The sequence below is a fragment of the Camarhynchus parvulus genome, chromosome 1A (genome assembly GCF_901933205.1).
Source record: "Camarhynchus parvulus chromosome 1A, STF_HiC, whole genome shotgun sequence".
In the NCBI taxonomy this organism is placed as follows: domain Eukaryota; kingdom Metazoa; phylum Chordata; class Aves; order Passeriformes; family Thraupidae; genus Camarhynchus; species Camarhynchus parvulus.
This window is the reverse complement of record NC_044586.1, coordinates 57,350,796-57,639,153: the sequence shown is the minus strand read 5'-3', so window position 1 is coordinate 57,639,153 and position 288,358 is coordinate 57,350,796. Positions and strand designations below refer to the sequence as shown.

The 288,358-nt window shown below is 41.8% G+C and overlaps 1 protein-coding gene across 1 annotated transcript; it reads left to right on the top strand.

Moving 5' to 3' along the window:
* Positions 1–46,913: 46,913 nt before the first annotated feature.
* Positions 46,914–282,032, top strand: LHFPL3 (LHFPL tetraspan subfamily member 3). The gene is made up of 3 exons (XM_030961020.1): positions 46,914–47,389; positions 205,798–206,034; positions 279,346–282,032. Exons 1-3 carry the CDS (start codon positions 46,921–46,923, stop codon positions 279,372–279,374), a joined length of 735 nt encoding a protein of 244 aa, XP_030816880.1. The 5' UTR covers positions 46,914–46,920; the 3' UTR covers positions 279,375–282,032.
* Positions 282,033–288,358: the final 6,326 nt, after the last annotated feature.

Below are 288,358 nucleotides of genomic sequence, written 5' to 3'. Positions count from 1 at the left end.
CTAGGCATGTTTGTTTTCCAAATTATTTTTCTGGGAAAATTATGTTCTACCACCAACATCCTCAGTTAAATCAATGTATTAACTACTATGCTTATTTCTTTAAGAAGGTATATAGAGGATTGCAGGAATGTACTTATTCCCCACAGAGAATATTTATCAGGAGTGTTTCACTTTTGAATACAAAACTGCTGAGGTTTGATAAGTTATTTTATATTCTTTATAAATCAGAAGGCCAAGGAAGGTGAATGTCATTGTAGGTATGTAACCAAAACCTGCTACTTATTATTATATATTTAGATTATGAAAGTTGTGCCAGAGTGATGCCATTTCTAGCTCAGGTTAGTTCTACCTGGAAATTCTTGATTTACTTGCCTTAATGCCTGAGCATAGACTGGATTAGTTAGGCATGTGAGTCTGGACTCAATGAATTTGCGTAACTGGCATTTGTTTGTAGATCCCAGTGTGAATTGAAATAAAACTGAGCTTCTTTTCATCTGTATCAAACTCCCCATAGTCCAAAAAGTAACTTACACTACATTTATCTTTGTTCATGTGCTGGAGTCCCCTGAACAGAGCCTTGCTTCCAGCTTTACCCCATTTACAGAGTCCCCAGCACTGGGACATGACATTCTAGCAATTTTAAAGTGATTGTTTTATCTCTCATGACATCATCCTGATGCAGGATTCACATTCCCAAGGAGCATAGTCTGTTGGGAGGGTTTTGCTTTCCTTAAATCGGACATGTAACTGTTGATACATTCATTGTGAAATAGTTTTCTTTCGTGTGGGGTGGATACTATTTTGAAAGTGGTTGAGTTGATTGTTGTTTCATACAGCAATATCATTTCTGTGGGATTTTTTTTTTTGCTAGCTTCCAATACATTATGAAAGATAGAGCACAACAGTTTTTTGTCAATATAGAATTGAAAGTTAATTTAATATTTAAAAAGAAAATCAACAAAATATTGAGTCTGCAGCAGAACACAGCAACTGAATCATCACATTTGTGGACTAAACTTTAATATCACATTTTTAATCTAGAAAAGTAAAAAGCATTTAAATTTCACTGTGGTCCGATAGACTATTTACTAAGGCAAGTAAGAAATCCTATCTACTTCTCAGCCAAAACTTTTCCTTTAGCTTATTTTCCATGGCCATATAACTGTCTCAGTCTTATGCCAAACTCTCAGCAAACTAAATTTGGCATTTAGATAACTACATTGGAAAAAAATTCCACGCTAACAATTTTTAATAATCCTAATTAATCATTGATTAGTGCTAGTGACAGTAAAAAAAATTATTTGCTGTTTGCACTGAGCTGAATTAATTTACTTGTAAAATGAATGCAATTAACCACTAAGACTAACAGTGATAATGTATTAATCTCCCATTTCCATGCACTATACCAATAAAAAAGTGCCTGTTTTGTAAGTGATAAGCAAAGAAAAGCAAGGTAGTTTCAGGTGGTAGATCTTTCATTGCATTTATCACCAGTGTGTTGTGCTTTCTTTCAACTACAATAAATAATACATTATTTGGAGAGAAAAGCAATACAAACCTTGGTAGATAAGGCATTTTTTCTTGCAGTACCCTTTGGGTTGCAGTAAGTGACCATGTAGGACCAACCTCTTTCTTCTTCATGTCTTTCAGCTACTTTGTCAATATTTATAACAACTGTAGTTTTTCTCAAAGCATTCTAGCACTTAACTTACACAACCTATACTCAGCTTTTATCTGTAGAAAAATCTGTTCTGCCTTTGACAACTTCTGCACTTGGAAATGGTTTTTCAGCTCTTCTAGTACGGTCTCATAGTTGGGTATGCCCTGTGCTTGTGACATACAAACAGCATTTTTGCTTGTTATTCTTTTAGTAATCAAAATGGAGTGTTTCAAAATCAGCATAGAAGCCACATGCAGTATTTCACGTACTGAGCATCATATTCCACCTTCAGGCTTCTGTTTGGTATCCCCATCTGTGGGTCCAACAATTGGTGGCCCCTTAATTTGCCTCTTTGTATAAGAATCACAATTGACAGACTGTTTATTGGCCCATATAGGTGACAAGTATATATAAATGACAAGTATATGTCCCCTTTTTGGGTTAAGTGAAGGTGGCCCATTCACCTGAGTCAAAATTGGTAAGTTGTAAGCATGGGTGATTTACTCTGTCAGCACTCCTCAATGCAAAACTGACTTTGCCCAGCTACTAAGATTCTTCCCCACCATTCCCTAAGATCTTTGCATAATATTATTTTGTTCCAAGGGATGATCACATGCTTCATAATTATGACCTGTATATTCTGTTCTGATGTGTGAGGTTGGAGTTCAAAAAATTGGGAACACGTAGACTGGAGACAGATCAGGTTGATCACCAGAGTAAACCATAATCACAGTATAGCAGAAGCCTAATTATTGCTTTGTTTATTCTTTTCCCTGGTATATATAATAAAAAAGGACAATATTAAGGAAGGAACAGGAAAAGGAGAGTTCTGTTGGGATTTCAGATGTATAGAAGCCTTTTTAACTGTGGATGATATTGATTGGAAGGATGATGTTAGTTGTCACCATGAACTGACCAGAGATGCAGGCAACATTGCCTTTTAAAGAGTGAGGATATGGTGTGTGGTGATGGGCTATATATGCGAAAGTCCTGCTCTGAATGAGACATTTCAGAGTGAAGAGATCCAAGATGGTGGTTGGGTTACATGTGATCAGGAGGATGGAGATGTTGCCCACAGGAAATCAAGAAAGAGTATTCAGGCAGGTTAAGAACTCTGGATTAGACCCTTTAAACTCAGCATGACTCAGAGGACTGATGTGAGAAAAAGAGGCTGTGATTTTTTACTTTTGTACAAAAGAGGATTGACTTAAAAAGAGAGAGTTATTCCTGAGCTAGAATAGGTAGGTCTCTTTAGGTAGGAGCTAAATCTGTTTTCAGTAGAGAAGATGAGAAGATTTAAAAGAAAAAAGGTGTCTGCTGCTCTCTATCAAGAAGAATTCTTTCAACTATGAGTAAAAAGAGCTTTCATTTGAGGACATTTCAACTGATGATTTCAAACTTCCTGACTACAGTAATTGTTTTCTCTGCAAAACTAGTGATTCTGCCAAGCCCCATCTTTCTGTCAATATGTATTTGCTGATACCTCAGTTTTATTTGTTTACATGTCTCAAGACACTGCATGTCTCAAATTATGTTCCATTCTGAAAAGATCAAAGGCAAAACAGTATAACAGGCACATCAATTATTAATAATCAAGTAATTATGTTGGAGGAGTTATGATTAAAATACAGCTATGGCTCAAAAGAGAATGCTGACCTCTGCTCCAGCGTAGCATGATGAAGAAACTCGTATGTCAAAGTTGTTCATTTTTAAATTGTCATTGTTACCAAGACTGCCCCAGCAGGTAAAACCCAGTGGCATCAGTGATCCTTGAATTCAGGCATGGCAGAAATGCTGCAGACCTCCTCTAAGTCCTGATGGGTTGTCACATGTTCACAGAACACTCCAGAAGGCACTGCCTCCCTTCCTGAGAATGTGATGCTGTTAGGGAAAAGGGAAGTTTATACTTTTGTTGCAGCATTACGTGGAGTCAGACTGGTGCTGTAGAATCTGTTTAGACTCTTGGCACCCTGGGCTACTGCACTGAGGGTCCTGAGCCTTCAATCCTTCATAGTCACTGCATGAGCAGCACTGGCTTTAAAGGATACATTTCAATCCATGACAATAAGAGATAAATCAAGAAGTAAGGAAACTTGGTACGAATTGCAGGGATGATCCCACACTCTGCATGCAAAGTTATTGATGGAGGATGAATACATACTGCAAGAAAGCCCACTTGGAACATCTGTCAGGATTATAAATAGCTGCATATTCCCAGAAGATACAAGAAGGTTAAAAAGAAAAAGATATTCTGCTTTGTGCCTGCTGCTGCTAGCCAAAATATTCATTTATATGGATCACAAGGTAGGAGTGAAATTTGTAGCCAGCAGCTGATCCAGGTGGAGTCCATTTCTTACTAGTAGTCCTGTACTGAAACTCCACAAGCATTGAGGGAGCCCTGGGGGAGCGGGCAGAAATAATTAGGGAGTCTGTATGTTTAGGGTAAGCATAGGTCTCCTGCTACTGACCCCTACTTCAGTGCTGTGCAGGGCTTGGCAGTGTCTACAAGCTGCCAAAAATGTGCTGGTGGAGAATGGAAATGGCATTATTCAAAACAGGTTTAAAGAGCATCCTAACATCCCCGTGCATCACCCCCAGCTAAGCTTCATTTCAGCACACATTATACAGAGCCAGCAGAACCACTGGTGACAGAACAGGAAAATAAAGTTTCCTCATGTCTGTAGCCTCTTTTCCCATTCTCCTGTGGTGGAGACTGTTGGTTTGGGCTTTGTGTCTTCCTTAATAGGTTCAGAGATTAAAAGCGTTTTGGAAATGAGCACACATTATGTCCTTCAGACCAAGTGATAACTTCCAGGACATGTGAGATAGTGATGCCATCCTGTCTAACCACTAACACAAGGAATATGTATCTACAGCTCCAGGTCAGAAAACGTGAGGAAACTTCTCTCAGTTTTGTTAGAGTGTTCTCCTAAGTGAAGATGAATTTTATCACATAACTAGATTTTCATTCAAGAAAGCACTTTGCCTTTCTAGTGTATCTCTGAAACAACATTCAGATATATTGCTTTGGTATTAAATTTGTTTGGGAGCAGGAACTCCCACTGTTACCCCAAAGCTATGTTTCACTTCTAAAGCATTATATTGAAGCAGAAAGATATTTGCAAGTCAGTTTTAAAACTATAATATTTCACTTGAGTTGCATTTATGTGGGGTGAGGAAAGAACCTCTCCAATGTTTTTATTGTATCATTTACATTGCAGTCAGGTTCTCAATAGCTCACTTGGCAATTATTCAGTATTTCATGGTTTGTGCTGTAGTCTCTGCTAACAAACCCAGACAGGATGGGAGGCCACGTGCCACACTACTTAGGGATGGCCAGAGCCCTGCTCCTGACCCAAGATCTAGCTGGGTGCAGAGGGTACAAGTCTGCCTCTGCTTTGAATGCTGCTTAGCCTGTTCAGGGGCCATAAAAGCTCCTTGTTCCTTTCTCCTTTTCCTGGGGCTTCATCCAGGTGCTGCTGGTTACAGGCTAGCAAAGGAGCACACAGCTCTGCCATGTTGTCTGTCCAACAGCTATGGGTTGGACAGAGTGGTTGAAATCCTCCATGAGGGCAAGGACTTTGGAGTATGAGGCTGTCCCTATCTGTGTATAGAGGGCCTCAGCTGCTTAGTGTTCCTGTAGCAGAGCTCCACATTCCTAATGTAAAGCATATGCTTAAATGCCAACAGGATGCCTGGAACAAACTTCTACAGGGGAAAAAATAGTGATCAGCCTGAACTGATGTGCAATAGCCTGTATTTGAAGCACAGTGGTTTCAAATGCATTGTCAAATCCCCTGTGTGACTGTGGTGTGTGTTTGATTTAATTACTGCATGTGATAGCCCTAAGGGGAACCATCTGATTTTTTAATGTACTGTATCAGCTGCTAAACCTCATGTGAAGGAAACCAGCAGGAAGTATGTGCAGCATGAGAAAGACTGATGTTCGTATTTCTCCTGTGTCATTCTCAGGCTGTAACTAATACCAGCCATTCCTCCAAAGGTAAGGTTCTGAAAGAACCTTATACATCCCCTTACTGATGGAAAAAATAGGAGCCTTAAGTTTGGACTCCTGCCTAGCACCCTGCAAATTCAAGTCTTCATTAGAATTGAGATGGGAGGTGCATGTTGGGGGGCACTCTCTTCTGGAGCGGAAAAACAGACCTGCTTCACACTGTCTTTCTGAATCATTGAATTCACCAGAGCTTGTGTTACTGTTTCCATTAAGTGTTAAAACTCTCTTTAAAGAGAAATGGCTGTCCTCTTCAGGTTTTCAGTATGCACTCTGCAAGAGACTAAAAACATTAATTAATATCAGTGCCACCTTCTTTCTTCCATTCAGCCTCAAGCCTGCACTGGATTCTCCATCTCCTGTGTTTAGGCTGGAGGCTGCTCAGGGCTCTTGCCCTACATTTGCTTTACCTCCTTTTACAATGGCTTAGAAGAAGAGGGGACTGTTTCACAAGCATTACTATAAGAAGGATCTCTGAAAATTGTGTTGTTTATATCATTCAGAACAGTGCACTGCATGCCAAAATCCCTTGCCATTCTTTGGGTTTGTCAACAAAGACTTGGACTGCTCACAGTCCATCCAAGTAGAGTAATTAACAAATCATTAGTTTGATGACAAGATACTTGCACTTTCATCCTTCTTCTTTTGGATTTCTCTGTGACACAGGCAATTCTTCAGTCCCAGCTTTTGTTATCTATGTTATGTCCAGTACATCCATCCCTGTCTTGGAGAAACACACAAAACACTGTGTCAGCCACTATTAAAATAAACTGAGTAAAGTAAAAGGCAAGCCCAACCATTGTCATTTAATTTCAGCAGCTGTTTCGTTCAGCAGCTTATAAACCTGTGTCCTGGGTTGACCACATGATGCTTTTATCCCCAAATAGTCTCATTTGTTTATGCTGAATAATAATAAGTTTTGCACCTTTAAGACTTGTTGCAGAGAGTGAAAGGGGGGAGAGAAGAATCGCACAGGTTTTTTTTCTTCCCTCAGACATTGCACGTACTCCCCCGCATTCCTGCTCCAGGACTGTGTTGTCTGCGGACAGACAGACGGCAGGACAGAGAGCTCTCCTTTTGCTTTTAGTTAGTTTTAGCTGGCTGAGGCAAAGAAGAGTCCCTGGACTGTGGTTTTTCTTTTCCTTTTCTTTGGACCTCTTGGAACCTGCTCTGGACTGAACACCCAGGGGAGCACCGGCAGCTCACACCTGTGGCCACCGGGCCGGGCCGGGCCTGGCCTGCGACAATTCCAGCACCAGAAGGACTGATAAGAGACTGAGTGAGCTGGGCTGCAACCCGGGGGGTTTTCTCAGTTGGTCATCTCTTTTAGAGCGGCAAGGGGTTTTATTGTTTTAATATTGTTAGGTTCTATTGTTTAATAAACAGCTTTTTTCCACTTTTCTCCAAGGAGGTATTTTCTCCCGGACTGGTTGGGGGGGGAGGGGCCGATTGAATTTATCTTCGTACTAGAGCCCCTCTGGGGACTCTCTCTCCCAAAATTTTGCTCTAAACCAAGACAACCTGTGTCCCAGATTATGTGGGCATACTTCTCCCAGTCATAGGAGAAGGAAACATACCTTGGAGCATAGCCAGAAGCAACATTTTTCAAGTCTACCTTAAGAATGGGCAGTTATTAATATAATAAAATAATATAAAGAGATACTAGTATTTTTCATAACGTGAACAGCAAGTATAGTACTTTAATCATCCCCTGGTCTCTTTATGATAACATGTTATTCCAGTGCACTAAATGGCCTTAAATGAAAGTGGGTCTTGGCTATGGATGCCATAGGTCTGGCTGAGATTCCTAATTTCAAGTACACTGACTGACTAATGCTTATTGCAGCTTTAACATTTCTTTGAACCTTTGAAAAGACACACAATGACCAGGTGAGCTCCAGCAGTGGCACGAACTGAGTGCTGTTCTTCCCACATTGGCAGCAGAGGAGTTAACCAGGCAGTATCTGAGATGCACGCTGGCCCCCAGGATAAAAACAAAGCTAATGGCAAGTGACAACCTGCTCTCCTGCAGCTCCAGCTGCAGAATCCCTATGGCAACTTAGTCAAAATGAAACTGTCCTCACCCACGTGTCTCTGCAATTGCAGGAAGCTTTCTCTGAGTGCCCAAAAAAGCAAGTGAACCAGACAGCAGATATGCTCTCTTGTCACCACAGGGATAAGGTATATCTTCAGCAATTTTTTACAGAGACCATCTCATCCAGATCATCTCTGTAACTAAAACCATGACTACTCTTCACTCTATTCTTAGCAAAAAGAATCCTCACAAAAATTCCTGCAATGCTGAGCAGTGTGTAATTCTCTGATCTCTGCAACAGCCACAGATCAGCAGTAACCTGGTCTTTTGAATATATTGTTAGCATCACACATAGCATGAACAGAGACTGAAACAGATGAGTATACTAAGGACATTTTAATGGTTATTTTAGGTCCTCCTTAATCCACTCTCTGTACTTGAATTTACAGAATCCATGCCACAAGCTTTGTGTTTCAGCATCATTACATCATCAAACACTGCTGGAGGGGCCTCAACACACTGAGATTTTTAAAAAGTCTGAAAAATCTGAAGAAACCTTCAGAAAATATCAAACAACCTTTAAGCAAGTTAGATTCCCCACTAGTAGCAGGGAAGGTAGCAGAATGGTTTTTGCCTGTAAACTTTTTTTATTACTTTTTATTTCTATACTATCCATGAATAAAATTTGGCTGAGCACATAAATTAGCATTTACCTGAGTCTGCCTTTCCATTCTCTTAACTCTTGATATTTTGATTTCTGTATCAATAAAGATCATCTCACTTTTATTTCAGTCTGTTTTCAGCTAAATATGAAAAAATCCTAATAAAATTTATCCAAATTTAATTTTAAAAACAAAGGATGCTCAGTAGTCCATTATTCCTAAACCTGTAGAAGAGCAGTCCATTCAACATTATTAATGGAGGAGGCTTTTGGTCCCTGCTGGGGCACATTTAGTAATTCAAAGCTGTAATACCTGTTGTAACTACAGGAGGTATTCATTATTTACTATGAAACATTTTGAACATTTCTATGGGTCTTGATCATTGTCTTATTTTTTATATAAATCTGTTTTGGAGATTTTTTGCCAGGGAAAGAACAGTGATCCTACCTGCAAGGGAATTTCCAGATTTCCCCATATCAGAAAGGCACGTTGACTGGTGAAATCGTCAAGAGGTACATTAAGACTTGAAAAAGGTCATCCTAACAGCATTAGAGCTGTACAGCCAGCTGGGACTTGGGCTGCAGCAGACTAGTTCATTTGTGCACCAATGCAATAGCATTTTAACCTACAGCTGTTGATCCAGAAACTCTGGAATTGGATGTGTTGAGCCTCACCTTAATTTTCCACTGAAGGACACGCAAGAAACTCAGTATTTCCCCAATTTTTTTTCACCTTCTTGAATTGTCAGTCCAGTGTATGTCCTCACACCATGGTTTGCATGGCTCTTAGTGGGTCTGATTCATACAGAGCTTTGGTTCACACTCACAGGGCCCAGTCAGCAGCCAGAAAGGGACAATCATCTTCAAAGAAGAAGAGCTCTTCAGACCTTTTCTTTCCTTTTTTTTTTTCTGCTAGGCCGGAATATGAAATATGAAAATGTCCCTGTAATCCAGACTGGAATATTAAGACATAACATTTGTTGGGCTTTTTCTGTCTGTAGAAGAAAAAATGCTGTTCAGTCTTTCTTCACTGCAAAGACCTGCTACTGAATGAATCTGCTTGTTTCTGAGACTGCTGAGAAGTTGAAACTCCGTTGTCTGAGGCTTAAGAAGGCCCCACTGGCATTCAATAGACTTTGATGAAAAATATTCAAGAAAAGGATTGTTTAAATAGGAGTCGTGTATGTGACAATTTAAAAATATAAGAAAGATGGACCTTTAACAGCATGGTAAAATCCTACTAAACCAGCAGAAAATTGGGTGAAAGGGGTCTGCTTTTCATTCTACCCAAAGGGCTTTTGCCTGAAGATGCGTGGTCTCTGTTTCCAGCTGCATCAGGCAGTCAAATGGAGAGGTAACCTCTGCACACAAGGTTTGTCGCTATAAGTAAGAAATAATATCTCTCCTCACTTGCTCTGATGTGAAATTGCTGTAATTTTTAACTTGATTTTCTTCTCTAAACTCTTCTCACTGTCTGAGTCAGAGTGTCTTGGCATGATTTAAATAATAACACATTTCTCCATACTCAATGTTCTATTGCCTCCCAATAGAATAATATACCCCAGGTTAAAAGCAAACTGTCTCTCCATAACCAATACAATAAAACCCAGGTAATGTTTTTTTATTTTTCACAGCATGACCAAAGTCCTCGTAGAAGAGACAGTGTGATTTATCAGTTGGAATGTGGATCATAGGTCAGGAAATCTGTCTCTGCTCCTTGTCTGCCCCTCAGCAACTTTACCATGTAGATAGGGGTCGGGCTGATCTGTGTCCAAGAAGAAGCTGCACAGCTGCAGCTCAGATAAGGCTCCTCCTCACACACATCTTGCCATGAGAGTTGCACCTGCCCTGGGTCAGTGCCATGCTGGCACAGCACAGGGCTGGCTCCAGGCTCAGACCAGAAATATGTTTGCACCTGCCTGAACAAGAGCACACAAAGAAGTGTCTGTGCTTCCAGATCTTCTCTCACCATCTACATGGTCATTTTACATTTTAAGGAACAGAAATTTTTGCATCCAGAATTTTATGATCATATATACAGTTAAACTGTGATTTTCTTTGGGATGATCCTATGGAAATTATTCATTTATATGCCACATTAGTTACTACTAAAAAAACCCAACTCTTGTCAGGTAGTCAGGTAAATAACTCTTGTCAGGTAAACTCTTGTCAGTACAAGTAGTCCAGGGAACTCATTATCATTATTTACCAGATGAATCTGGAAATGCAGTAGCACATGCTAAAAAATGAAAAGATGTTCAGGTTCCTTTCCTAGGGAAATGATTTCTCTTCCCTGTTTTGTTGTTGTTGTTATGTATTGCATAATCTAAGATGGTGATGCCTGTCTGTTCTCCTGACTGATTAGAAATCTTTCCTGTCAGAATACATTTAGAATATGGTTTGTCTTTCGTTGCTTTCAGGTCCCAAAGCAATTACATCAGAGAGACTTAGGACTACACCAGTGTGATTTTTTTTTTAACACTAGAAACCTACTATTGATGCATATTCTGGATGTGTGAGAGTGCCTACCCTGCCAGAATCATTATTTCCCTGATGATATTGAAAACAGTCCCAGCAAGAAGATGATGGTGCTGCTGTACCTAAGTCAGTATGGGTAAGATTGTTATGTTATGAATTCCAGTTTTAGGAAGACCTAAGTAGATACAAGTTTAGTTTGGAGGGCACCCTGGCTTCTCATTGCTCTGTGCTCTTGATTCTGATTTCTGTACCTGACAAAGGACAGTGACTGCTCTGAGGGTGTCAGCTCTGGGTTGCCTACAGCCCTTACATGCAGAGATAATGGCTTCCATAAAGTGAGAATAAAATAAAGAATAATAAATAAAGTTATAATGGTGGCTGAATTGGGTGACAGTTTGTGTTTGTAATTATGTAATCTAAATTTGTTTGGCAAATCATGTCCATATGATAATGTGGTAGAGTACAATTCCCCTAAATGGAAAGAACACTAATTTCTGAGCAGTCACTGTATCTAGGAAAAGCATAAATATGCAACTAAATATTAGACGAAAACAATTCGAAGTCTTTATTTTTAATTCCTCCTTACATCCTAATGGAAGAAGGAAGAGATGGTAAGAAAACAGCAGAGAACAGAAGGGGGATATCTGGCAAGTGGGTCAAGTTTACTAGAGTAAGATATTTATTTGAAATAATACAAATTAATTTAAAAGAGTGGAGAGTGCAAAGGCAAAGAGACAGAAAACCCAGAGCATGGAGAGGAGATGGTCTGGTCTTGCCTCCTCTGGAACTGACCCATAGAAGTTTACTGGCTTTGGGCTTAATTTTACAAAACCTTATCTTGGAAAAAAATCAATCTTCTTGCAAGACATCCAGCCCTGGCCCATGCTCTATAATTCACAGAGAATTAAGTTCACTTCTTTGGTAACACACATTGGGAGGGGGTTTCTGGAAAGAACTGGGATTGACTATGGGACTGGAGAGGCTGAATGGTTTTGTGAGAGAAATGCCGGGATGAGGGGAAGAGTGCCAGCTCCACTCTGCAGTGCAAGGCTGAATTTTCATTTCCATTAGATTTAGGAACACAAAACAAAATTTCTATGTTTCAGCAGGCAGTTTTAAAACAAACACACACCAAAAAAGGCAATGCTGCTACTGTTTTTTTTGGTTTTAGTCCATTTGAGCATATCTTCTGTCTCAGGCTGTTTATACAATTTTGTACCTTTCTGCATGTAATCTTACTATCTCTTCTACAAGCAATACACATTCAAATTTAGAATGCTGGTTTCTGTGCTGGCTAGGGATATAAAGCCAAATAGCTTTGAACTATAATAAATAACCATCCATGGTCACTCTATTTCAGACAACTGTAGCAAAGAAGCCAGCGAATATCTCTCTGTGAGTGGGAGATAATAACTTGCTAGGCATTAAGAGCCATCTGAAGAGAACTTTGAAACAATAAATATGCAGACCAGTTTTCAAGGCAATACTCAGCAGTTGGCTATTTCTTCCTTCCCATACGTCAATGTCTTTTCTCTTCTCTCTTTCTTCTCTCAGATCAGGCCTCTGAAAAGATAAGTTGTGTTTCTATAGTAATCTGAAGAACTGAGTACAAGAAAGGGCAACATCTTTCTCAGAATTAAATAGCCTGTTCATCGGCAAGACGCTGTGCTCATGTGTTAAGACACAGTCCTAGTGTACCTTTTCCTGCTGTTTCTCTGGTAATAATAGCTCAAGATTTCAGACCTTGGCACTTTAAAGAGCATTAGCCCCATGTTGCTTAGAATAATTGCAGATGTGCAAAATTACTTTCATACTTGCCCCCACAAAGAGAAGGAAGTAATTTAGAAAAAAAATAATGTAGTCTACAAAGAAAAGGCTCAGCTTCCATGTCATCAGTTATGTGGTACTGAAGGTGAGGGAGGATCATTTCTACAGGGAGCAGAAGTCCTCTGCCATTTGCTTCAATATTTGCAGGTGCTTTGGTAGGATTTGGGGAGGGCAATGGAGGTCTCTTTGATAAAGAAATATTTCACACATGGCAAAATCTGAACAACTGCTCTGAGCACTTCATTCCGAACTTTCCATGGGGTCTCAGCCTCTGCTGCACTTGGCTGAATGCATTCAGTTTGGGCTGATTTCAGCAGTTAAATGTCACAGGCCTGTGTCATTACTTATAAACATTGGGTATCAGGGACACAAATGAAGGAGCTGTTGCAAAACCAGGCACAGGTTTTACCCCAGGCTGTAAAAGCTGAATAAATAGCTGAAAACGATGGGGAAGACAGGAGAGTAATTTTGACCTTTCCCTTCTAAATATGTCTTTCAGAGTTACATATTTATAACTTTTGATATCATTGAAGTGGCAGAAGAGTACAAAACACAAAAAGAGGAGGAAAATCAGAAGGTTACAGCAAGAGGAGACATCCTGAGGTTTTGGGATAGTGATGGATGAATACCCCCACCGTACTTGAGCTGTTGCAGTTTTAGATGTCAGCTCAGTACTAAACATGAGAAATGGACGTGACATACACTGAGCATAAGTGCCTCACACAGGTAGGAGGAGAGACTGTGAGAGTCTGAAGTGACTGGAGGGATGGCTCCTCCCCATGTCTTCAGTTTGAAGGCCCTCTGGTGCACTTCCAAGAGGCCAGCAGGACTTATCAAGGCTGTTTCTGGTTCCCAGCCTCATGGCTTCAGGTTGGCAGGCCTTTTCTGTCCGTATTTTTTCAGCAGAAAAATTCTTCTTTTTAGCAATTTTCCCTTTCTAAGCAGGCTTTCTTGCTAACTGCTCACATGGAGGTTAGTTTCTTGTCTTTTTTTCCATTGCACTTGTCTGCCAGGTTTGAGTCTCTGGCTTATAGCTTCTCTCTCGTCCTTATCATCTCTTTGACAAGATTCTGGATCAGATAATCTTACCAAAATTAACCTTATTATATCCAATATCCTTATCAGTCAGTGTGACTGGCTCCCATCACTGCCTCATATATCAGTTGTTTAGATTTGCATCCTTGTGCCTTCTTGCTTGTGGCTTCCTCTTTTTTTTTCTTTTTTTTTTTTTTTTTGTTTTTTTTTTTGTGTGTGATTTTTGCATTAGAAAGTCCCTTGGCGAAACACCCTTCATGGAGCAGAGGCTCTCTCCTTCCACATGCCTTTACAATAATAATTATAATCTTGCTGAGCAGTGAGGAACATACTACCAGCAAAGAGAACCAGTGTAACATCCAACATAGCCTGTACTACTTGCAGGACTTTGATCTTGACACAAAATTTCACCAGAAGCCAGCAGAGAGATTTTAAAAAGGGAATGCTATGTTGAAACAACTGAATGCCCAAAAGACTGTGAGCTGTTGCATCCTGTATCAGCTGCATTTGAGAGATAACATGGTTGGTAACTCCTGCAAACAAAGAATTGCAATAATCCAGCCCTGACAAGTCAAACCAATTCAAAATCCTCCCCCCTTAGGAAGGAACACAACCTGCTGGTATTTCATAGGCAGCACAAAGAGGGCCTGGTAGTACAATGCACGCATATCTGTTGATCAGTCTGATAATAATACCAAAGCTTAACTCTGGGAGATGGATTTAAAAGTGCAAGATGGGGTGAATCCCAGGATGGCAGTCACATTCAGCAAATGTATCCAATATGTGCCTCATTTGACTCCTCAGTGATTGTTGTGTCCAAGGACTGACTTTCTCCTCTTATGTCTCCTTACAGCTTGGCCTCACACAGTTGCTGGTGTGACCTTTGTCCTATCCTAGATTTTTGTCCCTGCTATTGTTTTTTTCTGTCTTTGATTCTTTTTAACACGAAAAGCTCAAATATGCCATTGTGGGACCCCTATCAGACAAGATACCCATTAAAGGTAAATGTAAATGGAAACTGTTAAGGCACCTGCAGCTGTAATCATCAGACAAAAGAGGTTTAACTGATAGCACTGAAGGATAGCAAAAATGAAGATTCAAACTAACTGTTGTTTTTCTCCATTTACCTGTCAGCAGTTACAATAATGAACATGGAGTGGTACAGGGCACAGTGAGGAAGAGTTAAAAACCCATTTTTCTTTGTCTAAAAATAGAGCCCCACATCTGCCACACTGCCCATACTCCCCTCTGCCACAAAAGCCTGTGTGCACCCCCACCAAAACCAACACATGATGGCTTCTGCTCTCCGCACTGCTTTCTTCAGAAAATCCTGCCTCTGTGGGGTAAGACAGTGTTAATTCAGACTGTAGGAAGCCTGAACCATTGCAGTTAAGAGAACAGTGTTAAGATAGCAAGGGCGAAGAGGCACCTGCTACCTTTACATTAATCAACATTTCAAATCTATCACATGCCTTGAATTAATTTCCAGCCAAAATGCAATCATTTTTCAAGCACTTAATACAAACCACATGCAGAAATTAGACATAGCTTTGATTGATGATGATTTTTCTGATCAAAATGGTTATTTGTGACATTTTCAAATTGCATTTCTGTAAACTCCAATTTTTTTGTTGACAAAACTGAAGAGCATTCCCTTGGCAATTCCTGTACCACAGAGACCCCACCTAACCTTGTATTTGAATGTCATCTCATTGGCACAGTCAGACCTAGGAAATGCCTCTGCTGCAGTCACTGAGGTGATTATATGGAACTGCAATGTCCACATTAACTCTGAGCTCACAGGGATGGAGAAGCCTGTGCAGCTCATGGGACACACATTGATAGAGCTCAGTCAGGTAAGGTATCACACAGTGCAGCATAATTGTGCAGTTCACTTCTCCTTCCTTCTCCTGTCAACCAAATCAAGCTTGATCCAATCTTGGAGCCAGCTCTGTCAGTCCTGTGGCAGCCACACAGAGCTCAGAGAGGACTAATTTAGACTCATCAGGAGAAAATACTTAAAGAAAAGAGCTCATTCCTTAGTCATCACTTTGAGAGAGAAGGCACAGAACTATTCATTTTGAATTGCCCTAAAAATGTGTGATCATTCCTGAGAAAAGCTGTAATTTCAGCAAATTACCACAAGGCAGGGCTAGGATGAGCACAGTGGCACATTTGGTATGCTATTGACTGATTGTACATAAGAGGCTCACGTGCTGAGTTCTTATAGATGGATCTCTCAAACCAGACCAAGACCTCAAGCCAGCATCCAAAATCTCCTGAACACATCTCCTGGGTGCTTAGATGGGCTTTTTCAGTGCCCTGGGTGGACTTGATCTCTTATACCTTCTCACTGATCATCTGAAAAAAGGGGAATGCAGCTCAGGAATGGGGATGCTTCTCCTTTCACCCTGAGATGCAATCTTGACCATCCTTATGAGGCTGGGGGAAACAGTCCCATAGGAGCTGGCCAGTGGAGGAGAGAAAATGGTCCTGCCTTACCTGCTGAAGCACACGACAGTCACTTGGTGAAGTGCCAGTCACCTTCCCCAGCTGAGCTGTCTGCAGTGAAACAGTCACATGCTGAGTTCATCCTCTGATACAGGCACACACCTCTGCCACACTCTTCAGAGGCAATCCAAAGTGATTTAGTGTTTAGGAAGCTATTTGTGGTGTTAGTGGAGTAATTCACACAGCTCCTCCAAGAGGAATAATCTCAAAATAGATTTGCTTAGTGCTAATGAGAAAGCACTGGTATTCAATTGTATATAGTTTCCATGCATTGAAAAAAATACATGGAGTCTCATTAATCTGCTTTATCTGTGAGCCATTTTTCTTTTGCTTTTAATATTCTTAAGCTTAGGGAGTGCCAAGGGGAATACAGGACAGGCTGACTACAGAGGAGTTATTTCCTCTGAAATCATTGTCATCTGTCTGTCAGGAGTTCTTGAAACAACGGCAATAAATCCTGAATTTTTAATATGGTTCACAAGTTCAGAGACAGAAAAATCAGTGCTCAGACAGCTGGAATTGTGGTAGTTATCGACAATGTCAGGGTACACATGTTTTTGTAAAAGGAAATCAAACAGGAAACTGTACTGAAAAAAAGTGATCAAACATGGTTAGAAAAGAATGACTGCTAGCAAACAGAGAAAGATGGGTCAATAGAAATGAGTATGAAAGGTCAAGAGAGAAAATGAGCTCTCTGCCTGATTCCTTATTGTTCTACATTGTAGCAAATATATGGGTGTTTATTTGCCGACACCATAAATGTAAAGTAGCAGTACCCAAACAGGGGAACACAGGCTGTTGTGTTAATTCAAAAATCCAGGCAGTCAAATCCTTGGTTGCAAACACAGCAAATGAGACAGATTTCTTTGAGTGGCCTTGCTGTTCATGGATCACTGACTGGGAAATGCTGGTGTGGACTGAAATCTGTGTCCTGGTGCCCTCAGGCTGGCGGGTGAAGCACACAGGGCACACAGGGAGAAGTGGCTGCTGCCCTGCAGGTGAGCTCTGGCCCCGCCAAGGGCAGGGATCAGAGGAACCCAGGCAGCCCAGCCCATGAGAATCTGCCTGTCCTAAGCCCATCACAGGAGAATGATTGAGCAATTGCCCTGCTCCAGAACCCATGAAGACTCTCAACAGAAGAATTTTTCTCTGCACTGCCCTACAAGCCAAGGGGGACTTTGCCCAAAGGACTTATTATGGGTTGTCGGATCTGATGGTCCTTAGCAAACACCTACAATGCAAATGGATCTCCACAAGATCCTCCCTGTGGAGAGGTCATCCTTGCAGGGCACAGTTGCATCTTTGGCTGCTGAAGGTTAATTAGGTATTGGCTAGGTCAGTCTGAAACTGATGTAGAAGAGTTTGGCAAGTTAAAACCTACATCAACCCCCTGCCATTTCAACATATGAGAGATGAAAAGCCTGAGTAGAAATATGTCCAGAAAGACAGGGAGACCTTTGGGTGACGTGACTTTGTATATTGGGACCTTGACAAAATGTAGCAGATTGGTTAGCAGTTTTCACCTAAATGGGGGTCAGATGAAGAGGCAGAGATAAGAAAAGAGGAAGTACTGCTCCCACTAATGAAGGGTGGAGGGCTACAATGAGGTCTGCCCAGCAGCTTTCCCTGGGTGGGATCTGCACTGCTGTGCACTGTGAAAGCTGCCAAGGAAGGTCTCTCCACTGTGTACAGACACACTGCCAACAAACAGCCCCCTGCACAGCTCATTCATCTGCACACAAATCAATGCTTGCACTTTGCCTACAGATAGCTTACATCCATCACAGCTGTGGCAGAACCTGTGGCATCAACAGCCCAAGAAAAATAGAGGCAACTAGATGGCACAGCTGTTGCACAGAATAAAACAAAAATGGTGAAAAGCATGGAATTGGTCGGTAGGAGCTAAGAGGGAGATGGGTTAAGTACTACTGTGGTTTCTGCTTCTTTACATATACAGAAATAAATGAAAGCGTATTGTGCACATACAGAAATATACTATGCAGATACTGAATTACTATACAAAACTTGTTAAATGGTGCAGATAGTACACAACCTCAGAAGAATGACAACCAATGACTTATTTATTATATTCTAAGAACAACACAATGATTCTTGCAACTCCTTTTGCATGCCATGGATTTTAGTGGGTGGTACAACCAGTTTAGCTGTAGAGCAATAATTGCAAAACCTCACACAAGCATTGACTGTGGATTGGTGGAAAAGGCCCCTTTCTGCCTCAAATGCCTACTTGCTGTGAGAGGAGCTGCCAGTGAGAGCTGCTCACAGCCAGAAGGATGGCTCAGGGATGGCCTCCACACACAGTGCTCACCCAGGACTTTCAGGTGCTTGGTTGCCTGAAATGCTGTGCATCTGAAACCTGGTGGTAAGTGGCAGGTTTCTAGTAAAAACAGGAGTTTGATACTGAAGTGGAAAATGAGGCAAGTGTGTGCAATGACAGGAATTCTTACAGCAGCAAAAGGTCCTTTCAGAATAATTTCAAAAGACCAGGGAAAAGTGGTTGGTTTGCATAGAGTATGTATGTCCAAATAATAAATAAAAAGACAACCATTCTTCTTTTAAAGTTTCCATGGCTTCCAAGACCTATTTCTTGATTTTGGAGTTTTGACTGGTAACTTTAGATCATGAGTGAAAACCTGAATCTCAACTCCATCATTTGTCTCGCTGAAGTAGAGCTTAGGACATTCTGAGCTCCCATGCAATTGCAGGGGTCATTGAAACCATCAGCCCAAGAACATCTTTCTTTGCAGCATAGTGTACTTTCCTTTATCTGTTTGTAAAAACACAGCATGGACTTAGACCCCTCCACAACAAAATTGGTATACTTGAAGGAAGGACACAGAATGGCAGAGAAGAAAACCAGTGAGTGGGCATTCAAAATGCAAGTAGTTTTTAATTGACTGCAAATAATTAAAATTAGCAACACTACAGGATGGTGTGTGGATTCTTTTCAGTTTTGTTGATCTTTTGTTTAATAGGCTGAGAAACACTAGTCTAAAACCTGAATATCCCTCAGTGCCACTTAGTGCTGTTTTGATGGCTTCCACTTCTTATGAAGATGTCCAGCACATACCACCAGTTTACTGTGCTGGCGGCATGCGCAGAGCCCATGGCAGAGCACTAACAAAGCAAACCACTTGGCAGATGTGGCAAATTCCATGACTGTTGTTACTCACATCTCTGCAGCTGCTGGTCTGGAGCCCCAGAGGGTCAGAAAGTCACTGCTGTCATCATGAGTTCATAAGAGCTGCATGAGAAGAGACACAAGGAGACTGCTCACTCTCAGCATCAGAAGATTCAAACTACACTTGAACCGCAACCCATTTAAGTAGAAGTTTGACTATTACTATTTTATTAATTGGCTTTGTAAAATTTATGGGTCCTTCTGTCTTTAAGTTCCATTTGTTTAAAATCAGTTTAAAATCAGCATTGAGATAAGGTAAAACCCCAGGTTTCTAGAAGGAAGCTTGGGTTGGAATTATTCCTCTGGTCTTTGTGAAAGAACCATAATATGATGATGTCCAAATAATAGTGCCATATTTAATGCCAAATGCAGCTGGCAAAGTAATTTTGTGTCTAAAATTACCGTGGTTTTGTCCTTTGCCAAACATTTGCAGTATTTTTCTGCCATTTATACGATACCTTTTTTCCTAACTAAGGCTGTCAAAAATAGCCATGGATTCATCAAGTAACCCTACTGCTGTGTCATATGGCTATTGGGTTTCCTTTCATTCAAAAATTTATTCAAATTTTCCATTTGGTTTCAAGACTGTATGCTTTTACTATTGTATTAGTGGCAGCCCAGTCTGATTTTTGGTCCAGAAAAAATACCATAAATATATGGGATTTCAGTAGGACATGTGATGAGCTGTGGACTCATATTCCATCTCCTCTGCACTATTCATGAAACCTCATCCCAGTTAAGCAGCACATGCACGTCCTTACAGATTCCATCTCTGCCCTTTTCCAATAACTTTCTGCCTGCTTTGTCCATGTGCAAAGATCTTTTGGGATCTCTCCCTATTCTGGCTCAATCACTCTTCTGATGTCAGTCTGAAGAAAATGCTTTCCCAGGTCGGTATGAGCTTCTTACCAGTCAGGGAGGTAGTTCTGAGAGGATGCCAATACCTCCTGATGTCTGCCTGCTTGATCCAAATATTCCTGCTGAACACAGTTAATGTCCACATCTGTCATGGCTGCCAGTACACTGTGTCTGGATGTAAGTGGATTAATCCATGTACACTGAGAGTAACTCTGCACGCTGTCTTCCAACTTTTAACATCCAATTTTATTACTAATATCACAAATTAATCAATGTAGTTAATGACTTTTTTTCATATCTCTTTGCCCCCAGCACCATGATTATCTCATACTTTGCAGTGGTTCTCCTCACTATGAATATACAGGCACTGTTTTGCACTTTAAAAAGGATGTAATGGTCTTTCCCATATTTCCAAACCTCCTCTTAATATGTAATTAAGGAAGATGGCAAAAGAGGAAAAATCATGAAGGAGAAGAGATCAGACAGTACGAAATCAAAAACAGGAGTCTGCTGATTTGAAAGAGAGTTGGAATCAGGTGTTGAAGGCAGAATTCACAAAGAAATGGGGGTCAGGAAGAGAAAGAGAGTAGCAAAAGTGGATAAAGAGAATGTGTGGAAGAACAAAAGATAAATTAGAGACCCTGATACATCTTCCTTTTGGAGGTAGAAAGATAAGTGCTTCAGAAAGAGAGACAGCAAAAAAGCTTGCTGAAAGTCTGACACAAAAAAAAAGGGAAGCAGGGGCGAAGAAGGGTTTGTGGGAGAAAAAATCAATTCCATAGCCAGAAGTACCATCTGTGTTAGACATGCAGTTTCTGTTAAAGGAGAACCATAGATTTTCTGTAACCTGGGCATTTTTAGAAACACTGTGGAAGAAAGGGAAAAACTACAGAAGAGAGTCACAAGTAGTGCTGGCCGGTTTGTCTTAAGTAAAACATCCTTCAGTTAATTGCTCACAGGAAGTTTATTCATCTATATTGTGAAAAGGGATGTTAAATATTTTGGATGCCATACTTAACCAAGAGTCTATGCTTGTTGCTTTTAAATTCCAGGGATTATGCCAGGTGAATCTTTCCTGCTCTGCAAACCTCTGCTGACCTCCACACTGGGGACTGCAGGTCACACTGCCCTACACTGGGAAACACAAGTTGGCACCTGAGTCTAACAGTGAGAATAAACATTTTAGAACATGTCCAGGTTCTTTAATTCCAGGAGCTGGTTATGAGCAGGTGTGCAGACAGCTTCCCTAATCCAACAGTACTGCTGATGTCTGCAGAGGTAATCCATCTGGAGTGCTGCTTACCTGGATAACAGCCACTGCAGCCTGGCTCACCAAGAGAAATGTTTAAAGGGAATCCTCAGCAATGAGTGACCCTATCTTTGAATTCCTGCCAGCTTTCACTCACTTAAGGTGGTGTTCTTTCTTAATTTCCTTCTTTAGTGCCTTCTTAAGTGAGAGGAAAATCTGATTTTGAAATTGCCATGACACCTGCCATGTGTGCATGTTGTGTACAAAAGGCCATGTGAATGCAGAATAAAAATTGGGGTCCAAGAAGCAGAACACATCCACAGATCTCCCCATTTTGCAGTGGGTACCAACTTCATAAAGTGCTGGCACCTCCTTGCTGTAGTTACAGCTGCAGTGTGGACCTAGGCCTGTCAACTGCAGCTCAAACAGAGCTTATACTACTTGTTTCAGTGTTGGGGAAGGTTTTTGGTTTGGCTGCTTGCAGTCTTCAAAGCAAGAGGTGGAATGGAATTGAGAGAGGTGAGCAAAAGTGTTCAACTGTCAGAGGATGGAAATCTTAACTGAATGAGTAAACTCAGTGAATGTTACCAAAGATTTCTGGCACTGGCAGGTCTTGGGCTGTGGAAGCAGGTGCTACTGGCTGATGGAGGAGCTGCAGCTGGGACATCAGCTTTATCTGCAGAGCACGTTGACTTTTAGGGGATCACACTGCAGTTTACCTGTGTGCCCTGTCTCACATGTGTCAAGGGATGTGGGATCAGTTCACCTGCCTTTACCTATTTCTGGCTGCTGTCAAATGCAGCAGAGCAGTGGGAGGTGGTCTGTGAAAACACACCCTCCAGGCAAGCCACCCTACCAGTGCATTCAAGTTACCACTGCAGCCCAGCTGAGCTGTCCTGCACCTGCAGGACAGCAGGGGAAATCTTCTTACATCCTTCTGGCCTCCTGATGTGGCACCACATTCCAGCACATCCTATTCTGGGTGTAAGAACTTCACTGTAAGGCTTCTCTCAGGCAGGTCGAAGGGCACTTCCACCAGTGACCTCGTGTTCCTGGCACTGTGCAATGCTCTAGACAGGAGTGCAGAATTTGTCTTCATTTGTACAGTAATATGGTTGGTTTCCAATTACTCTGAAGTCCCTGCTGATGGCTCTGCTGCCATACTCAGATCTCCTTTTGTCCCTCAGGAAATGTTTGTCTTTTCTGAAAATGACTGCTTCATACAGTGGAAGTTTGATTCTTCATTTCATTTGCATTAGTATGGTACAAAGTGGCTGAAGTAAATCAGAAAATTTAGTCTGTGTCCTACTGTCTTTTTTTCATCTCCTTCTACCTGGACAGATTGCTTATCATGGTATCTATTATCACCTCCACTTTTCATTACCACTTGCTGACACTAGGCAATTTGAAATCTCATTCAGATAAGTCTATTCCCTTTCCCTCACTGTGAGCTGGGATGGGTTCATTTCCCTGAGTTCAGCACCCAGAAAGGAACAGTACATTTGGCAATTACAGGAATGGTACATCCCCCCTGTCACATCCTTATTCATTGCTTTTTTAAATAATTTGCTCACACATCTTAAGCAAAGTCTACTCTTCTAGAGTCACCCTCACCTGGAAAATGGTCTTTACCCTGCTAGCTGCTGCATTTTGAATGATTCCCATTAATCTACCTCCTAATAAACCACCTCTGCCTGTTTCCAGCTGTGCATCTGCACCTGCTTTCACCTTCTTCCTGGACTATTGCAAGCCCTATCAGTACACTTTCATGTTTATATTCCTCTCTTGAAAGACCTCTCTTTGTTTCCTACCACCTAAAAATCCACCCTAATCATCCCAAAGTCCCCTTCTGGGGCTAATGTTGGTACCTGGGCATGGTTCTGCAGCCACTCTCTGACCCCTGGGCTGTGGTTCTCAGACCTCAGACCAGCAAGAGCTGAAAGTTGGGATGTTTTTCCTATCAGAGGATTCACTGCTCTGCATCTGTCACTCCAGATACAAAGATGATTGTTTTTCATGCTGTTATACACCTCCCCTATTAACATCTTGTCTCTTTCAAAAGTGCAGCTCGCAAATGCTCCAGTTTATTTTGCTTAGAGTCAGGCCCTACACCTGCCTTGCTCCTCCCAAAGCATCTCCTGGTCTGTGGTCCTGTATCTCCTCTGATTTTATACCACTACACCTTATACCATTTTCCCTTGCTGCAATTATTGTGATTCCTAGGGGGTTTTATGCACAATACCTTATAAAAATAAATTTATCCTCTCCTCTATTTACTGTTTTCTATGCATAGGGGAAAATAATGAATTTTTTTGAGGAGAGGGGTGTGGAGGAGGCACCAGCACAAGGTCAGAACACCTCAAACCCAAAAGAGATTACACTTTGCTGGAAGGCAGAGAGAACAAAATGTTTCTTCAAGCAGTATTCTGGACATTTGGAGATCAAAGTTAGAAACAAAATTAGTTTGTATGTATTTGCCTTCAGTGTGCATCACTTTATAATAATTTTCAAAAATGTCTCATTTATAAATCAAAAATAAAGCTTTGGAGAAACCAATGAATCTTCACTTATTTTTCAAAGATGCTTTTTACTGGATAGCATCCACAGACATGCTTGATCTTTCTCTGCATGGATATTTATTACTGCTTCATCTGCCTCATGTGCCTTTTAATAAACATACTAAAGTGTCAGCTAGATTCATTGCATCTCTGGAAAGAACAATTTTGCATCCTTCACTTAAAAACCAGTTTTGAAGCATCCCAAAGCAGTTATTCCTCAGTGAATCACGACAGACATCTTGGTATTGTTAGAGAAAAAGTGCCTAAGGGTACTGCTCTTTGTTTCTTAGAAAACAGAGAAACAGCAATGGCACATTCACACCTCTGACCCCTCTGCTCTCTGTGTCTCAGCCCAAAGAAACTGCTTTTACAGTGATGTCCTCAAAAAGTGTAAAAAGGCAGTTACATAAGAATGCAGGGGAGTATAGTTAATGGCCAAACCTACACAGATTTTTACTCTGAATCTTACAGCATTTTATTTCTCAAAAAATATATAATTTATTGCATCTTTTCACATCAGATACTCATAATGTAATCTTTCTAGGAGGTGTTACATCAGTTCCTGCTCTCCTCTCTCACAACAGGAATTGTGCACAACTTCATTTGCAGTTTGTATTAATTACAGAAGATGGCACTACCTAAAGTAATTATGATGCATGCAGATTGGAAGACTCCTTCATCTTTTATTCCTTCCCAGTGTGGCTTTAGAGAGGCCGTAGCACACCAAAGGTAGACTGGACTTTGTGGAAGAAAAATTACAAGCTCTGAGGCAAAAAGAAATTTCAATATCTTCAGTGAAGCAGTGAAAATTCTTCAGGATGGACAGTTCTGAAGGTTATAGCCAGTAACATTACTTAATGTATTTTTCTTTAATTAGCTTTCCTAAATCTACACAAAATACAGGAGATGGTTTATTACTAGAGGATATTTTTCTTATTAGATCCTATGTATAAAGGGAAACAAAAATTGACTTCTGGGCATCATAAACTCTTCTCATAAGTAGATGGAAAAATTGCTATCCGCATTTCTGTTCAGAACATTTAAGATGCAAATTCTACTGTAAGTGCACAAAGCTTTACTAATGAGTCTGATGCAACATGCTGTAAAAACCTGAACCACCAAAATCAGAGTTTAGGCTCTTTTAATGTCCAAGGAATAAATCAAAGTATTTGAACTGCTTATGTGATTTCATTATTATTTGTGGTTGGACTTCATTATTTATCTTCTTCAATGCAGAGATCACATTCTGAGAGATAAAGACAAAAAAAATCTAGTTTTACTACTCATTTCCATGAGAGTTAATAGCCCAGTTACTTCAAAAGAAATGGCACATAGCTCACCAAGCCTGAATTTGGTTCACAACATATAAAGTGAAATATGCTTATGCAAAACAAAATCGCATAAAAGTCTTAAAGGATGAAATCTCACAGTCATGGAACCCACAACAGAAGCAAAAACTGAACAGGAGAAATTCCAACTCTGCTACCACAAGATTTCACAATCTTTTGTAAGGGTGGGTAAAGTGATTTATTTCTTTAAGCAGGTTGTTTCTTTCCTTAAACCTCCCCAGTCCTCAGTGATAAGCCTGCTGCAAATAACACAAGTGAGTGTGTGCAGATATTATTAAAAATGCTGCAGAAATGGAAAGGCTTTTCCTCTCAACAGACCTCAAGTTCTTCATTTAATTTTTGGTAATACTGCTTTTATTAAATTATTTTCCATAACTTCAAAGTTAATTCCAGAAGGAATTGAGGATGGCAGAAACTACTTAAAGAACAAAGTGGGTAAGCCTACTTTACATTAACCTGCAAATTGAGACAGACAACCAACAATTTGAGGGAGAAGAAGCAACCGTGATGATCCACTTATGTGCATAACCTGGTTTCCAAGGAAAGGATCTTGTCAAAAATAAGTACAAAGCGGAGGGGAAAAAAGGGAACTCCCCTGAAATATTACTGGGATATGTCCACAGTTGTTGAGCAGATTCCTCCTCCTCCTGAATAGCTGCCTTTTTGCCATGTAGGTGCAAGTTGAGAATACAAAATGGATTTAAACTTGGTTTAATTAAATCCTGTTCCTGTCAATCTGTCTCCTCTGGAATAAATTACATCATAATATTTTTAATCAAGGGTAGCTCAGCCCACAGTATCCAAAACCCAGCTATGCCCTGCTCATCATTGCCCAGGTCTTGTTTCAACTAAGAAATTTTGAAAAGTACCCTGCCTGAATAGCACTGCAAACCTTCCAACCACCTTAACAGGAGTCCAGTTCTGCAAAATGAGCACAAGATTGTGATCAGTGGAGAGTAACTTTCAAGAAACTTTCCCTCTCTACCCACTCTTGCTCACAGCTGCCTACAGTTGCAGTCTACCTCTGCCAGGCATGAATTCATGCTCCAGGATGCTCTGGGTCATTACTATGAAGCTGAAAAGGATCTACTTTATTAAGCACATCCTCCTGCTGGATTTCCACTGACACAGCACTATTCCATCCTTCCAGCATGCACTTTTTTATACATCTGCTGAGCATCAGACAAGCACAAAGTGCACCCCATATATCTGTTCTAGCCATCTGATTCTCTCAATGGTCCAGTTCAAAGCAATCAGTTCTAGACCAGATCCTATCCAGCACTGCTTCTAGTTCTGTTAACCTGGGTTACAAATCTTCTCTGGCTCTTGGAGTCATCCAGTTCTTGGCCTCCTGACCATACTTGCAGGGCCATATTTGGCCCTAGCTAGGGCTTAGATTGAGGACTAAACAGTGAAATGATTTAAATATAGGCCATAATTTATTAATGCATCCAACCTCCAGCAATACAGACGAGGCTGGAGAGCTGAAGCTTCAGAATGCAAATGTTAATAGCTGAACAAAAAAGGTGATTGTGCTGTGGCAATGCTTGGGGAAGTGCTGATGGGGTCTGAAGGCATTACAGGCCAGTCGAGTTTCAACCTGTGGTAAAAGAAGAAAAAACTTTTAAAAAGTGTGTTTCTTTATTAAAAGTAAGTCAGAGGTGTCACTCTGTGGCTTGGGAAAATGGCATCAGCTATGAACTCTTTGTTGATGTAGCCACTTGCAGGTGACATTCAGTAAAGATGGTGAAAGTAGTGGGAATATAATTGGAACGATTTCCTTTATTATAGACAGAAACAAGCATCTATGAACAGGATGTGGGCGTGTTCAAGGATTTAACAGTGAAACCAGGTAGCTCTTCACTAGTCTTTCAGTAGTAAGAGACTCAACACACAAAATATTAACAGTTACATTCTTCTAGTGCCTTTTATTTAGTGATCTTGGAGTCCTTTGCAAAGCAGATTCAGCAGCTAAAGAAGTTGTGTTGCTTCATGTTCAGTGTTACAAGGCCAATCAGCCTGGGATGTCAGGAGCATGGTCCCAGTAACTCATCCCTGAGGTCTGTTCCAAACCTATGGAGTTCAGATTCACCAGGGTAAAAGTCATTATCATTTCACAAAAGCATTGACTATCAAGGTGGAGTTTTGCATATCCTGAGAAATGTCCAGTGCTGGCTGTTTTTTGTAAACTACTGTTTACAAAGCCAGACAATTAATTCTATTTTGTTTGGATGTGATGATGTTAGAATTCAGATACCAAAAAGTCTCTCCCATAAATCATTTTATACATTAGCTTTCCATTCCTGCTGGAAAAAGTCTTAACCCCACACTGGTCTCAAACACCATCTGCATTGACTTTATTGATGTAGTTCTTCACTTGAAAAAGACTTCTACAATGTCCCCTTGAAGACTCTTTAATAAAAAGCAGCATAGCTCCTTTAGCTTTGCTTTATAGCCTGTTTTGCAGAGCTAGTGTAAGCTTTGTTGACCTGGCCTGTACCCACTCCAAGGTAATAACAACCTACTGATGTGTGCAGGGACGGATGTGGTGCTCAGGCTTTGAAAGAGTGCTTGTCAAGTGGCTCATACACAAAAAACATTGGGGTTTTTTTCCTTGCCTTTTATTGATACAAAATTAGGTGTATTTTTCTTTCTGAGGCATTTGTTGACATGAGAATTCCAATTATTATTTTCATACAGACGCCCGGTGTTATTTGATTGTTCCATTTAGCGCCTATTTCTTGGGCTGTTTCCTCCATCTTGGGCTAATTATTGTACAGAATTCTGTGCTGAATTCCCATTACCGTCTGCTGGTGTAATCCAGCTAATGATCCATGTCCCCTGGAAGCAGATTGCATTATTCCTCATTGTTTGCTCTGCTCCTGGCTTTACCATCACTCCCTTCATACACTGAGGACTTGGCTCCAACCTTGGCTGCTGATGAGGGCAGTGACAGCGCAGGTTTAAGCAGATGTTAGGTAAGGTTACCTCCAGGGGTGTTGGTGTCATCTCCAACTCAGAGTAGCCTGAAAACTGCCTGAATTGAGAGCAGGCACCATTGATTCTCCCCAGCTACAATTATTGAAATACATAGATTCAACAAAATTGTGGGGGGTGCTGCTACAAACTTAGATCTAAATGGTGCCAGAGGAGGGGGTCTAACACAAAAGTCCACTTTGTGCCTATATGCTACCAATGACTTCTCCTACCAAGATTGATTTGATGGCAATTTTATGCTATCTTCCAGGTGTAAAGCAGTTAAGTGCTGTCAAGATCAAGACCTTATTTTCAAATACTTTTTTTATCATTTTGATGTAAGATTGTTGAATGTATCAGGGCCCTTAAAACCAGCTCAGAGCTATTCCAGCTGTAAAACCAGTGAGGCAGTAAATACTTGCTCAGGATCAGAATGTCACTTTTTTTCTGTTTTAAAGGCATACAGTAAAAAGGAATAATAGTAATAGAATTTCAGCAACAACTGATGTTTAAGCCCAGATTTTGGGTCTAGCACAGCTGGTCATCCTCACTACTGCTTCTGTGGAGGCAGTTCCAGAAAACACATTGACCATCAGACTCCTGACTGAATTAAAAAAACCTATTGAATAGGTAAGATACTTTTCCTTACAAGCTGAACACTTGTCTCCTCAGGTATAGAAGTTACTGAAAGTATTGCTAAGATATCTTCAGAATACAAACCTACAGTAATAAAGGTTTTTGCTTTATTAAGAGTTGATGTTAGTCACTGGAAGGGTTTTCTGTAGAAAGGTACCTTGATTTCCATGTATCTTCAGAAAGAGATACCTCCTTTATTTTCTGCTGCAGTGATGAACGTTAAGGGGTCTCTGGTTTCCTACAAAAATACCCTACAGTGTCAGAAATATGAGGACAAACACTAGTCAAGACCCTTGGGAGACCCTTCTGAGATGGCAGTGAGAGGTGCAACTGTATTCTCCAGGTGATATTAAAAACTGCAGTACAGCTAGGGTGACCCCTAAATGGAGCTTCAGGATAGCTACCAAAGCCTTCCCTAGCATTATGTAGAGTTACTTTGCAGACTATCTATGGTGGTAAAAAGCCCTAAAAATAGTAAACCGTGGCAAAGAAGGGCATAAGGATGGGAAGAAGGTGCTCTGAATGGCATCCTGGTTATCCATACAATGAATATGTTGGGTGTTAATTCTGCAAAAACCCAGTGAAATATCACATACTGTTAGCCCATCCAGGGCATTGCACAATTAATATTTTTTTAGAAGCTGTGATTTATATGTTGTTTTAAAAGGAAGGAAAAGATAACCATTGCACATTCAACTGCCTGAGAAGGTAAAGCACAGATAAGAAATCAATGTTGCATAGAGGCTTTACAAAGAGAGTGCATCCTGGTCCCAGATGAGCCTGACAATTGTTTGCATTCTCACAGAGAAGAAGAGCTAATCAAAGCTGTGACACAGTTAAGTTCCCCTAAATTAGAAGATAAGGAGGAAGGAGAAGTGAGGTCCCCAGGAAATTATTTGATACTTCATTTGCACTCAAGAGTCAGCCCAACAACTGTCACTGTCAGAGGGGGACAGAAACACAGGAGAGAAGCTGATTCCCTAAGATAACACTGAAGGAGCAGAGCACTGCTGATTTGTTTCCTCAGCTTCTGTACCCCAGAGAAATCTCACAATGACAAGTACACTGGAAGTTGCTTTTGTTGTTTATTGTTTCCCTTTCAGAACTTGATTTGTAATCAGGAATTTAACCTTTCTTTTATACATAGTTTGTTTCATAAATAAACTTGCCAAGCTTCTGAAGTTGAGGTGAATCTTGTAAAGCTGTGCATGTGTGTTGCTTCAGAGGTGATGAATTCAGGGAGAGTGTAGGCATTCTCTGAAGGGGAGCAGATCTGGAAATTCAGAAAACTGGATATTTTTGTGTACCATCTGGAAAATTTGGGTTTGGGGTTTGCAGCAGCATGTGCCACAAGGAGAGTTGCCACTGTCAGAGTGTTACCAGAGAGAAATATGGGGGCAACCACAACAACACTGTGGCCCTGAAGATTATTTAATACAAATAAATGTAACAATATTGTTTCAAATGTCTGATTCTATTTAAAGTGGGCATTGAAAATTAAAATGGGTTTGAAGGTGGCTGCATTCTTTAGGCAAGAATCTGTGAACCCCAATCCACTATAAAACAAGGTGAGGGTTACCTGACCTGCATAGTTCAGACTAAAAAATCTCCTTAAATGAACTGCATTTGAGAAAGCCTTTGTCTAGAAAGACCTCTGTTTATTACCAGCAGGGTTCCTGCATGCAGGAATCTCAACAGCAACTCTCAAATCCTACCACTACTTTTAAGAGCCTAAATGTAGCTGGAATTCATCTGAGCCAGTGACTCATCATCTCCATTCATGTAATGGTAGAAGACATCCATTACCAAGTTTCTTTTGGAATATAAGAATGGATTGATTGAGTCCTCTTGCAGCCTCATGTGGGCTAATCACACAGATTTGGGGTGTGGGGTCTTCCAGGTTAAAGCATGACCTCTTCTTTCATTGCTGCTCTGATCTTTATGTAAAACCCTTTAAAATTAATTCATATCCTCCATTAACTGAGGAATCTGCATTACACATGACAGTGTGAAATGACTGCCAAATGATCTTATTTGTTTTTCTTCGGCATGTGCATCCCAAAATCCCATCTGTAGAGATGTTTCCCATCATTCATATGTGATGCTGATTTTTTATAACTTCAATTTGTAAAATTATATGTTGTACTAAATTAATGTATAGAGATTAAGTAATATTCTGTAAATAGCATTAATATTCCTTTAAAAGCAATGATGCAGCTACTAAGTTCTATGTTCTCTTTTTTTCTATTTTTATTTTTCAGATGTGTGTTGAAGGTTGTTCCAGCTTCCATTAGAAATTCTTTCCAACTACAAAGAAATTAGTAACTTCTTAGGGAAAAAAAAAACCCAAAAACACTCCAACTTTTTCAGTCTAGACTTTTTATGCACTTAAATTTCCTTCTGACTAGGAAATATTATGTTTTGCTTTCATGTGATGTGTAGGAACTTAAGAACTATCTCTTTTATTTTTTTGGTGATTTGTCTGTCTTTGAACAATTGCAGCAGAGATTTTGTCTTCTTTTGGACTCTTACAAAGGAGGAGCTTTTAGGGTTGTACTTTGCTTTGATGTAGTTATGTATTAAAAATAAGATAAAACGATTTTGTTTCAGGAGTCACACTGCACAAAACAAAGTAAGGAGCAACTAGAGGAATTTCAGTCACCTTCTCAGGCAAGATGAAATACTTAAACATCATATCATTCAAGGAACAGGGACATACTTCATACTGAGAAAAGAGGATCTATCCACAGAATTACTGTAGGAAACATTTAAATCTCTGCTTGAGGGGCAAATAATACCATATACTGTCCGTTGTAAAAGAGCAAGGAAGAGGCAGCTGATGAAAAAACTTGAAGGCAGTCCCCCTGCAGGCAGATTTCTATGCGATCATTCTTGCTCTACTCCTCTGGACAATAGGGAAAAAAAACCACAGGGGAAATAAAAACAAGAGTGGGGAGAAAAGTTTTTGCTCATCTAAATTTTTTTGAATTCATGAAAGAGCTGCCGAAAGGCAGAAAGGCAGCTCAGCTTGCTCCTAACCACAGTTTCTGTGGGCAGCATTAAATCAGGTGAACAACTTCTTTTTCCAGTCCTTTTCCTGTCCTGTGCAGCTGTGTCATGGTCCTCAGGCTGACAGTGTGACCTGCTCAGTCCTGCAGCCACCGCGGCTGTGCAGTCATGACCCACGTTTGGCTTTTGGGCAAGGCAGATGTTCCACATCTGCTCTGAGCAGCTGTGCCTGAGGGGGCATAGGCAGGGTGTTTATTATGCTGAAGGCTGGTATCCACTGCTCACATGGAGGTTCAGGATTTCTGCTTTCTCCTGAAGGGAACTGCTGGATAATCCACAGCCTGGTGAGGATGGACAAGGGTCTGCTGATAACTGCCAGACTATGGGCTGTTTCTGAGGGGTCTGCAAAAAGTGACAGAGAAAAGTGACAGAGAGCTCTACATGAGCTCTGTGCCTTCCCTGGGAAATGTTTGTGGCTCTGCAAGCTGCAGAAGTCTGTGGCTCAGTGCACAGCTCTGCTGGAACGTGCTGGCTGTTCTGCTGCAGCACTACTGAGAAAACCATCTTCATTCACCCTGCACAGGAAGCAACAAGTATGGATTCCCCAGCAGGCAGCAATTTGAGAGCCACAGGAGAAATATGTGGCAGTGAGGAGGGAATCAGCCTGTTCTCCAGGTGGCAAAGAAAATGTGATGTGCAATTATTGAGCGGTGGCAGGTTCTGAGGCACAGCCTACTCCTTCTCCTGCAGACCTGAGGGATAGCTCAGGCTCTGCTTGTTATGAGAAGCCTGCAGCCTCCCTGTCCTCCCCCAGCTTACCTGCTGCTCTTTCCCAGGATAATGCCACTGTCACTTAGTTTGTGCCACAGAGGCAGCACAGGATGTGCCACTACAGCTCAGGGTGTTGGGAAGGATGAAAGTTTTACAAGAAAGTCTCACAGATATGTATGCTTGGCAGAAAGATTTTTGAATATAGAATCTGAAGAAGAAATAGAAATGAAAGCAAGTTTTGATATAGAAGAAAAGAATTGCTGAGCCAGTCTTGCTGGATAACCAAAGAGGCAAAGGGTATGTTAGTTAGAAGGGGTTTTTATGGCGTAGAGCAAAGGATAAACCCACCTCAAACAAGAAGATGTTTTTACCAAGCAGAAAGATAGCACAGGCAAAGAAGTCAGCAGACATTGCAGGTAGAAAAAAGATCTCAGAATTTTCCACTGCAAGAAAACTGAAAAACAACTTCTAGCTTAAACTGTAATGTACTAACTTTTAGTGATTGGAGAATAGTCACATGGATATGGTAGTTATAGTAGTTATGATAGGCTATAGATAATAGTTAAGGTATAGACGTATTAAGATGCTCAGCAAAGAAAAGTATATAATGCATTTGTAACCCAAACTAAGGGTCTCCAGGCCTGCCTGCAGCTGGAGCTGACAGTTGTAGGCACAGGCTCTGTCACCCACGACCCTGGACTGCTGTAACATCTTGGATGTAATAAACTGCATTGTGAAGAGCTGCCTGGAGTCCCACATCCCTCATTTTGGCTCTTACTTCAGCGTGTAAAGTCATCAAGGTGCTTGTTTGAGAACTACTGTGTCCCAAGATGAGGACATCTACTCTTCAGGAAATGACTTTCCTGAGCGTCCAGATGGCTGGAAGGAAGTTTGCTAGCAGGAAAAGGATAAAGGAAGTGCAGCCCTGGAAAAGAACAAAAAAAAATCTGAGAATAACGAAACGAAAATGTACCAAGAAGGATAACAACCTAAACCACCCAATTAACCCACCAGAAAAATCCCCATAACAAAACCACACCCCAAAACAATGACAGCAAAACAACAAAAAACTTATCACACTCCCTGCCCCCCAAACCCCCCCAAAATTAAAAAAAAACCCTAACACCAAAACCACAACTACCCACATTCAAAAAAAACCCCAAACCAACGCCCTCAAAAAAACCAAACCAAACCAAATTAAAAAATAATAACAACAACAAAAACCAAACCAAACCAAACAAACAAACAAACAACCACAACCACAACCCCCCAAAAAAAAAAACAAACAAAAAACCCCCAAACCCATCAGACTGAAATGTGGCTCTCCTGCAGCACTGAATACAGAAGAGGGAGCAGAAGCTGCAGTGAGTGAAGCTGTCAGCTGGGTCAGGTTTTCCATACAGAAGGGACAAGGTGTTACCTAGGGCAACAAAACATCTGTAGCAGCTTAGGAAGGGGCTGCCTCTCTGCAGCAGATCTGAGACTCTGCCTGCAGCAGTGGCCATCCCTGGCTGGCAGCTCTGAAGGACAAACCTGCTGCTGACAGGCAGCTCATCTGTCCCCAAGGTAGGGACAGGGCTGAGAGCTCAGCATCACTCAGCACTGCTGCCCTTTGAACCAACTCAGAGGTACCAGGATGCATGAGATAAACATCTTCATCCAATTTAAGCAAAATTATTTATTCATAGGTGTCTCATGAGAAAGGAAGGCACACCTTATTCAATATTTTATGCAGCTGATGTGGTTTGCAAAGGATTTGTAACTGACAGGCTAGTAAACAACCTTTTTTAAGCTCCTACAGGAAAAGTGGGCAAATGGTTGCATTCAAACTGCAGCAGAAAACATTGGAAACCCAGGCACTGCCATGTCTCTTCCTTTTAACAGCACAGTATGTTTACAGTTTTGCAGAATTCACAGGAAACTAATAAAAAGTTAGAAGATGTTTTCTCCAGAAAGGCAATTATGCTGAAATGCATTTAAAGATGTCATCAATTTCAATTACCTTTGAAAGAAAAATCATAAATATTCAAGGCTGAGATGCAGTCTTCCTTATGTTTAATTTCTTACATTTTTTTGTTGTTGACATACATAGATGTTTGTATCATGTTTACAATTTTTCTTACTTCCATTTGTGCATTTAAGGATATTGCAAAAGGTCATATCAGCATTTATGAACTGAATTATTCTGTGATTTCAAAATTTTCATTTTTTGTTATCCCTCAGCATAAAAATCAATCCCATCACCAATTCTGACCTTGGAGGTGGTGGATTGCACTCTGCATCCACAACTGTGCAACACAAAGCATCAACAGAATGTAGTAAGGTCAAAGAAAATCCTACTCTGGGAGTTCACAGCTCCTTTTACTTTGTCATGCACCCAGCATACCTGGGAGCAGATTGAAAGAGAAAAAATTTAAGCAAGTTCTGGTACAAAGAGTCTGTCTATAAATAATTGGAAGTGTTTTGTAGTGAGGACTGTAATTTCAAGTCTGTCTGTTTTATAGAGTAGTTGGGATTTAATTTTACTTGTTGCAAAGCTTTCCCAAGCTTTCTCTAATTCTTGAGATTACTGAGCCCATACTTAGAGCAGTAAATTCTGCAAACTTTATAGACCCTGCAAAAGTGGAAGTTTTGTTCAAAACTGCTGTGGCATTTTTAACCATGCTAAATGGATAGCCAGCAAATCATGGGTCAGTCAATGGTACAGTCATTCCTAGCAAGAGAATGGGAAATGGGACTTTTTCCAATTAGTGTGTCAGAGTGAGAGCTCCATAGAGCATTCAGCCTCCAATTGTGTGACATTTTGATTTAAAAATCAACACTGTCCAATATCAATATCACAAGTATTAAGTTATGATATGCTTTATTGAGTATTTGTTAGGAAGAATGCTTAAGAAAATAAAATATCTCTGTAAAGTTTTGTAGGGATGAGTGCCTGGCCCAGTACAGGGTTTTTTTGTTGTTGTGTTGTTGCTGTTGTGTTTTAATAAATTTTGGAAAAATTCACACACTACCAGAATAGCAAATCATGGTAAGAACTTCTGGAGCACTGTATAAACTGAACACATATCACAGGGGAGAAAAAACAACAAAACAAACCAACCAACAAACAAACCCTACCACAGCCAAGACTCTTGCTGCCTTTGAAGGAGATGGGGTTTTACACAACTTGTTTTAACTGAGGCAGACAATGGTTATCATATTTATAAACAGAGACTGCAGTTCTGCCTGTGGACACTGGGACATTGCATCGGGATAAACAGTGTGAAAATATTTGTAGGTCATGACGTGACATGTCAACCAGCTGAACAAAAGCACTGATGATCAGATTGTTGCAGGGCTGGGCTGGGAAAGTAAGGACGTTTTAGCCTCCCTGGAATGGAGTCCCTGGCCTGAGCAGGTCTTGGGGCAGCCACCATGTCACCAAACAGCTGAGGGGTCCCGGGCCAGGTGCTCCATGCTGTCTCTCATTACTTCCTGGCTGGTGATGCTGAGAGCCAGCCTAGATGCTTCTTCCACCTCAAAAGTCAAAATATTATTTATAAATTGGCAGAGGTTCGGAAGGGAGACAGGCAAGTAATCCAACATCTGGGAAGTGCATATTACAGTGATCTGTATCTTTGTCATCTCTGGCAGCTTGGCTTTTTCAAAGAGTAAGAAGCAACTTGATCAAGGTCTTTATGTGGGAAGGAGACACCATCTGATGCATTTCAGTTCTCTCATCTATTAGGGAAAGGTACAACCAAATCTAATGCTTGCAAGCTGAATCTAGACAGATAATTACAGTTCTGTTATATCCTAAATTTTCTGTGGGCTCTTGTCACAGACTGTCACTAGGCACTTTTCTGGACAAGTAAATCTGCAAAACAGCCCCAATATTCCAGTGTAGCATCCTGATCTCAAGGCACACATTTAGCTTCTGACAAGTTACTGTCCTCAGTTCTTCCCCTCCCCCAGCACAGGCAGAGAAAGAAGCACCTCAAAGGAAACAACCACACTATTTTTTACTCAGATTTATTTTCATTCATGACATTTGGCAGAGCCAAAGCCTGAAGGAGCTTCCCTCTGCCAGGTCTCCCCAGGCACACCAGCCCTTTGGTATCTCCTTGGCCCCAGCATTTCCATGGTGAGGGAGGGACAGGGGTGCTGCAGGCTGAAAGCAAGCACCTCAAGCACCTCTTCTGCCTTCTGCCCACTGTGGGCTTCTGCAGAGAGACATCCTGCATGGCCCTGTGCTACAAATCTCCATGGTACAGCAGGGAAGGGCTGCATGATGCTGATGGCTCTTTGTCCCATTGTCTCCATCCTGGTTGGAACGGACCAAGGCCGTGCTGTCACAGGAAGGCTCCAGCCCATGGGGACTTCTGCAGGATTTTAACAAAACCAAATGGGATTTGTAGTTTGACAAGGAAAGCTCCCAAACTGTGAGTTGTTTTTCTAAACACAAATCCTAAAGACCAAGCACAAGGTTTTGGTGTGGAGACACAGCGTTCTTGTTACAACCTGTGTTTTGCAAATAGGTCTGTTGTAGTCATTTCTCAAAGAGACACACTATGAATCAAAAATCAATTCACATGTTGAGATATTCATTTTGAGTAATAGTACCAGGGGAACAAAAACAAGCCAGAAGTGCTCTGTTGCAATATTTTCAAAATGAAATGGTCTTGGCTTTGTTATCTAATACTGTTTCATTGTAAAATTGATCTATGTTTAGTGTTAATAAATAGTAAAAATATGTGAAAAGTGAGTAATGTATCTGACTGGATATTAGTTTTCCCTAATTTATTTTCAGTTTGGCCACCAAACAGGAAAATCAATTATTCTCACAACTCTATTCGGTATAAGTAAGTCTCTCTCTTCCAACATATTGCTTTCCAGTTTTCTCCTCTATGGAGACTCTTACTTCTACCTGTTGTATTAACTTGTGGTTTTCCCCAGATGATGACTTCTGACATTTTCATTTACATAAGTTCCCTTTAAATTTTTCTGCTGCTAGTTGTGACTATAATGAGCTAGCCTCTACTGTATATTTCATTAACATAATGTTTATTGCCTCCTTTGGATAATGAAGCTATTAATTAAAATTGTATCTATCAAGGATCCACTGGGTGGATCCATTGGATACAATATATGACTAAATATTGCTCCAACATGTTTTTGATTATTTTCATTGTCTTTCAAAAGGTTTTCAGTATACATTGTAAAGAACCTATCCAAGCCACTTCAAAAATTTTGGAAAAGATACTATAAAATGCAGTATCACATTTTCCAATGATATCAGAATGCTATCCCACTTCCCTCTTATTGCCACTTAATTGGCAAGAACTATGTTGGATAAAACATATGCAGTGTAAACTCCCACTGTTTACTGCAGTTTCGTTTCATCACCCTCTCCATGTTGGTGGCCATCTCCATCTATTTTTCCCATCATTGTGCACATTGTACAATTATTTTTTGCAGTGTAAGAATGTTGTCTTTTTCCCATTGTAAAAGTCTTGATCCTTTTTTTCAGAGCTGTTAAAAGTGTTGGCTTGACTTTACAGCTCTTTACCTTGCTACTACCATTAAGATGAAAAACTAGTTCAGAGATATTTTGGGGCCAACTGTAATTTCAGCAGTACATGTGAAGTAAATATTTATTCAAATGACTGCTTGGGGCTAAACAAAAAGGAGGCATTCCAGAAGTCCATTTGCATCAGGAGAATGACCAAAAGTATTCATAAAGTGTTGTTCTATTTCTCAGTGGAAAAGGAAAATTTATCATGGGTGACACAAGGACTTAAATTTGGTGGGATTTTTTTCTTTTTTTGCTTCCTCCTAGGTGTTACATTTGATCATATGATAAGTGCCATTTTTTTTTTACTATAAAGAGCTGAAATTCCAGTTGTGGAATAAGAATAGGTTGAAGACCATGTAGATGAGTTTGCTTATCAGGGGAGCCTGCAGAAATTACCGAGAGAATTGTAAATCTTAGTGATAAGAGGCTGAGACAAAATTACAGTACAGAAGAGGGACAACAGGTTTTAGAATATTAGGAAGATTATAAAAGAAAAATAGAGTGTCTGCATTTATAAAGGGATGATGGAGGAGTATGAACATGGAGCATACAACTGAAGAAATAACAGATAGGTAAGCTTTAATTCCTAGAGTAATATGGAAACAAGCAATGTTTGTTATGGACACATGGAAAACAAAACAGGGCTGAGGAACACCTCATACAGATTTATCAAGGAATGATCTTGTAATATTTAATTTGTTCTGTTCTATTGTAGGGTAACATGTAGATAAAGACAAAGATAAAGTATCCTCTATCTTGCCTCCTTTAAGGCTTTTGATGCCCTCTTAAGTAATATTTTCATAGCCAGATGAGGAAAGTTTTTAGGTGAAGCTCCTGGCAGGTGAATGTGTAGGTAGGTGGCAAGGAACATTTAAAAGAGCAGCTACTTGCAGCTCATGATATATTGAATTTGTGTACCTTTGGCAGCTCCACACAAGTCTTCCTAGGTTTGTGTTGCTCAATATTGTTATTAATGGACTGAACAGTGAAATAGGTTATATGCTTATTAAGTCACTAGATTATATTAACCTAAGTGAGCTGCAAGCACTCTGGAGATTTAAGCAGTTAAGTACTTAAGCTGTGCCCAGGTTAGTATAACCTGCTTGTCATCAGGGCTAATTAATCACATTAACATCTTGCTAATGTGACCACACTGCTGGGGTAGCTGTGATACCTCTGAATGGTACTGCATTATGCCACAGAGATTCTCTCAAAGACAGGCATTCCACACTTTCTCCATTTAATCACACTCCCCAGTCTGCTCCAGGTCAAGATGCTGATTTACTGGCAGGTCACTTAGGTACATTTAAACATTTTACCATCAATTCTCCTGGAAACAGCAGACTCAGTTGTGCTGTGTTGTGTAATGCTAGAGTGAATACTCCCTTTATGCTAGGATATCATCTTGTGCAGCATCAAAATCACACACTGCAGCTGCTGAGCTTCCCCTGCAGATTCCTCTATCCAAGTATTGATCAGGCCCTGTGTGTTAGAAAGGTCTGCAGAGTTCCTACTACGTACACTGGAAGAGTGGTAATTTTCCTGTTTTACATGAAAATATATTAGATTGCAGGAGGACTATGGTTCTGGCAGATCAATGCCAGAGGAGTTAATATCACCTACTTTTTCCTCCCTGTTGTACAGTTCTAAAATTAGAAGCAAGCAGAAACACTGTGCAGCATCCTAATTGGCTTGTCACTAGGGTAGAGTAACTGGCCAGCTTCTGACTTAGCAGAGATCAGAAGGTCCTCTTGATGCATCCTCACTGCTCTGTTGCTTAGCCTCTGGGGGAGAAATATTCAGAAATAAATGTAACATGTATTTAATAAATTAGAATTTTAATGTATTTTAAACATAATTTTCTATCTGGTGTGATGTAAAATACTTTAGTAATTTTCCACTGTGGAAAAAAATTATCTGCAGCCATTGTAAGTCACATCCTGACTGCAGTAATTTTACCTTGTTAAAGGCAAAGGAGGGGACTTCAGCACTGGCAGGTACAATTTTTGAGAGCAACATCAAAGTTATATTTAGCATCATACAATCCTTATACAGATGGCTGAATGTTTATGGTGGTGAAGTTTTAGCTACCTACGTGATGCCTGGGGCTCTGGAAAGGAAACCTAAAATGCATCTTGTTGGCAGAAGAGTTTATGTGCTTACCTTAGACTAGGCTGGCCCAGAGAAATGAAAGTCTTTCTCCCCGTGAATTTCAGTCTAGGAGACATACATTAACTAAACTTTTATTACATGAAAAACATGTCTAGACAGCAGCCTGAGCTGCACAGCTACCTTTGAAGATGTACAGCATATAGCCTGCAGCAGGGTATTTCACAGCACCTTTTGTGTTGAATCTCCTGACCCTCTGGCAAACAGCTGCCGCAGCAAGAGCAGCAAGATTCCCTCACTTGAGGGGGAGTCTCTGCTTGTGCCTCTGAACAGCACAGCACAGCAAGGCACCTGAGAGCTCTGTCTGGGTTAATTAGCAGCACTGACAAGCAGGCTGTGCTAGTGAGGCAGAGCAGTGCACGGTGTGGCTGCTGCTGGCACTGAGATGATTTGCTCAGAGGAGCCCCAGGTGCAGCACTGGGCTGTGCAGAATGCCCCTGGCATTGTGACAGAGCTTATTGGGCTTCAAGAGGAATCATTCCCTGGAGAGTGGGGACTGGAAAGCTTAGCTCCAACTGGTCCATAAAGTTTTCTATTTTAGACAGTGTGTTTCAGAGTCATGCTGCAACTCCTCCAAGTCAGAGAGGCTGAGGGAAGGAAGCCGAAGCAGGTCTTAGCTGAGTCATGTGTCATGGTGCCTTAAGATCTCTCCTTCCTCACCATGGATCTTAATGTTCCCACTTTCCCTGTACTTGCTTCATCTGTACTCCCACCTGCTCTCCCCTTCAACAGCCACTGCTCATCCTGCTTTTATGCAGGTGATCCTAACCTGGGTAATGAAGTCCAATCCTCTGCTGTCACTGGGAACCTGGCTACTTCACCCCTTTACAGAGCTTTTCTTTCTTTTCAAGGCTGGTGGAATCTTTCCTTCCCTTCAGTCTCTGCTTCCACACATAGCCCAGGTTCTTCTCACCTTCCTCACATTCTTTCCCTCTCAGGAAAGCCTCTGCTCCTTGCCTGACCACTATTCTCCCCCTCTCTGTCTACTGAAGAGGGCTTCTGCCATTTGCAGCCAAGCGCCTTGATTCAGGGTGGACTTTGTGGCTTTTTTCTGATGATTGCACACCATTCCCCAGTGCTTTGGGATATCAAGTCCCGCAGCCTTCTGGCAATGTGGTTCCAGAACGGCCACACTGTTCTTCCCAGTTCTGCCCTTATGGGTGCCCTACAGGACTCCCCCTCCACTGTCACCACCACCAGTAGGACTAAATTCAAGAGAAATGGTGTCAATCTAAACTACTCCCTAATTTTTACAGTATGCCTAAATTGGACCATTTCTGACTGAAACAGTGATGGCAAGAAGAGTTTCAGCAACATCAATAACAGTAATTCTAGCCAGCCCTTTGCTGTGCCTCTCCCATGGTTGTTAACACTACAGAAATAGAAAGAAATGCCATTTCCTACTCCCCAAGAAGGAACATTTCACCAGTGCAGCTGGGTCCCAGGGGAAAGAAAGCCAAAATGTGCAGAAACTATAATAAAATAAGACATAATGCTAAAGTTAATGCTTTGTGATAGACCACTGGCGAGGCTGTGGGTTGCCACAGCAACAGGACTACACACACCAGGCTGCACTGTGGGGCTGCTGGAGCTGCACATTGGGGCTGCTTAAAGGTCATCATGCTGCTGTCCTGAGCAGACACATCAGCACCTGTTTGCAGCCAGCTCCAGACAACATGGCACCAGGGAAAAATCAGTCTGGAGTGATGCATGCCTTAAGAGGCTGCCTACCAGCAGTTAAGCTGTAATCAAGCCCAAAACATGCATAGGTTATCTCAGTCATCAGTGAAACATCACAAAAAGTCCTTCTTGGTCTTTAGTGTTGCCCCAGCTTTGGCTCACACTGAATGCTGGAGAGCAGGGAGCAGAGAGGAGACCTTATGATTTTTCAGCTTCTGCTCTGGATATCCACATGTCCTTGGACACAAGCTGGAGAACCCCAAGTCTACCTCAACTTGCTTTCCTTCTCTTCAAGACCCAGGATCTAGGCCAGCACAAATTAAATGAGTCTGTTATTTGTACATATCTGCATCTGTTTTGTTAAAAGATTGTAACAGCAAAAGATTGTAACAGCTGTATGTAGCTATTTAAATGGGGGGAGAGTGAAATTCTAAGTTGTTGGTAGGCTCTGGGTGAACGTGGTAGCCAGTGAGTGATACCACAGAGAAATGGGAGGAAAGCCCCTGAGGGGTAGAGCAGTTCATGAACCATTGTGTGCAGATATAGATGTGAAAGAACTCCTGTCAGCCTAGCCTTCTCTATGAACCAGGGGAAAAACTTCTGAGGCAGAGCAGCAGTTTTAGAGGGTTGGATGGGAGACACTGCTCGGAAGGGTTGGCAGGAGTCAGTCCTGTCTGAGCAGGGACATCCCTATCATGGAGGTTTGCCTATGTCTGTGTGAGCCTGGCCTCAGGGGCTCAACAATTATTCCCAGTTACCTCAACTGTCATCAAAACTCATCATTCAGTGTCTGACACTTAATTGCTATTGATTCATTGACATGTAACTTCGTACTACCCCATTCCCCCCTCACAGACTATTTTTTGTGTAATTCCTCTCTCTTGATAACTCTTCTCCAACCATGCATTCATCCCTTCCCCCTTCTGTTTTTTTCTTCATTTCCCACCATGTGAATATCAATGAATTCCCAGATGTGCATTTCTTCCCAGACATGCAACTGAATGCATCTGTTCTTCTTACCCACCATGTCCAAGGGTTTCCTGGCACAGCATACAGCCTCTCTCCATAGTGCTCCAAACAAAATATTTAAGTAGCTCTCCCCCACAAGTAACTGACATGTTCCAAAGAGAAATGCTGTGATTAGCAACATTACCTAAATAACTTTTATTATAACCTTTTATTTTGTATTTTGTGTAATGATCTACACAAATAAAAAATCCATGGTCAGCACATCTATGGTCAGATAAAATGATCAGTAGTGTTCTCCAGGCAAATTTGGGGTGCAATTATACTTTAGAAGTTGTATATATTTTCTTTAAACTCGCCTTTCTTTGAAGACACGTGCACATGAAAATATTTTAAGAGCAATATTATGGTTGGAAAATCCAGTGCTGAAGAGGATGTGCCAAAAAAAGAGCTGTCTGTGCCACTTGATTTACATCCCTTTGTTCTGCACTGCACGCTCACCGGCTAATTGGTAAACAGGATCCTGCCTTATCGGGTGTGGGAGACAGCAGCTGCTGTCCAGAAAGATCAGGATGATGAGAATCCTATTTCACCTGTAGAAGAAGTTTTGGTGAAAACCCTGGCTCAAAAGCCAGACTCTTTTAGATGAGACTAGGTGGCAGCCACAGGGCTGGGACCCAGTTAATTTTCAGGGAGAAAAACTGTGGAGGTACAATCTTGTTGGAGAAAAAGAATAATCTTCTGAGGATTAAAATGATAAAAGCTGTCCAGAAGAGCTGAGGACTATCCCTGCTTCTGTCACAGAATTCTTCTGTGATGTCTGGCACAATGCTTAAAACCTTTCATAGATGAGCAGCAGCTCAGTATGGCTCCTTCTGAGGCCTCATTTTCAGAACTGCTGCAACCAAAATCCATGCAAGGTCTGCTCTGAGAAATAAGATCCCAGCTGCCTTTCAACCATTCATTCAGAATCTGCCAACCTTCTATCTCATAGAGACATTCTACTTTCTAATGCTATGAAGCACACATATAATTCTGTTAAGAACCATAAAAGTACCTCCTAAGCCTGTCTTCAGGTATTCTGAAGAAATTCTGATACCAAAAAGTGAGACTAGAGGATTCAAAGCTCTAGAGAGGGACACAGCCAGAGATATTCAGGTGCCCCCAAAACCAGACATCTAGTACCACTTTCCCATTTCCAATGCATTAAACTGAAGGACTCATCTGAAGTCCATGTGAACTATGTGCCCTTTTGGTGTTGGAGACCAGAGAGGACATCCTAGGACAACCAAACCAATCACTGCCAGGCAAAGTTGTTTTTTTTTCCTACAGTCTTTAACTCAGCTTTTCAGCAGAACCCTAGATTCTTGCCTGCTTCTGGCCCTTCCTTCTCTTGTCCAGACTGACAAGAGCAATATTATTATTAAGAGCAATATTATGGTTGGAAAATCCAGTACTGAAGAGGATGTGCCAAAAAAAAGCTGTCTGTGCCACTTGATTTACATCCCTTTGTTCTGCACTGCACGCTCACAGGCTAATTGGTAAACCCTACCCTAGTCTGACTCTTGTTCCCAGCTTTTTCTCCAAACTCAGTATTTTGTCCTCACCAGTTCTGTTGGCCCATTTCTTCTACAAGCAACTCATTTCTCCTCTCCTGACACCTTCCCAGGTCCACATCTCTTCTTCCTGCCATACCAATTCTTAGGGTCATCTTTATTGTATGTGTGTTTATTTAAAGGCCCACATTTAAACTTCCCATGTATTTAAACTTCCCATTTGGCACAGATCCCTTCCCCACCTACTTTTTGTTTTTTCTTTCTTTTTGATGTCACTGAATATCTTTCCCAACCCTCCCTCCGACCTCCATTTCTAAATTGTCTTGGGCCACTTCAGGCTTCCTCTTGCCCTCTATACCTGGTATTTTCTGCACCTCCATACTCCACGGCCGCTTAGAGGACAGCGAAGAGAGGCATCCAGCCCCGAATCCTGGGGCTTGGCAAGCCTCAGCCTGAAGGAAACAGGAGCGAGCACCGAAGAACCATCACTCCTCCTGGTGCTCGAGGCTGGAACAAGTTCAGCCCCTCTCCGAAGGCAGCACATGAGCAGTCCGGTCACGCACAGCAGCTGCAGCAGGAGCAGGACGAGGCAGCGGAGCGCACCCGGGCACCTCCGGCAGCCCTGGACAAAGCGCACTCGGGGTGAACCAAATCCCCTGGGATTTTAGCGGTGCTTTTCCCATTTGAACCCGCCTACCTAAGAAAGCGAGGCGATTATTTGGGGTCCATACTGCCTATGGTGCCTGTGTCTAAGCACACCCATCCCTGTGTGCCAAGGGCCTGGCTGCACGGCCACGGCTGCCTTTGTGCTCCCACCCCTCGGCCACAGCTTCTCAAGCTCCGACTGTCCCCGACAGGAGCGCGGCGGTCTGGAACTGGCAGCAGGTGCTGCCCGTTCCTAAACTCCTCTGCGGGAACCTTGGGAAGGGCTGGCATTGCGCTGCATGGGGCTGCGCCTGGTTAGTGGCAGTCGTGGGGCGGAAATAAAACTTTGCTTGAAACAGTTGAAAATTTAAGGAACGCCAGGAATCGTTTCCACGGGAGCGTCTCTCCCTCCAGCGAGCTCCAGTGTTTAAGTGAGCGCGGCCCCTGCCGGCCCCGCTCGGCAGCCGGAGCGCTCGCCCCGCCGAGCCTGCCGTCGCTCCTGCTGCGAGCTCGGGCTCAGCGCACAGGTCGGGGACTGCAAATCCAAGTGTCACTGGCACAGGAATGATTATTACCAGATGCTAATTGCTCGTTAATGTATGCTAATCACTGCTGCATGCCAGCGCGCTCAGAGCACCGAGTGCCAGGCAGAAAGCGCTCGGCTGGAGCAGAGCGGCTCCGCAGCCCCAGCCCCGCGCCGAGAGCCGGCACCGCGCCCCACGGCCGCGCTGCGCTCACACTGCGCTCTCCTCCGCGGCCGCCATCCCGCTCCCGAGGCGAGCAGCGGCCGCTGGTGATTCCTGACTCCCCCGAACTCCAGGCTTTGCCTGGCGTAGGTTTCCTGCAGCCGGGAAACAGACAGGCGCCCCCGGCTCCACCGCGCCACGGCAGCACCGCCGCTCCCCCGCCGCGGGGGACCCGGCAGGTGCCGCCCCCGCCTGGGGAGGCGATGGTGATGTTTTGTGCGGGGACAGGAACACCACACACACGTTCTAAACTTTAAAACCCGCTGCCTGAACGTGCCTTCCAGGAGAGGGGAGCGAGTCCTCTCAGCAGCCGCTGCCCCGGCCGGGAGAGGTGCCCGCGGGCCGAGGGGAGCCGCACACAGGGCTGGCCCGGGGAAGGGGCGCGGGCGGCCCCCTCGCCCCCTCCTGCCGCCGCCGCCTCCCCTCGGGCCGGCGCTGCCCGTGCCCGCCGTGGCTGCGCGGGAAGCCGCGGCGGGCGCTGTGCGGGGAGGCGCCGGGCGGCGGCGGAGGGCGGGCAGCGGGGCGGGCGGTGCGCGGGGCCGGCGGCGCTGCGCTGCGCCCCGATAGGCGGCGGCGGGCGGTGTCGGTGCTGCCGCCGCTGCCGCGGCTGCTGGTGCTGGCGCGGAGCCGCTGAAGCCCAGCACAGGGGCTCGCCGGCTCTCGCACGCAGCGGCGGCGGCGGAGCGCGTCGCGTCGAGAGGAGCGAGCGGGGAGGAGGAGGAGAAGGCGGAGGAGGAGGAGGAGGAAGGGGAGGGGGGCACCTTCTCGGAGAGGATGCCCGGAGCGGCTGCAGGGACGGCGGCTACTGGAGCAGGCTCGTCAGGAGCGGTAGCAGCGGGGATGCTCCCAGCTCAGGAGGCAGCCAAGATCTACCACACCAACTACGTGCGGAACTCGCGGGCCATCGGCGTGCTCTGGGCCATCTTCACCATCTGCTTTGCCATCGTCAACGTGGTGTGCTTCATCCAGCCGTACTGGATCGGGGACGGCGTGGATACCCCGCAGGCGGGCTACTTCGGGCTCTTCCACTACTGCATCGGCAACGGCTTCAGCCGGGAACTCACCTGCCGGGGCAGCTTCACGGACTTCTCCAGCCTGCCCTCGGGAGCCTTCAAAGCTGCGTCCTTCTTCATCGGGCTCTCGATGATGCTCATCATCGCCTGCATCGTCTGCTTCATCCTCTTCTTCTTCTGCAACACAGCCACCGTCTACAAGATCTGTGCCTGGATGCAGCTGACCTCGGGTGAGTGGAGGCAGCGGCCCCTGTGCTGGGATGCTCCGCGCCGCCCTGTCCGGCACAGCCCAGCCTGGCCCGGCCCGGCCCTGCCCGGGGGGCACGGGCGGCTCTGCCCAAACTTGCGGCGCCGGGGCGGGGAGCGGCGGGGGCGAGTGTCGGGGGCCGGGGGTGCCCCGCCGGGGCAGGCCGGGAGAGGATGCTCGGGGTGCAGCGGCACATGGGCAGCGTCGCAGAGCGGTGCCCGTGCGTGCCCCGGGCCGCCCCGCCGCCCGACTGGGCGTGGGCCAAGCCCGGCTGAGCCCGCAGCTCCTCGCAGCGCTCCGAGCGCTGCCCGGGGATGCTGCCCGGGCTCGGGGTGAGACCGACCCGTGGGCAGCTCCAGCAGCCCCGGCGACTGCGGGCGGAACGGGTGGGTGTCCTCCAGCGCGGGTCTGCTGTAAAGGTCAGGAGAAAATGGCAGTGGGGACAATTCGGGCTGGCGGCGGTGGGGGAAGGCAGCTGCCCGCCTGTTGAAGCTTAGTCCCGGTCCCACAGTTCCACCCGGCCGAGGCAGAGCCCACTCCGGCTCCCTGGGAGGGCTTGGCGAGGTCTTTCGCTGGTGAACTGGAAGGGCAGCTGAGGTCGTTGGATGTGGCATGCATGAGTTTTGGTTGGGGTCTGTTTCACTTGTCCACAAGGTTTATTTTCCACCCTATGTTAGGAGTGCAAAGAAAAAGAATTAATTTCAGTTGCTGATTTTGTTTCAGAAGATTTCCTGACTTCATTTGACTTTCCCCGTCACATCCAGGGTCTCCCTGGGAAAAGTGTGTGGTAGGAAAGAGGGAAAACACCAGGGCATCCCTTTCTGCATTTCCAGCACAGCTTTCCCTCTGAGTTAGTGGAGAACTGGTTATTTGTGTGCAGCTGGGAGGGTCTGTAGAATTAAGAGAGTAATACAAGCAGTTTTAGCGAGACAGAAAATATTAATTCTTCAATCATTTGGGGAAAAAAAGGGGCTAAATCAAAGCATACCTGTTACATGTCCTCCTGGTAAAACTTGAAATTGAGAAGTTTTGGAATAAGCAGGAATAAGCTGTTAGGAAAACACAGCAAAAGGTCACCAAAATGGGCTCACAATCACTTTTTCAGTCCCCTTAATTGACCTACATTCATTTCAGTTTCTGAGCAAAAATTCTTTTGAGTTTTTTATTGAACATCTTCAGCATTATTCAGTTTGCCATCTAGTCCATGAGACCTGGTGGAATTCTCTGGTTTGTATGAAACAGCTCTAACCATTTCTCTCTCCAATGATGTTTTTCTGTGTGCTATTATACATTTTTATGCTGTTTCCTTCACTGAAGTTTCCTTGTAATTTCTTTCTGTATCACTTGGGGAGGGATCTGCAGTCACTTGAAGCTGGTAGGTTTTTTCCCAATTCCAGTGAGTTTAGTTTTGGGTTCGTTATCTTTATACTGGGAACCCCCTTTGATGCTGGTCCATTCAGTAACATGCATTCTGACATGGTCTGGTTAATTGTACGCAGTCATGTCCCTTGGCTCTGGGCAGAGAAAACTGTTTCATCTTTGCACAATTTATGTCTCCTCTGCTCCATTAAGGAGTTCTGCTTTCAGCTGTTTCCTCTTCTTATGGCTCTGCTGCTAAAAGGTGCCATGAATATTCACTGTTTTGGTGCATTTCAGCATGTTTTTTTCATGTCCAGTATGCAGTAGGACAGCACAATTTCCAAATCCCTTGCACTTTCCAACATCAACATCTATGTTTGCACTACTTCATGCCCAGAGGTGCTAGTGAAAGCTAGATAAAATGAATCTGATTCCTTTACTGTGTTTCTGTACAGGTGAATAATAATGTTAAGAAACCACCATATGTGACTGCATGTGTGCAGGTGTGACTGGAGATATGTTTTCAGGCTAAGCAACACAGAATTTTTGTCATCTCCAAAGCTGGTAGATGCACTGCTGGCATTAAAAGTCAACAAAAGGAGCTTTGTGTCAGCAGAAGAATCACTTCTCAGACTGCTTCCCTCCAAAATTAGTAAGGGAATACATGCATAGCCAAGTGGTTGTTTGCTGTCTTTCCCAATTTGTACACAAATGCCCTGGAAGAGCTAGAACAATGTTGGGCATTGAAAGAACCTGACTTTATTGTTTGCTGAATGTTTTACCTTAATTCAGTATTTACCTCATTGTTCATTTCTGTATTACTTTAAAAAGTTTCCTCAAAAACTACCAGAAAGTCCATATTGCTTTGGGTTTCATCCTTTGAAGAAAACAAAGGTGGTGGGACAGAAGGAAAACTTAGAGTAAAATATGCAGGACAGGAGTGTTATAATGATGTTTTCTCTGAGCTATATGACCTACTTCTGTTATTAGTTTACTGTTTGAAAAGTATAAGTAATAGACAATAGTAATCCTAAAATGCTTATCTCACAAAAAAGAATATAATAATGTCATCTACATATGCATATAGTTCTGTGTAGTACAGGGACAAAATTGAATCTGAAGTAGTGAAATAAAGGACCATGTGAATATAGCTTTGATTTTGCTTGCTATTATGTACTTTCATAGTGTTAGCATTCAGTTTGGTAGTATAACATTTAAAATTGATGTAATTTAAATCTTGTTAGAATCAGGTTTCTGATGTGGGATCATGCTTGGTTTAGGACTGCAAATGAAAGCTTAGGAACTGATTTCTTTAGAAGGAAGATTTGGATCACAGTCTGTCCTGCATGAGTCATTATAAATTGTCAGCATGATATAGCTCTTGTTTTGAAAAGGTGTTTAATAAGTAAGAAAAAGATAAACAGTATCTTGGGCACATACACTTTCAGTCCTTGTTGCTGTCTAATCATGTCTATGACTAGACAGGTCTATGACATGATAAAAAGAAAAATCCTAAGAAAAAAAGCACTTCCTGTGTGTACAACCTAGATTAGATGGTCCTATGATTTAGCCATGGCTTAGGCTGCCTTTTTTGTTGCACATGCATGATGCTGCCAGGGTACACTTGATCCTTTGAGAGCCAGTACTGGCAGCCTCGTTCTCCATCCCCTAACCTCCTCTTCTGCAAATGCAAAATCATGGGTACGAGCAGTATGCACTCACCTAATTCGAGCAGCTGCATGATCACAAACTCTTGAAATCATTAGGAATTAGGTATTACTGTTCTTTGTTATTCTACACCTAATGTTTACAGGAAACCTCACAAATAAAGATAACTCTTGAGATTTATTCCTTTATAGGTTAAGTAGATCAAACACTTCCGTTCTGTCATTGTGATTTTTTTTCACTATATTTGTCATTACTTTTTTCCTTTACTAGGATGTTTCAAGTTATAAGAAAGAAAAAAGTAAGGAAAGCAGAAGAAAGGCATAGAAGTGTCCCATGGACAAGCAGGATGAAACCAATATCTAGGTTTTTCAAGAGATTCCTGAGTTTATGCCCACAGTAAGAGGACCATTGAACAAAATATCAAAACTCTGTACTTTGGCAAACCACAGTCCAGTGATCTTTGACAGTGCTCTGTAACATGGCCCACAAAAGCATCAGCACAGCTAAAGCTCATTTTGCCCTCTGTATTTTTGGTTCTCCATCACTCGTACTCAGGGACTTCCTCAGATGGATCTTGGCATTTAAGAGCTCTTGATGGATTTTCTTTTTTGAGGCCTGTGTAAACTTTTAGCATTTACAGTGCCCCAGAGCAAGGAATTCTACAGATTGATACATGTTGTGTGAAGATTCAATGATTTTTGCGTTCTAAGTCTTGTGCCTGCACATTTCATTTGATCCTCTCAGCTCATGCATTGGAAGAGGCTGTGAGCAGGGAACTTGGAGACACTTTCCCTGGCCTGGCTCTGATTACACCTTTGCTGTATCCCCTCAGTTACCTGGTTTTGAGACCTTTGGCCTCTTAGTCAGTCCTTAGCTGTTAGGTTGTAGTGAATTTGTGATGATCCCAGCTGCCCTGCCCATAGCCATTTCCAGTCTACTCTATCTTTTCAGAGTCTGTGGGACCAGATCTACACACAATACTCAAGACAGACGAACCAGCCATTCATATAGTGACTAAATAATATTCTCTCTTTCGTTCTTTGTTCCTTTCCTAGTAATTAGTTATACTCATTTTTTTCCCTGTTAGTGAACAGTGAGCTGATGTTTTCACACAACTGCCTATTATAACCCCAAGATCTCAGTCCTGAAGTGGTAATAATCACCTTGGGGCAGATAATTTTGTGTAGCTAGTTCTTTTCCCCCTTAAAGAAATTACTTCGTATTTATCTACACTGACTTTAATTTGACTTTTTATTGCCTAGTCACTCAGTATTGCAAAGTCTTCCTTCACAGTCAGCCCTTATCGTAGCCACCCTGAATGAGTATCAGCAGCTAGCTTTGTCACCTCACCATTTATCCTGTTTTCCAGCTCATTTATAAATAAACGAGTAGCTCCCAAGTTCCAGCACAGATCCCTGCAGGATTCCACCATTGACCTCTCTCCACTTGAAAAATTGACAGTAGTGTCCTACCATCTGTTTCCAATTATTTATCCTTGCAATGGCATTTATTTTTATCCTCTGGGAGTCTAGGTTTTTTTAAGACTTATGAATGATAGATTCATCAAATGTCTTTTGGAAATCCAAGTAAACATTGTCAATTAAAACCATAGTACACGTTAATTTTTACTTTTACTTTGGAGAACTCTAGTAATTTTGTGAAAAATTACTTAAAATAGGTGTATTGGTCCTACCTTACTTCCTTTCATCACACAAATATGTTGTGTTTGTACACATGCTGACATACACTGGTTTTTTTTTGTAGTTCTACTGATCTATATGGTACAGGTGTTGGTCTTTCTGTGGCTCCCCAGGTTTTCCCTGGACTTGGTTTAAACAGGTTTTTAAAACTGGTTTCCTATCACTCAACTGCCAGATCTTTGAGGCCAAAGCAGCCATAATGAAGAGGTTATTACATGCCACAGTTAAAAGTTTGTTCAAAACGGAATTGTTTCAGAATGAAATGGAGAAATTCTTCATTGCAACTGTGCTGTTTGCCTTTATGCTTGAAATCAGTCTGCAGGACCAGGTGACTTTTATGTAAGTCTTAAAAGCCTTGACCTTGATGCTCTTGGAGCCTTTGTTACTGCTGTTTGACAGATCTTGGTACAGGGGAAATTCCAGAAGGCTGGGAAAAACCCAGCCTTGCACCAGTGTTTGAACAGGGTATCTCTTGGAGTCAGACAAGGATCTTGTTCATGGCTTCAGTATCCTTAAGAATTTGTTGAGAGAGTAATTTACATTTATGGCTCCTGAACTTTGCAGGTGGCATCAAAATTATTTATTTAATAAGTGATAGTTATTTGTCTAATAATTTATAGTAAGGATAGCTGATTGCATAGACTGATTTAGATGTCTTAATAACATGGGCTTATTTCTACAACCTGTATTTTAATACACCAAATGCAGTGTAAGATTTCTAAGAATCAGAATCATGGAATCACAGAACCATAGAATGGAGTGGGCTGGAAGGGACCTTAAAGATCATCCAGTTCCACCCCCCCTGCCATGAGCAGGGACAGCTTCCACTGGATCAGCTTGCTCAGAGCCCCATTCAACCTGGCCTTGAACACTCCCAGGGATGGGGCATCCAGAGCCTCCCTGGGCAGCCTGTCTCCGTGTTTCACCACGCCCATAGTAAAATATTTCTTCCCAATATCTAATCTAAACCCACTTCTTAGTTTCAGCTTGAATCCATTTCCCCTTGTTCTGTCACTATGTTCCCTTGTAAATAGTTCCTTGTCATCTTTCTTTAGCACTGGAAGTCCACAATTAAGTCACCCCAAAGCCTTCCAGGCTGAACAATCCCAGTTCTTTGAACTTTTCCTTCACCTTTGCATCCCTCTAATCACCTTCATGGCCCTTCTCTGAACTTGCTCCAAAAGGTTCGCGTCCTTCCTGAGCTGGGGACCCCAGAGCTGGATGCAGCACCACAGGTGGGGTCTCAGCAGAGCAGAGGGACAGAAGAGAAATTACAGACTGTGTAGATGGACATCTGCAAGTGAGCTCTCACTGCAGTGAAAACGTCCTGTGGTGTCCCTAAATGTGTATGCAAAAAATGGACTCCTTTGCCTGCAGTGGTTCCCATGCCTGTTCTGTCTAGGTCAAATATCTTTCAAGACACCCTTTCAAGTATAAAGTAGAAAGGATCTCAGAACTGATTTAAATAAATGAAAGAAGAAAGGCTAAAAGGATGAATTTTCTTGCAATTCAAAAGAAGATTAAAAATTGACAGATGATGGCATATGAGGACCTACAGGGGAAGATTTCAAGTCCTTAGCTTGACAAATGTTGTGTTTGGAAGCTGAAGTTACACAAATTTGCATTAGCCATGAGGTATGTACATTTGTAAACTTTTAAGCTGCATTTTTCATTTGTTAATTGTCTTTACTAACTCACCAGAAGCAAAGGACCTTACCAGCAATGCAGTCAGCTTTTGTTGCCACTATGTACCCTCCACATGTAAACTGGGGAGGCACATGGGAGGCAAAAGGGACAGGAAGAGAAGTCCAGGAATATTGATCAGGTTTTTGAGCTTGAGTTTCATCACTGATGCTGATTTTAATAAGGTGTTAACACTCCCACAGCACCTGCAGGATGAGGTGGCTGAAGTTATTTAGTGGTCTCTGAACAGTAGTGGATGTTGGCCCATCAGGGAGAAAATTCTGAAAAATCAGGGTTCTTGAAGGCTCTGATCATGGTATGATGAGCATTGCCTCTGCATTTTGGGGAAATGGGGTGCTGGAGCTGTGCAGGCAGGCAGGGAGCAGGGAAAGAGCCAAGTGCTCTCCTTGCCCACAAATGGACTGTCTCATCAAGCCTACGAGGACATCTAATGCAAGCAAGCCTGGTGCATGTGCTTCTTTTTCCCAGAGGAGAAATCATGCTGCCAGTTTGATTTTCTGTACATTCAGCTCCAGAGGAAAGTTTCCCAATGGGCTTAAAAGAGATCCCTAGAACTTCTTCACCCTTGCCCAGGAACGCCCCCTGGTAGCCTGTGCTCTGCTGCTGTCCCACTGGCTGTGATGGGTTCTGCCATTGGGAACTGCTTGTGTCCTTGTGTGAGTCAGGGTGGTTGGGGAGGTTGTGAAAATCACATGAAGGTTTTAGTGGGAAGTTTTGGGTGAAGTGAGTGATGGGGCTGTGCAGCTTTTTTGGTTTCTTTCCACTGAAGTAAACATTTTCAGATACTTCATGTTTGGCTATAAACATGAAAGTAAAAGGTGTATCATGTGAATAGTGGAAATGAGGGAGAAATGCTGTGCCCAGTGTCTTGTCTCTAAGTAATTCCTTCCCCCAAAAGCCCTGTGCCCATAGTACCAAAATTTCTCTTGTGCATCCCTTGATATTATGCCTTTGGTGGCCAAACTCTCCAGCTCCTCACAGGCTCCCTGTCCCTGTAGCTGACAATGGCACAGCATGTGCTCTACCTGGCAGAAAGCTATTTTCTGTTGGTTTGATGTCCTCAAGTTGCTGTCTAGATTTGTTAAAGGAAAAACTACCCCTGTCTTTTCACTGGTGGGAAATTGGATTTTTTCTGCTTTCAGCTTTTTCACAAAACTTGCAGGAATTTAGTGTTTTGAACGCTTGTAGCATCAGTCAAATTTGGTTTAAATTGGTCATGAGGCTCAAAATCAAGCAGCCACATCTGTCTTGATCCCAGAGGAAACGTGTCTAAAATGTATCATGTAAGAAGTGAATATCTTTTATTTGTATGAGTGATTTGAGACTTTGGTAGCAAAACTTGTTTTTTGAAGGATAAAGGTGTTTAGGGAATGGAGAACAGATATTTTCTTTTGGTTTAGAGTGTAATAAAAATTTCAGCATCTTATTACTCTCCCAGTTGCCTTTTATGAACATCCTGGGGGCTGTGGTCCACTCTTTGAAAAACAGTAAGATAATACAATAGGAAATGCATAAAGTTATCCAGGCTGTTTGAGGATGAATACCATTTCACTGGGAAAAAGTGTATGTGTGAGGGAATAAAGAAAGGGAGAAAGAAACTGGGAAAGATTTTAAAAGAGGAGAATATTACCTATTGAATTGTGAGGAGCTAAGAACCTGGATATGGTTAAGAAAGAGAAATGGGAGTGGGGTTTTGCAAAGAGGCTGGTGTCAGAGCAGCTCTATTTTCTTGCAGCTGAAGGAACATCACTGGCATAGGATACAGCTGCTGTCGAGTTCTTTCAGGGATTCCTTCTAAAAGTTTAATGAAGAAATTTGCTATATGCCAAAATGAAGCCAGGAAGAGGGAAACATAGGGATATTATCAGCAGTAAAAAGGCATGGAAGAAAAGAAGGCTAGATTTCAAACATGAAGGTTATTTTACCTTTTGTGAAAAGAGCCTTTTTAGCACTGTGGTATAAACAGCATTAGCTTTGATCTTGCAAACATGAAGACAGCAAACATATCAGAACAGAAAATCTGTGGCATGATCAGGTGGTGTGGACTCAATATTTGAAAACTAACAAGATCCAGCAGTGAGGAATGGGAGGGTCACAATATCGAGGCATTACAAAGGAAAACATAAAACATTTTTTCTCAAAAATGGTGAAAGAAAAAAAAAAACAAGAACAAGGCTATAGCCTGGAAAATCTGCAGAATTCGATGACATTGGTTGCTATCAGCATTGTTAAAATTGCAGCGGCAGCAGCATGACAGTGAATAGCTAGATTATGCATTACTGTGTGGAACAGTGTGCAGCTCCCAATTACTAAGAGAGAATTATGGCTGGAATCCTTAAAAAAGGCAATAAAATAGACTTCAAGATCTGTCTACTCTAAGAAAGAGATTATCCATCTTCACATCGGCATTCAGAGATGCAGAAGACATGAAACAAGCTGGCCTTAGAATAAGAAGGTCATACTTACCGGGGGAAAAGGTTCTTTTATTTTCTCCTTGAGAAGCCAGATGCAAATTTATGAATTTCATTGATTTTAAAAGGTAGCTGATGGCGTCTGTGGAGAGCCTCTTTGACACAAGCACATCATGTGCTATTTCAGAGAATATTATTCAATCAAGTAATTGAGAGTGCATCAGAAGGAGAAAGCTACGGAATAAACGGTTTGAAATAAATTATTACAAACAGTTGATGAGTTGTCACGCATTCCACTTTCTTCATTTTTCTGGTTATATTTCAAAAGGAAAAGTTCATAGAGAAGAAAACTAGACATGCTGTACTTGCAAGGTCAAAGACAGATATTCTGAGTTCAGAGGTTCAGAAAACGCTATTTGTGAAACCTTGGGAGGTCCTTTTGTTTACTTCTAGAAGTCAAAAGTCAAGTGCCTTACTTTGCAGAAGTTGACTGAATAAGGTGAGTGATCTCATGCAATTACCATGGCCAGAATGTGTCTTGTCCTGCTGTGCTAGGCTGTACCTCTGCAACCTGCTATAGGTTATTGGTCATGGTGAACCTTGTGTGCAGCACAAGTGTGAATAAAACAGGGCAGGTCCCTTAAGCTCAGGGAAGATTTTAGCAATTTCTCTCCCTCCAGTCTGACCTTCTGCCTGTTCCTCTGGGATAACAGGCTTCTGCAGTGGCTGTGGAAGATGAATGCTCCCCAGCTCCATGGAGTTTCTTGATGGGGTAAGAGCCTTGGAGAGGGTTGTTTTGCCCAGGTGTAACAGCTTGTAAGCATGAAACACTGACATAAATGATCTGTACTGACCCATCTCAGCTTGCCAGGGCCCAACAGAGAGAAGTGGTTGCTGTGCCTGCACGCACAAATTAGTGGGGTACAGAGCCCCCCTCTGCTGTAGGGTCAGCTGGCACACTGGCCAGCATCCACATGATCGCATTTTTACCTTCTAAAACTGGGTCACTAGACTCATTCTGTTGGGAACCATTCCTGGCATGTCCTAACTTGCAAACTGTGCCCTGGCAATGTTTTGGAAGATTGTTAGATGGAACAGACTAAAAACACTCCTGTGACACATGCTGAGGGACAATTCTAACAATTTAATAGTGTCAAGTTTCAATGCCTGGGAATGCTCCCTGGTATTGCTTCATTTATCTGTGTTGACATAACCAATGTGTAGCCAAGTCTCAAAATGAGGAGCTCAAGAATTAACTGTGCAGGAAAGTTAAGGTAACATGGAATTTTTTCCTTTAATTTGAACAAATTTACAACTGTGACTTAGTGCCATAGTATAAATTTCTGATTGGCTTTGTTTAAATTGTCAACAAATAATCTCTGGATTAAAAATTTACATGAAATGTAGTTATCTTTGAAACTAGACTCAGTAATCACCTTGAAAAAAGATGTTTGTAACCTTTGGCAAGAGGAAGAAGTGATCAACAGTGTAGAACAAACTGTAAAAAAAGTTTTCCACTTCAAGAGGGAGTTGAAGAATGTTACCTATGAGCCTAAAAATCATAAATGAGACTTCTCTCTGATGTAGACTGAGTGTTTGAAAATCAGATTTCCCACAGGTATCTTCAGCTTGGCTAATACATCTTTGAACACTACAAAACTCTTCTGCATTGAGTGCATGCACTTAAGGGACATTCAGTGTAATTTCACAAAGAGTTAATTCAAAGTTTTAAGATTAATTTCATGAGGGAAGTATTAGACTTTCCATGAAAATAAAATTATTCATCCTTGTAGATTTATGTTCCTCTAAAGAAAGTTAATTATTAATTGGTTGCTCTATCTTAGTATTTAGCCTTCCTATTACTGGTGAAGTTATATTAGACCATCATTAAAATAAAAAGGTTGAAATTGCAATACATGGTCATTATGCTAGAAAAATACAGTCCCAAACATTCCAAACATGCAGATGTCTTACCAGCCACAGGCTCTTGTGTTTAGCTCCTGTCAGGCATTTGCATTTGGTGGGATTCCCCTGTTGGTGTGGCAGCACCACGTTAATGTGGCTCACCAGCAGTCACTTCTCAGGTGACACTTGGCTGTTTGTCAGCCTTGAGGAGCAAGGGGTTGGTGGCACTGGGAGAGGCTGAGCAGCTCAGGGTGGGGAACAGTGGAGACCCTCACAGGCCATCAGGTCACAGTCCTGAGTGACCTGCTCCCTGCTGGAGTAGGGAGGCTGGACTAGATGGACCTCCAGTGGTGCCTTCCAGCATCACCCAGTCTGTGATTCTGTGAGGGAAGAGGGGATGGCAATGGGATGGCAATGGGATGCTGCTCTGGACAGGACGTACGTGGCCCTGGCATGTACTTTGTGAAGTATTTCCAGCTGACTCAGGGCAATGCTGACATAATTAAGGACGTGTTGTGATATTTTGTGTGGGATTCTGGACGCTGATGAGCAGTTCTGAATGAGTGGCTCCAAAAAGGAAAACCAGTGAGTGGTGACATGTCTTGGAAAAAGAAAACTAGGAAAGCTTGGTTAGTTTAATGTGGAAAGAGGAAGGTTGATAAGATGTCTGTCCTGACTAAAAACACCTGCAACAGCTAAGAACAAGAGGAAAATAAAAGAACTGTTTGAGCCACTGATTTTTTCTTTGACTTATTTGGTTTCCTAAACTTTTCCCAGAGGTGGTACTACATGTCATGTAGCATTGTTAGAACAAATCACAGCCTGTTGGCCTACTTTGCTATTGCTATTTGCTATTTGGTATTTTTTAGAAATCTCAGAAGTAGTTTATGAACCCTCTGGAATGCATGGAGTAGAGTGCACACTGTAGAGTGAAAACTAATGGTTCTAAACTCATGGCTAACTGTGGTACAAGAAGAAATGTATATTATCTGGATATAAATCACTTCAGGCTGAAAATTACAAGGTGGTTTCTAACTATTAGAGCAGAAAGGTTCTACAGCAACTTTCCGAAGGAAGGAGATTTGGTAAAATACTGAGCTATGTACTAGAAACAGATGAATATCTGAAAGGCATTACAAAATGCAGTGTTTGTAACAGTGTGTCTTCTTCCTCTCTTTCTGAAAACAAACTCATCTGAGTGAATGCTCTTTTCTTTTCTACTCCCATTGGTTCTGGTTTTTTTAAGCAGTATCACTTCTATCTCAGTGAATTCCAGGATTAAAATAGACAGGGACCAAGATCTGTACATCTTTCAAGTGAGATTCATTCCTACCTGGCATTCTGGTCAAACAGGCAAGGGCTTTCCTTAAATTCCCAGCAAAACTGTAAAACGTTGGCAACATCAGCAGTTGCAGTGGTGTGCTTCAAATTTTCTCTTTGCCTTCAGCATTTTCATGCAACTTGGATATTAGATTCCATTAATACAATATTGTTTATGTTATCTAAGTGCTGGTGTTTAAAAGTGAAAGCAATCAAAAAAAAGAAATCTTAAAATATTCTAAAATATCAAGGTTTCAGGAAAATGATTTTACAAATCATCAGTTCTGTGACTAACCTGAGATGTAATTTTGCCTAGGATGTTTCCTGGAGAAGTTTTCCCTTGTTAGCTTCCCATGCACCATCATTTTGTGTTGCCATACTGTTACATAAACAATCTTTCTAAATAGTTAAGAAACTCATAAAATCTCTTCATCTTTTTATACACAGCTGCACGTGTTGTGTTTTGTGTGAATAGGTTGTTGTCAAGTGTGTTGGGTGTTGAAAGAAGGGATTCTGAGTGGTCCTTGCTCACACAGGATGGGTAGCAGGGCGATGCTGGGTTCCCTGCTCTGTCCTTGCTGCCTCTTTTCCTGCCTCCTGCTGCAGTTTCAGAGAGGGAGAGAGAGGAGGCAGCACTTTTTCAGCGGGATAAGCAAGTGTTCAGTGCATCAAATAACTGTATTTAGGGCAGACCCTGGGCTTCCAGTTGAACACTGTTGATGATGTATATATCTGTGAAAGCTCTTGCATGCAGGATGGATGCTCACAAATGCTGTTCAGGATTTTGAACCCTTGGAGGGACAGATCTGCAGATACAAGGGTCTGGGTTTAATTTAATCTTACTGAATTTAGCAAGTTTATGTTTGAACCAAGATGGTATATATAAACTGACTGTTAAACATATAAGACAGCATTTCATTTAGTTCTAGCTGCATGGTACGCTGGAGGAATTGTGCCGAGGCAAAAGTGAGGTGGTCTGTGAAATTGTTACTGCATTTTTGTTTCTTCACAAGAGATGTAATTTCTTTTATTCCCTGGGGCTGCTTTTCCCCAGATCAAGTCTGGCCCAAATGCAGATCACACTTGTACAGAGAGCTCCATTTTACTTTGCACTCATCAGGTGATGGATAAGCACAGATTCAAGAGCAGAGATGTGCCAGAGAACGTGCAATGAAACACTCAGCTGCACACATCTGGCTTAGCCTGTCAGACTGCAGAAGGGTGAAAGGACCTTGGCAGACCTGCCCTGGCTGTGGCAGGGCCAGTCCAGTGTTTCTGCAGGATATCCAGGAGCAGTCAGGCCCTTAGGATGTGATGCCAGTCTGTGGTAGCCAAGCCATCAAGCAGTTGCCTAGATCCAATTTTCTGGGATTAAAATGCCAGGGGGAACCTGTCTGACCTCTGACTTCTATTTTAGCAGGACACAGGACTTCTGTAGGTTCTCTGTCATCCACACACAGATGTCTCACAATCAGGAGAGCAGCTCGAGTGATTAGGCAGCAGCCTGCTGGCAAAGTGAATCAAACCCTGGTTCTACTCTCAACTTGCCTGTTTAACTTCCACTTGGGTTTCACAGGGTAGAGCTGAATCCTGCCCTCTGGTTATGCTTGCTTGTGTCTTGAATTTATGAAGCTGAGTTTAGGGAGGATTGTTTCTGATTAGCAATATTCTGTCAGTCATAGTTCCTTCTTAATGTGCTTTTGTCTGGGATTAAAATAAAGCCACGGTCTCATGAATACAGGTATCAGAAAATGATAAAGGAATTTGAATTACCTGATGCTAAAGAAGATTAGTGGATGGTGTTTGAAGAGCTGCAAAATATGTATTGGCAATTGCTAAAGAAAGCTGTTGTTATTTATTGCTTCCATTTATCATTGTACTAAAAGTCAAGTTCTAATCATTTAAGTAAATACCTCAGTTCTGCTGAGCTTCAGTGATGCCTGGCAGAGAAGAACAAGTGAATGTGCACCTAGCATCAATTTCTGAAAAATCTGAATGGTCTAAAATGAAATCACGTTAGTATTTTTTATGTCAGTTCTCCAGTGCCTTAGTTTTTGATGCTGTATCCTCAACAGGCATTGTGATAAGTCATTAATTTATATGTGGATTTAGCCAATTGAAAATAGGGGCAAGGAAAGTCATTGTAAATGAATGCTCATTCTTTTCCTCTGTAAAATAATGTATTTAAATTGTGAATTCTCAAGTTCTCCTAGAGTACATTATGGTATTATTGTGCTGGTCTAGAATCTGTTACTGTCAGTGAAAAGCTGGTTGTTTCAACAGAATACATCAGCTGAGCAAAGGATTTATAAGCACATTCTTTGATGGACTGGAAAGATGTTTTGAGTGTTTGGCTTAATTGAAATCTGAAAAATATGCCCGCCCATCTGAGGTTATGGACGTCAACTATTTCCTGTATGCTCTTTTACATTATTTATACAAATACTTGCATTACAATAAATAATAGAGTAGCAGATCCCTACCAGAAAATTTAGGAGTTCACTTCTAAGGACCTTTCAGCAGTACTGACTTGGTATTGAGCAATCTTACTCTTGAAAATAATCCCATTGTGTCTATGTCATTCAGTGTTAGAGGAGCTATTAATTCTTATATTAGACTTAGTTAAGGCTTCCAGAGAGGAATGGCTATATGGTCATTTGGAACATAACCTTCTGCTAGCATGGAGCCACATTAGGATGCAGTGAGAGACAGTAAGGTGGGCATTAATATGTGCTTTACTACTGCTGAGCTTAGTAGCAGTCTTAAGTTAGCATGAGTGAAATTAATTCATTATCTCATGGCTAGTGTACCAAATTGTCATGTGCTGTAAAATGTATAAGCACATATTGTAAAAAAAGATCTACAGCAAGAATTGCCCTAACAGTTGATTGGAGAGTTGTAAAATTAAGCATAGCATCACTCCTTAAGAAGTAGAGTGTACTCCAAGTATTGGGTGAGTGCAGTGTGAGTCAGTCCCCTGAAGAGCAGGATCCAATTGCTGTCTCTCAATGTGATCAAAGACCACAGGAGTGAAAGTAAAGTATTTGTGCAATTAAGATGATGAAGATAAACTGCTATCTAAGTAACTAGCCAGGCAACTGTCAATAATGCATTTCTATTTCTTGCTAACTTAAATAATTTAAGTAATAATAAGTTTCCGAACTTCACAGTTATCCCAAAAAAATGAGAGCTTACACTGAGGTTCCTGCTTTCTGTCTCTCCCTCTCTCCTTGTCTCCCTTTCCAGTGTGACTTGTGTTCCCACAGAACAATGTCCCTACTGAGATGGGAAGCCCCCCTGGAGCAGGGACTGGATTTCATTTGGTGCTTCAACAGAGCCCAGCATAAGCTGAATCCTGATTGTGGCCTCCAGCTTTGACTGCCGTGCAAATTGCAGTAGAAATAATAATTATTGTTTGAATTGTATCTGAGTGGTGTGAGTAGCATAAGCTTGATGAGCTCCCCAATTTGCAACAATAGTAACTATGTACCGAGCAGAGCCTGCTGTGCGACCTTGAGGAAGTCATTTCACCTCTCGGGGCTCTCCTGGCGTTAAAATGAGAGCAAGATAATTTCTTTTAAAATGCTCTACAGGCACGGACTGTTACTGCTGCAAAGAACTGATTGCATGCTGATCCTGGTCTGCTTTGTGCAACGTGACCCCTTGCCCTCACAGAAACTCAGAGATCTCTAGGCCATCTTAGAAGTAGTCAGTGTAAACAAGGGAAAATGGTAATTACCTAAAAAAGGAAAAGGCAAAATTAAACATATTTGTGGATGTACATCACTGTGAGCAACCATCTGCAGAATGACAAATAGTGGCATACATACATAAACACACTGTGTTGTCATTCCAAACAGCATATTCTGTGTGTTTATCTCTGCATTAATGAGGTACTCGGCTTGGCTTTGACATCTGTCACTTTGCAGTCATGGCACTGCAGATCTGAATTTGAGAACAAAATTCATGGGGGCTTATTTTAGCCTTTTATTCCATATACTGGAAGTACTTGGGGCACAATGCGTTTGGCCAAACCATGTTTTTCCCTTGGACAAGACCAAGGTGAGTGCATAACATAACCAGATGACAAAGCTTGAAATGCATCAGCTCAGGAGCCCAAACAGGTACTGAGGCTGTCATCATCATGGGCAGGCTTCAGGGACTGCTTCCATACAGAGAGGAATGACTGACAGATAAGCAAGGTTTAGCTAATCCCATTTATTTGGTCACTTCAGCATTCAGCCAAGTGTTACACTTCCTTTTTGACTTGCTTTTTCCTTCAGAAAACAATGGCAGCAAAGCCAGATATGTAGCTCATGGCTCATTTACTCACAGTGCCAGCGAGTGTCTCTACAGTGATTCTCTTTTGAATGTACACGAGTGACAGATTGTTCAGACCACTGCTTCTCAGCATCCCCAGCACACTGGTGTTCTGCAGGGTGTTCTCTTGGCAAGAATTGCTGCAGGGAACAGATTTACCCTTGATACACGAAGAGTTACCGAAGACAGTCGAGCCACATCCTGGGACCTTGCTGACGAGTGCACTAGCTTTAAATTCACACAAGATTTAGCATTCCACTTTTCCCTTCTTCCTGTTCATGTTCTGGTTGTTCAGCTCTGGCTGTTTTGAGTGCATAGGTGATGGGATGCAGGAAAGATGGCATGCATAGGGAAGAGGATCTGATTAAGAAATGACAGAGGAGCAGCAGCCAACACTGATTTTCTGCAGCTGAGTGGAGAGAGGCAGCCTCACCTTGATCAGAGGGACCAAATCTTGGAGACTTTCAGTGCACTGCACCATGAAGCAGAATTTAGTTTGTCTCTGTAAGAAAGGAGGACTTTCTCCTTCTTCACCATTGGCTCCACTGAGAGAGGTATTTCTCTTACGAGTATATTTGCCCTTTTTGACAACAGTCTATGAAGCTGTGTTAATTCTCAACAAGGCATGCTGGTGAGAAAATACAGGTAGCACAGAATTACAGGAATGGATAAGTAAGCACTTTTTTTGTGTGGACAGCTTGATGGCTGACCAAGTGAGTTCTACTGCAAAATTTTAAAAGATTGGTGGTCGTTTTGTGGTGCATTGCTGCAAGCTAGATTCCTGGTGTCTGAAAAATAGAGAAATTCTCAAAGGCTGCTCATGCTATGTATGCTCTGGTTGTCACTTGCAGCTCTGGCAAAAGAACTGATGTGAGCCTGGAAGTAAAGGGATAATAGTGAAACTCCAGGTAAATAATCCTTGTTATTGTACTACAAGTATATCTGTTTCTTCCCTCATGCAAATACCCATCTGGGAAGAATTTCCTTCCAAAAAGCACGAAAGCAATAAGAAGATAACAGTTTTCACCCAAGGCTAGTAACCTGGCAAGGATCTGGATACTGTTCCTGAGCTGTGAGTGTTACCTGCAGAGATGGTGGATGGATAATTTCAATCACAAACACTTTGAAAAATCTGACATGGGGCACTGTTCCAGGAAAGCAGTGCCAAGGATAATTTTATTCCTCAGTGAGTTTTTGGGTGGTACTTACCTTATGCACTGAGAACCTTTTATGGGTTATTTCTTGAGCCACATTTTGCCAATGAAACTTCTGCTCTACAGCCAGAGAACACTTCTGTCTGGGGGAAAAAATCCATAGTGTTGGCAGCAGATTTTATGACATATTGGGTGATGTCATTAAGGGAGCTGTTAGCAATCTGTCATTTACAGAGCAGCTTCAACTAGTCCAACGTAAGGGAAGTGATTTAATTCCATGTCTGCTTGGATTTCTCCTATATAACCAGTGGAGGCTCAGGAGAGTTAGGAGGCACAGCATGATCCTCTCCTGATTACTTTGCTGTCATTTCCAATTTATGGCCTAAAATACAAGAGAATAAAGTCTTCATGCCCAGAGGGGCTCATGAGGGGTTGGTACAGGGGCTTCCCCAAATCTTTTAGCTGTGGTGGCTGCACAGGCAGAGCACTCTTGTGCAAGGACTGGGTAGAGTGGCTGTAGCTTCTGACTCAGGTTATGCAAACGTGGCTGCTGACAAATGGCAGGGGGAAGGGACCTCTGCAGGAGTGTCCACAGAGGCACATGAGGCTCTTCCTGATGAAAGGCAGCACATTAGCCCAGCCTGTACCTGTCCCCTGAAGCTTGTTGTGGCTGTTGCAGCCTTTATTTCGCCTGCAGGTAATTTGATCCTGTCTTCCATGAGTTTTGCCATGAAGGGGAAATGGATGTCCCACAAGGAGAGCAACTAACTAGAAGTGGAAACAGGGCATGTTCTTATGCTGCCTCTTCGAAAGCTCCTCAGGTCTTCAGTGTAATATTCTATTTCTTTTGGATATTTGTGGTTTGGGTCAAAGAGGAGAACAGCAGAAATTTGTCCTAAGTCGTGCTTTGCACAAGCTGCATAGCGCATCTAGCACCCTCCTGCTTTTCTTGTAGGGAACCAGGCTGGTCCTCCTCCCTGTCACTGCAGGGTGCAGAGCATGGTGCTGTGGTGCACCACCTTTTGCTGCTCCAGTTTGTTGCCAAGGGATGTGCAAAGCAGAAGCATGGGTTGTTTCAGGAAAGGATTAGACAATCGAGAAAGAAGAGATGCAGTGATGGCTGTCACTGGTCTGCACGTTTGTCACAGCTTCACCCTGTGGGGAGCAGACTGGTGGGAGTAAGGATGGTGGGATTGGGAAAGCCAAATTCATCTTGCTTCTAAATGTCTGATGTTGTCTGCTGTTGAAAATGTCATTCCAGGCTAGATGAACCTTTGTTCCCAGCAAGGGTATCCACTGTTGTGTATTAGTTGCTCCTCTGCAGGTAGATTTAAGGGAGGTTATTTGTTCCTTCTGTGGGCAATGACATATTCCAACACTAAGTGCCAGTCAGAGGATTGCCTGATCATCAGCATCCTGTTTTGAATCTTGAAAATGCTTTGGGAGACTTTTTCTCTTCACAAATGAATTCATGGATCTATAGAGTTCAATGCCAGCCAGGTCCATTAGTCAGCTTTACTGGGTAGCACACACCATGGAGTTTTACCAAGCTGTTACTGTGCAGAGCAGTATGCTAATACTGCTTCCTTTCCTCTGCTAGAAAGTGTAACGAGGTGCAGGGAGTGTTTGCTGCCAGAGCCAGGATCATTCTTTTCCCTTCCCAGGAGATGGCTACTGAGTTTATTTTCTCCAGATATCCTATGACTTAAAAAATACTGTTGTGACTAAGTGCATCACATCTGTGAATGAGAAAGGGCCCCAAAGTAGGAGCAGTGTCTCATAATACACAGTTAGCATTTACATAGTGGCTTTCAGCAACTGGTTCAAAATACTTTTTACTTAAGGACAGACATATCCACTCTCCCAGTCTGTAAGGACCCAAGGCAAAGTGCTCTGCTGTCTGCCAGTTTTTGTGTTACAGCAGGAGCAGAGCCCAGAATAGAATCCAGCCTCTTCCTCTGCCCTGTTGGCGTCTGGGTCTGATCAGGCTGGAACAATTCAGGCACAGCCTGTTGTGGGCTGGTGGTTGTGCAAGTGCCTGAGCTGGGGAGGAACAAGGACCACAATGCTGTGGCAGATGGCACTTGTGACATGCAGCTGCTGTGCACTCAGTCCTTGGCTTGTGGTGGGAATGATGTGGTAAGGATGAGAGGTCAGAGGTGAGAGTCCTGAGGTCTGAGGAGACTTTACACAGTGGTGGGAATCAGAATTGGCAGCCATGTGGATTCAGATGCAGCTGTTGATGATACTTGAATTCTCAAATTTGATTGTCAACCAACCATGAGTCAACTAACCATAAGTAGTCATGAGCCATGAGTCTTAATGAAAATACAGCATCACAAAACCCAAGTACATTTTGGAAGGAATTGCTATTTAGAGTCTTATCAGATTCAGATTCTCATCTCCAGAATTTGGTCTAGAATTCTGAAGGTTAGTGTGACATTTTTTGTGTTCACACAGATCTCCAAGAACCATCTCTCTAAAAATTCACAAAATTTCTGAGATACTTGGTGAAATTCTGAGGGTGAGCACAAATGGGGACAAAATAACAATTACCCCAGAAACTGCAGCCTGAGATTCAGTGGTAAAAAATTCCAAATATATGTTTTTTAAGATAGAAGAGTAGTCTTTAACCTAGTAGGAAAACCAGCTAGTGAGACAGAAATCTGGGTAAAAAAATGGCAGGGCTGAATGATGATCCTATTTTAAAAAAAGGTTTATGTAGAGAACAGAAAAACAGCAGAAATGGTAAATAAGTCTACAAGAAAATGTATGACAGTAAGTGCTAGCATGCAGAGAAGTGTTAGAAATTGGAAAAATACCTGACAGAGATACATTTGTCTGTGATGCAGCGATTGTCTATAAAAGCAAAGTTTAATACAAAAAATCAATACGTGCAGGTTTTTTGAATGTTAATTGTATAATTTCTAATAAGATACAAGGCTTACATCCTTATCACACAATTCCTCTAAGCAGGAATTAAGAAAAGCAGAATGAGATTTTCAGTTTCCAAAAATAGATTGCCAAGAGCAGAGGTTTCTTCTTCTGATTGCGAGAGAATCACGCTGCAGTGTTTTACCAAAGAAAAAGTAGTACTGAGTAAAAGAATAATTGAAAAGTGATTTTTCATGGATTTTTCTACCTTTCTATTCTCTGTGCTGGATTTTGTTGTGCTGTCTAGATGAAATATTCACGATGGCACTGACCCCCTCCCTTGTGCAATTTGTCCAGTGTTTGCTTGGAGATGTTCAGAAGTAGTGGAGCAGAAAATCCCTTGCTACAGCCAGCATTTGCTGGGGATTACTCTTCACACTGGTATATGTTGGAGGAGATTCACTGGGTGATGTGATGAAATGGCTTCAAGACTAGAAATCTTTTTTGTGTGATCCAACCTGGAAAGCTGTGTTCTTTTTTCTCCTTTTTGAAAGGGGTAAAAATACTGAAAATGCTGAGCAGTTCTTTGAAATATGCATGTCTGAGCTTCAGGTTAATATGAGAGGTGAACACAGAGCTGCCTCTTCAGTTCTTAGGAAGAACACTCTTGGGACTGACTGGGGCTCCTCATTTCCAGAAATAATGCTGAGTATTTGCTGTTGTGTTGTGCTTGTCCATACTGACTTCACTGCGTTGCACTGTGAAGGGCATTCTCAAGCATGGGGCTTAAGTCTCAGATAATTGAACTATCAGGAAAAGTGTATACAGAAATACACGCGTGTCCTGCAGAGTGACCAAGGGATTTGTGTTCTCTGTTTGGATAATTGGTCACTTTTCTTAGAACTCAGACTGGGGAACTCATCAGAGTAGAGACTCCTGGTTTCTGAGCAGGCTGTGCTTCTCTTTGGATATTCAGAGTCACTCAGAACACTCAATAACTTACCAACTTCTGCCCCATACCCTGTCTCCATTGTCACCTGAATTGTCACCTTCTGCTCATTACAGACAGCTAAGGATGGCTGGCAGCAGAGCAGGTGCAACTTACAGCATGAATACACCTTTGGCTGCTCTGTTCTGTGTGTCAGATATGTTGCAGTGGCCACCTGGCTCCAGTGCTGGCATTTTTGGGACCTGGAAACATCAGAGAATTATCTCTTCCAGCTTAAGTAGATGTGGCAGAGAAGCAGAGAGGACAGCATGGCATGTCCTGCTTCCTGCTTGCTCTTCTCTTGTGTTTGCTAGGAATCTCATGCCATTTTTATTTCTCTGTAAAATCCTTCCCAAAAAGTCTCATCTCTTCTTGACTTTTTTTCTGGCGTCTGACGAAAATGGTTTGTGGCAAACACCCAAGAGGACAAGTCTCACTGAATTCAGCGCCTGTGACAGGAACTTACTGCCTGTCTGGATAAAAAAGGAAAGGGCAGCTCTTTGTGGATGGGGGCAGTCAAGGAAGCTCTCAGTCATAGGCTCGTGTGTGCATCTCCTGGGACTGTAGGCAGGTAACATTCCTGGTTTCATTTCTGTCAGTCAGCTGAGCAGAATAGGACATTATTCCGGCAAACTCTCAGTTATTCCATGTGGTGGGGAGGTTGTTGAGATAACCAGGATGAAGGAGAAATACAGATGGTGTCAGACATGGAGATAAGGCAGCAAGAGTTTGTGCATGGAGGAAAGCAGGCCTGTGATGTAGCTGATTGCATGAAGAGCAATCTGTACAGACATCTAGGGCAGGTACAGGGTGGTTCTGTGTGAATGCAGCTGGCCTGTTCCCTGTGTGGGGCTCCCATGGATGCAGCATGGAAGGGATCCAGCTGGGATCTGAGCCCTGCTGTGCTGAGCCCTGTCCAAGAGGTACAAAGGCCAGAGTCCCCCGAAATGTTCTGTGCTCAGAACAGGCAAGGCAGGAAGGAAGCAGTGGCAGAGAGAACAGAAATGGTTTCAGCATGGTGCCTGGAGAGCTGGGGACCCAGCCTACATCTCCTGACTTGTGATCCAGTCCCAGCCATTGAACACAGCCCAAAACTGGTCATGGGAGGGCTCCTTGGGCTCATGTCCATGGACTGAGCTGTGCTTTTCAAGAATGCTCTACCAAACTTCACTGAGAGATATTAGTGGTAATGGCATGTCATTTGCTTCACAGTGCTCATTTTTAATTTCTTGGTCTCTTTCTCTAAATCACTATAGCACAGCTTGGCTCTGCCTGCAGTCCAGCTCTGTACCTGTGCTTGCTAAAAGTTTTTATACTGAATAGCTGCCATAAATGTACAGTATGAGCTTTTCTAATGTGGTTAACTCAGTATTTTTTTCATTATTTGGTTTTTACAATATCAAAAGGTATGAGTAGGTATGAGTGCTTTCATGGATGGATGACTAGAGAATTTATTTTTGTGAAAAGGATCTCTTTTTTAGTTAGGAAGCAATTCTAAAAATGCCTGGAAAATCCTTAATGATATTTATTCTACTCATATGACCTAAAAATAGATAAAGCAATTTGAGTAGGAATGAAAAATCGCTTGCATATGGAGTTTCAGCTCTAAGTGGAAGGCAACCTACTCTCAGATCAAACAGCGAGGTAAAAGTCAGGATTTTCTAGTTTCAAATGTACTTTTGATACTTTGCAGAAGTACTCTTAGTGGCTTTGAGCACATCACAGAGTTTCTTCGTTAAGTCAGCTCTGTGAATTCCTTGCTACTGATGTCTGCTGTAGAAATGTGCTAACATTTCTGAAAGTGCTCAATAAATCACATCATGCTACTTTGTAGTTGGGATGTGCTTGGATATAACCTGTAGCTGCATTTCATGTAGACCATTCCACCCCACCGTGTTGGCTGGGTTCCTTTGGGAATTATTGCTGGAGACCAAGAGGTTAATATAGAACCTGATATATGACCTGTTAAAAAGCCTGTCTGGGCCTCAGGAAGAAAAGGTTCCTCTTTCCTGCTTTGCACTCTGTAATCACTCCCTGATCTGAGTGTTGGAGCACTTTGCAAACTCCCATGAGCTGAGCCCCTCAACCCCAGCAGCAGCAGGGCAGCTCTGCTGATGGTTGATGAGGGAGAATTGAGGCTGAGAGGAACTTACACCAGCAGTCTAGACTCAGGTCTAGGTCTGAAGATGCTGATTGCTTGAGACTGGCTCAAGGTTGCTTGGGAAGGATATATCATGTCATGTCCATAACCTATAGCTCCAGGCTCTTTATAGCCAGATTACCCCTGCTAGGCTGCCAAGCATCCCTCTAAATGGAGCTCCATACAGAACTGCAACTGCTTGAACCTGGGGGGATTGTCACTGTATTAGAGCCCAGCCAGTGACCCTGACATGGTAATTTATCCTAGATCAACAAAAAATGTGGTGCTATGCTTTCAAAGAGATATTATTTAGTATTGAATGGCCTTTTCTGTCTTTTTCATTCTTTATAAATGTAGATGAATCCAGGTTTGTTCTAAGGCCATAGTGCTGGGTGCAGCTGATGAGAATGTTACAGTGAAACTGTGTAATGAAAAGCCTGTTCCTGTGAAATCTCCCACATGACAGTCCTCTTCTGTGCGTGCAGGGATTCAGGGAACTCCAAAGTGTGGTCCACAGGACTCTGATGCATGGGGCCTAAAAAAAATCTGCACACACACACTGTCTATCTGCAATGCCAGGAGGACCCTGCCTTAACTCAGTGTAAGAGCCTGGAGAGCAGCATGAGATTGCAGTGAAAAGGGAGAAATGCCTTTTTGGTGGCTGAGACTGTGCATTGGTGTTCAGGCTGGTCTCTGTGCTGGAGTCTGGTGCAGAGAATGAGGTGGCTTTTCTTTCATCTGGAAATTCCATCTTCATTGATTTTCATACACCAAAAAGACAAAGACGATTGCCTTGAACACCTAGTCTGACCTTCTGCCTAATGTGCTCCACAGGGCTTCCCTGAATTCATTCCAGTTTAAATTAAAGAAAGAAAAAAAGAAACAGAAACTGGATTCTCCTGCCAGTTCACCAGGTTCCTAATAAACTTATATTTCAAAATTTCTTATCTTACTAGGTCACTGTCATATTTTCTGAAAAATCTCTTTGCCCAGGATTGTCTCCTGGGAAGCTGAGAAGCCTCAGAGAAAAATGAACACAATAATTATCTGCTTTGCTTCTCCTGTGTTTTGCTGCTTTGGAATGTGGTTTGGAGATTGTTTACCAACAGGTAGTTGTTTCATTGGTTTCATGTAAATTGTTTTTACTTTTTGGCCAATTACAGGCCACCTGTGTCAAGGCTCTGGAGAGAGTCACGAGTTTTCATTGGTATCTTCTAGCCTTCTGTCTGTATCCTTTGTCTATTCTTTAGCATAGTTTAGTTTAGCATTCTTTAATATAATACAGATCATAAAATAATAAATTAGCCTTCTGATATCAATGGAGTCAGATGCATCATTCCTCCCTTCCACAGCGGTCTCAGAAAACACCACATTACTACTTCTCCTGCAGTTGCTATTTCTTTTCCAGTTTCTTTCTAGTTCAGATCTGGATTAGAGAACACCATTTTGTGTGTGGTTTTTCCATTCCTACCAAAGGCTTTGCAAAGGCATCAGGCTGTAAGGAAGGGCTTGTTGCAGAAACACTGGAGGGTTGGGTAGGGGCAGGATGGATCCAGTTCACTTCACTGAGGTGTTCCTGAGCAAAGACACCCTGCATAACAGCCTGGCAGCAAAGGACTGTGAGGAGGCTGTGCTGACAGGGAGATGAGCTGGAATTCCTGCCCCTAAGACCTGGAGGTGTGGAAGGAAGCTATCTAAGCAGCTTGTCAGCTTAAGATTATTTTGATAAGCTTTGAAACTAGGCAGCAGATGAGATGGCTTAGGAAAAAGATACTCCACAGTGCAGGACTTGCTGGGATTCTGACCAGTAAACTCAAAACTTGTGGGCCTCAGAACCATGAAGCCAGAACCTGTGGCTTCTGCACTGGAGGAGGAAAGACAGCAGCCTCTGGGCTGTTTGCAGTCAGTTGTCTATTTCCCATTTTTGCTCTTCTCCATCCCTTCTTCTCATGGAACATGACTCAGCAGCCCTTTGGGGCAGGGCTGTGCTTGAGTCTGAAGCACGAGGTCGAGGTGCCTGCTCTGCTTGGCTGCTGAAAGCCTCTTGGCATGAAGCAGCAATGATCAGACTGCACAAAGATCTGCAGTCTGGTAACTTTGTGAGATAACTGCCTAGGGGAAATCTGATTGTTTGCAGTATGAATGTACTTCAGTTGCCATGTGGGGAACAGTTTTCTCCACTGATGCTTGCTTTCCAGCAGGGAAGGGCAGTGCAAGCCAAAGCTCTCATAGATGGAAGGGTGATGGGAGCTCCTGTCCTGACATACCATAACTAACTTTTCTCCTCCCATAGTTCAACATATTCTGAAAACACAGCTGTTTTCTGCGCCCTGTTGGGCTGCCAAAATTCTCCAGTCAACACCCCAGTGCCAAACCACTCACTCAGCCTGCCCACGTATCTGATTCACCCTGTTTCCACCAACAGGGATCTGTGTCCTCATTCCTCTAATCTACCATGGTCACTGAGCCACCTGCCTGTCAGCTCTGTCCAGCTGAGATGCCAAGCAAAAGTCCAACATTAACTGTATTGGTATTTTGTAAAAATATTTTACCTGTGAAAGTGCTGCATCAAATGCTGGCTTCTAAGGAAAACCTGATTTCCTGTACAAAATTTGACTGCTCTTCCTGATTCCATTTCCAAGATAATAATTTCTTGCAAATCCCTAAAGCAATGAAAGGTCATACAAAAAAGGCCACAGAATATTTATGTCAGAACACGTGTATTATTTTCTTTCTGTCAAAGTCTGTATAAAGAAAAAGAGGACTTTATTTAATAAGCCCAAGGAGACTCATGGCTACCCAGCTTCAGTGCAGCAGATAAGAGAGCACTTGCAAATGGTGCTGAGAGTGAGGCAGATTGCTGGGGATTAGCAGAGTTGTGACAGGAGCACGTCTGACCTCTTAACTGGCTCTGCTCTCCAGTCTGCAGCCCTGCTAATTACCATGTAGCACAACTAAATAAATAATGCATGCTGCATCCCTCTGAACTTATAAATAGGCAAATGTTACACAATCATGTGGACCTTCCCATTAATGGTGCTCTGTGGTGCCCTCTCTGCTTGAGTAGACAATTTGAGAGGGCATCTGTCCTGCTGCTTAGTGCGAGGCTCAGGGAGAGGTGATGCTTTTCATTTCTGCATTTCCTAGATGCTTGCTACTAATGCTGTGTCTCACATCCCTAACCCATAATGATATGGCTGGGAGCTGTTGATTTACATGAATCACTCACATCCTGGCTTTGGCCACTATCAGTTCACATTGTAAAAGCTTTTCAATTGCTTTATTCAATGATAAACAGCAATAAGGAGACATTTCCAGTGTCTGTTTATAGGATTTAGTGACAAGATTGGTTCAGAAGTAATGTATGCAGAGGCATTTTCAAATCTGTCCTTGGAAACATTTGGGAAAAAATTGGTTGTTTTCAGAGCTAACCTCATGGTGTAATTCCAAGATGAGCCATATAGCTGATTGGAAATTTTAATAAAAAGGTTTTTCATTAGAAGATGTTGACTTGAAATGATCAAAACCACATGCAGCACTCTGCCAGTTCCAGAAAAACCGAAGGCAATGGGAAAGGAATCTCCTGTCTCAGGCAGGAACTACCCAAGGGAATACTCCAGAGAGAGAGTATTGTGTGAGATGCTGAATACCCACTATCAAACATTTCCTTTGAATCAGAAAGCCTAGATACCTAAATCTTAGAACCTGTCCCCTGGGCAGGAGGATGTCCTGTTGGTCACCCTGATGGCTGTCCCAGGATGCCTCTCCCATTTATGGAAAACTCCTGAAAGGTTTTGGGTGCCTTGTGAGGAGGAGTGGGCATCTTTCAGGTTTAGTAGAAAAGCCATTCCCTGTCCAGGGTCACAGCACACACATGACCATCCTGCAGTACTGGAATCCAGCATAAACCAGTTTCTTTCCTGTTTTGCCTGCAAAACCCTTGCTCATGGCAGTGCACAGCAGCCTCTGAGGTGTCATTTGCTGAGCCATGGGTGTGCTGAGCCTGATGTGGTGTCCCAGGCTCCCCTCTGACCCTGGCTGAGCCACCTCCAGCTGGGCTCCCTCCCCTCCTCTTGCGGGCAGGGAGCAATCCTGCCTGTCACTCGGGGAGAGCTGAGAAAGGAGGAATTTTCTTGCATGACTTGCCTGCTGTGCAGCTCCACAGAACCAGGTCTTAAAGCTATTGTTGTGTTTGCCCCTTATGGAGAAAATAAATAGGCCAAATGAATAAATGAAAAAGGCCAAAGGCTTTTTGTCGATGGCCATTCTTTAATTTTGTATGGCTCTTTTCCCCTTGTAACTTACAGGAAGACCTTTACTATCAGTTGTCATAAATAAATGAATGAGGCCTTATTAAAGACCATGCATTCCTTTAAACTTTCCCAAAATTTAATATCTGTCCTTTCAGGCCTTTCTGAGAATTCAGAGTATTTCTTGGGGTGCTATTATGGTGTGTTACACTGCCTTCTTCCTGTATGAGGTTAATAAGGAAAGCTTGCTATAACCAATATTTCATCTGTCCAACATCTCATTACTGTTACTTCTGAAGAGAAAAATTGTAAAGATTTTCATCCCTAATGGAAATTAATTTCCTTGATCACAGAGAGAATAATGTTACCTGTAAATAAATAATTAAGAGCTACAACCTTTAGCCATTTCTGAAAGCTTTTCGTTATCATAACATTGATAGCATTGTAGTCAGATTAACTTTGAAGAGGAATATTTTATGCTTTATCCTTTTTGTGGCTGTGGATGTGTCATGAGGCCACATCTATATTAGTATGTTTGGCCTGTGCTGTTCAGTAATTAATTCAGTCATTATTAAAATAACTTATTTAGATATTATTTTTGGTTTCAGTCAGTGCTTTCCCATTTGCATTAATATCTGCAAAATTTCAGATTAAAATACTATAATGAATTTCCTGACATAATAGATGCACTAGGGGTGGTTCTAAGGAGCTCCAAAGTAAGAGTTACCTATTGGTGCATGAGTGACTGTGTTTGGTTTTAAGAGTTTTTCTGTTTGTTATTACTGCATATTCTTGATAAATAGACCAGATGGAAGGTTTTAAAAAAACCTACATGAGCCTAACAGTCCTTAGCAGTTCAGATAATTTTATTTGGCTGAATACTGATGTGGGAAATTTAACTGGAATACTCTCCTATTTACCAGGCCATTTGAAAATGTGATGGATTTGGAGTTCCTGTGAATGCTAGCATGATTATGTGGCCCACATATTAGGCAGATTTTGTTGCCACTGAACTGTCAGCTATAGCACATTACTTTCTGTCCTGTGAAGGCAAGTTCCTCATGGAGTTCATAAATTCAGGTGACCTGTGGCCAACCTCTTGGGTTGCACCCTGCAGACCTGTTGAGGTTGTTGGGCATGAGGCAGTGTCATAAAATCCAACATGCATGATTCATTTCTTCTGTTTCAGTAATGCCAGCAATGTACTCTGTACTGTAGGAACAGTAACTACACCAAATAGATTATTTTTAAGTCAGCAGAAGGATGGAATGTATTTCCAAGGATGTTTTTTAAAAAAATATTTCAACGGTTTCATTATTTCGCATCACTGCTTGACTGTGTTTCTTGTGCATGTCAGTAGAGAAATGAGTCTCAGCTGGGGCTCAAAGATGAGTCTGTACCCTTACTGAGCACACTCAGTCTGCTAAACAGCCAAAGGATAGTGCCTTAATCACAAACATTATGTGTAGGATTATTTTTAAGTTTCTGTAATAACTTAGAACAGCAGACCCTAAGACATTTGCATTGACTTAACAAGGGCTAAGCATAATTTTGTTCCAGAAACAAATCAAAAAAGTTTGCTTTTTCAGGTTTCTTTGCAGTGGTGGGTCCAGACCCAAAGAATCAGTTATGGGCCTCCACGTGTACGGTGGGATTCACTTTGCATGTTAGGCAAGTTTATGAAGTCTTTCCTTAGGGATGCCTGGGCAAACCAGTGCTTTCTTCTTTGTCTCTCCCTTATTCAACATTTATCTTGGCAAAAATAGTGGCAGCACTGAAAAGTGATGGAAATCAAGCTCATTATTGAGTAGAAAACAAGAAATCCAGCTCTTCTGGTGAACACATCTGTGGTGAATCCTCACCTTGTGAAGGAAGTAGCACATTGCAGAGAAGGCTTCAGTGACCACAAAACTGCTCATGCCTCAATGGACTCAGCTTCCCAGGGTCCTGCATTCACTCTTGGCCACAAACTATTGTAAAACTTCTACTGTTGGGTTGGAACCTTTTGCCTGTTTTGGATCTGGCTGTTTATCATTAGCCTGTTCTGCCTCTGCTGCGGTGGCTTGTTGAGCACAGAGGGGATGGATGGTTGTCACATCTTTCCCTAGGGGCTGCTGCTGCCTGTTGATAAGGAGTGCTCCTTCCTTCTCTCCTGCTCTTTTCTGCAGACTTTGGGTTAATTTGCTCTTTGTCTAAACAAAACCTAAATCTATGGGACGCAAGTCTGAGCAGGGACTTTTGAATGTCACATATGTGACCATAGAAAGCCCAAATGTGCCTATTTATTAATGTGTACTTTTCTGTAGTAAATGTTGCAACTTTGTACTTTCCTGTCTGTAACAGTTCTTTTCTCCTTTCAATTATTTGTGTCTTTTTAATACAAAACAATTTGAATCTATTTCTGTTGCAAGATGGTGTAGGGTAATGATAGGCATTTATGGCATTCTTTGTTGAGCTGCAGAAAGTATTTTAAAAGCATTAAAGCTTTCTTTTTCTCCTGGAATGTCATGCTACTTAGAAACTAACATCTTCATCAAGGCTCACTTATGAAAGGACACTGCAACTTCCTGTGCTAATTGAGAGTCCTTGGAGCTTATTTCCCTCCTTTCTTTTTTCTGGAGACTCTGTTTGAAGTAGGTAAGGTCACTGAAACCATGGAGAGACGTGAGAAGATCCAGAAAAATTGGATGGCTGAAATGAGTGATTGCTTTTAATGTGATTTCTCTTTTTCTCTGTTTGCAGGCAGATGGGAGAAGGTCTGTACTGCAGTCATTTACATGATTGCCTACTTTGTCCCTTGACCTGAGAACCTGGGTAGGGGTAGGTAGCATAAGTGATAGGCAATGAGAGGCCAAATGAACAAGAGCTTTCTCTGTTTAGTGGGTCCCTGCTGCTTTTACTGAATACAGCTAATTTCTGTCACATCCATACAGAGGCGTTTTAAAGTTGAATAGTGATTAAAGGGGAAAATCCAAGCTATCTGCTTTTCTTTATGTGAAAGGTCTGCATTAACAGTTGATATTGTTAACAGTTCAAAGGCAATGGATGAGTTTTCTGTATATTGTGTCAGTCTTTGTGGCAAATAAACATTTCTGCAAACACTAAAGAGCTCAGAAGATTTGTTACTCATCTGAATTCATCTTTATACCGATAAATGGTGGTGGGTGGGAGTCTTAGAATTGAAAGCAGAAGTATTTAGCAAGACAAATTTGGGATGACAGCAACGTTCTGAATTAAAAAAAAAAAGAGATACTGTAACAGAAAAAGTCAGTGAGGAGAACTTGGACAAACTTCTTGGGAATAAGGAAGCTGGAAGAGAATTGGACAGGAAGATCTCTATTTTCCAAAATCTAGGACAGGTGATGAGGCTGCTTGTGCAAACAAGTGTGCTTGATTTCATGCCTAATGCATGCACAGAGGAGGGAATGATGGAAGCAGCCCCAGCACGGCCCAGCTGCTGCTGGCAGAGGCTGCTGACTCCAGGGATGGAGCCCGTGGAACAGGGAGCCTGCTGCTCAGCAGGAGCACCTGGGAGCAGCCACGGGACCTTGGGGGGACGGAGGGAGAAATGCCCTGATAAACGTGCTGTGGGTGTGTCCCAGATTAATTCCAATGCACGCCAGATCAGTGTGCAGCAGTACAGGAGATAAGCTTATCAGCTACAAACCAGTAATTCAATGGTAGTTATCTTTCCCAGGAAGATTTATGAAAAGGATTTGTTTTTCTAGCCAAGCCCACAGCTAAGAATCTAAGAGGCAGGTTGTGGAGTTTTTAACCACAGAGCTAGTGATTTGTTGACTGCCTTAAAATAAGTTATCTAATAAACAAAGCCACAGTTTAATTACTTGCTGCTTTTGAGGTAAATGATGTGATCTAATATTAGAAAGCAAAAGACCATTCTAATATTTCATTACAACCCTTAAAATTGCCACCATAATTTCTTCTGCTAGGGCCAAATAACTTTCTGCTGCTGCAGTGATATAATTTAATTACATACAAATTGTGACTTAGGTAATTTTATATAAAAGCTACACACACAGACATGCTTGAATTTTTAAAAATAATTAGAATAATCTGGAAGCCAACAAGAAGAATTGATGAGTCTTTTAGATAATGGCCTCCTGTTATTTTAAATCTGAACACAATTCTAAAAGTGGTCTGAAAATGTGGACCAAATAAGTAGAAGACCTTTCTGGAGTTCAGGTAAAGGTAAATGTCTATAGTGTCATATCTGGGTCCTGTGTAACAATTTTGGGCTAATTTGTAGGAATCTTGAGGATTATTTTTAGGTACAGTTTTCTGAAAGCATATAAGAGTCCTTCAGAATTTACCACCTCTGGGTGCAAAAGCACTCTGATGTTTGAATAAAATGATTGAAAGCAAAAATTACACCTGTTCCTCTTAAAGGCCAGGTTGTTTTGCTCATCAGACTCATTCACGAAGACATTGTGCAGTTCGCCACATTGCTAATTCCATTTATACAGTTGTCAAACACAATCTATTTCTAAAGATTTTGAATTACCTTGGAAACGGAATATTCTTATGCTGACACAGCAGATCGGAAACCTGGAACAGTGGAATCCATATACAGTGAGGGAAGTGAGGAGAACCAGGTTCAGAGAGCCAGCAAACACACCCATGGTCAAGAGGCAGCTCCAAGGCTGAGCAGGGAAGCCCATCCGTGAGGGTCAGCATGGCACAAGGCCAGGTGCTCCCATCCCTAGAGTAAATCCCAATATCAAAAAAAACCAAAAAAACAGGAGAAGAGATCTAAGCCCTCGGTCAAGCCTTGTCCACAGATCCTTTTCCCACAGCTCAGCTGCTCTCACAGCAGTCACACCCTCATCAGATCACTGTCCAATGCCAGAGCAGACCTCAAAGGGAGCAGCTGGATCCCTGGGAGGAGGACAGGGGATACAGAGCCTGGTGTGCAGTCTGCACATCCCCGTTCCTAAATCACTCAAACACAGCTGCAGCTTGCAAACTGGGCTTCTCACCTAGCTCTCCTGCCAGGTGACACAAGTCCTGGGTGCCTCCAGGGCTGCAGTGGGGCTCTGGGGTTAGGTTACTCTGCTTTCCTCTCCCCAGACCTGCACAGTGCCTGCCCTTCACTCCCATCACAACAGAACATCTCTCCACTGTTAGTGTCATATTTTCTGAAAGATCCCTTCTCCAGGATTTTGTCTCCTGGGAGGCTGAGAAGCCTCAGAGAAAAAAGAAAACAATATTATCTCCTTTGCTTCTCCTGTGTTTTGCTGCTTTGGAATGTGGTTTGGAGATTGTTTATCCAACTGGTCAGTGTTTGATTGGTTTCATGTGAATTGTTTTAACTTAATGACCAATCACAGTCCAGCTCTGTCAAACTCTGAAGAGAGAGGCATGAGTTTTCATTATCATTATTTGTAAATATCCTTTCTCTATTCTTTAGTATAGTTTTAGTATAACATTCTAGAATAGAATAGAATAGAATAGAATAGAATAGAATAGATTAGAATAGAATAGAATAGAATAGAATAGAATAGAATAGAATAATAAATTAACCTTCTAAAAACATGAAGTCAAATTCATTTTTCCTCCCCACAACAGGGGACCCTGAAAATACCACATTCCACCTTCATCTCTCCTGCTCCACCTGCCTGGCCCTTGGAGGTGCCTGTCCTCATTGGAGGCCCCAGCCAGCAGCATCACCTGGATTGATAGTTAAAATAAGTGGCAATTAATAGTTGTGACTGCTGCTGCTTTCCATTGAGCAGACTTGTGTAACTCTCAAACTCTTTATGGTGTTTTTTTGGTTGTTCCTCACAAAACCATCAATCAGGGAGATTTTATTTGCCATCCTCTCTGGAGAACATTTTCAGAAATTTATCTGAGCTGATGCCTGTCTGCCTATCTCAAGGCACACACTGGTAAGGAAGATAAAACTGCTCAGTTTGTGGATACATATTTCACAATGGATTTGATCATGATTCTGAATATGGTTTCCATCCCTTTAGAGAAAGGCTCTAGCTGTCTGAGTAGGCAGAAACTAGAAATGCTAACCCAGAAACAGTATCTTTGGAAAATAACTTTGACTGTCTTGGCTGAAAATGTACCTTCAGGGAGCTGATGAATTCAGTTGATGAGGACTTCTTTAAAGAGCAGATATGCAGAACAGGGAGTTTGTTCACTTTGTTCACAAGCATTATGGTGGTAAAACTTGAGGTTTCTTTAAAAATGAACAGATCTACTCAGGATTCAGTAAAGAGCCAAGTGAATAACCATATGTAATTCCTTCCCACTGCTTTTCTAAGATGCTTTTCTTTATTAATGTGAAGGCAATCCAGGAACAAGGCTTGCTGATTAGCACTGAACACAGCTATACCAGGGAAGGACTGAATCCTGGCCTTTTTAGGAACTTAAAACTTACTGATTTTTTTCCAAATAGGTTGACATATTTTAGTTAATATTTCAAATTTTAAATATAAGTAAAACTAAATTTCTTAGACTTCTATGAAGTCTTGGGTTAACAAGAACAAGATGTAGTCAGATTTGGACGTTGTAAAGATAAGAAAATTCCCTGTACTGGGGCACTTTTTCTGAATGAAGACAAAAGGGATGCAGAGGAAATTACTTATAAAAATGTGCTAGCCCTGCAGACCTGAGTACACAGGCAAAATCAGTATGGAGTAGGTAGTTTTGTTCCATCAGTTTTGGGATGTCTCACTGCTTCTCCTTCTTGAGTTCTCACTTCTTCCATGATCACACACATCCCAATCCAGAGCAGAGCTGAGCAGAGCTGCTCTGCCCAGGTTGGCCAGTGCCCAGGTGCATCCCTGCAGATAAGCTTCATCTGGGGTAGGGCTAGCCAACCGCTTCCCTCTGTCTCAAAGCCAAAGCAGTGGCTAATTTTGCCACTTTCTGCAAAGTTTAATCCAGCTGTCATAATTAGGGCTGGTTTTGGTTTTTCTTTTGTGGGTTATTTTTTATTTTGTTTTGTTTTTTTCTTGCTAAACAGAAAGAAGATAAATAGTTCAAAACTTGAGAGGTGGAATTGATATGTCTGTCACATGATTTCTTGTAGTGAACCCAAGCAGCCCAAATCACTGAAACCTCTGCAGGTACTTTCACTCCCTGCTTATTATTCTTTCAGCCCCCAGAGAACAATGAGATTTCTTTTCTGGGTCTGCCAGCAGGTGCAGGAATTGTCATGGTTGTCACACAGAGCATGGTACTTCACCATGAAAATGGAACCTAGCTAATACAGCTGGCAGTGGTCATGGAGACAAAGTGTTGGTTTCAGTTTGGGGTCTTTATCCTTTGCAAAACCCTCTTTAACTTACCATCTTCATGTCAATTGTTTATTTTAGCAGAGGCCATCCTATCATAGAAATCCCAACATTTTCAGCGATTTTTAAATTTTGAAATGCATTCATAGTATTGGGGTTGCACCTGATTTTCTGTGGTTTTTATGCAGCCCTGAAGTGGAAGCTCCAATACACCAGAATAATCTATCTACTTTGGCATCTCATCTTCCAGTCCCACTTTATCACCTGTGGATAAATCAGCAACATTTCCCTTTCTGCAGAGTACAAGATGAGAGAAGACAGCAATTTTTCCCAGAGTATGCTTGCTCCTTTGAGAAATCAGATTTTTGTTTCCTGCTTAGAGCAGAGTTTGCAATCTATCACTTCAGCTGTCTTAACAAGGCACCAGCAACTTCCTCATGTGGGGCTGCGCAGTCACAGTGCTGCAGTTTCTCCAATTAAGCAGGTTTGCAGAATCTGTTTGAGGTGTGGTCAGGGTGGGTGCCCAGTCACCACTGTCAGGGTTTGTTGCTGGTTGTTACAGGTTGTAACTCCCCCATGGAATTACCAATGCTGTGGATGGTTGTCATCCATCCTCAGCTCCGCATGCACTTATATCAATAGTTCTCCAAACTGTAGCTACTTCCCAAACTTTTACTAGTTCATTCCATCATGAAGCCAATACTGGGACAATGACAGGAGCCTTTGTAACTTTGAAAGTGGTAAATCTGACTGCTGTACAGTTTCACTTCTTTTCATCATGCTGATGGAAGGTTTTTTTTTGCTGATTACACACTTCCAATAAGCATCAGGCCTTTGGAACAACTATCAGTCCTTTGTATTTAGGGTCAAATTAGCAGTTCTCAGTTTATTTGGGACCTGTTTTAAATATTCCAATTCTTGCCGAATTTTTAGCTGACCTTAGGATATCATTTGCAGATAACCTGGGAGCTGAGAGAGGTGAACTGCTTTATGCTGCCTCTCTAGTGGCAGGTACGTTGCCCAAGCCAGAAAGGTCATTGTACATTGCTGCAGTCTGTGTTCAGCTATGAAAACAGTTTCCTCTATCCTTTCTGTCTACTTCACCTTGCCAAGACCGTATTTTAGTTTCGCTTGGTCTAACCTGCTGCAGAGTTAGGTTATCAGCTATTTGTAATAATAGATTAAAATTATTTAAAATTACTGAAATTGTCATAGACTCATAGAATAAGCTAGGTTGGAAAGGACCTCAAAAGATTGTCTGTCATACCTATGAGGCAGGTTTTATTCAATTCTGATCTGATTTTACTTTATTTTTTCTAACCAAACCTCTAGATGAGCTCAGACAGTGGTTAAATTCAGTTGTGCATTTTCTCACTGACTAATGGTGAGTTGTTCAGTATTGCTATGTGGCAAGGTGGCAGGGGAATGGGTTGGTGTTCTCCAGTCCCATTCCCTTGCTGCCCCTCTGCAGGCAAACTGAATGGCATTCAGAGAGGGAATCCTGGTTACCAACCAGAAGCACCTTCTGTGCTGGAAGAGGTATCAGAGGTTGTGTTCTAAATGACAGAGAGAAAGAGCTCTTTGCTCTTGGTGGGTGTCCTGGCTGCACCTCGAAAGCCCTCACTGGGGTAGGACTCAGGTGCCATGCTTCCCAAGGGAAGGAAATACTGTTCCCTTATCTTGGGAGCAGGTGGGCTGGGACTTTTGCCTGCCTATGTGCAGTTTATGGCCAGTGAACAGCTGATTCTTTGCAGCTTGCTACAGTGGGCAAGTCCTTCAATGATTCTAGCAATGTTTAAACCATTAACCATTTCAGTCTCTCACAGCTGTAAATTCTCATTGGTGCAGGGCAAATTTTCTCCATCCTTTAGCTGTTTTAGCTCGTCCTAGACAGTTCTAGTTTAGAGCATTTTCCCTGTACTAAAACTGTCTGGATGTTTCACAACTGACAGGAAAGGCAGGGTCCCAAGCTGTATCAGTCAGCCTCTTCCTAAAGCATAAATCCTTTATTGGGCCAAATGGACATGCAGTGGCTCTCTGCCATTCCTCCCTCTTCCATATCCTTTGATTTCTTCCTAGAGCTGTTGTTTGTGGTGTATTTTCTAATGTCCTTGTTCTAGTTCATGTCTGTTCTCAAATTCCAAATTGACCAAAGTCTTTATCCTTATATAGAAGAGGAACTCAGTCTGCAGTAATTACACAAGTGTCTTTGCTTTTCTTTCTCTTCTGGCTGGGAGCATCCATCAGAGCTCAGCTCTTACTTGCCCTTATGGCCATACCCTGGGGTTGTTTCTGTGAGATGTCTCCTGTTTCTTTACCTGTAAAGTTGTCCTTAAACATGCATGGCCATGCCCTCCCACCTCCACACACACACACATATATATGTATACGTATGTATGTCCCTGCACCACAAAATACTCAACATTGTTACTTCTTCCAGAGCATTTGAAGGATTGCTATGCACTGTACCTAGATTTTAACTTTTAACTAGAAATGTGTGGAGGGAAAAAATGTAAGAAAATAAAGATAGTGCAGAAGGTAGTCTCACACCTGAGGAGTTGCAGCTGTACTGATCACCAAAGATTAGGAACAGGCTGCCCTTAATAGGCCACAGCTGTGTCCAATAATGATGTGTGCTACAGAAGAGTGGGTTAGCTGGGTGAGAAGAGTTGGAGTTTGTTGGTTGTGTTGTGAAGGAGAAGGAGTCAGTGCTGTGAGGAGCTGCCCATGAGAAATCACTGAGAAGGGATGGGAGCTTTGCAATAAGATGACAACAGAAATGTGTGTTTCTCTGTAATTTTTAGTGATGTGAATGGTGGTAGCTAACCCTACCGGTTGCAGTGAATTTGAACCTGATTTGAAAATTCCCTTTTCAAGCTGAGAGAGCCAAGCCATGTCCTCAAAACTGGACCCACCAATTGGAGCTATTCGGGCAGCTGCATTTGAACCCCAAGTATGAGCTGACAGGGGATCAAAACATCCTCTCCCCAGCCAAAGGGAAGAAGTATTTTCTATTGAGAGCTGCAGTGGGTGTGCTAAAATACCAAGGAGGTAGAAGGGAGAGGTAAAAGTGTCTGAAGACACTGTGGTAGGCTCTGTAGATAATTTTTTCTGGAAGTACAATAAGGCAGTGTTATCTATTGATTCAAATATGATGAATACAAAGAAGTAGGTGGATAGATTTATTTTAAAATGCAGAGGAAAAGTCAGCTGTACATCAGGATATAAATGAGAAGGTTTGACTATAAATGAGATGGCACAGTAAATGACAAGATGTATGAAGAGGAAGCTTTTTGGCAATGACAGTAACTTGTTTTGTTCTCTCAGCCTGGAAACCTGAGAGACTGAAAGAACAAAAATGTAAATGAGTGCTTGGAGTTTAGTGATGTGTACAAACCTCAGGCTGGAGTCTTGCTTAGCCTGGAGGTACCAAACTGAAATTTAAAAAAGCTGAAATAAGAGGTAATCAGGCTCTGTATGAACAATCCAAGTTCATCATGACAATCTGGGCTTGTTGTAATGGGTGAGCCCAGGTGTGGAGGCTTCACAACAGACAAGGATACTTCAGGAGGCAATGGAATGAGTTGGGAAAAGGCCATTTTAGTTAAGGAGGAGGTAATGTATCCAAATATTGTTATACATTTTCTGGCTTTCGCTAATGACTGTAAATATTCTTGTAGTGAGTCAGTAAGTGACTGCCATGGCCAAGTTCATTAGTACAGAGATCTGGAACATCTGTTTGCACGGGAAAATTAACACACACAAATTTTCCCTGTTGGTCCTACTGAGATCCATAAAAGTGTTTGTCTGAATCAGAGTCTAGGAAAAGCAGTCTATTTTTTCCTCTCAAGTGGAATTCACATTGTAGGATGTTCTATTTAAAGAACCCAAACAACTATTATTAGCAATTCTTTGCAATCTTTTTTTTCAGATGTAGTTCATGTGTAAATACTGATGGTGGAAGGAGGATTTTATCAGGCATGATATGGCAATGATGCTGCAAAATTCTGCCACACAAATAATCTATAATCTGGAGTTCTGTTATTTCAAAGATTGTGCTGAATATTTGCTGCTTTTCTAAGGGAGGATTGTAATTCAGAAAAGATTTTATAGATTTTTAAAATTATTATTAGAGAAATTGTGGAGATAAACAAAAACAAGTATGTAAGGTTCTCATTTGTGTATTTATGTTGGAAGTGTGGTTATGAACAGGATTGGAGGTAAGAGCTACCCTCTCCAGCAACACAATTTTCGTTTTTTTCTTTGTTTCTGAAAAGGCTCTGTTGAGGAAATGAGAGCAGAGGAGCTGCTCACAAAATCTCTTTACCTTTTTCTTAATCCTTTCCTCTTCAGTGAGGTTGCTTTTCAGCTAGAGAAGAAATAACCATTGTACTGTTCTGTACAGAATGTGCAGCCTGGAAATCTGCTTTTTGGGAAGGCTTACAGACTGCTGCAGTGTGGGCTAGGGGGACTTTAATGCACATGCACGAGATTGTCTTCGTGTTTCCGTGAACATCAAGGGTTATTGCTCCACAAGGAAATTATTGACTGTAGGTTGCTCTGGTAAATGTTTGCCCTGAGGTCAATAAATCTTGATATTCATCTCAGCAGAAGTCAATATCTACTTATTAGTATTATTTTTTAAGTTGAGATTGTTGATAAGAGTACAAAATGGCCAGGTGCAGGTGACAGGCTGCTGATAAACAACTTGAAGATGTCAAATGAGAACTGTTGTGTGACAGAGAGAGAGGCAAACTGCTAGTATCTAGAAGACAGTCTAGCTTTTAAAATATAATCTGAAATGCTGTGAAACACAGAACACCAGTGCTTGCACCTCAGGCATCCAGGGAAAGAAAGAATTACTTAATAACTGTGTATTTACCAAATAGAAAATCTACATGGAAGATATTTTGAAATTCAGACAAATAGTAATATTTTGGATGCTTCGTGCATTCGGTGGTATTTATTATTGTGCATGCTTCTTAAAAAGTAGTAGCTAGAGTAGCAAAGAGGCATAACATCATCAAATATCTTGGATATGCGCTATTCTCCCCTCATAATGTGGCAAATACCCTATACACAGATACTCAAGAATATATTGTGCTTACAACCAAGAGAAAAAAAAAAGCCTAGAGAATTAAAAATGTCCCCTAATGCAGTCTGCTGGCATTTCTAGGGGGACCTTTTATTGTTGAAGCTTTCACAGAAGCAAGATAAAATTTCTAGTGAAAGCAAGGAAAAATAAAACAGGAGAAATAAGGAAAATAACCCTTCATTTTGCTTTCATCAACAGAGATCAATAAGATGCTTAGTTGGAGGCATTTATACTCTCTATCCTCACTTTTTCTCAAAAAATTACAGAAAATAAGGGACATTTTATATTGATTATTCTTATTGTTGTGCCTAATGCTATGGCACAATAGAAACCAGAAATATTTACATCCAAATCCATACTGTACAAAAGGCTCCATGTTTGAATTGGTAATAGTCACTCCAGGATAGCTTTCATGTTTCCACAGCACAAACATCTCTAAGGGATGTAATAATTTTATTTCATTGTATTATCTCCATTTTTTACTTTTCTTGCAAGTCACAAAGGAAGAAAAATAAAGGAAATAATGAATTTTAATAGTGCTATGGTTCTGAGATTGATATTCTCAAGAAAAGAATCCAAAGTAATAGTTGAAGAAAACCGCTTCATGATACCTTTGATAATGTAAGAAGGAAGAAAAATCAGATGGAAATAATTACTTGTCTTTTAAAAGGCAAATAAAGAGAAAATTCTTCACAAGAATGCAGGAATCAAAAGCAGTTCAAGTCACATAACTGTAAAGGGAAAACTTGCTATATACTCACTGAAAAGTGCAATAAATAAAACTGTCTGAACCACATTTTGTGAAGAGACTATCAAAGCTGAACAAATTCCAGTTGGTCTTCTGGAAGGAGAAATTGTGAGGATGAAATTTGTTAAACAACAACTGAAAGGATGTGATAAGACAGTCTAGATCTATTTAAATCTGCTTTTTAGAGTTCCTCATAATTGTGTATGTATCATGAAACAGAAAATGTATTGACAGAAACAAAAGGGGTTGTAAACCCTTTAAATTAAATTTAAAATCTGACAAAAACCCCAACACTACCTCTATATAGTAACAGGCTGTAAAATTGCAGACCTGTATAAACCAGGACTTAGTTAAAGTTCAACAAAGATGCTCACCTAGATGGATGCACTGACTTAGTATCAGATGATTCGCAGGAGAACAGGGCCACCGATGAGGATGGATTTTTTATTACCACCATCTCAAAAATAATAATAATAATAAAAAAATTAATTACTCTGTATGGTGGAGAGAATGGCCATGGCCTTGTGAGCACAGGGAGGTCTTAAGACATCTCCAAGGTAGACATCTACCTCTGAAGCTTCCTTTATAGTTAAATAAGAGAAAGAAGTTGCTTTTTTCTATTTTTGGATTAGATAAATATCTACTCCAAAACCTCAGAAGTGTCTGGTTTTTATTATTGCCTCTTTTTGTTATACCTGTAAACAAAGTCTGAACAGCAATTCAGACATACCTGTTCACCAAACCAGAGCCTACATTTGAGCAGGTGAGCCCCCTTCCAAATGCTTTAGACTGCAAACATATATATTTCTTAGAGCCACTTTTCAGAAAATATGTAATGCATATTGACCTGTAACCTTGCAAGACAACCAAAACCAGATGAGCCTTCACTTTATTGTATTGATTCACTGAGGCCCTTCGACTTTGTTGAGCGGCTGATTTTAAACTTTAAATATTCCTGTCTGTAATCCCTGGTGTATCAGATAAATGTTTTATACTCAATCTGAGATCTTATTTTCTTTCAAAGGGCTGCATTAAAGGGAAAGAGAATAAAGGTGATCATTTAAAAACTTTTATTTGCCTAGCTAATAGAGCAACTGGTGGGGGTGGAAAAAGAGATTTTTGTGTATCTGCTTGATGTTCTGAAAATGAACTGTTGGACAAAATGACCTTACACTGAGATGACGTTTTACTTCATTTTACATAAGCTGTATCTTCTGTATCATCTCCCTTCTGTGACAATTTGTTTTATCCAATTACTGAGCTACACAATAGGTACTTAGAAGTGTCATAGTTTATACTGATGAAGGAGAAACATAAATGACTTTTTAGATATATATATATATATATATATAGGTTATTTAAGAGACTACTTACTGAGTATTCCTCTTTTTCTGAAGTGATCACAGGAGGGAAACCTGCTGTCTAGAATGAAATATATATACATTGGCTGGGCAGATATACTCTATGTATGGATTTTCCACCTCACTTTCCCATATGGGTCTGACACCTCCAAGAAAGTAAAAAAGGAGATTGTGAGACTGCAAATCCAATTTAGGATATGTTCTGTTTTAAGGATTGTGGTTTCTGAAATAAGGCAAAATGTTTGTTTCCAAGAAAACCATTGCCCTCAAGAAAGTATTTAAACAGCATTCAGTTAAGGCAGATAATCAGTTAAGGAGAAATAAAACACACCCTCTGGGTTAGGAGAGAGTGGGCAGCTATTGGAATAGTGGTGGTAAAGCTTCTCCAGCCTTCCCTCTGCAGCACCTCAGTTTGTATAAAGCTTCTTTTTGACACTGTGAGTTTGCTCTCTAATAAACTGCCAGGCACTGTGTGACATAGTGACCAGAGAGATCACAGGACACAGGGGTGATTTACATGCCACAGTCTTTGAGTAAATGGCTGCCTAAATTATGGCATCTGTAGCTGTCTCCCTTTAAAGGAGATAATACTGTTGTTGTTGTCATTATATTTGCTGTGTTGCTTTAATTCAGGCATATGTGCACCAATCTGCTTAGACACTGCTTTTGGGTAGGTAGGAGCCCAAGCAAAGCTGCTCCTCTGCTAAACAGAATGGATGTACCTCAATCTGGGGCCTGAGGCATTCAGGCGCAGAGGAGCTGTGGTGCCCTCAGCTAAAGAGTAAATCAAGACACCTTAGGAAGTGTGAGGTTTCCAATTCTTCTTTCCAATTCTGCACTTGCAGCTTTCCTCTGGATGATTTTGGTGAGAATCCAGAATTAATAGGGTTTATTTGTAATTGGGCTTGAAATTGCATCCTGAAAAATTAAGAGGATCAGCCTCACAAATCTTACTCACTGGGTTGGCTTCTAGTGGAGTGTTCCTGCATTGGCATCTGTGTGAGCTGTGGCAAGAATGAACTGTGAGGGGCCTGCTCACACTGTATGGTGGGATAGAATGTAAGAAAATAAAGATAGTGCAGTAGGTAGTCTCACACCTGAGGAGTTGCAGCTGTACTGATCACCAAAGATTAGGAGCAGGCCTGCCCTTAATAGGCCACAGCTGTGTCCAATAATGATGAGTGCTACAAAAGAGTGGGTTAGCTGGGGGAGGAGAGAGCTGGAGTTTGTTGGCTGTGCTGGGAAGAAGGAGTCAGTGCTGTGAGGAGATGCCCATGATAAATCACTGAGAAGGGATGGGAGCTTTGCAATAAGATGACAACAACACTGCTCACATTCCTCACACTGCTCACAGGGTCCTCACTCTGTTCACATTGTTTACACTGCCCTCACTGCCCACTCTGCTTGCTTTCCTCATGCTGCTCACATTTCACTCCGCTCACACCTCTCACACTGCTCACCCTTGTTCATATGCATGTTTGGTTTATTCTCAGCTTACTCTTTCCAGGTTTCTGACTGTGCTCCTTGCAGCCATTGCAGCTGGTGGAGCTCTGCTAAGAGCATCAGCTTGGTTGCTGGTGTGCAGCCATGAACTATGGTGTGAGCACCTTCTCTTAACAGTTTCTTCTGCATACAAGATTGGACACAGGCACAAAAAGCAAATAACTTCTCAGACAAATTCTGTCTACATCAGTGTGGTTTGTTCTTTTCCAACTGGCATGGTACAACACTTAAACCTGTACTTGGCTTAGTAAAACCCGCTCTGTAGGTCTGTTGATGATCTCTATCTGCAATTTCTGGAGAGGGAAACACAAACTCTTGCTTTTACTCTTGAAAGACTGCATTTAAAATGCATTGAGGTACAATAAACCCTGTGGGAATCCCTACATCAATTGTCTCTGTAGGAACGGAGGGTGCTGGGCTTCTCCCTGCCTTGCACCCGGGGGAGGAGTTGAGCTCTCCAGCCTTGAGCAGGTGGAACAAGTCTCTGTGGACTTTGGAGGCAGGGCTGCAAACAGCAAATTTAGGTGAGATTAATTACCCTTTTAATACTGGGTGCTCCAAAGCATCCCAGTCTGTACAGCTAAATGCAGGACTGCTGCTGAATGTATTCTAATCTTGCTGGATATTTAATATATCATTATGTTTAATGACTGCCATTATTTGTGTTAAAATGATGCTGAGACACTCAAATTTGGCATCTGTGCCTATCTTTGTTTTGGCATTTCCTATCTGTAGGATGCTTGGCTTTGCAAGCCTGAACTTCTTATCTATACCTTGAGATAAGTAGCATTATAGTTCATAGGGAACACAGCAGAATAAAGGATTCAACAGAAACTGTTACTTTTAATTAAAATAACAATTTAACTAATATTTTTTCTGTCGTTTTTCTTGCATTAATAATGTTGGTGGGCAAGGTTATTGGAGTATAATAGCAATTTGTGTTGAAATGGCTAATCGAACATAAATGAGTCAGATTCAGTTAACACTACTAAAATAATTAGCATTTTTTGAAGGAAAAAAGGACAAAAATCAATATGGAAGAAAAATATTTACACCATCCAGAAGGGTTTGAAAAATTAAAGGGAAAAAAATCTTTAGAAAAATGCACTTTCAAGTGTCTCTGAGAAATAGATCAGAAACAAAATAAACAGCCATTGAATGTTCAGAAGTTCAGTGTTGTGAAACTGAAAATCTTTAGGACTAATTAAGGTGGATACAATCTCCTTGTATTGCTAACAGTAGAAACAAAACTTTAATCACAGGAGTTAGGCTTGATGAGACAAAGATACCAGTGAGGGTGTCACAAATAAATCATTACCAGGCTGTGATCTTACTGTCACACCAAAGATCAAAGCCTTAATTTCTTTTAACTGGGAAATTTGTTTGCATGGGGGCTGCACAATTCTGCTGGATGGCTTTAGAATGTTTTTACTCATGCAAAGGAAGGAACATCCAGAAGCCTGCCTGTGAAATGAAACTCAGTGGCATAAATAAAAATGTATTAGAGATACTTTAATAGGAATTTCTTCATCCCCACAAAGACAATTTTACCAAATTTTGATATGCTAAATTCAGGAGTGGTCTTAAAAAACTAGTAGAAAATTGTGTGAGTTTGGTTTGGGTTTAAGATTATATATTGGTCAAAATATATTTCATAGCAAATGTAATGCATACAGCTCAGGGAGTATGTTCCAAAGAAAATCTATTCAATCGAGAAGCATCAAAGCATTCAAGCAAGACCTTGAATGAGTTATTAAACAGTAAATAGTCTGGGAATGAAGGTAGAGAAATATATATGAAAGGGAAAGCAGTGAATGTGATCAGCCCTCTGCAGAAGCTGGTTTTTTTCCCCTTGGCCTGTAATTTAGATATGAATTTATTCTGCAGTGAACATATTATTTATATCTCTGCTCACCACCTTTTTATCTCATGCTTTTGGGCTTGGAGTGACTTTAATGGGAGCAAGGAACAAGACTTAGCAGAAAATGAAGACGTCATCCTGAGAGAAAGGCCAGGGTTTGGCCTCTGTGAAGATCAAGTCCTGAAATATTAAGGGTCATAACAGCTGCTGATTGCTTGCTGGAATTTCCCCTAAATTGTTGCCTTAAAATACTCTGAGTTTAAATGGAAAGTGTCATTTTTCCTCAAGTAAGCTATTTCTCTTTAGTCATTAATTGGAGAAAGAATACTGTGAGCCATCTGTTATTCTGCTCAATTTCTGCAGGTTATGTAGCAAATTTCAGTGATTTTTGTTTTTCCAGTTCACTGATTTTTTTAGTGATACAGTGTTTTCAGGTAATTATTTTAGCTGCTAAAGATCCTTTATAGTAACGGTTTGCTATAAATGTACACATGCACAAATGCATAGGCCAGGAGAAAGAATATTGGTGAAAAGCATTTCATCCCTAGATCATCAATATAAACCCCAGCCAAGCCTTGTAATTAATTTAAAGCTTTAAAATGGGCATTTATCAGCCTGTCCAACCTGGTTGAGGAGTCTTTTTGTCCAATAGCCTAGGAGCAGGGGTTAAACTGATGTCTCTTGTCTACAGCATCCTTTTTATATTGGTTTTCTCTTTCTCTGTGAATTTTGAAGCATTTGTTCCTGGTGGCCTATGTTTTTCTTTGTGGGCTCTTGGACACTGGGATTCATGATCATTGGTCTACAACTGATAACCTCAAATTTGGGGACTGGGTAAAAAAGAAGAATGTTAGTTGGAAAGGATTTTAACTGAAAAAGAAACTTTACCAGGAGAAGAAGAGAAATTTTTTCCCAAGGGGCATTTCATGACTGCTGCAATTTTGCCTGATAAGTAGACATATTTGTAGAATAGCAGTTTTCAGGTTCCAAGAACACACCATAATCAGCTAATCTTACCCCTTAGATAGCACAGGCCATGTTTTACTTAAATGACTTTAGGCTGAAATAGGATATATATTTCAGAGAAAAATCCTGTGAAATATTTAGTGTCTAGTGGTGTGACATTTGTCAAAGAACTCGGAGATGTTCCAGTGGTAAATCATCCTTCCTATAGAGAGTATGCACCAAATGTCTGGATGGATGCTCCTGATTCAGCTTCCAGTTCTTGGGTCTGTTTGTCAGACTGAAGAACTCTCTAAATCCAGTCTGTGTTTGACAATGTGTCTTGGACTGTGAGCAGAGACTTTTTGTTCTTAAATCTCTTGAACACCCTGACATTTTTCTCATGAATTGTGTTTTCCAACTATTTCGTGATTCTTTGGTCTTTTGTCCTGAACTCTTTGACTGCTGAATACCTGTGTTGAGCTGTGGGCATCAAAGCTGGACACAGTATTTCACATCCCATTCAGTATTTCCACATTAAAGGACTGCATTCATTCATTTAGCAGAACCCAAATGCATGCTCAGCTGAAAACCCCTTGCTTTCCCCCAGTCCTTTTCAGATTTGCTGCTGCTCTTACCAGTGTGGTCTCTGCCTGCTGGAGTCTCTGTTGGTTGGTTGTGCTGGTTCCCAGAACAATCCAATCCCCCCTGTACTGCAGGCTCTGTCTCCTCACCATTCAGCCACTTCTCTGATCTTTATCCTGTCTGCCAACTTTATTAGTAATGATTTTCTGTTTTCTTGCATATCAGGGATAAAACATAAGGAAGAGTAGGGCTAAGAATAGCTTTAGGATTCCACTGGAAACACATGTTCAGGAATAATTCCCTAAAGAATGAACAGTAACTCACACTTTAATCCTTTTAATGCATGTCATGTTGATTTTTATATCATTCAGGTTAATCAAAACATCATATTGTAAGCACCATCTAAAGCAGCTTTTAGAAGTCTATTGTGCCATCCCTGTTACTTTTAGCAACTTGAAACCCCATAAAAAATCAAATTAGTTTGACAAAATCTGCTTGCTATGGGCCTGTGTTTATTGGCAGTAATTATATTAGCCATCTTTATTTCCTTATTAATCAAGTCCCTCTCAGCCATTTCATTATTTTCTCTACAATCAGTCAGGCTCACGAGCTTTAATTACCTGATCTGCCTCGGTTACCTGCTGAAAATACTGGTACAACAGCAGGTTTTATCTGGTTGTCTGAAAGTTTATGTCCTCACGTATGAAGAACAGTGCCAATGGCACAAGGACCTCTTAAAATTCTTGATGGCATGTGGAGAAGTTTATTTAAAATGATGAAAAAAATTAAGAAGGAGAATATGTAGCATTTTTGCTTACAGAACATTAGCAATCAGGGCACATTGCAGGCAGGTTGAAAGATAGTATGTGGCTTATGTGGAAAACAATTTTCTGGTTCCAGAGGATTTTAACATCCATTTGGAAATACGAGAAACTTGATAAGTGGGAAAATGTTACGTGAAAATAGCCTTTGTAAGCTACCACTTTCTGAGCGTTTTTACACTTATCTCTGCACCTGTCAATCAATATTTCTCAGTCAGTCATCAGAAATATAAACAAATTAGAAAATTGCTGAAGTTTTCTGCCAGAGAATCTTTACTTGAATTCCTTGCTTATATATATATTCAATTTTGAAAATAACAAAGTCTCGCTCCAAATTAGAAACTTCTTGTTCTCCAACATAAGAAAAAAATGTAGCTGCAGTTATTCATTATTCACAGATGCAGATTTACAAAGCCAGTATCCTCAAAGAGGGATCCCACTTTCTTCCCTCCTGCCTCCCCTGGTCAAGGTTCCCTGATCAGCTGGAGGGTGTTGGCAGGGCTCTCTGACAGGGGCACACACAGGGGTCCCACAGGGGGACTGTGTTCATGCTGGCTGTCTCTGGCAGGGGTGCTGGGGCTGTGCAGGTCCCACACCAGCCCAGGGAGGCAGTGCTTTGTCCCAGCAGATGCACAGCTGGGAGCTCACTGCTCTACTGGAGACTGCAGACACGGAGGGAAGAGAGTCGAGGGCAGGACCTTGGACAGCATGGGCTGATCCCCTTGCAGACTGACAGGAATGAGGGTAAAAACAAGAGAAACCTTTGCTGTTCTTTCCCCCAAACTGTGTAGTCACATACTGAAAAGTGACCCTGCCCTGGCTGTCCTGACCTGGCCACCACTGTCCCAGCCAGGAACAGCACTACAGTCACCTTAAGTCTGCAGCGACAGCACAAAGGTGAGGCTGGATGGCGCCCAGGTAGGAAATTGAGGGCTTTTTTCATGTCACAGGAGAGACAGCCACAATACACAGAGTATCGTAATTCAGTTTTAGAAGGCTTCAACCCATAAAGAGTAACACCACACCACCTCTGAAGGCTTCAAGCATCCGCCCTTCTTGTTCTTTAGCCCAGCCTTTTATACCCCCATGTTGATAACCCTGTGTGCCCTCTGCTCCCTTTGGTGGTTGGTCAGTGCCCCTGGGCACTCCATGGCTCATTGCTGTCAGTGCTGCTCACCTCCCCCACTGGGGATGCGGCTCAGTCACAGCCCCATCCCAATCACCACAAACTCTGTACCTACATTTTCAAACTCTTTGGTGTAATGTTTGTACATGTGAGTTGGTGCCTGAATCCACCCAATGAGAGGGCAAACCCTGGTGTGCTGCCAGGGAGGAGATGCAGAAGCAAACCCTGTGAGTGCATCATCTTCCTTTGTTCTTTTTATTGTGCTGTGCTTTGTAGGTAGAGGCATTTATCTTGGTCTTTATTAATTTCCAAATGAAACGAAATATCAATAAAATAGCTACCCAAGTCCATTTTAAATGTTCATGGGGACACCACTATTGCTGTGGTTTCTGGAAGCCTTGCTGCTGCCAGAGGACACCTGCACAGAGGGACTGGGAAAACCAGTGCTTCACTGGGGGTATTAAGCAGTCAGAAAACAGGTGGTGGAAAGAAAATTGGCTTTCTAGACTCCTCCACCTTTTACAATACCCACTGCTGCAGTTAATGCAGTATTTTCTTAATGTCTGAACTCTCATGCAGTTTTAGGATGTTTGAACTGGAGGAAGGTGCTGCCCTCCCGTTGAATATTTGCTTGTATTTTTTCATAGCTGATAGCAGTGTTTTATTTGTGCAACAGCCAGCTAAGCAATGTTGTACGTGGGGATTCATCATGCCCCCCTCATCCACAAAAGTCTGTGGGTCTCCCAGCAGAAAAAAAATTACTCAGCCAAAGGATGGGAGCACAGCAGTGCTAATTAATAGATCAATTATCATCTATGCAATAAGTGCATTTCAATGTTCTGGCACTCATAGATGTGAAAATACTCATTGTTGAATCCATACCAGCAATGAGGATATTGAGCTTTAAAAAAAACAGGTAAAGGGTGCTATTTTTTACTCTGAGTTCTAAAACCTTAGTTGTATAGTATCCTTACTGAAAAGATATCCTTCTAAAACTTCAATCCTTGGTCTTGACCTCACAGTTGATGTAAGCAGTCTGCTGTGCTCCCCTTGAACATCACCTTGGCTGTGTTAGCTGGTGTGTGAGCAAACAGTTGGTCAAAGTTAGAGGGGGAAAACGCTCTCAAATCCAAATCATATATTGCAAGTCTTGTCTTTGCATCAGGATGTGGTGTTCTCTTTGTGGTAGGGGATCTTATTGCTGCTTCCTGACCTGTACCACTGCCACTCAGCAGCAACTGTGGCTTAGCCATGACATTGAAGAATCCTTCTTGCTTAGAAAATAGATTTTATCACAAGGAGGCTGATTTACAGTGCAGGATCATCGTGCTTTTCCTTGTGCTAAACATTCACGTGTGTGTATTTTTAGATACTTTAATTTTAAAATGTTCATTCCTATCTGAAACCAAGTTTTAATCCCTTATTATTTCTTGGGTTTTCTCGTATCACGCCCATTATTTTTTATCTTATAAATAAAATGTGTTTAGGGACAGACGTTTGCACAGATGGTATATCTTAATAGGCTTCGTACCAGCCTGGTATTAGATACTGTTGCCCATAATACTTAACTTTCAGTTTTGAAATTCAGAATTTCAATGTCATTCCAATGACCAGCCATAGTATTTTTCTTATGGCTGGTCATTGGAATGACATTGGAATCCTGTAAAGTTTGTTATTATACTCACTGCTCTTTAAACTAGATTTACTGCTTGTGTCATTTGGGGGTTTAGGTCATCCGCTTGACATTTATTTGAGCACAGCTCAAAATGTGCAAATCTTGTATTCAAAAAGTAAAATGTGCTGAGAACTCTCAGGTTTACTACAGCTATATCTGAACACAGCATTTTTCTTTGCATCTCAAGTGAAGTCAGTATTCGTGGAAAATACTGTTACAATGCCAATCCAACAGCTTTAGAAATCCATTTTTGGTTTGTATTTCTAGCACCATTCCCTGTATCCCCCATCCTCTGGCTCACAGGCTGGCACAGCTGGAGAGGACAGTCTTGCACATCTAGAGTTTGCTGAGGGCTAAAGGAAAAGATGCTGCTCTGTTTGTATCCTGATTCCCACTGGTGTCAAGCAAGTATTTCTTCCACTCCATAAATATTCAGAAGCAGAGGGAAACTTCTTGGCTTTGAAATTATTTGTCAAGTTATCAAAATTTGCAGAAAGTATGAAAGATTTTTTTTATAGAAAGTCTTCTGCATAATTCACCCATCTAATTTCTTATCAGATCTTTCCTACCAAATCTTTCTGCTGACTCAGGCTGGTGTGATCATGTACTCCTATCAAATGTTTACAAAACCTACATTTTCAGTTTGTTGCAGGGAAATGTAGAGAGTATATTATGTTTTGTAGAGAGATGGATTGCTGTTGCAAGAAAAGAAAATCAATTTCTCAGTGATTTGTCTTCATTGCCTATGAAAATGGTTTATTTGGCTTGATCAAATTCTCTCTGGAACCAAATCCAGTCCATTTTACTGACTTGTTGCTGCAAATGAATCTGATGAAGTTACCTGTGTAAATGATAGGACATGAAAGACTTGGCCATAGATACCTGGAAGACCCATGATAATTTAATAGCCCTGGGTAGTTTCCATCTTCCTCATCTCTTTTATTTCCTACAGACACCTGTGTGACCATGTTTTGTGCTGATGGGTGTGTAAGATATCCCTTCTTTGGCAGCATTTGCTGGGTTTGGGTGGTGGAGGGCTCATGGAGAGCAGAATTCCACAGGCAGCAGGTGGGATCTGACAGCAGCCTCCAGGTCCACGAGGCCAAGCAGTGATTGTTTGCATTCATTGATATAAGTGCCTGCTCCCCCAAATGAGGTCAGAGCAATGACTCTGGGCTCCTCACGTTCACTGGTGTGGAAACTGGGCTTGTAGTGTCCTCCTAGCAATTCTTGTTCAGGAGCCCCCACATCTTTACCAAGATATCTAATAAAATTAATACATTGCAAGGTTAAATGATCAATAAATCATAAATTTTGTTTTCTTACCACCTTCTGTGGGAACCAGTAAAATACTTTCTTGCAGGCCATACCTTGAAAAGCTCCCTTTGAATTTATTAGGAGAGATTGTAGCATGTAGAGCCCCCAGATGGGCATCTTTCTATGATGTTTTACCTGGTTGTGGTGACTCAACAATCAAAAGGCATGGAAAAATTTGTTGAGAAGCTCTCTTCACTTTGTGCTTGCCATTACAAGTCAGAGGCTGCACGTGTTCTCATGGGTGTACTGGAGGAGGTTGTGTGTTGGAGGAGAAAGGGATGGAGAGGCACAGCTTCATGACCAGAGCCCTCAGACATCTTCAGGCTGGTGGCACTGCACGCCAGCTTCATTCATCACAGACCCACAAACAGGGAGCAGTGCACCTCAGTGCCACATTTTGTGTGGATGAGAGCATGGCTTGTGTTTGAGCCAGCACAGGCAGGCACAAAACAGCCACAGACCTAGGATGAAATGCAAAGAATAAATTTATTTATTTTACCTCACCAACCAGAGGATCCCTGAAGCAGATGTTCCAGTTCTGGAAAACACTACATACATTTTTAACCTCTGGTTCACCTTCCTCCTTCTTAGTGTTTAAGTCCTGCTGCCAATAAGCCTAATTGAATAGAAACCTGTGATGAAAATTAAACATTCAAAGCATGTGCTGGTCACAGCAAAATAACCATTATCGTTAATGGAGTTGTGTGAGCATACTGAGAGAAGGATTCACCACTTTGCTTTTAATTCCATGTCATTTAGAATGAATGAATGAATAGGAGTGTGTGTATCTGGGCTTGTTTTCTTCCCTTTAATGTACAGAAGATCAAATCCTAATTAAGGGGAAATAATTATCAGTCCATCCTCTCACAGTTCTCCTTCCTATGTTCCACTGAAATGGTTCTGAGTGTGTATAGGCGGAGTCAAAGATTAGCTGTGATTTGTGTCCAAATTCTGACTTTCAATATTGCAGCAGCACTGGCAAATTCATAGAACAGTAAACATAATGGCTCCATAATTAGGCTGGTTTGTAAACAAATACTACTCTTTAGTTGATAGTGCAAAATGCTCTTGTGCATCATTCATCAAATAAACATTTATTTGGGCATATAATTTGAAAAATGCCGGTTATTTAGTGGACTGAGATTTCCTGTCACACCAGAGTATGATGCTAATTTGCTGTTGTCTGACTAGTTTGTGCCTTCAGATGACTTCTGGTAGCGAGTGGAAATTGAAGTGCCTGAGGGACACCAGGTCATTGGAGGGTGCATTGGCCGGTGCTGTGTCCCCTTAGGGCACCCTGTTTGCCCAGGGCAATGCTCCTGCTGCCTGTCCCAGGGCTCACAGGCAGCCTGAGCCTGTCAGTGCTGCACTCCTTCCATCTACAGCCCTCTTGCTTCTCCCTGGCAAATGCCAACCCCAGCCTGAAGCAAAGCTGAGACGTGTGGGTGCCTCTCCCTCCTTCAGGGGAGCATGGACACGTGGGTGTCAGGGAGCAGGGACACAGCCACAGCATCTCATTCTGTCCATGTTGACATCCTGAGGCAGCACTGCCTTCAGCTGCCTGCTCCAGGATGAGTGCTTGAATAAAAATGATTTACAGCAACTGCTCTGTCTCACAGCTTTAGGAAGATCGTGCCATAGCAGGAGCATCAACATATGAAGCATCTCTTGTCTTGTAGTCACTGTACTGGAAGAGTACAAATTGCTCTGAAAAATCACTTTAAAATAATGGATTCCCACTGACAATTGTATATGCCAGTTTTAATGAATGTTTGTCAGTGAGCTGGAAAGGATTTGGAAGGAGATCTGTGCAACATGGGCCCCTTTAAAGCAGCATCAGCAGGGGGTTTTGCATGTCCCCAAATGGAATCAGGATGACCAGAATTACTTTTTCCAGCCTGGAGTGTGGCAGTGGCACCTCTTTCACAAGAGGAAATTTGTTTATCATTTTAGGAGAACAAGGGTCAGACTTCCTGGAAGAAGGGGGGATGTCACATCTACAGAATTTCTCTGAGAAACTTCTAAGAAAAGCAGAGGGGGAGAAAGCTCCCATTGCCCCTTAAAATGTTGTAGATGGCAGTTCATGGGAGAAAAGATTCAGCTTGGTTCTCAGGTTGAAGTGAGAGTTTGTGAGGCACAGGATTATGAAAGGAAATTTGCTTTTGTACTTTGTGAAATGAGCATATTTAAAATAGAAAGAAAAGCTTGAAATGCCACAGACCATGAAATGAAAATTTCAAATGCTATTTCAGGACAGAATTATGCATTGGATGCTGTGCAGTCTGGCAATTGTGCTGCAATCCTGAGTCCCAGAGCAGGACACCTGTTCTGGCCACAAGCATTTCTGGCCTTCTTCAGCAAGCAAAGAGGTTTTGACTTGTGCCACTGGTTTAGTGACCAAGCCAAAGTGTTTCACCATGATAGCAGGGGAGCATTACAATGCTTTTGATATTTCATTATTTAGGACACCCTGAGAAGACTGGAAATGCAGTCTTCTGCGTGGCCCCAAAAAATGCAGGGTGTGTAGTTCCAGCAGGTTAGCAGGGGGCTGTGCAATGTGTGGGCTCTCATGGAAAGGTGAGCAGCGTGGGGGCCAGCAGGATTTCAGTCCTCATACCTGCTGGCATTGTCTGTAGCTGTGTATGCAGCTTGTTTTTGTGTCAGCTAACCCAGGTAAAGAGCATCTTACACTCATGTACCTCAGTGCCTTTAACTTGTCTACTGCTGGCACAAAAGCCAATTAACAAGATCTTAATTAAAAACCATTGTCTGAAGGTGGTTGTCCTTATGTGAAATTCCTTCAGTCTCAGCTGTCTTGTACATTGGAGTTAAATGGGCCCTCTGGAAGAATTAGAAAGAGATGTGAGCAAAGTCTCTGTGGGAGCACTTTGAAGGCAAGAGCATTTCCTCCCAGTGAGAGTCATGCAGAAACCAACAGGTGATGTCACAGAGCAAGGCACACATTTGCCACTGCACTTAAAGTTATTTCTAAAAGATTTTTTTATAGTTTCATTTCCATAATATCTAAGGGCCTCACTGTCCTGGTTCATCATCATCCCCACTTGGTGAAAAGCAGAGCAGGTTCTATGTAGATGTAGTCGGCGAGATGTAGAGGACTAGAAAACTACCAGAGACTAAAGGTTGGTGTAGTATTTAAGCATGTTGTGTCCTCCAGCCTCAGAGACCTCTCTAAGGTCAGATGGGATGGTCAGGACACAGCGGGGAGCTGATCTAGGTTTGCAGAATCCTCAATCAACGCCTGGATTATCGTGGGGCCAAAGCAGACAAGTTTAGAAATGCAGTGAATGTCTGTTTGAGCCTTATCCTGGTTTGATACAACAAATTTAGAAAAGATGGAATTTGGGTGCAACCTTTGATTTCATCATGATGTGATCAGCATATTTAGTACTTTTGATCTGTGCTGGTAACACAAGGATGGTGTTTCAGAGATGCGAAACAGGAGGCAAAGTTTCTTATTTTCAAGCCATGTTTTATTCTTAATCAAAGCAAGAGCAAATAGACCATCAAAATTCCTACTCTGCAGCCTCTGAGCAGAGAAACTGGAATGAATGATGTGCTGGTGATGAATAGGCCTATTACCTTGTAAATTGTACTGTGTAGTACCACTTGTAACAATACAAGATGTTGCTGCATTTTTTTATTTGATGATTTATCACATATTATGCTATTTTAGTTCTCATTCTAGTGGCAATATGGACAGGAAGACATATATCTGATGTTTATTGAAGTTAAAGTTGAAATGCTGGTCTCATATAGGCATCTCCAAAAGAACCATGCTCTATATAAGCAATAATAATAATAGTCTAGAAGGTACACTTTTCTGGTATCAAGTTTAGAAAACTTCAATTAAAGATCTTTGTCTGTCTGGGATCATCCCTAGATGCAAACAGTGGAGGATTTTCAGGGCTGTGAATTTAGGATAAAAGCAGGTGACCTAAGCTAAAGTTTTGCCAATCCTAAACTGCTTGAATACTCTCTGCTAAGAGATGCAATTGTTACAAATAATTCCAGAAAGGAATGCTAAATAATTCTTTCTATAGATAAGAGAGTGGTATTTTGGTCCACTTATGTCACATGGGTGTGAAGTACAACCAGCTAATTCACTGCATTTAGTGTAGGGAAGAAATTAGTACACTGGATAAAATGGCTAATTCAACTAATTTCTTTCATCAGAAAGATGTGCTTTCTGCTCCTTCAGGAAAAAAAACCCTGCAAAACAACTTCTTTGTATGGAATCATAATCATGGAATGAGGTCACATCTACAAGAGGTCACAGAGAAAAAGTCCCACTGGACATCAAGGCTCTCTGCTCAACCTCACAGTGGTGCTCAGGCACCAAGAAATTCTCCAAAGGGGTCTCCAGCCCCCATGGTGGCTGGCAGCTGTCTCATGAACCTCCTCCTCAGCTGTATCACCTTCTGTCTGAGAAGCAGCTGGCTTAGTGTCCTCACTGCTCAGTTCATCTGTTGATTAGAAGTGCCCTTCTAATATATATATATAAAAATCTGTTAGCAATACACTCAAACCTGTTTGTTCTCCTAGTGTCCTCATCTTGAACCTTGCTCTTTTTCTGCTCTGACAATAAATTCTTGCCTCTACTGTATTTGTGCTGAATAATCATCAGCTTTCTTCTCCCCATTGCTATCCAAACTACTTTTTAGTCTCTTCTTGTAAGTCAAACACTTAATCCTCCACAGCATCATAAATGCCCCATCTCTGTTCTTGCTCCACTCTCAGATCATTTTCTTAAACATTGCAAGCAGTGCTGCATTTTCATACTCAAGACTGTGGGGCAGGCCTCCTGTGCAATATTGGTAATGCTTCCCCACATCTGTGGAAATACTTCTTGCATGTTCTAGGACCTTTTTTTTTTTTCATTTCTGCTTCTTGGAGGTTTGCAGTGATTCTGCGGTCAGCCAGTGCTTCTGGATATCTGGAAGCATCTGTCTAGACAGCGAGGTGTCTGTTCCTTAGCAGTTCCAGATGATGAGCTCCCTGCTTATGCCAGAAATACTCATTATTGGTCCTTAGCTGTATGGCTTTGCACTTTGCACAATTGATTTCCATCCATTTCTATTAATTCAGACCTCAAGGTCATCTGGTTATTACTGTGTGCAATCCCAGGTCTCCTCTGAATTGACAGAACTCCTCCTAACTAGGTATCATCAGCAAAGTATTACCACTCTCTTGCTTTTGCTTGCAGTCTTTAATCAAATTGAACCCCAGAATGAATCTTTGAGGAAATCTTCTGGTAACCCAGAGGGCTGCTCTCAGGTTTCATTGGAAAGGCCCCACTTGCATCTGCTGTAATTTATCTGCATTTTTTTGGGTATCACTGTATGGTTTTTGGGTATCACTGTATGGTAGCAAACCTCATTCCCTCTTCAGGTTTCCCCTGCAGAAAATGATCTTTCCATAAATACTTAGACTCTGTTGTAACTTTTAATTTCACTGTAAATATGAAGATTGACTTAAAGTCAGTAACTTTTGCCATAAATAGAGTGCATTTCATGACAAGTACATGATTAACTTTTTCCTAATTAATTGTTGGCTGCTTGCCAAATTAGTTCAGTCACAATATGTATTATTTAGAATGATTCCAATCAAATTATTAGCATGGCAACCAATTGAAAGCACTCAAATATTAAAACTTTGGCAGACTACAGTTTCCATTCAGAGGCAGGTCAGATCAAAGCTGCTGCAACTTAAACCAGAGGATTTTTTCCATACTTGTGTTAGTACCATTTGCTGCCCAGGACTGATGCCATCCTCAGACGTTTTGATCTAAGTCTGTAACGGGGTAAAGCTTGATCCTGGGGTAACTTGCTTTAATGACATTGTCTTAAGGGTAAGTTCAGCCTTATCCTTAGGTGTGTAGAGTACTTCCAGCATGATGTAGTCAGCCACGTGTGTTTGTGCAATAATGAATGATGTTAGCAGGCTGACTTCTGAATAGTGATTGACTTCCAGTTAATAAAAAACCAAATTAAATTGGTACATCTTAATTTCTTTATTTGAAAATAATAGTTTGATTAGGCTGGGAACGAGACCCTTTCAGTCTGGTGCTGGTAAATGCAGGGCTTTCCTTTCCCTGCTTCACTGCCACACTTTGAACTCTGACCCTGGTATTCCTTGCTCATACTCCTGTAGGGCATGGATGAGGCATCTGACTGCATGTTTTTAGTGATGGGTGACTTTCAGCTCCAGGAGAGAGTGCTGTGTTTTCAGGCTATCCCACTGGCAGCAAGGCTGGCACATGGAATGATGCAGCATCCCTCTCCAGCAAGGCTCCAGCAAGGTCTCACACCCTGCTTGGGCAGGGTGGTGTCACCTTAGCTTGTTTCTCTGTCGCCACCTGGACACGGGGGCTGCTGTGCAGTACAGGCAAAGGATTTCACCTGTCATCAAAACCTTTTAGTGCTTAGACCTTTCTGTGAGACTTGCCACAATCACTGTTGTTTCATTTTCCCATCATCCCAGAGCATTTAGAAAAGGTAATGATGGAAGAGGATTAGTGCTGGGGAGGCATTGTTGCTGCTGATGAGACAGTTACAGTCATTGGGTTTTTTTACTTTTGCACGTCACACTAGAGGACAACACGGAAGAAACGCTATGTACCAGCCATGGATTTGTATTTTCATGTAATCATATCATCCTTTAGGTTGGAAAACACCTTTAAGAACTCAACTGTTAACCCAGTGCTGCCAAGTCCACCACTAAACCATATCTCTAAGTGCTACAACTACACATCTTTTAATACCTCCGGGGCTGTTGACTCCACTGCTTTCCTGGGCAGCCTGTGCCAATGCCTGGCAACTCTTCCAATGAAGAAATTTTACCTAATATCCAATCTGAACTTCCCCTGGTGTAACTTGAGGACATTTCTGTGGCATTCACATTCTCTGGAAAAATCCCTTCGCCCAGGAGTTTTCTCCTGGGAAGCTGAGAAGCCTTAGAGAAAAAGGAAAACAATAATTATCTCATTTGCTTCTCCTCTGTTTTGCACATGTGGAATGTGTTTGGAGGTTGTTTACCCACGGGTGATTGTTCCATTGGATTCTGGTATGAGTTGTTTTCACTTATTGGCCAATCAGGGCCAAGCTGTGTCAGGACTCTGGAAAGAGTCATGAGTTTTCATTATTATCTTTTTAGCATTCTGTAAGTATCCTTTCTGTATTCTCTAGTATAGTTTAGTATAGCATTCTTTATTCTTTGATATAATTTAGATCATAAAATAATAAATTAGCCTTCTAAAAACATGAAGTCAGATTCATCCTTCCTTTCTTGGTCTGGGAAGAGCACGAATACAATACATTTTCTGTTGTCCTGTCACTTTTACCTGAGAGAAGAGACTGACCCCCACCTGGCCACAACCTCCTGTCAGGTAGTGATAGGTGCCCTTGAGCCTCCTTTTCTCCAGACTGACCACCCTCAGCCACTACTCATCCTATCTGTGCTCCAGACCCTTCCCCATCTTCATTGCCCTTTCCTGGATACGTTCCAGCACCTTCATGTGTAGGGAAGGGTCCAGAACTGCACAGAGAGCTCGAGGTGTGGCCTCAGCAGAGCTGAGTGCAGGGGTCACTGCCCTGCTCCTGCTGGCCACCCTGTTTCTGGTACAGCAGCCTGCCTGGGGAGAGGTGTGCTGAGTGTAACACCACTTACAAACTCACACCTTTAATTGCCACTTACCATAGAAGGATGGTGAAATCTGAGCAAAGTTTGGCACCACAGAGTGTCTAGAGGAGTCATAAATTGTTTAGAAACAGTATCCTGAGCTCTGGTGAGCTCATTGCTCAAATGGGGGCTGTGCTCCTGCAATGCAGGAGATGTCACTGCAGGAATCAACTGTCTCTGGAGGAGAGGACCTGGCATGCCCTGGCTCTTGATGTTTTCCTTGACCACATTTTCATGTGGCATATTGTCTAATTTTATATTTTAGCTGTGATGCCACATAGACTTTTTTTTTGGTTGAGTTAATCTAAATTTGAGTAAACAGACTAAACCACTGAGACCATTATTTGGCTGCAGTAGTCTCTGCATGCAGCAGCTGCCTGTCAGAGTAGCAGTGTAGAACCTAGAAGAGGCTTTGTGCTGTTCTGTGAGTAGATCTATTGCAAGCTGAATCATTAAAAATACCATCAGATTAAATAGAGCAAAGAACATCCTGAAGCATTCTGGTCTCTGCTGCCTCAGGGCTGTCTCATAGCCACACATTGTCCCAGTGTCTCTGAGCTCTGGTTTTCACCCCAGAGTGAACCCTCCGATGTCCACTGGCATAACGAGACCTACACCTCCAGCTGAGGGGACTGCCCATGGTGTGAGCCTGTGCTGATGGTGCTCCCCTCACCTGGCACACCTGGGCACAGGGGCTGTGCACCTCTGGGAAGGAAGTTAAGGCTGGCAGAAGTGGATGACTTCATGCTCTCTACTGAAGAGGTCTTTCTGCAGAGCAGAGCTTGGATGAATTGCATCCCCAAAGTGTATTTAACTGTGTGAATTCCTATAGATTTACCTGGTTTGGTGATGGACATGGTAGTGCTGGGTTAACAGTTGGAGTTGATGATCTTAAAGGTTTTTTACAACCTAGATGGTTCTATGATTCTGTTATTCTAGAATCATAAAATTGGGTTAGGTGAAAATACCTGCTTTGTATCAGCACGGGCTATGATAGAAATATGGCTTACATGTCTTTTCAAGTACAAATTAAAAACTTCTCAGGGCAATGCCCATCTCTTAGAGGCCCATCTAAGCATAGTGGGTCCCTGACCTCATCTGAGATCTTAAATGGTCACTGTGCTGGATCTCCACCTGTCTTGTCACTACTTCATGAAGGCTATTATTTTCATTATGTGATCAGCAGAAGATGTGATGCATTATACACTTGCATTCTGTTAATAAACATGTCAGTCTTTAGTTATAAAGAAGTTAGGTTTAAAATTTTTAGCAAATTTTTTTTAAACTAATGTACTGCAGTGGCCCCTTTTTAGTTAGCCACTGTAGCATACATTAAATGTTAAAGTTCTTTAGACTGTACAACACAATATGTCAGCATTGTGCAGCAGCTGAATGCTAGATACATTTTAGATGCCCAGCAAAGGAAGAGAGATGCTACATTGCTGGGAATTCTTCCTGACTTTCAATTAAATACCTGATCTGCAATGCCAAACACAAACTGCATTTCATTTAAAAATGCTGCTAGGTAGTCCTTGATTGAACACTCTGAACCTGATCAGAATCCAATTTGGGTTTGCATTGCAAAAGACACTTACATTAGCACCTCTAGCAGATCAATAACAGGTTTTAATGCATACTAATAAAAAAGGTCCTAATTCCAAATACAGCTTTAAGTTTTGCAAGAGCAACATAGTTCTTGCTAATCAAATCTTTGTTGAACAAGAAGCAGTGAAATGGAGTACTGTTTTCAAACAAATGTCTCAGAATTACACCAACTAAATGCCACAAAAGGAAACCACACTAATCTATTTTTCACAGTTGTGAGTGCAATTAAATGGCCCATTTTAGGGGAAAATGCTTGTTCATGGGGGAATCCTGACTTCTTCCTGATGGTTAGTGTGACTGCTCTCAGTGTGTGCTGCAGTAAAAAGTTTCCCTTTATGACAATAAAACTATCATTATCAGTAGAGTTAAGAAAATATAGAAGAAATTATGTCCATACGTGATTGCTCATATAGCAAGTAGAGTATTGACTGGCAGAATGATTTTGCTCTAAGGATTTGCCATGGTTGTACAAACTCCATATTTAGCTAATTGATACTGAAGACAACCCTTTGTCTCTGTTCTATTGTACCCCAGCCAATGCTTCACTGGCAGACTGGAGCCCTAGGAGTCTGCTGCAATAATAACTGTCTGTCAATTTACTAATAATATTTTAATTCAAAATTCTATATAGACGGTGCAATTTGATTTTCCAAGATTTATCCTTATTTCCTCCATTACTGTGTTAATTACATTACTGGATCTGGTGAGCAAAGGCTTGGTGTGTCTCCCAGATCTCAGCAAAACTCGAGAAATTGATCTTGGCGGCTTCTGTGGCGCTGCAGGTGATGCACTGCGTGGGAGGGAGGGGAAGATTTTATTGATCCTGTACTGTCATTCTCCACACTTCTGTCCTCCCACTGAACTGACCGTTCCATCTCTGCTGCAATCATTTACGTGTTGCAGAGCCACACTTCCCTCTCTGGTGCAGCACCAGCCTCTCAAAGAAAGATGCTCATGACCTCCCTTCACTTTACTGAACCACATCTATTTCTTGGGATTTGTGTTCTGATTCTCTTGTGGCTGGTTGAGGTTTTGGGGTTTTTTTGTGGGCATATGTTTGTACTTACTCAAAATATTGAGATAATTTTTGCTGGGCCTGCAGGAAGAATGACACCTGAATAGTTTGTCATAAAAGACACCAGACATATAAGTCTGTATTTGTTCACCAAAGCAAACAAAATGTCCAGAATGCCTGGGGATATATTCATAACATATAGGAGGAGGCAGTCTTTGTGAATATAAATCAAAATTTATATTCTGGAGTCCCTGCTTCTACAGTTTAGTCTTTTTCATTTTACAGAAAAAGCTACAGTGATTTTCAATAAACAAGGCAAAATTATTTCTGCAGTTACATAATTAAAGCTCACAGCACAGTTGTGTTTCCATAGACAGGGGCTATGGTGAGTGGAGGGCTTGTGTCTGAACTGGACAGTGACAGTCTGGAGTTGCTGGGACACAACTTCCAGAGTTCCCATTTCATCTGATGGAGGTTTCTGCTGTGAAAGAGGCGATGAAATATGGGATGACTTGGGTTTAAAATGCCCAGAAACTTCCCTTCAGAAGTAATGAAATGTTCTCCCTAATGCTGTACCAAGAAAACAAGTGCTGCGCTTCTGTGTTATCCTAATGAGGTCCTTCTGTGAGTGCTCTCCTTCCTGAGCTAAACCCCCCTTCCCTCTGCAGCTGGAGAAGGGCTGCTAGCAGAGTTTTCAGACAAAAATGATGCTCAGCTCTTGGTTAGCTCCTTCATGGCACCACTGTGACAGGTGATGAGAGCTCCTGCATGGCATCACTGCGAAAGGCATCACCATGGCAGGCACCACCACCAGAAATGGTCTTTGCAGCTGATGGGACAAAATGAGCACACAGGGTCCTCCAGCCAGGGAAGCTGCTTACACATGGAAGAGAGAAAAGAGAGAGAAGGTCCCTGGAGAAGGTGCTCCTCAGGTTTACTTTGGTCTCCCTCCAGGCAGGTTGAAGTTACAGTTCCCATGTACTGGAATGTGGGGAGCTTTTGTAACAGGGCAAGCAGACAGGGATGTGCATGGATTTCCCTAACCATGGTCCTTGGCAGTGCTGCATTACAGCCACTCCTGAAGTGTCCACTCATCTCTAAATTTCACTTGCCAGACTGTAGGGTACTTGCTACTGTGGGATTTGTACTTTTTGTCATTCTACCTTAATAAACACAACAAAACAATGACAGTATAAACATATTAAACATGTGAAGCTCAAAATTTCTCAAGAGTATTCAACATTATTTGCCTGGTAATTTGTTGTTTATATTCAGGAATGCAGTGTCTTTTTTGCATTCATAGTTCGTATGAATGAGAATTTCTCACTTAATTTTTTTTTGTTTCCCTTACTATTATTTGCTGTAGTAGAAACCATTTGATAAAAATAGGTTTTGATTATTGTTCATTCTGTAATAGCAAGCTCACTAATGCAAAACGAAATCTAGATACAGTCCAGAAGTTTTTATTAACATTTTATTTGCTGTTATCTTAAATCTAGAAAGGTTATATCAAGTTTAAACTGCATTAGCATTTGTATTGAGCAATAGCTAGTCCCTAATGACTTTAGAATTACAGTTTACTGCTGTGAATACTTAATCTTTCTCACAAGCTTTTAAATTAGAAGAATAAATGCTGCTAAAAAGAAAAAATCAAGTAATGCACATGGTAGAATTGCAAAACTATACTGTATGATTAAATAAGCTATAGTATTTTGATTTAGGATTCCAAGGACATACTTATTTTTCACAGAGAACTATATACAGAAAAGAAATAATTCTAAATACAGTTCAGCCAAATATAATTCAGTAAGATGGGGAAGAGAGGGGCCCTGAACTGTATCTCATTGCTTTTTGGAAGCACCAGATTCTTAGCTTTTATGATTTCAGGCATATGTGTTGTCTTAGGACCCTGATGCCAGGCTTGTCCATGTCCATCTGCAGCTTGGGAGGACGAATTCCTGGAAGGCAGTGCCAGATTTCCCCAGGAAAGTGTGGCTGTGGTTTCGCTCTGCCAGCAGTGTATCCTCAGCACAGGTGTTACCAACTTGCTGCATCCAAGCTACAGAAAAGGTTGCTTGAAATCCTCCAACCAGATTGTTAAACTCAAAGACTTGATAGGTGCAAAAGGAACCCACATTAGATGTAAAGCCAAGAATTTAGTCTACTTATAGTCTAAAATCTTAAGAGCTTAATGAAAGAGTTATTATTACTCCAGTTATGATGATCACAATGAACACTAGTTCAAACTGTAAAAATTATACATATGCAGAGTTTTTTAATCCCCAGCCATTTCTCTGGTGGTGTGCTCATCCTTCCATTGCTCCACTGGTTTCTGCTCCCAGTGTCTTAAATCTTGGAGTACAGCGCATCCTCAATATCCCACATTGCACCCTATGTTGATGTTCCTCCTGGGATCCTCATGGGATCATTTTTGCCTTTACTAACATGACCACAGCTTGCCTTTTCTTCACTGGTTTGCCAGTCTACAATAGGTCAGAATCTCCTGTCTCTCTTACATGTGGGTCTTGTTTCATTGCTTCTAAAGCCAGCTCACTCAGCTCCCACACTTCAGTCCTTAGATGACCAGCAAACCTCTGCTGGTGAATTGCTTATAGCCCTGGGTCTGCCACTATTGTTGCTGTTACGAATTTGTGAACATTTAGAGGGAATTTTAAAGAATGTTCCTGCTTTTAAGTGAGCTACTTGAGGGGCTGCTGAGAAAACTGATGAGGTTACTTTGGTAGGGAAGAAGAAACCTTAAAGCCTGGAACATTTTGAAACTTTAGTTGGAAATAATTCTTGCAATGCTTATCAGGTGAATTGTATGTATTATATAATGTGAAACACTGTGCTAATCATAGCAGTGATTATTATGCAAAGCCTTTTTCCGAGGTAGGTCTTGAAATGCCCTAAGGACACAGCAGGGAACTGCTGGGGAATTCAGGATGCATTTTCACACTTTTATTCTATTTTATTCCCTCACATTTCACAGCACCTCATGCCAATCATTTGTTAAAGAAGAATAGGGACTTTCCTTGTCATTTGTTCCTGAAATCATACCTTGCCTCCGAGATACACACTGAAGGAAGAACTCACCATTCAGATGTTGCTCTGCTTTCAATCAACCTTTGTAGATCAAACACAAAAAGAAGGTGACCCTGAAATGCAATGACCTTCTTGGTGCTACAATCTCAAATAAACAAACATAGAAAAAAATAATTAGGAAACACTTTTTCAGTATCATAAGGCTGTAGAATTCAATTTGCTTTTTTTTTCCCAGTGAAAACTTTGAAAATTATGATAAAATGATGCTCACATAAGAAAAGCAAAAACAAGAAGGTGCAGGACAATAACAGCATTACTTTCTAGCATCTAGATTTCACATAAATTGGGGTATTCAACAGCATCATCACTCTAAATAGACTATTTGCTGTACCAGAAATGGAAGCCTGCATCATGCTGGTGTGCAGTAAAACCCAGTACGGGTCATAATAGTCAAAGCTAAGACTCAGGACAGTGCAGGTTCTGCTTTCAGCTGTCTTCTTGTACTGAGGAAGACCCCAGTCTTTCCCCTACACTTACTGTCGCATGCATGTAATTTTACTGTCTGCAGCAGTTCACAAATTTATACTTATTCTGAAATCATCCATGCCAAATGACTGACTGTAAAAAGATGATTTATTTGTTTTCCCAGTGATGTCACTGACATAGCAATGGAGTTGGTTCTCTGGCTAGTTATTTATCAGAGTGAGTAGTTAGGTACATAAAGAATGGACTGTCAACCATTAACTCAATATATTTTGTAGGGTGTGTGGTAAGTTGAAGTTGAAAATGTGTGACTTTTTTAATACTGGGGATTTTTTTAAATCCTATTTCCACTTTTTTAATACTGGGGATTTTTAAAAATCCTATTTCCACATGCAGGATGTTTTTTATTTAGTTGTTCAGTTGTTGAAATGATAGTATTCAATCCTAGTATCTGTTTTCATATCCCAGCTGTCGTGGCTTTCCGTTAGTGACGTTTTCGCCTGAAGGTGAGGAATGAATGTTTCTCACCACAAGCAGGGGTTTGCGGGGCAGAGTTTGAGGGTAGGTGCTCATTCTGCCTGGAGGTCAGTCAGCCTGTGGGTTGGTCAGACTCACATCACTCACCTCTCAGGGAAGGTTCCCCCTCCTTCTCTGCAGTTTCAGCAATGTGAAAAGGTGGGAGCGCAGGTCACCTCTGCCTTGGCGAGCAGAGATGCTGTTTATGTTTTGGTCACTCTCTCTGCTCCAGTTGGTCTCCAGTTACCTCCTGCCAAATGCCAGCATTTCCTATGAGGTAGAGCACCTTCTGTCTTTTGAGAATTGGATTTCCGTCAAGTCTCCCTCCTTGGTCAGGACTAGTGCTGTCACCCATGATGTTTCGGGATGGAGAAGAAGTCAGGAATGTCCCTGACCCCACCAACATGAAGTACATTCCTGGTGAGATGTCTGGACATGCCTGCAGTACAGGGATCTCTCCAGACAGCATAGGTCAGCTGCATCCAGGGAAGTTGTCTACACCCATCTCCTCCCAGGGCTGGGGAGGGTCTGGCTGAGGTTCTTGGTCATGGTTGGGTCCAAAGAAGGCACTAAGCTGTGCAAATCAAATACAGAGCACTCACTGCGGGGAACAAGTCAGATGCAGGCACCTCTCAGGGTTTGGCCTGATGTTGAATATTGCATCTGTGGCCTGAGACACAGAACTCCAACAGAATTCCCCTGTAGCAATCAAGTCCTTTTGTTACTCTGTGCCCAATCCAGAGCAGGGCTTGGGCTTCCAGCTCTCATTGTAACCCCTGCTGTCCTCCTAACTCCTGTGAGGATGGCAGGCTGCCCAGGCTGGCATTAGGAACCCTAACAGGGATGTGGCTCATGGCTCTAGGTAATTAGCTTCCTACTGGAAAAAAGCAAGAGTTGCTCTCTCCTTCCCAGGCATGCACTGACACTGGCTGCTTTCTGGAGCATGAGTGTCTCATCCATCTTCCCAGATCTAGATGGGACAAAAATTTACTCCAGCATTTAAAGCCAAAGTAGGGAAATTTATCAACAAGACCATGGGGACATCCATCTTCCTTTGTCATTGTGGAAAATAAGTCTTTTCAATTCCTCAAGTCATACTTTGTATTTTTAATAGGCCTAGACTCTCCTTTTGTTTCTTACCTGGACATTCTCTTTTTTTGCTGTTTCTTTTAGCCATGCATGCAGGGATGCTGTGGGATGGTAACCATGGTAACTGCAGAACATAGAAGACATAATTTCAGCCCCAAAATGCATATTACTGGGTTTGTGTTCACTGGACATGAATTGTCTCAATCCCTAAACAACAGAAGGAAGTGAAAAGAAGTTCCTTGTTTCACAGCAATTAAGGGAGAAACTCAGACACTTAGCAGACAGTAGGAGAAATATGCATTAGGTGTTGTTCTGTTAGGTCCAGGAAGCTGCTAGAGACAGATAAGACCAGAACAAAATCTAACTTCTGGTTTTATATATCTTAAAATATATTTAATGACAGTATTATGCATATGTATAATATTATACATATATTATGTATTATGTATAATATATATTATGTAATAATAAAATGACCTGATCTGAGACTTTCTTATCCACACTGGGTACTTCATCATCATCATGAGCATTGTCAGGTGATCTCAAGGGTCTGCTGTGCAGGGGCTTCTCTGACACAATGCCAGAGCCTTGGTTCTGTGCTACAAATGATGGGTAACTTGCCCATTCCTCCGCAACAGATGCAGCAAACAGAGCAGTAGTGGGGCTCAGCCCCTCATCTTCAGTGGCCAGCTTTGAGTGTTTACCTACAGAATGGGAACTCCCAGGTTTGTCCCCAGGTAATGGAGCTCAGCACCTCAGGAAATCATCCTAAGGATGGAGGCCCCAGGGAGAGGAAAGGAAAATTCGGGAGCTAGAATTTGTTTCATGTTATTTAAAACTGCTGGAGAGGAAATAAAAATGTGAAATTATACTAAAAAGCACAAGAAGGGATTCTACTGTACTGCTATCTCCAGTCTGATAGACTTGGCCTCCTGTGTGAGTGGTCAGATACAATGTTCTGTGCAGGACCAAAACCTTTTCACTTACTAGACAGAGGAGCCCATTTGACCCAGGGTGATATAGGACATTGCTGCAGAATGCTTGTTGCAAAAACTCTGATGCTTTCTCTCCCATCCCCTTTCTCCATGCAAACAGTCCTATTTCACCTGGGCACAAGTGTCCCACAGGAGGCAGCTCTGTGGCTGCAGTGGTTTCTGTTCCAGCTGCACAACAGATTGGGGATTTTAGGGACCAAGCCAAAATCATGGCAGTATGTAGTACTGTTGGGTGTAATCACTTGTATTGCCCATGATAGCACAGATATCTGCATCTATTGCTGAATAAAATTACTTATTATGAAAGCACTTCAGTACTAAATAGTTCTAGGGATTTATTTTTATGTGCATTTGAAAATTAGTGCCTTGATGAATCACAAACCAATAAACAGTTTCTTTTCCTAGAAATGTCTTTTTTCAGGGGACTGCTAAGCCTTGCCCCGAGGAACTTAAAAATTACTACACTGCTTAGGCTAATGAGATTATATTTATAATACCGAATTTGTAATAACTTAAAAAATAAATTACCCTTTGCTTTTGAACTGATATTTACTTTTCCTTTCTCTCAGAGGGAAACAAACTTTAAAATGAGAGAAACTGAGTTTTACACAGTAATAAGACTCCACAAGTCAAATATTAATGAAGAACAATAATGGTGAGGACTGTTGACTTAATAAGAAAAGAAAAATTAGGCAGCTTAGTACTCCTTAGCTGATCTAATGCTGAAATTGGATTTACTTATTTATCTTTTTAGGAACCTCCTCCCTTTATGACTTTCCACAGCTTTGATATTAGTATTAGTATTTTCATTGTATGGAAAAATTTGTTTTCCTCCATTATGTCAAAAAATCACCTGGGGACAAACAGCCATTTTTGTAGCAGCGGAGAAGAACAAGCAAAGCAACAGATGTGTAACAGCAGGCACCTTTCATGGCCACACTTCTCTGCACTTCCATGTGGATTAACAAGGGCACGTATAACTTCCCAGTGAATGTTTCAAGGTTTTCCATGCTGTGTTTCTCCCCTACTTTGATCAAATTTCTCATGAAAATGATGTACTTTTCCCCAGGTTTTGCTCATGGGCATGAAAACAATGAGCTAATTCTCTCTTTTTGAGCAAAGAAAGGAGGATACTGCAACAATTGCTGCAAGTTCAGTAACAACAACAGTAACGACTACAACAGCAATAATACGAATGTTTATTAACTTCATAAAACAATTACAGTTAAACAGCTAAAGCTATTTTTTGTCTGAGAGAAGGAAAAAAATCCCATAGAAGACTTCCAATGTACAGTGGAGAGTAAACAATTCAACAAAAATATTTCAAAAATATAATGATAATCGATGAATAAATTGATTACAAGAAAAAATATGCTTTAAAGATTCATAAATAAATGCAGCTAACTGAATCACTCACCATGGCAATTAGCAAACCACGTCTGTATGAAAAATGTATTGTCACATGTTTTGTAAGTGAAATCAGTAAAGGAGGCTGTCTCCTGTACAAAAAGGAAAGATTAATTGGTATTTTTAACTGAATTGAAGAGTATACTTTATTCTCAGAAAGAATTTGATTTCTTACCTCAGGCTGCAGACCTGTTCCCTTTCAAAAGGTTGTAAAAATATTTTTTCAGCATTCAAAGAATGTCTTTCCGCGTCCCTTTCTCCCAGCAGAAAAATAAGAAAAACATCTAAAGTTCAGATGTTTAGAAAAATATTGCCCTGAGGTCTGAAACCAAATACAAGAAATTCCCTGCTGAAAGTATTTATTCTCCCTGCAAGATGGAAACTGTGACAGGTGTATTTATTTTAAAGGGAAGGTGCCCCAGCTGTCTGCATCAGGGCCTGGAGGAAAACACTAATAACTCCAACTTCAGTGGCTGTGGAGAAGGAGACTTGTCTGGCAAAGCAGTTCCTGTGTAAGGACTGATATCCCAGGAGGAACATCCCAGGCACCCACTGCAGGTGGGGGAGCAGGGCCTTGGCAGGTTGGATGTTGGATCTGCTTCTCAGTTATTTGCTTCTCCTTCTCAGAGTCTGGCAGTGAACCAGCAGGACCAACCCTAGCTTTGAAGTCTCTGAGGAAGCTGCTAATCCTGATGGAGGCATTCATTTCAGTGGCATTTGTCTCTTCCTAGATGGCACTGACCCATCATGACTAAAGTGGGAGCTCTGGTAGCTCTTTTGTGCCTGCATTGATTGCCTTGGTTGCCTACCATACACACCTGTTGAACCTGAGGTCAAGTGTGGATGAGCAAATATGCTCTTAACATGTAATTTCTTGTAGTAATTAGGAATATCCTCAGAGCTCCTTGGTTTTGTGAGCTCTCCAAGCTTGCCTTCCCTGCTGGCTTAAGACTTCATGTTCAATTTATTTTGGTTTGCAGTGTATCATTTGTGCTGACACGGTTTGACTTGGTTTTGACACTGCATTATTGTCTTCCCAGCCTTGTGCTGCTGGCTGTGTGAGTGTCTGATGATACTCAGTGGCATGCAAATAAACAGACAATTACTGTTGGTACAAGCACCCATTGTATCTCACAATGTGCAGGCTCCGTACTGGATTTCCAAACCTGAACATGTGTAAGTGGTTTCAATAGGCTGTTTTCTGAAAATACCCATTACTGTCAATCCCAAGGAAAATATCCATTTTAAATGTCTTTATTCTGTAGTCAGTGCTCCATTGGCCCAAAAATCTGAGAAGGGTCCTGCTTACCTGCTGGGGGGTGCACTGCTCCTTAAGCATCCATCTCTGATTTGGGTGCTTGCCCACAGGCCTTGCATCCATCCCAGTAGATCAAAGAGCTTCCTATGCTATATTTAATGTATTCCCAAAAACTTACAATACTTTGGTATATTTCAACCCATTTATATTGTGAGATTAATCCAAATCCTTCTTCCTATGTCCCAACCGTGTATTTGATGATAAAGAGTAGAATTTTTTCAGTGTTTAAATATCCAGTCCAACATGCCAACAAATTTTTGGGTTTTTTACCACTCTGAAGATGTGATACATGCCATTATATTCTCCATGCTGAATATCTGATGGCTTAGATCCATTAAACAGAATCTATTTCTCTACCTCTGTGCAGTGCTGCCTTCAGGCTTAATGAAGGCTCTCCAGAAGGGCAAAATAAGCTCAGACCTTGGTCTGGCTGTCCCTGTAGGAAACATTCTTCCTTGTACTGGTTTTAGTTCCTCCAAGGATCTTCAGTTTGTTAGGACATTTCCCATGTGTTGTAAAAAAAAAGGTAGCACTGATGACAGAGTTAAAAGAGCTGGGGAGTCACTCCTGAGTTCCCACTAACACCAGTGTGTTTTTTCTGCTTGCTGTAAATAGTTTTCCATCCCACAGCTACTCTTATCCATGCTAACAGTGAGTTGTGTAGATTGAAAGAGAGTCCCTTTATGCCATGGTTGCTTTTGGGTCTTTGTCAGATTGTCTCCTGTTTATAAAGTTGGTTCCAGCTGTCAAGAAGCAGAGACACCTTCAGTGCTTTCCAGTCCCTCTGGTCATGACCAGTGCTCAGTTACAGGTGCCCCTGGGGAGCTGATTCCAGCAGAAGCAGCCACACCAGTCTGAAGGGCACCCCCTCTGCAGAGGAGCACCTTTGCAGTCTCAGTACAAGGTGGATTTGAATGAAAGGAGCTGTGAAACCACTGTGAGGTAGTGTTAAAATGAAGGACAGTCATGTACAAACACACTGTGGTCTTGCAAACAACATTGATGTTTCTTTCCTGTTAACCTAGGTTGCAAACAGGACAGATAGGATGCACTTCTGTGTGTGTTTGTCACTGCAGGTTCCAGAGGATGCTGTATAGAACAGTCATGTTCTGGGATCAAGAAACAATGAAATAATGGTGCTGTTTTCCAGTAGACCCCATGAGTTTTTCCCTGGCAGAAAGTGTAGAAGAGAATCTGACTTTTCTGCATGAAGGGACCAGCTGTTTTAGAGAGTACTGCCAGGAAGTTGTAGTGTTTGGTGATGAGATTTGGGAAGCAGACTGCATGAAATTTCTGTGCTATCCATCATAACTACATGGTACAGCCCATCTTTGAGCTGGTTTTATTCCTGGGCTCAGCAGCATTTAGCTGAATCTACTCATAAAACTTCATGGATCAAATTATCTATTCCACATTCAAAAGCTGTACATTCTCAGAGAGATAGAATTAGAGCAGTTTAAAAAGGCAGTTGATTGAAATGTGAAGTCAAGTGATTGAAGAGCTGTATTAAAGTTTCACATTTCTGGAATATATCATGAGAAAGCTCATACAGGTCCTCTGGCCTACAAATCCTGCTACATGCCCTGTTCTCCCACTCCTGTATTACAAGTTCCATCTGCTCTAAGTATGAAGCTTAGGTCCATGAAGCTCAGCTTATTGACCACCTTCCTTCCACTCTGTGTGCCCAGGAACAGGAGCTACCTGCTGATCTGGTTGTCAGTTCAAGCAGCAACGAGACAGCTAGCTGAGACAAATGACACTGGTTGACTCTTACTTGTCACTCAGTACACCAAGGTAGAGAGTGTATGAAGGTGGGATAGAGATTTAACATGAAGGCGAAATTCACTTTGAGCAAGCTGTGTAAGAAAACTGAAGATTTAGGCTGGTCAGTTAGAGAGAAACTAACTTGTGTCAGAGAAAAAAGCTCACAAGGGAAAATAAACTTAGCATGGACAAGTGAAATAATTATGGAATTCGAGTTATAAATGTAAAAATGACAATCTGGTAAAAAAAAAAAGGCAAGACCAAAGCACAAAGGAAAAATGGAGGAGAAATATAGTAAAAAGCACAGAAGAAAACTATGTCCTACTTGCAAAATAAAATGCTGGGAACTAGAATAACATACCCTTACATGCAGATCTGGATCAGTTTGAGTAAGCCCATTTAAACATTAGACCTTCCTCCTGGTTATGGACATGAATCTGAACCCAGAATCCTGTGCTGTTCAGAAGGGCAGTGGGACTGACAGTTTGTAGTGTGAAGGCAATCTTTCAACAAACTAGTTAATTCTAGTGTTTGGATTTTGAAGTAATATGTTAAAGTTTCTACTGTGCTTCATCCTAGATTCCCATCTGTGCAATAGAGTAGCAGGAAACAAAAAAAAATCTTCAGCAGAAGTCTCCAAGACTGGAATTCAAACAGAGCATTTCTATGCTCCTGCACTCCATTCCCTCCCCTTTTAGGTCTAACACACCTAACAGAAAATTCAATAGTAATAGTTGTTCCTATATCAATCATTAACCACATCAAAGAAACAGTTTATTACTAAATAGTTGTTAGTTATAGACAGGTTCACGGTGAATAATGAATCCCAAGAACAGTGGCAGTAATGCTAATCCTTGTTTTGCAAATATTCCCCAAGGCTTTTTTCAGTAAAGGATCTAAACGCTCTCCTGTGATCATCAGGTCTTCTTTAATTTCTTCTGTCATTTTCCCTTCTGTTATTATAGCCATCATCTATTTTCAATTTCCTAACTATGTGCTTAACGTCGCTGTATTGGTTTGAACTCTTTATGATGGGTTTGCAGGGTTAAATTGAGCAATTACAGACTCTGAAGTCCCAGTAGTGTTGGTAAGGCTCTATGAGTGTACATTTGTGATTGTTGACACTGAAAAAGTTATTTTTAGAAGAAGGAAGACCACTATTCTTGCCCTGTAGCTTACTGTCTCACTGAGAAATACCAAAGAGTTCTCCTCAAAGGCTCCTCTAGGAGCTTTGCTCCTTCTTCCTGGGGAGGAATTTGGCAGGGATCTTGGAAGAGACATGATAATATTCATCATTTCCATTACCCCCATGTAAAGAGGAGATGGCTGTATAGGGGTGTAATTTTTGCAAAGTATAGCTGTGTAATACCACTCTATAAAATCCATATTGGCCCCTAGGATCAAGTATATCTGTGTTGCCTAAAACTTGGGGCAGTATCCAATACTTAAAATACTTTCCTGTTCATAATGAGAAACAATATCAAAAGTGTAATATGAGGTTGTAGCCTCTGTTGATAGCTCATTTTTAAGCACTGTAATCTAGAAAAGCAGGCATAAATGTTTGGGTATTTCAGTATTCATATTAAATGGACTTTCCTACTTGATCATAAAGTCACAATCAAAGCCTATGCATGGTTGCCTTTTGGGATATTGATCCATGGCCATGCAGGCAGCCTGGCAAAGCTTCCACTAAATTAATGCAGCTTTCAAGAGTGACTGAGCAAAGGATTAATGTAGAAGACTGTTAATCAAATTAAGTGTTTCCTAAAATTCTGTAATACCTCTTATGCACAAAGGAAACTTTGGTAAGAAGTTGTTATTACAACAGAAATTATTTTTTCTATTGTATTTCGTAATACCAAATGGAAATTTATTCTTTACTTCAGTGGAATCTGGTGTTCAAACATTACAGCATGAAACTTGGAAAAAAGCCTGTATGTATAACAATTTCCAGCAGGAAAAGAGTAAGCACAATATGAACAAAAAGGTGAAATGGAGGTTGAGCTCTTGTTTAGTCAGTCATATATCATTTGGCACCATCACAACCACCTCTCGTTGACAGCAGAGTCACAGTCACCCTGAATATGAGTCTCCAAAATTGCCCTCTGGCAGTCTGACGCCCTTACAAGTTCTTGAGAGCACTCTGGGCCACCTGGATCCCAATGGGATCTTCCAATTCTGCTTCTCACCTGTTGTGTAATGTTAATGGACCGCTGTGATAACTATGTGTGCATTAACAGAGCTAGTAATGCTTGTCTGGTCTGGTGGGTGGATTACGTAAGTAATGCCTCTAAAGAAATGCAAAAATGAAAATACTATTCAAGTTCTAAATTGTAATATTTATGTTACCAAAATCGTAGGAGGTGTATAATGTTGCAGTGTGTCTGTGTGGGCTGAGACTGTCTGTGTGGGCCACGGGAATGACTCAGATACATCACAACTTCTGAATGCACACGGAGTTCTGGATGTTCACTGCAGACATGGGTGAGATTTTCATGTGTGCCTTGATGGATTGCATCAGGTTCATGCTCTTTTTATGCTTTTTTTTTCTTTTTTTCACTTCTAATTTGCAACATTTACTCCAAGTCCTATTTGGATAACTCTTTTCCCAGAAAAATGTGTTGGACCTTAGGAAGGAAAAATCAGGTATATGTAATCAATATGCTATTTGCATATTAAAAACCACTTATTATTTTGAGTCCATTTGATATCTGAATAATTCATAATATACATGAAGTTTATGTAATTTAACAATTACATGTATCTGGGTCTGGGTTTGAGAAGCCTGACTTATTTGGGCTGATAAATTACAGACTGCATTAAGTAATTGAAATTATTTAAGACTATTCTGCAGAAATGCAGCTGAGGGACACTACAGTAAGTCTTTTTATTTTTAAAGTGTATATTTTAAGAGCTTAAATTGCTACCATAAATGCTGGTTTAAACTTTAACCATACAAGTAGATATGCTTTCAAAGACAGCCATTTATTTGTCTAGTGATAAACAATAATTTATGATACTCAGTGTTAGTTTTCATTTACTCCCCATCTCGTTGGCAGTGATATAATGCTGTTTAGTTGCTCTTGTAAAAAATGACTACATCATTATCATTTGTGTTATTCTGTGAGATAAAAATCCTTCCTGTGTTTAAGATACAATGGTTTGGAGGTTGGAGGAAGGCCTGGGATTTATTTTGGATGGAAAGTTCCTGTCCATGGCAGAGGTCTTCTGGGTGGCTTCCCTGTGGTTCTCTGGGGGGCTGGAGAACAGATCCTTCTGCTCCTGCACATCTCCGGGGAGATGGGATGAAATCTCAGCTGTTGGAGCAGGCCTTCTCACAGAGCATGCAGGGGATGGTGTACCTGGCTGTGGTTTCTGAGGGCTGTTTTAATGTCTGAGTGCTGGCATGAGAGTTTTTTCTTTGATACATAAGCCACCTGATAAATTGCATCTTGAATGTATGCAGTATTTCTTAAGGTCAAGTTACGGCTCTGTGTAATAAAATACAATCAGTAACCATTGCAAGAAGCTGTAGGGCACTGTATCATTTATCTTGAAACCTTCTGCTCTGAATAAGAATCCTGAATTCACTTTTCAGTATAAATTGTGATCTCTCCTAGCTTCTGCCAGGGATACCATAAAGTATGTCATTACATTAATCAAAGTCCCAGCATCCTGGCATCCAAACTATGAATTATTGCTGTAGTAGAAATGCTCCAGGAGGAGTAGCACATCTTATCCTAGCCTTGCTGAGAAGTGTAACATTTACAATGTGATGGCAGAGAAAGCAGGAGACTTTGTAGAAATGCTAATTAAATCCTGTACTTGGAGATTAGACTGATTTGATAAATACTCCTTAACACTTATTTATCTCTTTATTACATGTCCTTAAACCATTTATGACCCTTTATAATGCTTTATAAATAAACTTATTAAATATTTCCTATGTACTTGCTGAATACACTCATGAAACTCCTGAAGTTCACCAAAAAGATTTACAGACCTTGCTGCATAATGCAGTACTTGATATTATAATTTAAATTTTTTTCAGCGCTTGAATAAATGTTCAAAGGAGTTCAGGGGCAAAATCAGAGTTGTAATATTTGGAGCCAAACCCTCCTCAGCCTTTGGAAAAGACTGAGCTAGGATTTTCTGTGAGTGACTGGCCTCACAAATTAAGTCTCAGCTTTTTACTTCATTTACAGGGAATTATCTTATTTAATTTGTGCAGAGAGCAGCTATGTTAAGCATTTACGTAGGCTCAGAAAGGATCAGAAAAACACAATAATGTGTCTCTGCGTAAATATTTTTATGAACTGTGAGTAGACTGCATTAAAGATTAGGTAGGAAATATTTGGTTAGTTCATTTATATATTTATGGAGTTCCTTCATGTGTTTGAAATGGATTACAGGGGGATAAAACAGTGTCAGGAAAAAGCCAGCATCAATTTGCCTTGAACAAATCGTGTCAAAACAAAATAATTCCCTCCTAGGACAAAGGCAGGAGACTGTGGACAGAGGGGAAAGCAAGGGACATCACATAAGGCTTTCAGTGCTGTCTTACATGGGGATCTCAAAGCAAGAGATGGAAATTTCATCTGGGGGAAAATAGTAGGGCAAGAGAGCGCCAGCACACATAGCCCTGCTCGCCGAATGAAGACCATGGTTTAATTTCCAACAGGGAGCTCCACGAGGCGGTCCTGAGCCTAAAACTGCTCAGTGCTTACATCAATTATAGGAATGGAGAACTAAGGAGGTTGCTTGTAAAATCTACCTGTAACAAAGGAGCTGTAGGACAGGTTTAGAGTTCAAACTGATCTTGTGAATTGGAGCAAAATTCCGAGATATGTAGCATAGAGCTGGCAAGTTTCTGTAACTTTTTCTCCCAGCCACCGGCTGTGCAGCACATTGTTCACCTTCCAGACAAAGGTGCCTTTTCCTGGTTCTCTTTCTAATTCAGTTCATCCAGGAAAGGCACCAGTCTGCTCACAAAAAACCCCAACTTGGCACTGGACCCATCACTTAGATTTATTTATCCAGGCAGTAGGGTGAGTGGTGAGCTTCACTCTCTGTAGGAGACTGACCAGAACACACTGAGCCAAAATGCTCAGGAAACAAAACCAACCCCAGCCACAGCTTCCCTTCCTAACGAGTTCTGATGAGTTCCATGTATGTTGTATTGTGCATTTCTCTCATGTCCTTTTATCTGCATATCTTTGTTATCCACATTCAATGCATGCAATCCTTAGCAGGACCCACACTGCCTGCTTGGCTTGTCCAGATTGTCCTAATATTTGAGCATTTCCCAGGAGCATGGCCCTCCGTACAATGATATGTGTGTCTGTGTAAACCTGTGTCAGTCTTTTCATAAACTACAGACACCCAGCTTGTCACTACATGATCCAGTGGCACAACTGCAGCATCTTTCAGCAGGAGCAGCAGCTCTCACAAAGCACTGAGCAGGATCTGCTTAACTGTGACTTTGTTACACAAATAGTCCAAAATGTGGCAGAAGCTGATGTGGGAGATGCTGTGATTTTCAAGCACAGCACGAGTCAGCAGTGTCATCATTCTCCAAAAAACAAAAGCAACCACCTTTGCAGGATGCAGAGCCATGATATGTAAATAAGACACTAAATAAAGAATGAAAGAAGTGTGCCATGAGAGCCAGTGAAAGCCTAGCTGGAGCAATCCCTAGATTTGGGTACTGCTGTTCCAGAAACAAGTGGGCTACACTGGAGAGCAGCAAAGGCAAACAATTGGGCCAATCAAAAATTCAGAAAATGTGGTGTAATAGGAAAGCTTGAGAGAAAACCAGTTGTTCAGTCCAGTGAGGAGATGGCCCATGGAGGCCAAGTGTCACTTCACACCAGAAATCTCCTCTCCCCTTGTCTGCTGCCTCTCCCAGGAATGAGATGCTCTGTATCCCCCATAAGCTGGATCAGAAGCAATTTGGTAAAATGGAGATATGGGAAGAAGGTTTTATTTTAAAATACTGAAGCTTTGGAGGAGTATGCTGAGGAGCACTGCAGTATCTCCATCACTGGACAAGTCCTGATAAAAAGTCAAAGACACCAGTGTGTTGGGAGTGATTTTAAGTATCATTGTACCTAATTGGATATGGCAGAGATTAGCCCATTTCTCAAGGACCTCCCCTTCCTCTCCACAGGAAAACAGCCTCTATCCCAAGCAAAACATTTGTGTTACCAGCACTTAATTGATGTTGTATTTATCCTGAGATTTCTTTTCTTGGAGGAGCAGGCCATTAGTTTTTAAAAAAATGAAGATTTTTGTCATTTTTATTTTCAAGGTTGTGCTTAAAAAATGAAACGAAAGTGTAATTATCAATAGAATATTAGTATGGTAAAGGAATCTTTAAAATGTCATTGTTTTCAAGCTAATATTATTTTTCATGGTATTTACTCACATTTTTGAAAGGTTTGGAGTTGATAGGCTGCTAATCTGATATTGCACACAAAAAAGCTTCTAATCTGATATTGCGCACAAAAAAATCCATGGTCCCAGAGTGAAAATTAGAGGCAGTATCACTGAGTGAGAACAGCTTGTGCATGACTTGGGTGTTTGCAGAATTAAACCCTTCTTTGCAAATTCCTAAGAACTGTCATCCGTGAACCCCAAAGCAATTTAGAAACATTATTTAATGTTAAAAATCAACTTGGCTGAGGCCATAACTGAGTTCAAGCAGCTTTGTGGAGCTGGCTGCTTTTCAGTGGAGAAAAATAATCCCTTTGGAAAGCAATTGGGATGAGTATTTTGTAGTATTTGGAGTGCTAAAACAAATTTAGGGCAGATATTCTTAGATCCACACTGGCAACCATCTAAGTCAATGCAGTGATTCAATGAACCCTGTGTAACCCTGTCAGGGGTTATTCCCTGTGCTGTGTTGACCCTGCCTGGATGCCAGGTACCCACCAAAGCTGTTCTATCCCTCCTCAGCTGGACAGGGGAGAAAAAAAAATCTATTGAGAGGCTCACAGGTCAAGATAAGGCCTGGGAGATAAGTCCCCAGTTACCATCACAGGCAAAACCAATGACTTGGGGAAAACATAAATAAAACTTATTACCAATCAAATCAGAGTAGGGTAATAAGAAATAAAACCAATCTTAAAACACCTTTGCCCCACCTCTCCCTTCTTCCTGGGCTCAGCTTCACTCCTGCATTCTCTGCCTCCTCTGCTCAGTGGCACAGGGGATGGGCAATGGGGGCTGTGGTCAGTTCATCTCACATTGTCTCTCTTGCTCCTGCCTCCTCGAGGGGAGGACTCTGCACCATTTACCTGCTCCAGCATGGGGTCCCTCTCACAGTCCTCCACAAAATTCTCCAATGTTCCAGCCTGGGTCCCCTCTCATTACACAGGGACCTCAGAGACATTGTGGTGAAGGCTGAGGCAAAGGGACTGACTGCCGCAGCCTTGCCTCTGTTCACTGCCAGCATATCACCAGAATTTGTAGAACAAATGCCTTCCCTCCATCAGTCTCTTGGTTTAGGAACTAAAGGTGCTTCTGTGTATGGGTAGATGTCTGGAATTAATTAACTTCTTTCAGGTAACTGTTATTTTTAGAGGCATTAGGGGCAAGCCTGACCCAGACCAGGTGTATTCTCAGCTGGGTGCTCTAAGGGCTTAGATGATTTGGATCAAAATTTAACAGGCTTGATGTTTATTTTCTAAAGAATTTCAGAAGTTCATCCTTTACTGCTGCTATGGGTTTTATGATTTAAATACCATTGGGAAGAAGGACCATTTTGTTGTTTTTTCAATGCAGATTAATACACTGAGGCTGCAGTTCACACATATTACTTCCCCCCTCTATAGCAAGCACAACCATGTAAAGCACATGAACTGAGTAAATTACTAGTGTGCACTTGGAATCTGTATTTAGTATGCTGAATATTCCTTAAACAGAGCTAGAAGCTACAGTGGCTTTTTTTTATACTAGGGTAAAAAGCAGAGGCAGAAGAAATTGTAAGAACCAGGTGTTATCTCCAAAACTTTACTGTGCTGCTATCCTCTGGCACATGCTCTCATGCAACAAGTTGAATAGTACAGTGGTGTGAAGCAGGTCCTGGAAAATGAATGAAGGGTCTAGAAGAGACTGCCACAAAGCACAAGCAGGACATCAAGCACTTGAGAACCAAGGAGAGCATTCCTGGGAAAAAAACATGCGAAGAAACCTGTAATTCTTCTGTATGAAGAATTTACAAGGGAAAACCTGGTGATAGTGGTAACAAAGGGAAAGACAAGCTGTACTTACAGGTGCAGATACCAATAAAGTACTCTGAGAAGGGGTATGTGTAGCACTGAGATCCCACCAGAACACCTGAGAACCAGGAAAATAGCTGGAGTGTGCCTTCTGGCAGTGTTCTTCAGACTAACCAGCAGTAAAATGATCCAGGAATATATGCAAACTCAGATTGGAATCCTAAAAAAATCTCTAATGGTAAAATTTCCCTAAATCAAAACAGATGAAACATACATTTATAGCTTTCTGGGAGATAAAAGTAGTTGGAAGGTGTGCTGAATGTCATTGCAAAAATATGCATGTGTGGATTTCTGTATTATGTCCATCACTGTTACACGTTACCACAAAAACAGGGAAGTCATCAGAGTCTCATGACAGTACTTATTTGAAATAAAATTATAGTTGTGCTTTCATAGCCTCTTCTGAAGGTTATATCCCATGAAGTATTTTGAGGCATGAATCTTGGTGTGCCCCTCTTGGTCGAGAGTTTCATCACCATAAAGCTCACCTGGCCAACACTGTTATGGAGGGGTTGGTGCAGGGAAAAGAACCCCATAGCTTGGTAAAACACCATCACTCCAGCACCTGTCTGTAGGTTGCAATTCAATTTTTTTTAGAAAAATGTCAGCTGTTTGCACTGAGAGCTATTAATCCATGATTTCACCCTCCTGTCTTCCCAAATTGAGTGTCTGTCTTCCACACCAAATTTTCACCCAAAACATCTATCCTGGGCTGCCTTTTAAAAGATTTCTTTAGCTATTATTTATATTTACTGCCTTCCCTGACATTCCTTCTGGCATTGAATTAGTGTTGACTGGGATTCCCAGCATGCAGAATTTGGAGAGCTTTGTCCAACCACCTCAAAGACACATTTCAGCTTCAAGATCAGAAAAAAAATCTCCATGAAACAGACCTGTCACAGTCTGTTTAGACCTGTTTAGTCTAACTCTTTGGGGTGCAGGATTAAGTTCACCACAAATCTGACATCCCCTTGCCTTTGTTCTTCTTCCTCATTGTTCTTCCTTCTGGTATCTTTGTCAAACATTGCCTCAGGTCTATTAAAAATGAAAAAAACATTTCATGCTGTATTGAAACAGCAAATTTTATTTATTTGTCATTTAGCAGCAAGGAAACACTGCAGAGAATAATCCTACCAAGGATTACAGAGTATTTTGACAAGTAGTAAGCTCTCAGATTCAGCTAAAGCCTCCTCCTTTCCAGGCTCCTCAATAATCCTGGTTTAGTCCAGCAGAGTAATTAAGATGTTGCAGGAAGAGTCCTCAAAAGGAAAGATACAGATGAATTTGTAAAATTCAAGAGCAACTGCACTATGAGAAAGAAGTAGCAGAAAATGGAAAAAAACCAGTGCAAGTCCTGAAGAAGTACTGTTTGAGGGAGACAAATTGTTCTGAAAAAATTCACAAATCCCAAACTCTTTAATAGAGCAACTAATCCTCCTTTACCCCAGCACTAAAATTTGGAGTGTTATATACAATAGTTATTAAATAAAAAACTACTGTTTATTCTCTTCAAAATGCATGTTGTATAAAGGCTGAGGGAAGAAACAGATATCAGCAAAATAATTATGAGAAAGTCAAAAAGTCTGCCTTTATGTAGAAATTTGCCAAAGGAAAACATGCATTTGGAGCTCTTTATCCACAAATTCTGGTTATGGTATTCATCCATTCTTGACACATTTTGTAGGGGTTGCTTCCAAATGGGAAGATTTGATGCTAGATTCAGCATTAGATAGCTTAGAGTGTGATTACCAGTATTAAAATTAATTAAACAGGGTTATTTCTTGGGAAGCTGAAGTTATATCTAGCATCTGGACACACGATTCTCATTTGACTTTCTCTTGCCCTTTCCAGTTCTTCAAAGAACCAGTGTAGTGTATCATTATTGCTGTTGGGAATAAAAATTATGAAAAGGGATAAAAGTATTTCTAGAAATCTTTCCTTCATTTAAGGCTATAAGAATACAAACAAACAAACAGGAAAGAAGAAATAACATTTATGGTCCATTGCGGTCTGATAGCTTCCACTGGTTTTCATTTGAGGGAAGATATTTCCTGACTTTTTTATTACTGCTTATTGGTAGCATTTGATAGCACAATAACAATAGTCACTGGTGGTGTGTAACATTCCCAGAAACAATCAGCAGACCAGTACCAGGGTTGGCTCTCCTACAGAGAATCACATTGTTTTTCCAGAGAACACATAAATAGGCATGCTGCTGCTCAGATAATTCAGCCCAACACCATGGATCTGCCTGCATTCTTGGTAAACTCAGGTATGATGCAGGTCTAGTAAATGATCTGTGGTTCTGGGGGACAAATCCTCTGAAAGTGAGGGTGGTGCACCTTGCCAGGCCATTGAGGTGTCACTGAATGGCCCAAGCATAAGTTACTAAGAGAAATTGTCCTTGACAGCCTTTGGGAGATCTACTTGTCGGACACAATTAAGGAAAATCTCATATGAAGGCATTAAAGTCTATATGGGCTATTCTTTCAAGGGTTTTATTTTTATCAAAATAAAATAGGAACAATACAGAAGATTTGACATGGCAAATAGGATGGCATAGTTGAGGAACCAATGAACATGAAGGAAGGGGATTAAAAGAGAAACTAGGAAATATATTCTTGTATTGTAAAAAAAATTAGAATTTACATTTCTATGCCATTAAAAATCATTGGAGCAGAGTTTAGTAGGATCCAAAACCAAACTACATGTTTATGCGGAAGAAAATTGGAATAGTAGAGCTTTGGAATTTAAGGCTAACAACAAACAGTTGGGAAACTGCAAATCATGGAGTTTTGGGACTTGTTTTCATTGCCAGGAGGAAAGTTTCTGAGGAGAAAGATCATCTCATAACTCTCTCTTCAACATCAGGCCCCCTTATAGGTAATCCCTAAACATCTGGTACTTTGCATTACTGTCAACAGGATTTCAATGAAGTGAGCAGCCATGTGATGTAATGTGGGAATTTGTGAGAGGAAGGAGCTCCAAAAGATATTTGGTCTTATGCATGCATTTTCAGTTTTGGTGTCAAATTGCCCACGTGACTTGGTTTGTCTGGCCAAAGTGATAGGCAAAAAAACCCAACAAACCCCTCAGTGGAGGTAAGGGTGAGATTTTAATCAGTTTAACTTGATTCTTTAAACATGTTTTGCAGCAGTGCAGCCATCCCAGCTGTATTGGTCTGTCTGAGATGGAATTTATTTTCCCATAGTAGCCCTCACAGTGCTGTGCTTTGCAGTGATATCTAGAAAGATGTTGGGAACACACCAGTGCTTTGGAAACTGCTGAGCAGCAGCAGCAGCACTGTCTCCCCAAAACTGCCTCCATCAATAGGCTGAGGGTGTGCAAAGTACTGGGAAGGGACACAGCTAAGCCTGCTGACCTAAGTTACCCAAAGGAAATTTCCATCCCAAATGATGTCAGCTAAGTTCTAAAGGCTAAGGAAAGGGGGAGGCAGTTGTTATTTACAGTATTTGCCTTCCAGAGCAACCACCCCACATGCTGAAGCCCTGAGAAGTGGCTGAACGTCCCTTGCTAACAGGAAGTAGAGATAATCCTATGTTTTGTTCTCTTTGCTTGTGCACACACAAACTTTCTGTTATGCTTCAGTAAACTGCCTTATGTCAACCTATGAGTCATTTTCCATCACATTTTCTTTCCCCTGTCCAGAGTGGCTTGGTGGATGCCTGGTGTCCAGCCAAGGTCTACCCCTCACACTAAGCTCACAGGCCAAACTGTTCACAAGCCGCTGTGTTCAAGGATCAGGAAAAGGTTCTTCACCCAGAGGGTGGCTGGGCTCTGAACAGGCTCCCCAGGGCACTGGTCACAGCACCAACCCTGACACATGTGTTTGGACAATGCTCTCAGGAGCACCATGTGGTTCTGTGATTCTGTGATAGCAGAGGGAAGCTGTAATAGAAGCAATGGTTTGCAGATGAATTTAGAACTACACGAGACACAGAGCAAACTTTTCTTGGGAAAAATTACTTTGATCTTTGCATTGTAATATTTTGCATTTTTGGCAAATGCGGCAGTGTGGAATATTTAGTGTTGGCTCCTGAAAATGCCTCAGCTCACGCTAGTCAGAAGAGAAGATTTTAGTTTATATTCCAAATATAACCATGTAACTCTAACGCTCTAGTTGGTTTATATTCAGGCAAAACTTGCTTTGTGAATAAAACCAGTTGTGCCTAACCTACTCTTAACTTTTGCATTTACCTCTTTACCTGAGCTAACATGAGACATTTGGACATAATACAGTTTATAAATATCTGCTCCCAGCATTTTCTTCATGCATCCTTTTAACTCTGGCAGGAGTCCTCTGTGATATTCAGGTCCCACTTGTACAGCTTGTAGCTTTTTCAGATCACTGCAATCTCTCTCATGTACACATCTCCTCAAGCTAGTTCCTTATCTTCTTCCTTTGGCCTCTGTTCTCTGCCCTTTCTCTGTCTGGCAGAAGCCTCTTTTCTTTCATTTTTTGTGTGTCTTAAAGCAGTAAGCTCTGCTTCATGCAGGTCCACAGTCACATATGATACAGAAGCAGCTTGGGGAATTTAGGCAGACTGAGTTCCTGGGTTCAAGGGTGTAAATATTCTTGTCCCATCTCATGTTTTCTATGGGTCTCTCTGTTAACACTTGATTTTTTAATGCAATTTCACTGAAGCCAGCAACATGTTTTGAACGGCTTCAGCCTCAGCAGTGTTGTGCAGTTTTGTGCTCATCTCCTGTACAAAATGGGAAATCCATAAAATCCTTCTGACTGCAGGGTGTACCACACCTTCACATGGACACCTGCTTCTGTGGTCTCGCAAGGATTTGTCTTGGTTTATTTTTTCCTGATCCTTGAATCCAACCACCCAAAAGCTCAAGAATTTCCCAGAATTTCCAGCGTGGATGACTCAGTCCCAGATGTTTTCTCTTCAGGAGAGGGGTGACCCACCAAGCACTGTCACCACCGTGGCTGTGTGGCTTTGTAGCAGTGAAAGGAGAATTGGTTTGATCCAAGGGAACTCCACTGCAGCCCGAAGGAGGGGATGCCTGCCCTGCCATCCATAGGCTGCTGCCATGAGGCAGTCCCTGGATGAAGGGCAGGTTCCTGAGGGGCTCTACCAGCAGGGTCATACTGGTGGCCAACAGCTGCTCCTCTTGTCCCTGTCAAAGGTTGTCCCTTTGTGTTTAAAGCCTCTACCTCCCTGCTGCTTTGCACCAGGAGCATGAAGGGCAAGTCTGGGCCTTTGAAATAACATCAGCACTGAACCATGGGCAGGACTAATGCCTATTTTGAGATCCGTTTTTATTTTAAGCTTTTAATTGGGTATTTTTGACACAGTGAAGGTGCATTGTTTACAGGACTGATAAGAGAAAATTGAGTCTCTCACCTTTTGCATATGAGCATGATTCATCTTTGAAATTGTGTCCTAAAAAAAGGACACTGCATTAGGGTAATGCGTGTCACCACTCTTTTAAGGGCTCAACTTCTGCAAGAGATAAGTTTTAATTTTAGAAGAAACTTTTCCAGTACTGAAACTGTAATGAAAGATCTGGACCAGATCCAGAAAAGAAGGAGGCATCTACCAGTTGAGTGCAACAGTGCTCACCTTTTAGGGTGCATGATCCAGGCAACCTGGTCCAAACCACAGCCCTGTATCTCCAGTTCCTCTGCAATGCCTTGCAAAAGACAGGAGACCTGAGGAGATACATGCTTAACACTCTGCCTACACTAAAATGTCCCCAAGGTTGCACTTCTTCCTGTGGAAACTCTTTGCTCTAAAGAGAAGTGTATGAGAGGATGTAATGTGCGACAGAGAACAATTTCTCTGCAGGAGGTTGAAATCTGGAAAGATGACATTACTTCCCCTGTAGTTCAGCACCCCGTTTATGAAGAAACCAATTTTTCATCCATTATATCAGATAGCTCTGTCAAATTTCCATGTAATGTCCTCGTCCTTTGCCAACTTCTTTGCAGGGACTTTGTTATATTAAGAATCATCCCAAATTCAGATAATTCAGATCCAATTTAACGAGCAAAGGCAACTCTGTGCAAGACGATGAGGAAACTTTCCTGGTGGGTATTATCTGTGCTCACAGGGCAGAGGATTATAGCTGGAACCTACTTCCTCTATTTTTTTTTTTTAACTTCTTTCTTTTATGCAGTTTTTCACAGGTCACAATCACTACAGAAATTATTCTGTAAAAACCAGTATGAAATGTATATTTCTTCAAATTTAATAGAAGCTGCAGTTGCAGTGGGACTGTGAAGAGAGGTCAGAGAGAAAAGGAAAGGGTGAAAAAGAGGACATAGCAGCAAATGGAAAATGCAGAGGAAAAAATAAGGGGAACTGAGTAAATTGAAGAAGGACTTTGCAAAGGCAAAAGAACAAAGTCAATTTTGTAGGCACACTTAAGTTCCACACCACTGAATTATGATGAGACTTAGATGAAACTTCCCTCTTGATTTCCATCTCGCTTAGTGCCCATAATGAAATGGCATTGAGGCTTCAGGAGGACCATTTGGGCCTTGCAGGGAGTTTCTGGCTCTTTCTTGTAGACACTTCATCAGCCATAACATTACTGCCAGAAAACAGCCTGGGCTGCTTTCCCAGAAAAAAATATGAAAACTGTAACTTTTTGGGTGACTTTTCTGTGCAGGTAGAGCATCCTGAGAGCTGAAGCAAAAATTTAGGGACTTTCTATCTTCAACAACAATGGCATAGCACAACAGAGATATTTGTGCCACCTGGCTGGGCTGCACCCCACTGCACAAACCTGTTAGGAAGGGCTCTTCCTACCATAAGGAAACAAAAACTTGAGGTTCAACACTAGAGGCAAGAGCTAGGGAAGAGTGAGTTATCAGGAAACACACAGAAAAAAAAAGCAAACTGGTGCTTCTCAAATAGGGATGGTATTTATGCTGGAGTGTGTGGTTGGTGTCAGGGTGAAGGAAGCCTGTGCCTCACAATTGCTCTTGGATCTTGTTTCTTAAGGCTTGTTTGGTATTTCTGCAATATGAGAAATCCTTTTGAACCTCTGTGTATGCGTTTGCTGCAGGAGTGTGACAAAAAGATGCTGAAATTGGCAGCCCAGCAGGGTCAGAAATGTTCCAGGGCAAATCTAACACTTGAACAAACCAGCTGCAATAAATTGATTTGTGCAGAATGAAAATGGAAGGGAAATATAGTCCTTTTCGAGGCTTTTGGTAGAGTTTTTTCCCATCTCTTCACTCATTCCTGTGACTTTTACATTCATTGGTTAAGATATTTTCCCTTCCTAGAGCCCTGTTTTTCACTTTCCCTTGGGTTTCATTTCATTCTATGCTTTATTTTTCTAACTGATCAGACTTTACCTCTGACCATAGACCTCAAAATCAAACTGTTTTTCCAAGAATAAAGCACTTTTCATGTCTGCTCCAAGGCTCATATTATGTTCAGCTTTCTGATAACAGACACCTTACTAACTACTACTGAATTAGTACAGAAAAAAAGACTAATATATTCTGTGAAGTAAAACATGCAGTTTGTCTGTATACAAAAATTAATAATACAGATATGGCCAGCTGATAAATTCTGCCCAAACTAAAAGTAGACTTAAAAGCATACATGATTTCTCTTTAATAAAAATGGATATGGGACACTTCATGAGATTTTATCTCCCAGTTGACTTTAGAAGTTAAAAGATCAGTTGCATAACTTCAGAGAGGCATTTAAGCCCAGAGGATGACAAGTATATTACAGTGTCTTAAATCACAAGAAAAGCTCTAGTCTGGCCTGGGACTCCTAAGTGCTCAGTCAGAAATTAAAGCTGTAATGTGAAGCATCAAAATTCTTCTGTGCTCTCCAGAGGTTTGCTTTGCTCTGACATCCAGTTTGGGTGGGAGGGCTACCAGCAGTGGGAGGGCAGAGTCCCACAAACCTGATTCAACTTTAGCACCTGTACCTAGCAAGGTAATAGCAAGGGTGAATGTTCCTCTTGCTGTTCTGTCAGCTGGAGTTTTGAAAGGTGGCTTTAAGGCTTCTGAACTGCCCGCAGAGAATTAATCAGGCTGTACTGCTGGGGAGTCCAAAAGTCAGCAACAGGGATGTTTATACTGAATACAGGTTCACCCACAGCCTGTGACATAACAGAGAAGTTGCTCCCAATGATTGGTAATTTCTGCCCTGCTAAAATGCTGTGTTTCTGACACAGTTTGTTGTTATTTCTTGGCTTTTCTGCTGTTCAGAGGAGCCCTAACCACACAGCAGGACTGGGTACTGCACAAACATGGGGCATAAAGGCAGCCAGGTATAATACAAGACAAGGCTGTGGATGACTGTATTCAGAGGACTACAAAAAGCAGTGAGATAATTTAGTTTATTAATTGCCTTACTGCTGTCAAGTTGGATTTTTAAGACACCCCCATAAAAGGAGAACTTTGCCTTGTCTGGCTTGGATGATGTAGTTGTAGTTCTGGCTTGAGCTGGATGTAACTGTCTAAATCACCTGCTCCCTGTAGTCCCTGGAGATAAATGGAGCAAAGAGTAATTGTCTCTCTCTGGCCAGTGCTGAGCTGCTCAGGACATGTGTTAGCCAGGCCAAACCCAGAGCTATTTTGCAGAGTGGCTTCTCTTGCAGAGAAAAGTGTTTTTCCTGTGTGTCTCCCGTAACTGAGCTGCTGATGGGGCCCTGTGAGTGAATGAGACTCCTGTACCAGTAATCCTGCAATCCATGGGATGGGATTGGGCACTAGAGATTCCCACCAGGGCCAGCTATGCTGTTCATCTGCATGCACAACTAACCAGCCTCAGTAAATGGCTCTCTCATAGAAAATTGCTGAATATCCAGGCTGTTTTCTGTGGTTTCCAAATCCAATTAATTCTTGTGAGGCTGTGATATTATTTTTTTTCTGCTCTGTAGCATTTCGCTCTGACATCTCAAGTGGGAAAATACAAACATAAGAAATGCCATCCTAGGCAGAAAAGGGGTTTGTGTCACCCCATGCTCTGAGCTCTCTGGTGGCAAAACAGCTTGGAGAGAGCACATGAGCCTGGCCACTCTCTCCTGCCACTGCCTTGAGTTTCTTGAGCTCCCTTGCCTACTCCCCTCCCCATGCATTAATAATCCTGCTTAATCCCTTTTTACATCTGCTGGTGCTGCCCGCTCCCACCACATCCTCTGCACAAAGAGGGACTGGTCTGACCTCCCAGTGCCTGACTGAGTGTCCTCCCCTGCTGTGGTTGGCCTTGACAAGCAACAGCCCTGCCTTCCCCTTCCCACCACTGTCCCGCTGCTGTGCCACCAGCACAGGCACGGGAACATGTCCCAACAACTTCATCTCTTCCTGCCTTGGGCCCTGTCCTGAGCTTCACCAGCCCCAAGCTCCTTCCTGCAGCTGCCTGAGCAGTAGCTGAGGGTGCCCTTTGTGGGAGATCCCTCCAAGGGCTTCTCAGATTTGCTCAGTTTTCAGAAGATGATAAGTTCCATTAGTTGATGTTGTGCCTAAATGTCTAAGATATCTGAAACTGCAGCCTATTTATTTTTAGACAAATTCAACCCTGCAACAAGAATAGTCAGTGGCAGCCTCCACTGACTAGATGTGTTGGTAGTCTCAGAGCACAAAACTCAGCTATTTTCCCATTAAGTGGTCTTCAAAATGGGCACGTGTAAAATTCTCCTTCTTTTGCAACGCCGCCAATATAAAAAAATTACATTACTTTTAATGCAAGCTGCTCAGGTTCCATGTCTGATCCAAGGTAACAATTTGATCTTTAGCTTTGTCAGACTTTACCAGACAAGAAAACATTTGTGAGCAAGTTGAAAAAATTTGTGGAACAAATTGCACAGGTCACCTGTGCAAGGTTTACAGCAGAAATGAATGGAGAGAAATCCTATAAATTAATCAGGAAGCCCTTTTAAATTATTAAAATATTCTATTTTTTCAATTGCATTTTTTAAAAAATTACTTAAAAGCTGCAGAACATTTAAATAACAAATGCATTTAAATTAAGGCATAATTTTTCTATTTACACATTCATTTACAAGCCCCCTGATATTGAAGCTTACAACAGTTTCTAGGTTCTTGAATAGCTTTTCAATGCTATAAATATTTTATTGTGTTAGTAATAAATATTTGTTTATATACTGGGAATTCACCTGTGTATTTAAATGCTGTCATAAAGATACAACTAATAAAAATGCAATTTTTGTGCTTTCCTCTATTGTCAGGAGACTCAGCAAGCTGTTGTGCTTTTTTTAGTCCTGAATACTGATTTCCATCCTGGCAAAGACTTTGTTAAGGAAAGTAAGTTTGGTGTCAGCGCATGGGAAGAGCTGGCAAAATGCTGACAAAGTGAAATGCATTTCTATTTGAAAAGCTATATATTTTTAGATAATGCCATTATTCTCTGAGGCACAAAGATTTGGAATCAGGGAACGTTGCTATCCTGCTTCCAAGCACAAAAAGACAACAGTTACTAAATTTAGCCTTTGGATTATGAAATATCAACACCTTGCTTGTAACTACAATAGAAGATGATAAGATGCAGAGCAAAACAAAGGGAGTCCTTTTTTAAGCTTCTAGGAAAAAAATAATTGCTCTCAAATAAGAAAATGCCCTATTTTGTGAAGCATTCAAAGGAAAAAATCTATGAAGAGATGGGTGTGACAGGGTGTGACACTCACATGTCTACCATCAAATGTCTTCTCCATCATCTTCACTCCCTTTTTTTCTACTTCTTGGGTTATGTTTGGAACAAACTTTCTTTTTGTCAGTTTGTATGTGTATCTAATGCTCAGAAAAGGCAGGTTAAGCTCAACAGCATTCTTTACTATAGTATAGATAAAGAACCTTTAATCGTTGTTGGAACGCTTTGTGGCCCATCAAAATCTGCCTTTGTAGTTAAGATGAAAATCTTAGGTGCATTCAAGTGAAACAGAGAGAACCAGCCATCCCAGCAGAGGTAAATGGAGCCATTTATTTTTTACTTTAGATGATGTCTAAATACAGGCATCCTTTAATGTACCCATACCTTTACCTGAGGGAACTTGCAGAATATATTTCCACAGGATTTATGCATGAGTTTGGTCAGGGCTAAAAGTATTTTAGAGTCTAGTCAGTCCCAGTGACACCCTTGATGAAGTCTCTCTTATGAAGATGACTTGGAGCTCTTTTTTCTGAATATCTAGAGCTGGAGGTATTTGTATTCATACCTTTCTCTCACAGATTCTAGTAGTGGAGTGCAACAAATATCTGCTTGCCTCTTACAGCACACGAGCTTTAAAAACCAACAGGATGAAAAACAGATCTCAACAAACAGCATATTCTGAATATTTCAGCTATTTGTAAACAGTCTCTCAAATTTTAAAGTGTTGGTCATGGATGAAGATGTTTTGCTAATTAACAACCTGTGCTTGTTTTGCAGCACAGTGCAGCTGCTGCATAAATGATTCGTTACCAACATTTTGCTCATTTTTCTGCTTCTGGCTCTCTCAGCAGTTACATGCATCTGCCTTGTATCCAAACCAGCTTAAAAACTCTTACTTTAGATGAGATTGCTTCCAGTTTAAGGGAGATTAGGTGCACTTTTGTACCTCAGGAGCATGGTTTATTTTCCTCATCCATATGGACACAAATTTTTGTAAGGGATTTTTGGTGCCAGTTTTGACTCCCTTCTATATATGCTAGCTTGGATTTTGGTGTTGTCTGCAAGGTACACATAAATATGTATCACAAAATGCATCCAAAACTATTATGCTTTCTGTGATACTACTGTTGCCCAGTCCCTCATCTACATATATTCAACAAATTATATCAAAATCAGGTCTCACTCATTTATCTTCCATTACAAAAAGCCCATCTGCTGTGAATTCCACATCTAAATATTTTAAAGTTGAATAGAGTATGGTAACACTGGTAACACCCATGACTCACAGTATAGCATTAAAAAATAATAATGATGCTCAAAGATGTTTTAAGGGAAGGATTCATTGCTGATGTTGAGGCTGTGGAGTGAATTATAAACTGCCTTTTCTAACCCATGCTGTGACCAGGGGAAACTGGCCCATGGTTAATTTATGTGGTGTGTGTTGAGGTAGCCCAGGCAGTAGTAAGGGCTTTAGAAATGCAGGAAGTAATAGCAGGTAAATTGAAATGTGTCCGTTCTGATTTACTGGAAAAGAAGGAGATAAGGAGGGGAATGTAGAAATGGGGACACATTCTGTGAAAGGGGGTCAGCCACTGGGCGAGTTCTCAGTGTCACCGTGGGTGCCACCAGCCTTGTGACAGCAGGACAGCCATGGCTGCGGCACCTGCTGCAGCTGACCCATCTCCTCTGTCCTCCTGTCTCACCCCAGCCCACTCTTAATACAGACCCTTATGAAATGTCTATTGGAAGCAGCATTCTGCTGTTTCATTTTGATCTTCTTATATTTTCTTTCCCTCTGTGTTCAAGGGAAATCTTTGTTGCAGTGTAATTTGAGTGCCATGGCAGCTGGAGCTTGAAAAAAGATGTGTGTGTATATTCTCTCGAATTGGCAAAAAAAGGAGACTGATTGGCACTGGAAATAAGTTCCCACTCATGAAGATATTTATTGATAAATCAGATCTTACAAATATCATCCAGAGTTTTTCAGGAAAACTCATGAGCATCATATTTTTTGTATAATTGTGTGTTCTCTAAGCATGCCATGTAGGTCTCACAGTGTCTACTTCTAAAAAACCAGAAATTTCAAACAACATTGAAGTTTAATTAAGATAATGGTGTTCTAATTGTGCAAGCTTGCCATGGGTATTTCTGTCTGTAAAGGTCTGATGCATTACTATTTTCCAAGAACTGATTGATACAGAAAGATGTTACAGACTAATAGAAATGCAGGCATGGGAAAGACTTAGGTCCATTTCACTGCGCTGACAGAGAAAATTAATGGCCTAAATCACATCAATTAAAAATACATTTTATCAAACCAAGCAGTATTATTTATCCAAAAATTTGTCTCTGAAGTTTTTTGTACTTCATTAATTCGTCATTTAAACTGGTCCAGTAAGGAAGTAGAAATAATACCATGCAGCTTAGTCAGTGAGGTGCACACAGTAAGTAAAGTATAATATGCATTTTGATGCTTTGCTTTATGGCAGCTGGCATGTCTATACCTTCAGGTGGATATTGAGCACAGTTTGAAGCAGGCAGACTGTCTTTTGGAATAGGGCAGCACAAATACACGGTGCCATTTCCTGAGGTGAAACAAAGCCAGGCTGACTGGTGAGAAATCCTGGCTTTGTGTCGGTCAGTTTCCCTCATTGATCTAACAACAGGATCATCATTAGCAGATGTTTTAATTGGCTTGTAGAGATAGCAGCTACAAGAGTAGTTAGAACACCCACAGAGGATGACACAGGGTGGAGCTGAAATTGCCTGTGGGCAGCTGGAGAGTGCCTAAAAACCTCGGGGTCGCATTGAACTTGCACCACCAAGGCTTTGAGGCTGGGTAGGTTTGCTGGAGTGGAGCCTTCCCGCTGCAGACCCACAGGTCAAGCATCCAGCATTCAGCCAGCCCTGTTACCCTGTGCTCCTCCGGTTGATGGGCACTTGGTACCCTCTGTCCTAGAGAAACCACAGTGCATATGCAAATGAGGGAGTTTTGGAGGAAGAAATACTTATTATCTCAAACAGCTAATGTGGTAATTGGTGTCCATGAATCCCTGTTACCACTGAAAAGTTGTTCAATATTAATATGACAACTAGATTTTGGTCTGACTTAGCCCCCTCACCCCAGTTCTATAGGAAATGGGAAAAAAAAAAGAATATAATAGAATAGTTCAGTTGCAAGGGAGCTACAGTGATCATCTAGGCCAATTGTCTGGAATATGAGTATGAATTTATTCTCTGTAAATTGATCTGTCTGGTCTATTTTCTAATCTGTATATTTATTTTTTACAGCATTCTGCAGTGTTGCATTCACAGTTCAATTACTCATTCTGCAGGGGGGGAAAGAGTCTTTCCCTTTATGTGCTATAAACATCCTGCTTGATGATTTCCCAGTATTTCACTTCACAGTTGTGCTACTAGAGAAAGAAAAAATATCATTCCCTATGCACCTTTTTCATGTCCTTCTGGATTACACTGTCATCAGTCTCAGCAGCATGGGAGCATTCCCAGTGCTGTACCCAGCCTGGCTGTGAGATGAGGCACAGGCTGTCCTGCAGCACAGCACAGACAGACAGTGAGGGTGGGATCCTCTGCTGAAATGCAGCCCCTGAGCAGAGCACAGGGACCTGTGCTAGGGCTTCCCACATTTTTCTTTGAAGCTGGACACCTGCAGCCTTTGTAACCTTGTCTGACCCAAGCAACTAAACCCCAGAGATGAGGGAAATCCCTGAGACAAGGAGAGGCAAAGCCCCCTGCTACTGCCCTCTGAAAAGTCAGTGTCATGGTCCTTTTCTGCCACCTGAGCCATGAAGGACACAAACTTGTACTTATTACTAAACCTCAAACAAGCCACTCAACTCATCCTTCCTCCAGCAGCTCTGCCTTGCTGGGCTAGAGTTTGTCTTTGGAGCTGATGTGCTTTGGCATCAGAAGGATGGTTTCTATGGCCGCTGCCTCTCCATTAACTCCTTTTCCTTGGGAGATTTCTATTTCCACTGCCCTTCAACATATGCCATGCAAGGAACCATGTAGCCCTAATTCAGTACTCTAATCTGTAATTTGAGCCTTTGCTAACATTTATGAAATTTTAATGAACATTGCTTTCTGTTGCCCTTGAAGTAGTAGACACAGAAAAGAGCTGTTGCCAGTACAGCCATTGGACATGCCTAAGGAGGAAAAGGGGGAATTCTGCTAGAGAATTGCTATCTGCAGCTGCTTACACTGGGCCATTAATGCAATACAATGCTGCTCAGTAATGCTATGACTGTATTTTACTCCATTACCATCCTCCCCATCCTCCAGTACTTCAATTTAAACACACCAGCATCAGCTGTATGTGACACCACACTGATGCTGCATTAGCATGCGTCTTCGTTCTCCACAAAGTTTTGAACTTAGGTGAAGTCTTTACATGTTGATTATTTTGGCAGGCTATATTGTTCTACAATTTATCAGTTGGTAACTTTTGCTGCCTCACAGACATTGTGTTTTCCCAAGTGAAGAACCTTTGGCTGAGCTCTGGAAATATATGCGTTTCACAGAAATGAAAAGTTATTAAATCAGGACTGTGGGGGAATGCAGAGGAATGATCTGTTTGTAATTCTGGGAAAAACAATTTAGAACACTGTTTTTAAAGCTTAACAAAATTACTTAAAATCTTTCACAAAAACAACTAACCTTTTTCATCTGGTCTCCAAGGATTTTGTTTATCTTTCAGATCTAGTTGCTGCAAAATACTGATAATGCAGAAATTCCATGAGGCGTTAAATCTCCATCTACCAGTGGCTTGCAGAATTAATCAAATTACCTTTTAAAGTTAATGCAGTCGGTGAGAAGAGTTTAATGATATTCAAAACCTTCATGGTAATAATTACAGATGAAGAGGGTCAGTCAGTTGAGAATTAATGCAAAAAGTGCACAGAATGATAATCTGCATTAATGTATCAGACCGTGCAGAAGGCATTGGGAGAGTGAGCCATGAAAATAAAATTCATTTGCTTCCATTCAGAAGAGTGAAATAAACTTGCTTGTGTGAGAATTTGAAGTAAATGATGAATTTGAAGTTTAAGCCATGCTAGAGAAGAGGTGGCAAGCTGAGAGAGGTGAAGGAAGGGAACACAAGGAGAAGAGAGAATGAACAGGAGTTAATCTGGATCATCCCACAAAATTTGAAGCTGCCAGTCTTTCTGTTGGAACTCAAAGACAGAAGCTTTTCCACAAATTTCCTTTACCCTGAGACTCTTCATCTTTTTGATTTTCTGTATTCTGCATTCATGATTTTTCCACCTTTTTAGGAATGATCCAATATCCATTGAGGGCAGGGTTTTGACTGTCCTTTCCTATGCAGTTCATAGTTCTTTTGATAACAAAAAAGTGGAACAATCTTGAAAGGAAATTCTTAAATATTAATTCAATGTGTGCCCACTTAAACTGAGTCTGGGTAAGCTCAGGCTGCACTCAGGTCTCAGGGAAATGGCAGAGGAGCAGTCTGTGTCCCACCAAATGTGGAGCTGAGCACTCATGTGACCCGAGACAATTGCCTCTGAGCACCTTGTCCTTCTGGTGGCTGTCATCAAAAACCACTGTCACAGGGGGTGTCACAGTTCCTGGTATGTGGTTTGAGATGCTGTACAGTGATGTTGCTGTCAGAGAAGGATTACTCAGTACTGTCTGAAAACAAGCCTCTATTGCAACTTGACTACACCAAATATTTTCAAAATTGTAGTCAACTTCTGAAAATCTTGAGCATCTTGATCATTCATTTCCCACTTACAACTTTCATCATGTGTATGTGACTTAAATACATCTGTTTGTTCTGCTCCTCTGAGAGACACTGTCAGTTGCTATCTTTTCCATACTATTAAATCAGCTCAGACATCATATTATAAATGCTTCCAAAAACTGAGGCAGTGTTGCTTTTATGGTTAATTGCATATTGAACTTTCAGTGTGCTGTTTTCACATTTCAAGCTTCATTGCATGTCAGCCTTCAGATCCTTATTTTGCATGTAAGAAGGGACTAGTGAGTGTGCCTGCTGGGTCCCCTGTGGAGAACCTCTTTATATAGCACTGTGTGATTATGTAATTGGGCTGTAAGGGTGCAAACCATGTTCCTGCATAACTATGTATTGCACTCTTCAGATCAGCAGTGCTCTAATTGCAGCAGCCAGAAAGTTGTGCTGAGAGGGGATATTTTCAGAGACCCAAGTTGATCATGGGTGCTTTCTCCATTGCAATCATAGAATCTTTAGGTTGGAGAAGACCTTTAAGATCATCATGTTAACCCAGCACTGCCAAGTCCACCCTTAAACCATGTCCCTAATCCCCACATCTAGATGTTCTTTAAGTATCTCTAGGGATAGTGACTCCACCACTTCCATGGAGAGCCTCTTCCAATGATTGACAGCCCTTTCAGTGAGGAAATATTTTTCAAATATCCAGTTTAAACTTCCCCTGTGCAACTTGAGACCAGTTCGTTTGGTCCTGTTTGTTTGGTCCGTTTTTACCTGGAAAAAGAGACTGACCCCCACCTGGCCACAACCTCCTTTTAGGCAGCTGTAGAGAGTGATAAGGTCTCCCCTGAGCCCCCTTTTCTCCACACTGAACAACTCCACCTCCCCCAGCTGCTCCTCAAAGGACTTGTGCTCCAGACCCTTCCCCAGCTCCGTTGCCCTTCTCAGGACACACTGCAGCACAAGAATGGCTGTGTTGTAGTGAGGGGCCCAAAATTGAGCACAGGATTTGAGGTGTGGCCTCACCACTGCTCAGTATACAAGTATCCAAAGGGGGAGTGCCAAGATGGAGCCAGGCTCTTTTTCGTGGTGCCAACCAATAGGACAAGAGTCACTGCACAGAAACTGATGCACAGGAAGTTCCATCTGAATATGAGGAAGAACTTTACTGTGCAGGGGACCAAGCACTACAACAGAGAGGGTCTGGAGTCTCCCTCCCTGGAGATACTCAAGAATCATCTGGATGCAATCCTGTGCTCTAGGACATCCCTGCTTGATCCCACTGTGGTTTTTTCCAGCCTGATTGATTCTGTGACTCTCAGTAGAGTAGGACAATCAGTGTCCTGCTCCTGCTGGCCACATTATTGCTGAGACAAGCCAGGAAGCCATTGGCCTTCTTGGCCCCCTGGGCACACACTGGCTCATGTTTAGCCGCTGTTGACCAGCGTCCCCAGGTCCTTTTCCATCAGGCAGCTTGCAGCCACTCTGCCCCCAGGCTGTAACAAATCCTGAAGCTGTATCAGCTGTGGCAATGTGCCATCATTGCAACTCTGGTTCATCTCTGGAAGCTGCTTTAGTGCCCATGTTGTTCTGTAGGGGACCACTCTTTTCTTGTGGCTGCTCTCATCCTCCAAGAGTACTCCCAAGAGAAAGCTCAGGAGCTTCTTCCAGTCTCACAGTGTGGCTGTGCCTCACCTGGGGCTGTTTTTCCCGCTTTATGGAGCAACTGAAGGACAAATTGAGCACATCACACTCTGGCTTTGTGCTTCAGTAGTCCCAAGTAGTGACATAAGGACATACATAACTGCAAAATCAGAGACTGAATATGGTTCAGCTTCATTCAGCAGAGCTGACCTTGCAGTAACACCTGACGTATTGTCCCACAGAGAGTTTTAATCAAAGCACTTAACAATGCTGCAACCCTCGTTTTTCTGCTGCATTACAAAGAAATTTGGCATTTTCTTTGCTTTCCTGCAAATATTTTTGTTTGCATGTTCGTCATTTGAGAATTGCAGATAATTGGTTTGGCTCTGTTTGATCTCACAATCTGGCAAATTAAAAAAAAAAATTAAAAGTAAAATTCCCATGGTGTAAGCATTTCTTTATGAACTGCTGAGAAGCAAAAATTATTATAAAATGTTACAGTTAATCCCTTAGTGATCTTGACATTTGCAAAAGGAACAAGTGCTCAAATACTTTTTAAAGTCCTATGATTAGGGAGCATATTCAGCATAGGCAGAAGTTGTTTTAAAAATACCTGTTAGTGCTTTGTGTGACACATAGTTACATGGACAGCGGTTAACTCCCTCTTCTGTACTGATTTCTTCTGAAAGATGCACTAAGATTTTCCAAATAAAAATTTGTTATTTCCACTATCAAATCTAAAGCCCTGCTTTGAAGGACTACCTGCAAGACACATCAAGATTTTCCTTTAAAACCATTTTTCAGTAGGCTTTTACCTAGGCTGAGGCTCTGGTGAAAATTGGCTGTAGACAACAGAGAGTCTTCTTTAAAAAACTGAGCATGGAAATAGTTTTAGCCAAAATTGAAAATTAAATCCATATTTGTGATGCTTAATCCCAAGATGTCCTTCAAACCAGTTAGAAACACCTCCTTCCCTGTCCTCCACTCACATCACCTCCTTCCCAGCACTGTTTCAAGGTGGGTAAGCCAGGGAGGAGTCTGTGCTGCAGGGTAGTGGAGGTTGGTTTGGTGTTCTGGTCCTGTGATAACACAGGGTGTGAGGTGACCAAATACAACCATCTCCAAATATGTCATTAGCAACAAAGAATTGATCTATGAGAAATTAGTTCTTGGCAGATGGTGCCTGTTCCAGATTGCAAAGCAAGACGTATTCTATTACCATCTCAATGGCAGTTGCCTTTTGTCAAGTGGGCAGTTTTCCTTATCTCTCTCTCTGAGTGATCACAATCAATCCTCCCTCGGGAGGGGACACCTGCTGATAACACTATTGAATGTCACTGCATGACTGATAAGAGCTGCAGCATCCCATTGTGAGATGCTCCGCCCAGAGGGAGGAGCCAAGCATTGCTACCCAGATACAATCTGGAGATTCTGGAACGCCAGCACGGCTTCTCCACTGGATTTCCCAGAGGAACAGCAGCTGCCTCTTCTTCCACTGGATCTTTGGAGGAAGAATACATCCTTTTTTTCTACAGGACCACTGCTCCAACAGAACCACACCTGACACTCAGGAGGGCTGCAGCCACATTTTCAATTGGACTGCCACCAACACCCTGGCCAACAGGGTGTCAGGTTGGGTTCTGACCCTGTCAGTGTTGTTCTAGTGGACTGCATTGTTTTATTTCATCCTTTTCTTTTCCTTCCCTATTAAAGAACTGTTATTTCCTGCTCCCACATTTTTTGCCTGAGAACCGCTTAATTTAAAATTTATAGCAATTCAGAGGGGTGGGGAGGGTTTACATTCTCCCTTTCAGGGGAGGATCCTGCCTTCCTTAGCAGACTCCTGTCTTTCCAGACTGAGACAGTGCCCATCTTCTATCTGCTGCTGCCTGGATGGTGCTTTTCCCAGGGCAAAGCACTTTGTGGTGGTGGGGGCATAACTTGCACAGAGAAGTGGCAGCAGCTGCTGTGCAGCCAATTGGCTTCATGTGCTTCATAACTGTGTTGGAGAACCAAAGATCAGATTTCAGAGCTTTAAAGCAGGTTTCAGAGTTCAGTGCTCTTTATTAAATGTCCTCACTGCTTGTGATAGGAATACATTAAAGACAGCCTTACACTTCTGTTGAGGAGGTTCACTAGCTGCCCCACAAATCCTCCTCAACGCCCTTTGTTCTGAGCATGGGAAAGAAGAAAACTTTCAGCAATTTGCCTCTGCCTTAGAAAAAGGTCCTGCCTTCTGAGATTGCTTTGTGGATTTAACTTCTGACTTTGTGTCAGTTTTGTAGAAAATGCAAAGGTAATGCCTTTGGCCAGGTGTTTCTCACTCATGCCCTTTCTGTCTCTCACTGGGGAGTTTCTGTGCATCCCAGGCATGTGACAGGGCGGCAGTCCTGGTATGCCATGCAGGTCTGTGCAGGCAGTACACCCCAGGGTTCATAAATCCCAGCCAGTACTTGGCTAATTCCTCCCTTCAACTGCAACTGGAAAAGGACAGTGAACATCTGTCCTGAGAAAATCCATCCAACTCCAGCCTTCACAGATTTTAATGGTTAGCTCAGAGTTCTGCAGCTTGGTAGAAAGTCACTGTCTCAGCAGAATATCACAGGGCTGTCAAAGTTCAGGTGTGCTGGTAGGGCCCTGGAGGGGATTTTGTCTGTTCAGACACAGAGTGGGCACGTTTGGATTTATTAGTTTCTCAGTTTCGGTTCTGACTTGTGCATGGCCATGACAGCATGTACACTTTGTAGAACATGATGCAAGCTCTTTTAACACTTAAACACTTTTACAGTGTATGTCAATCTTGCCCAGGGCTGAACCTGTAATGAAAGCAAAACCCATAAGCTTTCTTCTATCTTCCCATTTCAGCAGGTGTTTGATCCCAGCCCTGCCCTTCCCCAGTGCCATCTGCAGTCCCTGTGCAGCTGCTTCTGCTGCCTTTCATTTGCTGAACCCAGAAAGTCCATTTTCTTAGTACATGATACAAATGCCTTTTTGCATCATTCAGAATCATAGATTCAGAGAATAGTTTGAATTGGAAGAGATCTTTAAAGGCCATCTAGTCCAAAAGCTCTGCAATGAGCAGGGGCATCTTCAGCTAGACCAGGTTGCTCAGAGACCCATTCAGCCTGACCTTGGATGTTTCCTGGGAAGGGGCATCTCCACCTCTCTGGGCAACCTGTACCAGTGCTTTACCACCCTAATAGTAAAAAATTTTTGCTCATGTGTAGTCCGAATCTACTGTCTTTTAGTTTAAAACCATTACCACTTGTCCTATAGCAACAGTCCTTATTGAAAATCTGTCCCTATCTTTTATATAAGCCTCCTTCCAGGAGGGCTCTTTTCCAGCCTAATTCTGTGATTCGATATCTAGCTTTGCTGTTTTATATTAAGCTTCAAGAAATGGTAAATAAAATAATTTATCTATGGAAAAGAATACAGAAAATACTCATGCACAATATTGACTGAAAAATAGCTTTGAAGGGAAAAACTAGGTGGTTTTTAACTGGTAGCTAATGAACAAATTGTTCAAGCCTGCCAAAGAAATGATCTGTGGGTAGGAGGGATAATTAATTTATATGAGTTCAAAAATTCCTCCTGAGATGTCAGCTGGCATGCTGTGCTACAGCATGACATATTCAAACTGTACAGTTTCAAGAACAATCCTAGAAAGTCACAAAGGCTCCAAAGGATGAGGTAGCTGCTCACTGGGCATTGCTGTACTTCACATGATGTCCCATTTCTGCACTGGCAAGATCATGATTCTGTGTGAAGGTGTGGCTGGGCTGCCCCGGATACAGAATCTGCCAGGCCAGGCTTGGAGACCTGAGCACAGGAATGCTTGATGGTGGCCAAGAGCATGAGGGATTCTGAATTGATCCAAGCTCTGGTGATGTGCTGGATCTTCCACTGCTGCTGTTGTGCCAGCAGAGACATCTCTGAGGCAGTGTGCAGTGGTGGGCTTTCAGGTCTTGTGCACTTGCCCAAAGGTTTTTGCATTTCCATGGAGCCAGCAGAGCTGCAGACAGGATTTTTGGGAGGCAGATCAGACAGCCTGGAGCAAAACATGACACAGGGTTGATACTCTGCATACCTTGGGTTCCTCAGCTGTAAAAGGAGGAGAATATCTCCATCACAGGGACAGTTCAAAAATAATAAATCTGTAACCTACTATGGAAATTTCTAGAATAGAAATGAACATTGAATTGTGCAAAGTACAGCTTTCCATGTCTTAATGTCCTTGAATTGTGCTATTCTTGACATTATTGCAGAGAGAGTTTGTGGTAGGGAGGTCTCTGTGTTGAATGACCATGTTCCAATAGCACCTGCTCAGCTGGCAGCTCACAGGTTTCAGGCCTTGAAAAGTAGCTCAGGATTTGTTTTCATTCCTGTTCCAAATAATTGTCACTTTTTTCATCCCCTATGCAGATCCAGTACTTACTCTTAGGGAAATTATAGCAGCTCTGTTTGGGGCATCCCAACCTTAGCTACCCTGGATGATTCCCTTCCACTCCAGCACTGGTGTGCCTGAGCTGCAGAGGTGAAACTATAACAATCAATCATGTGCTTTGTCTCTAAAATGAGGCAATATCACCACACTTTTCAACATGTGCATTCCTGAATCTCTAGATGTCTATACAAAAATAACAATGTTGTTGGGGGTTTTTAAAAGTCTTGCCTGTATTAGGCTTAAAAAAAACAGAGTTGCTTTTTGCAATGTTGCAGCAAGTGGACTGCAAATCCCAAGAGAAGCCGTGGTTTTACAGGTAATGATGCTCCAAAGGTCCTTTCAGGCTTGAGTCTGTCACTATAGGACATGAAATAAAACCACATGCACGCTGGAACCTCCAAGGTAAAGAGAAGGGAAGTTTATTTTCTGACTCCAACATTTATGGACTTTCAAAAGTGACAGTGGATTGGAGGATGAAAGTGCCACCTGTCCAATGATACTGGACAAACCAACAGTCCATCAAATTTCTCCTCCTCCAGAGAAGAATGTAAAACAATAATTATTTACAGAAAAGCAGGTGAGAAAGTGCGTTACAAGAATGTAAAAACATCAGAAGGACTTCGAAGGACTTAGAAGAACAGGGAAAGATGAGTCCTCCCACCCATGCCTAGAGGAGGAGGTTGTGGCACTCCAGCCTGCTCGTGCCAGCAGATCATGAGGGTTCACAGAGCTGCATGTTGGGCACATGGCTGGAATGACAGTTCTCTGAACCACAGAGAACTGCCTGGAACCACCAGGGCATGTGCTCTGGTCACCACTGCTGAGAGCCAATCTCTTGTTAAGGAAAGACAACTTAGATATTTCCAAAATCCCCAGAGGCCTAGTGTTGTCCTTATAACAGGTGAGGCTGTTACATGGCTGGGCTGTTGCATTTCCTAGGAGTATGGGATAGGATTTAATTACTCTGCTGTACCAAATACTGAGAATGTACAGTATTCAGTATATACATATATATATATATATATATATATATACACAGTACACAACGTGGTGCTTGGTACAGATAGTTATAGAAAACAGTTATATCAGTAGGAAACCTTCAAAATCAAGTCAAGAGTCTGTGCTTATATTTTTTTTCTTAAACTAAGAATAAATTAACTCTCTGTTGGGCATGCTACAAAAATAAGCAGAATAAAAATGCATGCTTGCCTAACACTAAGCTTTCATCCTTATCTCTGCATATTGAAATTATGGATTCATTAATTCTCCATAGCCAGGTTTTAATTTATTTTTGTGAACCATTTATTGCTCTGGAAACAAATGCCTCTTTTAAAACAGAGAACTTACAAGGATTACCAATGACTCTGTGGATTTCCCCAGAATAAATTGCCAGTCAATTTTAGCTGCAATATTTTTGATTAACAGGTTATTTAGCATTCCTGCTCTTTTGATCTTTAGCTCTTCACTGACATTGTCAACAAGGCTGTAAGAAAAGATCAGTTACAGCCATGTTATCAGGGGACCATTGTATTGGTAGTAAATAATATACTAAATAAAACCCATCTGGTACAATGGCTGAAACAAGAAATAGACTATTTATCAGAATAAACAAAAAGTATTCATTCCAGTTTCTGAAGAGAAACAGCTGGAATCTGGCTTTGTCCAGGAGAGATCTCTGTGTTCAGGGAGATGCGCACAGAAAAAAAGGAATGTGGTGGAAAATTCTTCAATCCCTCCCTTAAGCTCTTTTAATTGACTGGGAGCCCAAGTGCAACCATCCTGGCAGCTTAAAAGCAGTAGTTACACTATGGTGAGGTTAAGTGGTGTGGGCAAAAATAAAAATAAGGAATTTAATCAAAGCTGTCACTTTTCCCCTCCCACCCCATCCTGGGAGGGATGAGCACCCAGTATTGTTGAGGTGCTCATTTTTCATGTCCCTCAGTGTTACATTTTCACACCCTGGGGGCACCCTGGGTACAAACATGCATGTGAGGGATTTCTTCCTTCAGGATTGCAAGAAGGAGCAAGCTGTGGAGGACAAGAAAAATGGCAGGGGAGGTACTAGAGGTAAAAGTGTGCTTGGAGTAAACCTTTTCTCGTGAAACTACATGTAGAACACCTTTTTTTCTGTGAAACTGTAGAGAATCAGTTTTCTCTGCAGATCACTTGTGGTTTGTATGCATGAAAATGCAATGTTTCTGGTGCAGTGGAGTGCTTTCCTGTGTAGTTTTACAAATTGCTTTGTTGAATTCGTGCCTTTTTTTATTGCTTTATTCTCTTCTTAGGAAGAGAAATAAAGCAAGTATGACTCCTCATAAGATGCCCACAAATCACAACCTGCAAACCATAGAATTATCTCCTTTTGAGTCCTTCATGAATCTCAGTAACTCCAGGCTCATGAAGCAGCAGATCTTTTGTACACGACCCAGTTACAAAAATGCCATGTGATGTCTACTCCATCCATGGATCCTGTGTTCCTGGGCTATCCTGCTTTCCCCATTAAAAATGCATGAGTTATTTCTACTTCTGTTTTTGCCAGATAATCATTTACAGGAATTAAGACTAAGACTCTTAGAACTGTAATAATTGCCTCAAAAAATGAAAAAAAAAAAGATGAAAAGAAAAACAAAACAAAACAAAAAATTGGACAAAAATCTCCCAATTGTATGCGTGTCTGGAAGCATGGATTAGAAAACTCCTGTGGCCCAGGAGACCAACAGGAACAATAGATACACCCACGTGCTCCTCCCTGGAGGAATGTTCTCATATCCAGTGTGAACATTCCTCCATCAGGGCCTTCTCATGGACACGTTTTTGGTGGCTTGTCAACTCCCAGGGGCAGACAACCAATTTTTGGGGCAGAATCTGCATTTTGCAGCAAATATATAAATAATACACAAGATCCTGAAAACACTGTGTTTCCTGCCTTTATTATATGTACTTAAATTCATGTTTACTGGAATCTGCAGTCATTGGTTTATCCAAAAACCCTGACATCCCAGGAACATGCAGTGAAATGCATGGACACTGCTGTTTGGTTAGATTGACTAATTGTTCATAACCTACCTAAAAACTCCCCCTTCCCTGCTGGATTCAAGGAAACACAATCTTTAGTATAATTAAACCTTTTTTTTTTTCACAAAATTAGATCAAATAAATTCATACTGTCTGCTCAAGCAGCCCTGTCTCTCTTTGGCCTGGAGGAGGCTGAGTGGTTCTTTGCTGTTAAATGAGGTATTGATTTCCTATTCCTGCTGGCTGACATCCTGTCATAAGAAAGACTTTAATCAATAGATCATATGTCAGCTGTACTTATTTCACATATCGTATTATTATTAACATCATCATCATTTTTATTAGTTTGCATTTCTGCCTGAGCTGTTCTGGGGTACTACTGTGTCTTTCTATTTGCTCTTTCCTCCAGCTCCTTTTCAGCACAAGAGACCTTGCAGCATAAACTCCCAGAGAATAAACTTGTGCTGCCTTATGCCAAAAACCTGCTGCTGCCATAAGCTTTCTGTTTCATCCTGAGTGAGCTGTTCCACCCTCCCTTGCCTGGTTTTTGCTGTACCAGATAAAATATGAGTTTCTCTCCTTCACATTTGTGATTGCAGAACTTTTTCTGGCAGGGTAAGGGCATCACCCCTCTCCTCTGTGGGGAGTGGGTTTGGTTCCCTGCACCCCTCAGTGGCAGGTGCCCACTTTGCCCATTTTTGCTGAGGCCCCAGGTCTGATCCCACCACAGCACTGTTGTACTGGAGCAGCCACACCAACCTGGGTGTCTGTACATCCTGCAATGTAGTTAACCAAAGATAACCCTTAATTCTTCTCTCCTTCATGCTAGTTTTTTGCACCACTGTTGGCCTCACCTGTGTGTTGCACACAAGTTGTTGAGAGCTGGATCAAGTTTACATTTCAGGAGAGAGACATTCTGTTGCCTGTATTGTCAAGCCACACACCTCATTTTTCACAGGATCTGCAGGAACTCCAGGCTGCTCAGATTTGGCTCATGTAATTTGTCATATCTCCTTTTCCCAGGCTTTTCTGTAGTGATGGATTTCTGTTGTGTCTAACGCTTTTCTGTCAACTTGCAGGTCCTTTATTGGCAAAAGGCACATTTGGAATCTTTAGCACAGGAATAGGACAAATTCTTTTCTACAGTTGCATTCTTTTTAGCTATGGTGCTCCTTTGCACATCTAACACATAATTGATGGCAAGCAGTTCTCTTAGAAAAAAGTTAATGTTTGGTTAGGGGCATTTTCGGAAGGTATGGAAATTCAGTGAAAAATTATTCACCTTGCTTATGAATTTTTTTCCCATGTAAAGCTTTATTTTGGTTAAGAAAACTGCAAAGGCTCATGTTAGGGTATTTGTATACTTGTATGATTAGGAATGTCTAATGAAATCTTGCATTTCTATTTTAAAAATTATTTGTGGCTTTCATTCAAAATAAGCTAGCTGTACAATGGATCATCTACTAGGTGATCCATTGTAGGACCTACATTGTAAGTGTCCAGATGTAGGACATCTACTAATGAATTTTATATTTTTTTTTCTTACAGAATTGTAGATATTTTGGCTCCAGTTGATAGCAATTCTGCTTTCTTATTCTTCTAAGAGGGCATTGCATAGTTCTCTGAAATACAGAGATATATTGCACAACATCTGACCTTCAGGTATTGAGAGACAAAGTTATCCAAAGCATAAAGCTTTGCACCAGAACCCTCAGCAAGTCTTATGATGCAGAAGCAAATCCTTTCATTCTGCTGTGTGCAACCAATAGTTTAATGATTAAATATTTTGGTTTCGGGCTGTTTAAAATTCTCATTTAAATGACAGAGAATATAAGGATTTTAAATTCTTTGACTTAGGAAGAAAATAGGAGCTAGCAAGATCCCAAGTTATATCCTAAGAAACATTAAAGTGCTTATACATAATAGAGATTTTGCTTTGTATGTGAAACAGTACATTATGTACTCATCCTACATTTTCACAGTTTGTTTTCAATATTGGACTTCTGTTTCAATGCAGTCGTGAAAAACTCTCTATCTGTAATTTGATGTAATTGGGCTCTGATGAGAGCTGATGGACAGATAAAATACCTTTTGACAGCTTTTCAAAATTCATGGAGAAGGAAAAATATCCATTCTTTTTACATATATTCATCTATGAGTAACAGTTTTGATTATGGTACTCATAACTGGGGGAGATGCTGCCACATCACATGCACCACAATTACTCCCAATGAACCTGTACAAGGAATAATCTCCCCAGACTGAAAAAGGAGTCATCTGACATTTTAGCTTTTCAGCTTTCACTCAGCCTTCAAAACCATACCTTTGCAGTTTTCCTTTTAACTTTGCAATGAACCTTTCCTAAATTCCCTGAAATTCTTCCTTTCTCTCCACAAACTGTTTACTTGTGAACATGAAACCTTTAATTTCTCCCTTTCCAGAGGGCATTAGAAGTCAGCCAGCAAAATCATTGAATATTGGTATGAATATTGGCATTAAAAATGTCGACTTTCTGAAGTCAGTAGTTGTAGATACACAGTGATAATTGGGATGGGGCTGTGGGTGCCTCATCCCCAGTGAGTACAGCTGTGAGCAGCAGGTGAGCAGCACTGACAGCAATGAGCCATGGAGTGCCCAGGGGCACTGACCAACCAGAGGGAGCAGAGGGCACACAGGTGCAGTGCATGAACATGGGGGGTATAAAAGATTGGGCTGAATAATGAGAAGGGCAGATACTGGCAGCCTTCTGAAGTGGTGAGGTGCTACTCTGCATGGCTTGAAGCCTTCTGAAATTGCATGGTGATGCTCTGTGTATCGTGGCCATCCCAACTCTGACATATGCTGCACAATAACAATAACATTACTGTTTTGGGATTCTTCCATAAATAAGAGATATGCTTTCACATAAATGAGTCCTTTCAGATAAGTTCAAGTCTAGTAACAAGCAATGCTTGTTGTTGTATATTTTTATATTTTTAAATATTTTTTAACTAACCGTAATTGTTAATCCACCCCAAGCTACCTGTAACCTGAATAAATCCTTTTTTTTTTTAGTTGAGTCATAACTTTTATGGGTTATAATCAAGACCATTACCTAGTTTAGCCAAACTCCTAAACACATGATTAAGCATTACCTAGTTTAGCCAAACTCCTAAGCACATGTTTAAGCATGTGCTCATTGGTTTTCATAGCTTCAGTTCAGGGCCCTGCTGAACTACTATTAATGTTTTCACTGCCCATTATAACACTTCATAGATGAGACTCCTGTTTAAGCCAGTACAGGAAGAAAAGCTGGCTGGGTTACCCTGACTAAAGAGTTTAGTCTCCAGTACACCATCAGGAGGAACAGGCAGCACTGACATAATCACCTTTTCCTGTGTGTTTTGAGTTACTGGTTTTGGTCTGTAGATTCAGGCAGATCATAAACATTCATATGGATATTATTAACAACATGTAGAGAATGGATAGAAAATTTAATTAGATGACAAACAATTCTGCAAAGACCTGTTCTTTCAAAACCTAGTTGTCTACAGGTTTATGTCTCTTGCTTGATTGGCTTTAGGACTGAATTATAGTAGGATTTGCTGCTGTCCCTGTGTGTATGTACAACCTCTTCCTGCAGAGTAGTCTGACAGCAATATACAGGCAATCATTTGACTGCACATCTCTTCCAAGTCTCACAAGTGGCTGAGGTAAGCCTGTGGGTATTTGAACCACAGTGTCTTCTCTGTGCAGACTGTAGGATCCTGATTTTCCTGGAGTCTTTTGCTCTGTTCTCCATCATGACTGAAACTGGACAACACATTGGAAAGCTGAGCATCCACGAAAATGAGCTTTCCAGAGTGATATGAGAATAACCAGGAGCTGGTCTCCAGAATGAGTATTTTCCAGGTCTGCTGGAAGTATATAGATAAGCTAGTCAAGATCACTCAAGATGTAGCAAAGTATGGCACATTTTACCAGGCCTCCCAGGACAGAGCTGTGTAGCTCTGGCTGAGCCAACCATGCTTCCTCCCTGAGAGGCTACTGCTGGGGCTGGTGGAGCCCCATCCAGTTTTCCTAAGAGATTTGCAGACTGACCCTCTGGAGGATGTACCTCTAGAAACATTTTTAGCACAGAGATGAGTTACAAGAGGCAGCACTTCACTCAAGCTTTCCTTTCCTTCACATCTCTAGATGTTTTCTACTCCCATCACCCTTTTCCAGACTGAGGACTTGGAAGCTGCTTCTCCCTCCTGTGAATCTGCTGCTTTCTTGTACAATTAGCACCTCAGTTCACCTGCTAGACGTGTTCTCAGTGCTGCCTTTATTCCTCTATGTCAGGGAAGATGAGATTGCAGCTCATAAGCTTTGCTTTAAGGTTAGCTCTCCTTGCTGCATGCTGGGGTTTGTTTTCAGTCTGGGCCTGACTGCCCCAGCAGTCCCACAGCTCCTAATTGAGGAGCTACAGCTTTATTCATCTGGAGTTTTCTCCTCCCTAAGGTAGTCAAAATCTTTCTTCCCCTGGATCACATGGGAGACCCAATGTAATATTCAATTCCATTTACAAAATTAGTTTAGATATATTAAAAACTACTTAAGAGCATACTCAAGCTAAGCTTTGTATTTTCATCAAGACTCTGCTTGCAGTAAACCAAGAAGCAGTTTAGATTTTAATTTATTTCAGTCACTTCACAGGTTTCACAGTCACAGTGGGTTCAGGATTATGTCTGCATTACTTCAGTGCTGTCTGGGAAACCAAAGCATGTGGCATATGCAGGGTTAAACTGAACCATGTGCTGCTTTTTAAGGTTCTCCTAATGACTGCTTCACCAGACTTGCTGCAAAAGGGCAAAAATCTTTCCCAGTTAAGATTGTAGGGATTTTTTTGTTGTTTTTATCATGACAAATTATCTAAATATATATGAAAATTAAATTAATTCATTGCAAATTTTTCTCAGAGTCACAGAAGCTGTGGAGGAACCTCAGGGCTGCTCTACAGCAGTTTGCAACATTTGCAATCCCTGGCACATACCAGAGTTTTCAACCTTTGGGAAAAAAACAACATAAACCTTCATCTTTCTGTGTTGCTATTAATAGTGGAGGAAAGGCAACAGAAATCTTGTCTCAAAGCTAGCTGCACCTAATAACTAGGGTTTGTTGTGTTAGCTCAGACTGGAGCCTTTTTCTATTTTAGAGTGAGACCGTTGGGCTAATTTCAGTTAGGTACTCCCATAGGAATGCCCCTATACCTCCTGATTGATGGAAATCTATTTCCTATGCAAAAAAGGTTATAAGAATTGCAAATTTCTCTGTCTATGTCTCTGGAATTTTAATAGTTTCTGTAAGATCTCAGAGTTCCTCACTCCCTGGCTGTCCTGCAAAGCTCATAAACACTAAAAGAGCAGAGACCTTCTGGTCCAGGTAGCATATAATGCTCATAAATTTTATAGCAGCAGGGAGAAGTGCTGAAGGAACAAGTCTCTCTCCTACTCCAGCTTTATAAATGCCACTGGTGTCATTAGCCTGTTGGGTATTCCTTATCCTAGCCAAAATAAGATCAAAGAGGGATGCCTTCTGGTGCTTAAATATGAATACATTTTACTATCTTCTTGTTTTCTCAGCCCTGAATTGTAAAATGTCAGCTGCACTGGAAAAAAAGTTCTGTCTTTCTAATTTCCTACACACAAAAAAAACCAGATTTCATGTAAAATCAAAGTAATGCATGAAGAAAACACCCATTTGTAACAAAATGTTTGTGTAGGATATGTGAATATGCATTTGTGTTTTCATCAAGCTCCTAAACAAAGTGGTACATTTCTATTTTCAGAAGAGACAAAATTAAATAAACTAGGTAAGTTCTTCTGGAACATCCTGGGTTTTTCAGGTGCATTGCTGCCCTTGTCCCAGCTGCAGATGGGGCCCATTGGGACACACCTGAGCTTGAGCCAATGTAGCAGGGATATCTAGGACAGGGAAGCTGCCAGAGCACAAAGCCTGGTGCAGGCTTGGGTATTTTTATAGGAACCATGGCAGAGTAATGCCTGAGGTAGAGACTTGCTTCTTAATTTTAAATACATCACTTCCTTTAGCCATAACCAATTAAAACAGATTCACATTTGACAGAATCCATTCAAAAGGAGGATATGTATTTTGTGGAGTTGAAAGCATTTCATCAGTACTGTTTCAAAAGCAGGATACTATGCTCTGTAATTTATCAGTTTAAAAGGAAGTTGTGCACTCCAGAGATCCAAGAAAATTGTTGGCTTCAGAAGGGGGCTGTTAAGAGGAAGAAGAAAACAGGTTTGGGGAAAACCAATTGTTATAATAATTATGTTTTTGCTAAAATGGATCACAAGAAATATAAAAAATGTTCCTGGAGCATGATTGGCTTTCATTGCGTATGATGCCATCACTTTTGTTCTTAGACTTCTTTCATTTGGCTGACTTGTTATCTCTCTGGACCATGGTACTTCCTTACTAGTCACACTTAATGCTCACTTATTCACATTGCTGCATTTCTCTGCTCTGCTGTATCTGTCTGTTTTCAAGCTTTTTAATACAATTTCAGGTCTCTGTTATTGCAGTCTAGCTGCTGGAACCCCTAAAAGACACTGGTGTTCTGGAAGTTTCAGTTAGAGGTTCATAACCTATCTTTAGCCCCACCTTAATCTCATGCCTACCTGTGCTGTAGTACCAAGTGAAAGTGAATTTTCACCAAGTGAAAATTTCCATGCACCAACACAACTGCTTCAGTCTTGGCTCTGCCTGTACCCAAGTGGTGTGCTTTCTGTAGGGGGAGATTTGTGCATGCAACTCAAGGAACCAGCAAAGCCAAAAGGAAAGCTCTTTCCTCACCCCCATATGATGTGCTTTTCTTGAGAATTGTGTGGCTCCTCTTTATTCAACCCATCCTTCCTGGAAACTGCTCCTCTCCTGTGTCCACAGCACAACAAGTGCAGCCATGTCTTGGATCTGTGCATGGGAAATGGTGATTCTGTCACCTGCTCCATCCAGGAGCATCACCACTATCACAGAGAGGGGCCAGAGACCCCCAGACCACCTGTACTTCACACCATGGCACCTATAGTGAACAGAGATACAAATCCAGCTGACTGGTGGGATCCACTGGGGGACAATGGTTTCTTGAAACACACTTTCTTGAGCTTTTCAGGCATAGCTAATGTAAGGGAGGGAAGACAAAGCTGCTTTGAAGGCTGAGAGATGGTAGTTACTTAAATTATTTCTGGAGCAAATACTTTGAAAACTGGAACACAAGGAAGAGGCAAAATTAATTGATAAAATCAGAGCTGATTTCCAGCTGAGCTGCACAACATGTGGGTAATGATTCCCCCCACACAGGGAACCAGAACAGGGTAATGCAGTGAGGACCAAAGCCCTCAGTGAGTCCTTCAACACCATGTGCTCAGAATAAACAGGGGGGATGTCCCTATGTATAAGGATCAAATAATAAAATATGTCCTTTAAGGTACAGCATGAAGTGCTGTGAAATTGTTCCTTAGAGACCTGCAGCTGCCCTACAAGTCCCTGGACTCATTCTTTGCAATCAGAGGGTTTCAGAACAATTCCCCCAGGTGCCTGCCTTGCTCTCTCTCCAGGGACTCTGAGGGCAACAAACCAGCTGAGGTCTGGTCAGGCTTAGTGCCTGCCTCCAGCTTTTAGTAGCCAGATAAAGGTTATCCCACCAGCCATAAAGCTGTGCAAGAGCAGACTCCTGCAGCAAGGCATCCAGGGGCTAAGGGGGTCAGGGCTTTACCCTGGATAAAATCTGTCTGCTGCAAAATAGATAAACATCACTTCAACTTTCTGCAGGGATGGGCTCAGACATCATCAGCCACATAATGGCAATTGATTAAGTCAAAGAGAATCATAGAATGGTTTGGAAGGAATCTTAAAGATCATCTGGTTCCCACCCCCTGCTGTGGGCAGGGACACCTTCCACTAGACCACATCACTCATGTCCCATCCAATCTGGCCTTGAACATTTCCAGGGATGGGGCACCCACAAGTTCTCTGGGCAGCCTGTTCTTGTGTAGCAGTGCTCTCCTAGTGAGGAATTACTTTCTAATAAATCTTGAAAAATAAATAAATAAAGAGCAACTAAATAATAAATAGTAAATAAATAAATAATGTTGCCTCACATCCTCCATATGCTTTCACAAACAACACTATCAGGTCCACCTTGGCCTAGAAATGCCACAGCTGAGGGGCATCTGTCAGGAAGAGAGAGAGAAACACAAGAGTTTCTGGCAGATCCTTCAGGGGTGGTATCACATGCTCATTTATACCAGTGATGCCTTAAAACTGTTCTTTTTGTATACAGCAAACTTCTAGAAAATGTGTGCAAACCTACCAGAAAAGCACTCTCATTCTGGCTCCTGTGTGACTCTGGTGTGAGCTCTGAAAATCCTGCTTTTTAACTGCTGTCTGTGGCAGGGGGAGGAGAGGTGAGGCCAGAGGTCTTTGAGAAACTGAACAGCTTGCAACCCCTGCCCTGGCAGGTGCCATTCCTTTCTCCTAGGAGATGGCTCCATAGATTTGTTTGGGGGAACAAATCCATATCTGATGTTGCACAAAAATTTCAAGCAAAGTTTCTGGTTACAGGAAGATCAAGGAGCACATGAATGTGATCCCTATAGTCTCCTTCGGATCAAAGTAATGGGACCTGCTCCCCATCCCCATGGACTCAAGATCAAAGGGATCAGGACTTCACCTGAAACCTCTAACAGGTTCCCTAATGGGCATCCCTAGCAGACAGAATTCAACAGAAAATTGTTCTTCATTAAACTGAAATGCAGATGTGAACCCTACTAGGATTTTTTAAGTAAAAGGGGAGAGAAAAGGGATATTTTGCACTTCAACACATAACACTATTTCATGCAATGACAAAAATAATCTAATATCTTGGGGTGGGGCCAGGGTGAGCTGCAGGCTGGTTTTGAGCTGAGGGCTGGAGGCTGGAAGCTTTTCCTTTCCCAGGCATGGTGTTGGAGCATATCCACGTCACCAAGGTCAGCATGGCTCCTCCTGTGCAAGGAGATACCAAGAGAGGAAAACCAGCTGCTGGCACATGATATCTGAGGAAAAGGGCTAAAAATACTGACAAGATTCCTTGCAGTTTCTGCCTGGGTTCGGGTGGCAGAGCTGGTGGTCTCCAGCTGGGTACCAGGTCACGTCTCTCCCTGGCACAGGTGGGACTGCAGCTTCAGCCCTGACCTTCCTTCACCTGCATAAAGCACACTCCTTGTGCTGCAGGTGCTTCTGATCCATCTCCAGCCATGGCCAGAGATCTCTGGGGTTCTTCTCAAATCTGCCTTGTTAGGAGGTTGCAAGCAAAGCCCATCTCAGTTTTTTTCCCCAAAGTCCTTCTGTCTTTTTCAAGCTTCTTTGACCAAAGGATTTGCTTTTCACAGATGGGTTTCTGGGTCAGCATTATCAAATAATACTGGTACTGAGGGCACATTTCATTCCAGTAAGATAACATATATCAGTTTCACAAATGAAACAATTTTTAGTGGCAAAAACTTTTTCTTGTATAACTATTTCTGACCTCATTCTTTCGATTGTGGGAATACTTTTCTTTCATACTACCACTTGGTTCATAGCAATAATCATTTGAGCTCAAGTGAAGTAAATAGTCTATGTTTTGTTGTTTGTTTTTTTTTTTGTCAGAAGCAGCTGCACTTTGGGTATCTGTCAGCAAATTTCCCCTATGCATGAAAAAAGAAAACACAGACTGTGCTTCAGAATACGTTTCACTTATCACAGGATAAGCACACCAATGTGATCATCGTGTTATTTATCAATTTTCCACAAACATAGCTTTTAAATGCACTTGTTTGCTCTGTGTGGTTTTTTGTGAAAGGGAGGGATTTTTTTCCTTTCTGCACTCACCCTGGAAAGTGGCAAGCACAACTCTTCCAGGCACATCCCAGAAATGCCCCTGGCAGCAGTGGCATCTCAGAAACCTAAAATCTTGCAGATTGGTTAAAGGCCAAAAAGGTCTTCAGGTGACTGTGGAGCACTGAGGCTGCTGTCACTGAAGTCGTAAGGATAAAACCTCTGAAATATGCCCAGATATTTAATTCATTTCCTCAGACCCTTACAACTGTTCAGCAGCTGCAGGACCCATCCTATCCTTGCAGCATTACTGGTGTGCTTGCAATGTGCCATAAAAGGGATGGGAACCTTCTGCACTCACAGGCAGCATTTCCAGTCTGCTCCAATGATAGTGTGAAAGTGATAATCTGCATAATTTCCCCATCTGACAGGGAAATGGTACCTGGAGAATAACTTTGAAGGCATAGTTTTTAAAAGGAAAATCTAAAAGTATTTACTTTAAAAGGAGGGTAACATTCATGTGGGTGCAGGCTGCCCAGAAATTTAGGCTTGGTTTCTGAATCCCATATATTCTTCAAAATACATGTTCACTCCAAATGAAGCCATATCTTCAGCTTAATACATTTTTGTGTTGAGCTCAACCATCCATCTCAAAAGTTGAATACGCTAATTCAGAGCATTCAAGATTTACTAATGTAGCTCTCAAATTGTAATGCAGATAACAGTGCCTCTCTGTGAAAGCATTCAATTTAGAGATAAAATAGAAAAGGACTCTATTCTGCATTTCAGTATTGATATAATTTAAATGCCACAACAGTGCAATTCATTCTTGCATGCCTTTGGCTAACTGCCATCACAAAACTGGTGTGGCATTTAAAAATGTTGTGTGGGGACAGGGAGAAAGAGAGAAATTATTATAGAAGAAGTATACTGGGAAAAGGGTGATTTTTATGGTAGGAACTGTACCTGTGCTATTATTTTTGTTGCAGAGCTCCAGTTACACTCTGGCCATAAATTGTCAATGGTTGACCCATAAAATAAGCTATTTTTTAAGGTCTGCCAACAAATTTTCTGTCATCAGTTCTAGTAATTATTGCATTTGCAAGCAAAGAAACAGTAGAACTGAGACTGAAAAGCAAGACTGTCAGAGATTTCCTGGGTCCAAGCATTCAAGCAGAGTTACCTTCAGTAAATGGTTTTAAGGCACTGAGGAGGTTTGTACCTGTGTGCTGCAGTGCCAGCAGTGTCAATGGACCAGATATCTAAATGGGAGAATATGGGTATTTTGCACTCAGATTTTCCTGGCTGTATGGTTTTAGAATTATTTGCTCACATTAGAATTAGTGGGAATAAATTATTTTTAACTAATTCTAAATATTTTGACTCATGCAATAAAAAGAGACGTGCACTTGGACTTTAGCAAACCTGGGAAAAGTGTCATAAATATTAAAGGGGGGTACATTTTTTGCAAAGCCCCTTTAAGCAAGACTGCTTATTTCCATAGGGCGATGGTGTCTCAAGTCTATTTGAATAAAAATTGGTGATCATGTTTCTTTTAAAATAAATAATGCATTAAAAGTTTCTGTGAGACCTCACTCCCAATATAATTCACCCATTCTCAAGCCAACACTGTGGTCCAAAACGAATTTTCAGGTCATCCACAAGGTATTTTCCATCAAAACAACAAAGCAGCTGTCAGTGTTTACCATCTCTTTTCTTACAGTAATTCTTCTTTCTACTTGAATTCCCATTTAACAAGCCTTTCTCTTGTTCAGTGACGAGCTGGTTTCCAAAGTCTGCAAATGCTGCTGTGTTGTTCATTTAGAGGAAGCTCCAATGATCATTTGAAGTTAGCATATTTTTAAGAACACAGAATTGAATTGTAAAATATTTTGGCTGTGTTACAGTGAGGATTGCAGCAGTTAGGAAAATAAACTGTAAAGGGATAAAATAGTAGAGCAGAGTGAGGAGGTGGACTAGTTCAACAGAGTGACTGCTGTCTGTGTCCAGAGGTAGAATGACTATCACCATGGTGCTGATTTCTACTTGGAATCACAGGAAGCACCATATGAAATAAGGCTGGTGCTTATTTCCTCATAACCCAGCCTGGCAGGTCCCCGTGAGCCTGTGTCTATGCAGAGTCAGTGTGCAGCTGTGGCAGGGCAGTGCCTGCTGGTCAGCAGTGCTGCAGCCACATCCAGTGGGGCTGCATGAAGCCACATTTGCCCTCCTTCACTCTGGCAAAGCACAGCCCTGCTGTGGCTGCACTGCACCTACACCAAAGCCAGGGAGCTGCAGGGAGTGCTGCACTGTGCACCAGGAGCACAGGTCTCTGCTGGTTCACTTGGCTTTCCATCATGCACCACTCTGTGGTGTACATTCCAGGAAGCCACAGAAACTGTAAAAATTTTACAGTGGTCAAGTTAATGGGTAACTTAAAAAACGGATAGAAGTTTGGTTTTCTATTTAATTTTCTGTAGTGTCAGTGTGTGTTGCTAGCACTACAGATGTTTGATCCTCTTGTTTACTCTGTAAGGCTCTTTGTTACTTGATACCTTGAAATAAGGATATCCATGGGCTATTAACCTTTATGTTTTCTAATTTAAAAGATGGCATTTCCTCAGGTGTAGATAAGTGCTGCCGCCTTCTAAATTCTTCAAATGTTACTTTCCTTTTGATTTACAGCAGGGTAAAAAGAAATTTTCTTCAGTATATCTGCTTTTGTTCACTTGTTCTCTAAAGAGTCACAGTCTTTTCAGTTTGTCTCTAAAGCAAAACTTATTTTCTGCCTTTATTGTGTTATATCCATTAGTATTTGCACTATCCCTTTCTTTCTAGTTAAATTCTATTTCCTTGACATATGAAGCTGAGAACAGACATACTGTTGAAAGCAAGGATGAGCATTTTGTTTACTTTGGAACTTTATGAGTTAAGAATTTTCTGTCCTATTCCTTTGGCATCCCAATGTTTCTGCAAGCAGAAGTTCATACTTCTACAGCATGGACACAGGGCTTTTGTGGCTGCATTGCATTTCCATCCCAGTAATGCAGAAGAGTCATTCAGACCACTTCCCTCACATTTGTCTGTTTGACAGCTGTCACCTTGTTTCAGCCGGATCCTCTTGAGGAAATCCTCCTGTTTTTTTCCTAGATTTGATTAATGTAAGTAATTTTTTCTATTTGTTTATACTCTGCTTTTCTCAGGTGATATATAAATATATTAATTAACACCCCAGTTTCAGTCAGGAACTTCCTGCTCAAGTGTAACTTTCTGTCTAGAGACAAGTGACCCTTTATTGATCCATCTGTTCCTGCAGTGTTTACAGGCCACATCACTCCTTATCTTTCATGCCATGATTTACTTGTCTTCTCAACTAGAACTCTGACAATGGCTTTTTGAACCTGCTGCTGAACTATGTCAGCTGCTTCTGTTTCCATTTGCTGTCTTGTAGGGTGGTGAAAAATGAAACTATCTCTCTGAGTTCCTTTCTCTGAGCAGCAGTTTAAGCAGTGCACAAATCATAGCTGTGACCAATCCATTTGGCTTTTGTTTCTCTTATTCTAGAAAAGGACAGCTGAAAAATCTTCCCTGCTACAACATTTGACTTATGCCTTTCTTGTTGACTGATTTTCCCTATTATACCCTTGTCTTTCTCTATCTTAAATTAAATCAACATTAGATATCATTGAAGCCAGACATCCTTTGAAACTTCATGCTGATCTGCAGAGGCAGATATTGCTAAGCAGCAGAATCAACTTAAGGAAGGAAAGATACAGCTACTTTATAAATGCATTTTCTTTTTTTTTTTTCATTCTTCCTTGTGCTCCTAAAAGGGAAGTAGCAGCACTCTTTGATCTTAGAAGACTGTAACACATTGATGAGTGGAACAAAACCTCTTTCTTGCCTGTTATGAGAAAAAAGATTTCATTCTTTCCCATAATTTTTAGTGTTAGATTGCTCTGAAAATTGCAGAACAAAGCAGCTGATATTAAAAAGAAAGAAATTATCTGAGCTTTTTACAAGATTCTAAAAGGACTGGAGAAATGCATTGCATTAAAAATCCATTCTGGCCAATAAATGCTGCCTCCAGAAGCCCCTGACCTGTAACACCCTGCAGAGTGGGGAAAGCTCCCTCTGTACTTCCCCTGTGCAGTCATTCCTTCCTTTCTCTGCTTTCTGCTCTTCTCAGCTGTTGAAGAAAAGGTACTGGGCAGGACAGAGACCTCAGTGAGGTCCAGCTCTCTGGGGACACACGGGAGGGACAGCTGTTGAGAGGGGATGCCAGTCTGGGTGTGTGGAAAGCCAGGTTTGTGCCAGAGACACAAGGCTGAGCCCCTGCACCTCCTTGTAAGGTAGCTGGGACTGCTCTCCTGTCTTACACAGAGCACAGGAATCTGGAGCTGCTGAACAATCATCCGATCACTTTCTCACCTTCTGCAAAAGCAAAAGCTTCCATAAGAAGGCAGGCACTTCAATACAGAGGGTATTGTTGCTTTGTGAAATTCTTTATGAAGATTATAGAAACTGTACTCAGCATCTTTGAAAGATGTTGTCTTTGAGCTGTGTTGCAAAGATGGGCTGAGGTAAAAGAGGGAGAGAATGCATGGTTTCTTTTCATTAAAATGATTGATTACTACAGTGTGGGATAGTCCAAAACTGATTAATGTTCTTAATGAATTACTTTATTTGTGGATTTTTTTATAAGTCTCTTGTGGATATACATTATCAATACCTTCCTTTGCTAAAGCAAATTATTTTTCCTTTCTTTTTTAGGACACAGGCGCACTCAGAATTACAGACAAAAAATCTGAGGTTGCTTATTCATAGGCAGGAGATGTAAGTTATTGTTATCTAAAACATACGACCTTCTAATAACCTTTCCCAGAAAGGCAAGATGCAGAATGAGACAGAAGTAATTAGAGAAGTCACAAATGTTAAATTACAGCTCCTGAGTAACAGTTTAACCACTGATTAGTTCATGCTGGTCAGTGTTTTGCCTTTTAGGAGGACAAAGCATAAATCCCACTTGGGGGCTGCCCTTATTTTCCCCCTGCCAAGCCTGGTCCTGCCAGGGCATCCCCTTCCTCCCTGGTGCTGCCCATGGTGTGACAGTCCTGCATTTCCCCCAGTACTCTGCAGCCTTTCTCAACTGGCAGATGCTGAGGCACTGGGGGCTTTTGTGGAGGTTGCTGCTCTCAGCTGAATCAAAAAGGGAGGACAAGTCCACACCTAGAGTCTGGCAGAAGTGATGGCCAACTGGTCACTTGATTGATAGTGTTTGTGCTTGGTTGGGAAAGCATGAAAATGGCACATCTTTGTCACCCTAGTTTTTAAGATTTTCTAAGCTTTTTGATGTTGACATTCTTGTAGTGAACTTTCTCACACGCTTTCTGTAAATGACTCATTGTTTTGCATTCCTTTATAGAGGAGGAGAGAGTTGATGGACTGTTGGTTTGACCAGTGTCATTGGAGAGGTGTCACTGTCACCCTCCAATCCGCTGTCACTTTTGAGAAAACTATAAATGTTGGAGTCAGAAAATAAACTTCCCTTTTGTCCTTCACCTTGAGAATGGTGGTGTGTGCTTGTGTTCTTTCGTGTCCTATAGTGACACATCTTCAGTCTCTGATCCCATCACACATCCCATGCATGGTGGTAGTGCTGTGCTGTCAGACAGAAGGTCCCAATCTCTCTGGGATTTCTGACTCCTTAATGGAAGTTGCTGGAAGAAAATATCTCTTAAATCTCAAATTTAGTAACTCTGGAATAAGATTTTGGAATTACACAGGTGCTTAATACCTGGTTATATACAGCTCAACTGCTTGGCAGTAGTGAAATTCACCTTCATCAGCTGGACTTGATGCCAGTGCCACTCTCCCTGTGCTGCAGCCATCAGTTACCATGGGTCCCTTTCAGAGATCCCAGGAGATGTCTCACTGAAGGGGCTGCCTTGGCTCAGCCATTCCAGGGAGGACAGAGGATTTTTCCTGTAATTTTTCTTTGTCAATTATCTTTCCTTCCTAAGCCAAGGCGCCTCCTCCTGTGGAGTGCCAAAGCTCATCTGCTGTGTGCTGGCAGGAGCTTTTCACAGCACAAGAGCAATGTCTGTGTGACTCTGGGCCACTGTGGAGCTGTGACTATGGAAAGAACTCATTCTGCAGGGGGGTATCCCATGGCTCCTTGGCTAGAGGGAAAGCAGCTGGATCACCTCCATCCATGCAGAAGGCTTCAGCAGATACCTATAATATCTGCAGATATTTCTCTTCTGCTTTGAGGTCAGCCCATGTAGGTATTACCCCTACAAGGACAGTACCCAGGGCATGACAAGTGCTCATGTCCAGGGCTGCACTGCAGTTGCCCATGATGTGAGGCAGTTAAGGAATTTTATATGGTGAGAAAGTAGGCTGCTAGGTTTTTTTTTTCCTAAGTTCTCCATGCTCATCAAGTTTGAAAGCCTAGGGCAAGATTAATTAAAATCAATGGAGCAAAGCAAATTAAGCACTTTAAAGTGCTCTTTGGGGGCTATCAAAACTAGAATAATTCAAAATAAATAGTCAAATGTCTGGGGCTTGTTATGAGACTATTTTATCATTCTGCCCATTCATCTGCTCTATCTCTCTCTTATTTCTTTATCTGTTTTTCACAGGGCTCAGCAGATGTTTTTTTCTCAGCATTTCACACCAACATGTTTCTGTGCAATCTCAGGACTCTGCTCCCACACACTTAAAATAAAGTTCACACTGCAAACACACAGCCTAATCCAGCAACTTTTACTCACACTAGTAAGCCTTGCAGATATATAAATAGCACTGTTCAGGTTAATGGAATGGTTTTTGAGAAAAAAAGAGTAAGTTCACAATTCTAAGTAATCAAGGGATGAAAATATGCATTTTGCCTTGACTAGAAGAGGCACAATTTTGCATTTTGTATGATTTTCAGGAAAAACCCTATCACTTGCAGATGTCTCCTAATTCCTCAAACTATCTCCCCAGTTGTCCTCCAGATTGAAACCTGGACTGAGCTCTACATCCTCCCTACGGAGGAGTTGTAAGAGTAGATATTCACTCAAAGAAATCTCAGGTGTGTTTGGTTTTGGGTTTTAATTCAGTCTGTGCTATTGTGCCTCATGAGAGTTCCTACGTGACCCTGTTAGGTAAGAAAATCTGCTAACTAATCTATGACTACTTCTGCTTCAGCTCTTAGCGACCCTTTTTAGATGATTCCAGCGTGTTCAGTGCTTCCTAGTGTAATTCAGATGTTGTGGGGGGACTGTGAAGGTACTCGTTGAAATCTCTAGCAGAGTAATCACTGCATTAAGCTATATTCAGCCTGACTACACAAGCTCAACAGCAGCATTCATAATTCCTGTTTAGTGAACCTGATACTGCATTTACCACTTGAAGGTGTGGGAATCTGGAAATAAATCCTCTGGATTAGATTGTGCCTTTGGCTCTCTGTGGTAGGGATTGGATTCTCAGTCTGCAGGCTCCTGGCTGCGCTCTGAGCCCCCAGGCTGCTCTCCATGCCCAGGCAGTGGCATTCCATGATGAGCAGGAACCCCTTATCTGCAGCTCTTGTTATCTGTGCGGCAGCACAAAACAGATGAACACACATTTCAAGCTACCACATAGAGTTGTTACTTCAGATCTGGTTTTTTTAACCTTTTCAGTAATTTTCAGAGCTCTCTCCCTTTAGCTGGGTGAAGGGCACTTGTTTCCAGAAGGCTCCTTTGCTGCCTGAGTGTGACAGATATTGCTACCCACAGCAGAGCTGCAGGTCCTCTGACTCCTGTAATCATCTTAAAGATTCTGGATACAGTTTTATTTTTGGGGAAAAAAAATGTTTTTTCCTCTGCCAAATTTAAATTCCTGATAGTTTGCTCAAGTCAATGTGGAGACGTCATAAAAGCTGTGTGCCCAAATGAGCCATTGCATTGACCCAGGACTTCATTCTAAGGATACTACAGATGTGATTCTTACTGAGTCTCTTTTTGTCACATCCAGACAAGTGTGAGATGCAATTTTTTATGAGGACCTTGAACAGAAAATAGACTGAGTGATTAAAACAGTGAATAAAACGTATGGCCTGGGTGAATGGATGCATACACTAAGTTCTTCTAGAAACACACCAGTCTAAAGGTTTCAGCTCAGCAATCTACAACCAGCAGTTTCTGGATGAATACACTTCAGCACAAGGCCTGATGGAAGGCTGGAAAGGTAACCCAAAGACTTGCAGGGATTCAGCATCTCTGTTGGATGCTAATGTTGTGGGCTTTTGTTGGTATAGTTGACAGACAAGAGAAATAGAGGAAACGGTTAACTAATTCAGATTAACACCTTTTTCTGTGGCAAATTACACAGCTGTTGCTTTACTTTTAGGACACTTTGATATAAAAATTAACAACTTGGTAAAAATAAGTGGAAACTTTCAAGGTTTTTATTGTTGGAAATTGGGAGAATACTGAATCTGTCTTCAGAGACATTTTCCTGTAATTCCCTCTACAAATTATCCCAAGGGGCGTTGCAAACAAAGAATACTTGTTATCCTTCTGCATGGGAGAGAAAAAGCTTTTAAAACACAGACAGTTAAAAATAAGCAATTTAGATGTATTTCTGCATTGGAAACTAGCTTTTTCAAGGTTTGGGTCTTGTGTTGGCTTCTCATCCTTACAAAAACTCAGTTGAATAGGGAAGGTCACACTAAGAATTTGCCTTCCTGAGGAAAGGTTTGATTTACTCCAATTAAAGAAATTAGTCAAACATTACAGAAAATTTCTTTTTGATGACTTTATAGTTTCAAATAAATAATCTATTTTGGGCTGACCTGCATTCAGTGTTTGCCTCTCATGAATATTTGAGTGATGTGGTTTTCCTGGCATGGACACTCACAGCAAGTGAATACACACTCTATTCAATTAAAATTACTTGATCTCACATAGCAATTAAAGGCCCCCACTGGGACTGGAGCTCCAGGGAGACAGTTTACAAGAGGGAGTGTTCAAGACCCATATCCTATAATTCATGGCTTCCTTTTTAAGGGTTGCTGCCATTCTTCTCTAGTTCCACATTTGAAAAAAAGGTTGCAAATAACAAATTAAAATAAAAATAAAAACATCTAAACTCATTTTGTCCTGTGTCCTGTTCAAACCTTGCCATGTACCTCTTTCTCTGTTTTAATGTTGGCATAAATACTTGGCATCTTTGGAAAATTTTAATGCTGAAAACTTAAATGTTCAGGTGTTTGTAGGGGAAAATCTATTTTATCTTCCACTGTCCTCTGAGGTGATATAAATATTACAGTCAGGTAGTCATAAAGCTGCTGTTCTCTTATCTGATAAAGTATGATATAAATCAGAAAGGCTTCATTATATATATTTGACTCTTTAGAAAGTTTTATAGACTGGTGGCTTCCTCAGATCAGCAAACTGACCAGGCTTGCTCAAAAGCAGTTTTCTGCAAGTAAATATCCCAAAAGGGCAGGTGTAATGCAAAGGCTGAGGGAGCCCTCTGTGTAGGCCTGTAAATACTGTGTATTTCAGTGCAAATTAAACAGCTGATCCTTTGCTCAGTAGAAAGCTAAGGCCTAAAGCATCTCACCAGGCCTTGCTTTTAGAAAGTTAATGTAGTATAAACTGGTCTTCTAGGCTTCCTCATCAGTGATGGAGGGAGGGAAGGTCTGTACCTCCGAGGAGAGAGTTTGCCATGCTGGCATGGGTGCCTGAGCTGGGCAGGATGTCACTTGCCAGGTGCGCTTCTTGCTTTTCACAGTCACAGGCAGCAGGCTTAGAGGAGAAGCTCTGCTCCTGGATCTTCATGTGAGGCAGCAGAGGTGCCACTGGGCAGGGTGATCCTTGCTGGAGTTCTCCACATTGCCAGGAAGCACAGCAGGAGCTCTGCCAGACAGGGAGAGGCACGATGCTGCTGCTGAGCCCCAGCAGCTCCTGAGGTCATGGTGCCCAGGTCGGGGCCCCTCCAGCAGCTGGTGACTGGGAACTGTGAAATGGTTGGTAGGCAGCCTGTGGAGGCAGGAGAGTGGATATGGACCCGTGTCAGCCCTTGGAGAGGAAGAAACTGCTGGGAGGGGTCTGTCTCCTCTTCCCAATATCAGCAGATCACTGCAGGAGGATGCCCTTTGTTCACCAAGAGAAGGATGAAATAATATGCTGCCAATATGCATTATTTTTCCCAGTCTTGCTTTTCTGGTTGTCAGGTTCCTGCCAGCATTGTTGCCTGGGTGCATGCCTGCCACAAGAGAGCATCACTGGCTGTGGACAATGCTCTTGAAATGCTGTCAGAGCTGGGCTTCATCCTTCCATGCATACCCAGCTGTAGAGGAGGCGGCCAAGAACAACTCAAATATATTCTCATGATTCAGTTGCAGGTGAGGGTTACACAGAGGAAGGAAAGTGGCTCGTGGTGGCAATCCACACCCAGCTCCTGTGTCTGTTAGCAGGGGACTCTGCTGTGAGCATCATCCCCACATGCCATCAGACAGGACATCATCCATCATGGTCTGTGACAAAGGCATTTCCACCTATAGAAAATCCCATCCATTTACAAACTGTATAACTCTCACCAAAACACTTGCCTTTGAATGCGTCTCCTTAGGCACAACATTCTTCCTCACCATCAAAAGCAAAATAAGTTGCAATGAACTGCTGTTTTTCAAAAGACAGTATTCTATAATAATCATATTAATTCTCCTCCCATCCATGCTCTAATGAAAACCTGTCCATGCCACTGTTTGGTTTCCCTGGTTACTGTGACTCTCTGTGATTCAGGTGTGAATTTCTGATGTTAAACATGGTGTCTTACTGCTTTTTTTACTGTGATAAAGAGGGGATCAGTGAGATTTTGTCTGAGGAAAAAAAACATATCCTTATCAATTACATAAAAATGGCAACATTTCACATTTGCATTTTTTAAACAATTAGAGTATGTCATGGTTTAAGCCAGATATAAACTGATCCTCTCACAGCCACTCACTCGCTTTCCTTCAGTGGGATGGGGGAAAGAATTAGAAGAGTAAAGCTGAGACAGCTTGTAGGTTGGATAAAGACCATTTAATAGGTAAAGCAAGAGTCTTATGTGCACAAGCAAAACAAAATAAAACAATTCATTCACCACTTCTCATGGTCAGGCAGGTGTAGCTATCCCTGTCAAAACCAGCACAGAGAAGAACTCCATAAAACAGAAATGAAACCAAGAAGAAATTATTGTACTTGAGTACTAAAGATACAAGTTTTGTATAAAATTTGATGAATATTTGATTTATATCTTTGTAATCTCAAGCAAAGTAATTGGATATTTTGAATACATAGGAAAATTTTACTTTGAGGGGTCATAAGTTGCATTCCATCTTCAGCAACATATGATTGATGGCAGCTTTCCTGCCTGTAGTAGCACAAGTTGGGGTGGGTAGGGAAGAGTTTCACACCCCTCTTTGCCAGCAAAGCAATGAGAGCATCTTGCAGGATAAGTACTCTCTTGCATTTATACCTCCATCCACTGCTTCTTTCAGGGCTAGTGTGGATGCAATGATTTCTCTTGCCCAGAGGCTGTATTTAGACCATCCCATTTTAGCAGTTTACAGCTGAAAATATTACAAATTTCATTCCTTCTCCCCTCTCGTAATATATGCTTAATATACATTGCGTTTCGCTCCACTTGGACCATGAAATTGGTTACATGGAGAGTTTTACAGCTTCTACTCCAGCACTGTAGGAGAATGGTTGGGAGTAAGTATCCTTAAATGTTGGCACTGTGTGGTTCTTTCCATCATACTTCCATGATAGCATTGCCTTGGCTGGCAACAATTTTGTACTTAGAGGTTGTGAATTTGCTTATTTTACAGATATTCTTGCTGTGCAAAAGAGGAAAGGCAAAAGGGAGTTTATCATGAATTTTTATCAAATTAAGTTACAGAATCCCACAAACGACAGAAATTAGTCTCTTCAGTTTTCTCAATTACTTTATGTATGCTATTCTGACACCAACATTACCAACATGTTCTCTCCTGGCATGTGTATGTTATGGGAGACAGAAACTGCCATTTTAGATCAAAAAGTAATTTCCTTGTGTCTGGTATCCTTTGACAGAAAAAGTATAAATGAAGATGAATCAGCCTTCAAAGAATGTGTTGCTTTGTGATTTTTTTTCTTACTTTAAATAGAGCAAGGTGATCTCTCTGGATTAGGGAAGATTTCAAAATCTAGGCCTGGCATTGGGTTATTGACTAATGACTGTTTATTTTTAGGCTTACATAAAAATGTCCTGTCCAGGAATCACGAGGAAGTTTTTCTATGTGACAGATCAGGAGTTGATAACCTTTAACTAATAGATAACTCCTCTCCCCTGAACAAAGGGGTTTTGCCTGAGCAGATACCACAGTGAAAAGTGAACTGTCCATCACCTCCATCAAAGCAAGCCTCTGCTCTGAAGGCACTCCAGGGGTGTGGACATGTTGTTCAAGCACTTCCATCCTGGGGGCAGCTTGAGATACTCTACACAAAGTCGCTTGTGCAACCCAGCATGATGCTGCACAGAGGTGCACACTGACAACCTGCATTGCTCTCCCTCTCAGAACTTCAGCACTACCTGAGGAAACCCTGCACTTTTTGGTACTGTGCATTCCCAACCTACTTGTGCATACCTTGGGAGAAGTGTAGATGTGCTTGCTAACAAGTAACCTGCAAAGCAACTGCAAAGCTTCCAGTGGAAAAAGTGCATCTCCCATTGAGAGTCAACTGTTGTCCTGCCCCATGCCGTTTGCACAGTGGAATTGGCAACCCACATATGCCCAGCTATGCTGGGTTGAATTTGTCTCAGACATTGCCTGATTTCTGTGAGGTCTCTGTGACTGCATATCTTTGTGTTAAGTGGTGCTCAGAGGAAGTTTCAACTGGAGAGCTGGAGGGAGTGGGAAGAACAAGGAGATGGTAGTAGAGACAAAAGCATCCCTGGAAGCAATCTCTCTTCATAGTCTTCAAGAGGCATCAGGAACATTGCCTACACCTAGTTGTTAAGATAAAGTTTTACAGGTTCTTAAAAATTCAAATAATAGACTTTTAATAAAATAAACTTAAAAGTAATACAAGAAAAGGGTACATCAAACTCCTTTTTCCTAGTTGTGTCTGTGTAGGTGGCTCTCTACATGGAGGGCCAGAGAAAGGTACTTGCAGGGTGATTTATTCAGAGAACTTCTGTGTTGGGTTTGGCAACAAGTGCCCATCTAGGTTATCACATTCAGATTATCAACATCATCTGATCCTGTGAGAAACACATGAAGATCTGTTAGATATGCCACATTAAAAAAAGAGATGCAGAGAGCTTTCAGTTTAGCTTTGTGTGATATTTAACAAAATTACCCTCTGTACTTCTCTGTATAACAAGATTTTTAGCTTGGCTTCCCCTTGAAATGAAGGGTGTGCAATCTTGATGTCTGTCTATCTGTCACGTCCTTCTCAGAAATGTTCCTAGCAATGGGCACACTTCAGACAGATCCCACACAGGAGAAGAGACCCAAATGCCATATCTGAGAGGTCTGACATGGCTGGTTTCACAAAAGAGTCCCAAATTAGTATAATCACTGGATGAAAACCAGCAGTGCAAGCCCTGTGGTTATCAGTTTGACCCCATGGCTGGTGGGTGACAACCTGTGTACTGACAAATCAGTAAACACATGGTGCTCAGCATGGAGCTGACAACCAGTTGCAGCATCTGCTGTGTTTTATCTGGTCAGCAGTTAGAGGATAAAGGAGTGAGGAGATCTCTTTCTGCTTGGGGAATTTAAAAAGAAGGAATAAGAGACTTGGTGAGGTCTTGTACCCGAGAGCTGGTGATACAGGAGACAAAGCTGTAAAAACATTGCCTTGCTCTGCTACTCCCTAAAAAGCCCAGGTTTTCAATGCCGCTGGATTAAATACTAACCAACATTTTCACTTCACAGCACTTATCTTAGAACTAACACCCAAAATACTGATGTTTGTAAGGTATTCTCAAATTATCCTCTTTTGTGTCTGTATGCACATTGTTCACATTGAATTCTCTGAATTCAGCATCTGTCCAGAACATGATTACTTAAAGCACTGCCCATTTACCAATTTCTCAGTAGAACCCAAGTGTTACTATCTTCCAAGTTTGAAATGGTTGAACAACATGATTTACAGAGTTTATTGAGCAGTTATCATTTCAATTCTGTAACTATGGAAATCAAAATAGTACGACAGGATGGAAAAATTAATTACAGAAATGATACATAGATAATACACAAAAATGGTAATAAGTGGGTTAAAAACAGGCCAAAAGAGCAGAATGGTAGAAAGAAATGGTGACTCAGCTTCCAGAAAGAGGCATTATTTTGCTGTTCAGTTTGAAATGGAGATTCTCCATTGACTTAAAAATTGAGCCATGATATTACCAGGGTATTCCCATGACTATTTTCCTTCTCTTTTGCTGTTCTTGAGGAGTACCCTCTTGTTAGCATAATATATTTTATATTTTTCTTTTCTTTTCTTCCCTATCCTCCCCCTGGCTACATTTCTTGAATTTCTTTCACCAGTCTTCTCTCCATCTTTACAGCACAGCTTCTTCCATCAAGACAGCCTCTCATTCCTCCTCCTTCCTACTCTACCCAGTACAGCAGCATCTATTGCACTCTCAAAGGCCAAAGGATTTGTCAGCAGTTCAGCTTTTCCTTTCTTCACTCAGTGCCCTCCTGAGCCTTCATTTCTGTCATTTTACCTATGTAAAGTGAGAGAAATATAAGCAGATGTGATAATGCTTTCGTGCCCCATTGAACTATGGCATCATCTTGTTGCCACCCTTATCTCTATCAGCTTTCCTTCTTCCATCCCCCTGCCTTGTCTTGGGTGGGAAATCACATGCAGTCCTATGCAGCAAACTCTTTGAAGCAGCAGAAGTGTCTTTCCTTTTCAGTGCTCTTTGACAAGTAAGGTACAAGAGAGTCCATGCTGCTAACTACTGCATATTTCACAAGCTCCGAATTGAATCAACTGACACCAGGGAAACCCACTTTTTTTTTTATTCCCTGCACAATGTGTTTAGACTTTACTGTTTAATCAAGTGATGCTTAGCTCATTTGAACTGACTGATGTACAATTCTCAATTGTCAATTCCTACAGCCTAATCAACAGCTTAATAACAGGGGATAAACAGTCATCACACTTGATCCCAGCAGCACACTGCACATTGAGGCAGAGATTTTGAATTCAAGGATGAGATTCATTCTGGGTCCACCCTTGCTGGGCCAGAGGAGAAACCAGGAGGAAAGCTAGCCATGTGGTACAGTAAATTGTAAAATTTGGTTTTGGGGTTTGGAAGTTTTTTTAGTCAAAGAGAAAATTCAGCACAAATTTGTGTTTTTTGTGCAAATTAAACCCCCAGTACCTGGAGGCAGTTGAATGAATGCTAGAGAAAGTGGCTGTAGCTCAGTAGGCTTTATAAGTTGTAGAACGTTTGTTCAAAAGTCTGTTTGGAAGTGCCAATGAAGAGAAATGTAAGAGTAGCTTCTAAAACTTGAGTTAATTCGTTGTCCTGATTAGAGATCACAAATTGGAAATATCTACCATCCCCCCTGAAAACACTTTAAATAGCTTTTTCTTTCCATTACAGCATTAACTGAAACTTCTATGTGAAAATATTTCAAATTATTTGTAAAGAATACAGAACTCAAATTTGCTCTGACTTCTCAAAATTTCAATTATAAGTCTAGATGTCCTGAAAAATAAATTCACCATATGGATATATCAGTGACACCATGGTGTTCTTTTATATGTAAAGCTTTTAATGGCATCATTGTGCTGTAAGGACATCAGTGCCAGTAATATCCTACTAAAGAACATTATTTGTTAAGGAACACTAAATCCACAAATCTACAGGTTAAATTTGCCATTTCTGTAAGCATGTCACACATATAGCATGGGCAGAGCTATGTGCTTGCAGCTGTGCAGGTGCTATGGGCAAAACTCTGCCTGTAGTAGATCAAAATCTGTGTGTTCTGGTTTGTGAGTTAGAGATGTTGCTTGAATTTCAGATATAATTTTCTAGTTTTGAATTACAGTCAAAATTATAATGTTGTGGTTAATAACTAGCATCAAACTAGCATTTGACGAACTGCATGACAGACTTTGTTACCAAGATAAATAATTTCTTCTAACTGGAAAACAGATCACTCATAATCTAAAAGAATTATGTACAGGAAATGTATCTTTTAATAGAAATGCAGCACTGATGTAATGAGTTTATAATTACTTTTTTAAAAAATTATTTCCCAAACTACTGTCAGCAGGGGCACATCTGTTTGGCTTAGCATCTCTGTGATTTTTATGGCTTAAGTCCCACCCCTCTGAGTTATCTTTGCCTTGCTCACAAACCAAAATCACTTTCCATTTATAATTTTCCATTCAAAGAAAATAAATATTTATCAGAAGAAAATTATACTTTTTGAGAATGCAAACTGAAAAAGTGTTAAGAAATTTGTTTATAGTTTCCCCATCTGCTGTGACTTACCTCCCTTGCAATTTCAGTGCACTGTGCTTTATTGTTTAAATTTGCTTTAGGATTTGCTTGTGATGTATCCAAGATACCATGAATGGTTTGGTACTAATTAAAGAGAAAATACAATTATATGAATGGCTCTAGGGCAGTGGAGGAAGATCAAAAGAAGGAAAATCCAAAGTTTCACAAAATTCTTCCACTCCAACTTTGATGATATTTCTGCATTTGAAATTAGCATACAGAGTGCATTTGCATTTTAAATGTTTGGACACAACTTATCCAGAAGCAAATAGTCGTTTGGGGGCCATATTAACAAGGCTGGAGGATAACAGAATATATCTTGCACTAATATACATCCTGCTTAACTCCATCAGAGACAAAAAAATTCCAAAAACCACTGGGCCAATGCCTGCAGTGATGTTTTCCTTTTCAGCTATGCTATACTGGAACAGTGTTTCTGTATTAGAAATAGTGGCTTAACCAAATCAAATACTAAAATCTGGTTTAATTGATACTGCTTCCCATGAGCACAACATGCAAACCTTTCTAATGCGTGAGTATAAGCACACACTTTATTACATAGCAGATGATTATGCATTTTGTGACAGAAGTCTGCTTGTTGCCTGAATATCTCTGAGGTGTCTGTATGTGGGTGAAGAGGACTTTGACCAGAACAAAAAAAAAATCAGTAGTTGAGCAAAAGTACCTGAGATACCCCTTGGCTGACAAAGCTGACCTTCATCTTCTTTCTCTAAATCTATCTGCCTTCTAATTCCTTCCAGCTACATCAATTTACTGTAGCTCATATCCCCTTAACATTCTATTAAATTTACTTCACATTCATTATTTTATTTAAAATATTAGACTAACTCCACTGTGACTGCCCTGTGTGAGATCAGATTTCTGTATGGTAGGTATATAAATGGAAACTCACGTACTTTGGAAACAGAAATGCTGAGGGAACTGTGAACTCTAAAGACATAAAAAGAGGCATATTTAAGAAGGCTTAAGTAGGCTTTAGTTATAAACCTTTTTTAGAAAGATTAGACATGCTGAACAATCATTCAGAAATGGTAAACTGTCAAAAAAGGCAATGCTATAAGGTAAGAACTCCAAATGGAATAACAACAAAATCATGGATTCATAGAATCACTATGGTCGAAAAAGACCTGTAAGATCAGGTCCAGCCATCAACCCAGAACTGCCAAGCCTACAACTAAACAATGCCCCTAAGAGTCATATCTACACATCCTTTAAATATCTCCAGGGATGGTGGCTCCACCACTTCCATGGACAGCCTCTTCCAGTCCTTGGAATTTCAGTTTAAAAAAGCCTACACCTCCCCTGGTGCAACTTGAGGCAATTTCCTCTTATCCCGTTGCGTTACTTGGGAGAACAGACCGAGCTAGCTACAGCCTCCTGTCAGGCAGCTGTAAGAGTGCCAGGGTCACCTCTGAGCCTCCTTTTCTCCAGGCTAAACACCCCCAGCTCCCCCAGTTCTCCTCAGAGTGTTTGTGCTTCAGATCCTTCCCCAGCCTTGCTGGCCTTCTCTGGACACACTGCAGCACTTCAGTGTCTGGTAGCGAAGGGCCCAGAACTGAACACAGGATTCAAGATGTGGCTTCACCAGGGGAAGCATCACTGCCCTGGTGCTGCTGGACACTGTTTCTGCTACCAATTCCTTCTAATATGATTATAGTTACACATTAGGGTATTAATGACGTATCCAGAGCATAAGAATATCCAAATCCTGGCTCATTTATACACAGTTTGTTTACCAGAGCAGAGATAACATTTTTAACGCAGCTGAGCCAAAGTATTTGTTTCCTTTACAAAGGCAAATGTCTGCCTTTGTTGCCTGCCCTGTTACTGCTGCAGCAAAGGAACATAAATCCCTAAACTGTGGAATGGGAGGCAGAAAAGGCATGGCAAAACCCCTTAGGGTGATGACTAAATTTCTAATTAATTACAAAACAGTTGATAGTTCGTGGGTATTTTGGCCTTCATCATCTACGCTTTGCACTTATGACTTCCTTCATGGCACCTCATGCAGTTTGGATTTACACTGCAGAAATATTGTACTAGACAGAGACCAAAAGCTAAAAGTATCTTCTAATTCACTGGCATACTTCAAAAAGATTTTCTCACTTATGAATTGCTTCAGATAATTTGCAGGAATGTATTCTAGTTGATAATCCTTTTCTTAACAAAAATTTGATTCTGTTCCATACATAGTCAGAGCTGTCCCTCGTTTGCTCAGATGTAGTGTTGAGCAAAGCTGGGGAGATGCACAGGGCAGGAGTCAGCTTGCAAGTTAATACTCCAGTTTACATGTCTGTGTGGGGAGGGCACATTTGCACACAAGTGTCCACTAAGTCCCTGTACAGCTACAGAGGATGCAGTCAATACAGCCAGTGGGACCTGAAGAGATATCCAGCTCACCTGCAAGCAGGCACATTCCATTGATCAGTAAAGTGCCATCCAGACACCACTGACTGTATTGACCGCATCTCCAAGGACTGCAGTTGAAGTGTAAACAGTTCAATTTATCTGTCCTAATTGCTGTGTACATTGATGATATGATTGCTGGTTGTTCTTATTCACGTCAGATTGAATTACTGAATGGAGCTAAAAGAAATCCTGAAATCAATCCTACTTGGAAATATTATGAGCAAGAACCTCTTACATAGCTAGGGAGTTTGGCTGCTTAACCAGATCTACCGGAGTGTTTGAAGCACCCAAAACTGAAGTACTTAAAATCACCAGTTGTAATTTTGTGTATCTCCACACCTTATTTCCCACAAGTTTTAAAGAACTAAATGACCATAGTGAGTCTCTGATTAATAGAAATAATTGCTGTGTCAGTTGATCAAGGGTAAAGATTTTTAAAGCATCCTTGCCCCTTCCCTTAATGCTGGTAGATATGGATCCACTCCAGGTCATGGACCAAGGAGAGCAAGTGCAGCTGCATAGCCAGGTATCTGCAGCAGAGATTATGGCCATAGGCTATAGCAAAACCCTCCACTCATGGAACAAATACTTATCAAAGGCTTTTAGTCTCCCTGCACTGGTTTGGGGAGGGCATGAAAGTCAGAATTGGTACAGTCACATTTGAGCCTTTGGAGCTCTGGGATTTGAGACAACAATCATATTTCTGCAGCTTGAGCCTGGATGCTGAAGTGCCAAAAATGTCCTACATGTACCCATGAATAACTGTTCATCTTGAATATTTTTGCATAAATAAAACTGCATTTTATAACAATTTTTATATGAAGTTTATAAATCAAACTCCCTATTTCTTTATAATGTCTGCAGAGGGACTGATATTGGTGCCATTCAATCAATTTTGCACTTGACTTCAGTAGAAGCAAAGATGGGCCCATGGTGAATACAAATCCAGAAGAAATTACACCCAGGTGCTTTTCAACTAAAAGTTTACCCAAGTCAAAAAAAAAAACAACCAGAAACCCACAAACAAACAAAATAAAGTTTCTTTATTTTGAGAAACTGTAGTCTCAGTACCTCAGGCTGGTTTATACATAGTGTCTTTCTCTACAATGTATTTAGATGGTAAAATCTGAGACCAGGTGCAGCCTTTGATGTTGAAGGACGTGTTTTATACACAGCTTTACTTAATAAATTCCTTCCCAGCTAAATGTACTGAAGTACTGCAGTGTCACACTGTGAAGCACAGTCTGAGTAGTTAATATTACCTGGAGTGTATGAGGGAGAGAATGTTTTAACAATATTCATGCTTGCAGCTTTTAAGGTCTTGTGCATATCTATTTACAAACCTTAGATATCTTGGATGTATTTCATCAGTGTCAGCCCTAATACAAATCTTCCCTGAGCAAATTACACAATATTATCTATGTAGTAAGTAAAATGGAGTGATTATCTGGAAATGTTGCCTGGAGTTTGAAGCTGTTAAAGCATTGTGATCCTAGACACTATTATTAACCTATCAGGGTGTTTAAATATGTCAGATTAGAAGTCTGACAGCAGAAGGCTGGTTCACATTCCAGAAGGAAAAAGGTGTGTGCTCAAACATATCTCCTCAATTAGAGCTTTAGAAACAGTGCTATTATGTATGAAGCCTGAAATCAGTCAGCTCAGGTCTGGTGTGCTTTAAAAGAGCAATGAGTGAGCTTAATGTGTTTGAAAGTAAAGTAGTGATAACACTCTTCTTCATTCCTGTCCTGCACACCTGCAGGTCCCCATGTGACCTGGGTGACTTTATGATGCTTGTATCCCCATTTGTTTGTTTAGCCCAGAAATAAGTTTTGCACCTTTAAGATTGGTTCTGAGAGAGAACTGCAGAGTTTGTGCTCAGGAGCTGCGCTCACTGCTCCACATTCCTGCTCCTGGACTGTGCTGTCTGCAGCACGGACAGACAGACAGCAGGACAGAGCTCTCCTTTGCTTTTAGTTAGTTTTCAGCTGGCTGAGGCAGAGCAGTTCCCTGGACAGTGGCTTTCCTTTTCCTTGGAGCTGTCCAGCCCAGCCCTGCTCTGAGCACCCAGCAGAGCCCCTGGAGCTCACACCTGGGCTCACCGGGGCCGGGGCATTTCCAGCTCAGGAGGGGCTGGGAGAGACTGAGCCAGCTGAGCTGCAGCCACAACAAGGACCTTCTGAGTTTGCCATCTCTTCAGATTGGCAAAAGGTTTTATTGTTTAATATTGTTCATTTTTGTACTGGTGAATGCTTTGCTTGTTAAATAAACAGGTTTTTTCCACTTTTCTCCAAGGAAATATTTTCCCGAACAGTTGGGGGAGGGGCCACTTGAATCTGCTTTCTAGAGGAACCTCTTTAGAGGTTTTCCACCCAGTTTGCCCTAAACCAGGACGCCATGGCAATGGCAGAGAACATCTGCCCATCCTGAGGATCTGCCCATCCCTGGGCCTCCATGGATATGAGGATGATGAGCATGGATAGGGCGAATGATCCTAAGTAGGCTTGAATTAGGCCGGAATGGAGGGTAGTGGCAGTTTTGGTTGCTATTAGTTGTAGGTTGGCTAGTCCTTCTGGGCCTAGTATTTTGTGTCAGGAAAGGTCAGTTAGGTGAGAGGCAATGTTTTGTCCTCCGTTGAGGAAGTTAGTTATGCTCAGGCGGTGCATTAAGGGGTTAAAGTACGCTAGAGATGTGGAGAAGTTTGACAGAGGGAGTTGTTTTGTGAGGATGAGAGAGGATCTGCCCATCCCTGTGCCTCCAGAGATGACTTTTCCAGGGCAGAACTGAAACATGATCTTTTAAATGATGGGTCCATGCTGGATCCAGAAAGTTTCCTGCCATAAATGCAAGAGTTTGGGGTTCAAAACAACAGTGACCTGAAGGTTTCCATTTCTAAACAAGAGTGGGATTTAGGAACAAGATGTAGTACGTAGAGCAGACCCTTCAATGTGACTGCCAGCTCCTACTGCCCAGAGAAGGAATGGTGCTCACAGTGTCAGGAGTGCTCTGCTGCTGGTGCTGAGCATCTGGGCTGAACATCTCATCCACATGGAGACCACACTGGGAGCAGGTCCTGTGTGCTTTGGCCTCAGCGTGGGTCCCAGCAGAAGGCTGGAAGTGCTGGATTTGTTTTAATTTAGTTTCAATTATTTGATCTGCATAGGACCCTTCAGGTGTGCTTTCCGTACTTCTTTTTAAGAAAATGCCAAAATCTTTCCCATTGAGGTAACTGTTTAAGCACACTGTGAGGTTCCCAGTGGAACCCTGGGAGTTGACAGCACAGACACAGAGTGTGGGGAGGGAAGGCTGCTGCTGAACCTTGAGGGGCTATCACACAGCATTCCCAGGTGTTAGAAACATCCCATGCCGTCAGCCAGAGGCAATTGTTTGAAGGCACCATGATACTTATCCAGCAGGAGGAAATATATAGTTATAATCATGCTCTAAAACAAACATTTCACTTATCAATGTGGCTCATAGAATTTACGACTGCTGCATCAGCAGAGATAAAATGCAGCGATTGTGGACTAAAATATTGCATCTTCTGTGACAGGGTTTGGGAGAGCAAATTTACTGATTTTTCTTGGGAGATGCAAATGCTCAAGATCATCTGAATTTGCAAATCTTCACTATGACATAAGAGCAAATGGAGCACTGGGCCCTCACAAAGTTCAAATATTTCCCTCTGAATCAGCCCTACAGCTGTAATCTGTGAACTCTGGAGCTTGGGAAAAAAAAGACAACTTTAAGCTCTGGCAATCTGACTTTTAATTCAAGCATAATGAGGGAGAGAAAAAAAAATAAAAGAGCAGAATAGTTTTGAGGAGCATCTAGTAAAAGGCATAAAAACTACTAATCCTTCTGCAAAAAACATTAGAAGGAGGAAATCTGCCAGAAATCCAGGAAGATGATCAAATAATAAAATCTCTGAGAAATGTGTAATAAAAGTCTCAGAAAAAGTCAGAGATATTCTAGGAAAACAATCTAAAATAAATCTTCTGTACACACAGTTACTTTGGAGGAGTTTGGGTAGGTTCCCACACTGGAAGTCTTTCTTCTAGGAGATTTATTGGATGCTCTTTTTCAAACTGAAATGGAGATAACAAAGTTCATGGAAAAAATACACTAAATGCATGATAACAGATCAGAAGGATCAACAGTAACAGAGTTTTAAAGGAACTTAAGGATGATGTATTCAACATTTCAACAGCACTGTCTAACTTCTTGTTTAAAACTTCTTTGGTAGTAGAAGCTGGAAGATAGTTAATTTTATATCAGTTTTCAAAGAGTTAAGAGGAGAAACAAAGTTACTGCAGAACAGGGAGATGGTGGCTCTATTGGCAAAGTGATAGAAAGGTTGATTTAATGACCACTTGAAAACATGACATACGTACTGGGGACAGTCAGCATGGATTTTAGAAGGGGAAATTGTGGTTCAGTAGAGTAGATCTGCAAAATGCTCAGGCAGGGCGTGCAGGGATAAGCGGAGGCAGCAAATCTCTACCATACCAGGACAGTTTGAGGAGGCCAGGACTCTTCCTCCACCAAAAACCATGACATATCAGATATGGGGTTTGGATAAAACTGGGAGGTACATGGGTACAAATATTATTGACTGTAATTGCCAACCCAGGAATTAAGAACCATTAAAAGAAACTAGCAGGTGAAAATTTTTAAATAATTTTTTTTCCTTCTGCCATCTGATGGATAACTAAGCTGTGGAACTCTTTACCTCAGGATATTATGGACACTGCAAGTTAACCAGAATCAAACGGGAAAATTATTTGAGGAAGGAAAAACTCAAGAAATGTCCCTAAGTATAAAGATACCCCCACTGAACTGCAGATTGTGTGAGACTGGCAGAATGCCCCAGGGATGTGCCCGCTGCTGGGGACAGGGTGTGGGGATATAGGAATGAGAATAATGATAAAAGGAGAAAATGCTGACCTAGTGCACCTAAGTTTTTATTGTTATGTTCTTTTGAGCTTTTCAATTGCACTCTTTCTGGGCTGTCCACACACAGACGTGGAGAACCAATCAGTAAAGATATTTGGATTACCCATTCCAGCAGATTTTCAAAGGAGCTAAAACAATCATATAGAGGTAGGCAGCTAAATAATATACGTTCATTTGCTGTCAAAAGAAATTCTTTTTCTGTAAAACATATCATCAGAGTGGCATTTATTCAAATGGAAGCTTACAGACCTTATCTCCAAGTGTTACAGAGTATGTTACAAAGAAGTTTCATATCAGCAGGGGCTGTTGCCTTGTAGAGGATGGATGTATTATTGGAAGTGACAGAGCTGTGATAACCAATGCTCCAGCCTGCTGGCACTGGAAGAGGGATGTCCTTGTGGGACCCCTTTTTGCCCTCAAGGTGAGCAAAAGTGAGATGCACTAATGTTTTGAAACAAAAGGAATTGCAGTCTTAACACAAACTGTCAGAGAAGTGTTTACAACTTCTATTTGTTACCACAGTAACAAAGGTTTGTGAGGATTTTGATGCCTGAATAATTGAGACTAGGGATAGTTAGAGTGGCCTGGGCCCCAAATGTGTAAACATGTAAAGCATTCAGATACAGTTAAAGCCCTGCAAACTCCAAATAAAGCCAATTAAAGCAAGGTCCCAACAGGAAGTTTTGAGAAAAAATATGCATCTGCAGCTCACTAGAAAGGGAAAGCAGGAATGTGTCTGAGTGACTGGCAAGGGAGCAGTCAGCCTGCAAATGTTGCTGACATGTTCAAGGACAAAGGAAACAGACAGGAGAAGATGGAGAAATATCTGCAGGAAGGATCGACTGAGAAGTGAGGAAAATCCTTGCAGGGAAGTTAGAGGAAACACTTGAGCAGAAAAATGAAGGAGCAGACTGGAAGACTGAGAAAAAAGAAATGAGAGTTCAGGAGCACTTCCCAAAGTTGGGATCAGATGCCGCTCTTATTCCATCCTTCTGTACTCTAGATGTGTTTATTGTAGTCCCATTTAAATCTCTTACATCCTGGGTGCACACCAGTGCACAGTTGCTCATACCAAAACTGTGGTAAAGTGTTCATTTTTATGTTCCCCTTCAGTTCCCTTGGGTGGATGGAGGTCTTGCTCCAGAACTGTGGAAACCATGGAAGCTGCAGCCAGCCAATGCTCCTACCATTACAGGAGCACTCCTGTACTGGAGGGAACATGAGAGAATCCTGACTGGTTGAGTCTGAATTGCACTTTCAACTGAGTTTCATCCATGAGGCACAGGGTAACTGAGTCTCAGCAGGCATTTGTTCACACTGGAGGCTGCTTGGGTGTCTTCACCTTCACAGATAAGACACAGATATCCAAAAATATTTAATACTGACACCCATCTCCAAGAAAGAGGAGATGGAGTGCTGCTTGGGTGTCTTCACCTTCACAGATAAGACACAGATATCCAAAAATATTTAATACTGACACCCATCTCCAAGAAAGAGGAGATGGAGTGCTGCTTGGGTGTCTTCACCTTCACAGATAAGACACAGATATCCAAAAATATTTCATGCTGCCACCCATCTCCAACAAAGAGGGGTTTTTTTCGCTTCCCCATTTCAGACAAATGTATAGGTAAATGTTGACCCTTGAATATAATCTGTCTGCTGTGTTGTGGACAATGTATAAACCCTACCCACTGTGTGCTGTGTGGAAAGAGGATTGGCAGAGAGAAAAATATCCTGAGCAACAGATGGTGGGTGACGTGATAACTGTCTGAGCAGTGGTAACCTTAATCTAATTAGTTTCCTAATCAAGATTAAGAAGACACCAAAGGCATGAGAGAAGGTGAAGAACAAACCTGTAATCAATAAAACAAATACAAGAGGATGAAAGACATGCTGATGGATAGGATACAGGAGTGGAGGGAAATCACAGGAAAAATTACCATATGTTCAGTCAATATGAAAACAAAGTAGTCAGACCTTGCGTCAGCCAACACGAACAGAACAGGAAAATGTGGGCAATGTTACAGGATTACAACCCACTTTATGGATAACAAAGGGACAACAAGGGTCAGCAAGTTAAGCAAAAGTGGTGAGAATAATTTTAAAAGTATATAGGAATTTGATAAAAAAGAATGGTGGCAAACTTGGCAAGAAAAATCAATTGCCAATACAACTCAAATAACACCTTTTCTAGGTCTGATGAAAATGCACTTTATTTTTGAAAGATTCTCAATAAAAACAGAGCACTTACAGTTTTTCTCAGAAATGCTTTTGTGTTGTATTCAGTCAGTAGAGTTCACACTGATCAACCTGAATGTTTGAAATGTTTCCACTGAACCCGCTGCACTCTTTATTGGCAAAAAAAGTTTCAGATGAAATGTTTCACTCAGTACTACCAAAAATGAGAGGTACTTTGACCTGGTAAGAGGAAAAACATTATAGCTGGCAGCCCTGGCTGACAAAGGATGTTGAGGCCACATACCTATATTGAGAGAAGCTGAAATCCAAGTAACTGAAGCCATTATTGTGTCTTTCTGCACAAGGCTCCAAGTGTGGCTTTGCACAGGATCTGACAGAAAGTCTGCTCACACTCAGATCAGGTTGGTTACATTCAGCTGTAATAATTACTTTTCTGAGGTTTGTTTCTGACTGGCCACGAGGATTTTATTACAGAAATAATGGTTTGCTTAAGCAGAAATATTTTTTTATTTGAAGTGGTGAGATAAGGATAGTTATTTGCCCTGCTCATAATAGCCCTCCTAGGCGGAAGCAAGATACCCCCAAGCTGGTACAGGGACATCACAGGAGTCCCACAGGCACACAAGACAAAGCTCCAAAGAGCCAGTCCTTAACTGTGCCTTTTAAGTAATTCATACATTCAGCTTTGGGAACACAGAAGTTAACACATGAAAACATAATTCTTGCATACACAAATTACTTCCACCAAATTTATAGCAGCACCTTACTACCTAGTTCCCATGGTCACACTACGATTAGTACGATTCAACATAGCACTTTCTTGCTAAACAAAAATTATTCTAGCAATGAATCCAAATAAAAATACTTTGCTCTTATTGTCCAGTTTGCTACTGGGCAAGGTCAGCCTAGCTTCTCTGGTCAGTGAGGTAGCTCTTATGTATTTTATTTATCAGTATCGAATGTATAGAATATACCAACAGAATATATAGAGTATACCAACAGCTGAGGTTACTTTTATTTGACACTGTTGGATGTCCATTTCTCTGGTTTCAGGCTGCTGCAAAGCTGTAGAGTCCCATCTTCACAGGGCTCTGCACAGGTTGCCTCAGCAATTTTTATGTTTCTCTAGGGCTTAATAAGATGCAAATTGTGGCATGGTATTTTGTCTTCAATACCAAATATACAGAGTCCATACTGAATGACTGCTGCTGTACAGGTTTTAAGGAAGTTGGGTTTTACTGTCTCTGTATTTGATATCTCTGGAGTTGCATGGCATTTTGGGCACTTCCCTTTATATTTCTGGAGTCCCTGTGTTTCAACTGGACTAAGCACTCCATCCTTTCCTTCATACTTTGAATTTGGACTTTTGGAGAGAATTAGAGAACCTGTTTTTGACAGGCACATGTCTTCATCATCACGATAAGACTGTTTGGCAGCAGATTTAAGAAGGTGCTGCCCCAAACTAAAGATTTCCATAGAAATTTTCATGAACTCTGAAGTAATTTTGGTATAATTCCAGTGCATTTGCTTGGGATAGGTCAAAAGTTTTCAACCCTGTCACTTTTTAGTACCACTTCCCAATGCAAAGAGACCTGTGAGACTGAGAAATGAAGTCGTGGGTGTCATGGGCAACAGAGGTAGGAGAGGTAGGAATGATGTATTAAAGACTGCTGAATTACTGAAGCCAGGGGTGGTTCTGATGGGATGAGTTCTTGAAGCTTCTGTCTCATCTAGACATTTATTTTCAAAAAGCAAGTAATTTGAATGACAAGATACTGGATTGTTTACAAGGCAGATGTTATATTTTCTGTACATTTATTGAAATGCTCTGATCCTTTTATGCTGTCTTTCAGTCGCTTGCAGTGTAGTAATATAAGCACTTGCTGCCTGATGCATTTGGGAACATTTTGAGCTGCTTGTGGAATTGTTTTCCTGATGCCTACCAGAGTGAAACTAAAGCAGTTACTTCAGGAAACAATTTTATTATACAGATTTTCAGCCATTATTTATTTATAGAAAAGGACATGGAGCTCCAGAACCTAGGAACATTTTTGAAGGAAGACACAGTTATTGCAATCCCAGTTAAACATTTCTTTCCTCTGGCCCCATCTCTGGATCCGGTTGGGTTAGAATCCTCCCTTTAAACAGCACATCTGGTTCATTCTTCTAAATCAGCCAGTGGGCAGCATGCCCTTGGGGGGTTTCACAGGTCACCTAGCAAGCTCTCAAACTTCATACTCAACTTTGCAAGTACCCACTCTGCTTTTCTGGCAGACCATGTCAGTCTCAGTGGGTTTTGTGACCTTGTCAGGTTTTCCCCTTTGCCTTGCACTGCTGCTTTCCTTATTGTTCTAGTTCTTTCAATGTCTGACCATACATCATCATTTCTAAGGCAGAAATCACCAGGTATATTAATTGGCATATGCTAGAAATTTTAAGTGGAGTGATATCTGCTTTCTGTGACTTCTGGGCATCAGTGCTGAAAATCAGCACTGTTGTTTGCTGTGGTTGTTTGCTGTGTTTGAAGTTTACCTCAGAGGCATTGCAGCACTAGAATATCACATGTCCTGACTTCCAGAATGTTCAAAAAGGTATTACAAATGGATATCATAAACCTAGTCAGGACTTGAAATTGCATGTGCATACATACAAGGATTTGCTGAATACTGTACTGGTAAACTTTGCTGTATAGTGCAAATCTTGGGGTTAATTGACCACAATCAAATTACAGGCACAGAAATATACTTCTGTAGAAGCGAAATTCCAAAGTTAACCCTTCCAGTTAGGATCCAGTAGGGATATCAAGTTTATCAAAGCACCAAGTCAAGGGCTGTTGTGGTAGTAGTGAACAAAATTGGACACATTACTGATCAGACTGACTTGATAGCAAATAAGATGAGATGTGCTTTACAATATGGAGATATTATTATAAGATTTTTTTTTAATCATGTAGAATTCTTCTATTTTTTCAAGTATTTCAAAATTTATCAAGTCTGCCATGCCCAAAGCAATGAGTTTAGAAGGCTCAGCAATCTCATAGGTTTGGCCCTAGGTAAGAATAGATTTCCCTCTAACAGGAAAAAGGCAGAAGACAAAAACATCTCCCGTGTTACCAGTCTCAGTCCCCAGGGCTCTCCCACCGTGCAGGGCTCAGATGCTCAGTGGGGGAGGCAAAGCCCCTGATACCTCTGCTGCCTTTAGGCTCTATCAGACATTGGCTTCCGAAAGGAAGCCAAGTCTTGCTGCCAAATGTCAGCTTGAATAAAGAGGCAGTGCAGTGGTCTTAGGGCCTATTGTCCATTTCTCTTTTCTTCCAAGGAAAGCTGCTAAGGGATCAGGAAGAGCTGTAGCAGAGATAAGTGAAGAATAGCACATGACAAGCTGTGCAGGCATAAAGACGTATGCAGGTGCCTCAGGGGCATTGAAAGGAGCTATACAAAAGTCAATGCCTTTATCATCTGTTCAGAACTTGTCTTGCCTCTCTGCCAGCCCATTTGCAATATTGGCTAGCACTGCTTGGGAAATCAGATTTAAATGATTGTAATGACTTTAGTTAAATCTTAGTGTTCCAGCTCAATAACAAGGCTGCCTCCTGCCTCCTTCCACTTCCACCTTTTTCTTCAGGGAAAACTGCCCCATATTGCTGCCTTCCAGCTCCCTGTCTCCTCCTCATATTCAGCTCATCCCCTCGGCAGGCCCTTAGCTTTGCGTTGCCCACCCCCCCTTGCCTGCAGCATAAAGGTGCTTCAAACCCTGACCCACTTCCTTGCCATCTCACAAACCCCTCTGAGGTCCAAGGATGGGTCCCCTCATTCAGAGGTGATGGGGTGCAGGGTGGAGGCTAGCTTTGGGAAGGCTGTTGCTTTTTAAAAAGGGAATGAAACCAGTCTGGGGGTAGATTTTCCCATGGAGAACTGGCTGGAGCCTTCTGGCAGAGTACATGGAAGGCTTCCCAGCCCTGGGAGGAAACTGGTGAATCCTGACCAGATTTAACACCTGGATCATTTGTCCCAATAGTCTTCTGCCCACTGTCTCAAAAAGGGCAAGTACAGTTTCTGCATGTCAAGGACAGCATGGCGCTGGCTCAGCTGTAGGGCATTTCTTAGCAGAACGTTAATGCTTTACAAGAGACAAGAGAAGCAAGAGCCTTCCCCTTTCTCCCCCCATGCATTCAATTGCTTCTTTTTGTCTAGCTCATGACAGAATATTTATTTGTCCATCTTATAGTCTTTCTACATGACTTCAGTCACTCCTCCTAAAAAGTCACTTTCTTCACTAAAGTATATAGGGAACACAAAGTTCCAAGGGAGAGCACAGAGTGTGACTGTCATGCCCACACCCAGGGGTTGAATGCTTATAAATTGTTAATCTTAAAACCTCCTCATTTCAACATTAAATCATATTTCCTATCATGATGCAGTATAGTCTGGGAATCACAGTCGTGCTTTGGCAGAGAATGTCTCAGAGGCCATTAACCTGCACCTCAGCTTACAGTGGAGAAATCTCACCAGTGGCCAATGACCTTAGCCACTGCCAAGCAATCTCTTGAATCTTTCAATCAGCTTCTGCAGGAGAGATTTCTCCTGCTGGACAGTGCCCAAGAGGAGGCACAGACACATCTGGCTGGCAGCTGTTTGTACTGCAGCTGTTTCACGGCTCACACCTTCCACCCAGTGTGCTGGGTCAGCACCCCAAGGGCAGCCATACAGAGGGACAGGTGGCTCTGAACCTTTAAGAAAACTACATTCCCCACCCCCAGCATCTTTTATTTCATTTCCTCTTGCAAGAGGTTTTATTGTTCATGTTCCTTTCATGGCATGACAGCAAAGTGGGGATCAGATAACAATTGGTTGAATTCTTGGTGGCAGCTTTGAATTCCCCAGCTCAGCTGTTGAGCACTGGCCTGTGCTGTTCCATGTCCTGCATGGGTGAGTTACCCCACTTTCCAACAACTCCTAATTATGGCTGTCAAACACTCCCAATGGTCATGTAAATGAAACTGTGAGCACAGCCAGGACCTCGTGGCAGATGTTTCTCTGAAGCAGCAGCCCGTGGGGGCTGATTCCTCAATGCATTAATGATGAGCTGCTATTGTTCGTGGCACATGGCACATACCAGGTGGGATGCAGACAATCCCTGCAGCCCAGGGTGGCAGTGCTGCACATGGAGTCTGGTAATGGTGTCAGGAGGCCCTGCTGGTTGTGAACCCCATGGTTATGCAGTGCAGGCTGAACTGGTTTCACAGAGTGTAAGTGCAGGAGGGAAGTCAGCAAGGGGCTTTGCTACAGTACCAGGCAGGGTTTAGCCAGATAGAGTAGAGAGATTTGCTAAATTTATGGACAAAAGGAAATAGATCTGAAGATTTTCTGCAAAATGCCCATAATGCTCAAACCTGGAGCTTGGCTTCAGTGCTGCTCCTACCCTGAGGCTCAGTTGAGTGCTGTTTGCACTGTCTGTGTGTCCAGCTCTGCAGCTATTGCAAAGCTCATATCCTGAGAAAAGTGATGATCCTGGCTTTCTGGTGTCTGAAGGTAATTGAGGCAAGACCTCTGAGCTCTTGCAGTTATCTTAAAGGCCCTGAGTAGTCAAATTTAGCCTCACACAGAAACACATCCTAATAATTTTTTAATGCACTGATCAAACTCCATCTTTAATAACTATTTACAGCATACACTTGGACAACTTCAAACTTTTTTGGCATGGCCACAGCTACTGAATTTGTGCCAGAACCTATCCCCTGACAATTCAAAACTGCCTTCCTCTTTACAGCCTAAATGTGTTCCTGGATGGTTTATATGCATTTGTTCAGATGCCAAGACTGCCCTTTCAGTTAAATAGCTCTTCCCCCTCTCTGGGACCCATTCCCTTGTGTTTATACTGAGTAATCATAAAATTCTTCAGTTTACTGTAAGGCATGCAGATCTGTTTTCTAGGCAGCACTACCGCGGCTTTTTAAAGGTTTTCACCTCCTGTTTTGCAAATGAGTGTTTACTGGCTGTGAAGTTGTTCATTTTCAGAAAAAAAAGACTAAACTTGGTACTTATTATGGATGCCACTATAGGCTGAGATGTCAAACTTTTCATTTTAGGTTAATATATTTTGCTTCTTCATTCTGTTTCTACCTCGATAGCCTGCAGAATTTTGCCATTTTTACCCTGAATACAGTGGCTGATGCAGTCCCAGACTTCCTCTCTTGCCAGCATGTTTAGATTTGCTTGCATTTGCAGTAATTTCAGAAACAAGTTGGAGGCATGCACTGCCCAAGTCTAAAACCAGGCTGTTGTAGATGCGTGGTGTTTGTCAGGACAGCTTGGATGAGAGTTGGCAGGAAAAGAAAATCACTTTATGCCTCTCTTCTTTCTTTCTTTGCTATCACATTTTAAAACCATTAATAAAGGAGGGGAATGACAAATTTGTACACAGACCATAGTGAGAGAGCCCAGCAGTGAGCTGCTTCTTTGCCTCTTTCCCCCATTTATTCTGTTAGACTTTCATTTCGGTTTGATTTAAAGAACATTTATTTTTGTTTTGTAGTTCCATCAAGCTCCTAATTCTTTGGCTGCATTTCCTCCTAGGTTTCATTCTCTACTAATTTCAAAGATTATCTCTCAGCCTCCTCATAAGAACATAGGCCAGGAAAAGAACTACTAAATCCTCATATCTAGTCCTGTTATCATGAGCAGTTACAGCTTCATGCAATATGTTTCCCAAAATACTTCCTTACATCCTAAAATAACCTTGCTCTGATTAACTGGTCATTGCAAACATCGCTCTTCTAAGGCTTAAAAACCACCAGCACCAGATGTCTAGGGCTTACATTATGCGTTAAAAACTCTCCCTAGTACTGCTAAAACTCTTTTCCATTGGTTCCGTTGGCTGGTGTCCCATGGTTCTCCACGGGATGACCAACATACACCTTGTCTCCATCATTTGTCCTGACACTGCATTGATAGTGCCTCCCATCAGTGGATTTAACTACCAGACCTCTACTCTTGCCAAAGCTGGTAATGAAAACACAAAATGATTGACACCCAGGCTGATCCTTGAGGTGCCCAGTGTATCCTCACAACAGCTGGAGGCTTTTCTTTCAAGCAAAAAATGACAGCTCCCCATGAACAAAAGGCATGAACACCTTACATTCTCATGTTAGCCTCTTTTTTCCAGTTAGTAAGTGTTTCTGGATGACACAGGATCAAATGCTTTCTGAAAAGTGTGTTACTTTGTATTTCTTCCCATGTCTTCAGCTATTCTTTCCTTCAATAATTATCCAAAGAACTGGGATAAAATTGAATGATGGCTGGTTGTTCCAATTATTTTTCAGTTCTCAATTTTGTCTTTTTTTTCCTAAAATGTAGGTAATACATATGCTCTTCACCACTATCTCAACAATTAATTCGATTTTAAAATCCTTCCTAACATCTTTGCAGTTTAATGTGTTGGTTGTTTCAGTGTTTGGGGTTGGAAGGTGCATTCCTCCAGTTGAAGCACATTATGATTGTTTTTGATGCTGTGGATTTGGAGGCATGAGTTTCCATTTCCAAATGCTCACACCCAGTAGTCACAACATCCTCCTCCTTTTCTCTATCATTCTCTTCATTGAAAAATGAGACAAATAATTAGGTACTAATTCCTAATTCCCAGCCCAACTCTGTATCTGCCTTTCTTCTTTCTTTATTAATCTCACTGAAGATTATTCAACTATTTGTTTCAGTTTGTCTTAGAGTTAGCACAGCTTGACTTTTAAATAGCAATCTTTTAGAGCTGCATTACCTAACCTTCAAAATGTATCTTTCTTCACTAATAATTTTCTTTTCCTGGAATTTCTAAGGTCTCTGCTCACATCTTTTTTTTTTTTTTTTCTCCTCAAGGCTTTTTTTGGGAAGATAGGTAATGAGGGTAGAATGAAACAGAGTTTGTTAGTCATCGATACAGAGCTGGAAGTATCCCTGGAATTTCATTTGTCTTGTCAAGATACCAGAAAATTGATATTTTTGTCCAAATAAATTCAAGGTTTGCCCCACAATTAGTATGAACTTCTTCAGTCCAGTTAACTTGTTAGTAGTTTCTTTTGCCTTTTAAAAAGTTCATCCATCTAAAATATGCATTAAAATCCAGGTTTAGAAACATTTTTATTCTCATATTATTTAATATAGTCTCATTTTATTTAAATTGAATTGACTCATGGTCATTGAAAGTGAGGTTATTTTCAGCTCTTCCTTGTCTTTTACCAGAAGTGTGTTTAAAATATCTCCTCTATTTGGATCAGTAACTTGTGGTGGAATGTCAGCTGTATATATCTTAAGAAATTCCTAGCCTATGCCATAATAACACCTATTCTCCAGTCTGTCTGTGGTAGCCTACGCAGGACTTGTGTTGAATTTATTAATTAATTAGATCTAGTACATGTCAGTATGCCATGATATGTTTTGGCTAAAGAACAGGTTATACAAAGAGAAGTTAACATTGAAGTAGAAAGATGTAGCCATCCTTTGGGACAGCATTCAAAGCAAACACTTTCAGTGGTAAGTCTGTGTGAGAAAAGTGCTTTTTGGATATGGCCACAGCATCAGACAACCTGCCTGTGTGACAGCTGACCCCAGGCCGTGGCCCCCAGCACAGGGGTTTGCTTTATTCCTCCTGTGACCTCTGGGCACGGAGCCCAGCTGGCACACAGACCTCCTGACACACATCCTGTGGCACAAAGACACATGACAGAAAACTCCAGTGGGTTGTGACACAGTTCTCATGTTATTTTAGATACTTTAAAGAGAAAATGAGAAGAAAAAAATATCATCAGATCCCAGGGCCTTTGGACACCACAGGAGGTGACACAGCATAAGTGTAACTTTTGACATGCACCACCTGTGGGTTTCCAGCTGTACCACCTCCCATACCTGATTCATCCTAAAGAAGTATTTTTATCTCTGGTTGTATAGGATTTCAGTTTCCTCACTCCTCATCAGTTAGTCATCTACCTCGGCTACAGCTATTAGCAATGTGTTGTCATGGCATTCCTAAAGATTTTTGCCCACATAGTGATTAGCCTGCATCCTTTAGCAGTTCCCTGCTTCCATATTTTTCCTGGACAATAAATACCCATTGCAAATTACCATGGCTGGAACACCAGAAATTGTGTTCTTTCATGAGGAGTTATTGGGACCCACCTTGTGGATCACCTGCCACACACACTTATAAAAATCTATTATGTTCTTACATTATTTTTATTCCCCAGCTAATATAGTTGTTGTACTAACTAAATTATTCATAGAACTACATTAATCTCAAAGTTTAATTATCGTGGTTAATGATCCAAACTTGGAAGTTAAATGCTCCCAAGATGATACAACCCCACACAGAATTTCTGTCTCTATCAAATCAAAGAATTCTCCATCCAAACATGAATCCAACACATGAGGTCTAAAACAGGTCCCCTTAGTGTGGTGAAATTTCTCTCACAGTTGACTTAACTGAAGTAGATTGCAGTATCATTGCTATTTTGTTCTACTTATTTACAGTTTAACACATTTCTTCATATAACATTACTTCACTTTCTCAATTGTTTCCATCTTTCTGCACAATTCATGTTCTGTAGTGCTCATCTTTGGATATAGCTGTCAGTCATCCCTATTTCTGTTATGTCTAGCTTCATATCTTGCAACAGCTGATCAAATTATTCCATTTTGCTACCTAAGTATAACTAGCAAGCATCAAAATATCTGCTACCTGTCTACTCAGCTAGTCTTCTCCCCCTGACCACAGCACCCACCTCACTACCGCTTTCCACAATATTATTTTCTTTATCTTTACTGTCCAATCATGGAATGTTTGGTCTTCTTTTTCCCTTTTCTTAAAATCAGCATGTGAAATACACATATCTGTTTATAGACGTATATAGGTATATTCTTATCAGATTTCTTATCAGAAAGCCCAGCCCTAATAAGTCAAATGGCGACAATTGCATCGTGTCTTTAATATTATCACAGGAATGCAGTATAAGATTCTCCTACTTTTTCTCCCCCTTAGCAGTTTCTATAAATATTCTTAATCCTGTGGAGAGACTCTGGCTTGTCTATATTACCAAGCAAGATGATGTGAAATAAGAGAATAAGTAGATTAAAGTAGTTACTGCTGAAGCCTCTTGCATCCTCATCACATGGGACTTTCGGGTTTTGCCTCAAATGAGAAATAGTTCTGTTTCCTGGACCCAATGCCCTTGTTATACATATTGTTTGAAGTTTTTTGAAGGAAGATTAACCCACAAACCTTTGCTCCTTCACTTTGGGGAGGAGGTTGCTGGGAGCATCACGTCAATGTCCTGCAGCAATTCCACAGGGCACCTTCCTCATCCTACATGGAAGCTCAAGTCACAGAAGTCCAGATGGGACTTTATCACTCCAGCTCTCTTAAGAACACTGCCCTTGAATCTTAAACTTCTTCACACTTTTCTCACTGACTGCCTCATACCCAGCAGCAGTCATGTGGCCAGCAGCCATCTACGAGCACCACCAGGAATTTTCAGTCTGCTTATGCACAAACTAACAGGCTGTGTCATCTCCTTGGGGATCCAGCTGGCACCTCTCTGAAGTGCCTTTTCATAGGTGGGCATTGTATGTGGCAGCCTTCAAACACAGGATCAAGAGGTCATACGTGACATTTGCCTTTTTGTATTGCACAAGGAACAGTTCCAGGTATTGTGGAAGCTCTCCATAGTTCAAGAGCTTTCTTTTAATCACAGGTTTTTGGGTGATGAAGCCCACACATTGAGCCAGAATTTTAAGGTCCCCACTCAGTGTTGAAGAACTTTTCTAAATGAACTTTTAGGCTCCTCCAGAAATACTCTGATTGCATGCAGCAGAACTATTTCTGTGGATGGCATCAATAAATGGAGAGAATCATGGTATTCACTTCAAAATTGCACATTTCTTCCAAGCTATGACATAAATATAAACACAGAGGATTATTGTCCCATTCAGAAGTGCAGTCCACATCACTTGGATCAATCTCAGTTGATGGGTGTGTAGCTTCTGTCTTCACTCAGGATTGTGTTTGACCCTGTGTCTTCACCACCTCCAGTGTGTCTTCAGCCACCTCGACTCAGCATTTCCTTTTTTCCCACTTCCCTTCTTTCCAGTCAGCATTTCCTTCTTTCCCAGCTACAAGCTCCTGAAAGACTAATCCTAATCACCAACATGGCTGGCAAAATCTCTATTCAGTGTATTGGAGATTTAAATGGGTCACTGTTTGTAAATACCATTTTGGGGGATAAAATAAGGAAACAAAAAATCACTTGCAGTTTGGAACCAGAGAGGTTTGAAGACTCTTGCATGTGAGGGCATGGAAAGAAAAGAGATGGTCAGCATAATTCCCATTCCATTTTTTTTATTCCTTTATCAGGAAACTTGCCATCCTCATACTCTACAGGCAAGCAAATTTGGTCTGTTGTCAGGAAAAGAATGAAGATGAGAGAGGAGTCCTGCCAGCGGGAATTTCTCAGCACTGGTTTCCTGCATAGCAGTCAGCTTTTTTTATAAATAGAACCTCATTTCATGCAATGATATAATATTAATCTGTCACTGTGTTTGGCACAACCATAGGATAGTGAACTACTTGTTTGCTAATTACCATTTGAGCTCATGCACAGAGCACAGTCTGTGATAATATTAGCTTGGTCAGAGTCACAAGTCTGTCAGTGCCAGCAACAATTCACTGTCTGTTTCCAATCTCTGGAAGTGTTGTATCTGCATCCTTTCATCCCACGAGGTAAAAATCCTGGCTCTCTCTCCTAGTATGAATAATTTGTCTTGTCACTCATAGCCCTAGAGGAAAATCATGTGACAGTTCCTGTTAGCTGTTCACACGAAAAAACTGTTCAAGAAGCAAAAGCAAATATATAAGGCATGTTTAATTACTTTTATTAATCACTTTTTTAAAGTTTTAAAAGCTCCACCAGACTCCAATATGTGGGAGAAAGCAACTGTTTGGGTGATGAGGAACTGGAAGAGGTTGCCCAGAGAACTTACAGATACCATCCCTAGAAATGTTTAAGGCTGGATTGGATGGGCTCTGAGCAACATGGTGGGTGAACTAAATGGTCTTTAAAGTCCCTTCCAACACAAGAGAGTCACCTTGTCATCACAGGAGAGGAAGAAATGGAGGAAACCCAGGGCCACCCTTACAAAGATAATAATCCTGCCAGGAGCTTTCTCAAGCAGTCAAAGGGAAAACCATGTGGATGTGATTCTTGTAAGTTTTACAGTTGCCCAAATGGTTCTGAATGGTGTCAGTGACACGAGTCAGTCATTTATCAGTTCCCCCCTGCTGCTTATCATGAAGGCCCTTGGTTAGAAGGGTCCTAGGCTGGGCTGTCTGTCAGGGGGCTGGTGCTGATCTGATGTCCCCAGATCACACACAGAAGGCTGCTTTCAACCAGTATAGACTTAACTTTTTCCTTACTTGAATCAGAGTCTGTAGGAACTGATGGTTTAAGGGTTTTCATTTAGTCAGTGAACTTTTCAAACCCAAACACCATTACTACTCAGGAGTAGAACAGCAGTAGCTTTTGTTACATTTCCATCTCAGTAACATTGCCATTACAGACAGTGCAAGTTAGACAAAGACATGGGAGCCATGTCAGTGTTATAAAATCGTCTCTTACCAGTTTCACTGAAATTACATAAAATTATTTCCATTTCACAAATTTGTATAAAACTGAAAGTAATGACCTTTTAGAGAAAAATCTTCTAATCCTCTGTAGCAGAATTCAAATGTAAAAGTTTCTAGCAATGCAAAGTAGATCTGTAGGTGGATTTCATATCTGTCTTTTCAATCTTGTAGCTGATAAAATAATCATTACTTGTTTATATTATTGAGCAAGTCTGTGTTCTTAAAGGCATTCAGTGCAAAATATTCCCTCAACAAAAAATGACTCAAGATTGACTAATCTTACTTGCATTACCCTCCACAGGTAAGGTATGATTCCTGCTCCTGAAGATGTTGACTAAGTAGTAATCTAATAGAAAGCGTCTTAACTGCATAGGGAAAAGACAAAATAATAATAATCCCTCCTTGATATCTGTCTTTATGCAAAGGAATCTAGTCCAGACATTATTTACCCATGTGTCTTATTACCAAGAGAAGCCCAACTACAACCAACAGAATGACTCCAGAAATTTAAGCAAGTATATCAAAGAATGCAGGAACAGAATTCAGGAAAGATGAGTTAATTGGAAATCTGAGGAACACAGCTGGGAAGCTGTACACTGAATTCTTGAGATAAGGGTTCATTTTTTTAATTACCTATGTGCAAAAGAACAAAGTTAAATTACTTTTAGGAAGCACTAAGAATGTGTCTGATGTGCTGTGTAATAAAAAATCGACAGAGATGTTGGTATTTGCTAATTATTCATGCACAATTAGCAGAAAAAATCCACATGTATTGATCATTCACTGAGCATTAAGCTTTCTCACATGTTGAGGATGATCAATAAAAGTAAACTGGCTTTGGTATTTGCTGTTATATAGTAAATGAAACTTTGTCAACAGTTAGCTGGGTAAATATGGACATTTTAATGAACACAAGAAGTTTGCAGATTTGCTGCATTGTTTGAGTGGAGTATTTTGCAAGTCTGAGGGAAACTCTTAAATGTGAGGGCAACTCCACTTTCTGGAACTGTGTGTAACCAGCTCAAGAAAATAAATTGTTGTACTGTTTGTCTCAAAGGCCTTTGAAAGATCTTATGTAATTGTGTAAATGAGTTACAGCAGACAATATGTAATTTACAATTTGTCCAACCTTCATTTTCTGAGTAGACTGGTCATTATTTAATCTCCCATATTTCTAAGCCTAACTGTCCTTGAAAGTATTATAAGCTGTTTTATTTTCACACAAATTAGCTGTTCAGGAGGAACTTGTCAAACACCTTGGGTGCATTTTCTGCAGACATGCTTTCAGGACATTGTCTACTGCAATTTTGTAGCTGTCAAAAGGAAACTACCATTCCTGAACGCTCTTACACATCCCTCTTCCAGTATTTCATCATATTGATCCAGTGTAAGTCTGTTTTTATTTTGTGGGCATTAGAGGTCTGTGAAATGATAGTGCCTGTGCTTGTCCAGGAAAGACAAGAAACCTGTCACAACGACAAGAAACCAATCCCACAGTGACAGCAGCTGTTGGTTGCACAAGCTGCTTGGTGTATAAACTGTCATTTCCCAACAGAGGTCTGGCTCAACAAAAACTTAAAAGGCTGAAACCCACACAATGCATTCTTTTCAATTAGCACTTTCACCTGCAATTTTGAGCATATTTCATCAATACAATATTAAGACTTATAAAGGTTTTATAAAAGGTTTAAGATCCATTGTATCTCATCAGCCATACTAAGATAGAAGGGCTAATGATGGAAATGTGCCTGTTTCCAAGTCACTACAGGTAATTGAAAGGTATTTCCAAGTCCCTAAAGGTAATTGATGAGGTAACTGAAAGCATATGGATTTTCTGATTCTCTTAAATGCAATAAAAACTGAAGAATGAGGCCATTCAACATAATCATTATTTTTAGAATTTTCTTATGCTACTTTTATTTTTTATATGCTTTCCTCTCCTGCTGAAGGTGACTCTACCTGGCTTCAAGACAGGCATTACCAGAAAAATTTGGTGATTTTTGGTCATAGGTCAGTTTTTACAACACCAAGCCTGCTGGCAACAAATAAGGTCCACCTGTCCCAAAGAATTTTATGTCAGGAGTTAGCAGAACTCATTGAGAGAGCCTTAAAGTGGATTTGAAAGGGAATGGGGACATAGCCAGGCTTGATAGACAGACCATAGAAACCACCCAGTAACAAAAGAAAGCTTAAGAGAGAGCATCTCAAATCACAAGCAGCCAAAGACATAACCACAGACAGGACTGTGAGGGATCCCTTTCCACCCCTGCTGGGAGACTGACATGATCACCTATTTCCATAAAATGTCTGTACACCAATGTTTGCCGTATGGAGGACGAGCAGGAGGACCTAGAGATCTGTGTGCAGTGCCAGGGCTTTGCTCTCATTGCAATGACAGATGTGGTGGGACAGTTCCCATGACTGGAATGTCATCCTGAAGGGCTCCACTGTGCTCAGGATGGATCAGGCAGGTGCTGGGGTGGAGTTTCCCTCTGTGAGGCAGCACTTGTAATGAATCAAGCTCTGTCTTTGGGTGGACAGTGAGAAAGTCCAATGTTTATGGTTAGGATAAAACAGCAGATTACCAGAAAGGATAGGTAGTTTTTTTCCTCTCTTTTAAACTGGTTGTTTGCCTGACTACTTGACAGTAAGCCAGTGTTACCTTTGAATATCCCGGTTGTTAGCCATTTTCCCTTTTGGTTTTGTGTGGTCCTTTCATATTGCATTGAAGAAATCGGTCCCACAAGGAAAATGTGATTGTACTGATGCAAAACCTGACCAGGGATCCAGGATGTAACAGCTTTTTAAGAAAGGTGTGCAATTGATGTTGCATCTTAGGTTTTTGTATTAAATGTAATTCTGTGACTTGTTTTTTTCAAGTAGCCTAGCTTTGGAGTTCAGGATGAAAAAGTCTAATGCTTTAATGATAACTTTGTAGGTTCTCAACAAAATGAAAGCTTGGTCTCATTATCCCATTGTTCTCCTTTTCTCTTTTCTCCAAGCTGCCTGTCTCGTCCTGGGTTGTATGATTTTTCCTGATGGCTGGGATTCAGATGAGGTAAAACGGATGTGTGGTGAAAAGACAGACAAGTACACGCTGGGGGCTTGTTCAGTCCGCTGGGCATATATCCTGGCAATTATTGGAATCTTGGATGCCCTGATCCTCTCATTTCTGGCATTTGTGCTTGGAAACAGACAAGACAGCTTGCTAGCAGAGGAGCTCAAGTTGGAAAACAAAGGTAGGACTGCTTTAGAAACACTATTGTTGGGTGGCCTCAAGGGCAATTGCTTAAAAACAATAATCAGTTTCAATTTCATTTTATGTTATGCTTAAAAGTTGGCATGCTGGCTTACTTCTTACTTTGCTGGGAAGGAATAAATGCAGAGGAAGGGGCAGAGGAAGTTTTGTATTTCAGCCTCCAAAATCTGAGAAAGTTCAAATTTGAAGTAATTTCTGCCCTATGCATGAATTATCCTTAGCTTTTAGAGCTGTAGATGGGATGTTATTGTGTTACTCACTTGTACAGTATTTCATTAGCATTTAATTTTCACTGTCTCCACCTTTTTCTGTACCCCATGCAAGATTTGCTCGCTTGGTTCCTTTAGGATTTTGCAATGTAATATGAATGTCAGTAATGTGGCATAGGTGTTAGCACAGTGCCCAGCAAGGGGGCAGTGCTGGGGGCTGGCAGTGACCTGGGACTGCCCATACAGCAAGGAACTGGTGGGCTGAGGATCAGAGCCTGGAATGAAGAAGAATCCTAGTTCTTGCTTGAGTGTGTTGCTCTGAGCTCATGAGTCAGCTCATGGGAATCTAGGATGCTGTAGTAACCGAATACTCATGCAATGCTTTGGGGATAAAACTCATTTCTAGATTAAGTACATTAATATGGCTTGGACCAGTAATTTATCACACATTTTCAGGAATGGAGATATTTTTAATAAGTGTGTGCAAGCCGGGCTTATTTCTGCAGCCCCTTCCCCTTGTGCTCCCCTGGCATCCCAGCTGAATATCTGATGGGATAGATACCACAGAGGGCATGTCCCTGCCTTATCTTTTTAATGGCCCTGTTGTCCCTGAATCTGTCTAATCCCTTCTAAACCTGCTGATACTGTCAGCTTCTCCAGCACTGCATGGCAGCAAGTTCCTGAAGCTCACTACTGACTGCTAAAGAAGTACTTTCTTTTATCTGTTTCAAATTGATCCCCTGCTAGTCTCACTGACTGTCCCCAAGAGCAGGATTCTGTGTTCAGCTCATCTACCACCTTTGTAATTTTGTGGGCTGCTTCTAATAATAGCAGAGGTATCAGGAGCTTTTCACCACTAGATTGCTGTTTGGCAGCCAGGGTTTTGTGAAAATAGCTGGTCTCAGTGCTGGTCCAGAAGAACCATTATCTGTACACCTGTACATGGCCCCTGCTTGCTGGATTGCAGTCAGCACACTGAGCCCAAAGATAAATGGACTTGAAGATTGAATTCCACATACAATTCCAGATCTGGATGGAGCCTACTAATGTTGTGAGTTAAGGAAAGTCTGTGTCACTTGCAATTGCACCTGTGCATCTGTCCTGCAGGTAAACTGAGGGCATCAGCTTCAAGAACTATCCCTGTGACCCTTTCCTGTAAGGATAACATTCATCTGCATTTGAAAATCAAAATCGTTGTCAGAAGGGCATTCACAGCTATGCCACAAGTGCTTTTGGCATCACCACTATGTCTGATTTGTCTATACCATATAGCTCTCATGTACCCAACACTACTTGTATCAAAGAAATGCATCTGTTTTGGCACCATGTGAGCAAAAAACAGCTTCTGGAGCCTCCTCACCTCTCACATTGCTGGCACAAACCCTTGCCAGAACATTTGGTCCTCAGCATGTCAGAAAAAATCATTCAGCAGCTCAATTTCCTTGGATTAAACACAGAAACATATCACACCATTGGCTTCAAAAGAAACCAGAACTCAACAAAAAGGGACCTAACCCCACTCTGCCCTTCACAATCAAGCCTAATGATCACCACTTTTTAAACTCTCTTTCCAATTAAGTGAAAAGGAGTCAACTTGGCCTCTAAAAAGGACACGCCTGTCACAAAAATCTTCTGCTAAGCAACAGCAGGGCAAGTCTAAATGCCCCTGAGCCCCCCAGCATTTACCCACCTGCACAGCCTCAGCCCTGAGGAGACCCAGCAGAATGCAGCAGTGGCATCAATCTGTACCCCTGTGCACTGAGCATGCTTAAGTCCTTTGACACTTACCCCATAAACCACATCCCTTTACCCCCTTTCAGATTAAGAGATAGTGGAGAACTACTCATCAGCATTAGTTCACATGCAGAGTATCCATGCATCTCTTGGAAATGGCCAGGCTGTGAAAATACTGCTCTGTGCAAATAGTGCTAGCATATCTCCCATTCAAACAAAAAGATATAGACAATTCTAACTATTGTCTATATGGATATAGACAATTCTACCCTCAGCTTTCCAAGCTGCTCCTGCAATGTGAAGTCGAAGCCCTTAAAACAAGTAACCATGAACCAGAACTTGCCAGCTGGTTGACACTTTTACACCCTCCTTACTCTCCAGGTTGTTGAAGGCTGGCTCCACACATCTGAGCTGCAGCCACTACAAAATAAACATGCTTAAAGACAGAAAGTAAGGGAATATTGTTTCTTGGTGATAAAGCAGCTTTCAGTAAAAGAAAAAAAAAAGTAGTGTTGCACAGAGATTGGCACACCTTTAGCTAGAGAATGCTCTTCTCCAAACAGGAATAGCCTGCCCATGGGATCACTGCTGTAACAGGAAACCTTCTGCAAAAGCTGTATGTGAACCTGAGTGACAGGAGCTCACCTGCCCCATGGAGGGATGACCAGACAGAATCCTCATCAGTTGTCATCCTTCAAAAGGAAAATAGCTCAGGATTCAGTGAACATGCAAACTGCTGCAAAATTGCAAAGCCCTGCTTGTCAGCATGGAGTTTCCATGGCATGCACTCACAAACATTCAGGCCAACTTGTGCAAAATTATGTCTATCAATACGAATATTGAGACCAAATTTAAGTTTTCCCAGATAGCTACAACATATAAAATAATTACCATCAGCTCTAGTAGTAATAAACAGTACAAATGCAGACAGAACACTGTATATATCCCTGTATACCCATGTTCTCTGTCCAATATAATTATATAGTCCCTTTTCTGTAAAGTTATATACCTTTAACTCCTCCTGATATATAAAAAGTCAGTGTATGCCCATTTTCATTTCAGTTAGGGTGTACATTACAATAATAAAATACTTACAAAAAAGAAAGACAAGATTTCTGTTAGTCTCCTCCCATTTTCAGACTGGTGCTTCTCTTCATGGTGCTCATCCCCTCCCTTCCTTCTTTTCTAGAGAGTCCAAGAGTCACCCACTTCAGACTCCTGCTGCTTTGGTTTGTGGCTTTTTGGTCAAAGCACTTAAGGTGATTATGAACTCAGAGCAAATTCAACCACTTGAATTCCCATTTGGGAAGGGAAATATCTGAGAAACTCACTGGGGAGGGATATGCGATAGAGTGCTATAGACCGAGGAACCTGGGACTGTGTTAAAGGGTTTATCATCTTGCCTCAAAATAAGAAGTATTAAGGTTCCCCCTTTCCAAAGGCAAAACCAGACTCTTTATTGAAGCCTACAATCATAGGTTCCAGGCTGGAAACTCCTGGCCCTCATTTCCAGCTTCAAAACATGATTCCCTGCCATGCCAGCCAAGAACGAAGTTTTGCCACAGCTGTGAAGAGCTCACATGCTCTCTTTGAGCTTCAACTGTAAGTGGCTCATCTAGCATAGCACCACTGCAATTAGATCCACTTGTTAATTTCCTTGTTCAATTACAACCTATTTTCCTCCAGTTATCACCTCCACACTGAGCTCCAAGTAGTTCTGAGTAAAAGAACAGCAGACAAGTAGCACCAGACATATTTCATCTAAAAACCAGCAACTAGAAGCCACACTAACAGGTTTTTTTATATTTTCCCCAAAAATTTTCTTCTTTTGATAATAGCAACCATTTTCCTGTGATTTCTACTATATAAATAATATTGTAAAAGAGAAACTATAAAGATAAACATGGAGATTTTATTGTGTTTGGCATCAAACAGAATAAAATCTCTCCAGAAGGAAGGTATTCATAGCACTGCTGTAGGATCTGTGCTCAGATTGTGAAGTTTCATCCAAGGAGTATTTGAGCAGTCATTGGACCACATCCAGAACTTTCCTGAGCAGTGTCTCAGTGTCATGCACTCTATTGCCCAGTGTGCATGGAATTCTGTCACACAAAGCAGAACAGCATCAGCCAGGGGATTTTTGGCTCCCCCCCTCCACATCATCCTACAGATTGTTGTGTGGGACACTGATCTCCTGTTCCCCTTGGTTTGAGGGTGTTCACTCCTTAGGTAAAAGGTTTTCAGATTCCAGCCCTGGTCTCTAATGACAAAGTATTTTGGAGGTTTTAATAGAAACTGAGAGGAAGAAATGGGAGAGTGAGATCAGGAGTCAAGGGGTTTTGACACAAACTTAGAAGACACATTAAGGTTCTCCTTTTGAAAATGTCTATTTTTGGTTTTATGAGCTTGTGGGAAGCACATGCATATGTATGCAATAAACCACTTAGATTTTTCTCCTGGTATTGAATGGAACTAAGATAAAAGTTTTGGAGTGGTATTCAGATAGCAGAGTTTGATTCCTGTTTCTCATACTGGATCTGTCATCTGCCAAAAGTCAGATGACATTTCTCTGTCTTTTAAATGGGAAGAAATGAGGCTGACTTTGTTGATATGTTGTTTGTGGTTTGTGGTTCAGCAATGAAAGATGAATTAGAAAAAGTAAATTATGGTGAAATTATTATTAAAATATGTATTCCAAGGTTAAGGTCTGATAAAAGTATTTTGTCAAGGAACTACTTTGCCAATATGCTAAATGATGATACTCTTAAGGGGAGGCAAATGAGACATCAAGACTAAAAGGCAGAAGCTGATTAAAATATCTTATTAAATAAAGGTCAATCTTGCAATAGTGCTGATTGATACATCAGCTGATCCAAGAGTTCTTTTCCAGCTCCACTTTCTATAATGAGAAAATAAAATTAGTCCTAAACACATGCATTAATTATTTAACTACAGAAGTTGGAGACCATGAATAAAGAGTCCTAGTTCCCCACTGATTAATGAAGAAAGAACATAGTGAACTGTTTTGTCTCACAGGAAGATGTATCCCACTTGCTGTAACCCTCTGTAAGGACTCTCATACAACAGCCCAGTTAAAGAAATTCTCATTCCATGGGATGAGCTCATAATATGATGGACTTAAAGGATGGGGTCTTACAGGAAAGCTTGCACCAAAAAGACTTAGGCAGCCTCAAAAATGCTTCTTAAATGGTGTAGGTAACTTAATGCATTGAACAGGCTCTGTGCTTAGCTGAACAATTCTGTACTGCAGCACAAGGGCAGGGTGCCTGGGAATGGGGGATAAAGACCTTAGACAGTGCTACTACAAGCTACAAACAAATCTCCAGCCTGGTCAAGACAAGCCCATAGTGAGCCTGGACAGAGCTGTGTTTTTAACTTAAAAGGCAGCCTATGCCCTGTTGCAAGCATGACCATGTTTACTGAGCTAGAAGGAAACAAGTCTGACTGTGCCATCACTAGCAGCTGCATTAGAAATGGTGTTTTGAAGCCTGGAAAAAAATCAGAGATATTTCACAATATAGAAATATAAAAGGGAAGTAGCTGACATGTATTTCATTCTAGGTAGGATTAGTGACACACAAAAGTTATGGTACTCCACCATCCCTCTTCCTTACTGACAGGAGCCATATTTGTAGGAGGAGCATCAGAGAATGCTCATGACTCAGCTGCCCTTGCACGAATGTTTTTCATGCAGTGTTCATGCAGAACAGTAATGTTCAGAAAGTGTTCATGCAGACAAAGTAATGAAGGTTTGTGCCAAGAATCTGGCCTATGGCTGGGAACAGCTATTGAGAGGACATGTCTGCTGTCCAGTCCAGCCTGCCACTTCCAAGAGCTGTCTGGGCTGTCCTTGTGTTTCTACCAGCCCTGATGTCTTGTCATCATGCACAGAGGAAGCCTGTAGCACTGAGTTATAATTGTTCCTCCTTGCAGCAAGTTCCAGTGATTTTCTAGGAAATCTTTATCATGATTTAAAAAGTCATTAGTTTCAATATCTCATTCCACTGTGGATTTGTTGTGATCCTTCTCCAGCAGTTTCCTAATGCCAGAATTATTTTCTATCTGCAAGCAAAACACCTGAAAATAATTGAAGGTAACCTCCTTCTTTCTGGGTATAGCATCAACAGAAATAAAGGCTGTTGTCAGTAGTTTTAGAATACAGGAGCTATCAAAAAAAATCCAAATAAAAAGAAAGCAAACAGCCCTGTTTCCTAAAATTATATTCAAGGAGACATTCAAGTCTAATGAGATATTTGAGATATCTGGCTCTTCCTGCTTTCTGTTACAGGTACAACTTACTACAGTATAAAATAAAAGTTGACCTGTTTGGTGCTAACAGCATAGATCTTTTCAGCCAGTCATTGGCTTTAGTCTGGAACATTTAAAATGTTCATGTTGTTTCTGGACCACTTACAGAGTTGATCTGGACTTTCTGTTGAGTCCCTCATCTTCTCCTGAATGACAAGCTTGGTGAGCTCCAGTTTGTTGTTCCCACTGACCCCTCCCTGGATGCCTCCCTGGCCCTGGGACAGGCCCACACTAGGGCATACACAGATTTTAGTTCCTTGGCTCCAGCATGACTCTGCTTAGCCCGAGTTTGCTGCAACTGAAAATTAGAGCTGTGCTCTTGACTTCTGAGGTCTCTGTCTGTTGGCTTTGATAGGTCTGTACAGTTTTGCTTGATAGAATACCAGAAAACAGCAGTGGAAGAGGAAACAGAGATGGGATATTAATGAGAAATATTGCACTAGGATTGCTGTAGGTATGCCCTGGCTTCATTTGCTAGAAAGATACACAATTTTAAACAGGTGAAATTATTACAAAGATATTTTAACAAAGTTTTTTTCCTATCTCTTATATCTGGAGGTTATTTTTTTCTAATATATGTTTTTAAAATAAATTCATTGTTTTGTTCATATCCCATGGTCCATGTTATTATGTTTAATCTTTCAGACATTTGGCATGCAAGCACTCCAATTGTCAGAAATATTTCTGTGTACCTATTTCAAGAGCATTTCCTATGAAATACACTCAACAGACATGGTAAAACTGAAAAGAGATGTTTAGATGCAATGCTGCTTGATTAATGTATTTACACCACCACAGTAGATTTGATTTTACAAACCACTTTCACCCTAGTTTTGTAAATCCAAAAATTTTCAGGATGATAATGAGCTGGCATGAGGACATCATTGCACACAGCTATTCATCTTAAAATGTTCTTTCATCTCCAAGCACTTGCACCCTTCCAGGTGACTGCATTTGACACAAAACAGACCATTACTCTGGTTCCTATATGCTATTTTCCTCAGTTCCTGCCTTCTGATGTTACCAACTGATTCTCTCCTAGTCACTGCATGTATTGCTACTCTCTACTTTGTGCACACTGAAAACAAACCTCACTCACTGCTCCTCGTATGACTTTCTGTCTGATAGAGGCTGAAAGGATCAGCATGGATATTTCAACCACCTCTAGTATGACACAGGCTGTAGGATGTCCTGGTTCCCTCCAGTTTATCAGCACTGTGTAAAATGTGGAATCAGAGCTGGACGCTGTTCCAGGAGTGGTTCTGACTCTGCTGTGCCCAGAGGAGTTCCAGCCCCTCTGCTCCTGCTCAGCCTTTCCTCTGGTGCAGCCCTTCTGGCTGCAGCACAGCTCTGACCCATGCTCAGCTGGCTCTCTGTCTGTGTGGGGCTGGTTTCTTACTCCTTGATGTGTTTTTGTGCCAGATCATGTTTAAAAATGAGCCATTTGCCAACACATATGAAGAGTTCCTTGGGCCTCTTCACTGCAGCAGCTGAGAGAGAAAATGGACACTGCCACTGGCACCAGCAATCTGGAGAAAATCTGGAGCTTGTAGATCTATCTCTTCCTCACTAGGAGATGCAAAGATGCACAGGAGAACAGCAGCCACCTTTTCTTTTTTCTGCATCTGTGCTGAATTCAGACACAAAACCCAGTTCTCAGAACAGGGTCAGGACACTTTGTGCCTCCTATAATTTTGCTTTGGTCTCCTACTCTTCCAAGGGTTTTGTAACTTCTGGCTGCCTTTGCAGAGTTCAATCAATAAAGGTGTGGATGCTTCCTTCTGTCTGGTACAGCTGGAGACCCTGAGTGCCCACTGTAGGGTATAACAGGTGGACAACCAACTTAAAATACTGAGGAAATCCACCAGCATTGCTAATGACACACAAAGGGAGAAATATTCTTGCTTCCCGAGCAGAGAGGCAATAGCTCAGTAGTGCTTTTACATTTCTACCATAACAATATACGTGAAAGATGAGAGCACACCAGATAAGAGTTGAGAAAAATAGCAGTATTATGTAAATGCCTGCTAAAATTGATGCATCTGGAATCTCTGCAGAGTACAGAAATTCTGTTATTTAGTGATTACTTCAGAAAGAGCACATTCTGAAACCAAATTCAACTGGCATAACTAAAATGGACTCATTTTATGGAAAATGCTTACTACTACTTTTTTTATTCCTAAGTAGATTATTGAACCAAAATCCTCAATTTTTTTCCACTGGGCATTTTGACCCTGATTTTGCAGAGGAGAGGGGCAGGCTTCATCCTGTGAAACCAGTAAAAATTATAGAGGGTGAGAGTAAATTTGAGCCATTAGAGTAATTCATACAATTTTTAAATGGTCATGAATCTTACTTGTACTAATCCTTGACCACAGAAATTCAAAACAACGTTTTTCAGGTGTTTTATTGTTTGATGCGTATCAAATACATCCATATTTCCTTTCAAGAACTATCATAGCTGACAATAACATCTGGCTGACCCCTTGCAAGTAAAACTGATAAAGCAATAAAGATCAGACATCATATATCCTGCAGAGACAAATATTGGTCTACTAGAGAAAGTGGAAGTGTGCTAGAAATCATTCAACGTGTTTCAAATGTTAAGGAGAAGAAAAAATTGTCAAAGAGTTGATTGGAAATTCAGTACAGAAGCCATGCTGGCAAAGTAAAAAGTGCTGTACTTATAGGAACAGCCACAAAAACAGTGTTTGCATCCTTAATAGAAATTCTGGATTTAGCAACATGGAAAGAAGTAATTCCAAATGGTTAAGGGGCAGTTTGCTTGGGAGAATAAAAATTTATATCAGTGTTAAGGGAGTATTTCTAAGTCCTTTCAGAACTAGCCTGCAGAATCCTATTGTTGAATTTAAAAAGATGGTTGAAAATCTCTGATTATTCAGTGCTGTGTAGCCTCAGCACTTCCAAGCAGAGGCAGTAGCTGTCTGAAGAGCAAGACTGCCCTGCTTTGTGTGCCTCAGTTTTGTATGGATGCTCCCTGCTGCTCTGTTGATGTTAATCTTTAGCCCACATGGACAAAGATGACATGTTATTAAGTAAAATAAATATTCCCCTTTAACCATCAGCCCTACTTTTTTCCTGAAGAGGACTGACAAGTTTACCTTAAATAAATCCCTAAAAAGGCTCTGTGAAATGATTAGAATTTGTGTGTTTACAATGATGCCAGAAGATGAGCAGGTTTATGCACTGATCAATCATTTAGACACTAGTGAGCAGCTGACATTCAAGCCTGTGTCTGCTCATCTATCAAGCAGTTCTCACAAAGGTTAGAGGCACTACAGTTGTACTCAGACACAAATACAGGTATAAAAATGTTATAAAAATGCTAAGTATGGAGGATTACAGCATGAACTGATAGGATTTCATTCTTCTGAGTAATTCCTATATAAGATCCCTGTCTCAGACAATTTGCCAAGGTGTCACCTTCTTCCCTGAGTCCAACTGGAGCTCATCCATTGCCTTTCTTTTAGTGCAGTTAATGTGCTTGCAGATATATACAGAGTATGTGCTCACCCAACAGAGTCTCCAGAACCTCTGTAGGCAGGCTAACACTGACCTCTGCTCTCTGTGCTATGGAAGCTGTTTTTGAAAGAACAGCCTGGGAACCTCTCGGGGAGTGGAGCTGCACACAAAGAGGAAGTGCAAAGGCCGCTCCTTGGTTCTCTGGCTCTCACAGGATGTCTGCTTTGGAAGGGAGCCCATTTTTAGGCAAAGACCTAAAAATTAGACCTGACTTAATGAAGAAATATGAAGGGAAGTTTAGGAAAGGAAGTTCATGGTGCTGTGAAGTCCAGCAGGAAAACCAGCAGTCTGAGTCTGGGTCCAGCTGGTTTGCCTGAAAGGATTAGCAGCATCTTCATATTATTTCCATTTCTACCCAAATCCTTACTTTGTGCCTATGGCTGTGAGCACACATGGTCTGAGTTGCATCATCTTCTCACTTCTGTGCTTATCACTTTCCAGAGGTCCCTCTGTGGAATGCTCCCACCAGCCCTGAACACAGGGGCTCAAGGGGCCTGGAATGGGCAGCACAGGCACAGCTCCCTCAGCAGGGAAATGGGTGAGCACCAGGTGGCAGGGGACATCAGTCCCACCATGGCACACTGTGGGCTATTTAGATTATTTTTTAATATTCTGGAGCTACTCCTAATACCCATCAGGTTAGTTCAGCACCATCTATCCCAGCTACAGCTGCATTGCATTCTGTCCCATTATTCTTCAGAATGTTCTCAAAAGCTCTGCATAGCATTGAAATCACAGTTAGCAGCCTTTGTTTGTCTAGACCTATAGTTAGGTTGCCTTCTGATGTAAATTAAGGACTCCGTCAAAAAAGTTGGAGAGAGAAAGTAAATTTCTTTCAAACGAGACTTTTAAAAAATAATACTAAACATGAATTTTTCTTCTCCTGTCAGATTTCCTGGGCTGTGCCTCAGTTCCATCTTGGTTCTCCTTTATTCTTGTTTTTCACTGTCTTTCTCACCCCTCTTTTCATAGAGCATGCCTTTATACACCATTTGTTTAGCAAATATGTTCATTTCCATTTTTTTAGGATCTTCAAGTTTCATAATCACAAGGCCAGGAGTTTTCTCAATTTATGCTTTCATAATTAAAGGGGAGAAAAAAAGAGATTGTATCATCATTTAAGCAGATGAAAACCAGAAGTTAAAGGGATTTTTAATGTATATCTAATATTACTTTCTAAGCATTACCAGTAGAAGTGTTTAAAATTATATTATTTTTCTTAGCCTGCTTTAGGAGGTGAATGATACCCCATAAAAAGTGTATGTGGGCTGTTTTAGCTATTGCCCACTGCATTGACTAATTCCATTTTTTTAACAGGAAGAGAATGCAGCAATTCATCACTTGTCCAGTCCACTTAACATTTTGTGCCTTTTTATAAGAGTGGAATTTGTGAACTGGATAGCTTTGACAGTTTGAGGTAGTTGGTACTTTTCATTTCTGGATCATTGACTCAAGCACAGCAGATATTTGACAAAAATTGACTGCAAACTGAATCTGGAGAACGACTGATTGCTGAAATATGTAAGGAAAGTTTTTTTCTCTGCAGCTCAGAGTAGACTAAAAATGCAATTAAAAAATACATGTATCTTAACCCTGTGCTAGCAAACATTCCAGCTGGGGAGACTGAGATATGCAGAACATGTGTAGCTTTGGATGCCTTCATCCTTGTTCTGCTACCTTTAGCTACTACCTACTGCCAGAAAGGGAATTTACCTGGACATCCTCCCAAGTCTCTGAGCACCAGGTTGTCAGTAGTGGATATGATACACTCCAAAAGTGAGGTCTCTTCTGAACAATTTTCGTGGTGTACTCCTGACAGAGCTGTCCTTGAAAACTGGGCAAGTGATGGACACGGGTGCCATGTAAATATGTCAGGAGAGAGCTGCTGCATTTTGGGCAGGGCTTTGTGGGAGAGCCAAAGGTCAGCTTTCCTGGGCATGTGCCTGCCTTGAAGAGTGCAGCAGTGTCTTGGCATTCCCACTCCACCTGGAATTCTATTGAATTAGTCAAGTGAATTGACCTAGCACATGACATTTCTTTCTCCAAGTTTCCAAGAAATTTAGTCTCCAGTGGTTATGATTTTCCTTTGTCTGCCATTTTCCAGTGACAGAAGGACTATTGCAACAGCAATCAATACATTCAGAATCTGACTTTAGTTTCAGCAATTTCACTGTGATGCTTTTCAGCATGATATGCACCAGCTAGATCTTAAACCAACAGAAACCCTAGAATGGACCCTTTTTTAACAAACTGCAATTTCAATGAGCAGTAGTATTTCAGGAACCAAAGCCTTTCAATGGATGGCTCTTGAATTTAAGCTTTGCTTTAGTTGGATTTTTTTTTATGCTAGTACATTTCATTTTGATATCTGAAAGCAAAAATTCTAATTTCCCCATCAGAATAATTTCCTTATGCAATTACATTGCTTATCTGCCCACTTGTTTATCAGTCCCCTTCTCTAATAGCCTTTAAACCCATTGTCCAATTTCAGGTAATTTAACAAACTCTAACATCATAAGAATTTAAAACTCCCAGAAGTGTTTTGAAGATTAATGTACAAATTTAAGAAATTAGCATGTGATTCCACTAAGGGAAAGCCAGGAAAGAGATTCAGCCCTTAATAGCACTTGGTTAACCAAGTCAGCATAAATCTCAAGTCAGATATGCCACCCTCCCTGCTTTTTCTGGATCATCTGCCATCTAAATAAAGTAGGTAGGGTACATGGAACACATTGCACATGTGTGTGTGTGTGCGTGTCTGTATATGAATATACATTTACACATACTTAAAAGTGTAAGAAAGCGAAGACAAGTCCTGTAGCAAAAAGGCTCTAAGAGACATTTGGGGCATGTGGGAAGCATGAGAGTTTGGAAATGTCTGGGGCAGGAAGGGAGTCAGAAGTACTAGTGAGGGATCTGAAGACATGAGAAAGACAAGAATCACAGGTAGAAGGTGCAGGAGTCTAAAAGGAAACAGGGTATTGCTGTGGAAGTGTCATGGGGCTGTGACAAAGGAGCTGGCTCATTATATTCTGGCCGTGGGGGAGAGGGAGCACACATGCTGCTCATTGGAAGCCAGGCACAGATTTCTTGTACCACTCATGCAACATTAGGCTGTTTAAAGCTGACCAATAAAAAGGTTATTCTAGTATCTGAGTAACACAAAAAGTATTTAGTGAAAAAATTCAGTTTAACTTTAAAGAAAGCAGTACAATGCGAAGTCATGGGAACTCCATTTTTCAATAGAAGCTGTCAAAAGTCTGTTTCACTTCATCCCCAAACTATTTTTTCCACTGCTTGCTTCAGCCATTGAACTGAAAAATTGGCTATTTACCTAACAGTTATGCTTTAAAATATTTGCAACACAGGCACGGCCAGTACCTTTCACTCAGAGCTTTGGTGTGGGGGCAGCTCAAAAAACATGCCAGGGAACTGGCACTTCCTTTTGCATTCTGGCTGGTAAGATCTCAGCCTGTGCTTTGGAGAATTTGTTCCCTTGTTCACACAAAGATAAACAAAACAGAACCAGCAAACCTGCCTCTGCCAATGATAATCTTCTAGGAGATACTATCTTTTCAGCAGCTGCTGTAAGAAACTTTCCTGAAGGCTGGTGCATACAAAATAATCAGTTCTCATCTGCAGATTATGGTTCAAATCTGCCAAGTGCTACCAGGGCTTATGCTACCAGGTTCATGAGATGCATTCTACAATACTGATTAAAGATGGGATGTTTGCTGCACCTGACAAACTGAATGGACCATGGGTCATGTCTGGGGAGCCTCTAGCTTCCAGAAAATAGGTATTATCTGCTTCTAATGAGCAATAGGCAAGCAGTGCCCACCGTATTAGTGGTTTGTAGATAAGCAAAAAGCTATATTCACAAATCCTGTCAATCAATCCTTTGCAGCAATTTCTTTTAGAGAGTAAAAGATAAAGAAGAGCTGGTCTAGGAAATGCAGCATTTTGAAGAAGCAGCATTTCAGTAGTTGTGGTTAAGGAAAATGTGGGATAAAAGTATGTTCTGTTGCTGTGCTGCCTTGTCAGCACTGCTCTGGAGTCTGCTGCCTCTGGTCCAGGCCTCAGTTACCTTTTAGTCTGAACCCAGACCCAGCTGAGTGAGCATCCAGGAATAACCAACATCACCTGATTCCTGCTGCAGCTGCAACAACCTTCAGCCTTCACAGAGGTGCGAGCAAGATTTGAACCAAGTCTGTAATCTTTGTCACAACAAAATTATTAAGCCAGTTTTTTTCTCCTGAAACAAAAATTTCACTGTGCTCTGTCCAGCTGAGTAAACCTAGAGATCAGCCTGGAGTCAGGTTATAACTCCTGGTTCAAAGCATCTGAAAAAAAAAAAAATGGGCAGAACGCAAAGTTATTGGTACCCAAGGGAAAAGTCATCTTAATTCAAATGCTATACATACTGAGACAGCTTTAGAAGAGCATTGGTACATCTAAACTTGGCCTGCAGCAGCAAATTCTTCCAGCCACATGACTCCCTGGGCTTGGGAAGGAAGGAGGAGCAGCGCTGTGGCACCATGGTGGGTTTGGAGCTGCTGGCCTGAGGAGCATGGTCTGTGTCAGGCCTGGGAGCAGCTGCAGCAGCGTGGCTCCCAACCAGCCCCAGCTCCAGCTGCCCTGTGTGTCAGCACAGCCTGGAGCTGACACAGCCATCCTGGGCTAGGACTCAGCTGTATCTGCACAGCACCTTGTGCCAAGAGAAAGTGCTGTGAGCTGCTGCTTTGGTCTCTGCATTCCAATTCCTGTGTGTTGTTTCCTCCAGATATTGCTGAAATGCTGTTACATAGAGCACAGAACAGCAGAATTCTTTAGGTTGGAAGAGGTCTCTAGAACCAAGTCCAACCATTGAGCCAGCACTGCCAAATCCACCACTAAACCGTGTTTCCAAGTGCCACATCTACACATTTTTTAAATACCTTTAGGAATGGTGATTCAACCACCTCCCTTAGCAGACTGTTCCAGCGCTTGACAACCTTTTCCATGAAGAAATACTTCCTAATATCCAATCCAAACCTGTCCCAGGGCAACTTAATGGACAACAGGGCAAGCAATGGGCCAAACTCACAGGAGAAGCTGGTTCAGAATGCATCTTCCATTGAACATCCATCCTTTCCCATACAGTCTCTCACCTGCATAGACATTTCCTTTATTCTTTTACTAACTCCCTATTTCCATGTGGAAAGGAACATTTTGAATATTTTTATCTTTGGCCATGTATATATCACTTAGTGTAGCACAGTGCACAGATCCCAGAGCTCGCAGTAGCCCACGCAGGGTAGAGCCTGGCTCAGATCTTCACAGTCTCATGGCTGCATTATTGCAGTACTGGTTGAGCTAAGAAACCTGTTGACATGCATGATTTATGGGCTTCAGTGGAGAATTAACCCCCTGTCATAGCTGCATCCCCCCTTTCAGACACAGGCAGCTGCACAGGGACCTCAGAGTTGTGTTACTTTGTGATGAACAAACACCAAGTGTCCCCCAGCATCACTGCCCAGTCTGCCTTGTGGAGAGCTTGTCTAGCTCTTTGCAATCAAAAGAAATGCAGTTAGGGACAGGAAAGGAAAAGTAATTCACTGCTGAAATAACTACACTTGGCTGGATTCAAAATGAACACTGTATTTGCTCAAAAGCACCCAAAAAGCAGAACAAGAGAAGGCTGGAGCCAGTCCTCACCTTGAGGCTAGAGGAGAGGAGTGGGCAGTCAAAAAGCTATTTCCAGTTCTGTGTGACTTACAAAGCACCTCACTGCTCCATGCCTCAGTTTCCTGCCTGCTCTGCAGAGGCACCAGCACTATTTATTTGCCTCCAGCATCTTCTCTAAGGATTTCTCAGCTAACATTTCAGAAATAGTTGGAGCTGCTCTTGAAGTAGGTACAGTAGAAGTGTATATTACTGTAAATAAACAATTTGTTAAAAATAACTCTGATCAAACTGAGGAAGTTGAAAGGAAGTGCTGTTTTGTTCAAACAACCTAAGAGAGAGCCAAAGAGGGAGCAGCACAAATCTTGTCCTGCTTGGAAGGACAAGGCCAAGAACTGTAGCTGCCATGTCTGCACAGCATGGCTGTAAATCCCAAATTGCCCGGTGTGCCTCTGGCAAACACAGGGGTGAGGTGTGTGTGTGTACAGCAGCAGGTCAGGGTGTGGTGGGAGGATGGTGGTGCTGATGGGAATGAGGTGGCAGCTGTCCCTCGTGGTGCTGAGTGGCTCAGCTGGAGGCTGCCAGGCAGGATCCAGGCAGGGCTGATGGCTGCAGCTCATTACTGCCCTGTTCTCATTAATGTCATGCCAGGCTCCTCTGCACCCTGCTCAGCTCAGGGAAATGTGTCCCATCAATCAGCAGGTTGAGCAGGACTGTGCATGTTGAGTGATTGCCATGAGAAACTTTAGCTGCTGCAGCAACAGTGATGCTGAGCTGCTGCAGATCAGCAGTAGAAAGCATTCACCAAGGTACACATAAATAAAACTCATGCCACTGCTTTGATATCTCAGTCTGTGTTTGCTGCAAGCATTCATAGCTGTGATCATTTAACTCACAGCAAATTCCAAGAAAGAGAAAGACCAACCAAAATAGATGCCCATAATGCAATTATGATGCAGAGGTTTTCTGTTCATCATGTCAGTAAAAAATGTTTAATTTTTCTTTTTCTCTTTTGCCAGAAGTTTCAGATATTTGATAAGGAAGAAGAAAGACACACCAGATGAAATTACAAAAAAAAAAATTACATTCTTAGAAACTGATTATTTTTGATACATTCCAGCATGGCTTTTGGTCTGAACCACTATTATCTACACTTTGAGGAGAGGGGAAGCAGCTTTTTCTTAACAGGAGAGAGACTAAATTAGATTTTCATTCTAGTAACTGAACTAGAATAAGGATTTATTGTAAATCTATTTATCCTTTATATACACTTTTAGTCTCAATTAGAATATATAGTCTGCATTAGCAATTACTGTGTTCTGGCACAATAGGGTGCTTTGGGTACTCTGCTAATGATATGTGTTGTATAGCAGCTGATCCAAAAGCTCATCACCACTGAATGAAGGAGTTCCAGATGCCTTCCTCTCCTCCAGCCTCTGCCTCTGGCTGCAGGCTCCATCCTCCTCCTCATGATGCTGAGCTGCATGCCACAGCTCATAGAGAAAAAAAAAAAAAGTGAATATATTCATGTAGTGATTAGTCATCAGATCACAGAAGTGTCCTGCAGCTCCAGGGACACCCAGGCTGTTACTGCACATGGCATGTTTGGGAGGGAGTGGGAGCAGGGAGAGTCACACAACCATCTTGGTGGTGGCAACAAGGTTGGCATGGCTACTTGCTGATCTGAAAAGTTTCTCAGACCATTTGGAAAGACTGGTGCATCCTGAAGTGATCAGTACATATTGTAAAGCAAGTATTAGTCAGTTGTGCTGTTTCATCTGACATTAGAAGGGGCTTTCCATTCAGGTAAGTGCACAGAAACCTTCCAGCATTGGCTCCTGTTTGCATTAAATGCTGCATTATCTGTAGTTAACTGTGATGCCAATGTGTGAATGAAACTGGGTCATGCTTCTGCAAAAACGAAATAAGACATTATTAACATGTCCATCAACTCCTGAGGATGTGATATGTTTTTCAAACTGTTCATTAATTCTGTACAAAAGCAGTGACAGGTACAGCATTGTTTTCACAGCTGGGGGTGAAGGATGTCATGCACAGAAACCTGCAGCATCTGCCTCGTTTGGGAATTTACCATCCTTTTCTTAAAATGAGCAAAATGTAGATGAGCACCGGAGACATTCACCTCAACTCCTCAAAGCCAGTCAGTAATTACTAACAATTAATCCCATTGTACTTTAATTCTGTGAATTGTAAAACACTTCCCAGCATGATGGAACAGATTGTCAGGTCCACCTGGGAGCTGATGAAACTTAACACCAACAAATTCTTTCTTTTTGAGACACATTGCTCTGTCTTAGAAAATTGCTTGAATCCAAGGGCATTACAAAGGCTGATTTTGCCAGAGCAGGGGCAGGGGGAACAGAATAAGGCACCAATTTTCCATGGCTACATGAATCCCTAGAGCTTTTCACATCATGGGGTGAGTCAACTGTGCCAAAGCCACTGGGAGCTTTTTCACTGGCCTGAAGGGAGAGCTGGATCAGTCCTGCATGAAGTTCCACCATGAGAAAAGGAGACTCAGGCTACATGATGAAAGCACCATTATTCTTTGCAATAAGGGCATCCGTGAAGGAATTAAGTGTGCTTTATAACCACATTTTCAGCTAAATTCCCTTGTCTTTCCTTAACACCTGCCTTTAGACATGCCCATTTGTGCACAACCATTTCATGTTGACACCACAAAATTTAATGGAGTTGATTGCCAAAAATAATTGGTGTCTCCATGGCAGTCTTATAACAGTATATATCCCTGTATTTAAACTTCAGTGATTACACAAGAATATATGTAAGGAAATATTTACAGACACTCTGAGACTCACAGTTATGATTTTGGAGTTATATGTATGTTGGGTTTTCTTCCCCTGTGTTTAAAAAAGGTGCATAACTGCACTACAATATTATTACATGTTGTAATTACACAGCCTAATTACATGATTATATGTCTTTACACTAATTACACAATTAAAAACCATTACTGAAATGTTGTGAATGGATTTGGATAAATTAAATTATTTTTAGATCCACTGAGACTAACAAAAAAACCATCAAGGGGTAGCAAGCAAAGCCAAGTACATGGGAGAAACACCTTGGTGCTCTTTCACTCTCAGATGAATGCGAATGTGGAACATCACAGGTAAATGTTAAAAATAACCATTTTGTGCTCCATGTACCTGGAGCAGAACTTTTTAACACCTTCTAGCATGGTTGCTCTACAGCAAAAGATTTATGGCCAAGGTCTGGTGCAGGTGCTTTGAGGGCCTGGGAAAGATGGCTGTTAATGGTGAGTCAGGCTGCTGATTCACTGGAGGGAACCCAGCCCTGTCTGTCATTGCTGGAACCAAGTAGGAATGCTGTGAACAGGTACAGGGAGCAGGGGAGGTGCAGAGCAGGGCTCTGCTAAGAGACCTGGGCAGAAACCAGACAGCCTGGGAGGTTTCGTGCCACCAGGGGCAGTGGGGGAGACATGGGCTGGGCTGGGCTGGGCTGGGCTGGGCTGGGCTGGGCTGGGCTGGAGTGCAGTCAGGCTGGCCAGGGCAGGATGCTGGGGGCTGTCAGACACAGCAGAGCAGAAGTGCAGGTGTGCATGTGCATCCTCTCTGTCCTGCTGAGTCTGGGTGCCCAACAGGACCACAGCTGCCACCTTGCTTAATTGTGGAGGGCCTTAGGAGGACACAAGGACATTCTCCTGGTGACAATAGGCACAGCTGCATCTCCTGTGGAAAATCCCATTTTCCAGAGGACATTAGGCAACCTGTTGGTGGGAAATCGTAGAGAAATCTGTTTCTACTGGATGTGCTTCTGCTCTTTGGAAACAAAGACCTAATTTTTCAAGACTGTGGATGTAATATTTTCTGTAAGCACTAAACTCACCTGGGAAGCCCTGGGACACTTCCAGAATGAAAGGGGTTGTGACCAGCTCATTTATGCCAAGCCTTGCTAAGGAATAATCTCTTATGATCACAAGGCATAGAAAACAACAAATTATTTGGTTTGTCTGTATCTTGCTTTATTTGTGTCTATGCAGGAAGGGGTATTAATGCACTGACAGGATTGTGTATAGATTAACAGCAGATCAGCAGCATAATTGATGCAGAATTAGTCATAAGTTCCCAGTCCTGTCAGGAGTGAATAAGTAGGTGTTTTTCTGGCATGAGCCTGCTTTGGGAAATCCCACTCCCAGACTTTATGGCTCCTGTTTATACGTGAAAGGGAGAACATTTTTTAGGCTTTGATAAGCAATGCCTTCTATCCACAGCATAACCATTAGAAGCTCAGCAGATGTGTTTCATGAGATATATAATCCTTTCAAGCTCCTTTTTATCCTAAAGGCACAATAAAACCTTCACACAAGATAAAGATAGTGAGTTAACTTCCATGGTTTTGTTCAGCCTCATGTAAATTTGTTCTGTTTGTGGTTCATTTTGTAGTTTCATTCTCCATTCATTCCATGCAGTTATTTTTAAATATCAGTGTCGGTGTTTCCCTGTATGCATGTCCCACTCCATTCTGGGCCTTACTTTTTGCTTTCCTGAACAGCAGGACTGCTCTGTTCAAAAAGCTGCTCATTTTTCCTCCTCGTTTCTCACCATTCCATTACATTTTAATGAGCTTCAGAAGTTATCCTGTATTTTTCTCAGGGTGACTAAGGTACATCCCCCACAAGTTCAGGCAAGGCTGAGACAGCAGTATCTGACATGGTACAGACATGGAGCCCATACACTGGTTTCAGGCACATCACACCATCAGACTCATTACAGCTCTATCCCTCTTGGCCAACACTTCACACATCCCGCAGGGTCAGCCCTGCTTCTCTCTCTGTTTGATCCAAGCAGAGATGCAAGCAAACTCCATGCAGAAGGTCCGGAGTTAGCTTCAAGGCCTTACAAGGCTTGTAAAGGCAGGGCAATAGAGAAGGAGTAGCACTTGCTAAATGTATCCATAAATAAATGCATTTGGAGGCTGGAAAATACAGATGAATGATGCCTACATCATTGCACCTACTACTGCTGCAAGCCTCACTAAGTAGCAAATAGGCCACAGCTATCCCCATATATCCTTGATTACAAGCTGCAGTCACTTTATCAGGTAGCTGTGACATAGACATCTCTTTATTTGGCTTTGCCTTTCATCCTCAGGCTGTCTCTTCTGCAGCAGAGTGGCCAACAACAGCACAGGCACCAGCGCAGTTCAGGTGGGACTGGAGCCCCAAAGACACCTGAGCACAAGCTCTCATCACAAGGGAGATGCAGTCAGCATTTGTCAGGGAGAGCAGAGTGTGGAGTCAGCCTGTCCTTCAGGAGATGCATGTTAGGTGCCCCCAGTTAAGGCAAGGCTGGGGAGGCAAGGATTGGAGCTGCCATGCTGTGCCTCTTGCCCTCAGGACTAGAGAGGAGAACATGGGGTCTGTTTTCATACACTGCTATAGACATAACCCCAGGCACCAGCATGAAAACCTGCCCTGGCAGGGTGTGCAAAGGCTCTGTGTGCTGCAGTAATCTCTGCTAATGGTGTTTTCCTGCTGCTCCTCTCTGTGCTGTTCATTACCCATCCCAGCACCCTCTGGTAAATCTTCCTCCACATTCTCTCACATCACTCCTGCTCAGTCTGCCTCACAATGGGAAAAGATTTCCATTCCAGCTCTACTGCACCACAGTCAATACACACTGTATGTGATGTAAATTCATCCCTCCTGCTGGAATTTACCTTTGTTTACTCAAATAACAGCACAACATAAACCTTAATCCGAAACGCCTTTTGACCTTTGCAGTTTTCAGTCTTTTCCCCTACAGGCCTCACAATGAGCTGAAGAAAAAAGTTAGACTTTCAGGCAAAGCCAATAGGCACTGAAAACTGCAAATTATTAAGTATGTTTAGAAGTCTGGCCAGGATTTGGAAAAACAAATGTGACAAATAATTGGAAATTAAGGCAAAGAGCAAGATCTTGTGATTGCGTCTGCCTCACTGAAAGAAAGGCATTTCATAAACATAATGACGTGTGGAAACCAAGTTAAACTGGGCATCAAATACCTCTGATAATATATTGCTCCAAAGAAAATTGGAAAATGGAGTTTCAATTGGCAGATCTTCAAATGAGAAATGTAGCTCTTTGTTTGGGGATTCCTGTTTGCTATGGGGTTTTCCAGGGGCAGGAGAGGGAGCAGGGGAGCTGTAACACCTTGCAGCCATAACCAAGGGCTCTGTCCTGCATCCCTCATGCAGAATAAATTCCCACAGACAATTTTCCAAGTAAACAGAGTCAGACCTTTCCTTAAATATCTGCCCTCTGCTGAGTCATCAGAGCTGGAGGATGAGGTCCTTTCCTGGATGCAGCAATAGGATTAACACCATGGCTGCTCTCAGCCCCTCCTACCGCCATTCATCCATCAGTGTCACCTCTGCTTTTCCCCCAAAATTAGATTAATCTGTCATTCTGGGATTGATAGTTCAAACTATTTCCATACAGTATTTCTGCAAAGAAAATGTCTGAAGAACTTCTTTCTCCACTGGCCTACTGTCGTCCCTCACTTTGGATAGGTGGCAGTGATTACACCAGGCTACAACCAGACCAGTTCCATCTGTGGGATTGCACTGATTGCATTAAAACCAGATTATTGCCCTTTTTAGTTCCTGAGAACCCCAGTAAAATTTCTTCAAGGGTTCTTCAATTTCTTCAAAGATCGTGCCATTTATTAAATGTTCTATAACTAGACCAGAGAGAAGTCTAAATGGTTAAGCCTCCTGTAACTTTACAAGGCAAACTTCCTCCTTGGCATCATGTCAATTGAATTTCATAGAAAATGCCCCCATTATATATTTGACCTACTAGTGAAAGCAGTTCAATACAGCTGTAGTTGATTTAACCTGTGTCAGGGCACAAATAATCTTAAAATTTCTGGTATCTGAGTAACTTGTAGATTAATTTTGTGCATCTTGGTTACATATCCAAATAAGTTCCTTAACTGCATGTCTGGCCCTTGGTTTGGTTTCTGCAGGCTACCTCAGACAAGGTTCCCAGGCACCCCTCTGCATGTCATGTGTTTCCTCAGTATGTGGCTCTTGTCACAAGCCACAAGTGGTTGAATTCTCCCACAGAAATTGGGCACTTGAGCAAGGGATCATGACATCAAACAGCTCACCCTGTCAAGGCTGCCTGACAGAGGAGACAGCCCACTGCTGACCTTCTGCTTTTCATGGGTTTTCAGGGCTCCATGAGTGTGTCACACGCATGGATCATAGATAGCATGGCTTCTAAACATTGCCAAAAAGGCAAAGAAATAAAAAAATAGTAAGTGGAAACATTTTTTTCACATCATTGGTTCCTGCCAACCATGTTATATGCTTTTCTGATTTTCTCTTTTCTGCAAATGTATTTTTTCCAGAAGAAAGAAAATGAAAACGTTCATTTATCTTGCTAAATAAACATAATATCAAGGGGATGATGCTGTCTGAGCACAGTAAAATAAAATCAAGCTTTACTGTCTATTAGAGGAAAAAATTGTTACTGAAGAAGAAAGAGTTTTGCTAAGCTCCAACTTATTTGAATAGTGTCAGCTGTGGTAAGGTTAGATTGTAAGTTAGCTACTTAAGGTCAGAAATTCATTCCTTGCAGATAGATTATTGTTGATAGTGGCAAACAAAGAGTGTTTACAAATCATGACTGATTTATTGATGCAAATTATTTTTCTTTTCCAGACAAAAATATTTACATTTCAATTTTGTTCTTTTTTCCCCTTGTTTTTAATATATTCACATACAAAAGCTATCAGCAGTCCAGAAGAATATGCAGAAAGTTTAGACACCTCAAGGTTATCTTTATGTGTGTATTCTATTATTCTATTACATAATAATTTTGGTCTTATTCTCATATGTTAGCATTCAGGAGAAAATGCACTAGAATGTAAAAATTCTCCACAATTTGCAAGAAACAAACAACAAGATTTTCTTGTTGTGAATTTGGGATGGAGAAAACATCTCAAAATAAATTTTTAATAACCAAAGGGCCAATGCTTATTTCGATCCCCTGTCATTCCTCAGACTGAATTGAAGCAGAAGTAGCCCCAAGTGTTCACCAGCCTGATACAGCACTTTGTATTCCAGGAAAAGGAAAAACCCACTTTGAAATTTCTCCAGCCTGAAACTCTAAAAAAGGACAGGAAAACAGTTGGCTCATCAAGGTCAAATTGGGTAGATCCCAATCCACAGCAGTAAACACACAGTGTTAGGATTGTGGGGATTTATGGACACTCACAGCCTGACCTCAAAGGCTGCTTGCACACTGGTCTAAAATGAGCATTCCCAAGCTTCAAGGCATGCCCATCTTCCCTCCAAAACAAAAACATAATTAGTATGCTTAGAAATTAAAGAAATACCTAACCTAAAAATAAAGTCATAATGAGGCATTATTTAAAGGAATAAGTACTTAATGAAATGCAAATGCTTTGCATTGTATGGAACAGAAATCTTACTGGAGGAGGAGGACATGCAGAGGAGGGGGGGAACTATGGAAGGGTCTGTGACATTTCTGTGACTATCATCTCTGGATCTCATATCTTCACCAAAATCCAGCCCACTGTGCACAAGGCTCTGAGGTGTACCTGGAAATGTGTTTGAGCTTCCTTAGAGTCACCTTGGGTTAGAAGAAGGTACTACAGAAGAAAGGAGGTTGGGCACTGGCTTTGTGACCTGGTCCTGTAGAACCATGGTTTCTTTGTGCTCCAGGTTTGTCTGCTCAGCTGCACAGTTAGGGACGAAATGCACATCCCTGAAGTTTACAGTGCAGTGCTCTCCCTTGAAAGCTCCTTTCCTTTGCATCTCTGTCCTGGTTCGGGGCAGATTTGGGAGAGAACCCCCAAAGGGCTCCTCTAGAAAAGCAGATTCAATTGGCCCCTCCCCACAACCTTGGAGAAAAGTGGGAAAAAACCTGTTTATTAAACAATAAAACCTAAACAATATTAAACAATAAAACCCCTTGCTGCTCCAAAAGAGATGACAGGCTCAGAAAGTCCCCTCCCTGGGCTGCAGCTCAGCTCACTCAGTCTCTGATCAGTCCCTCAGTGCTGGAAATGCCGCGGCCCAGGCCCGGCCTGGTGGGCCACAGGTGCAGCTGCCGGTGCTCTGCTGGTGTTCAGGCCAGAGCAGGGCTGAACAGGTCCAAAGAAAAAGGAATAAAAACCCCACAGTACAGGGAACTTCTTTGCCTCAGCTAGCTAAAACTAACTAAAACAAAGGAGAGCTCTGTCCCGCTGTCTGGCCATCCACAGACAACACAGTCCAGGAGCAGGAATGTGGAGGAGTGAGTGCAGTGTCTGAAAACAAACTGCTGCTTCTTCTCTCCCCCCTTCACTCTCTGGAGCAAGTCTTCAAGGTGCAAAACTTATTATTCAGCATAAATAGAACAAGATGATTGGTGATAAAAGCATCATATAGTCAACCTAGGAAGCTCTCTCTCAACAGGTGACTGAGTGAGCTCTGTGTGTTTCACCTTGCACAAAGGGGTCAGTAATGCTGAGGGTTGGGGGTGTAGGAGTGGGGCAGGGGGTGTAAGGAGGAAATGGGCTGATGCTGATGGATGAGAGACCCACCTGTAATATAAATAGGCAACAGGGAGAGCTAAAATTGAATGAAGCTACAGCTTGCTGCTAGACAGTGGGAGGAACACAGGGTAGCTTGAAAGGAGGCATTTTATGGTTGCTTTGCTGTGTGCCGAATGTAGGGTGACCTTCAGCAGCTTGGTGCCCCTGCCCACGGCGCTGGTGATCTTTGAAGGTCCATTCCAAGCTAAACCCTTGTGATCCAGGATTCAAGGTGGTGGGGTAGGACACATTTCCACACAAGGAATTACAGTGTTAGGGTTTCATCCCACTTGTACCACCAGGTTCCATGTTGGGCAAGCAGGGGGAAGGAGAGAACCACAGCGCTGGTGATTCAGAGCTGAGCCCCGTGGCTGCTCTGAATCTGCATGCTGCAGAGGCAGGCACTGCAGCATGCCCAGCCATGGGCAGCCACACCAGGAGCCTGCCCAGGGCCAGAGCTGTGGGACTGCCTCCACTCCTTCATTGAAACCCTCCCACTGGCCCAAGGAGGAGCTTGCAGTGTTGCAGCACATGGAAATCACTCAACAGCAGTAACTGCACTGAGCCTCTGCTGCCCCAGCTGTTTGCAAATCTGGATTTTATGAAGCCTGATCACTTCAGTGAATGACCTCCTGACCCTGGTGTCCATCCATCACACAGAGCAATGTGTTTGCCAACAGGAATATCTACTTGGACAGTCAATGATTTAATAAGCTTTTCTTCCTACACAGAGTTTATTGATTTTTGCTTTTAGTGAGAGCAAAAGACTGTATTGTCAGAGTAGGTGTTCTGCAGTGCTTGCATCCTCTCCTCATGTATACTTTGTTATATTTCCCTCTGTGTGATTTCCATCATCCCTTATTGCCACAGATATGCTTCCTGTCATCTTTGTGCCCTGGAGCATCTCATTTTCTTTTCACTCATGACTTGATTAATGTCTTCATAAGTTCTTCTTTCCTCTACTGTGGTGTGGTTGCTCTAGAAGGTACTTTTCTGAGAAAACCTTTGGGATTTGGATTTGATTTTTTTTGTAATTGTCATTAATTTCCACTTCTCCATTAGTCTTTGGCAATTCCAAATATTTTATCCTGATTTCTTTCTTGATTTCTTTATTTTTCAAGTTAGCAAGTTGTTTTTTAATAGTTGTTAAATCAGCTAATTTAAATGCTTATCTCTACAAGTCAGAATTCTATGCTTTTAATTCCAAAGACTGTGAATGTGGGCTTTATGTCTAATTTGCACCTCCTTTCTGACTATTAAGTTAGGAGAATTCTAAAAATGTCAATGGATTATACCATGGCCAAACTTGTAAATGCTCATGACAGAGTGCAATCACATCTTTCAATTTTCCATTAAATAACTCATTCTTCATCCTTCTGAAAACACATCACTGACACAATAATTTTCCTGTTTATTACCCCTCTCTACATCCTTAAAAACAAACAAATAAATCAGGAAATATTTCTGTGCTTAACCACACATTAAGGAGTTATATTTCTCAAGAAACAGCTTTGTCCCTTGTAACTCAACCGCTTTCCCTAGAAAGTCACAAGAAGAAAATATGTGTGAGGTCCTGCTGGAATGAGCAAGGGCTGGGAAAAGAGCAGGATCTTAAATTTCTGACTGTTCCCCATGAGATCAGGCAGTTGCCTGCTGAGCAGTGATGATCTGCTGCTTGTCAGTGGATATTCCTGTCTGGGAACCATTCAGAAGCTGGAGGAAAGTTACTCCCTCTAAGGGCTGAGTACCCAAGGGTCCCAGACATGGAATCTGTGTTAACACAAGGCACTGCACGTTCAGGCTCAGTCCACATATCTTTTGTCTCCCTGGGCTGCTCCACCACTGCTACCACTGTTCAGACTTTCACTCTTCTCTAGTAAGTATACAAAGATTTGACAATTTCTTTAAATGCTGAGTAAACGACTCCCCGTGCTAAAAAAGTCTAGAAGTACCAGGACAGAATGTCAGCATTGTCTTTTATTTCCCAGCCTTGATCTCTCTCTGAAGAGCTGTATTTTGTCAAAGATAAATTGATGAAAGCCTGAAACATCATTGCATGACGCACTCACTTTCCTGTTGCAAAGCCAAGTGTGGGAGTTAATTTTTTGCCAGCTTCTTGCCATGAGACTGACAACTTAAAGGAGTAAAAAGTAGCTACAATGAGCTTCAAAGAAGGTGGGGATTATTGTTTTGCTACAGGTGAAATCATACCCACCTTATTTTGAGCCTCTTAGCCCTGTTGAGTTCAATCCCACCATCTAGTGAATATTCTAAACAGGCTGGGAACCATTTGCTGGGTGCAAAGGCAGAGCCACAGCACAGCATTTCTAGTCCAGGCTGCAGGACTGATGCACAGAATTTGCACAAGTGAGCTCACCAACTAAGTGAGGGTGAAGCTCTAATACGCATTTGAAGGATGTTGGTGCTCCACTGGGGAAAAAATAATTGTTTATCTCTGGAAGATAAAGAGAGAGAGAAAACAGAGTGAGGATATTTATTTTAGTGAAGAAAATGTATTGAGTTTCAGGTAGGAAACTCTTTCAGGATGAGAACACAGGCTGTTCTCTTGAATGAACCCCCAGCTGAAGGCAGCACCCACTGGAGTTGTGTCAGCCTGGCTCAGTGCCCCGAGCCACCCATCCTGCCCAGGACAGGTGCGAGCTGATGTGGTCACCCTGCAATGCCCTGCTGTGCCTCTGCTCTGGGAATAGCTTCAATGGGGACAGACAAGCCAGGGGTTCATTGTTCTGCAAGGCATTTTGGAAATGCAGCCAGCCAGGCTTTAGGACTGCATGCCAATGTTGCTTCTTGGCATGACTCTCCTGCTGGAAGGGGAGAAAGAGCAAGGAGGGGCCTCTTCTCCCTGCAAGACCCCAGGTGGCATGTACACCCCTGTGTGCCTCCAGATACAAGGTCCCAGAGCTTGAAGATGGAAAAGACAACTGGATTTTAACACCACTCTTAAAATATCACCCATTTGTGCCCCTGTGGGGATGGACTGAAACGTAGCATGTATTCAAGAAAATTGTCTCAGAAAAGCATTGAGACATCTTCATCAAGCACTGCAGACTCCTTGTCTTCTCTCAGCAGCTTGTTTTAAACCCTCATTATTAACATGTTTTGCCTAATTTCCACTCCAGATATATTTGGCTTCAGCTTTTAAGCATTCATCCTTTTCCACCAAAATAAAGAGCTCATTTTCCTCCGTGAAGAGTTTTTCTCCGTAATCAAGACTTTTCAATCTTTTTGATAAGCTAGACAGACAGTGCTTTCTAAACCTCTCTCTCCCCATTAGGTGCTTTCTGTAGTCCTTGTCCCCTTTTGCAGTTCTTCTCTGCCTCTCTCCCAGTTTTTCAGCATCCTCAGTGGATACTAAGACCACAGATAGCACTGTTAGCCTCAGCTCCTGCCTCCATCTCAGCATCCCCTGTTCAGCCAGTCAAGGTCTCATTAGCCTTCGGAGTTATTAGAGGACTTGAGTTTTTGTCTTCTTCTTTGGCCTCTAAAGCCTTTAGAGAAAAAACAGCACTTAACTAGAGCAGCTAGTATTTCTTCTTCTGTGAGTTTAACTCTCTATTTGGCTGTACTTAAAAGCAGTGGATTTGTCTGACCAAGCAACAGGTCTCATATTGCTGCCTCCTCTTCATCTTTTAAACATAACATCGATTCTTGTGCAAGCTGCAGATTTTATCAGCCACGATCCAGTGTAGCATCTGCACTGCTGATGAGCATTTTTAGGTCTAGGAACAATCTCTGTACATCCCTAAGGTACCCCATGTTTAATAATGATGGCTTATTGCCATATGGTGCTCAGGGAAAGCAGTTCTTTATTTTTGTTTCCTATGTGCTTTATTAAACCTATGTAGTGCTTGTGTTATGCCCTGGAATATCAAGTCAAATACCTTAGAAAATCTTTTATATTGCACAAAAATTGTAGAAATCCACATTTTATGTAAGCTAACTTGAAATCTGGGGCAGTAGCAGAATGTTTGTCTACACTGCAGGCTTCACTCTCACTGTGTTAGTTTGGCAGCTGGAGGCAGCCTCCAGCCATAATCTCCAAGAGCCCTGCACAAGCTTATTTACCCTGGCACCCTACCTGCCTCCTTAGCAGCACAGTTACAAAGCCAGCTCAAGAGAGAAACCCTTTCACATCAATTCATTGAGAAAGTGATGGCAGTGTTTGAGAGAAACAAATGTAATTTGTTAATCAGCATTTTTCTGGCATTTATAAAGGCATTTACTCAATAATTCTCTTGTCCACACAGAGAGAGGACCTATCTGTAGGAGATTTTTATTTAGACATGGACAGGAGACTTGGTGATCTCTGGGGAGTGTTCCCTCCTCCCCAAAATCGTAGACAGCACATTGTCAAAGGAGACAATCTTGGCTAGGAATGAATACCCACCACAGACAAGATCAAGACTTCATCCCCTCCTGGCATTGCAGAGGTGTCCAGGGCAGTCCCAGCAGACTTTTCATTGTGACAGCCACCTGGAAAGATTTAATGCAGTAGAAGGGAGGCCAAACAATAACTGTCTTCTTGGAATACAAGAGTAGGAAACAGCAGGGGTCCATAGAAATGCTCTTGAGTAGAAGCTCTCCACCCACCAGGAAAGCTGAGCATTTCCTCTGTGTTCCATGCAGAGCTCAGCAGTCTTTCATTTCAAATGCCTCCTGGCCTCTATCACAGGCAGTTTTTCTGCATTATATTGGCTTTTCTGGATCCCAAGCTTAGGAACCCATCTTTTTCCTCAAGCTGCAAGCTCCCTACATACATCCTGCTTTGTGACTGCTCTGGGAGGGCTGGATCCCTGAAAGGTGGGTGCTGCAGCATCATGGCTTCATGCTAGCACCACTTTGTGGATCTAACACTCTGCATCTGCAAAGGAATGGTGGGATAGGTCTACACTGATAGCTAATTGTCAAGGATTTTATGACTGATTTTCACAATCAAAATCAAAAAAACTCAATCCAAATACCCTTTATTTAATATTTCAGTACTACTATGACAGCCACAGGAAAACTGATGAATTTTGTCTCCTCTTGGAGTCAGGAACTCCTAAGGCAATGACACAGGTTCTCAAAAACTGCTGAACTGCTGTGCTGAAACTTTAAAGAAAAAAGTGCAACCTGAGGCAGAAAGTAGTCACAGAGCATTCCAGTGCAAATTATTAACATTGCAGGTATTTATTATTGACTGCAACAGGGGTGTGCAAAGCACTCAGCAAATGGCACAGCCCCCAGCCCGGCACTCCTGCAGCTGCCTCCCCACTGCACTGGGGGCTGGGCAGGGCTCCTCCAGCACCCCACTGCTCTTTGTGCTTGCTGGCTGTCAGCCACTGCCTTCTGATGATAAAGCATATTTTAGGAATCCTTTTGTTTAAAGCAGTTGTTAAAGTTGCAGAACTAACTGGCTCGCTGAAAAGAAATAGGTGAAGTCTATACCTAAGGCATTCCCACTGAGCTGGATGCAATTTTTTTTTGGGTTCCTTTGAAATCTTCCTCTTTAATAGCAGAATTTCAGACTAATAGCTCTTCCTTTTCCAGCCTTTCCTGCTGGAATAAGGACCTTTCTTTCTCCCCATTCTGTCAGCAATGTGGTGGCTGTGAGGAGGAATGCAGTATACAAGACTGGCAGAGGTCAATCTTCTCAAAAGGACTTTTGGGGGACCTGGTTTGAGCCAACTTTCAGGAAGAGAATGTCCAACAAAACCAATTCCCGTGCTGAGGAGTTCAATGCACCCAATGTCACTAGGTATTTTTCAGAAATGGGGTCCCAGCATTTAGCAGAAGGCAAGGGTGAGGCTCAGCTCTTCCATCCTGTGTGACCATCCCCCCACCCAGCTCCACGGTGACCCCAGCCTGCATGTTTGTGTTGAAGGATGGTCCCATTGCCCCATGGCCAGGGTTTCTTTCCTCATTGCTGTGGCTGTGCTGTACTGACTGGTTACCAGCCCACCTGTGCTGGGGTGACCTTTACTGCCCTGCACTGTGGAAGCTGTTCCACTTTTTATAAATACCTCAAAGTTCACTGCATGAGGGGACTGCAACTAGGGCTTCCTCCCTCTGATGCAAGGAGTAGGAACAGCTGCTTTGAGCTAGACCCTTTTGTCTGCCTCCACTGGCTGTTACAAAGAATGATATTTTCCTTCCCTCTTCTGCACACAGGAGGTACTTGGGCTATAGTTTCTCTGAATGCTTTATGTTGCAATTTTACCTTTGAAATATGCACCTTTTAGAAGCCACTCTAAATTCTGATTATATCTCTATTTCTCCTGAGGAGATGAGGGAACACACTACTTGTGTCCAAATTACAGAGTTAGCTACCCAGGTGCAACACACATGCCAAGTGGGATGAATAGTGGGAAGAGGAGCACGCCAGCAGCCCACAGTCATTGCTGTATATTTCACTCCTTGCACTCTTAGTGTATTAAGTTGCTGCTTGCAGAAAGCAGGCATGCCCCTGGAAAAAAAAGCAAGGAGGGAGCAGGAGTAGCTGTGACACAGCTGGCTTCTGGCAGCTCTTTAGACTCAGCATTCATTCCTGTCTGTGCAAGTCTGCAATTTGAGGGCAGCTGTAGCTGCTCATCCTGGGGCTGAGTTTGGGTGACTGTCTCTGAATGTTTCTGATTGCCTACCACACTTGCTAATGATAAGTGCTCAGTGTGGGGGAATTTACAGGTATGACTTTGCTGCAAGCAGACAAGGAGCTTGGCTGTGATCAGAGAGAGGGGCTCTTCTCTTGATTTCTGGGTCCCTTGGTCCATGCAGCGAGGCTGGTGTCAAACAGAGCTGGCAGCTCCAGCTTCTGCCAAAGAAAGCAGAAAGAATCTGATGGTGGTCCAAAATAGAAACCACTGGAAGGATGTTCAAAGAGCCTGTGCTGGAATGGCACAGGGAAGACACTCACCCTGTGCAGAGGTGTCCTCCATGGGCTGTGCCATCCAGAAGGGAAGGACCACAACAGCAGTGCCAGCTTGAAGGCATCTGTTCTCATGGGCTGAAAACTCCCTTGATGTTCATTACAGGGGCCCTGGCATTATAGTTACACATGAGATTTATCCAATATGCACCTTTAAGAGTTTACCTTGATCCTTCATGGCTGTGATTTCCGATTTGTACTAGTTTGCGATCTGAATCTGACACCTTATCTAGTGTACTGCATACTGATGGTTAGAAAACCTAATTTGTCCTAGAATAGCCTGGTTTTGCAAGAGGACATTGCACTGAGAGCCTTTTCTTGTATAATAATTTTGCTTTAGAAACTGATTACTCAGGGTTCCTATCAGATCTGAATTGCAGATTATCTGGGGGAGTGTAGCACTGGGATATTTTAGATTGAAATCACTCTGCTATCTGCTCTACTACAGCTCTCTTCCAAAGTAGGCTTTATGTTATAAATTACTTTATAGATTTGTAAAGCATGACATAGAAACATTATACACCCTGTGAGTGCTTTAAAATTAATTTGTTCTTGAGCGTGTCCATGTATGAATGAATTTGACATAAGCTTTTCAATTTTATGCTTCACTACAGAAAGTGCACACAGTACCAACTGTAAATCAACTGCCACACTTACTGAAGTAACTACTCAGCTATGAAAAGAGAATCTGCCCAATATTTAAAGAAGATTTAGATACAAAAATAATAATGTGTGCAAGAGAGCTGGCATACTACCTTGGGACTTTCAAGTCTAAACCAGTGAGATTAGTAAAGTAACATCAGTGTGCAGATCCTTCAGGTTAGGGCTGTCGGACAGAGAGACCAGGAATTGAAGGAAATTAGCTGAGATCACATTATTGTCTTTCCTTGAGCTGAGTGATCACAAGGATTCACCAGCACCTCTCCTATGTGTGCAGGTAAAGATCACATGCATGGGCTGTCACAGAAAGTGGGATTTTCAATGTGCATGGTTGATGTTCAGAAGGGGTGAGCAGCATTTAGAAACTGTGGCCACCAATTGTTGCAGTGTTGTGTGAGGGTCCCCAGGACAAGGTGAGAGATGAGAATTGACTGCAAGTTCTCAGAAGGCTGATTTATTATTTTATTATATTATATGATATTATATTAAAAGAAAATATATACCAAAACTATACTAAAGAAAGAGAAAGAAGACGTCAGAAGGCTAGACAAGAATGAGTAATAAAATCTTGTGACTGACCAGAGTCCTGACACAGCTGGACTGGGATTGGTCATTAAGTAAAAACAATTCACATGGAACCAATCAAAGATGCATCTGTTGGCAAGCAACCTCCAAACCACATTCCAAGCAATCAGATAATTATCGTTTGCATTTCTTTTCTGAGGCTTCTCAGTTTCTTGGAAGAAAAATCCTGGTGAAGGGATTTTTCATAAAATATGACAGTGACAAGAAACAGTATTTTTAAAATTATTTTTATTATATCTTAATAATATTTTATATTATATATATATATTATTAGCATCTTTTATTATTTAAAAAATGCAATTTTGGATCGAAACAATTCTTCATGAACTTGTGTCAAATTCAGCAATAGTGGTCACAGCCCTCCCTTGCCTGGGAGAAAGGAGCCCCCACAGCCCTGCTCCGGGGCTGCTGCTGCTCATCCAGGACATTCTGGAGAATGTGGCTGAAACCTGTTCTTTCAGTGTGATCTAATTCAATGTAAATGGCTTCACTGGCCTTTGCCAAGCTAAAACCTGATGGTGCTGTGTCTCAACCATAGGTTGTACCAGACAGAAAACTCACTCAAATATGTGCTCTGCTCTACTTAACTGCTGAACATTTGTACAGTTGCAATGAAAAGTAAAATAGTCACAGCAGGAGAGCTGGAGAACATCTTATTTCAGGTGACCTCTGGCTGGAGCTAGAGAACATCTCTAGTAAAAGAAGGGCTTTGGCTCAAATCTCTGCGTGTGCAAGAGTGGGTTTTGACCTCAGTGAACATCTTTTCCTTTGAACACCAGGTCAGGGGAGAATAGCTGCCATACTTTATTCTTCCACTTTGTGATGCCAGGCTTTTTTTCTTCTACTTTTATACCATGTCCCTCAAATCATGTATTTTGCTGATCTGAAATTAATTTTTTCAGAATTGCTTTTCAAAAGGCTGACAGAAAACGGGTTTTTTTTCTGTTTCTGCTACTGACAAAAAAAATATCAATGATTCTTACAGCTGCCATGCTGAGAGCCCTCAGCTCATGCTGCTGTGCTGAGTCTAGGGAGACCCACAACAAAAGCAGCAACCTAAAAGAGAAAGAAACTAAAAGAAACCTCACCCAACTGCCACAGATATAGCTATTGAAATTCCTGTTGACTGTAGTGATTCAGCAAAGAAATCTTTGTCCTGTATACTACAGGGAAGTTTACTATATAAGACATACACCTCAGAAGCAAAACCAAGCCTTTTTGATGGGTGAAATAACTTCAGGAACAGACTTTTAAAAAATAATGCATTTATGGTAATAATATAAAGGGATGAAAATTGAAGGTGCATTTAAACAGATTAAGCCCAAACTTTGTTGCCTCTCTGAGAAAACAGTAGAAATAAGCTTCAGTTGAGAAAACAAGTAAGAATGGTTTTTATTTTCAATAGGATGTTAAATGCTGTGTTCCTATAATAAAAGGCACAATAGGGTGCTTTTAAATAGCTTAGGTAAGGGAGGTTCCAGCACCCCTACACTGTGTGATTTACATACAATCATTGACATGTTTTGCAGACAAAAGAGCTACTCAAATGAAAGTATTATTAGCAGTAATAGCAAGTTCCTACTAAAAACCCAAAATGTTTTTTATATGGGTAAGTGTTAATATAATTACAAGTTATTCTCATATAAATCTAATATTTACACTGCTATTAATAGCTGCCTGCATGAAAATTGTTGTTGGGTTTTTAGGTGTTTCTTTTTTCAAACACAGATGGGGAAAACTTTTCTCCAAATGTTTTTATTAAAAAATACTATAGAACTACTTTTCAGCTCAGCTTTGTTATTAATTCTCCCCAGGATGCTCTGGGTTCTGGGAGGTACTCAGAGCCTCATTGCCCAGTGCTCTGATGACAGCAGTTCACTGCAAAAACCAAGTCATGGCTTTCTCTCCTTCTCTTGCTCACCCCTTTCCCAGTCAGCATGTGAGAAGGAGGAGAATGTCTTCTCTTCCCTCCTCCTTGCAGGCTCCAGCAATGAAGGTGGGTCTGGCTTTGGAGTCCAGGTCTCCATCCAGCAAAGCTTTTAAGCACACAGTTAATCCATCCCCATTTAGAAAAGTGCAGCTGCAGCTGCATTTTGCCAAGGGAGCCCCAGGAGCACAGGCCAGCCAAGGGGCTTTGGTAAGTGCTCTGGTGAGCAGGGATGGGCAGCTGGGAGGGACCGCAAAAAGGCAACAGCAAAAAGGAGCAGAGAGGGCAGCCCCAGTGGTGTTGGAGCAGCAGGATCAAGGAGAGCTGAGTCAGGCCATGGCTCAGAAAAGCTCATTCCAATTTCAGTGCCTTTGTTGACTCTGGTGTTAACCTTTCCCAAGTCACTTCACTTTGCCATTAGAGTTAATGGCAATCCCTTTGACAACATCCTTCTGAGATTTACACAAACAAAGGGCACATTGTTAAAGCCAAATGTTAATGATGACATCTTTGGTGAAATTACCTGGTTTCAGAGGTAATTGCTACTATCTCTCTAGAACTTGCCAAAAGTTCTTGATTCTGACCTTGAGGACACATCTGTGACCTCACATCTTCCACTGCTTCACACTTCAGAAGTCAGGATCCCATTAGGTCAGGCGCAAGGAAAGAGACACGAGTCAGGGCAAAATGCTCAGGACTAGTTCTCCAAACATCATGGGCAGATTTAAGAGCAGCCAAGGAAGGTAACTCACAGCCCCTCTGCTTGTGGAAGGCCATACATGCCACATTCATCAATGACCACAGGGAAAAGAGCAGCTTTCAGGCAAGTTAGTTTCAGGAATGGGAATAACTGAGTGTCTGGGAAGGAGGGTAAGATTTCAGCTGCTGGGAGTAAAAAATTAACGCATTAATAAAAAGCCAGACCAACTGAGGAGCCCCTTTTCAAGAGGCTCTTTGCACTGCCTGGGACCAAAGCCCAGCTCAGCTGAAGAGCAGGGCACAAATCCAGATGTCCATGCTCAGAGTACTCCCCAACATGCCATGACAGCCTCTTCCCTTTGGAACATGGGCTGTTAATTTACTGGAACGTTTGAAGCACAGGATGAAAATGTCTCTGATGATCTCAAATGGGAAGCCCTTATTCAACTAAATGCTTCACAGGAAATTTTCTTTTTGGAGAAGTACATACCAAAAAAGTGCTAAAGACTGCATTGTTCAAGACAAACCTAAGAGTTGCTGTCATCTAAAATAAGCAGCTAGTGCACTTTGATGTACAGCAGAAACTTTCTGGATGTTACAAAAATAGCCCCTTGTATTAATCTGACAGGTCCAGCCCCCTGGAGGTGCACAAAGCAAAGCTTTCTGATGCCTCGCTGAGTCACTACACCACCAGCTCCTGACAGAAAGCCTTCTTCTAAATGTGCCCTGTAGGCTTCACTAATTGCTGTGATGTATAAAATACAGCGTACAGAGGTTGAAAAATGATGTTTAATTATAAGCTACAAAATCTCAGCATCATAAAGATTGTCTCTCTTAGTTATCTGGCAAGGCTTCTTATATCTTACTGCAAGATGTCTGTGTCTTTAACTCATCAAACACTTCAATTTTCCCTCAGAAATAGGAGAATTTAATCTTAAGAAAAAAAATTAAACAACTAATTTTTATACTAAATATGCTTAACCTAAAGCTTTCTCCCTATTATTTCATAAACACCTTGAGATTATAGAGGCTCAACTAGCTTAGTAAAAATTAATTTCATGTGATCCTGGGAATCCAGCCATTGCATTAGTTATTGTTCTTTTCTATTGTGTTAGGCTTTTTGTAAATAATCTGCATGATTAATGAATGGAGACTAATTAAGAAGAAAGGACATGCTTTACTGTACTATTAAAACCTGTTTATTGCCATAGGCAAGATGTCATCAATATTTCTAGACGAAAATTACTACTTGTGGTATAAATCATGTAGAATTTTACTGTAACCATTAAAAAAAGCTAAAAGAATATTTTATCACTGGGTACCAACAGCCACATGCAGATTTAAAACTATGTAACCAAATGCATAACACATCAATGTATAGGATACTTTGGAAGAAAGTATCATATACATTGATGTATGTATGTATCAAGTATGAACTTGATTATTTCACAGATCTTTCAAAAGACAGAAGAATCTCTTTAAACTACCTCCAGAGCAAGGCTACTCTATACCTCTAAATGAGACCAGTCAAGTGCTAATATCAGTTGTTTCACTGCAAATATGTACTTTCTCTATTGTTTTTAACAGATTTCCCTAAATTCACAGTGGTAACAAAACAGTTACCATTGCCCCAAACAGCTGATTTATATGCCAAAGAGCATGGTGGAGTAAATGCCACTCAGGACCAGTTCTATCAACCTTGTTCGTACAAACAATCACATTGATTTACATAGAATCAATCAAGTCAGCAGGATTCAGTCAGGCAACATCTACATTAGCAAAAGGAGCAGCACTGCAGGAGGAAACAGCTTGTGCTGGGGGCCCAAAGCCCGTGCCAGCAGTGTGGTGGAGAGATGATGCTATTCCAGCCAACCTCCTGCTTGGCCCCACAGTTGCCTATTAGCAGCTGGAACAAACATAATAACTGGGAAATTCACTTCAGCAACATCCTCCTGATCCCAGCTGAAACAAGGATGTGGGCACATCCCCAGGTGGCCACAAGCCTGCCAATATCTCACGTGCTTCATCATGGCTTAGCAAAGAGAAGTCCCTCTGAGTCTCCTCTGTGGTGTTCTGTAGTAAACAAGGAGACCCCCAATCAGGGAATGGTTGGAATCTGACTCCATTGATTCAGAATGCTGAACAATTGCTTTATCGATATTATATTATATTATATTATATTATATTATATTATATTATATTATATTATATTATATTATATTATATTATATTATATTATATTATATTATATCATATCATATCATATCATATCATATCATATCATATCATATCATATCATACTATACTAAAGAATACTATACTACAAAGAACGCTAAAAGGATACTATACTATACTATACTATACTATACTATACTATACTATACTATACTATACAAAGATAGATACTAAAGAAAATCCCGTGACTGTCTCCAGACAGCCAGGACACAGCTTTGACCCAATAGGCCAATTAATATAAACATAAACCATCACTGGAGTCCAATTAAGAACTCGCTTCAGATAAACAATCCTCCTAACACATTCCACATGTGCAAAAACAACAGGAGGAGGAGCAGCAAGTAGGGATAAGAATTGTTTTCTTCTCTCTGTGCTTCTCCAGGAAAAAACGTGTGAGAGAGAATTATCTCTCTCTCTGTTCAGAGAATGTGAATGCCATGATGTTCCAAGGAAGGGACTGCACATCCCATGTGCTGAGGTGGCAGCACACAGACTGTGTGTCCTGCAGGGCTGGATAGGCTGGGACATCCTTGGGTGATCCCAGGGAAATCTCAAATGTCTGGGGAAAGGGAGAGCATGAGGTGCTTGGGAACCTTCATCAATACTTGAATGGAGACTTGGTTTTCCAAGGATACTTCCCAAGTGTATCCAGTTGGTGTCATGCTTCTGAATTTTAATGGCTGCCACCTAATCTGCACAAAACAGCATCAGTTCCACTGCACCAGGATGTGCCAGAGGAGGCAGGGAGCCAAGCATGAGTACATCACTACAAATTCCTGATTATTTGCTCTCACAGTGCAAAAGGACCAAAATAAAATAGGGGAATAGGAAAATGATATCCCTATTACTTGCTTAATAAGATACTTTACCTCATTTTTCCCCAGCATTATAAATGAGACAGCTGCCTTTCTTTGTATCTCAGTACTCATCCAGTGTACCCTTCAGCACCTCTATTTGCTCTATTTTTCATTGCTGAAATAATGGTAGAGATAAGCCAATGGAGGCACTCCAGTACCAATATGCAAAATCACAACTTCCAAGACAGACAGAAATAAAATTCGTTTTTCAAAAAAATGTACATATACACATACACAGATTTTTCTTTTTCCTTACTGCCTATTATGAATCTTCAGAAAAGTCAATATGTTGATTATTTTCAGCAGGGCCATGCCAATCACATAATCAATTCATTTACATATTTCCAGCTACTGTATGTAATTTCTCTACTGTATTTTGCAGTTCTTCTACATTAGGCCAAGCCAGAAAATACAGCTCTGGTGGTAGTTTGGCTCTATGTGATTTATTTGTTAAATCCACAGTAAAGTCCTTAAATTCTTTTCAAAACAGTTTTCAAGGATAGTGGAACCATTGGTCTGTGTTCTTAGTTAAGAAATTACTGTTTTGAGATAATGTCTCAGATTCTATCTATGTTAGTATCTCTTTTCAGGCTCCCTTTGAACAGCAGAAGTTTGGGCCAATTGATTACTCTGCCACTCTCTCAGGAGATAATTGTTTTCTCCATCTTGTTAGGGATTTTTAGCTGTACAGTAGTGTAAAGTGTAGATGTGCAAGTATTTTTTTTTCTTGATACAAATCCTTCAGCTTTCAGGTGACCTAGTGTCTGCCCTCATCAGACATGAAAGGTCTATGCACTGTGCAAAGTGCTGTAAATTCACAACAAATTACAGGAGTAATTACAGGAGATGACTGAAGATACTTTGAGATCCAAAGTACTGATAGGTTCCCCTGGGCTCTTTCAGGGTAGCATAGGCACAAGATCTCACCAGAGGAGGCTTCTGTGGGCGCGTAATTAAAAGCACAGTCCATGGCTAACCTTAACATTTAAGCCAATAGGAAGGTTTGTGCATATAAAAGGATTTGGCAGGCTGGGTCTTTCAAATGGTACCTATGATTTTGGAAGTATAACCAAAACTGAGGAGCAATGTATCAACAAAATCTTGATGTATCATTTTTATTAATGTAATTTCTCATCTAGAATAAAGACTTCTACAGATCTTTCCATATTGAGATGAGAACTGATACAGTTTTATCTTTGGTCTAATTCATTGTAATGATTTGTAGGTATTTGTTTTTTAATTTTGCATCTTTATTCAAATATTTTTGAAGCAGACAGGTTAACACAGTGTTTAAAATTGCTCACTGATCAAAAGGTATTACTGAGTGTTTTGATTCTGACATGACAACAGAAAAATTAATCTTACTGACACCAAAATTATTTACTTGTTTATGTGTTTATTTATGTTCTGTCACTATTTCTTCCTCTGTTAATCCCAGTTTTTTTCATCTTCCTCCTTTATAATCCATTGAATCACTTACCTGGCTTTCAGAAATTCCCTGTCTGGATAAGTTGAGGTAGAAGCCTGAACCATTTACACTCTCCACACTACATCCAATAAAGAGATTGTTTACAAATTATACTATGATGTGCAAGATCTCACTTGATTATACCTTAACTATTCTGTTTTTCCCTCCCTACCTCACAGATGATGGAAATGCTTAAAGCAAGTTCAGGTAGTATGACCCAGACTAACGTAAGTGTGAGCATGGCACCCAGGGACGAGCTGTGAAATGTCTGCGTGCTTCTGCCAAACGCGTTGCATGGCTTTCTGCTCTTGTCTCGTGTTTCTGATGTAGGCAGCATGTTCAGCAACATGTAAGCGTTTCATTTGATATTTATATTCCAGCTCAGCTTTGGTTTTGTGAAGTCTTAACATTCTGCCTTTTTTGGTAGCTTGTGGCAGCTGCTAGTGGCAAACCTGCAAGCTGTGTATGTCATTCCTATGTGACCTTCAGAGGCACTGCTAGGATCAGGACTCCCCTGGATATGGCTGTTTAGAAGTCTGTGGTAGAGGTGTGGAAGTGTGCAGTTCAAACGGGTCAGGAGCAGAACCAGCCCTCCTGTGCCTTCCCTGGGAGTCCAGCCTGCTCCTGGTGCAGCTGACTCCAAGGACAGCTCTGCTTTTGCCAGTGCTTTGTGACTCTTCGGTTGTCAAACTCTTGCTTCTTGTGGCAGATGACACATCTGAATTACGAATGTTGTTTGCACAGTCTCTGTTTAAAAAAGGCTGCTATGAGCAAATACAATGTTTTCCTGTGTTTATATAGTCCTTTTAATCTTAGTGTATGTACAGTTAATGAAGCTTAGACTAATCAGAGCAGCTTGAAGCATACTTACCTACATGGGTCTTGGGGTGCTGCCTGGTATGGAGAGGCAGAACTCAGATATTCCATTCCTGGGTTTCCTTTCTCTCAGGATTTTCACTGATATTTTAAGCGTGCTGGTGGGGTTTTTTTGTCATGAGGCTGGTCAAATATTGACCAGGTTGCCCAGCAAGGTGGTATCATCTCCATCCTTGGAGATCCTCAGAACTTGACTGGACATGACCCTGAGCAACCTGCTCTGTTTGGACCTTCTTTGAGAAAGGAATTGGAATACATGAAGTGCCTTTTACTTAGAGTTGTCCATGATTCTACAATTTTGTGACTGTACAGATAGGGAGTATCGTGAAGCCACCAAAATAGCTTTAAAGCCATCATTCAAAACCAGCCCACCAAAGATCAGTGTTCTGGTCCACTTTCCTGGATAATAAAATGGAGTTTGTTAAATGCTGGTTATTACTCTCAGTATAGCCAGTTCAACCACTTGCAACTGAGCTTACACAGATAGATATTTGTTGTTCTCTTATTATGCAACAAAAAATATGTGTTGAATAGCATGTGTTCTGTGAGATCAAGATGACTTATCAGAAACACCTCTACTTTTGAATTATTGGAGCTATGCCAGCTGACACAGCCAGCTGTCTACATGATGTTTTTATAGCTCTTCTCAAGTTTCCTGTGTAAGATCCCTACCTCTGTTCCTAAGACATTAATGATTAGACTGTCAGAGCTGAGAAAATCCACCTACTGAGCAAGGTCACCTTCACTGTTCTCAGTAACAAAGGAAAATGCCAGGCTAACAAGGCTCAGGAAGTCCTAATTAACGTCAATGGCAAATTCAAAGCCAGAGAAAAATAGGGCTGGCGAAACAATTCTCTCTAGAGCTAAGATTTTTTTTTTTGTAGCCATTGTAAAAGAAACCTGGAAGCTGTATTTTCAAATATGGTTAGTGCTGGGGATGGGTTGCAGAAAAGAAAGGGAATCAATAAGGGGTTTGTGATTCCTGCCTCCTTCTCCTCAGTGAGTTCCTGCCAGCAGTCAGAGCTCTGAGACTCAGCTGAGGCCCTGAGGCAGGAGTGCTGTACATCTCTGTTCCCACCTGCCAAAAAGTCACCATGCCCCTTCTTCAGTTTGGCTCCCAAAAAATTGTGTCTCCTCAGGGATGCTGGAGCCATGACATACACAGAGCTGGGCCACCCCACCACCTCCCACTTCCTCCCCTTGCTGCCAGAAGACCCAACTTCCCTCATCCTACACAGCAAAAAAACCAACGGCCAATATGGCCAATATCTACCCACAGTTTTGGGTGAATGGGTGTCCACAGGCTGTATCTTATAGAAGACAACTCACAGATCTGTCCCTAGCACCACTTAAGGATCCTGAATTTGTCTTTGAGTCTTGTGAAATAGTCCATCTTCCCAAAGTACCCTATTAAGCATTCTTGCTCCTATTTTCTTCCCTTAAATTACTCTTAGTTCAAAATTCAGATTCCCTGAATTGGGCTAATCCTCTTGATTGCCACCTCCCTCCTCTCAATGCTCTGACCCTCATTGCAGGCTTGATGGAACCAGCTGTCTCTCAGACACCTTATCTGGCAGACAGCTGCTAAGTCCTGCAACATTTCAGCCTATTCAGTTGTATAACCTGGGTTTTTCATGCTGATGTCCTTACTCAGGCATCACTGGTTTCTGTGTAAGCTCAGTCCTGCTAGAAGAAGCTTGGTTTCCCCACTGATTTCCTTCTATGCCAAGAGAACCTCTTATGTCCTCATCCCTGGCTGTCCTTTGCTGCTAGATACTTATGGTAACTCTGCAGGGTCTTCTGTCCTGACATTTCCATTTGCCCATCCCTCGTTCAAGCTGTGGTTGCAGTGCCACCTCTGGGGCTCTGGGAGCCATCCATGACAAAAAGGGGAGCACATCCACTTCTTCCTCTGCCCCCACCTGCTGTGCTCAGCCATGTGCTGATCCTCCCCAGCACTGCCAACTTTGAGCTCAAAGTCACATTATTCAGGGAGCAAACAGGTGTCTCTGTGTTTATCGCTGGAATACCTCACTTTATCACTGGAAAGTTGTGTGTAGGCACAGCTCTCCCTTCCCTGAGGCTGGTGTTGCTCACAACCCGAAACTTTTTAACTTCAAGCAGAAGCACACTCACTTGTTCACTGCTGGAAGTGTGGTTATAACTCAAGCAAGGAGTGCACTCCTGGGCAGAATCCCTACCCCATACAGCATATTAATGTAGCTACAAGGAGTGTGGAGGAGCTTTATGCATGTGGGGACTTGAGACTGAGCCCAGCAGAGCACATTGTTTCCTGGAAGTGCATAAGGAGCCCTAACAAATTCAGCAGGATGATCCATGGACTGAGAGGTGTGCTCTTATCTAAGTGCTTTTCTGGCTGAGGGCCACAGACCAGCTTGCTCCTGAGAGCCCATGGGACAGCTGGGAAAGCAAAATCTGCCCACTGGAATACCAATGCCTCTCAAAGACTATCCTGATGTGTGAAAATTGCAAGGTCTTTATCAAAGACATCAAAAAGCTCAGCAGACCTCAAGCTTCCTTCCTTCAACAGAGCAGTTTTAATCCTTCATTAGGGCTGGCCAGCTTTTCTGTATCATGTGTCCCCAAAATGCCAACATTTCCCTATGTCCAACAGCCACCAGACAGACCATGAAGATCTGAAGAAGGACAAAGACTTTGGGGTTGTTGACAGACAAGAACAGAGTCCCTCCCCCACAGATGCTATGGAAGACAGCTTGGCTGGGTTATTCAACCCCAAATCCCCAGTCCCTGCCCTGCCACAGGGACTCCAGTGTCAGAAGGATGCTGTCAGTGCCATGGGGACCACAGTGCTTGGAAACCATAGATGAACTACTCATCAAACATAGCCAAAGGATCTGAAATTATCCAGAGTTGAGGGTTGGATTTGCTGTGTATTGTAGGCTTCCTTCATAGTGGCAACATGTGACGTCCCATCTCTGCATCCAGACCACACAAAGAATACAACAGGCAGAAACCCAGACAGACCAGGAGCCTCTCACAGCCTGGCAATACATTAAACTGGCAAGTTATTACACATGAGTTGAGCTAGAGCAGGCTGATGCTCCTGCACACACTGCCTTACCTGTCTTCCTGATGCACAGCTACTTTGGATTTTCCAGTCATTCAACATACTCATCTGTAAGAATATTTTCTTATCTCTTAAGATGCAGTCCTCTTTTGTAGTCCTGTTGACAATCGTGCTATGAACATGAGACTTCAAGCACTCATCTACTCAATCACAGCATTTTCAGCAGTAAATGATCCTCTGAAATTCAGACTAGAGGCAAAAAAGACTCTCTACTGGTGCTCATAGAATCATTTTTTTCTCATTACAGATTTCTGTTTCATATCAAAATGTGCACTGAAAAATATACCTCTTGCTCTAGGAACCCATCTTTGACCCACGTGAAGTGGTATAAAGGGTAATTAATAGGTTAGACCCATCTCTAACCTCTGTGACACAATTACAAACATTGCAAAATCCAAGAATATTCCCCTCTTGACAAATCTATCTGTCATTAATTTTGGTCCTTGCTAGAGAGGCAAGTGGGGTTAAAGGCCAGGAGAGCATATACCTTTGCAACTCTTTTTGTCAGCCAGAAAAAAAAAAAAAAAAAAAAAAAAAAAAAAAGGGGGGGAAGTTTTTTTCATTTTGGAACTGGCTTGGGATACCCAAAGCACCACTATCTGGATGTTGAGGAAATGGAGAAAAAACCAATTTCACTGAAATGAAGACACAGAGCTGTCTTCAGTCTATTATATATTAAGGGGAGGGCAGTCATTCTCCAGAATGCCTGAAGCCAGCTCTGAAGGCAGAGCTCATATATTCTCAGAGGTGTTGAACTCAGATCCACTTTCAGGGGGAGAAAATATTGCCTCTATCCAGTTCATGCCAGAGGAGATCTCAAGAAGTAAATCAAAGGACACTAGGGACAAATCTTTGATAAAAGCATATCAAAACTTTGTTTAATTTGTTTGCCCTGCTGTTGTAAAGCAGACTCACCAGAGACAATATGATCTACAAATGGAATATGTTACTAAATCAGGACACAACTTACTGGAAGGATGAGTAATGATTTCATCTAAGTCATTACATCTTCCTATCAATAGCATATCTCTGCAGGGAACATGCTCACCTCCAGCTGAATTTCATATAATCCCTGTAGGAGAGACTTCAGGTGCCTGACTCAAGGCCGTGACACACCAAACCATTCAAAAAAACAGTGGGGCCGATGGTCCCTTGTTAAGATCAGATGTGCAGAGAGATGTACACTGTGGTATGTTCAATATCCAGCACATATCCCCTTCAGTTTGTAAAACTTGCTGCTGCCCAGGTATGTGGGAAAGGGCCTCTTATTAGGACAGCAGAGGGAGGGGGTGATTGTCCTGGAAACAGGCACAAACAAGACACTGTGACCTCTGAGTGTGACACCCACCCATGGGATCACTGTGCCTTTCAGACTGGACCAAGTGAGCAGGTGGCTCTGCACACGTACACCTCCATCCTGCTAAACTTTCAGAACAAACATCTAAAATCCTCAAATGCTGCCCAGGCAGCTTCTCTGAACAGAGCAGGATTAATGGGTTAATGCTTGGACTCAGTGGTCTTAGAGGTCTTTTCCAACCTTAATGACTCTGTGATTCTAAGAGTACGTGTGTATGGGGGCTGCACTGGGTGAAATATCAGAATCACAGAATGGGTAATGCTGGGAGGGACCACAGTAGGGCATCTGGTCCAACCTCCCTGCCCAAACTCTAGCTACAGCTGAGCCCCTTATCTTACTTCACATGCCTACCCTGTTTGACTGTACTGGTAAACCTATTAGCTTCTGTATCCAGGCAGCACACACCCCCAGTGCTATTTTCAACATTATCACCATCCTCTCTCTTCTCTCCAGACTGATGCTGTCATTTAATCCCGCTGACATTCCCTCAAGAGCATCCTACAAAATTATCTATTACTATTTGTTCCCACAGTAGAGCCATGATAACTTCATCCTCAGTTTTCACAACCTTCTCTGTTCTGGCCCTCTTAATGCTCACCTTGTGTTCCCTCAAAATGTCACAACTAAAATCAATTCCTAGCTTCAATTCTTTAGCAAACCACACTAAATCCTTTCACTGTTTCACCTTCATCCTTTTTGTCATATTGGTGGTACAACCTCTCAAAGTTTTCCGTAAAACTACTTCTACAGCTTTTCCTGTTTTTCTCCTCCTTTCTCCTGAGATGCTCGTTTCCTTTTCCTCTTTGTGTTCTGCCAGGCCTCCTGCAACACAAAACCTCCTCCTTGAGTGCCAGCACAGGGAAGGTCAAATCATACCAGTTTCCAAGTTTTCCATAGGTTTTCTCAGACAATCAGTCTTGTCTGTGTTATTTTTAAATCATCCCTTGATGTCCCACCGACATTTCCTGCCTCTGGCATTGAGGTGTTGCCTTCAATGGGACATGAGCAGTGACTCTCTTGCTCTGTACTCCTCTGCACCGAGTACAGGCAGCTGGAGGAGGAATCCATGCCCTGCCCAAGCTAGCCTTGCTTGAACTCACCTCCCAGTAAACCAGAGTCAGTCTTTGTCTGCCATTCATTTTTGTAGCACAGGATCTACAGCCCATCCTGAGTTAAAACCATCCTTTCTGGGGAGGAGATGCAGCTGCTGCATGTTTCCTGCCTCCATTCTGTGGAGAAGTATTTTATGAATGTGAAGAGTATTTTGAATGCCTCTGAAAGACCTGGCATTACATTAAAGTTACATTGAGGAAAAAAATTCCCTTTGGAAAGGAAACTATGATTGAGATTTGGGTAGGGAAAGCGTCTGGCTATGTCTACACCCTGATTTATTTTTTTTCTTGCCCAGTGTAAAAATAAAGGAATGTGACCTGAGAACCACAAGATACTGTCAGAGTAGAGTCTCTTGAGCAGAGGGCACACTACCCAGCATCCAGAGGATATTCATTCACCTCTACCTTGTGTCTGGTGCTCAGGCTGAGAATGAAATTTAAAAATATTTACCATATTCAAGCAGCTATTCAGCTCTCTGACTTAGAGAAAATTATTTGCCTGACAGAAGCCGCCTCTGAAGCAGTTTGTAATTAATACATCCATTTTCATATTCCTTAAAGACAACATCCATAACAGATTAGAAAGATCAGAGATGCCGCAAAGATTTCTAAATAACATGAATTAGTTGTGATTAAGTATATCACTGTAGAGTAACAAATAGACTTGTCAATTGCATATCAAAGTTAATAAACAAAAAAAGGGGTACTGATGATTTAAGAAAGCATGTACAAGAGTGATTCATTCAAGGCTGTAAACCAGAGTAGTGGTAGGTAGCTGGCAATCTTTGGATGCCCTTCAATAGACTTAAAAGTTTAAGTTTTGAGAGCCTGGTATTCATGTGGGTTTTCTTTTGGGTTTTTATTGTTGTTGTTTTTTGGATTTTTTGTTTTCGTTGGTTTTTTTTGTTGTTATCTTTTGGTTTGCTGTTTTGTTTTGTTTTGTTTGAGTTTGGTTTTGTTTTTGCTTCAAGATGAAGATGCTGCAAAACTTGCATCCAGAATTAGAGGGCTTGAAAGGGCTAAATCCATTTTGCCAAAGTCACCCATAATGGACACAATATCCTGCAGCTAAGATTGTCAAGTCAGTTGTAATAGGTTTTCAAAAATGTTGCAATACATGCACAAGTAATAACTTAACTGAATTCCGTGTATATTCTATGACTAATTAATTATAACTTGTATAAAATAATTTGATGCTCCATTCACATGCTTAGAATTTAATTATTTTGTAGGTTGTATTCCCCTAATAATAAATGTTTCTCCATGATCTTGGTCCAGAGCCTTGTAACAGTGCACAGCTTTTCATCAGCTTTAAACAAAACTCTGTCACTGGCAATGGTAAAGTTTACTGAGCCCTACAAAAACTGCCTGCTTCACAAAACCTTTGATGAGCATGTTGCACAAACAGCAACAAGCAGTATTTATAGGCTGCCCATGTGAGGGAAAGCACAGGTAATGCTCAGACTGCTTCGTAAAAGCTACAAACCAGGTAGCAACTCACTGCTGCTGGCCTGGGGATTCACATGTGTGCAGTAAATAGCTAATGTCACTACTCAGGTAGAAAATTAAAAACAAAAAAATCATACTAATTGGCTGAATATAGTTCATCCTAGTGATGTGCTGGGCCCTATAGTGTCCTCTTCCTACCTGGTGGTTTAGGAGCTGTTTCTCTAATTAGATAATCCTAAAGATTTAATCCAGCCTTTTTCAGGAACAGTGAACTCAGTCAGCAAAATATGTTTTTAACCATTGTCTGATAGAAACATGTTGAAAAAAATAGTATTTTGTTCTGAAGAATAAAAAAATCGGGAACATATATTCCTTTGGTAGGATTTGATAAATTGTGTGCCATCATATAATAATACAGTTATATTTCCTGCTAAGCACAGCAGCTGTCCGGAGGAACCCAATTAGGTAACTTGGCCATTTACTCAGCTAGTCAGTGATCCTTATTCCTATTTTTCTTCATCATCCATGATGCACCAGAAGGTGCAGCAAACCATTTCCACAATTCTCAAAACATCTCCTTCTGCTTTAGAACAGGGCACACACAAGGTCACTGCAAACAACGCTGAGATTGAGGGAACAGCCTCTTTTCCCTTCTAAACCTAAAGCCACACACACCACTTGAAAAATTAATGACTGACTGGGTGACTGTTGTCTCCTGGGGAGTTTGAAGTGAGGTCAGTGCTTATTCACCCTCAGGAGAGGAAGATGGTTTAATGGATGACACAGTGCCTCGGGCTGCAGCTTCAGGACACTCAGGCAGCCACATCCTGGGTGACCCAGACTTCACTTGCCTCTAGCTCCCTGTCTGGGATTTTATGTGCTAAAAAGAGTCACAAAGCAAATGGATAGAGTCATGGCAGAAAGACTTTCAGGATCCTTATGTGCAATGATGTCTGTTGGGCTCCCAAATTCCCCCCTTCAAATGTTGGATAATACATAATTTTGAGGAAACATCCCTATGGCTTTCCCTGCCCTGCCCCACATACCCACTGCTGGCCACTGCCAGGAAAAGGTATGGACTGAGTAGGCTTCTGGTCTGACCTTATATATGGAAGGTGAGAACCTTGCTTTCATACCTGCCTGTTTCGGAGAATGCCTTTCTCCAAGCTTCTCTGGCCACCCTGGAGCTGCTCCTTCACATGCCCCCACACTCCCTCAGCCCTGTACTTACCACAGCATTTATTCCATCACAGCAATGCCTTGTCGTGCTGCCCCACCACAGAGCAGGAGCTCCCAGGAATGCTGGCTCAGCACATCATGCTTAGTTCACAAGCCAAGGTCCCTCTCGCTCCCAACACGGTGTCACTTCTTTTTTGTGCAGTAGAGATCTCTGTTTTACTGACCTGCACAACACACAGAATTATTGGCTGGAGTTACAAAATATATGAGCTGATACAACAACCAGTTTCTACCAAGGCTGCAGGGAAAAAGGCTGTAACTTGCTGTAAGAGCCACAAGCTCCATCAGAAAACAGAAGGTTCCACATAAGGGAAGCACGACATGTAGCCACTTAATAAAAAGAACCCCAGCCCACCAGGGAACCAGCAGAATTTACAGACATTGTGCTGGGAACCGAAATCCAGCCCTCACAGTCAGCACAGAACTATTAGCAAACACACAGAGCAGTTCATATTTTGAGGTTGTTCTAGCTTTATTTGTGTACCTTGATAGGTGACATTTCCAAGACACTACAAGACTCTGCAGAGCTGGACTGATTATTAATAGTGAACATGCAGCTGAGCTGTCATGACAGAGAAATAAAGAAGTGAAGTTCACATAGTCATTTATGCAGGGAAGGTTATTCCCCAAAGTTTTTTAGCAGCCTTCCAGTCCCCTTCAACCAGAGACAAACGCCCTGTGCTAACACTACACAAAGCAGACTGTAAACCTACCTCTGACTTGACTAAGGATGCTTTTTCCCAAGTCTATTTTCTCATTTGTTTCTGTTATGGCAGCTAAATGTGGGTGGGACTTTTCTCCTGGGTGATGTTCCCAGCAGGCATTAACCTCCTGTGGGGTTTTGCTCTTCAGTGGCTCACTGGCTCTCAGCCACAGGGAAACCCAAATGGTCTCCTGCTGGAACTCCAAAATCCTGCTGGGCAATCATCACTGTCCCTTCTCCCAGGCAACCTGTGAAGGGCTGTGGGCAAGAAGAGAGCCAGAGCCAGGCCTGCAAGGGGATAAATGAAGATATTTGAAACACTGAAGTAGGAACTGGACAACAAGTTTCATTAAAACCACAGCTGGAACTACTGGTGACTCAGGTGGATGTGCTGACTGTAAAGGGAGCTGAGAAGGCTCTGGAATGACACCTGAATAGGTGAATATGTGTTCCTGAGAGCCCTGCAGACAGATCAAGGGAGGGAAAGCCCTGATGGCCACCTATGGAAACAACCTGTGTGCTTGGAGCCTTATTGCAAAAGGTACTGAGGCCAAACCCTCCTCCCCAGCACCGTGCTTGCCCTCACCATCAGAAGCACAGGGAAAGCCCAGCAATTCTTAAAGCTGCTGTAATCCAGAATGAGACAAATGGAGGGGAAAACGCACTAAACTGTTGTTTCAGCAGCTGATTGTTTTTGGTTTCTTAGCAACTGTGGGAAAAGAATCTGCCTGAGCTCTGAGCTGTCTGGTCAAACCCAGCAGGCATCCCTCTGTGGAGGACAGCCCTCCTCCTCTCTGCTCATCTGCAGAGGGAAACCACAGCTGGTGGAAGCCTTCCCTAAACAGAGAGACAGCAAACAAATTCACCAAAATAGATGAACAGGCTTGTCCCCTTGTCCTTCTCTCCACTGAGGGACAAGGGAACAAGTTGGCCAGCAGAGTCCTCAGTGTGATTCCTCCAGAAGTGGAAAGGTTGTTTCAGATTAGACTGCTTTTCATTTTAAAGAGCATGGGAAAGATGAGGGGATCTTGCACTAACAGCTGCAGTCAATGGTGTTCCCAAGCTGCACCTAAAAAAGGAGCTGCAGGAGATGTCAGGTTCTTCTGTGCCTCAGTGTCAGGGCCAGGCTGGAGGGGAGCAGAAGGACACTCCTGAGGCTGCAGCCATCAGCCACTCCAACCATGAGCCTGAAAATGAGGTGATGGCTTGGTGCAGGGGTCCTCAGCTCCTCTCCTGGCAGTGCAGGTGGATCAGTCACAGCACCCTTGGCAGGTTCTTTTGAGAACACAGCTATTGACTGCATGAAAAGTTGTTTATGGCTGTTTTCCCTGTGATCAGCAGTGTCAGTCTTTTGCAAGTCCTTTGAGCAAATCCACAGAGAGAAAGGGCTGATTTTTGCCAAAGGGTTTCACATCTCAGTGTGTGTTTGTTCTGGAGGTTTCAGCACTAGTGCAGGGTTTGTGCATGTCTCTGTATTGGAGCAGCCATTTCATTGGTTTGGTTTTCAGGGACAGCGTTTAAATCATTTAAATTCGTGCCTGTTACTGACATACTGGCCATGCTCATTGCTAATAGCTTATTTCCCTCCACACCAGCACTATCTCATTCATTCAGATATAAGTATGAGGATGTTGACCTGTAGTTAATCCTACACATCCCTGACTGTTAATTTAATGACTATTAAATATTAATGGGAGCAGAGAAGGGAAGTCAGATCACCTTTTCCACAGCTTAGTGCCCCTGTCACCAGGCTACGATGTCATCCTTGATCTTGCTTATTATATTCCCTTTCTCCCCAGTTTCATTTACAGGACAAAGATACATTTTAGAAAACACTTCGTAGTCAAGCAGCAATTGCAAGGATTAGAGCTGCACCAGGATCTCCCATTTCTAGGCAGATGTTCAAATCACCATGCTGTTGGGTAAAAAAGGAGGTGTATTTTTTCCCTTGAATCTGGGAAAGGGCTTTACACCCTGGCTCAGAATATGCTGGAGAATATGCTAGAGAAGGGGAGAATGCACAGACACCCATGACCTAGATGCTCCGCCTGATGCTGTGCAAAAAATAATTCCTCATTCAAGGAGGGGTGTGGAGGGTGTCTGGTGGTTACAGTCCCCCCCAGGGCAGGGGAGCCCCATGGATTACCAGGGTGTTCCTGTGCACAGCCCTTTAACCACGGCACAGCCCAGGACCGAGGGGGGACCCCGAGGCTCAGCTGCAAACCCCCAGCAGTGCCAGGTGCCCTGTGGTGTTCCCACCCTGTGGTGGGAAAACCCTCCTGACTAGCCTGGAGTACAGAGGGGAATCCCCCCTTCTAGAGCAGAGACTTGAACATCATTTCTCAATTCCAGACGGGTATTACCATGTCAAGCATCATCACTTTTGGTCATGCTTCAACACAGAAAGCCATGTCCCCTATGTGACCATCCACAGAATATTTCATTTGCCCCTTCAGACAGTGGGGATCAGGGATGGTGCTGTAGAGATCTCTTTCTCTTCTTTCTCTACATCTTCTCATGCCTTTTTTCCTCATGGTCTTTTCTTTGGCATCAGGCAGTTGTGACTGCATCCTTAAAACAGCCATGTCTAACTGCCGGAGGTATTTGTCTGTGCTTAAATCTATGTATCTTCATATGATTATATTTTTCTGATTGTAAAGCTAATGAGATAAAGCAGAAATCAATCAAAGTAGCTGGGCTTGAAGTGCATTAATACTTAATATTACCTTTTACTATTGTAATTATGATTTATTTACTTTTTTAATTGCTATCTGGTTTGCTTATCTCTATGAGAGACACTTCTCAAGAGTATCTTTCTGACTATAGTGTTTTATTTTTACAGAAAAATGCAGGCATTTAGTGAGATGGAAATTACTTCCTTATTATTTAAAATTAATTCAGCCTGTCAAAATGAGCTCATTGCCATGCACAGTGTTTCCTTTTTAATTCAGTCTCAGCCTTTCTAAAAATTGAAATTCTGTGCTGAGACAACGTACATAGCAGACTTTTTATACATATTAAGCCCTACATATTAGGAGGATTAAGGCCACATATACATTTTAGAATAGGATACATAATTATAAAACAAATTTTGCAGCAGGGATAAAAGAATGTCAGTTTTCCATTGGTCTTCTAAACTGCTTTGCTAGCCAGGAATGAAGCTGCAAGAATGCCTGATGGGAATAAAAGGGACTCTCCTGCCTGCTCCTTTAGGACTCTAACTTTTGCTAAATCAGGACAAAAGTAGAGGAAATATTTGCATATAAATAATTAGGATGCCAGTGCTCCCTTCTTTTCTCTTCTTAGAATAAAAAAGAAGAGAATAGAAAGCAGAAAAGGACAGAGGAGATTGAAACCTGTGATGGGTATAGGAAAAGATAACCTTAATAAATGGGAGAAAATTGCCTGTCACCTGCAAAGGGAGCAGTGGAAATAAGGGGGGAAGGGAGACAAGTTTCTGACAGCAGCATCCCACAGGAGTTTCTTCAGGATGAAGAATCGATTAGGAAAGGGAGAGAGAGAAGAAAAGGGAGCTTTAAAAGATCTTCATACTTCCCACTCTGTCCTCTGAGCTGCTCTCAGTTCCCACTGCACTCCCTCCTCTCAGCAGCTGAATGGGTTTGTGGCAGAGGTTCAGTCCTCTGGAAACAGCCCAGTGTGTGAGGAAACATCCCAGTGACTCAGCTGCACTGGGCTGGTGTCCTGTCACACTCCCTGGAAAGAGAACAGCAGGAAATGAAGAGTTTGGAATGGAGGGAGCAATCAAGGAAAACTGCTGCTGGGGAAGGCACCAGGAAAGATTGCCATTCCCGTAGTAAGAAGATCACCATGGAAATCATTTTTGCATTCACTAACTGAATTTAAAAAGTAGTTAAATAATTTCAATAGGTTTGGGCATACCATAGACAAGACATTCAGTGTCACTCCGATCTCCAAGAGGGATGATGTGGGGAGCAGCACACATGGCAGTGTTACCTCAGTCCTTGGGTAGGTCATGGAGTAAATAGTCCTGGAAATCATTTCCAAACACTAAAGAAAAGAAGCTGATTGGAAGTAGTCAGCCTGGACTTAAAAAGTGGAAATCACACCTGAGAAAACCTGAAAACCTTGTACAGCAACGTGACTGCCTCAGTGGTCACAGGGAAAGCAGTGAGGGGCATCGTTCATCTTGACTTCAGCAGGGATTTTCAGTGCTTGCCATAACTTCACAGACAAGATGATGAAGGGCTAAGTAACCAGACAGTGAGGTGGACCAAAAACTGGCTGAAGTGCCAGGTTAAAGGGCTGTGAGCAGTGGCACAAAGTCCAGCTGGATGATACAGCAGATGAAAAACTGGGAGAAGTGTTGAAGGAGCAGAGAGTTATGCTGCTACCCAGAGGGACCTCAACAGATTGGAGAAATGTGTGGATAGGAACCACGTGAAGCTGGGATAACCCCAGTCCTGCAGCTGGAGAGGAACAACCCACACACCAGATAATTCTGGGGGCCACCCTGCTGGAAAGCAGCTTGATAGGAGAGGACCTGAGGTTCTAGAGGACACCAAGCTGCCTGTGGGCTAATGATGTGCCCTTGTGCCAAATCCATTCAGGATTCTCCATTCAGCATTGGTGATTCCTGCAGTGCTGTGCCCTGTGCTGGGCTCCTCGGTGCAAGAGAGATGTGGACATACTGGAGAGAGTCCAGTGAAGAGCCAAGAGAATGATGAAGGGACTGGAGCAACTCTCCTGTGAGAAAAGGATTAGAGAGCTGCTGTGGTGGTGTTCACAAGGGTCCCAGGACGAGGGAAGAGACGAGAATCTTGACTCCATGTGTCAGAAGGCTGATTTATAATATATTAAAACTATACTAAAAGAATAGAAGAAATTATTTCATCAGAAGGCTAGCAAGGAATAGAAAAGAATGATAATAAAATCTTGTGACTGCTCACAGCCTCGACACAGGTGGCTGTCACTGGTCATCAAGTAAAAACAATTTCATATGTTGGATAAACAATTCTCCAAATCACATTCCAAAGCAGCAAAACATGGAGAAGCTGAAGCTTCTCAGTTTCTCAAGAGGAAAGATCCTAGCAAAAGGATTTTTCATAAAATATGATAGTGAGAAGCTGGTATTGCTCAGCCTGAAATAGAGAAGGCTCAATAGGGGCCCTGTGAATGTGTACAAACACCTGATGGGGGCCCAGAAAAGAGGACAGAACCAGACTGTACTTGGTGGTGCCTGGGCACTGTGTAAGACACAACAGACACTAATTGACATGCAGGAAATTACATTTAAACGCTAAAAAAACCTTTTTTTTTTCAGAAAGCATTGTCAAACACTGGAGCAGGCTGCCAGAGAGGTGCTAGAGTCTCCATGGTTGGACCTGGCTGGAGATGACCCTGAGTGACCTGCTCTAGTGACCTCTGAACAGGGGCCTGGAGCTCCCCAGAGGTGCCTGCTGACCTCTGCAGTTTTCTGAGTCTCTGACACCAAGACAAGAAAACTGCTGGCAACTGGCAGAGTTTTGGTTTCATGATTTGCAGCAAAAGACCAGTAATAAACAAGGGGTTGATCCTGCCAAAGAGATGCAGTGGTGAGCAAGGTGCAAACAGGGCCTCCCACAGGATCACCACTGTGGCAGGGGAGAAGTGCAGCACAACCCACACATGGATAAATCACAGGATGAGGGAGGCATCTCCCACTATTGCTCCCTTAGTAAGAACTGATGCAAATAAAGCTCTGTAAAACAAAACCTATTGGCAGGAGCAACCAGCTTCAAACCCAAGTCTTGGCCCTTGGCAGTAGGCACCAGTGCTTGCACATTGAACACAATTCTTGCAAAGGACAGCTGAGGGAGCTGGGGTTGTTTAACTTAGAAGAGGAGGCTTGGAGGTGACCTCATCACTCTCTACAACTACCTGAGAGGAGGCAACAAGTGACAGGACAAGAGGAAATGTCCTGAAGTTGCAGCAGAGGAGGTTTAGATTAGATACTAGGAAAAATTCTTCATTGAATGAATGGTCAGGAATTGGAACAGGCTGCCCAGGGAAGTGATAGAAACACTGTCTCTGAAAGTGCCCCTGTCAGAAACTCTGAAAGTGTTTAAAAGATGTGTGGATGTGGCATTAAGGGACATGGTATAGTGATGAATGTGGTGATGATGGGTTAAAGGTTGAAATAAATGATCTTAGACCCTTACCAGCCTCAACAATTCTATGATTCTGTTATTCCTTATCCTGGAATTCAAATCCTCAACAACTGCAAATGTGCTTTAGCTTGTGCTACTTTGATGGATGTTTCTGATGAAAAAGGCACCTGGAAATGCTTAATTGCCAAAACTGTGGGGATAAGAGACCGTGAGAAGAAGTCAGAACTTGTTTTCTCCACGTTCAGAGCCTTCCTTGTGCCACCTGCTCTGGCATCCCCCAGCAGCACATCTAAGGTGGGAAGCACACCTGGGCTCTTACTTCTCTCCCTCTGCATTTTGTTTCAAGTGTTTGCAATTAGTTAAGGATTCTGCCACCAAAATATTTTGGGGACAGCAAGGTGTTGGTTTTTGCAGATTTGACACAAGTTACCGTGAATCATCAGGAGCATTTTATAGATTAGGTTTCTGATGTTAGACTGTGTTTTAATTTAAAGTATTTCATATGTACATTGCAAAACAATATAGAAAAACGCCCCACATTTTTCAGCTAAACTAGAAGACTTTATATTTTTTTAAATCTAGCAACTTCAAAATACTGTTTAATGAAGGAATCTAAATCCAAGTAATTCTTTTTTTCATTCTGTATATTTAATAAAGGTTTCCACCATATTCCAATTTTACACTGTTTTGAATTATATTACAAGTATCAGTTATTAATTTTCTTTGTAATGCCACAAATGTTGAAGCTACCAGAACTGTTTTGAGTGAGCAGGTAACTCCAGATACCGCAGTCCCCTCTAGTGGAGAAAATCAGACTGTGCCGATTTTGCAGGACCTGCTGCATTAGCAATGGCTGGATATGAAAGCTTTGCTTTCCCCCCATATATCCTGAGGACTCTGAGTCGATTTTTTCCTTTTTATGGTTTTTTATTTATTTATGGTACATTATTTTTGTTCTGAAGGAAAGAGGGGCTCAGGTTCAGTTCCTACTTGTGAACCTTCAGAATAGGAATTCACTGCATGCCCTACAAATCCTCCTGCCAAAAGACAGCAAGTTTTGCTTCAAGTACCTTATTTCCACAAAACATTTGGGAAGCTGATTTTTTTTAATAAAAGGGAAACTAAAGGATTAATGAAGGACAGGTTCACCAGACATCACCATCCATCTTAGCAGCTCATCTAAACCCATTTTAAAATCCTTCTGTACTGGCATTTTCTGATTCAGAATTGTGCCCTTGTAATACTCCCCTGTTCTGTGAGCAAGAAGCAGTGATGTTTGGTTTTAGGAAGCCATTACCATCAATATAATAAAGAACACCCTCTCCTCAAGAACCTGATCTGCCCATTTGTTACACTTCTGTTTCACTGAAGTTCAAAGGGAGAACTGTGACTACCACCCCACATCTCTTTTTTGTTTTTCTCTTACATAATTGTCATCATGTTTTTAATTAAGTTAAATAGGATGTTGCACTGAGCTCCTCAGCAGCTTCCTGAATTTTGTGATCTATCCCATCAATTGAAATCAGAGCACTGTCTCTGCTGGTACCACGTGCACTGAGTGCAAGTCACAGATATTTGCATGAACCAATTTATCTCTTAAAAATATTTCTTCTTGACTGAAGAATAAATTGCCTTTACCCTAATGTGCTAGGTAATGAATTGCATTTGAAATGTGTTTATTTTTAGCAAACAAATGCTAATGGCAGCTTGCTGTTAAAAATAGACAGTACAGTTGGCACAGAAATATGGGCTGGGGAATCATTCTTCCCTGATCAGTGGAAATGCCCTCTGTGTAAGTCACCTGGGGAGAAAACATGATGTTCCTAAGTCATTTAGTCCCTCCAGCTGGAGTGAGGGTGAACAGCAGGACACCACTGACACCTGAGCCCTGCCTTAGGAATTGCCCCTGCAGCCCAGCATCCTCCCAGGCTGTGTCCCTCCTGTGGGGCCAAGGCTGTAAGGTGCAGATGGCACACTTCTCCTTTCCTGCCTCCCTGCTGTATGTCAGTGGGTGCAATGTGGGGTTTTATGTGCCTCAGCTCTGCCTGCCTGCAGGGAGTGGGGGCATTTTGGTGGGGGGAGCTCTGCAGGACCCCAGCATTGGCAGCTCCCACTCCACTCTCAGCAGCTGCTCCCCAGGCCAAGGGATTTTATCTTGGGCAGGGTTTTCCTTATGTCTGTGAAATTTCCCTGGCTGCTCTCTAAGTCCATTACTTGTCACATTCCCAGGACTTATTCCCTTCATTTTCCAGCAGCTTTTTTTCATAGTTAAGAGTGTTATGTCCACTAAGTCTCCTTTCCTCTAGATTACACAGATCAATTGCCCATGTTTTCTCTTACACTGAGAATTCCAAGACTTCTGACACTCTTGTTGTTCCACACTTGTACTCACCAGGTAGGTAACTTCTCCCTTACAGTCCAGTGCCAAAAAGCCAACCATGCAGCTGGAGCCTTGCTGAGCAGCCTGGTAGACTCACTTTGTGCATCTTGCAGATAATTTTTTCTGTTTCTTCAAAATGCTAGGGCATTAGTCTATTTTTCACAACAGAAGGGCCTTGTGGACTCGTGGTTATTTGTAACTTTAATTCTGTATAACTCTCTCTTTTGCCCATGCATGTATTGCTATTGAATTGTCTCCTGGTTTTCAGATCTTTTCTCTAACTCATTATAAATGTTGAATACTGTTCTGACCTACAACACTCTTGGAGCCCCTCCTGAATTACTGTGACCCACAAATGGAGGAGAAAATCCTCTATTCCATTGGAGATCCTCTATTCCACTATCTAAGTGGCTAGTGACAGCATTTTAATAACATCAAACCTAAGACAGATTCCCATGAAATTCTAGTAAATACAGTCCTTTAGCTGGACAGTGAGCCACTAATCACCTCTCTAACAGTATGTTTTTCCAACAAGTTTTGTTGGAAATTTGTTTTCATAGCAGGTTATCTAAATAAAGTTTTTTTAAATTCTATGAGATTTTCTAAATGCTTTTTAGATTTTTCAGATTCATGGTTCAACTCTTTTAGAAGTCTGGTTTATAGAAGTGGAAAACAAATAACCTTCCAAGCACATAGAATTTGTACCAGACACAACCCCTACTCAAGAGCTTACAAATCTAGTTTTGAACATTGTTTTCCAGATTTTGCTTGAAAGGTAGGTTCAGTGTCCTTGAAAGGTAGGGCAGCATCCTCTACTTCCTGCCAGAAGATCTTACATAGAAATCTCTAGCCAAAAAAATACTGTCTTCATTTGAGAGAAAGGACCCAGTAGGACCAGAGAAGAAAGCCCACATGAGCTATTGCTGGTTGAAAATTACATTAAAAGACTAAAAATTATAAGCTTAACCAGAAAAATGCCAAAATCCTGAAAAAAAAATCTAGTAAATATTATTTATTTCATACATGATCAAGAGAAGAACCTTCTCTTGGGGAAGAAAATCACAATGGAAAGTTCTTGATTGATCCTTGGTGCTTCTCACTATAATATGATCTTAGGAATTAGCTTGGTTCTACTGACTCGAAAAAGAACCAGAAAGGTCCAAAAGGGTTTCCATCAGATGAAGATTTTAGCATAAAATGTGGCTGGGAGCCTAGATAAAAAAAATACCAGTTAAAGAAAAGTAGAACTGATTCCTTATTTATAGGCTTTAGTATTTCTGGGGACCAAACCCATTACTTCCTAATTCTAGGCTACAACCTAAACTGGAATTATAACAATTAAAAGTCAGGAATCCAAAGAAGGAAGATTTAGCCATGGTGGCATGTGTTTCATTAGCAGGTAACATGAAGAATCAATATTTTATGACCTGTCTCATATTTGAGTCATCTGTCATGTTTTATCCTTAGATGTTAGGGTTGTTTGACAGTTCTAAAGTAGAAGGAAGCAAAACAGAAAAGAAGTTTTTTTGCTGGTGTCATGCTGTCAGAAAAATTTAACAGGTAATAGTCTACAACAAGCAATTAAAACACATTGGTCTCTTATTACAGAACAAATTCTACTCTGTGGGGCCTGAGGGAAATGCATCTCATAAAGTTTGCTATTTTTATGTAAGAAGCCAGCACAAACTATACTTTCCCTGCATGAAAAAAAAAATCAAAAAGAAGCAGAAACGCTGCTATTTCACAGTGCACAGATGAATACTGATTTGGAGACCTTACATAACAGAAAGATCCATCTGCAAAACCTCAGGTTTTTTTTCTGCTGAGGTCCAGGTACTGATCCCAGAGTCAGTGCAACCACAGATCCACTGGGGAACATGGCCATATGGAGGATATAATTTATCTGTTGTCCACATAAAGAGCACAGCAAAGGAAGGTATTAGTTCAGATGAAGACAAGGAAGACAAAGATGAAATGCCTGCAGAATTACCTACAGCTTTAGAAGTGTCACAACTGCTCATGCTTTCTGTTTTCCAAGTTCCAGTTCTGAATCACGTGTTGTACTTCAATCTCTGCTTTAAAAAAAAAAATGCAAACAAAAGCAAACAAAAATCACCCTTCTGCCTCATAATTGCAAAGAAAACCACTAGCTCTCAGGAAATAAGAAAGAAATCAGACTTTTCACAGCTCATGTTTATATGTCTTCCTGGTTTTTGAATGTTTATGGTTCATTAAGTCTTTCTGGAAAACAAGGACTTTATTCCCTGAGCAGCACTAACAGGATGAGTCTTCTGTCTCTTCCAGTGCGGTTCAAAAAAAGGAGACATTTTCATTTTTATTTGTTTCTATAGGTAGTTAGTCTAAAAGTATCCAAGATTTTGTTTATCAGAGTATTTTCTTTCATTTTCCACATCTCCCTAGAATAGCTCCTTTCATGTGTTAAAAAAAAAGAAGCATCCAAGAAAATTTCAGTCTCAACAAATTGGTATTTTGCATTGAAAATTCCTTCAATATAAAGTTCCTATGGGTAACACCATAAAAGTCCAGGAGAGTGAAGAAATCTGAATTGTAGCTTTTTTCCCTGTCTCAAAGAAATTGATAACATGAGACTTTGCTAGCAAAGGGATTTGCATATTGCTGCAGAGAAGAAAGAGGATGGACACCTGGTGAGGTAAGGGCTGTAGGAATGACTGCCAAGCTCATCTCCAGGGTTCAGTGCCCATCACTTTGGGAACACCATGAAACCAGCACATTTACCTAAGAACAGCCACAGCTGATGCTGTCCATAGTGCTGCCCACGTGGAGGGAGCCAGCACACATGGCAGATGCTCAGTCCGTGGTGCTGGGTGCTCAGCAGTTTGTCCCAGACACAGCCCAAGCTGGGCACTTGGCCACTTGTCCCTGGTCTGTACAACAGAGGCACAACTGCCTTACCAGGCCCTACACTGGAAGAAAAAGAGGCTTTTCTTTTTCCTTGAGTTTCTGCTTATTTCTAACTGGGCCAAGTTTGGCTCAGCAGCTTGGCTGGCCCTGGCTACAGGGACTTTGCTGCCAGCCATGCCCAGCCCTGCAGCCCCTGAAACCCAGGCAGGCTCTGCTCTCCCCCAGGGCTGGGCAATCCGAGAGGATGTGACCTCCAGAAAAGGACACAAATTAGGAGCTGTTTCAGTGTCTGAGGCAATGAAATATTTAATCCCTGCTCTCCCTGGGATATGCATCATCACAGATTTACTTATCTGCAGCTCGGTGACAGCAGCGGCTGACAGGGACGATGACAGCTGACACACATTAACCCAGCTGCAAACACAAGCTATCGCTGCAGAGCAGAAATCCATCATTATTATTTTAGCACTGAGGAGGTGACTCCGTGCCAGACACCAAACACAGGCAGCACCTGCACTGGGAAGTCAACACTGCCAGGGTCCCTAGAGGCAAGGGAGCCTCAGCAGGACCCTCAGCCCCAGCAGGGCCAGCAGGGCCAGCAGCAGTGGCACTGCTCCCTGAGCAGCCCAGCACCAAGGGTACACACAGGGTCCTCTGTGCCCCCACTGCTCACCAGGCCAATGGACCAAAATGAGAGGGAGGTATGGACAAACAGTGCTTGTTTAGGGTGTGGGAGGGTGGAAGCCTTTATTGGAGCTTTTCTCCAGCTGCAGATGTAGCTGTGCAGATGCAGCTGGACCTGACTTGCTTCCCCTTTGCCAAAGCTGCCCCCCTTTTTTACAGATGAGCTTGTTTCTGAGCAAACCAGTATCAGTGTGTTCTTTACCTTATAGGTTGTTCTGAATTATTGCTGTCTTGGAGAAACAAGTGACTGAGCTTTGAGGAATCCTGGTGAATCTGGGGTTTGGTTTGAGATGGGGGGCTGGAGATTTCCCCCCTTCCTGTTAGTGTTTGATACTGGATTGGTTGCTGCTTGAGACTGCCGTGCTGTCTCTTGCTGCTACAATGGCATCCTTACATTGAAAGGTGCATTTTACCCAAAACTTGTCTCATAATCATTGGTGGGAACAGCCAAACAACAGGAAAACTGTCCATGTGCACCTGTCAGTCAGGGCTCCTGCAAGCCAGCTTGCCTTTCTGCATGCTCTTCAGCTGGCAATTCCCTAACACAGCCTCCCCTTCCCGCTCTGGGATGGGTTGTTTTGGTTTTTTTCTCTGCACTGCTGATTGCAGTTTGCCTTTGGTGCTGAAAGCTCTTCAGGGAAGGAATCTCTTCTTTTTCTTTTACAAGAGTGCCCTTCACACCTATAGAGCAACTCAAGAAAATGTTTAAGGGAATAATATAAATTAATAGCAATAATAAATCCTTACAAATTTTCCAAAGCCTGCACAAATTGGGTTTGGAGCAAGAAAAGGAAGATGACAGAAAATAATGTCTTCAGGACCATGAGAATTCAACATTGTCCTTGCTACATGTCAGACAGGTTTTCATGACAGATGGTATTCACCAAAAAGCTCACCCTCTCCCTAGACCTTGGCTTTGCCAACTCCCAAATCCAGACTCTCTTCTAGTAGAGTATCATCTAACCCCACAGAGAGTTTTTTCAGTAGTTTAACATGTAATTTCATACCTTGGAAACCATCGTGAGCATAATGTACAGTTCCAAACACTTCCTATTTGCCTAGAGAGTACACAGACAGTTAATAAACATTCCTGTGCTTGGTAAGCTAATCACTAAACTGCAGATTTGAAATCTCAGACCAAAGCTGCTCCAGATCATTATCTTTCTGTTGCCCATAAACATGTAACTTGGCACCTGTATCCTTCTCAAAGGCAAACGGGATCAATATTTGCAGCTCATTAGCAGGTTTTGGTTGAGACCCAACATCACAGCAGCCAACCAGTCAGAGAGGAGAGTGAGAGGATGAAGGACACACAGCACAGCCTTGGTGAGCCCCTGCCCCAGAGCTGCCCTGGACAAAGTCCTGCAGCTGCAGGACCATTCCCTTCCATAGTGAGCCCCTGAAGCCAGAGCCCCACTCCCAGTTCCAGCCCAATTCATGCATCAAATTTTCTCTTCCCTTCAGCACAAGTACATACAAAGAGAAAGTTTGGAAAATTTTTGGAAATCCTTGGATGTGCCTTTGCTCAGCATGGATTTGTGCCATGTTCCCAGGTCACACAGCGTTGGCACTGGCCAAAGAACAGGGAAATTCATTTCACACACAAAAAGACGAGATTTTAAATGTTTTTATTATTCTGCAGCATTTAAGGTTCATCAGCATTGACATTTTTCTTATTTTCTTTATTTAAACTTCTTGCAATATTTTAGTTATTATGTTAAAATTTAAAAATCAGCTTTTTTTAAGGCAATTCCATTCCCAGAAATGTCATGTTGGAGTGACCAGAGAACTGTCAGAGCCCTCTTAGTTTCTGTTCGGAGGAAACACTCACTGTATGAATTGTGAAATCATCTGGAGAAACGCAGTCTGTTGAGAAAAGAGCAGAGCTCCGTTTCTGTCACACCACTAAAATAAGCCCCATCGTAGCAGCTTCCTTACACAGAGATGCTGGCTGGCACCTCCCAGGATCTGCTTCAATATTTTGGCTTTCTCCCAGCACTGAGCTCCCACTCTCTCTGTGCTCGCAGGAAAGCAGCTCCAGCCAGCCTGAGCACACAGAGCAGGCACTGAGGGGCTCCCCCAGGCTGGGCTCACCCCCCAACCCACGCTGGCCCTGGGCTCTGCCTCCTGCCTGCCCTGATGGCTCAGCCCAGACAAGGACAGCTTTGTATCAATGGCACCAAGGCTTGTTTTCCCAAACCAAAAAACGTGCCAACGTCAACATCTAACATTGCCTAGCGCAGGAAAACTCTTGGAAGATATAATGCTACTAAAGGTAAATATAAAATGTTGCTAACAAAATAAAAAACCAAAAGATTGTGCAATGCCAATCCAAACGTTTTCTGGCTGATATGCCCAAAACCTTGTCAAGATACCTCACTGACATGGCTGGATCCTCAGAGAAACTCCCTGTAAACAAGTACATCAAGCTTTTAAATACAGACAATGAAGAGCTTTTTGGGCAGTCTGATCACACAGCTTGGAGGCTGGAGAAACAAACAAAAATACCTACAGATCCTCTGGGTTCCAGGGGAGAAACTGAAAAACAGCTACAGCAAATGGGCAGAATAAAAAGAAAGTGAAACATTTTCTCCTTAAACAGTTAGAGAACAGGAAGAGTTTAGGAATCACCGTTCAGAGACTCTGGTTTAGTGACAGCAATTTATTTGACCATCTGGGCAAAGAAAGACTGCAGCAAACCACATGGAGGAAATAAAAATAGATGAACAACAAGTGACTGATTTTGCTTGACTTGAGCCTACAACTCTACAGAGCAGGAAGCTCCTTCATGTGAAAGACATTATTGATGAAGGCATTTCAGCCTCTTGCCAGTTCTTCCAACAACATACTAGATCTCCCATGCCAGCAAACCTGTCCTGAGACGTGACTCCCATGCCAAACTTGACAGAAACACCACCAAGTACAAAAGACAAATTGATGAGCCTTCTGGAAAGGGACCACCAGAGGAAGGAGCATCTCTGTGATGTTCCACAGTCAAAGAAAACTCTTTAGGAGAAAGAATAGGAGGCTTTTTGCTGTGTTTGTTCATTATGATAAAAATCTTCCTTTTCGTGAGAGAAGCAAATATTGAAATGGAGGAAAAGGCAGCCCACTGTTCAGCAGGATCTGATCACGACATCCCAGTGTGCTGGTTCCCACTCAGGCAGACACAGAGACTCCTCCCATATCCAGGGCACACTCACTGTGTGTGACAGCAGCAGGGGATGGTGATGCCTGCCCTGGAGGAACAGCCACGAGCACCAAGCTGCCCAGATGAGGAGCCCAAAAGCTGTTCATAGTGAGGCATGGGAAGCAGAGCCATCACCCAAGGGAGCCCTGCTTCCACCAGCCCAGACTGGTGCCAGCAGATGACAGAGATGACAGCTACAACTTGATCCATCCTTGGATATTCTCTATTCCCTCTGTCTGTCACTCTCCTGTCTTTCTCACCAATAAATACACATATGTTGTATTCTTGGAGCTGCACTCAAACCAGAGGAAAGCCACCCAAGCCAGGGATTAGGAAGTGTGGCAGCTTGAAACCTGCCCATATTCAGAGTTTTAGAGCCTGTCACTGCCACCTGGCTATATTTAGGAGTAGTTGAAGTAGGGCCTTTCAGAGATAAGAAAACTGTCAGGCTCTAAAAAGATGCCTTCTTTAAGCTGCTCTAACCCCGTTTCACAAGATTTTCAGTCAAAATTCACCTTTTCCTCCAGGCACGGTCTCACTGACAAGACAGCCAAGCTGACTGCTGTGTGTAGCTTGGCTCATGTTTTCCCATCAGGCTGCCCTCTGCTTGCATCCCTGCCCAGTCAGTCCTCAAGCTATTTGACTGATCTTACTGAGCCTCCCTGACCTGGGGTTGGAATCTCAGACCCAGCTTCTGCAAAGCCATTTGCTCACCAGGAAGGCAGTCCTGGTGCACACCCCAAAAGAACTAAAAATACCAATTCTCAAGCTGTCCTCAGACAAGGTCTCTGATAGCTAAAGCTGCAAAGCTTAATCTTTCAGGCTTTGTTACAAAACTGCCTAATAGTTTGATATTTCATGCTGAAGATCTTCCATGCATGGGCAGCAGCTTCCCTCATCTTCCATGCATGCAATTAATGACTTTGTGCAGGGTAATTATAACTCCAGGAGTCACACACCTCACTTTGTCCATCTCAGATTTAGGCCTCCCATCTCATCCAGGTCTACAGTCCCACAGAAGCCAACAGCACTCATCCATGCTGGGAACCACCATAAGATTAAATTAGTCACCCCAGGAGAGGCCTGTCCTGCTCCAAGGACTTCCTAGAGCCTCACATCTGATGTCTGACGGTGAGAGAGCTGATGTTTTGTGAGCTGCATCTCCAAGCCTAACCTCCATCTGATCTCTCCTCCCAAAACATCTTCCACCCTTTCTCAAAATTTCCATCTGGAAGAAAACAGGAATTTAAAGTCAAGACCACAAATGGTTAGGCTGCCCTGACCCACTCTGGGCTTCAGAATTAATTTCCCTTTGTGTCTCTTCCATACCTTGGCACAAGGTGGTGACACTTCATTGCTCAATGCCTTTTTTTGTGGTCGGTTTTTCTTGACAACCACATTTAGTCCTGGGGCCTTTTGCTTATTGTCATAATAGCTTCAAGAAACATTCTGTCTGGAGAATTCAACAATGCAGAAAATAATGTGTCCCTGCCATGTCACTCTTTACTGTGAGGGTGGTGAGGCCCTGGAACAGGTTGCCAAGAGATGCCCTGTCCCTGGATATGTTCAAGGCCAGGTTGGATGGGCTTTGGTCAAGTGGAAGGTGTCCCTGCCTATGGCAGGGGAGTTGGAATGAGGTGACATTTCAGGTCCCTTCCAACCCAAACCATTCAATGATTCCATGATTCTCCCCCTACAGCATGCTGTCTGCAACCAAACAGCCCCTGAACCAACATCCATTTCCTCCTGTCATGTTTCAGTCATCACATACAACAGAAAAAGGGGAGAAAATACAATGTGAGACTAAATTGGATTTTAAAACTACAAGAATTGGCCAGAGTCTGCCAGGGAGGGTAGGACAGTTGCTGAGTGCATTAAGTATTCAAGGAGTGTAGCTTTAGGTCTGACGGTGTGCTGGGTTTTTTCTTGTGAATGACAGCCTGTAAGTTGACAGCAAAGTTCTGTCCAGCTGTGTGTTGTACACAGATGCTGGAAACCTAGCAAAATTGATTTGACTGGATCCTTCAACATTTTTCTGTTTCTTCTCAGAAAACAATGTCTAATAAAACAGCATTCTGTCTGTTCAGCCATCATTGCCCCTGTGGCCCTGAAACCATCTGCCATGGATGGAAGCAACTGCACTTGTAAGAGAGAAGATGCAATATACAAGAGAGAAGCAACAATGTACTTTATTGATATAAAACAGTGATTTAACAAAGTTCAATGGTAAATGCAACAGTGGTTTAACAAGATTCAATGGCAGGATTGTTTATTTACTGCATAGAGGACAAGGGCAGTCAAAACTGCCAGAGACCCTGTCATTGAGTGTGAGGCTCAGAAAGAATTTCCTTGTGTTCTAAACCCTTCTCAAAGAGAAGTGTAGGTGTGCCTGAATCCAATCCTAGTCCCAGACTTGTTCAGTGGTTTATGTCTGAGGGATTATATTTGCACAATCAATCCTTTATATCACTTAGCTAAGATCTCAAAGTTCAGTGTGCTATTAATCACTTACCAAGGCTCTGTTGCAGTGAGGAATCTCAGCTTTGAGGAGTAACCTTGAGAGGTGACCCTCCTCAAGGGGACATCCTGGCATGCAGCCCACCACTCCAGACAGCCCTTGGCTATCATGCTGCCAGCCCACCCCAAAGTCCCAAGAAAGCTGGGTGCAGCCAGCAGACCCCACTGGTAGTTAGGGCTGAAGCAGTGGAGGGAGCACACCACCCCAGCATCCTGCCACATGCTAGAAATGTGCTTGTGCAGCCAGGAACTGAGCCTTCTGACAGCAAAACCACCAGAGCCACACATTTGGAAAATTCCTGCATGCTCCTGAAACCATTTCCTACTGTCCTAGAAACACTTCCCACAAGCCATGCCCAGCAGTTCAGCTGCTGCCACTAACTGGGTGAGCAAGATACCACCCAGCAGATTGAATAAGTCCCACTGTTCCACTCAGCTCTGGTTTCACAGGGCTTGCATACTGAATCAGGAAAAATCTTGTCATTTTTAATGTGATTCAATTCTATTTTATTGCAAGGAAGTGCTGCAGCAGAAGAGCAAGCTCACACACCTTCTGCTCAGATGAGCTTTTCCTCTAATGCCATATGGACAAAACTGTCACACAATTTCAATTCCAAAATTTTGTAAAAGTTTTAGTAACTCCTTGAGGTTTACTGTGCATTCTCTTTAACCCCCACCCTTTCAGGTAGTCTTTGGTAGCTGTGAGTGATGGCAGAGCAGGCAGTTGCCAGATCCTGCCTGCTTGTTTGCCAGGAAGAGGAGGAAACGCCTTGGGCAGCTCTGGTGTGGACAGGCCATTAATCACATTTTGTTGAGAAGGTGCTGAACAGTGAAACACTCAAAGAGCACTGCTAGCAAAACAGTTGGGGAATTTCTGTCCATTCTTTTTTCCATCTCCACAGGCCAGCCTTGTATCCTCCTTACTGTGTCTCAGCTGCAGTGCAGGTGTAGGCAGCAGTGCACCATTTGTTCTCCTCCTGGCCATACAGCTGTTTCCAGTATGATCTGTGGACAGCTTCTCCAAAACACGTGCTAGAGTTTCAGCTTGGATCATCAGGAATCTTGGAGAGGACCTGAGTTGGTGCCTGGCTGTTTGCTGAGAGCACAATTTGCTCCAGGGCCACTCTCCAGGTGATGGATAAGCATCTCCCCATGAGGTCAGGGCAAAGGATGCTCAGTGCATCAAGAGGGAAAAGGCACCCACAGCAGGTAGGGAAATGGGAATATACATAAATCCTCTCTCTCATAACATGAAAAATAAAATAATTCTCTCAGGCCACTCAAATTGGGTTTGTTATGTACTTTAAAGAGACTATCTTCAAGGAAATAAGAGATAATGGGTCACTGGTTGCCCTGTACAGCTGGGCATCTATCTGCCTTTCATGACTTTTAATTATATACACCTGGATATTGTCCAGGCCATGAATACATGTTCCTGTTTGAACTTTGGGCTGCAGTGGCTACAAGTGGAGTTTTAACACACTTAGCATTTCACCAACCCTGATGTAAGCAACAAAACCATCTACCTGTGGTTGTAAGGAACTGACCCAGATCAGTGTGTCCAAAAAGGGCAACAAAGCTGGTGAAGGGCCCAGAGCACAAGTCCTTTGAGGAGCAGCTGAGGGAGCTGGGGATGTTTAGCCTGGGGAAAAGGGGAGAACTTATCATGCTACAACTCCCAGAAAGGAGATTGTAGCCAGGTGGGGGTTGGTCAGTCTCTTCTCCAGAGTAACAACTGACGGCATGAGAGGAAATGGCCTTGAGTTGCACCAGGGAAGGTTTAGATTGGATATTAGGAAAAATTTCTTCACCAAAGGAGTTGTCAAACACTGGAACACACTGCCCAGAGAAGTCTTGGATTCACTGTCCCTGGAGGTGTCCAAAAGATGTGTGGATGTGGCACTTGGAGTTACAGTTTAGGAGTGAGCATGGAAGGGCTATGTTAACAGTTGGAACTGATGGTCTTAGGGGCCTTTTCCAACCTTAATGATTCTGTGGTTCTATAAGCAGAAAGGTGAGAACTCCAACACCTCATCAAAACTGAACTTGTCCAATTTTTTTTGGCCTACAGCCCAGACAGCAGTGTTATCCAAGGTGCCTCAGCATGTCTATTTTCAATTGCAGAGTTTCAGAATCAATGTTTCTCTCATCCTTCATCGCCTCCCATACACTCTCCACAGTGCAAGCATTCAGCAGAGATGATGTTTAGGCTGGAGGAATCCTGTGGAGGTCCTGGGAGGAAATCTCTGGTACTTCATTAAGGCATGGCTTTCTGCCAGCTGATGTGGTTTTGTAACTGTACCAATTTTGGTGTCACCACAAATGCCAGTTGCTCTTTAGCAAAGCAGTTGTGTGTGTTTGGAGTCAGCAATAAAAGATGAACACTTGGAAAGGTGTTATTTTCTAGATACCAGTCAAATACATGGCAAAGATCATTTCAATATGGCTGGTGACAATTAGTTGTGTAAAGTGTTAAGGTTGTCTGAGACAATATATACCCAAACCTAGAAGGTCTGCCTTTCTCTCTATATTCTGTTCATTTTACTGACTTTACAGTAACAGCACAGAAGGGACCATCTGAAATTCAGCATGTTTTTTACACCTTGTCAGGGAGCAACCTGGAAATCCCCCTGTGATTCATCTTTACCACAAACAAACCTCAGTGTCCTCTTTCTGAAATGTACATAAACACTAAAATGCTGTAAATCCCTCCAGGCCGACTGTACCCCAGCTCTGCAGTCAGCAGAAGTGATTGCCCTAATTGAGTGTGTCAATTATAAGCAGTAACCCCGTTGTGGTGAGGTCAGCCTAACAGGCAGCCTTTAAAGACTTTAAATAGGGAACTTAAGAGCAGAGCACCTGGGTGGTTGGGTAATACAGCTTCCATGAAGACTGCTTTCATTAACTGATTTCTTGGCAGCAGCACTGTAAGTAGCTCTAAGAAAATAAACTTCAGAAGCCTGTGGTGTGATACAAAACAGACTGAGAGATGTTGCATGTGAATAACTTATTTATGTCTTGTCAACTAGGCACCTACGGCATTTGTTAAATTTCATTTCCATGTGTATAACACCTGAGTGCAAGATTTGTCCAAAGAATTAATGAAGGTCTTAGTATGTTACTGCTGAAACTCTGAGTGCTGCTGGAAACCCAATAAGCAATGTTAGGGGTTTGAATAACACACACGAAATTATGATTAAAAATAATTGAAAGAAATGGCTCATTCAGTTCTATTAAGCTATTATTGTTCCTAGGGCATGTGTTCCTTACCACACAAAGTTATCTTTCTCCAGATTTCAGTTTCACCAAATATGGATTGTTTAAGAGGCTCACAAACCCCCATATCTCAGAAAATAAACAGATTAGAGGCTCAGGCACTTTTTCATTCACTTTATTTGGTAGTGCTATTTACCTATATTACTAATTACCACACTAATAACATTAGTAACCACATTTATAAAATCCACCAAACTTCCAGACTCAGACCATTTTTAATAGATTTCATTTATCACAAGTATCTTCATTTCTCATCCACACTTTATCCTTCATTTTTGTTACATGTTTCAAAGGGTAAAAGGAAGCTCATGGAGGTATGAATTGCAAGGGTTTTTTTATAATTGGAAACTACCATCCCATTACATACTGACATCATAAAAATGTTTTTACCACAGTGAACATTATATTTCCTATTAATTTTTTAACACAAACAAAACTAACCCATTTTTTCTTTTTCAGTTCCCTCCCTAGTTCACGTTATGCTTCTTACTTATTTGCTGCTTTCTAGTCTCAGCAACATCAAGTAACAGTGTCTTGTAAAATAAATCTGGACTATAGATACATGCTGAACAAGTCCGGAATTTTCCTCCAAAACAAACTTTGTTTGAGAAATGTCAGTTTGTTGGAAGTTGATGGGGAAGCAGGTATCCAAGGTCCACGGCAGAAGGGTTTGCCACCACCAGACTCACTGATTCTTAGTACCACCACCCCAGGCTTTAAGGTCTGGTTATCCTGCCCTGGGGCACCACACTCTGGGTCTGTGTGTAAATTAGCTGCAGGCCAAGGTGACTACAAGAGTCAAGGGTATAGGGAATTTGAGGGAATGGGAGAAGGTGGCTGCTCCGTGTAATATGGGGGGAGGAAATGAAATATTTCAGTCTTCTTGCAGTAATATTTTTAAGTGTTTCTAGTCCTGAAATTCTTTGTTTGCTTTCATTTCACAATGAAATTCATTCTTTTTCTTTTGTTGTGACAAAACCCGTGATTTACCCCTAGTTCTGCATTCCAGCAGTCTCTTGCAGAGGTCCGTGTATGTTACGATATGGGAACTGGGGTTGTGATGACATTGGCCATCCTCTCCCCCAGGATGGGGCTCTGTAAGACCCCCTGAGCAGTGACCCTTTCACAGGAGGCAGTGGAGAGGCTGCCTCACAAAGGACTTCATGGTTTGGTCTCAGGGGTCTGAGACACTCTAGCTAATGGTGAACTGGCAGAGTTCATTTGGTGCAAGAACCTTCTGCTCACTGCTCACTGCTGGGGCAGCCAGGTTTCCACCTTTGCCTGGGTGTGGCTACTTGCAAACAGATCTGCTCACTGAGCCCCAGCTCCTGGAACGCCCCTGAAGCACCAGTTCAGGGGCTGTCACCTGCAGCAGGGAGGGGGAGCCTTTGTCACCCTGCTCCAAAGCCCAGTGCCCCTGTCCCCTCGCCCCGTCTGCAGCTCCACGGGAGTACATGGAACCTGGGCAGTGAGAATTAGATTTTAAGGGAGAGTTTGATTTGAAAACACCCCCACACCTCTGTCCTCACTTGAAATTTAACACAAGGCATTATTTTATCGTGTTTGCAAATGTGGATTGTGTCCTCAAGGAAAAGGAGCTTTTGATATGGAACAGATATGTCAGGATTTTAACTCAGTTCATGGTATTCATCTAGTAAATGTCATTCTTGCCCCATATGCATTGTATCTTTATTTTCATATTGCTCAAACTTTAGATGAAATAATCTCAATTATTTTGACTTCCTGTGTCAATTAGCTGATGAAAAATTATTTTTGAAAATTTCAGATTACAAATCCTACCTACAGATTAAATTTTTCACTTTTTGTGACAAATGGAAATACATACAAATGAAGTGCATTAGAATATTGGTCAGAGGCTTGCTCTAAGCTAAGCACAGACTGAACATTTTTGTGTTTGCTGGCAGTAAACCAGCTTCTCTCTTTTCTCTGTTTTGCACAGTCCTACTAAGCCAATCCTCACTAGAATGAGCACAAAACAAATGAATAACAGCTTTTGTACATCAACATTAAAATGGGAAGAAGCTTGGGAAAGGGCCTCCAACAGAGAAGAATGCTGACAAGTGCAAAAATGCCTGATGGATAAGCACCACCTTCTAAACATAGATCAGCCAGACATGGAAGTGATTTCAGAAGAGAAATGCAATCATGGATTACACACCAGCTCATTAGAAACTGTTGCTGAATTCAGCATCCAGAAGACATGCATGAAAAGTCACATTTGGGGAATAAATTAAAAGGGGTGTAGTTGTTGCTAGATAAACATATGTAATATATATGCATTGAAGAGGTTTGTAAATGTCATTTTTTTTATTCGGACAGAAAGCAAAAAGCTTTAAAACCTTTCACAGTAGAGAGGCAGTTAACTTCAGACTATTCCTATCCCAGTAGCCAAGAAGCTGTTAGGACATCTCTCTGAAATTAGCATTTATAGACTCTGAATGTTTCCATCACCTAGTGGAAAAAGCATAACTTTTACTGCTACATTGCTGCACTTCATTTACTTCACTGTATAATAAGTTGACTAAAACTGTAAAGCTTCTCAATTTTTACTGCATATGTGTCCAATTAATATGTCTGTAACAAACTTAAGACTCAAAAATTATTTCTGACCTATATTCTAGTTCTATGAAGCATATATACTATAAGGTATGTCTGACTGAATATCATAATGCTACAACTTCCCAAGATGCGTAGAATTGTTTGTATTTGAAGCGACAAAATAAAAGCCCTTGATTTCTTTTTTAATAGGAGAAAGTGATTTACCCCTTAAATGTAACCCACTGCTGCTCACTTCAAGGGCATTTCTTTTCCTTGTTCTGCCATACAACTGTGGAGTGACACTCTCTGGCCCATGCTAATGCCAATCAGACAGGGTGATCTAATGACACCTTCTGGCCTTAAGTTTAAACTCAATACAACTCAGTAAACCCTTGAGTTTAAACTCAATACAAAAATTAACAGACTAGTAAGCAAATACATCTTGCAAATAGCCATGTGAGGAGGGCTGGATAGAAATAGCCCTGGGTGACTGGCAGGGAAGTCATTCCCTCCCCAGGTCCCAAAGGGAACACTCAGTTCCAGAAGCCACTGAGAAGTAAAACAGGAGAAGGCACAGAAGGAGCTCCTGGTGAAAGGCCTGGATGCAAAGCACCAGGCACAGAGCAGCAGAGGGAGGCAGGGAATCTCCCTCTGCTCCTCTCTGCCCTCCCACCAAGGCACATATCTGTCCTGGCTCGGGACTGGCCATGAGCACTTCGCTCCCTATGTGCCTTTAGGTTCTCCTGTGTATCACTGATTAATCCAGTGCAAAATGAGCTCTCCAGTGCTGAACCCTTCAGGGCTTTTAAAGCCTGTTCCTTCATTCTTTGGCTTTGAGGGGAAATGGCTAAAATAATAATCAATTGCTAGTGTTGATCCCAAATAATGCAGAATGCTGAAGACATGAGGAAAACATGAGTTAAAACTGCTTTTTAACTACTGACTGCACAACAAAAATTTTTCCAGAATTTAGTGCATGAATCTCAAAAAAATTTGATTTTACTTTTGAAAGAAAAATTATCTTTAAGCAAACTGCCAGTAAACAAATACAGGGAATTAGATAACTTTTCTATCTAACTACCAGGGTACCAATGTGGCACTGACTTCACTTGGATGTCAGACAAGTAAATTTATGTGTGAATCTGGGCAGCATTTAAAAAAATAACTTTTTTAATCTGAAGCTGTGCTTGTAACTGGATGTAGAAAATTCTTCTGACTTCTAAAGGACCAGCACTAGCTGGTCAAAAACCCCACCCAAATCAGTCAACCACCATAAACATCTTCCCCGTACCTGCTATTGACCTGAAGGGGATGGAAGGTAAAAACCAAGTAGTTCACACATGAGGCAGCATAAACTCATTTAAGGGCCCACTTCAGGCAGGTTTTTTAATCTCTGGTTAGTCCAACCAGTGTCAGCTGGAAAATGCACATCCTCAGGGGCCAGATGTATTCAGGAGTCCCTGTTAAGTGGTGTCTCAGTGAAGCCCATCCTCATTCTCTGCTCTTGTTGGCTCACAACCACACCCACACCTCAAAGCCTGTGAAAGGGTTTGTTATCTGGATGTGCTCTCATATCACCATCTTCATTTGCTCCTTGAGTTTACCTCTATCCCACATTATTGCAGTCATGGCACTTTTGCTGTGACAGAAATCACCAAAACAGGGTTTCTCTGTATTGTATTATTTTGTTTAGCATCATGATGATGTTGTAATGTAAAAGCCCTTTCTAAATACACATAAACATTGCAAAAGAAGTGCCATCACAAGGCATCACAACCCTGCCAGGGCAGCTCAGTGAATATGTACAATTTGTACACAGTCAGAAGGGAGAGACATACCAGGATGTACATCATTAAATGTTGACTCAGTAAGAATAGTATGTCTTATCTTTTTAAATGTTATCACTTTCCCATCTCACTCCATTGTAACTTGTCAATTGTAATTTCTTTTTAAGTCAAAAAACTGTAAAGAAAACTGTTGAAATACCTGATTTTCTGTAAAAGTAATAATAACAATAATTTTTGTTACTTCAAAGTATGCTTGGTATTAAAGTACCTAATAAAGTTCAACAAAGACTTTTGTAGCATACTAAAATAAAGTGTGATAGTGCTTTTCTCCAGCTTATCTGTGATAAGGGCAGCTGTTGTTGAGATCACTACTCTCTTAAACACAAGCCTGGACACGTCCTTACATCTGTACCTACAGAGGTCCCTCAGGTATGTCAAGTCCAGGAAAAATCAGATCCCTTAAGGAGTGCAAGTATTTGTATTCATGGGTCAAATTCCTAGGAGAATCCTGTTGGTAAGTCATCTCCACCCTCTGGACCCTGGCTACATATCCATATATGGGCAACAATATAAAGTTCCTAATTACTATGTTTGCTATAAAACTTGGTTTATAGTAAGAGAAAGAAGAGCGAAAATTATTTATAAGTTAATTATGGTTAAATAGAGAACTGCCAGGTTTGTAGCATGCTGTTCATTTTTATGGGCAAAGCATTTCAGTTATTTATAAATAGATTGGAAATCCCAAACAAGTGCTTTAGATGACACAGTAAAGCTCAGAAGTTGATCACCCCCTAATTTCACCACATGAAGGTACACTGAAGCCATCAGGGGCTGTCACATCATTCCAGTTTGCACCAACAAAAGGTAAGTACTTCCTTGTCAAAGAGATGCTGGATTTGCCTCCATGCTGCTGATGCAGCAGTATCTGTATTTGGAGATGATGTAGAAATTATTGTGGCTGGGGTCTAATTATGCCCAAACTGCCAGGCTCTGACACATTTCAATTAGAGTAATGGATCAGCTTCCCTCACACTATCCATCTTTGCCTGTTCTAGGGAGGGAAATGTAATGCTGGGTCCAGCAGCTTTCTGTGTGTTTCCACTGCTAGTCTGATATCCTTCAAATATTTAAAAGTTTTAGTAGTTTTATCTGATTCTCTGAGGATTTGAAATGGAATAAGATCTAGGCAGTTTAAAGTAAATAAAAAACCCACCCCAGATTTGCCCTAACTGGTTTACACATTGAAAAGACAGCCATATGCTGAAATTGGTTCTGAAGTAGTGCTAGAAAGGAACACATTTTTCCCCCATGTGCTGAAGTCAAGAGATTTACACATTTCTCCTTCCAAAGGAGCTCTGTACAGAATGGAATGGCTTTGCCTGCTGTTGGAGTAGCTGGCAGTGCATGCACACATTAGGCATGCTTGCAGCCATTCCACCTTGGTCTGTGATCCTCAGCAGCCTACATTAATAATTTGAGTAGAGACTTTCACAGAAGGCCTGGAATTCTGCAGAAGGTGGAATATGTAGTTTAAAAATCCATTCTCTTCCCTTTAGATCAAATAACATTTGTGTCATGGTGCTGAAAACACAAAGCCAAAGCTTGCAGAGATCCAATACTGATGTGACGCTTTCTATTACCCATCTGTCTCTCTTAAATTTTTGCTTAGAGTTACTTTATGCCTTTGCCTTCTGAAATGCCTTTTGCATTTTAAAAAGTAAAGTGATATATCCTTCCTTTCTTCCAGATAGTCTCATAACCCCATGGAGAGGATGGGGGGAGATGGGGAGGGCAGTTACAGAGCTTTTCCATTTCACAAAGTGATGAGAGAAGTATTGCCTCTGCAAGAGGAAAATCTCCAGGGAAAAAAGTATAAGCAGACACATTATGCTCATCAACTCCCAAGAGGAGATGTGGCCCCTAATTGCCTATGAGACACTACAAAACTTCTTCTCCTTTTGAAATAGCTCCAAAAGTTGCTGCAAAGCACTTCCTGAGATCACCAGTATGTGACCAGCCTCCAAGGTTGAGCATCAGCTCAGTCACCTGGGAAAACAGCCTGGAAGTGAAAATGCTCCAAAAAGCTGGGAGCCGGGGCTGAATTAACCTCCACAAACCAATTTTAAATTGGAATAACAACATCAATTATTACTCCTGATTTTTTCAAGTGCAAGGTAGCTTTATATTAGCCTAATGTAGCTGTTAGGATTATTAATAAGCAAAATATACATTATTGTTAGTAATTTCTGAGGGGAAAAGTGAAATAAAGATTGCCAAAATCCTATATGCTAGGCTAAAGTCTCTTAGACATGAGTAACACATATTTTATAAAGTATTTCCACAGTTTAACACCAGAAGGTGCTCTAGGTCATCAGCTACATTGCCAGTTACACAGACTCAGGATTCCCCTGTCAGATCCCAGCACAGGAAGGTAGGAATTTTACTCTGCCATAGCAAAAACCAGGAACTTCATCACTTTGACAACTCTCAAGCATGGTTTTCGCACAAGATATTGGGCAAGACTCTGGCATGTCAGCACAAATGTCAGGCTTACAGGTATGCAATTAGCACCTTGATTCTCCTCTATATAACTTTAAGCCAACACAATGCAAAATAATTAGTAATAAGCTAGATATTCAGTCTGAAAAACAAAATTAGGTCTCCTCTCCATTTGCTTCGATTTTTTTTCCATTAAAGAAATGAAATTAGTTGAAGTATCACTGGAATATTCTGAGGGTCTACTAAGAGCCTGTTGTATTTGTTGAGTTTCTCAAATGGCAACAGAAAGTAATGTAAAATATGCTCCTGAGGCCATGAGCTGAGATGGTTGGTGACAGAGCTTTCTAGAAGAGTTTTTAGGTGATATGCTACTATACCTGTCATCAAGAAAGGAACTGTTTTAGTCAGCATAGCTGAATTTATGTATGCTTGAGAAGGATAAGGAATAAAATAATTCAGAAATTCTGAAAAATTCAGGCTTATTAGATGCCATCACTGTTTGGGGGGAGGGGGTAATTTTTATTTTATATGCTTGAATATAATATGAAAATCTTCATTTACAGGTTTCAATTTATTTTGCTTTAAGTAATGTGAAAATTCTTCACCTACAAGGTACCTTGGGGATGCTGAAAGCAGAGAGGCTTTCCTGGAGCAGCACCGGGCACGATGGATGTTGTCCTTATCTGTGCTGCCATCTAATGGCGCAGCAGCCTCTGCGGCGGCGGCGTCCTCGGGAGCTGGTTACCCAAAGGCAGCTTTGCATTTCCCTTCACAGAGATGAAGGTAACAAAACCAGAGCACGCCTTACCTCCCGTGGCTCCCAGAAACGGGGCAAAATCCAAGAGATGAAACCATCACCATATTAACTCACACTGCATAAAGTTTGATACGAAGTTTGAAAACGTCTACTTTTTTTTTTTAATTTCTCAAGACTGTGGAGAATAAGCTTTATGTCTGTAAATGTGGATGAGAACTTTGCTTAACATTTAAAAAGCATTTTCCAAACCTATTGAGCCCAACATTTCCCAGGGGCAGGCTTCTGCATTTCCCAGATATGACAGACACTAATTTCTATTTACCTCCTCAAAGAACCATTTAATCATAGAATGGTTTGGGTTCAAAGGGGCCTTAAAGATCACCCAATTCCAGCCTCTGCCATGGGCAGGGACACCATCCATTAGACCAGGGCTGCTGAAAGCCCATCCAACCTGGCCTTGAACACTTCCAGGGATGGGGCACCACAGCATCTCTGGGCAATCTGAACCAGTTTTAAACCATTATCACTTGTCCTGTCACTAGGACCCTGCACTTGGCCTTGTTGAAATTCATGAGGTTGCCATGAGCCCACTTCTGGAGCTTGTCCATGTCCCTCCCCATGACATCCCATCCCTCAGGCGTGCCAAGTGCACCACTCAGCCTGGGGTTGTCTGCAGACCCACTCCCAGCTCCAGCATAAGCCAAGCAGGCGGCAAGTTATCAAAGCTCTGAGTGGTGTTTGGAAGCATGGAAGGGAGGGATAGAACAGCAGAAGTAGGAGGCATCAGAATGAATGGGAAAGTTAGGTAGTTTAAGTCAAACTCAGGAGACAACCATAACTGGTCAGCATTCCTCCAAATTGCTCTAGCTGAAAAAGCAGAGGTTAAGGAGGCTACTGAAAAACTGACTCTGAGATGATATTGAAATGTGGCATTGATGAGCTATGATCATGCAATAGGAAACTATAAACATCTTCAAAGGTGACAGAACATAGAAAATTTATGGTCCCTAAAGGAACAGAACATCAGATTTAGGTCATCCTAGATAGCATTTGCTCTGAGAAATGCTAAAAGGGTGAAATCTGATTACGGATTACCCGGATGAGGGCTGGGAGCAGCTAAAGCCCCTAATCCCAGAGGAAGAATGCAGGGACTCTAGAACCCATTAATACATTGATCAGGAGAAAAAGCAGGCTGTGAGGGTGTAGTGAGACCCAGGCTGTGGCAGGAATACCAACAACAACAAACTCTTCCTGCCTGGTAAGGCTGTGCAGCCTCCCAGAGAGATGTCCCCAGGCCCTAACCACTCCCAAAGGAGCTGGAGAACAGGAACCAGAGGCAGGAACATCATACACAGGCACAGCCTGAGGAAGGAAATGGCTGGGGATACAGCAAAGCCCAGAGAAGTAAACTGGAAAAAGTACAAAGCCAACACTAGAGTTGGGACAGAATTTTTGGCAGAAAAGCTCCCAAAGCAATAAGAAAGTATCACCACACACATACATTTCATGCATTTCACACTGAGGCACCTGGTAGTCTTCTCAGAGGTCTTAGACAAAGGGCCTTGAAAATGAATTTGTTAAATAACATGGCATTGCATGTATGTGAGCACACTTACTAATAACTCTGCCTGATCTTAAATAATAACTCTGCCTGCTGCTTTTGCAGAACAGGAGTCACTGCTTGGTGTTGAGCTCTGAGGAACTACCACAGCAGGTGATACTCAGATTTCCCAGTCATTTCTAGACTGTGCTTCTGTACTCACAGGGAGAGCTGTCACCAAATTAAACATATATTATATATATGCTATATATAATTATATATTCCTTATATATTCCTTCCCTTTTTTGCTGCTTCTCTACCCTTATAGGCTCCTATAAAGCAGAAGAGCAAAATACATATATATCTGTATTCAGAACTCATAAAAACCTCACAAACACATCACATGTTACTGTTTTTCAGTAGCATTTTTTTTCCTTTTTACAAGAATTACAGAGAATGAAGAACCTCAGCTGAACTTTTACAGACTGGAAAGTGCAAGGAAGAATCTCAGAACCTGAGATCCATGCCTGGGAAGCATGGAGTCACAGTACTGCAGTAATATTCATGTTGGAGGGCCTTTGGGTGCCCTCTAGTGCAAGCTCCTGCTCCATGGGGTCAGGGCACTATCCATTCAGGTCCCATAAACATCAGCACTGAAAAGCACATGGTGTTTCTGGGCAGGTTGCTCCAATGCTTAATTAATCTCACAGATGCATCAATAATTAAGTAAATATCAACGGGGAGATGCTGACACATGATATCAGAGCAGCTGCTACATGTGTGGCTACACTCTTAAAGGGTAGCATTCCCATCTTCCTACAGTATGTTTTAAACTCATAGGCATGTGCACAGACGTCAGATTTTAATGTACTAATAGTGCTAACTTGTCATTGGTACTGAATTATTTTCTTGCTGTAGTTAGAAGGGATGTATTTCACCTAAGCTTATCCATTCTACCCCTAAGAGGCAAAGCCAGAAAGCTTTATTACTGTGTTGAGAAGTAATAAAGCCATACAGACCAACAGAGAAATTATTGGTGTGTGACCCTCACATTTGTAGCTGTGTTTTCTCCAGAATTCCCCAGCTAGAAAAAATGAGGTTGAGCTAACGTGGCACCCAGACCTGTGCCTGCAACCTGGACAGTACCTTAAACAACTTTGCCAGCACACAGTATCTCTGCTCCACGTTGTACAAAACCACCAGGTTTTGTGAAAATTGTTTGCACTGCTGGGCTACACTGGAAGATTTGCAAAAGGTTGTCACTGAAAACTGGAACACATTGTTATGCAAAGGTGCTGCTGAAACCCAGAAGGAAGTGAAAGAAGTTAAGCCCAAGTTCCCTGTGCTGGTAAAACTTGGTAGATGTAGGAGCATCCAGGGTGGCTTGGTGGTGTAGAAGACCAGTGTTACAGTCAGTGGTGTCTGTTTCCAGACTGTGAATTCTGTTCATCTAGGACACCTGTCTGCTAGTGGGAGAAGTCTTTCCAGACACTGGGAAAATACTCAAAATCTGGAGACAACTGTGTGGTGTTACATCATCACAGCCCCTGCTTCCTACTGGACTTGAACAATCTCTTGAAGGTAATGAGTCTTCTTCCCCATTTCTGTGAACTTTCTCTTCCCAACATTTCCCTTCTGCTTTCTATTCCTAATTACCCTATTTTTTTTAATTGAGAGTGTTAATCTGAAAACCCAAATAATTTCTCCTGGATTTCTCAATAAAGAGATATGGATGCATTATGTTTGTTTTGTTTTGTTGGGTTTTTTGTGGTTTTGGTTTGTTTGGTATTTTTTTTCCTATTCTTAAGGTGACTTCTGAGCACTCACAGTC

What these genes read in the sequence shown, in the direction of transcription:
- LHFPL3 (XM_030961020.1), top strand. Translation starts at nt 46,921, where the DNA reads ATGCCCGGAGCGGCTGCAGGGACGGCGGCTACTGGAGCAGGCTCGTCA. An exon ending in CTGGATGCAGCTGACCTCGG is followed by an intron (nt 47,390 to 205,797) that starts GTGAGTGGAGGC and finishes CTTTTCTCCAAG; the next exon opens with CTGCCTGTCTCGTCCTGGGT. An exon ending in GCTCAAGTTGGAAAACAAAG is followed by an intron (nt 206,035 to 279,345) that starts GTAGGACTGCTT and finishes TGTTTTGCACAG; the next exon opens with TCCTACTAAGCCAATCCTCA.